The following is a 288,358-nucleotide window of genomic DNA, read 5'->3' as shown; positions in this document are numbered from 1 at the left end:
CCACACTGCTTCAATTAACCCCTCATTCTCTCTCCCCTCATTCCTGGGTACTCACAGGGTATAGGCCTGGAATACTGGCTTCTTTTCCCTTCACCAGATATAGTACAAACCCTAGGTTGGAACTTTGTGCTTTTGCAAACCAAGACTGCAAGGGCTGCCAGGGTCTTTAGTCTATTTCTCCTCCTGATCTTGCCTGAGTCAGAACAAACCATCAGAGCACCCTTCTCTTAGCCTAGGGAGCTTCTCCTGCCACCCATCCCAGGAAAAGCTCCCTGCCACAGCTGCTACTGAAGAACTCAGCAACCACCATCAACCAAGTGCCTCTTTTAAGAGGGAAGAGAGAAGACAAGCTAAGGAGCTGGTGCAGAGAGACAGGCTGCCCCTTTCCCCTGAGAGCAGGGGGAGTCAGGCCCCAGGACAGAGGCCTCCACTGATCTTGGACTCACCATAGCCTGCTCCATCCAGTGCAGACATTAGGAGCAAGACACATGGGGAATTTCCAAGCTAGCCCTACTCAGTCCTCTGACCTCACAATCCATAGTGACCATGACATCCTCACCCCACCATTCCACAGTCTGATATCTGCCTCACTTTCCCCATAACCTATAACCTCTGATGCCCTCTCACTCTCAGTGCCCTAGGGACCCCGCTACCCACCTACTCTTTCCGGGAATCACCTTGGGTAAGTAGCTGTCCCAGGCCATCTTGGCTGGGCCATTATCCACGAATATGCAGCCATGGCCAGCAGGCCAAAAGGTGAGACGTTAGACGGCACGCTTGAGCGGACTTTTCATAATAGAAAAACCTTGTTCCTAATCAAGGCCATCTTCAAATCCTCAACTCACAGAGTACCAGCAGCTCAGGGCAGGGTTGGAGAAGGTGGCACTCTACAAGCAAGAGCCCTGTGTGTTAGGGGAGGGCTGCCATGGAGTGTACACACCGCAAACCCTGGTGGCAGGGCAGGTGGCACTGATTCCCCAATAACCCAGGGTATCAGAATCAACAGCCTCTTTAAAGCCAAGCCTTCCTTCACTCATTTTCTCCCTGGAAGGCGAGTGAGGTAGAGACTGGAGTAGCCCAGCCCATGGAGACCAGAGCAGAGAGGCAGGCGAACTCAGCAAACCAAGTCACTGAGAAAGGGGATAGAAAATTGGGAGGAGGGGGAGGGAGCACAGCAGCCTATCTCGGAGCACCTCTCTGATACACAGCCCACACCCAGTGCTAAAATCTGCCTTCCTGCGCTCCTTGCCTGCCGTAAGCCCACCCTACTCCCCACACTTCTTGCCTTTGCCCCTCCCCCCCTTATATAAACTCAGCCACCTCTTGCACTCCCCAGAATGTCAACTTCCAAGACATGCTCATCTTCCTCATCGCACTTACTCTACAGTCCAGTCCTTCCACCCTTCCGTTAACAGGACTGAAAACTCTATCCTAAGCCAGCACATAGCTTCCCAGGTCTCTAAGGCACAATGCTACCAGGAAGGCTGAGTTTCACAACTCTTCTAAGGCCCTGGCTTGGGTAAAAAATCTCCTCAGGTCTGCCTCTAACCAACCCCCGTCCCTCCCACCTCCCCAGAGCCCAGCCTGGTCCACAGCCCTCCATTTAAGGCTGGGCCCTTCCACTCCCACTCATTAGGGCCCCACCCAGAAATACCCCAGCACACAAACAGGACACCTTGTACAACTATCAGTCTTAGACCCACCCTCTCTCTGACAAGGACAGGAGGGAAACTGAAACTGCCTGAGGGAGGAGCCTCACTCCACCTTCTCTATTTCCCACCTGGACCTTTCTGCTCCCCTCCTGCTGAGGGGCCTGGGAGAGACAAGTCAGGTGACACCTGACAGACACTTCCTCCTCTGCCCACAGCCCCCAGGCCTGAAAATACACCCGAGGGTACTGGCGGAGCACACAAGGAGGTTTTCAGGCACCATGGCTGGGACAGGGCAACATTTTTCTATTTTTCAGAATGTTTCAGACTCTACCTGCTGAGAGGACTCAGGTCTCCCACACCTGGTCTGGAAGCTTCAGGAAGCTGCCTTGAGGAAGGGGATGGGAGTGAGATTCGTTTAGGAAGGCAAAGGAGGAGGGGTACAGGCGGGTTCTAAAGTAGATTAAAAACTGAGGGATGCACCCTTTCTGCCCTCTGGGAGGAGATGGGGCTGTCCCACCGACAACAAAAGGGGACTCCTTCGGGGGCAGTGCTGGTGCCTTGGGGGAATGCCCTTATCCTTCTAGGGAAATAAATTGCAATACCTTGGGCTTAAACCTCGCCTTACCAAAGCCAAAAAAGAAAGGGGGAGGCCTGCAACCCACCAGTCTCATTTTCAGATTTTCTCTCTCCAGCTTAGACACATTAATAATTAACTTGCCTACCTAGGAGCTTGTCGGCGTTGCCATAAAAGATGAGTAATGGCACCGGAGTCCCAGCCCTATGCCCGCGGGCTTCAGGGCTCGGGGCTGGGACGGGCGCCTGGAACAAAGCCTCTGCATTCCTCCGGGAAGGTGTGTCTGAAACCAGAGCTGTCACAGGCGAGAAGCTGACCCCTTACCTCCTCCGTAGCCGGCTCCTGGCAAGCGTGGGTGTAGAGGAAGGGCAGGCGCCCCGGCACACTTGGCGGAACGCTTGGCGGGGTCGCCTTTGCCCACCTCCCGGTCCCCACCCCCTCCACCGCTGGCCAGTTGCTGTCCCCGCAGCCCGCACGCCTGCGGGGCCGTGGGGTCCCCAACCACAGCCGATTTCGGGAAGCGGCGCTGTTTGCTGCTGAGGTAATCCTGTTCACATGAACGCAGTCTGTACTTGGAGACCCGATTTTTAAAAACAACAACAGCTCCCTCGGCGTCCTTCCCGAGGAGTAACCCAAAGCCGGGCGCCGGCTCAATGAATTCTCTTGCAGAAACTCCAGCGGCCAGCTACGGCTCCCTCGCTCAAGGCTGGCCGGGGACTAGCCGGCTCCAGTCACGCCCGCGCCCAGACACAAAGCACCCCCAAAAGGAGCCCGTGCACCCTGCGCCCTGTCGGCTCGACAACCCGCAGACCCCCCGAAAGTTACAGCGCGCACACACACCTGCAGGCCCCCCTTGGCCGCCCCTGCCAGACCCCCAGCGTGGCGGGGCACGCGTCCCAGGGAGGACAGCTCCGCGGCTCCATGCGACTGCTTCGCGAGCCCGGGCGGGCCACCGGTCAGCGGCGCTGGGCTACGGAGCGCGCTGGGGCCTCAGCTCGCCCGCGGCGCATCGCGCGCCCTCCTCGTCTTCGCCGGGGCCTTTCCGAGGAGCCCACACCCACTTGACATCAGCACCGACCAAAGCACGTGGCGCAGCGCCAGACGGCGGACCCCAGCGCCCCAGGTGCTGCCGTTCGGCCAGGACGGCGCGTCCGAGCCCAGCACATTCCTTTCCTCGTAGAGGATGCTGCAAGTGGGACGGGAAGGGAGACTGAGGAGGGGGAGGGAAACGGGCGGAGGGGCAGGACCTGCGGCCTCAGAACGGCGCTGTTCTGGCGTCTAGCCAGACATCAGCAGACCTGTCATCCGTTGCCGCAAGTGCCCATCGGCTGGGAAGACCAGGCTGCAGGAGACCCGGGTTGCTGTCGTCTCCCCTCCAAGAGTCCTGACCTTGAATTCTCTTCCCCAGAATGATTCAAGGAGTCTTCTAACAACCCCTGGTAAATTGCGGGAACGGATTCTGACAAGCCAGGAATGAAGGCTTGGTTGGATGTGACTGCGACCTCATCGCCCAGGAGGCTGCTATCAGGCACCCAGCGAAGGAGACCATACCCTCTGGCTTGTCTCTGCCCTGGCAACCTCAACTCTGTCTCTTTTCTTTCTCTCTTTTCTCAATGCCCTTGGCAATAAGGGATCACTCTCCTGGTCCTGCAGGCAATCAGAACTACAGCACCTCTCAGCAGCCCACACACACTTCTAATTCATTCATTAGCACCCGTCCAAATATTCACACATGCAAACATTTAAGGGTTAGTATATGCCAGGAGCAACAGATAATCTTCCTACACTCACAGTGCTTCTACTCTAGTCAGGGAGACCTATATTAAATACAGAACAAGGTAATTACCATTGTTGCAAGGGGATTACAGAGGTGCTATAAGAATGCACCAGGGAGCCTTAAGTCTTGGTAGTCAAGAACCGATCCCTGACGAAGTGATACTTGACAAAGCTGAGACGTTACCCAGGGGTTGGGAAAGTTCAGGCAAAACCACTGGGTATTAAAGTGTAAGCTTGCTTCCATTCACAGGTGGGGATGATTAGGCAGAAGTGGAAATGCCATGCTAGGCACATCTGGGCTTTTATCCAGGTGGGGCATAGGGTGGCTCCCAGGCCCTAGAAGAGAGCCTGGCTATCTGTCCAAAGAGGCCCTTATGTCTGTTTTCTCATCTCTCCCTGACCCATGGCTGTCCTACCTCTGCAAAAGAGCGCTGTACCAGAATTTGGGAACCTTCACTTGAGGCTCCAACTCAGTCATCAATTTGCTGTGTGGCCATACAGAAATCCCTTCCACTCTCTGGTATCAGTGTCTCTATCTAAAATGAGAGGTTGGGTCGGGCGTGATGGCGCTAGCCTGTAGCCATAGCTAGTCAAGAGGCTGAGGCGGGGGCGGGGGCAGGGAGGGAATGGCTTGAGCCCAGGAATTTGAGACTGCACTGATCTGTGATGCACTCCATCCTGGGTGACAAAGCGAGACCTTGTCTCAAAACGAAATAAAAATAAAATGAGAGGTTGGATTAGGACATTGTTTCTCCATATATTTTTTAAACCATACTTCCTTTTGGATAAATATACAAATGCCATTCCCATTCTTCTATGGTGACCAAATTATTTTCCAAATCAAAAAGTATAATAGTGAACATGCTTTTTAAAACTATATATGCCCTTTAAGTATGAAGCAATATTCTGTCTTTAGATGTCTGCTGAAGATAGCTTGGAGGCCAGAGTAAAGAAATGGCCTCCAAGCTCACCCTCCTGTTATCTTTCCCCACCCTCCCCCACAACCCAGCCACCAGCACTTATCATCTCTAGCCTCCTTTCATGTACTCTTTCCAGGATAAATTGGCCAGACAATGAATAGAAGCCCTGGGTCATCCAAAAAAACAAAAAAGGCATGCTGTGCAAGACTCCTTTAAATAATAACTTCCAGTAATGTTGGCAAGAAGACACTTTGAAGGAAGCATGCAATGACCTTGGGGACAATTTGGCAATATGAATTAAAAGGCTTTAAAATGCTCATATCCTGTGAACCATCAATTCCACAACCAAGAATTTATCCAGAATACTTCATTGTGGATGAGCACAAAGATTTAACCGCAAGGATGTTCATCTCATCATTTTTATAAGAGCAAGCAATTGGAAATGATCTAATTGTACAACAGGAAATTGGTTAATAAACTGTGGTACATGCTTACGATGGAATACATACAACTTTTAAAATGATATATTAAATACTTACTGTTGAATAAAACAAAATGTTACAAAACAAATCATCCCAATTGTGTGTGGAGGGGGAAGGGGGGGTCTGTTGGGGAGGGAGGTGGTAAGCACCTGTGTTTATTTTTCTTACTGGTTGACTCAGAACCTACTATCTGAGGTAAAATGTGATGCCACTATGGCATGTCATCCTCACAACGAGTAAATTTATCAACCCATATTAAAGTATAGAACCTTAACATTAAAACAGAATGTGACGGTTCATGCCTGTAATCCTAGCACTTTGGGCGTGGCTGAGGTGGGAGGATCTCTTGAGCCCAGGAGCTTGAGGTTGCAGTGAGCTATGATTGCACCACTGCACTCCAGCCTGGGTGACAGAGTGAGATTTTGTCTCAAAAACAAAAACAAAAAAACAAATGAAATCAACCTTACAGGCAAGCTGGAACAGAATTCAATTTTCTGCTACCATCTACTCACCATTACGAGTTTGATAGTAATCTTAAAGGTAGATCGGTTTTACCCCCAGATTTTTGTTTTTTTTTTTTTGTATTTTGAGACACAGTTTCCTTGCTCCGTCATGTTAGTGCAGTGGTATAATCACAGCTCACTGCAGCCTCGACCTCCCAGAGCTCAAGTGGTTCTCCCACCTCAGTCTTCTGAGTAGCTGACACTACAAGCATGTGCCACCATGCCCAGCTAATTTTTAAAAAAATCTTTTTAGAGACAGGGTCTCACTATGTTGTCCAGGCTGGTTTCAAATCCTGGCCTCAAGTGATCCTCCCACCCTGCCCTCTCAAAGTGCTGGGATTACAGGCATGAGCCACCGCACCTGGCCCTCATGTCGATTTTTGTTGCTCTTAAGCCTAATTTTAGTGTGCATAAAAATTACTGTCCATGGTAGTTTAGGGTACATTTGACTTCATGAGATTTTTTTTTTACCATACACTATAATTTTAGAACCTAATCATTGCTTGAAAGTTCAGTTAATAAATAAATAAATAAAAGACTACTAGAGGGATATTTACCAAAATGTTAACAATGTCAGAATTAGAGATGATTTTTACTTCCTCCTTTGGAATTTTCTGTGTTTCTGAAGTTGTCAGACAATAAACATATATTACTTTGGTAATCACAACATAAAATGCTGCTTAAAAATAACTGCATTTAAAAACTCTCCAAAAGATAAACTAAAAAGAAACTATGCCTTGACTTTTAAAGGGGTGACTGACCATGCCCTTCATATTCCTCCCCTCTGCAAGCTTTGATACGGCCCCAGTTGGTGCCCCAACACCCAAGGACAAAAAGTACATCGTCGCTAGGATACCATGCAGGAAAAACTGGCAAGAAAATTATTTTTACATTTACCTCCTGGGCTATGCTTATAATAATGCTCAGAAGCTTAAACTAAATGTTCCAACATGAAGCAGCCATGACCATCAGTTAATGAGTCTGTCCCCTATTCCCAAAACTCTCTATCAAATATTCTGGGTTCTTAATAAGCTGAGAGCATATACTGCATATACCCTTGGTCCTAAGAACCCAAAACTGTTCACCTTGCTTTTCTCACACCTGGTGTGCCACCAAGCACACAGGCAAGAATCAGCTGAATAAGAGCAAGCCATAGATAAGACTGGGCTCAGTAATAACTGGTTGGGTGATCTCTGCCTCCCCCTCTCCTTGGTAAATAGCCTAATAAAGCCCCTACTTTCCTTTTAGGGGGTGGATGTAAAAAATCTTGAACAAAAGGAACTGTACCACCTCAGTGTAGGGGATTATTATTTAATGAAAGTATGTGCTGGGGCTGGGCGTGGTGGCTCACACCTGTAATCCCAGCACTTTGGGAGGCTGAGGTGGGTGGATCACAAGGTCAAGAGATCGAGACCATCCTGGCCAACATGGTGAAACCCCGTCCCTAGTAAAAATACAAAAAATCAGCTGGGCGTGGTGGCGTGTGCCTGTAATCCCAGCTACTCGGGAGGCCGAGGCAGGAGAATCACTTGAACCCGGGAGGTGAAGGTTGCAGTGAGCTGAGATTGCGCCACTGCACTCCAGCCTGGCAACAGAGTGAGACTCCGTCTCAAAAAAAATAAAAATAAAAATAAAGTATGTGCTGGGATATTTTGGGGAGCAGGGAGCTGGCCAGTTGTGGATGCTTTGGCGCAAGGCTGTTAAACTACAATTTGCTTCACATTTTGAGCTTTCCAAGAACCTAGAGGGCTCATAGACCAGAGGAAGGAACAGAGGTAAGAAAGACAACTCTGTTGACTTTCTCTTGTGGCATTACCCAGGAACTCTTAATCCAAGGACTGAAGGCAGATAGGATTAAAACTCCAAGCTGAGGGCCCAAGTTTCTCAAAACAGTATAGGTAGATGGACATCGTGGCACCTGCCTACAGCCCCAGCTACTTGGGAGGCTGAGGAAGGAGGATCCCTTGAGCCCAGGAGCTAGAGATTACAATGAGCTATGATTGTGCCACTTCACTCCAGCCTGGGCAACAGAGAAAGACCTTGTCTCAAAATCAAATAAATACAAAATAAAAATACAATAGGCAAAACCACCAGGACAGGATCTAAAGATAAGGGATGCTTGTATTATTTGACCACTTTAATTCAATAATCATTTAATCCCTTACCAGTCATTGCAAATACCAACATTCTCTGCTCAAAATAAAACGCATGATTTCCAAGCCAGACAGAGCTGCCATTAGGTTACATTTTAAATCCACCTAGAGTCTAATCAAGCTAATTTTACTGTTATTGTGTCTATTAAAACATGAGGCCTTTATTTAGAGAGTGAACAGAGGGGAGGAAAATACAAACATTAAACGCTGGGAATTTTGATCATTCCAGAATTGCTTCTGGGAGGAAAGTAACAAAAACAAACCTGAATTTTAAAAATAATTTTAACGGGACCAAATGCATCAGAAGGTCCACCCACTGGAGAGCTGGCCAGTGCCTTAGAACCAGGCAACAGCTCAGGGACAGAAATGAGGCTCCCTGCCTCGCCTAAGCTGGAAACACGGAGCACACCACCAAGGAAGACAACTTGGGCCTAGCACCTGGCACCTAGGGGCCATTAAGGTGGGAAAAAAGCCTACTTGCTCCATGGCCAGAGACCAAAAGCTATCCAAATACAAGTTTTAATAAAATAAATAATTAATAAATAGCTTTATTGATTTTTTAAAATCAAAGAACAAAACCAAATCACAAAACACCTAATAAGCTAGAACAACTATGACCAATGATCTTCATACTTATATTTTAACCAGAACAACTCCACGTTAGAAATGCAGATTTCAGGGGCCCACCACCAGAGAATTGAATGCCAAAAGTCTAGAGTGAGCCCAGGAATCTGCATTTTAGCAAGCCCCTCAGTGATTTGGATGCTTGTGGTCTGGAACCCACACTGAGAAATTCTAAGCCAAGAGGCCAGAAAGACCTAATATACCTGTCTACCTTTACCTTCTAGCAAGAGTCACCTAAGGAGGCTTGAATTAATTCATAATTGAAGCTGAGGCCAGGTGCAGTGGCTCACACCTGTAATCCCAACACTTTGGGAGGCTGAGGTGGCCAAATTACTTCCGGTCAGGAGTTCGAGATCAGCCTGGCCAACATGGTAAAATCCTGTCTCTACTAAAAAAATACAAAACAAACAAACAAAACCAAAAAAAGCTTAGCTTGGCATGGTGGTGCACCTGTAATCCCAGCTACTTGGGAGGCTGAGAATGCCTTGAACCCAGGAGGCAAAGCTGCTGTGAGCCGAGATTGCGCAACTGCACTCCAGCCTGGGGGACAGAGTGAATGAGATTCCATCTCCAAAAAAAAAAAAAAAAAAAAGGAAGAAGAAGAAGCTGAACAGAATCCAACTGGAACCTCTTGGGATATCCTTTGGATTCCTAGTTCTCCAAAATTACAAAACTAGGGCATGATGAAAAGTGCCAGAAAGAGGAAAATACAAGTAAAGAAAGCATTGGCCACACAGGAGGGTCTGTAAAACTGTTAAATTTTAAAAGGATGAAGATGGTATACCTTTGACACCTGCACAGTCTCATCTTGTATTCATAAGCCAGGTATGAATGCTCTCAACTCACCAGTGTTATCACCTATAAACTCCATGAGCTGTCACAGATGTGAGTTAAAATCTAGGCTCACCCACTTACCAGCTGGGGGACCCTGGATAATTTTTTTTCTTCCCTGAGCCACTATTCCTCAACTCTAATGTGGGGATTAAAAATACCTACGTCTGTAGTATTGTTATGAAGATTAAATAACAAAATGGTATAATAGCATGGGACACAATAGTACTAAATAAATGGTGGCTATCATTATTCATTCCTTTTTTTTTTTTTTCTGAGACAAAGTCTTGCTTTGTCATCTAGGCTGGATTGTGGTGGCATGACCATAGGTCACTGCAGCCTCCAACTCCTGGGCTCAGGTGATCCTCTCACCTCAGCCTCCCCACCTAGTAGCCAGGACTACAGGTGCACACCACCTCACCTGGCTAATTTTTCAATTTTTTTGGTAGAGACAGGACCTTGCTATATTGCCCAGGCTGGTCTTGAACTCCTGGACTCAAGCAATCCTTTTGCCTGGGCCTCCCAAAGTGTTGAGATTACAGGCATGAGCTGCCACACCCCACCTGTCAACCAATAAACATTTATTTTTAGGCCTTCTACAAATCATGCCTAGTAACCACAGTAGATGCAATAGTGACAGAAGAGACAGAGGGACAGAAATACTGATAATAAATAAGCAAACAAAATATTTCAGATATTAATGTGTGCTATGAAGAAACCAAACTGTGATATGTACAGGTCAGGGTATGTATCAGGAAAGACCTCGCTAAGGTGTGGCATTTAAGCTAAGACCTAGGGGAAGAGCTGTCCTGGCACAAGAATAGATGGGAATAAACTAAGTTTGTTCCTACGAAGGAAGAAGGACAGTGAGGCTGGAACTCAGTGGCCAGTGGGAAGGGTAGGAAAAGATGAGGTAGGGGAGTCGGGTTAGCCTTATAATAACCTAGTAGGAATTTGGGTTCTCTTCCAAAGGCAATAGGAAGCCATGGAAGGGTTTAAAAGAAAGGAGGCATAATCTGATTTGCTTTTCAAAAAGATTTCTGTATCTTCTATGTAGAGGATGGCCTGGGGATTAAGGACAATAAAAACCTAATACTTACTCGGTGCTTAGCTATGTGCTCTGAATTGTCCTAAGAACTCTGTATGTATGATCTCCTTTAATCCTCATGAAAACTTTTTGAAATGAGTACTATTATAGTCCCAGTTTTACAGATGACAAAACCCAGGCATAAAGAGGTCAGGTAACTTGCCTATCACAGTAAGTGGAGGATCCAGTATGCAAAGCCAGTCTGACTATAGTTCCATGCCAATGCCTCTGAAAAGAAGTGGGGAAAAGCAGGGAGATGAGGTAAAGAGACTGCTGCAGCAGTACAAGTGGGAGAGGACAGTGGCTGGCCAAAATGGCAACAGTGAAACTCCTGGGAGGGATTCAGCTTTGCCAAGTGTGTTAGTGGTAGTGCCAACAGGACTCACTGATGGGATTTATGACTGGAGAGAAGGAAAGAGAAAAACAAGACTTCCAGCATTTTGGTTTGAGCAACTGAGTGGATGCCAGCACTGTTTCCTGAAATGAATAAGCCTGGGAGAAGGACAAGTCAAAGGGGAGGGGAGGTGTTAAAATTGATCAAGAACTCTGTTTTGGACATGTTAGTTTGACATGTCGATTAAACGTCCAAGAGGAAAAGTCACAAAGCCAGTGAGCTATGGTGGTCTCCACTCAGGGAAGGGGCAGGAGATGTAATCAGTGGCATCTCATGGTCTTGTCAATCCTTCCTGGGTATATGGGGAAGGTGGCTCTCCCAGCTAGAGACCTTCGGTGGCTTGTAACAAGCAAGAGCAGAGCCAAATCGCAGCACAAGATTGTAACTTGTTTCAAGGCTGACAGCACGCTGCCCAGGCAACCCTCTGTGATACAGCAAAGTCTGCATCCCAGCCCCATCCTCTGCATCAGCTTCCTGGGAGCCTATCTGAGCAGCATTCTTTCAGGATGACCTCCAGCAAACCAGGCCTCCAGAAAGCAACAGGAAGCCCTCTGGTCCTGGAGGAGAGGCTGGAGACAGGAGCTGTGGAAGAAAGATAAGTTATCGTGCCTCCTGCCAGCTTGGGAGAAGAGGACTTCACCGTCCCCTTCCACTTCAACACTCCCTTTTTTGGTGCTTCTATCACTGCAGCCCATCAGGGTATGACGTCCTGGAACCACTTATAAGGGCCTGAGTGCCATGATAATGAAAGGGTTTCCAAAATAAGCTTCCCAAATGCCCTGCTGGCACTCAGGCTACAGCATTTCCAGAAAAATGCCAACCTCGCTTGATAAAATACTTTTAGAATTCACACCTCCTTGGCTCAGATGAAGTGGGTGTGTGCTGGGGGTCAGGTAGAGGTTGGGAGGGAAAAAAAAGCAATTTTCAAAGTTCAGCTGAAATGTCAGGAACATGAAGCAGCCCATGTTTACACAGAGCTTTCCAAAACCCAGAGTAGCTTCCAAGTTGCTTTTTAAAACATGGCTACATCAACTTGTCCAATGAACTGGCTTTTTACCTAAACAGAAATAGTACCAGGCTATTGCCATTCTCCTTGTCTCCTTAGGCTTAATCTCCTAATATAATTTATATTCCTATTGATCCTGATTGTTTTATTTTGTTATCCATATTTCATCCTTTTCCCATAAGTTACCTCACATCCACTGTGGAACAGGATAAACAATAAATGAATACTCAGTGTATGGTCTTCATATTCCTGGATATTAAATGTTCAGATTCATGTAATTAATAAAGGTTGTTTACTGTGGGTATTAATTAGAGGTTAAGGGGAGGAAATATCCTAATTAATATGTAAAATACTTTGAAATTTTGATCTCTTACCATAAAAAAAAGAGTCTGGTTATAATTAGCACCTGTATTTTTCATACTTTTCTGTCCTTAATTGCCTAAACAATAATTTCTGGGGAAAGTAGGTGAAATCTTAATGTACTACATGTGTATGGGCGATTTTGTGCCTCTTACCGTTCAAACTAGGAACAAGACGCCACTTCAGTAACTGTGCTACTTCTTCCAAATAAGACTTGTCAAAGCTACTGTGGGGAAATCGGGAAAAAGAACCTAAATCTATCCACAAATAAATATCGAATGTGAGGCTGGGCATGGTGGCTCACGCCTGTAATCCCAGCACTTTGGGAGGACAAGGCAGGCAGATCAACTGAGGTCAGGAGTTCAAGCCCAGCCTGGCCAATATGGTGACACCCCATCCCCACAAAAATACAAAATTAGCTGGGCATGGTGGCATATGCCTGTAATCCCAGCTACTCGGGAGGCTGAGGCAGAAGAATCGCTTGAACCCGTTGCAGTGAGCCAAGATCGTGCCATTGCACTCCAGCCTGGATGACAAAGCGAGACTCCGTCTCAAAAAAAAAAAAAAGATTAAATGTGTCGGTCCTTTTCTAGTGTGGGGAGGGGTAAAGGCATGTCAGTGCCCACTGCTATTCTCTGGTGTCCTTTTGAAGGTAGAAACATGCTTTAAAATATGAAATAGCCAGCAGTCTGGAAACACAACTTTGGAGACATAAAAATTATTAGGTTTTCCAAATCACCGATACGAGCCAAAATCCTTACTGAGACTAGGGGGCCAAAGATAGAACTGAAAGCCTTGTGACATTTACAAACATCACCCTAAGTGCCTTCTTCAGGGATACTCTCTCTACATAATCCTGAATGTTGCAATTATTCAGATCCCCATGTGCAGGCAGCACATGTTTTTGAGGCTCATTCTCAGCGGACCAAAGGAAAAGTGGTATTTTTGTCTAGCATTTTTTTTATCACCAGAATTCACTATAACCAGTATCTTGGCACTCCAAGAGCACACAGTGATGACAGATGCTTATAATGTTCACCCTGGAGACTTGCAACCTTGTGGAAGAACAGACGGATCAAATTATGCCTTGTTGCAGTTTGAAATGTGTTTTACTGCCTTCTAATATTTTGAAGATTGACAATCTATGCAGCACACGGTAGGTGGCAACACTGAGCCAGGAGAACATCCCATTTGCCAACCTTGCTGAATAGAGAAAGTTGAATATGATAATGAACCCCTTTTAAAAAATCAGGTCTCCGCAGGGCGCGGTAGCTCAAGCCTGTAATTCCAGAACTTTGGGAGGCCGAGGTGGGTGGATCACAGGGTCAGGAGTTCAAGACCAGCCTGGACAACATACTGAAACCCCGTCTCTACTAAAAAATACAAAAAATGAGCCAGGCATGGTGGCGGGTGCCTGTAATCCCAGCTACTCAGGAGGCTGAGGCAGGAGAATTGCTTGAACCCGGGAGGCGGAGGTTGCAGTGAGCCGAGCTTATGCTATTGCACTCCAGCCTGGGAAATAGTGTGAGACTCTGTCTCAAAAAAAAAAAAAAAAAAAAAAATCAGGTCTCTATTAGAATAATGACAACAGGGACAAAGCAATTAAAAACATATGCCTGACAAATTTGGAATCAAAAGCACCATCAAATATACTTCCTCGCATGTTGTCATTTCCCACCTCCACTCTCCCAATCATTGGGCAAATCCAATTATATTCCTGGAGACACCCGAATCATGCCTCTTCTCTCCCTTTCTCTCCAGTGGTTTTTATGAAAATAATATTCAACTTTAATGCATCTGCACTTCAGGAGACAGTGTGACAAGAGCAATAAACACATTCACCATGTGCAGAGACCAGGGAAAATGAGTTCTGAGACTGTCTTTGCCAACCCCAGGTGTGGGCTTTCTTTTCCCTAAACTCAGGAGACATTGGAATGTAGCAGCTGTCAGAAAGCAGCAATGGCCTGTGCCAGAAATACCCTTGCTGAGCTGCTCTAATTGCCAAGAGATAAGAACCCATAACTCACACAGGCACTTGTGGCTCTGGCTCAGAAACAGCAGGCAGAAAGGAAACAGCATGCCTTCCGGCAATGTGACCTTGGGCAAGCTGTTTCCCTCCCCCTGAGCCTCAGTCTCCCTCATCTTTGAGGACTACTAGCAACATGTATCAAGTACCAATCACAGGATTGGATTTATAGCAGGTTAATAACTTGGAGTCATTGTTATTAACAATCTCTGAATTGTTAATAACCATGGAGTAAAATGAGCTTGGAGATGGCCACCAAGCTCTCTGGACAAGAGACAGTTTGCACGTTTGAAAGGGCCTTGATTTCCTGAGAAGACACTACAAGAATCAGTCACATAAAATCCCTGGCTGCTTTGGCCTTATTCATTTGTTCTAACAAATATTTATTGAGGGTATACCATGTGCCAAGATTGTGCTGGGCACTGAGGACAATATGGCCCAAGTCTCATGAGTTATATAGTCTAGTAGAGAACACAAGCTTTCAAAATAATCATCTAAGCACATGAGAATGTACATCTACGATAAGCACTACAAAAGAGAGGTATATGGCCATCTGTATCATGGCCACCTAAATTGAGAAATTGGCCCAGTCTGAGGAGCCATATAACGAGGAGTGAATAAGACAAAGAAGAAAGTTGAAGAGGACCTTGTTTATAAGAAATTTAACTTAAAGAAACAAACTAGGAAGCACTTAGCTACTCCTTAACTAGGATGTTTTTCTTTTCTTTTTTTTTTCTTTTTTTTTTTTTTTTTAGATGGAGTTTCGCTTTTGTTGCCCAGGCTGGGGTGCAATGGCGCCATCTCAGCTCATTGCAGCCGTCACCTCCCAGGTTCAAGCGAGTCTCCTGCCTCAGCCTCCTGAGTAGCTGGGATTACAGGCATGCACCACCACACCTGGCTAATTTTGTATTTTTAGTAGAGATGGCGTTTCTCCATGTTGGTCAGGCTGGTCTTGAACTCTCCACCTCAGGTGATCCACCGGCCTCGGCCTCCCAAAGTGTTGGGATTACAGGTGTGAGCCACAGCGCTCAGACGATGTTTTTCTTTTCTAACAGTAAAATTCAGAAAGCTTACCCTGTTTCCTTTTTGTTTTGGCTGCCAGGAAGCTCCAAGTCAAATGTGAAGCTCAGCAGTAACACAGACCCTTAATGTGAGTGCCTTCGTATTCTTCCCAGCCCCCTGGGTTTGTCTTTTTCCTCTTACATATATTTTCCCTAGTCCTGATTTCAAATTCCTATTTCTATTTTATCATTGTATCTAGTGTTCATGGACCTTCAGAGGAAGGAGGCAGGATGCAAACACAAACGTTCTAATATTCTTCCTAAGGTTAAGGGGTTCAGCTGGAAAGAATGAACAGGGTGCCCTTTGTGTCCCCTGCCTGGCATGTTACCCTAGAAGCAGGGAAAGACACGTGGCTTTGTCTGCATTTATACAAATGGTGCGTTCTGTTTGTGTGATCTAGAACGATGGTGCTTTTTCCCATAGCCCCTTTATCATGTATTTATGCCCCAACGAGCAGCTTTCCTTGTGCTCATTTTTTTCTCTGAAACATTTACTGGTCTATTAATATATTCAGTGAACTTACATTCTCAATACTATAAGATAGGTGCCCCCCTCACTTTTTTTTAATTTTGCTCTTTTAATAAAGATAATTCATTAAATGCGTAACTGAAGTTCTCCCTTTATACCTTTGAAAGGCATGATATATACATAAAAATCCTTAATCAGACCATACATCATGATTTTTGGATCAGAAAATAGTCACCTTCCTCCTATAGTGATTAACATTCACATGTTGGAAGGCTGAAAACAGAATAGAGATGAGAAAGAGATGTGGGAGAGACCATTTTTCAATGTGCAGTTTATCTGCACCTCATTAAAAAATAGAATGCTTTAGGAATAAGACATCCATTTCTTGTAAAACAACAACAACAACAACAATGTTCCTCTTCCTGGGAAAATGAAATTTTTGTAAATAATAATCAGACACAATTCAAGAAACCACAAACTGTGGCTCTCACCTTCTTCTGGTCCTTGCTTGAATAAAGCTTTGGACTGTCTTTCCCAGGAAAGAAATACATAAACACAATTTTTTACAATAATAAACACAATTTTGAATTTTAGAAGATTCAAAGATCTCCTAGAGGAATATTCATGAATTTCTTAGGCAGAATCTTCCTAAGTGGAGCAGATACCTAAGGATGCCCAAGATCTTTGACAATGTGGCAGGAACATTTGAAAAAATATACTATGAGCTGGACACAGTGACTCCCTCCTATAGTCCCAGCGCTTTGGGAGGCTGAAGCGGGTAGATCATCTTGAGGCCAAGAGTTCAAGACTAGGCTGGCCGACATGGTGAAACCCTGTCTCCACTAAAAATACAAAAAAATTAGCCAGGTGTGGTGGTGCACGCCTATAATCCCAGCTACTTGGGAGGCTGAGGCAGGAGAATTGCTTGAGTCTGGGAGGCAGAGGTTGCAGCGACCCGAGATCGCACCACTGCACTCCAGCCTGGGTGACAGAGCAAGGCTCTGTTATCAAAAGAAAAAAAATAAAGAAAAGGAAAAAATATCCTATGAATAATAGCTATATAATATAGATAAAAGCTATGAAGACTAATTAAAATAATAGGAAATTTTAAAAATTTACGTATTTAGTTTTTATTAAGTGAGTCAATTTAAAGAAAAATACTACACAGCTATTGTAAAAATGCAGAGGTGAGACAGGAATGCTTAAAGTTAAAGAAATACTGCATAGGCGATTCACAGATTCTAGTTTTAAAACTATGCAGATGCTGTCACTCACAAAGTAAATCATTCAGGGCCACTGATTTTTTTCGTGTTTTCTCTCCTCATGTTCCCCAAACCAATTAGCTTGGCAACATACCCCACTCCACCCCAACAAGGCCTTCCTTCTATTAATGAGCCACAGGATTTCTGGTTTGCTGCAAAGTTTATGAAGAGTGAAAGGGTGCCTTGGGATAGAAAATGCATATGGGGTGAAGGGGTTGGGGACTCACTCTGAGCTCTCTGGGCAGAGGTAACTAACCAGCTGCATTTCATTGACCCCTAGATCTGACGAGACCCAGACATCACCATAGGAAGTGAGTCAGAAACCCAGCGGTTCAGAGAATGGTACCACATTTGCCAAGCCAAAGCCAGGGCCACTGGTGCCTGGGGCAAGAAGGGTTAGCCGTGTGGATCTGTCTCCCTCTTCATAAACAATCAAAACTTTAACATTCCTAGCTCAGTGGAACTGAGCTATCTCTTCTACTGGGCTGTAACTTCCAGGGGAAGAAGTACCACTTGTGTCTTCTCAGCCCTGTATCTTCAGCCCCTAGCACAGTGGCTGGCACATAGTAGGTACTTTGAAAAAATGGAAGAACTATTTTGCGGTAAGGGAAGAGAAGTATCTCACATCTTTTCTTCTGCTGCCTTTTTTTTTTTTTTTTTTTTTTTGAGACAGAGTCTTGCTCTGTCACCCAAGGCTAGAGTGCAATGGTGTGATCTGGGCTCACTGAAACCTCTGCCTCCCAGGTTCAAGCAATTCTCCTGCCTCAGCCTCCTGAGTAGCAGGGACTACAGGCAGGCACCACCACGCCTGGCTAATTTTTTTGTATTTTTAGTACAGACGGGGTTCCACCAGATTGGCCAGGCTGGTCTTGAACTCCTGACTTCAGGTGATCCACCCGCCTCAGCCTCCCAAAGTGCTGGGATTACAGGTGTGAGCCACCGCGCTCGGCCTCTTTTGTTTTTCTCTCTGGTGGCTAACAGATGCTTTGTACTAGTAGATGCTCAAGAAATGGTTCCTTTAAAAGTGAATAAACTGCCTGACATAACCAGTAAGTGTTCAAAAATGAAGATAATTACTTTTTTTATTTGTTTTTTTAAAGGACAAATGAATCCAACATAGTGCCTTTGTTTTTTCACTTTCCGTAGACAAGTCCAGAGTGGCAAACAAAAGGGGAGGAGTGATGGAGCCCTGAATTAAAGCTGCCTGTGGCTTCCCCAGGGCTGTAGACAACAGGCCCAGTCCTCCCTAGCTGGGAAGTCATTTCTATCTACTCCATCCCCTAGGGAAGGAATTTTAGGGCTGAGTGTGACACCAAGAACCAGGTGCCCTCCACTCTCTGGATAAACGATTCAGTGAAGATGTGGCACGTCTTTCTCCAACTCAACCCTAGCACTTACCTCCAAGAAATAACTACACTCAGGAGAAGAAAAGTAGTAGAAGTGATGTCAAAGTGAGCTTCCCTTACTGGCTGGGTGAAGGAGGTAGCAAATCCCTGAGGTCACTCTTTGCTTTTCAAAAATGGGTATCCCTCCCTAGGGTGTCCTTACCCAGATGGGTCAAATGTTAATGAACAAAGGCTCCATAATCTCAGAGCTGGAAGCAATCCACAAGCTCAGGGCCCATCCCTTTATAATATCCCTGCTGACTGGTCATCCAGCTTGGATGCCCCTAATGATGAGAGACTCATTATCTATCTTTGGGCTGCTCTATTGAACACCTGGATCTCTATTGTTTTTCTCTGAAAAGGAAGATGGTTTCCAAGGCACTCATGAACAACTTAGCTCATAGAAAGGGGCACCACAGGAGAATTTGGTTCAATTTCCCCTTCTGCCAGCCTGGTGAACTTTTAATTTAGAACCACTGACTCACAGAATTTCTAGAACTAGAAGCAATGGCAATAATAGCTAACACTTACGGAACACTTACTATGAGCCAAGTATATGCTAAGAGCTTTATAGGCATTATCCTATTTAATACAACATTTAATTCTCACACTCTCCTTTGAGCAAGGTATTATTTATTAGCTTTTTTATACATGAGGAAATGAAGCCTCAGTGAGTTTATGTAGCTTGCCCAAGGTCATACCATGAAGAAGCGGGTGAGCTAGGAATAAAATCCAAAGTTTTGTACTTAAAACCTTAAAAAAACAGACTACTATGTCAAAACCTAATACATAAAGTAAAGCAGCATTATGTGTGAAGGCCCCTCAGCCAGTGCACAAGCATGAATAATTATAAGCAACAAACACATCTTGAACTCCTCTGCTGAAAGCACCTCTCTCGAAGGGATTTCCGCTGCCTTGTTCACTGCTGTACCCCAGTGTTGCTCCTGGTACATAGAAGCATAAATATTGCTACTTGAATGAATCCAGTGTTTACAGAGTGTTTACTCATGCATAAGTTCTAAGGACCTTACATGTATTTGCTCAATTAACCCTCACCACAGGTTCTATGAAGCCCATTTTACAGATGAGAAAACTGAGGCACAGAGCACTCAAGTGGTGTTCCAAAGATCACATAGCTAGTGATAGCAGAATTCAAATTCAAACTTGCGGGGTCAGATTTTGTGCCTCATTGACTACACAGAACCAATCCATTCCCTTAGAACAGGTCTGAGGAGAAAGACTTGAGGCCCGCAGGAGACGCCCTGAAGGCCATGTCAACAGCTAATGGCTGGGCTTCTACTATCAACCACTTCTGCATCCCTGACATCCTGCCTCTGGTTTTTCCTATTCTCCTCATAATCCTACTGTGAAGTAGACACTGGGGACTTTAGCATCACCATTTTCAAGTTCACTGCTCTGAACTCCCAGGAATGCCACCATTTATAGAGAAACTCAATGACTAGCACCTACTTCAACTTGGCTGTTGCTGACGAGCTGAGTCTGCTCTTCTCAGCCCTGCTGTGTGAGTTCCCAGCTGTGTCTCACACACTAGTATCCCAAACACCATCAAGGAAGAGAATGAAGAAACAGAGTGGCAGAGAGAGGCCAAAGATGATGAGGAAGATTGTGAATGGTGCTTTCATCAGTATTTCATAGCAGTTTGATCCCAAGCCCACAGTTTAAAAATGAATTGCTGCGGCCGCTGTAAACTGCTGTCTTCTGAGCTTTGCAGCTCTGCAATAAAAATTCAATCTAAGCAAAGCAATTTCTCCACTTAGGAAATTTTCTTCTTGCCCCTCCCAGAGAGGTTAGGAGACTGTCTTTTAAAATAGTAGATAAACTGCTAAATGCCCTTTAGATTCTATTTCATAAATTCCTACTTCACTAAAACCACCAGTGATAATAAACAACAATGCTAACGCTCAAAGTTGAGTTAAATGATTCAGAATAACTGTTCTAGATGTCCATTTCAAATGTAAAATTTACCTTTTGAATTTGAAAACAGAGCAAACCCTGTAAACTTTTTAAGCTGACTCCCAAAGCTAACCTAACACTTAAAGCACCAGTGTCTGATGAAATATAATGCAAGCCACATATGCAATTTCAAAACTTCTAGTTTTTTTTAAAATGAGAAAATCAGTGAAATCAATTTTAATAATATATTTTACTTAACCCAAAATATTATTTCAATATGTAATCAGTATAAAAGTTATTATTGCAATACTTTACATGTTTTTTTCTAGCATTAAATCTCTGAACCCTGGGTGTATTTCACATTCACAGCACATCACAACCCAGACTAGCTGAATTTCAAGTGCTCAATAGCCACATGTGGTCAGTGGCTACCTTTCTGGACAACACAAATCTAAAGCTTTCAAGCCCCAATGTAAACATCTGCACAGTCTCTCCCTCCTCCAATACAGGAAAGTGCACAGACAGGGCAGAATCAGAGGCTTTTTAGCAGTGAGAACTTGCTATTGAGCCAAAGCACAGCCTCTTACTCCTTATTTTATATCAAATCCTGTCAAACCAACCACAGGCTTCAAAGATAAATGCTATACGGGAGTGACTCTGATTAAGTCATTGGGCAAGAAATTGGGACTGGGAAGGAGGGATTATTACAATAAATAAGAGTATTGATAATTCCTTACATTTACAGAGTCCACATAGAGATGGGTACTCACATTCATCATCTCATCAGACACTCACACCTGATAACCCTGCGACAGAAGAACCTTCGTGACCAGGAGATCGTCCAGGCAGACAGAGACAGTGCCAGGAGAAACTAAGCCCAGGGCTTGGACTCAGAGTCCCGGGATCTGTCCTTGGGTTCCCAAAGTGAGCCATAAAAGCAAAACTCGCTGGAGGCACTTATTTAAAATACAGATTTCCAGGCCCTGCCCAGATATAATAATGAAGAAGTTTAGGGGATGGGAAGAAAGAAAGGTAGAACCTCAGGGTCTGCATGTTTAAGACATTTCCCAGGTGTTTTTGATGTTGTCTCTTTGGGAATGACTGTACCAAACCACCTTCAAAGAATTAAAGTGGGCTGGGTGCAGTGTCTCACACCTGTAATCCCAGCACTTTCGGAGGCCAAGGCGGGTGGATCACCTGAGGTCAGGAGTTCGAGACCAGCCTGGCCAACACGGTGATACCCTGTCTCTACCAAAAATACAAAAGTTAGCCAGGTGTGGTGGCTGGCGCCTGTAATCCCAGCTACTTAGCAGACTGAGGCGGGAGAATTGCTTGAACCCAGGAGGCGGAGGTTGCAGTGAGCTGAAACCATGCCATTGCACTCCAGCCTAGGCAACAAGAGCAAAACTCCATCCCCCAAAAAAAAGCCGGGCATGGTGGCACACACCTGTAATCCCAGCTACTCAGGAGGCTGAGACAGGAGAATCACTTGAACCCAGGAGGCGGAGGTTGCAGTGAGCTGAGATTGCACCACTGCACTCCAGCCTGGGTGACAGAGTGAAACCCTGTCTCAAAAAAAAAAAAAAAAAATTAAAGTTCTTCTCCTTAAAAAAAAAAAAAAAAAAATTCAATGTGCAAAGACCCATATTTGACAAAACAGGGCACTATTCTCATCCAGGAGACTTCATTCACTGAATTGGACTGCTGGTATCATTCTTTCTGCATATGTGAGGTACGTTATAACAGACAGGTTAGTAAGACTTGTTGAATTCATGCTGAGCAAATTGTTGGAGATGTTTTTCTCTGTGATTTCAGTGACTTTGCTCCAAGGATCCTGAAGAAAATTTCTTCTCTGTCCGATAATAACGTTAATAACCAATATTTACTAAGCATTTACTATGTTTCACAAATATACATTATCTCATTAATGATTGTTAATCTTTAACAATAATCCTATGAAGTTCATGTTATTGTTATGCCTTAACCAACTCACAGATAAGAACTTAAAGGCTCAGAGGAGTTCATTTTTTTTTTTTCCCCTTCACCCAGGCTCAAGTGCAGTGGCACCATCTCTACTCACTGCAACTTCTGCCTCCCGGGTTGAAGCAATTCTCCTGCCTCAGCCTCCCGAGTAGCTGGGATTACAAGCATGTGCCATCATCCCCAGCTAATTTTTGTATTTTTAGTAGAGTTGGGGTTTCACCAGGTTGGCCAGGCTGGCCTCAAACTCCTGACCTTAAGTGATTCACCAACCTCAGCTTCCTGAAGTGCTGGAATAACAAGTGTGAGCCACCATGCCCGGCCCCAAAAGAGTTAATATTTTAATCAAGGTTAATTTGAAGTAGGTCTATATAATGCAAAAGCTTCATTATCATTATTCCTCCTAATACTAATACTGGTTTCTTTCTGGCATCTAGTGTATTCTACTAGCCAGTAATAGTATGTTTACTGTGGACGACTACTCACAGAGTTGGCCCACCCTTCACACAGGTGTCCCTCCTCTGTGATCTCACAACCCCTGTAATTGACTGTTGTCTGCCTTCCCCAAAAGACTGAGAGTTCCTTAAGGACAATACCTCTTTCTGTCATATGTATTTCTGCAACCAGGAACTTCACAAAGTCCTGTAGTGCTTGGTAAGGGATGATGGATAGATGGACAGATGGAGAGATGGATGAAAGCCTGAAGGGCAGAGAAGGAGGGCTAGATCACTGGATTTTATCAGCCAGGTAAATAGAAGCTCCATAAAGTTTCTAAGCAGGGGCAGGATAAAAACTTTGATCCAGGAATATCTGGCACTCTCCGGAGGTGAGGGGTGGTGAGGGGATATGAGGGGAAGGGAGTAGTTAGGAGGTCCTTAGCAGATCTGAAGGGAAGGAGTCCCAATGCTGGGAGGCAGTAATGCCATATTGAATGGCAGTTTCAAAGGCATCAGGGATCTGGGCCCAAGAAAGGGCAGGACCGTGGGCCCGCTAGGGACCTGATTAAGAACAAAAGTCCTACGAAGTCTCCTACTTTCACTCTCTGGCCTCAAAGGACACTGCTGCTCTGCCTTCTCATTTAGGTAACTGGTGCTCTTTGCTTTGCTTTTAAGGTATAACACATTCCCAGCCTCAAAATCCCAGCCTGCTCTTGAGGGAGCCACAGACACAAACAGGCAAGATTCCCTCCACTGTGGTTTCCTCCTCACTTAGTAGGAAGCCACTCACTTTCCCAGCCTCTCCTCATGGGGGCAGCAGGAGCCTGCTGTGGCACCACCCATGATCTTTACCCATCTGGGTGCTTCTACTTCTAGCTCCTGGGCTCTTCCTGCTAGAGACCTAAAGGTGGGCAATGCTGGCCAGGGGAGATGGCATCCATGCCAGCCCATGTCCAGCCAGCCTGAGGCTGAGGCTTCTGGCCTTTCTCCCAGCGCCTTCTCTCAAACAATTTACACACTGGATAACCTGCCCTAAAGAGGACTGGACACCCCACCCACCAGAACCCTCAACCCTGGGACCTCTCCCCAGACGTGTGAAACCCTCCTTTCTCACTCCCTATGACCAGGCAGGATTACACCAACCTTAAAGTTGAGGGGAGGGGGGGACTTTGAAATTGGTCAAAGAATATTTTTAGGGTTTGGGAATCACAAGGATTTTAGTTTGTTTATGCTGACTTTTTTGATGTGTTCAAAGAATTTCACTTTAAATGTTTCCCAAGAGGTTTGCAAAATCAGTATGCACAGAGGATGCCACAAACCTGCCCACAAAGCCCTCCTTCAGTGCCTAATTAGAATGGCAAATCAGGATATCTGAAGGCTCTAGGTTTTGAAGCGAAATTTCTGTAGAAAACAGCATAAAAGTACTCATTACTGACAGGCCTCAACTTGCTGTGGGTCTTAATGAGCTTTCTGTTAGACTCTGTTAGACTCGGGCTCCAGCAACACCCCCTCCCCCACAGAGAAAACCTAGGGAAAACACTCCCTCGGCCACCATTCTGCTCGGTAAGGTATTTTCCTCTCCACTGATCAAAGCGGAAGAAGGAGATATTTTCAAGTTTAAAAACTTTCATTCCAACTTTGGAGTTTGCAGGCCCCTAATCCCCAGGTGAAAGGGTAAAGTGATTGGGTCATCTGGGTTGCTGGTTCCAAAACGCAGCTGCGCCAGCACCCCCTGGGAACCTATAAAGAATACAGAGGCCTGGGCCCCACAGGACCTGGCATTTTTAAACACCTTTCATGACCACTGACTAGGTTACTGTTTTCTCAGCTACTGGGTTATACAATCACACCTGAAAGTATCACCTCACACATGTTAGGAGGCCATTATCAAAAAGATGAAAGATAAGTATTGGTGAGGATGTGGAGAAAAGGGAACCTTGTACACTGTTGGTGGGAATGTAAATTCGTACAGCCATTATGGAAAATGGTATAGAGGCTCCTCAAAAAATTAAAAATAGAGGCTGGGTGCGGTGGCTCACACCTGCAATCCTCGCACTTTGGGAGGGCAAGGCAGGCAGATCACCTGAGGTCAGGAGTTCGAGACCAGCCTGGCCACATGGCAAAACCCCGTCTCTACTAAAAATATGAAAATTAGCCAGGCATGGTGGGAGGCACCTGTAATCCCAGCTACTCAGGAGGCTGAGGCAGGAGAATCACTTGAACCAGGGAGGTGGAGGTTGCAGTGAGCTGAGATCGCACCACTGCACTCCAGCCTGAGCGAGAGAGCGAGACTCCGTCTAAAAAAAAAAAAAGAAAGAAAGAAAGAAAAGAAAAGAAAACATGGCTGGGCGCGGTGGCTCACACCTGTAATCCCAGCACTTTGAGAGGCTGAGGCGGGTGGATTGCCTGAGCTCAGGAGTTCAAGACCACCCTGGGCAACATGGTGAAACCCCCGTCTCTACTAATACACAAAAAATTAGCAGGGCTTCGTGGCGCATGCCTGTAGTCCCAGCTACTCGGGAGGCTGAGGCACGAGAATCACTTGAGCCTTGGAGGCAGAGGCTGCAGTGAGCCGAGATCGTGCCACTACACTCCAGCTTGGGCTACAGAGTGAGACTCCGTCTCAAAAAAAAAAAAAAAAAGAAAAAAAGAAAAGAAAAGAAAACATGCATATATATACATAATGGAACACTAGTCTGCCTTTAAAAAAAAGAAAGTCCTGTCATCTGAAACAACATGGTTAAACCTGGAGGAATGTATGTTGTGAAGCAAGCAAAGCACAAAAAGACAAATACTGCATGATCTCAATTACATGTAGAGTGTAAAAAAGGTTAGCTCATAGAATCAAAGAGTAAAATGGTGGTTACCAGAGGCAGGGGTGGGTGGAGGGGTTGGGAGATGTTGGTTGAAGGATACATAATTTTAGTTAGGTAGAAAAAATAAGTTCAAGAGATCTATTGTACCTCGTGGTGAGTACAGTAAATAACAATATATCGTATACTCAAAAATTGCTGATAGATTTTAAGTGTTTGCACCACAAAACAAGTATGCGAGATATTATATACATTAATATAGCCATTCCACAGTATATCAAAACATCACGCTATACACAATAAATACAATTTTTGTCAGTGAAGCACACACACACCCCTGACTGTATCAGAATGTCCTCCATTGCCTCACCCTCCATTTCCCTCACATCAGGACAGTAAGGCCGTAGTAATGACGAGGAAGAAAGAAAAGATAGGTAAGATGGTATCTGCACAAATACATGTGTTCACACATACATGCACACACATATACTCGCACCCCAAATGCACACGCATGTGCACACACACAGAGTGAAGGAGGAACACACACACACACACAGACACCCCTCAGTCTCTCTTGCAAGTTCACAGGAGCTGGAGAAGATGAAAAGCACAGAAGCTTGAAGCAAGAAGCTCTTTTCTCACATCCAACACGGATGGAAGTACTTTAGCAGAACTTGATCATGAGCTCCAGGATTCCCACAGCCACCTCCGTGAAGCTCTTGCCCACTTCCCCGCTTCCAGGGCATCCTCAACACAGGTCCTGTGGGTTTCAGGTCTATAGAGACACCTCTACAGCCTCCTCAGCATCATCCCTGGAGCAGAACGTCATTGCTTCTCAGCATGGCATTCAAGCCATTTAAGATGTGAATCTTTCTTCTGCTTTCCTTTGTGCCTGTCCATCCAGACAACCCAGACCCCTTGTCACTCCATACACTGTATTTCTCACCTCTAAGTCTTGCTCATGTTGACTCCATCCCCCAGAAAGCTGCCCAATTCCCACTCTCTTTACCCCCTCCCCATCTCTATTTAGCAAGCTTTATCTATCCGTTCCAATGTAAACCCCCCATCTGCCTCCTTTGTGCTCCTCCCCACTGTTCACCACTACACAGAAGCCATGCCTTCCACCTAAGCCCCATCTCCCCCGCAGGTGGGAAGGGGTGGCACAGGGTCCTGCTCACCTCCTAGGCCTCATTTAGAAGACTCTAGATGCTCAGCAGTTGAAATGCATTTATAAGGTTGGTTTATTGTCCATTAAACCAGGAGTTCTCAGATTTTAAAGTGAATAACACGGGGACGGAGCAGTGTGACTTAAAATTGTAAACTCTCAGAGATTCTGGTTCAATAAATCTGGGTATGGCCCTGAAATCTGCATTTGTAACAAAGCACCCTATTATACACACATGAATCTGATGCAGATGGCCTGTGGATCACACTTAGAGAACACTGCTAAGCAATTAACTTATAACAAATGCCCCAAAATTGTTTGCTCATTCATTCATTCCAATGTCTGTCTGCCCACTATATGCCTATCCTAGGTACTTGGAGGAATAAAGAAGAGAATCAAGAATTGGATCTTACCCTGAGAGCCTATCTAGCACAGGAGTTAAGATATGGATATAAATCACCAAAGTAAACCAAGGCATGATACAGAAAGTAACAAATGCTGTCAGAGCATGGAGATCATGAGCCACAGAAATTCAGAGGAGGGAGAGAAACCAAACTGGAGACAAACAGATGGAGGGGAGGGGAGAGACCAGAACATCAAGCCAAGATGAGGTTCTGAGAATGGGAAACTGGTCAAGAAAGTCAAACTCTACAAAGGGCATGGGAATTAGGCCTGTCAACAGCCTTTGGACTTGGTGAGTAGGAGGCCAAGCAGATCTCAGAGAGTGGAGGATGAAAATCAGACAGCAAATGGTTAAGGTGGGAGTGAAGGCAGAGTAAAGTGTGTTGGGGGGCGGGGTGGAGCACAGAGAAGGGAGGGAGCAGGGAGAGGAGTCAGTGGCAGGACGGAGCACTGAGAACCATTTTCCAAGAGCTGAGAAGGATTTTATCCTTTGCTATATACCACGCCCTAGAATCTGTGAGGCAAGAAAATAGAACCAATGGGCATGGACATGAATATCATTACGGGTGAAATCTCAAATTCAGGCATACTAGCCTTCAAAGAAATGAAAGAACACCCAGAGCAATGATGGAAAGAGATCCCAATCAGAAAGTTTCAGGGATCCCAGTTCTTCCTGGCGCAAAGCTGTCCCCTGGTGTTCCAGGGAGCTGGAAACAAAGGGATAAGAAGGCTGTGCATACCCACAAAGAAGAGGGTATGTATGTCCCTACTTCCTCTCCTTTGGGAAGAGATAGACTTTTTTTTTTTTCATAAAAGGAAATCTCTGCTGGATACAGAATAGAGTCCTGACTCCTAAGCATGGTCCACAGGCCCTCACAATCTAATGCTCAAGTACTATCCAGCTTGATCTGCTCGCCATTGTGGCCCCACAGATATCTTAGCCTCACATGCCTACCCTTAGCCACATTCCCTCCACCTGCCCATTCCCTCAGCCTGAGCCATTCACACCTCCAAGCCAAAGCACATAGGGCTGCCCTGCATGGAACACCTTTTTCCAAACATTTTCCCGTCATTCAGATATCCTTGCCTAATTCCCAGGCCTTTATGCTATAGATAAAGTGTTTCCTCCCCACCTCACTTCCTCGTTCATGTTTCCCCAGCTACACCTTCCTCTGCGCTGCATTTTCACGACACTCAAGGAATCCTTCTACCTTGGCATTCATTCCACTGTGTAGAAAGCATCCATCACAGTCCTGCCTCACCTTCAAAACTGTTAGCTCCCTAAAGGCCAGGAACCAGTCCCCAACATCCTTCTATTCTTTTAATCATAACGTTTACTGAGTGCTTGCTACGTGTCAGACAGAATTTATCTGTATTATCTCATTTAATCCTTCATAATTTTATGAAGTTTATCATCCATATTGCAAAGACAAAAACAAAGCCTAGTAGCATTATGTATCTTATCCAGTGTTACACAGCTAGAAAGTGGAATACTGGTACAGGAACCCAGGCAGTTTCACCTTGCCCTTCAGCCTCCTCCATGCAGCATGGGGAAGGTGTTCAGTTGACATTAGTTGAGTGAATAGGGATGGCTGAGAATACTCTCCATCAGTCTAAGAGGGGAGACATCATGATGATGATGATGATGATGATGATGATGACGAAGAAGACAATAACAATAACGGTGCATTTTACCAAGCACTTACCACGAACTGGGCTCTAAGTTAAGTGATTTATCTGGATTGTCTCACTGAATCCTTATCTTATGAGATAGATATTTTTATTAGTTCCCATGTATAATGCAAATACGGAGGCCCAGAGATGATAAGTAAAAGAACTCAGATATGAACCCAGGCAATCTCACTCTGAGACCCAGACTCTTATCCACAGGGTCATGCCATCATCTAGGTAAGCTATGTAAATGAAAACGTAAAAGTTTAGAGGCAATGCAAAACCATATGGGAAAGGAGATGGTTAGAGACATTTCTGGGTTAGTAACTTGTCAGTTTTAATCAGGGAATGCCTCTTGGAAGAGCTGGTCCAGAGCTGCATATTTTAAAGAAAGGAAGAATAGATTAGGGAGCTCCAAAGGGATGAGACTGGATGATAAAGTGCTGGTGAAGGTTTATCCATAAATACTCAACCATATCTAATTACTAGCATCTCTGTGCTTCTGTTTATCTTTAGTTCCCATCCCTATGAGACAAAACAAGTATGATTTCAGAGAAAACTAAGGTCTAACTGAGGAATGGAACCTGTGAGGTATCACACAGCACCTGGACTGTGATCTGAACTAGCCTTCCACACTGCTGTGTGCTAATGCACTATATCTGTGGGGCCCAGACTGACCCAAAATGGATACACACAGGTCCCCCAAGATCAGTTCCCCTCTTCCTCCTCAGCAAGGATTTTTAGTGAATTTTAGCTGGGCACCTTATAACCCAGAAGAAAGACATTTTCATGCAACTCTGAGTACTGTGTGAATAAGTCCTGATGAATGGATGTAGGTAGAAGGACCATGCAGGACTTTGGGTATTCCTAAAGGGGTAACTGTGTGTGTTAAGGAAGTGAGAGGGGAAAGGGAGGTGATCCTATCCACTGTTGCCTGGAATAAAAATGATGGCAAAACTCAAGCAGCCATATTAAGCTCCTTTCTGCTAAGGAGGGCAGAAAAGCAAAACATAGAGTGCTTGGGGCCCAGAAGACTTTGTGAGACCAGCCCAGTAGCTCTCGGATGACAACCTCCAGACTTTCATGTGAAAGAGAAATCAATTTCAGTCACTGTTATGTCAGAGTTTCTATCATTTGCAGCTAAACATAACCCCAACTAATACAAATAGGAATAGTCACTTTTAACTTAAAAAAAAAAAATTCCCAGACTTTTGTCATAATACAGGTGGAATATCTTTTACCTGAAATGCTTGGAACCAGAAGTGTTTCAGATTTGGGGTTTTTGCATATTTTAGAATATCTGGAGAATACATATTGGTTAAGCATCCCTAACCCCAAAATCTGAAATCTAAAATGTTTCAATGGACATTTCCTTTGAGCACCATGTCAGTGTTCACAAAGTTCCAGGTTATAGATTTATCAACATTAGGAATGTTCAACCTGTAATTATACTTTGAGTATTTCTTGACTTTAAAAACACAAGAGAACAAAGCCTCTATGTATCCAATAAAGCTTTTTCATGAATTAACTAAATTTAAAAATGTTTTAATTTGCTTTTTCACAATGGCATCTACATATATTTGAAAATAGTATTTTTTTGACAACTGACACTACAATAATTCTGAGGTTCCCCACCAAGGGGTAAGCCCAAGATTTGGGGAACCCTTGCCCTAAATGACACAGGGAGGTCAAAGAAAAGTTTCATGGAGGAAGTGAAGTTTGAGCTATGCCTTAAAGGCTAAGGATTAAGTTGCCAGATGCACAGGAAGGGACAATGAAAGGACACTCTAGACACAGGAAACAGCAAAGGTAAAGGCATGGTGAGGATACTATTAGTTCCTACTGGATGACAGTCTCAGAGACCAGTCTTAAACCTTGGTCTTTTTCACTGTAATCAGCAAAATGCCTTGTACTGATTAACCAAATGAACATAAGATAAATGAGTATGAAGAAGCCAGAGAAAGTTATAAGAAAGTTCTTTTGTGAATCCTACAGTGACTATAATCTGTAAGACTTAAAGTCCTAAGATCTTGTGCCAAAAGAAAGTGAACACAATAAGAACAATTTTGTACACTATTTCCAATTTAAAAGATTAAATAAGCTAAACCAAATGGTAAGGACCAGGGCTTTCCAGAATAGTAATAAAACCAAGATTCTGGATCACATGCTTGACAGGTAGATTTTCATTTTATGCTCTACATATTTTTTTGCACTGAAATACACAGAAAAACTTACACAAAGTTTATATCAGAGCCCTTTATTAATTCTTAATATTTGAAAAAATAATTCTGTATTTAAGGGCACCACTTTCACTGCCTCCTAAAGGTAAGTACACTTGGTTGACTGGAAAGGGCAGTGTTTTTCTAGTTTGTGTTTATTTTTCTGTTCAAACAAAGGAAAAGTCTATTCTTCATTGTGCAGGAAAATGCAAAGCAGATTTAGAGGGTGCATATGGGTTTCTTTCACCTCTCCCTTAAGAAACTGGTAAGACAGGAATGTGACAAATAGCACAAGGTTTATAAAATAATAATTTGGCCTTTATCGTGATTAGAAAGTTGGCTGATTGAACAGAAACTTATATAAAGTTCAGAAACAGACCCCTCAGACACACAGGAAGCTACAATTAGTTGGGGAGTCATATGGAAATTTCAGGGCTTCACTGGTTGAGAAGCAAACAACGCAAAGACAGAAGACACTCCACAAGGCAAGAGGGATTTGTAGGGTTTCTGGCCTTACATATTTTGTTAAATAATAGCCGAAAAATAAGATAAAATAAAAATATCACTAAAAATGTTTTCTTATCCAGCACTATTGGAGCAAACAATAAAGAACCAATAATGGCCAGGCACAGTGACTCACACCTGTAATCTCAGCACTTTGGGAGGCTGAGGCAGGAGGACTACTTGAGGCCAAGAGTTCAAGACCAGCCCTGGCAACACTGTGAGACTCCATCTCTCCAAAAAAAAAAAAATTTAATTAGCCATGTGTGGTACTGCACACCTATAGTCTCAGTTACTCAGGAGGCTGAGACAGGAGGACTGCTTGAGCCCAGGAGTTCAAGGTTATAGTGATCTATGATCACACCAACACACTCCAGCCTGGGCAACAGAGCAAGACTCTGTCTTTAAAAAAAAAAAAAGCTAATAAGATAGGATGCTGGATGCTGTTAGTTATTTGAAAGGTCACAGAAATTATTCAAATATATTTCTTTGGAAGATAACAAAATAAAACAACAAGAAAGTTAAATATTAACGACATACTTTACAGTTGTCTCATGCCTTTTTTTTTTTTTTTTTTTGAGACAGAGTCTCGCTCTGTCACCCAAGCTGGAGTGCAATGGTGCAATCTCGGCTCACTGCAACCTCCGCCTCCCAGGTTCAAGCAATTCTCCTGCCTCAGCCTCCGGAGTAGCTGGGATTGCAGGCACCCGCCACCACACCCGGCTAATTTATGTTGTATTTTTATTAGAGACAGGGTTTCACTATGTTGGCCAGGCTGGTCTCGAACTCCTGACCTCGTGATCTGCCCGCCTCAGCCTCCCAAAGTGCTGGGATTACAGGCGTGAGCCACCATGCCTGGCCTCATGCTTTATTTTCACATATACTGTTTCATTTGAAACAGTTTTTGCAAATGTCAGAGCAATTTTTAATTCCCTTATCAGATGGATTTTTTATATACTCAAATAATTCCCAAACAACTGTTGAATGCAAAGCACTATGTTAGGCGCCCTAGAGAATACAAAGAAGAAAACTGAAACCCCCAATGAACCCTGATGCCTAGCCTGCAGCAGGCTAACAGGCGAGACTTGCTGAATGAATGAATGGTTTTTCCTGGAGTATTCCTCTGCTACCCATCAACATGGCAACTTCCTACTTATCCTTCAAGGCCCAGTTCAAATATTGCTTCCTATTGAGCATTCCCTTTTCTGTATCCCATGGAATAAATTGCCCCCCAATCTGTGTCCCTGAAGTGTTCTATACAAATACTCATGAAGATACTTGTTGCTTTATGATTGTTTACTTACCGACTTGTCCCACTGAACTGGGCTTAAAAGACCATGACCTACTCATTTTTTATTCCCCAGCATTCAGTATAGTGCCTGGCACCCAGTAGAGGTTCAGTTAGGTGTGTGGGTTAATCAAATAAGTCCATTGCTTTCAGAATAATAGCGGAGATGATGTATATACTTAAGCTCAGAATCGATGAAGCTTAAAGAAAATAACTGCTTAGATGGAGCTCTAAGTTTTTGTTGTTTTTTCCCCTCCAGGCCATGCCAAACATGAGCCAGCAGTCCACAATGGAAGGACAGTAAAGACTACCTCCAGAAAGCTCTAGAATGGGGACTTGGGGGGAAATGGGATTTTAAGTTCAGTTCTCAGTTATCTAAAATTAAGGCAGGCTTAGTAAAACCACCAAAGGGATCTAAAATGACTGGAGAATGGTTAGAGACCTGGTTATCTAGAAAGAGGGGGATTCTAGAGACCATACATAGTCACTTAAAAAGCAGGGGTGTGCCAGTAGTCCCAGATACTCAGGAGAGGATCGCTTCAGCCCAGGAGTTTAAGGTGGGCCTGGGCAACACAGCAAGACCCAGTCACCAAAAAAAAAAACACAAAAAAAGTTGGGGATGATTATGTTAAGTGACTACACTCAGTAGCCTAGTTTGTGGAAATATGTTCTTTTTGTACTTTCCACAGGGACCAGGCAAAACAATCATATTCTCTTCTCATAACAGAGTAGCTCAGAGGAGTATGTACGTATGTGTGTACACATATGTACCTATTTTGTTTTGTTTTTTAGAAACAGGGCTGTGCTATGTTGCCCAGGCTGGATTTGAACTCCTGGGCTCACACAATCCTTCCACCTTGGCCTCTGGAGTAGCTGAGACTATAGGCTTGTGCCACCATGCCCAGCCACATGCATGTGTTGAATACTCATTCTGTACCAGGCACTAGCAAGTGCAATTCTGAAGGGGGAAGTAATCCCCCAGGACAAGTTAACACCCATTTAGAGTATGAACCACTTGGTTCCCAGAGGGGAGAAGTACCTTTCCCAAAGTCACATAATACAGCAAAGATAGACTCTCAGTTTAGTGTTCCTCCCACCAGCTAGTTCCATGGCTCTCTCTACTGATTAACAGAACCAGCTAATGGTCCTTCAATAATCCCACAATCACAATGCCACAGTAAGATTTAAAGATAGCTTGTATTTTAGTTATACCTAATCCAGGTCTGTGACAGGGATAAAGGAAAATCCTCATAGTCCTGGATTCCAAAGGAGGTATGAAGTCTACTCCTGCCTGGGCCCTAATCCACAATCTGTCTATACAAGACATCTCAGCCAGCTTTATTCTGGTGCTTCCTGCACCTGGATGAGAGACAGGAAGCAGCATATCACACTTACCTGAGGTCTCTGGCGGTTATAATGTTCCGCAAGCACTGGTCAGCCCTGTCAACTCAATCTAAAGCAGTTTAACCAGTCACTGCAAAAGTTACACTGCCCTTGAAGAACAGAAAGATAAAGTAAAGACAGCCCAGATGATCCCAAGGAAAGTGGTAGGTTTAAGTTTTGCGTAATGTGAGGCATTATCACCTCCCCCCGTGGCTTTAGGCACAGCATTAGTCACCTGCTAAGGAATTTTTTTGATGGATGAGATAAGACTCAGGTAAGCAACAGGAAGCCCAAAGGTTAGTGGCAAGAGCCTTTCATTCAAGGGAAGACAAAACTAACAAAAAAGGGGTTTACTTCACAACCACTTTCAAACTAAATTCCATGGTGATATTCAAGAATACATGTTCTTGTTAATCTGAGATACAAAAAGAGGTCTAGGCACACAGATGTTCAACACATTATTACTTATGGCATTAAAAAACTGGAAACAATCTCAGTATCCAAAAACAAGGAATTGGTTAGAAAATTTTGGTATATCCATATGACAGAATCCAGCTCTACGATGAGAAGACCTCATGCTGAAGACCCAAGGCTTGTTTAAATTGATCAATAAAAGCATATCCAGCAGCCATTAAAAATTATCTCATGTATGATTCCATTTATATGAAATATCCAGAGCAGATAAGTCTACAGAGACAGAAGGTAGATTGGTTGGTTTCCAGAAGCTGAGAGAAATGGGAAAAATTGGCTTAGCAGATAAGGGTTTTTACCTTGGAGTGATGGGACCATTCTGGAACTAGACAGAGATGATGGTTGTACAACACCGTGAATGTGGTGACCACCACTGATTTGTTGACTTTAAAATAGTTAATTTTATATTACATGAATTTTACCTCAATAATTTTTTTCTTTTCTTTTTTTTTGAGACGGAGTCTCGCCCTGTCGCCCAGGCTGGAGTGCAATGGCACAATCTCAGATCACTGTAACCTCCACCTCCTGGGTTCAAGCAATTCTCCTGCCTTGGCCTCCTGAGTAGCTGGGATTACAGGCATGCACCACCACGCCTGGCTAATTTTTTGTATCTTTAGTAGATACGGGGTTTCACCATGTTGGCCAACTTGATCTCAAACTCCTGACCTCGTGATCGGCCCACCTCGGCTTCCTGAAGTGCTGGGATTACAGGTGTTAGCCACCACTCCTGGCCTTACCTCAATAATTTTTTAAGATCACGTCTCAGCCAGGCACAGTGGCTCACGCCTGTAATCTCAGCACTTTGGGAGGCCAAGGTGGGAGGACTGCTTGAGCCCAGGAGTTCAAGACTAGCCTGGGCAACATGACAAAACCTCACCTCTACAAAAAATTTTAAAAATTAGCTGAGCGTGGTGGCACACACCTGTAGTCTTACGTACTCAGGAGGCTAAGGTGGGAGGATCAATTGAGCCCGGAATGCTGAAGTTGCAGTGAGCCATAATCACACCACTGCCTTCCAGCCTGGGCAACAGAGCAAGACTCTGTCCCAAAAAAATAAAAATTAAAATAAAAAAGGTCATGTTTCAGAGGAAAACTTTGTATCATAATGCAATATTTATGGGATTTTTTAAGTAAAAACAGAAAAAAGAATATCTGTATATGCATGATTCCAAGTTGTGGTGAGGAATAATGTGTGTATATGCATGAGAAAGGAAAGACTGGCAGTGTAGACACGCAAACAGCCACAAAGAGTGATTAACTCTGGATGGAAGAATAATTAGTATAATTTTTACTTTCCATTTCTGTGCTTTTCCTCTGTATTTCCCAAATTTTCTACAGTCTAATATGCATTCTGCAATAAGAAAAAGAACTATTCTGCAAGTGCAAGATATACAGATGTATACATGGAGAATGTAAGACCTCAATAATATTTTAAATGTCCCCAAAATCTAGAAGGAAATATGCTAAAATCGTAGCTATCATAATCCTAGGATGGTAGGATTATAGGTGACTTATTTTCTACTTTGCTAATTGCTCAATTGCATAGCCGATGTAACCAGAGCAAAAAATACTGAAAAGAAGAAGATGAACACTCTAACCCAGAAGCAGAATGGGCAGTACCCATTGCAAAAACAGAAATGTCATTGCTGGTGTGGGTACAGGTGAGTGGGGGGAAAGAGGCCTAGAGCCCTACCTAAGCCAGGAAGCTCCTTTTGTTTACACTTGCTGGCTGGCCACCTGCCATTGCACCCTTTCAGACGTTAGCCCAGCTTCCCTAACACCACTGTCGTTTCGTTTTTTGTTTTTTGGGTTTTTTTTTAACTTTTATTTTAGGTTTGTGGGTACAAGTGAAGGTTTGTTGCATACGTAAACATGTGTCACATGGGTTTGTTGTACAGATTATTTCATCACCCAGGTAATTAGGCCCAGAACCCAATAGTTATCTTTCTGCTCCCCTCCCTCCCCATGCCCTCCCCCTCAGGTAGACCCCAGTGTCTGTTGTTCCCCTCCTTGCTCTCCTGAGTTCCCATCATTGAGCTCCCATGTCTATTCACTTTCAATCTCTCTCCATCCAGTCAGTGGGAATGGATGGAACTATTAAAAAAACATGACAATTGGAAAGAAAATTCAAATCCTGTCTTGTTTGTGCCAGATTACCTCAGGAAACTGCAGAAAACATGTTTGTAAACGTTTAATAAAATTCACAGAGCCAGGAAATGTGCCTACATGCTTGGATTATCTTTTTTCAGGCTCAGCACCCAATGAGGGTGATGTGTGAGAGGCCAGGCCCGTAGTGAATCAAGTTTGAAAAACTGCACTAAGGAGAGCCATAAGAAGTAACATCAGGTCTGAACACCCAGGATAGTAACAGATGAGAATAATGAACCTGAATTGGCTCCGTGAAACCACAGTAGTATTGAAACCACCTTGATAGAAAGGCTGGAGCAACAAAAGGCCCACTCAGTTGAAATCTAATCTGTGTTAATTAACGCCCCCGAGAATGAAAACACTTCTTTATCAGTGTGTGGTTCCTGGCTAAAGCTCTCCCATAAAACCTGCTTCTGGAGGGGGTTGCGGGCTCCCCTCAGCAGCCCTGGAGGACTGTACCTACTTCCCCCCAGGTGCCAGGAGGCAGGGCCTGCCTCCCCAGGCCAAGCCCAACGGAAGGAGCCCAGGTAAGGCTGCAGGATTTTCAGAGCTAAAACCTACTGCCCCCAAGGGATCTACTGACAGACCAGAAGATGTGCAGTGGCAGGTCCTGCCCCCCAACCCCACTCCTGTGCCCTCCTTTCGCCGACCCAGGCTGTGTGCATGCACACACGCCTCCGCATCCGCACGGGTTCTCACGCCCTGCTCTGCTCTGGCTTCACTCTCCACTTTAGGCCATGTTCCTTTCAGGCGTCCCCTTCACTCCTGGATGCTGACCCTATTCCCTTTTGTCCAGAATGCATAGCACCCCCATCAGCTCCCCTCCTTCCACAGCCAGGACACAGCCTCAAGTCCCACCCGCCCTGGAGAAACATGCTACTGTTGCCAAGTGTGTGGCACCCAGAGCAGGAGGCATGGGCCCCAGAAGCCTGAGCTGGGCCAGGAAGTGGGAATGAGATAAGCTATCTAGATTCCAAATTCTCCCTGTATTTACTCAAATGTTGCCTGAGCTCTGAGTTGGGGGGCAGGGGAAGAAGGTGACATACACACCCCACCCACCTCCACCGCCGTTGGCAGAAACAAGTACTGTGGAAGGTCACAGATGAGGCAAGCGTTGCCCTAGGGGTTCTAGGAAGGCCCTTCCCTCATCTGTGACCTTCCCATGTGAAGTATCCAGCACAGAGTCCCCTGCAACAGTAGGTGCTAACTATAAACAGGTGACTGCAGGGCAAAGAGAAGAAAGAGGAGCCACAGCCCAAGGTGATACTCAACCCCCAGGTCCCTGCTCAGCCACAGGAGAGGTGCTTAAATAATAAATAACAAACAACAACGACTGTGTAACAGCTACACCCCATGGCTGAGGCCTCCCAATGCCTTAGGGCGGGAACACTGCCATGAGGGACCCTACCTTCACCCCTAAGAGACAGATGGGGACACTGAGGCATACAGGGGGCTGGCCTAGGCTGGGAAAGCAGCTCTCACTCCAGTTACCCACAACTCCTTGAACCCAAGCTCATCCTGAAACTTCCAGCTTCCTTTCACCACCTCAGTCCCTGCCTGTCTTTCCTCCACAACAAGAGACCCAGCCAGCAAGTCCCCCTCCACCCCACTCAAGGAACGCCACTGCCCCTGTGCCCTAGGAGGGGGTCTCTGGCTAAAAAGCTTGATTCCCTGAAACATTCCTCCTCATTATCCGCTTTTTTTCCAAATCCAAAACACAAAACCCTCAAGTTTTAGAAAAACTGGGTCATTCAGCGAAGTTTCCTCAGTGAGGTCCCCAAACTACCCTGTCCCCATCCCCAGTCCCCAGTCCCCAGTCCCAGCTGGTTTCTCTGCCACTCACTAGGATGACCAAGGCTCCAGAAGAAAGGACAGAATCTTGGCGACTCAGCCAGGCAGGGCTGTGGAAAGGCCGCCCAAGCGCCTTGAGGTGGTCCTAACGCCAGGCTATGCTCAGCTCATCAGAGAGTAAGTCTCAAAGAGGGGAAAAGTACCTGCTTCTCACACCAGCCCTGGCCTCTCAAAGGCTATGAGCCTTCCTCAGCTTCCAACCAGGCAGCCAAGAGCTCCGGAGAGTTTACAATTACGGGCTACAGGCAACCGGAGAAGTGGCCCAGAAAAGAGGCCCTCCAGCCCTGCACCCACCCCTGGCTGTGCCTGGAGGGGGACATCCTGAGCTGTTATTCTTCCCTGGGGAGCATCATCCCCAGAAGGGGACAGAGTTGTTTCAACCTTGGTCCTCAGACACACCCTGGCATCATCAAAGTGAGAGACAGGATTCTGGCAAGGCCCGGTGTGTGGAAGGTCACAGCAGACCCACGGCATCTTCCAGGGAGAGGGTGAGAAGGCCATGGACTTTTGAGTCAGATGGTCCTGAGATGAAATTCAGGTTATGCCATTAATTCGTGATTTAACTTAGGCAAGTCTTTCACTTCTCCGTGCTTCAGTTTTCTCACTGTAAATTGGGATCAGTACCACCTGCCTCATTGGCTGCTGTGAGGTAACATGGGTAAAACACCTATGGAGGGGTCTGGCACATAGTAAGTGCATGACGAATATGTCCTGTGGGGCCTGACCACAACGCACCAGGTATAAAGCAGGAGCCTACATTGCAAAATCAAGCTGATCCCACCGCCACTTCAGAAGGGAGGAAATTGGGGGGAAGCAAGGCAGCCTTTAATCGATCCTTTTTCCTAAAACAGTGCCCTGTGCTTCAGATGAGGAGGCAGCCCTGTGGCTTTGGCAGAAATGACTGATGTACATGGTGGCAAAGTGCTAGAGACAGACTGCCTGGATTCCAATCCCATCTTTGCCTCTTGCTGGCTGTGTGGCCATGAGGGAGCTAATTAGCCTATGTTTTCTCACTCTGAATGGGCATTATCACAGTGTCCACCTGATGGGGTTGTTGTGAGATCACTTGGTAAAAAGACTCTTGGGGACCAGTCAAAGAGCAGTAAGTGCCCAATATCTTTCCACCGTGGTTATTATCTACACTGTGCAACACTCACTACCCAAAACAACCTTAAGTCTTCACTCCCTGAGAACTCAAGTTCTGCCTGTAGCCACAAGCACCTTATTTTTGGATACAGTCTCATACCATTGCACAGGCTGGAGTGCAGCGGTATGATCTCAGCTCACTGCAACCTCTATCTCCTGGGTTCAAGCGATTCTCCTGCCTCAGCCTCCCGAGTGGCTGGGACTACAGGTGCATACCACCACGCCCAGCTAATTTTTATATTTTTAGTAGAGATGCGGTTTCACCATGTTGGCCAGGCTGGTCTTGAACTCCTGACCTCAAGTGATCCACCCGCTTCAGCCTCCGAAAGTGCTGGGATTACAGGCGTGAGCCACTGCACCCGGCCCACAAGCACCTTGATGTGGTCCTTTGGCAGCCTCCCCTGAACTTGTGTTTCTAAGAATGTCTCATGTACCCACATCTCCCAGAAGCAACAACAACAACAACAAAAAGAAAATCACAGTGCTCAAGATATGGGGCCTGGCTACTGGTGCCTTGGGAACTAGATGGCACTGAGTGGAGCTCTGAGCTCTGAGTTAAAGATACAAGAGAAGCAAATGCATACTTGTTCCTCTCACTGCAAGACAGAGTAATGAGGAGCAAGGCAGCCACTGCAACCCTCTGGATTCAGCCTCCTCATCTGTAGATGAGGTGGCCTTCCACTCCTTGACCCAGGATGTATCACGGAAAGATAAGGCCTTGTACACAGTGCAGTCCTCCTAGAGGAGGGCCATGCCACTTCTGTGCAGCTCCAGGACTGGGACAGGGATGGTGACATTAGAAAAGCAGAGAAGCAAGTGCCTGACCGATAACCATATTTGGTATTTTCTAGACTTCAGCATCTTTTATTTTTAGAGGTATGTGTTCCAATTTGGTTGAGGTAGCTGCAGGCTCCTTGTACCTTGCTTAATTTAGGACTTTTTTTTTTCTTTTTTGAGGGTGGAGTAGGAGTTAAATACAGCTTTACTCAGCCACCCCCTGGATTCTAAGCCCTAAATTTAACTCCAAAGAAACTTGTCTTGCCCTACTTCATGATTCCAAACCATAGACAAAAACTATTACTTGTTTCTGCAAATCAGAGAGCCCTGACAATGGAGCACCAGGGAGGTGTGTCCTCCATCCTGGGGTGCTGGGCTGCAACACTGGAGCTGTCGTCAGCTGACTGGGGAGAGGGGCAAGAGAGGGAACAAACGGCCCTACTTTGTGGCCTAAATCTTGATGAACATGTCCCCTGGGGAGCCGGGAGAGCTATTTGTACAGCCAGTCAGAATGGCCAGGGTGTGGCCACAAGTGTCCCATTCTAGCAGCCCTAATCTGGCAGCAGGTATCCAAAAGGACAGGGACACCCTGGCATCTGATCAGTAGGTGCACTGCATTTGGACAAAAGAATTAACTACCTGTCTCTCCAACCCTGCCCCCAGCCACCTCTCGTTGCTTTTATGTTTAAGGTCTTTTTCTTACTTTATTATATTCGCAATGTTGTGCAACCGTCGCCACTATGTTCCTAAAACTTTGTCACTACTTCAAACAGAAGCACTATTAGTTATCAACAACCCCCCATTTCTCCCTTCCCTCAGGCCCTAGAAACCTCTAATCTACTTTCTGTTTCTGTGTATTTGGCTATTCTAGGTATCTCATAAAAGTGGAATCGTAGAATTTGTCTTTTGGTAATTGGCTTATTTTACTCAGCATGATGTCTTTGAAGTTCCTCTGTGTTGTGGCATGTGTCAAAATTTCCTTCCTCTTCAGGGCTCAGTAATATTCAATTATATGTATATATCACATTTTGTTGATCCATTCATCTGTTGATGGAAACTTGAGTTCTTTTCACCTGTTGGCTATCATGAATAATGCTGCAATGCACCTAAGTGTACAAATATCTGTTTGAGCCCCTGCTTTCAATTCCTTTGGGTATATACCTAGACATGAAATGGCTGGATCACAGGGTAATGCTGTTTAGATTTTTGAGGAACCACCAAAGCAGGGCAGCTGCACTATTTTACATTCCCACCAGCAATGCACAACACACAAGAGTTCCAATTTCTCCACATCCTCACCAATCCTTGAGCTGTACCCAAGCCTAGGAAACAGCCTTTCCCTAATACCCCAGGATGTCTGCACACTCTTGGGACTTCCTGAGGGGCTTTGGGGTAACAGCAAAGGACTGCAACCAGAGAAGCAACTAGGAGTGTTTCACTCTGGGATTCTTTCAGTTTGGTAAAACTCCAGGCAAAAAGCATGAGGGCTGGCTGGGCAGGGCCTTTCCTGCTTCTGAAAATCAGAGCACCTGAAATTGGAGGGTCCAGCCAGGTGCGCGCTCTTTTACAGGGCACTGCGCTGCAGTAATAGAGCATTCCTTAGATACTGGGGGACACCAGGGGTCTCCAAAGTGCACAGCACTCAATCCTGAGGTGCTCAAGATGACCCACGCAGTTCTAGAAGAAAACGGTAGAACATCTATTCAGGTTTATTTGTATGCCATCCTTTTACTGTGTGTGTCTTATAGGTACATTAGCACAGCAGTTATGTATATAATTTATAAATGAGCATACATGTGTTGGGGCAAATGCTCATTTATTAATGGGATATACATGATTTAAAAAAAAAAAAAAAGGTTTGGGCCAGACACAGTGGCTCATGCCTGTAATCCCAGCACTTTGGGTGGCCGAGGCAGGCAAATCACTTGAGGTCAGGAGTTTGAGACCAGCCTGGCCAACATGGCGAAACCCCGTCTCTACAAAATATACAAAAAAAAAAAAAAACAACCATAAGTCAGGTGTGGTAGTGCACGCCTATAGTCCCAGCTACTTGGGAAGCTGAGACACGAGAATCACTTGAACCTGGGAGGCAGAGGTTGCAGTGAGCCAAGATCACACCACTGCGCTCTAGCCTGGATGACAGCGCGAGACCCTGTCTCAAAAAAAAAAAAAAAAAAAAAAAAAAAGGTTTGAAGACCCCTATCTTAGACCCGTTCTTCCTTTGTTGCTGTTTTTCCCTCCGAATTTTAATGTACTGTGCCAATGGCAATGAGAAAGATATCTGGGGGGAAATAACTCACAAAACCCACCACCCTAATCCCCTTAGTGCCTGACACTTCTCTATTGCCAACTCACCTTTGGGCTCTCCTACTCCTGGGGGAAGTGAGAGACAAGCATCTGTAGACAGTGATGCAAGGGAGGGGAGAATGGGCAGTGTATTTTCTTCTCCCTGAGACACATACCCTATTCCAGCTTAAAGCCCAGAAAAGGGAGGTCTGTATCCGAGAAGTGAAGAGCTCAGCTTTGGAATCAGAGATACCTGTGGGTGAGCAGTGGCAACCCCATTAACTTCTGAGGCAAATTAGTTCATTTCTTTTGGCCTCAATCTTCTCATCTATGAAATGGCAACAAAATATTAAGCATCTATGTCAGTGAGTGGCTGTAAGGAGTAAATGAGAGAGTCCAGATAAAAGCACTCAGTGCACTGCCTGCCCAGCACATTCCAGCTCTTTTAATAAAACAGGTAGAAAGGGCCAGGTGCGGTGACTCATGCCTGTAATCCCAGCACTTTGGGAGGCCAAGGCAGGTGGATCACCTGAGGTCAGGAGTTCGAGACCAGCCTGGCCAATATGGTAAAATCCCATCTCTACCAAAAATACAAAAATTACCCGGGAGTGGTGGCGCGTGCCTATAGTCCCAGTTACTTGGGAGGCTGAGGCAGGAGAATCACTTGAACTCGGGAGGTGGAGGTTGCAGTGAGCTGAGATCGCACCATTGCACTCCAGCCTGGGCGACGGAGCAAGACTCCATCTAAAACAAACAAACAAACACATGCACAAGACGCAGGAGAAGGAAAACTCTGGATAGAGGTGGAGAGAGTGAGGACAGATGCAGGAATGGGACTGGAGGCATGGTTGTGCATGTATGTATATATGTGTGTGTGTGTGTGTGTGTGTGTGTCTAGGCTGCTCACAGTTATAAGAAACACCCCAGGTATCTCACATCTACCAGGCAACCGCTAGTGTGACACACCTTGAGGGATGAAGATATGAGTCAGGAAGAAAGTCCACCCTGTGGAGCCCATTTCCAGGGGACACACTGTGAACCAGAAGCCCACCAGGGCACTGGGAAGAGCAAACAAGGCTCAGGGGCATCTGGAGTCACTAGCCAGGGTGCACAAGTAAAACTGGGAGCTTAAGCAGAAGGGGCGTAACTGAGATCCAGGGCCTCTAACAAAAGGTACCAATCTGCAGTAACAACACTACTCAGAATCCAAGTAGAGCCTTGGGTTCCGTTTCCTTAAATTTTCCATTCGGATTTTTTTTTTTTAACCTTCTCTCTTTTCCAAAGCAAACCCTGCAGGACTTTGTCATCTCAGATATCAGAGCAGAAACTCCACTCTCTGCTTGATTCCTTCAGTCAGCCCCACCCCTGCTCTGGCCATGAAGGTTTTATTGCTGTTGTCCGCCTGGAGCCTGCCTGAATTCAGGCCACTGTTTCTACTGCCACCACCTTCACTAGGCTATCTCACAGCAAGAAGAGCTGCCCCAGCCTTGTGGCTTCATGAAGTGGCGAAATGGTTCATCTACAAATGGGCTACACATTAAATTACTTTTCAGGAACAAGGAGCCAAGCCTTAGGGCCTCCTGGAAAGGCCACTGAAGATACGGGGCCCTTGAAACTCTCCTAGTCAGCACAAAATCACTGATTCCAACAGAAACGCAGAAAGCATTCTAAGACACACATGCTCTCAATGTCCTATTTTTTTGAATTCTCTACCTTATTTTTTAAACTGGCTGTTAAATTTCAGCTCAACAACTCATCAAGTACATTATTAACTGGCAAATGCTTCTGTGGCTTTGCTAGTTAAAGTTTAGAAAAGAACATTCCCATTAAAATATAATTTCTCCAGCAACCTCTAGAATAGTGCAGAAACTATTCCATTAGGGCAGACCCCAGCTAATCCACATTCCCTACCACTCAGCCAACACAGGATTTCCCCAAGTGGGCTTCTGTTCTCTTATAGCAAAATAAGCAAAAATCTAGGTGATTCAAATTGACCTTTGGCTGGGTAGCTCTAGGCAGTGCTGGTCATGCTGTGTCTCTGCCACACAGGGGAAGGTGAGGGGAGAAAACAGCTCTGCTTAATGCCATGGGGCCCCACCCCTCACAAGCCACAGTGTAGGCACAAGTCACCTCCTGTCAGAGAGTCCTGGGCCTCACAGCACCCTAAGTCCAGGAGAGAATAGCCTCTACTCCATCACCCCTGCTTTGCCTCCCTCCAATCAGCTCCCCTTCCCGAACACTCATGTGTACTCCAAACCAGCTTTCTCTGATGGACAGGCCAGGAGCCCAGAATAAACCCCACACAAGCACCTGTTTTATGCTCTCCAGGCACCAGAGTGATTCAGGCACCCCCACTTGCCAGCTTGCTGCCTCACCCCACTCCTCACCAGCCAACTTCAGACCTTTCTTTAGACTAATTGCCCAGAAAGAGGTACTCATCTAAAGATAAGGAAGTCATTTCCTGTCTAACTACCTCCCATCCTCCCTTGGCATGGAAAGAGGGGCTCAGGGCATATAGGAAAGTGAGGAGGAGGCCTGGAGAGACGGAGGGAAAGAAGAAGGGAGAAGGAGAATAGATAGAACCCCACTTAGCCCAAGTCAAAACCCCAACTGAGATCTAGAGCAGGCAGAGGGAATAGAGTGCCAATGGGCTCTACCCACAAGAAGTCATCTAGGTGTCAAAGGACAGTTGCCAAGATCCTGAGGGGTTTGGCAAATGCACCTTGAAGTGAGGAGGCCTCACACACTGGCTGACACTCATCAGTAGAGATCTGCCTCCCTCTCCTCCCAAACAACCACAAGGGAAACTGCTCCAGACTCAGCTCTGGACACAGAGACTCATGCACAGCACACATGAGGCTCCACAGTGGGCCACATGGAAAAGGCTGCTCTCCAGTTCTACTCCTGCTCAACTCATAGGCAAGCCAGTGCTGAGATCAGGCCTCCTCCTGGCCATGTCCATGGGCTCAGGTCCTTCCAGGGCAAGGCTCTCTGCACTGCTCTCTGTCCTCCAGGGGTCCTCTGGATGCTGTTGTCCAACTCTGTTTCTGCCAGGCCATCTGGGGTGGTTCACCCCGTGCCGCATCAGATTAATGCAACATAATGCCAGAATTCATGCCTGCACACCCTCCTTGAAGGGCTGCTTTGTGTTTCTTGCTTACAATGGAAAAAAACAATTTTTGCAGCTGAACAACACAGTTTGGAGTCTTCAATAGAGCAATGGAGGCCAAAGCCATCCAGCACACCCATGACTCCCCCACCACCAACAGCGCTTGCATGCAATGGCTGGCATGATAGGCCTGCAAACTCAACAAGGCTCATAGGGATTTCACATCCCCCACTTAACACTCTATACACTGCAGACTTCTCAGGAACATGCTAGTACCTGACAGCCTCCAGAAACGGATCTACTACTGCTTTCCCTAATATGCCCCCCATACCCACCTATGCCAAGAAGTTCTTAATGTCTAACCTAGGTCCTTCCTACTTAAGTCCATTTAGGGCCTCAGTAAAAAAGCAGAATGCGTGATGCCCTTCCTGGTGACCTTTAATATATCATGAACCCAGAAGGCTGAGCTTATGGGCCATGCAAAGGAAACTGAAGGGGTTTTAGGGTGTGTGGGAGGAGGTGAGAGAAGATTCTAGCTCTTTTGATGCAACTGACTGCCTGGAGCTGTCTCACTTTCCCATCTCCCATCCCCACCACTCCCAAATGTCAGTTGCATCATATCACCCGACTGCAGAGTGCTTGAGATGTGAGGGAGAAGCAGGAAGCCAGATGACAGAATTAGAGCTAAAAGATCTTAACAAGCTGATTCTCTGGACCTAATACAGCCATATGGAATCTAACAGAGATAAGCTTAAAGACCTAAATTTGAGACCAGCAGTTTAAGAGGAGAGAGAGAAGCTGAGCGGCAGTGCTTGATGTAATATGATTACATCTTAATAGGGAACCTATTTTGATTTTAGGTTGAATTGATTCAATTATGATATTGAGGAAAAGACAGATGATGACCCCATGCTATTCTGAGCTGGCCGGTCACCAATTCTACATATTGCAATATGATGGACATGCATTGCTCATATGCACCCCTTCACTGGCGGAAGTCACACCTCCTATATCGTCATGCTGCAACTGTCAGCCACCATGCTCTACCCCTAGGACAGGCCCATGTTCCAAGCAGGGGATCATAATCTGCCCTAAGAAGAGATGTATAGCTCCTGGGAGAGTGAGCATTTCTCTTCCTTGACAAAAGAGTTAGCAGACTTGAAAGATGGAGAAGGCAGGGCCCCCAAAATGCCCTTTGAGTGCCAGAGTCCAACAGCGCCAAGGCCAGGTCAGGCTTACCCTGGGAGTTCCCAGGTACTGGTGCCAATATCTTTCCTTTTCTCTTGAAGCTAGTTTGAGTTGGGTTTCTGTCACTTCCAACCTGAAGAGCTTACTAGTACATACACTATAAGAGGATTACAGCTAAAGGGGAATATGCCCAGAGTGATGTCAAAGACAACGAGTGAACTAAAAGCCATGTTTCAAGAGGGAACAAGGATGATTTAACTCGGAAAGGAAAACACATAGGGCCACATGGGAGCCTCTTCAAACACTTAAAAGGTGAAAGCTTGTTCTATGTGGGGACAGAGGACAGACCAGGACATTGGTAGAGGTTACAGAAAGGGGGTTTTCTCAGAACTTTGAGTAATACAACAAAACAGATGAATCTGAACCTACCTCCTACTCCACTCCCTCAGACTCACTGGATTAAAGCAATTCCCTTTCTCACTCCAAAGTCGTTTCTTATCTTGAGCAAATGGCAACTTCTAGAAGCCTCAGCTTCCAACCTTTATAATGGGGATAATAATCCTCCCCTACCAGCTTCAAGGTGTTATTTTAAGGATCAAAAGAGAAAATGTAGGCTGGGCAGAGTGGCTCACTCCTGTAATCCCAGCACTTTGGAAGGCTGAGGCAGGGAGAATTGCTTCAGTCCAGGAGTTTAAGACCAGCCTGTGCAACAAAGTGAGACCTTGTCTCTGTAAAAAATAAAAAATAAAAAAAAAAAGCCAGATGTGGTGGTGTGTGCCTGTAGTCCCAGATACTACAGAGGTTGAGGCAGGAAGATCGCTTGAGCCCAGGAGGTCGAGGCTGCAGTGAGCCATAATCGCACCACTGCACTCTAGCCTGGGCAACAAAGCGAGACTCTGTCTCAAAAACAACAACAACAAAAAAAAACTAGACACTGTGCATGGAAATCACATTGTAGAAGAACAGTTAACGAGGAATTGTCTATAACAGATTAGTTAAGGAAGCTAGAATCAAAACTATATGCACAACATGATCCCAACTTTATAAAATTTATATTTGCAATGAGAAAGACAGGAAGAAGAAAATGTTAATAGTAATTAAACCTACAGGATTATAAATATTTTTTCCTTCTTGGGGCTTTTCTCTGCCTTCCTAATTATACAATAAATATGTCATCTTTTAAAATCAGAAAAAGTTATATATCCTTTAAAGTGCTTTATCAACTGTAAAGAGCTATGCAAACAAAGTAATGTGGGTGTCAAATAGGTCTCCTGGACTTTTCTGATCTGAGCATAGCAATGAGTCCTTGATTACAGAATATCTTACTGTGTTTTTAATAGACAGAAACAGATGAGTATCACAAAGAAAGCACTTCAGTCTTAATTCAAAACATCCAGATCTAAAATTCTGCCTGACCTTTACACAAGTCAATTTCTTCACCAATGAAAGGAGGAGAGTGACAATATAGCTTTGTATGTAAGTGGATTTAAACACTCATTGAGAACCTCCAAATGCCAGCCTGTTTAGTAATTTTCTTTTATCTACTAATGTATGGGGAACAGTTTCCATTTCCTTAGTTAATATTTCACAGCACCATTTTTAATAGATGCATAATAATCCACTGTACAGTGGTATCATGACTAATTTAGCCAATGAGTGGCAAAAGTTTTTTGTTTGGTTTGGTTTCTGAAATACAAATATTTAATCTCTTCAGCAACCTTTCCAGGTTAGGTGAGTTCCAACAGCTGAACTGTATAGGATACGCTCAATAATATAAGCTGTTATTACTACCATAACCACTATTACTATTACCACACAGGTGTCAGGGACATATCCAAATTCAGTTGAGTATTTGGGGCTTTGTTAAATGTTTCTCTGGAACCCAAGAAAGGTCAGGGCAGGAGATACATATTGAAAGTATTATCTGGATACAAATACAGAGAAAAACATTTTTATCCTATTTTTTTATAGTTTTTTTAAATATCTTTTTTTATTTTTAAGTGAAGGGATATTTTCACAGATGTCATTAAGAACTCTTATCATTTTCCTGTTTTTTTGGTTTTTTTTTATTGAGACAGGGTCTTGCTCTGTCCTCTAGGCTGGAGTGCAGTGGCACCATCTCAGCTTACTGCAACCTCTGCCTCCTGGGTTCAGGCGATTCTCGTGCCTCAGCCTCCCAAGTAGCTATGATTATAGGCATGTGCCACCACACCTGGCTAACTTTTGTATTTTTAGTAGAGATGGCATTTTGCCATGTTGGGCAGGCTGGTCTTGAACTCCTGGCCTCAAGTGATCCACCCACTTCGGCCTCCCAAAGTGCCAGGATTACAGGCATGAGCCACCATGCCCAGCAAATTTATTTTAAGTTTTTGAGACAGGGTCTCACCCTGTCTCCTAGGCTGGAGTGCAGTGGCATGATCCTAACTCACTGCAGCTTCAACCTCCCAGGCTCAACTGATCCTCCACCTCAGCCTCCCGAGTAGCTGGGACTACAAGCGCACATCACCACACTCAGCTAATTTTTGTATTTTTTGTACAGACGGGGTTTTGTCATGTTGCCCAGGCTGGTCTTAAACTCCTGGGCTGAAGCAATTCTCCTGCCTCAGCCTCCCAAAGTGCTGGGATTACAGGCGTGAGCCACTCCGCCCAGCTATTTTTATTTTTGAACCAGTCTCTCTGTTGCCCAGGCTGGAGTGCAGCGGTATAATCATAGCTCACTGCAGCCTCCATCTCCAGGCTCAAGCGATCTTCCTGCCTCGGCTTCCCAAGTAGCTGGGACTGCTGGTGCGCACCACCATGCCTGGCTATTTTTTTCTTTTTTTTCAGTTTTTAGTAGAGATAAGGTCTTCCTATGTCACCTAGGTTGGTCTCAAACTCCTGAGCTCAAACAATCCTCCTGCCTCGGCCTCCCAAAGTGCTGGGATTACAGGTGTGAGCCACTACACTTGGTCAAAACATATTTTAAAATCTTGCCTCCTTCTTGTTTTCCAAACACCTCCAAACATAAATAGCCATTAACTTACCAATACAATTACACATGTGCTGTGACTCAGCAGCTGGATTTTCATAAATGCCTAAAAAACTAGAAACCTCGGCCAGTAACCATACACCTTGCCATAATAAAACAAAGTGTTTCCTAAAGAGGCATAAGCCCCAAGGCCTCCAGAAAATCCATGGGCCTAGATGGTTTTACAGAAAGAAAGTGGATTAATAGTCAAAAGAGAGAGGCTTGACTCTTGCTTGCTCCTTCCTTGAATCAAAGACCCTCTGTTTCCCTTTTTCTCCATTTCTGGCCCATCTGCCTTACAGGCTTATTGTGAAGACTGGGTAGGCCCACGTTGGAAAGCACCATATGACCCAAAAAGTGCCTGGATGTGTACTTTTATGTACTTTATGGTCTCCCTCTGATCCCACCAGGCACTTGCCAAGCCCCAGATCAGCTCTCTCACAGGGCCTTCCAGCCCCTTCTTCCCTCCAGATGGGCAAGAACACGGGCCACTAGAAAGCCATCACCTGCAGTGTTCAAATCATGCCCCGCACAAGGTAAAGAGGCGATGTGGGGGCCAGAATCCCAAGTAAAGGGCCACCAACACAAAGACATCAGACTTGGCAGGGACCACCACACAGGGCTCCCAGATCGACCCCCTTCACACCACCATGCAACTGCCTCAAACTCTCCCCTGATGGTAGCAGAGATGAAGAGAGAAGTTTCTCTTGGTGCCCCTTTTAAAGGCCATGCACTGTGCTGAATCATGGTGTGAAAGAGTCTAACCACAAGGTTCTCAACCCTCGCTGCACATTAAAATCACTTGGGGGCTTAAAGGAAAATACTGCCAGGGACCCAACCTCAGAGATTCTCATTCAATTGCAGGTGAGGCCTGGGGATCACTGAGGGACAGGAACTTAGACTGAGCAGCTGCTTCCTATGATGGGCCCTGTGCCTTGAGCCCACCCTGTCTGCCTCCAAAGTCCATGCCCTCCCCTGTCACCACTCTGCCCTCCAACCTGAGTCTCCCTCTGGAATTTTCCTCCCCATCCACTGTGAGTATCAAACATAAAAGGCCCTTCTCAGTCTGGGTGACTATCCACTCCTGCCACATCACCCACTTCCTCCCTGTGGACCAGCCCAATCCTGGACACTCTTGGACACCCCCAGGACATTCCTGCTGTTGTCTTGAGCCTGCATGACCCCTCTCCCACCTTCCACCAAAGGGTTCTTCTTTATCATCACATACTTTTTACAGTGTCAATGTTATTCAACAAGCACATTTTTCATTTTTATTTGTTTTAAACTTTTTACTTTGAAAGAAAATTTAAGACTCACTTAAAAATTTAAAAATAGTTCGAACCAGATGTGGTGGTGCATGCCTATCATCCCAGCTACATGGGTAAGATTCTCAGGTGGGAGGATTACCTGAGCCCAGGGAGGTCGAGGCTGCAGCGAGCCAGGATTGTACCACCACACTCCAGCCTGGGTGACAAAGGGAGACCCCGTCTCCAAAAAACAAAAAAAAAAATTGTTCAGAGAATTCTTGTGTACCCATCAGCCAGCTTCCCTCAGTGATAACATGTTATATTACAATAGCGCAATTGTCAAAAACAGAAAAACTGACATGGTAATACTATTAACTAAACTACAGACCTCACAGAGATTTCACAGGTTTTTATATATACTATGTATATATGTACAGTTCTATGAGATTTTATCACATGCATACATTCATGTGTGCACCACCACAATCAGGACATAGGACAGTTCCACCACTTCAAAGAAATGTACCCTCTTCTAAATCTTCCACTGATCTGTTCTCCATTACTATAATTGTGTCATTTCAAGAATTTTTTATAAATGAAATAATATATAACCCTTTCAGACTGGCTTTTTTTAAATTCAACATAAGCATGTATTTATTTTGTGATCAGCTACCATAATAAAGATACTCCCTTTTGGAAAACAACTCCAAAAAATCTTATCGATTACTGGCTAAGTAAATCATAATTCAACTATATAATGAAATCGTATGCAGCCATTAAAACTGATGAGATAAACATAAATTAAGGACATGTACATTTTTTCAAATACACAGCCAGCTCTCCATATCCATGGGTTCCATGTCAGAGAACCCATGGATATGGAGGCCAACCGCAAGAAACTTGAGCATCCACTGATTTTGCTATCTGTGGGGGCTCCTGGAACCAATCCCCAATGGATGCCGAGAAAGATAACTATATAGTTAAGTGATAAAATATAAAACTATATATTATCCCATTTTTGTTAAAACACACATATAAATACATAGATACACAGAGATAGACAACAAAATGTTAACAGGGATTATCTCTGGGTGATAGGATTACAAGGGATTTTTATTTTCTTCTTGTTGCTTGTCTGCATTGTCTAAATTTACAACAGTGAATACAAATAACTTTATACCTTTTTTAAATGCTTGAAGTAAAGCTCCAATTTTGCCATCTTTAACACTTCCAGCCACAATCACGTTCTTCTCTCAGCTAGCAAAGTATTGTGTGTGGGTCTCCATTCTAGGACTCACATCATTCAGAGGCTCAGCACAGCTGCTTGTGGGCTAGCCGGCCCCCACCTCAGGAAGGGGCTGTACTCATGAATGGTCTGCATTCCTCTGGCCCCTTTTGGCTCAGCCTTTGCCAGGCATAGGTACTCATTAATGGATCTGAGGCTGCAACCATACCAGGAGCAATTTGGCCAGAGCCCCAAGTCTCAAAAAGAAAGCCCCTGGAATTTCTCAGGGTATTTGGCATTCTAGAGTGAGTGACATCTTGGTCCCCACCACCTGGGCCTTAAGAAATAAGGCCTGGGAGTAAGCTACAAACTTTGGGAAATTGGCAAAGATCAGAGGCCGTGCAACGTCTCTTTGAAATTCTGATGGGGGCTCGCTAGCCCACAGAAGAAGGGAGAGTGCTCCTCTGTGGTTGGCCCTATTTAAAATGGTTTTCTTATTCAATTTCTAATAGTCTACCCTATTCCCCTTGTTTCCTCCAGCACCCCACTTCCCTCACTCAGGGGAGAAAACAGGCTAGAAAGGCTGGCTCAGCCATAGAGCAGAGACAGTGTGGTATGGGGCCAGAATGCTGACAAGCACAGAGACACATCAATGTGCTGTACAACTTGAAGGAATTTCCCCAACTTCTCTGAGGCCCCATTTAACTTCCCTCTTATGAAGGGGGTTGGACTAGCTGCTATCTAAAATTCCCAGCCCTCTAGGCAAGATCTGTCCCAGACCTTCCTCTGTAAGACCACACCTCTGCAAAGAGAAGTAATGCTTTCCCTCTGTTGGCACAACCAAGCTATGGAACAAACTGTTTTCTTAGAGCGGTTCGGATGTCTTCCTGTCATTTTTTTGGTCTCATATGACATTTACTTTCAAAGCCAGACCCAAGGTGGGGGATCATGCCTGCTTAGCTCACTACCATAAGCCTAGCTCAAGTGCCATGCTAGGCACTCAATAAATAATTGCTGAATGGATGCATACACGTATGCTTGCATGCCAGCCATTCAAGCTGAGCACCTGGCAGTGTGCAGTTACACTCCAGGACACAGAACACACAGCTATCTGTTTCTTCCTACCACCACACTGTCCAAGTCAAGACCTGAGATCCCCCAGTGCACCTCAGCCAGAGCATCCCCATCCCTCTCACTACTAATCTTGCAGATGGGTAAACTTTCTAGAAAAATGAGGTAACCTCCTCCTCTCTCCCTCCACCACTCTGCACTTTAAACAAACCATGGCCAGAAGAATCACCCTCAAACTGTTTCCCACTATGTCAACTCCTTATTCAAAAGCTTACGACAGCTCCTAATTACTCAGAGAATCAGACAGAACTCCTGGATCCAGTGCCCAAGGCCTCCCGACCACCTGCCTCCTTCCCTTTCCTGTTTAGGCTCCCACTTCTCACCTTCAAGAGCCCCCACTTCAGCCCAGACCTTCCATTGTTACACACTGCTCACACCTCTCCCTTCTCAATGAAACCTTCCCCACCCATGTCAGTCCTGCTAGCTGTGCCTTTTCAGACTTCCTCTACCTCTTGTTTTCTATGCCCCTATTTATCCCTCCCCATCCCCTGCTGTATTTCTTTAGATAAGAATGAATGACTTCAACCAGATGGTTAAATAGACAAGGACGGTGTCACCCTCTTCTCCATACCCCTTCAGTGCCCAGCACCATGCTGTTTACACGGCAGATATGAAATAAATACCTAGCTGGTTAACGCCCATCCTGCCCCAGCTCAGAGCCTCCCACCACTCTCCCATCACCCCAGTGCCAAACCTGCTCAGCAACTAGGCCTAACTCCCCAGACTGTGGCCCAGTAGCTGCTTTAGGATCTTTGGTAACTAGAGCAAGGCACAGAGCATGGTCCAAATCCTCGCTTTGTCAATTCCTAGCTGGGCAACTTAAGTAAGTTATTCAACCTCTCTGAGCCTTGGTATCCTTGTCTGTAAAATGAGGTAGAGTATTTCCCTCATCTTCGGTCTGCTGTGAGGATGAAACAAGACAACATCAGGGGCCCAGCACCCAGCAGACTTGAGGCAAGGCTTTCCCTCCCCCTTTGCCACTCCAACAAAAACCCACTGACTGAGATCTTGTGCATTAAAACCGGTTGGACAGCAGGCACACCTCCTCTCCCCTCACCTCCAGCTGGCTCTCTAAGATAGAGGAAACAAAGCCTGAATTTACTCCAGCTCCCCTCAAGCAGGGAGGTCTCTGGAAGAGGTCTTTGTTAACACAACCTTAGTGTAAAAGCCTCTTTATGGGCCAGACACAGTTTCTATTTTGTAAGAGAGGGAGAATCAGCCTACAGCTTAATATCACTTAATGCTGATAACAAGGCCTTTTGTTCACATCCCTCAATTAAATTCTGCAGTAATTAGTGGCCACCTACTCCTATTGCTTGAAGGAAACACAGGAAACAAAAGCAAGGCATGGTCCTTGTTCACAGAGACCTGATGCAAAACAGTTATATGAGTAACAAGAGAGAGAAAGTCAATCACAGGGAAAGAGGTGTAGCAGGCCTGAGCAAACCCAACCATGATGGGCTTTAGAATCACAGAGAATAATGGCAAAGTGGTAGCAGGCTAGATGCTACATGTGTGGTTTTCCATTCTTTCATTTGATGTACATGTGTATCTTGCTGTATTTAGAAAAACAGATCTGCAGCATCATTTAATAGTTGGATGGTACCGAAATTTCATTAACCAGTTCCTAATGGATGGCCAGTTAGGTTGTTTGCAATTTCTTAGCATTATAAACAAGTTGCAGTGAACATCCCTGTATGTATACCTTTGCAACTTGTCTACTTACTATCCTGGAAGGATGGAGTCACCATAGTGATGGAACTGCTGGGTGTCTGTACTTTTGACTACCTCAATAAGCAATGAAATTATCCAATGTGCATATACAGAGTTTACCCTTTCCCAAAGCATATACATATAAACACACACAAGTACTCATACAAATATGCCTCCCCTTGTCTCCCATGCCCACACCCTGCTGCAGTTCAGGCCTGTATCATCTCTCATTTTATGGTCACAGAGGTCCTCTAACAGGTCTCCCTCCCCAGCCACCAGAACAAAATTTGTAAAGTACCAACCTGATTCTTTTGTTGTTGTTGTTGTTGTTTTGTTTTTGAGACGAAGTCTTGCTGTGCTGCCCCAGCTGGAGTGCAGTGGCACGATCTTGGCTCACTGCAACCTCCGCCTCCCGGGTTCAAGCAATTCTCCTGCCTCCCGAGTAGCTGGGATTACAGGCACATGCTACCATGCCTAGCTAGTTTTTGTATTTTTAGTAGAGACGGGATTTCACCATGTTGGCCAGGCTGGTCTCGAACTCCTGACCTCACGATCCACCTGCCTCAGCCTCCCAGAGTGCTGGGATTACAGGCATGAGCCACCATGTCCAGCCTCCCAACCTGATTCTTTACTCGAGTGCCTCAAGTCATTCCACCTCCACCCCCACCACCTTCAGAGCAAAGCTCCAGCCCCACCTTCAGGGTAAGACAGTTATTCCCATTCTACAGACATGGGATCTGAGGCCCACCTTGCTCAAGGTCACACAGTCAGTTACTGACAGAACCAGGATGATGCCCTAGCTCTCCTGACTATTAAACCCAATAATAGGGGAACTGAGGTGGCATAAACCACACATCACCATAGCTCCCTGAAACTAAAATTTTCCATTCTTTTTTCCCCAACTCTTTCTAAAGCCTTTTACCATTTTCGTTGTTTTCAGTGGAGATATACTGGCAAAATACTCAAACTTTGAGAACCTGGCCCTACAAAGTCAGCAAGATTAAAGAAAAAAAAAAGAGACATATTTCCTCCTCCTTTCACAGAGATTGGTTTCTCTGGCTAATCTCGAGTCACAGCAATTCTCTTTGGTCTATCAATATTTCTCCTCATTTGGCTATCTAGTGACTGATTAACTCACAGGCAAGTCCATCATAAGCAAGCAGGTCTGTGTACACAGGCAGGGTCTCCACATCTTGTAAGGCTAACCTGTGTCTACCCCCAGCTATCCCACAAGGAGTGGCCACACTGGCAGGTACACTCAGTGGCTGAGAAGCAAGGTGTCCTGCCACAGGCAGACTAGAGGGAGGCAAAAATGGCTACGACCCACAGCAACGACCAACAGCCACAGGAAGTGCAAGGCAGAACAAAGGAACCCCTGCTTAGACCTCCCTGATCCATGGAACCTCTTCAATGCTTGTTTCCTTCAAAGAAACTCAGTCCAGCATTGAGCCTAGAAAGACAAACATTCCAAACAAAAAATGGGAAGAATCACAATAGCAAGAACAGCTAGCATCTGTTGAGCCCTCGCAGCATGTCAGACACTGTACTCAAGGCTTTGTGTGGATTATCTCATCAACAAGCCTATGAGACGGGCACTAGTCTGAGGTCATGTCTAGGGCCACACAGTTAGTGGTGGAGCCAGGATTCAAACCAGAGCTGGTCCCACAGAGAGAGCCTGGCAAGTGGGCTCTCCATAGGCTGCCCCATGGGGGAGAATGGTAAGGAAATCCCCAGACACTCCCCAGTCCAGTCTGTTTTCCTGGATCCACAGCCGCCTCCCACAGGGCACTCCTGGCAGAAGGCAGAATGCTTAGTAAGGCATGGAGGATGAAAGCAGATGAGACATCAGAGAAGAACATGCTGTTCTTTGAGGTAGTTATGTTTTTGTTTGGTTTGGTTTGGGTGGGATAGGGGAATAAAAGACCAGCAAGATGGCCAGGTACAGTGGCTCACGCCTGTAATCCCTGCACTTTGGGAGGCCAAAGTGGATGGATCACCTGAGGTCAGGAGTTGAGACCAGCCTGGCCAACATGAAGAAACCCCGTCTCTACTAAAAATACAAAAAATTAGCTGGGCGTGGTGGCACGCACCTGTAATCCCAGCTACTCAGGAGGCTGAGGCAGGAGAGTCGCTTGAACCCGTGAGGCAGAGGTTGCAGTGAGCCGAGATGGCACCACTGCACTCCAGCCTGGGCAAGAAGAGCAAAATTCCATCTCAAAAACAACAACAACAACAACAAAAAACCCAGCAAGATACGGCCCAATGATGAAGGGTCTCATATATCAGTGTCTAATTTGGAGCTAATCTAAAAGAACACCAAGTACCCTATACTCAGCACATAGTAGGCCTTTGATACCTTCAATAAACACAAGTCCCTCCTCTTTATGCAGAGAGGTCAATGGGGACTCACTGAGGCTGTCTAGGACAGGGAGTGACAAAAGCAAATGTGCATTTTAGAAAGAGTGTTGCTCTGTTCCTCCTGCAGTCTCAGATGAGGCCCTTACAAGGAATGGAATATTGATGACCAGGACATAAGACTAAAATGACAAAATATAGTGATGGAGGCCCTTATCAGGTGTTTACTATATGCAGGTATGATTATCCTGAGCACTTCATATATGTTAACTTCATTTAATTCTCACAATGATTCTATGAGTAGACACTAGTATTATCCCCAATTTACAGATAAGAAAACTGAGGCACAGAGAGGTTCAGCTGGCAGTGCTACCACCAGGATTCCAACCCAGTTGGCCTGACTTCAGAGCCAGTGTTCCTGACCACCCTGGTCCACGGAAGAGCTTCCTGGAACACCTGCTGCTCTTCACCCCTCAGTGATGCTCCAGAACAGGCTACAGTATATCTCCCAGCCCCTCCAGCCCCCTACCCCTTCCCTTTCTCTCGCTATTGCCAGTCAGCCCAATGCAAACCATGCCCTGGCTAGAAACACTATTTTCCCCTAAGAGGCTGCTAATAGTAGACAGGGTTTGGGGGTGGGGCAGGGAAGGAGCTGCAATAACTTGGCTCTTGAGTTGCAAAGAGAAAAATGAAGGAATGAGGAGGAGTGGGCCACCAGATCCCCACAGATTCCAGGGTGGAGAATGTCCAATTAAAATGCATTCTGCCAGAGCTCAGCAGCAGCATTTCAACAGAGCCACCATTGTCTCCATCTGAACTGCTGCTGCCCACAGCCCAGCAAGTGGCAACCAAACAGGCTGTCGTCATGGAGCCGGAATGCAGGGTCCTGGCCCTCCCCGAAGGCACCAGAAACACTGCTCTGTTTACCCACGTTGCCCTTATTTAAAAACAAAACAAAAAACCCCACTCCACCCTCGGCCCTTCGGCATGCAAGACACCAGGAAGGACAGACGGTGGTGAGAGGACACTCCATATGCCAGCAGCGTGAGGCAGGTCTGCCAGAAGGTTCCCAATGATCTGGCCAGGCTGGGAGGAACAAGTCTCCCCCAGGAAGCTGGGAAAGTACTTTGGGGAATATATAAAAATCAGACACAAATAGATATCTGAATGGGGCATAAACAAACTGTTAATGCCCTGGAAGGGCCCCAAGTCCCTTTAGAAAAGCTTTATGCCCAAAGAATTTGGCCAAGGGCAAATGCAGACTCCCTGCATAAATCAGAAACCCTACAGGGCAGAGACAGGCCTGTGTGTCCAGCCACCTCTGGGACACAGGCAAGCTTGAGGCCAGCCAGTCGCCCCTGGCTATAGCACCTGGCCCCCACCCCAACCCAGGAAAGGGGTGCAGGGGCCCAAAGCCTGGCTCATCCAGTGCTGAGTCCAGAAACAGAATGTCCAGGGTGACTGGCACAGTCAAAGTGCTTACTGTCCCTGTCCCACTCTACAGAGATCTCAAGGACAGGTTTAATCAGGAACCCTAGACCAAAGCAGGAAGCAGAGTCAGTGGTGCTCAGAAAGCCATTCATCAGCTCTAGGCCAATGTGAAACCTGTGGTGCCGGAGCCCCAAACAACCCAGTTTTAAAACCCATCCTCCTGTGCAGCTCTCTGACCTCTGCCACCTGTGTCCACGACCTGACCCAGGCACAGGTGGCCCTCCATGCTTTAGCTTAGGTCTACCTCTCTTACCTCTCAGACTTCACCTCCCTCTCTATCCCCTACACACACACACACACACACACACACACACACACACACACACACAGAGGGAGAAAGAGAGAGAGACAGAGAGAGAGAGACAGAGAGAGAGAGAGAAACTCCCAACTACTCCAGAGATACTGAACTACCTAGGATTCCTGGACTCCACACACTATTTCGAGACACTGCCTTACCTTCTGACTCAAAGGCCTTTCATCCCTTCCTGACCTGGCTCACCCCTCACCCTTCAGGACCCCACTCAAGCATCATGTGCTCTATTAAGCTTTCCTGGGCCTCTTACCAGATGATCGGGCTGAGTAACAGAGCAAGAACTGAACAGAGCCTCTTGGGACACCAGTAAACCTTTCCTTCATGGAGGTAGCATGGGGGATGGGTAGGGTGGAGAGGACTATAACTGACTCACTCTTATTTCAGAACCAAAAGCAATGGGGGAAGTCAGAGCAGAGAAGATTTCAGCTCAACCTGAAATGGAACTTCCTATCAATGAGAATGTGACAATTACAGGAGGGGCTCCCTTGTGAAGTAGTGAACTCTCCCTGTTATACAAAGTCATCGAGCAGAAGCAGTTTGGTCAGCACTGCTGCTGAAGGAGTCCCTATATCAGGTGAATAGGCAAACCACATCAGACTATGTGAGAGGCTTGAGACCTTTCCATAAAGGCCTGAGATTCCAGGGATAGAGGCAGTGAGGAGGGATGCCCACCGTGAAGTCTGGGAGGAGGAGGGCAGCTCTGGGGTACAGCTGTAGCCCCTCCTGGGAACCCTAACAACCAGATAGGAAAAGCAGAATTCATGGGGCTGCTGATGTGGCATTTCTCGTTTACTGGCAGCTTCTGGCCTGCAGGTTGAGCTCCCCAGTCTAGACTCGTGGAGGCCAAGATCTTTCTCCTGTCTCCACTGCCGCACCACCACCATGCCTCACCATGACTACTGAACAGAAGATCCAGGCAGGAACAGCCAAAGAATCAGTTACCTTCTCCCTGCTCATTCCCAAGTCCAATACTCATCACTGTCCTCCTCAGGGAGAAGGCGCCCTGGATGCCGTAGCTCCCAAAAGAGCAGAAGGTAGGTGGAATGAGGGCCCAGGCCAAGACTAGCAAGCACCCAGGTCCATCTTTAATATTACCCCAGCTTGGGCAACATGGCAAGACCCCGTCCCTATAAAAAAAAATAACAATTAGCCAGGCATGGTGGCATACACCTGTGGCCCCAGCTACTCCGGAGGCTTAGGTGAGAGGGTCACTTGAGCCCAGGAGGTCGAGGCTGCAGTGAGCCATGACCGCCCAACTGTACTCCAGCCTGGGCAACAGAGTGAGACCCTATCTCAAAAAATAATAATAAATAAAAAGAATTTAAAAATAATAATATTATTATGAAGAACAAAACTACCATTTAATGCGGGCTTATTTCATACCAGGTACTGTGTTAAACATGCTACCTACATTATCTTTAATCAGTCTATTCTACATACAACAACCATAATTTAACAGAGGAATGGCATGATCTGACTTTTCTTTAGAATAAGGATATTTTAGAATATTATCCTAAATAAAATATTTAGAATAAGTATTTAGAATAATTAGAATACTTAGAATAAATATTTAGAATAATTAGAATATTTAGAATAATTAGAATATTTAGAATAAATATTTAGAATAATTATCCTTATTCTAAAGCAAAAGTCAGATCATGCCACTCCTCCGTTCAAAGCCTTCCATTGTTCAAAGCTGTCCAGTGAATTCTCTGCTGACTCAGGGGGAAAGCTCAAGTCAAGGACCTGTACCTCTCCAGTCTCAACTCCTACTCCCTGAGCTCCATCCACTCTGGCCTCCTTCCTGTTTCCTCATCACGGAGTGTCCTGCCCCTACATGGCTTGATCAGATCTCTACCCAAATGTCATCTCCACAAAGAGGCCTCTTCTGACCATTCCACTCTCACACCCAGGCCTCCTGTCCCCTTTTCCTGCTGATTCTTCTCCATAGCACTTACCATCCTCTGATACTATATATTTTAACCATTTCGTTTGCTCTCTTTCTCTCCTGCTAATACGTAAGCTCCATGAGGGCAGAGACCTTTATTGATTTTGTTCACTATCCCATCCCAGCATTTAGAACAATGCCTGGCTCCAAGTAGGCACTCAATAAATATTCATTCAATAAAGGAATGAATGATACTACAAGGTAGGTGTTCTTACTAGCTACTGACTATAGATGTGGAAACTGAAGCTCAGAAAAGTTGACTCACTTGTCCAAGGTCACACAGCTGGCAAGCAACAGAAATGGGATTAAAATTGAGGCCTGACAGCCCCCTTAACTCTGTGATGGCATCTTCTTTTGTCAAAAGGAAGGATCCGGATATCCTATACCATCAGTGTCTTGGGTGCCAGCAGGCTGGGCACCTCCTCACCCTGTCTGCGTGTTCTTCTTCCTCAAGGAAGGAAGCCTTGAGAAGCCCTTGAGGCAGATGCCTCTGCCTCATTCACCTAAGAATGCCCAGCACCTGGCGCAGGGTTGGCATGCAGGTGCCCACCACACGTTTGTGAATAAACCAACCCACTTCTAGGCACCTAGTTGTGTCCTTACATTTTGATTTCTTTACACATTGCTTTGTGAATTGCTGTTCATTTTACTGAATGTAAGGACATACAGAAATTCCAAGTACACTTGCTTCTCAACCTTTTGGCTAATGTCAAGTATAGAAATTCCAGGTACACAAAACTGAACTAGAATGGACCCTGCCTTGAAGAAATTTACAACAATGTGAGCGAGATGTAGACACAAAAAGGTGTAACATGATGCAGGACAGTCACGTGAGCAGCAAATGCAGTGCCAAGAGTGCAAAGGGCAAGAGAGCTCTTGGGGTAGGGGTGGGGACAGCCACACACAACAGCTAGACAGCTAAAGAGGGGCAGGGAAGGCAGAACCGCTTATCCATCCGTTCATTCAGCATTAACATTTTAAGTTTTCTTGCTTGAAGAAACACTGTGCTTGTTACTTGATACTGTGCTGAGTGCTGGGGACAGATACATGAATGAATCAAACATGAAGATAATTCACAGGCTAATGAGGGAGAGACAGAGAGACATTACACAGACTGAGGTGATATGTGGCAAGAGAGGATGCTAGCATGCAAGCTCCATGCCAACAGGCACCCTCCTTTTGTTCACTGCTGTACTCCTCAGTACAACACTGTCAGGCTCAGAAAAGCTTCTCAGTACATAACAAATGAATGAAAGCACTGCTAACTAAATGAATGAAAGCACAAATGGAGGGATATCACAAACCCTTGATGGCGGGTGGCCATGGATGGCTCCCCAGGTAATGCCTGAGTCTTAAAGGATGCATAGGAATTACCTGGATGGAAGGGGGCATTCCTGCAAAAGCAAAGACAATGAAGCAAGAGAGTGCTACAGCTTATGATGTTGTGGAGTGTGTTCAGGCCAGAGGGGAACGGTGTGCTTTAACAGGACACAGACACAGGAAGAGAAGCCCAAGTCAGGACACCTCTGAAGGACCTCATCAGGAGGCATATCAGGATGAGGTATTTGGGCCCCTGTATGGAGAACAGGATGGAGGCAGGAAAACCAGTCAGAACCATCTGCACCGCTGCAGATATGAGTTGGTGACAGTGGGGTCTTTAGGAGGCACCGGAGAAAGGACTAATCACAAGAATCTGTTACAAATCACAGGTGCAAGACCCCATGGAGAAGGGAGGCATCGAATGAGCCCAAACACATTTTGAGTACATAAGAAAAGTGCAGCCCCACCAGAGCCCTCCTAGGAATGCTGCAAAGCTGCTGGGGAGATGCCAGCAGAACCACGTCACACCTTGCGCACAGTCACCAAAGTGGGGACCCTACTGACTGGCTGGAGGCAAGGAGGAAGTCAGGGGAGAGAAACCAGAAAAATTGCTCACTATTTATTTCACTTTCACTTTGAGCACACAAGTGGGGAGAAGATGCCCTGGCCCAGGAGTAGAGAAACCTGGCTGGAGTCCCAGCTGTCACCAACAACCTGAGTAACCTTGGGCAGGTGACTTCACCGCTGGGGCTCAGCTTCCCCATCTATAAACCAGAGCTTCCACCACGAGCCCCACCTCTACCAGCATCCTGGAAAGGCCCCAATCAGATAAGTATCAGCTCTGCATAGCTTTATGTGGCACCTACTATATGAGCTTCCTTGTACCAGCAAGGGAGGCAGGAAAGGGGCAGGCCGAGCCCCTGCCCAGAGAAGGTTTTAACAAGGTGGTCCAAGCAGGTACTGCAGAACACCGGCGAGGGCATTTCTGGGCACATTCTCCAGCCAGTCTTACTGCCCAGCCCAACCCAGCCCAGGGAAGGGGGAGAGGAAGCAGTGAGCTGTTTTACAATCCATCAAATTAATTGCCCCAAATGGGAAATTTGCAGGCCTCCTACAGCCTCATGTGTATTCCATAATCTCCCATGGCCCTAATCTCCTGAGAAAGAATGTGTGGGCTGTAATCTTTTCAGCCCACTGTTCACAGGGGCAATGCCTTGGAAAAACCTCAGTTCCCACCAGTGATCACTCCCAACCAAAAGGCTCCTCGACCTCCCATCCCCTCCGTCCCCCACTGACCTGGTGGCCAGCCAAGGCCTGGCTCCGCCCCCCAGAAGCCAGTTAGGCCAACCTTGGCCTTGACTTTGACCTCGGAAAGGAGACCTGCCCAACCAGCTCCTTTGGTAAATACAACTTTTGCTCCCTCCTTTTCCTCCTTAGGATAGAACAGCCTGGCAGGAGGCAGAAACAGGAAAAATGGCTTCTGAGTAGAGACGCACCCTTGAGGCGTGGTGAAAACAGCCCCAGGTGAGGTGCTGGGCATTGGTTCTAACCTCTGCTCACCCTATCCCTGCTAGGAAACCCGCTTCCCATCTCTGGACCTCATATTCATTTGAGAAATGAAGGGAATGTAAAACAGCCTCCCAGGAACTCCTTACCCCACCCCTTTAAACAAGTTGCTTCTTTGCTTCTGCTGTAACCTTTGCCTGCTCCTTTTCCTGCATAATGAAGCCTCTGTCTAGGCCCAACTCAAATGGCACTTTCCCCATGACAGCTTCCTGGATCCCTCCTTTCTCAACACCTGTCCCAAACTCTTTCTGCCTCCTACACTCAACTAGCCTTGAGGGCAGGGGATTCTTTTACTCATTGCTACTGTCAGAAAACTCATTTGATAACATATTTCAGAGAGCTCTGGACAAACCTAGGGCCAAAACCTATTTCATTCTCTAAAATACCTGGCATGGAACAGGTCCTGGGTCACCACTGGGTGAAGTTTTCTCAGACAGTGTGTGGAAGGCCAGGCTCCCTGAAGCTGACTGTGCCTGTTAATAACCAGTGTCTGTACCCTCTCTCCTTAACCAAGTGCTTTCCCACTCACTACCTCACCTGAAGGGGAGGGACTGATGTGATCCCCTTTCACAGAGAAGGCAAATGTCTTGCCCAAGGTCAGGCAGCTGTAAGGGGCTAAGCCAGGATCCAAACCCAGGTCTCCTAATTCTGGTTCTAACTTTGTGTTCCTCCCACCATACCTGAGGGAACATGCAAAGCTGAGCCTGTTGAGGAGATCTGGGCTTGGAGAGAGATGCAATCTAAATCTCTTCTTAGGACTGCCCTGGGAGCCACATCCAGAGCAGCCAAGGGACAGTCAGGAACTCTGGGCAGAGGAATGGCAGAGGGCATTTACTCCATACTCTCCACTGCCTTCCTGCCTTCCTTCCTTCCTTCTTTCCTTCCTTCTTTCTTCCTTTCTTTGAGACAGAGTTTCACTCTTGTTGCCTAGGCTGGAGTGCAATGGCGTGATCTCAGCTCACTGCAACCTCTGCCTCCCAGGTTCAAGCGATTCACCTGCCTCAGCCTCTCAAGTAGCTGGAATTACAGGCACCCACCACCACGCCCAGCTAACTTTTTGTATTTTTACTAGAGGCAAGGTTTCACCATGTTGGCCAGGCTGCTCTCAAACTCCTGACCTCAGGTGATTCACCCGCCTCAGCCTCCCAAGGTGCTGGGATTACGGGCGTGAGCCACCGCACCCGGCCCATCCCATGTTTGATTACCTCTGATGACAGTGAACTCACTACATCCCAAATATTTCAGAAGGTATCATTGTAAACCTGGGGCCAAAACCTTTCGCCCTGCAGCTTTCACAGAGGATGAGACTCTTCTATGCAGCAGCCCTTCAGATATCTGCAGCCAGCCCTCATGTCCCTGTGGGTCTCCTCTTTTCCATGTAAAATACCCCCAGTTCATTCAGCTGTTGCTTGGGAGACAAGGTTTCCAGTGTCCATCACAGTCAACCCTTCAGAAGGACCTCAAATAGCCACATCTTCCTCAAAAAGGTGACCCATGAATGGGCCCCAGTGCTCTATCTGTGATCTCCCCAGAGCAGAGCAGCACCATCACCTCCTGTGTTCTGGGGATGAAACTTCCATTAATGCAGCTTAAAACCAAAACTAAAACCCCTTTGTCCCAGAGCTAATTTCTCAGAGGGCCCTAGCCATGTGGGAGCAAGGACAAAACTCATTCTCTTTACCTTGTTAGAGTGGGAAGAGCAGGAACTCTGGATCAGACCTGGACTAGAATCCTGGTCCTGTCACTTATTTACTGAGAGACCATAGACAAATTACTCACTCTCTCCAAGTTTCAATTTCCTCAGCTACGAAATGAGCTACAAAATGGAGAAAATTTTTAGCTGGATTTGAGGAATAAATGAGCTAAGGTATATAACTACATAATATAGACCAAGAACTTCCCCAAAGTCAAAGCTGGTAAGTGGCTGGGTTGGGATGACATTCAAACTCAAGCCTGCCACCCTAAAGCTTTGTGACCGTAAGTTCCACACCACAACTCTACTGCTTTCACGTCACACAGTCCCCACTACGCTACACGTCATCTTTGGTTTATCCATCTCCCCACACTGGACTGTGAACTCCCTGAAGATGTCCTTGTTTTTGTGGCCCCGGGATCTGACATGGTGCCACCTGGCACAGAGTAGGAGCTAATAAAAGCTGATGAACAAGTGATTATATGAACAAGTCAATTACACTGGCTACAAGAAGACAGGTGCCCCTTTTGCCCTCCCAATGCCCACATAAGCTTTGTGGCTGTGTGCTACACACAGCTCTAATCCCACTACATGGGCTGAGTAACAAGAAGCATTTATTTCATAACAGCTTGAAGGGCCAAAGCATGCCAGCACCATCCCCCAAACCAGGACATAGCAATGTTCTGTCTTCCCCATCCACAAAACCTCCAAGACTAAAGAGGTTTACTCTCCACTGCTCCTGGAGACTAGAGGCTAAGCTGTATGTACTCAGATGAGCATTGGCTGGGATGGTCCCTGGTGACACCAAGAAGGCACAGGTCCTGTGTGGAGGAGAGTTGATGCCAGGGTTTCTCCAGAGTTCCTCAGCTCTCTGGGGCTTCATTTAAAACATTCTCTCAAAAAAATAAAAATGAAAATAAATAAATAATAAATAAATGAAACATCCTCTCTTGCAGTGAGCCAAGATCACACCACTGCATTCCAGCCTGGGCAACAGAGCAAGACCCTGTCGCAAAAAACAAACAAACAAAAAACAAAAAACAAAAACAAAAAACTTCTCCCTGTTCCCAGGTAATCAGTAATAGGAAAAAGGAAGACACACAATGGGCCATCTCAAAACCATCCGGGCTCCACCTTATAGAGCACTCGTACCTCACCATCTGTGCTACACTTGATGCTGCACTGTTTCAGTGACAGGAATACCACCAGTCCTTCATGGCCTGCTTATGAGTTCTTCCTTAGAGCTGTTCTCAGTTACTCCTAAGGCTGTGGGGTCCATAAAAGCCTTGTTCCCATCAATTCAGAGCCTTAATTTCCCCATCCCATCAAATGGGCACACCATTATCAACCTCAAGGTTGTAACACTTTAAATTTCAAAGCAGAGCTGAGGGGATTTTAAAAGTTCCCTGGAAATGTGCCTGATGCCAGGTAGTCCTGGGCATTGCCAAATACTCGTACTACCTAAGCACTGTGGCTGTGTACTACACACAGGAAGGATTCACTCAACATCAGCTTCTCTCCTTCTGGTCTATCACATCCCAGAGCATTGAGTGAATCCTGTTGTTCTGGGCACAGCTTAGCTCCAACCTCAAGAGCATGGACGACATCTCCTCTGGCCACTGCCAGTACCTGTATGGCTCTGAGAACTCAATGGGCATTTGAATATCCCCAATGTTTAGCTGGTAAGCCAATCTATTTTAATTCATTGTTGTCATTGTGGGCAGATGAGATAGAAAATGTCTGTTTTCAGATAATGCCCCAGAAAGGGTGACTGGAAGCTAGCGCAGAGACAAACAAGGATGCCAGCGGTTCCCAAACTGGAGAGAAATCTTTGGGGAGCCCTCAGCCAGAGTACCCAAGGCCCAGCCCTCTGCCCCCGAGACTCCCAGGCTCCCTCAGATGCAGGGAGGGACCTCTCAGCAGCTGATTGGCTTCTCAGGCAGAGTCCCAAAGAGGGAAAATCATAGAGCTCAACTAACCATTTAATAAATTAATTCAATAATTATTTTTTAGGACCTACTTATTCCAACCACCATTCTAGGCACTAGAAGTACAGCCTTGAACAAGACAGGCTCGGTTGCTTGTCTTCATGGAGATGCATTCTAGCAGGGAGAGGAAAACAAATTGAAATATAACACGTCTGAGTCAGGCTGAGAACTCTAAAGAAAAAGAAGGCAGCACCGAGAGAATAGAGTGTGCTGGAGAAGAAGAGTCAAGAAAGGTCACCCTGAGAAGATGACATCTCAGCAGAGACCTGGAGAAAGTGAGGGAAGATCTGGAGGAAAACAGTCCAGACAGAGGGGACAGCAGTGCAAAGGCCCTAGGCTGGCTGCGCTTCACATGTCTGAGAAACAGCAGCAGGGATGGGAGGAAATGAGGCCAGAGAGGTAATGGGGTTGGGGAGGGGACAAGATGACGTGGGCCTCATAGGCCACGAAGGAGTCTGGAGTCCACTTCGTATGTGAGATAGGAGCCCACAGATGGTTCGAGCTGAGAGGTGCCATGACCCAACTTCCACCATTAAACAGTCCCTCCAGCTGCTATACTAGCAGACGGGGAGAGAAGCACAAAGACCAATTAGGAGGGAACTGCAGGCGTCCAGGCGGCAGATGACAGTGGCGTGGACTAGGGTGGTGGCAGTGGAGGGCATGAGAATGGTCTGATTCTGGATAAATTTCAAAGCAGGGCTGACAGGATTTTAAAAGCTCCCCGGGAATGTGTCTGATGCCAGGTAGTCCTGGGCCTTACCAGATGCCGGTACTGGGTAGGCCAAAGGACAAACTGAATTTGGTCCAGGGACCCCCCAGCCTGGGCATGCAGGTCTGGGAGCTGCACCTCTGCAGAGCTCCAGGCTGAAAGCTATGTGACTCTGTATGGGAAGGGAGTGAGGGAAGCTCTCAGATCTGACTGGAAAGGGGCTTCCTCAGCAAGACTCACCACGTGCCCCACTCCCCTCGCCGCTGAAGGGTTGGGTGGCTCACGGGCAAACTGCTCCCAGCTTTTAAGGGTGGAAGGAGGAACTCCTTCATAAGGAAGCCCGGTGAGGCAGCTTGGGTTCAAGCCCTGGCTCTACTATCTCCTGTCTGTGGTCTCTGGGTCTGGGTCTCAGTCCTACATGGGTAAACAAGAATCATAATATCCCACCTGCAGGATTCTTATGAGGTTTTAAATGAATCAATATGGGCTGGGTGCAGTGGCTCACGCCTGTTATTCCCAGCACCTTGGGAGGCCGAGGCAGGCGGATCACTTGAGGTCAGCAGTTTGAGACCAGCCTGGCCAATGTGGTGAAACCTTGTCTCTACTAAAAATACAAAAATTAGCCAGGTGTGGTAGCACATACCTATAGTCCCAGCTACATGGGAGGCAGACGCAGGAGAATCACTTGAACCCAGGAGGCGGAGGTTGTGGTGAGTTGAGATCTCGCCACTGCACTCCAGCCTGGGCAACAGAGCAAGACTCCATCTCAAAAAAAAAAAAAAAAAAAAAAAAGAATTAACCTGGCCAACAGAATCAGAATACACAACCATTCCTAGTTACAGCCTCCCTGGTCCTCTGTCTCCTCATCTACAAAATGGGAGGAATAACACCTTTTAGGGCTACCATGAGGATTAAAGCAAATAATGTGTAAAAAGTGTTGGTCACAGAAAAGTGCCTCACTGGTTGTGAAATTCCCTCCAGGCCCTTAAGTGATAGTTGACATGCTCTGATTGAATCCTCTTCCATACCAGCACCTCACCCTGCCAACTCTGCCACCTTTCCCCCTGCCCAGCCTGGGAGATAGCCAAGGCGTCAGGGAGACCCTCAGCTCTCTTATCCTCCCTCCTGCCACATTCCTATCAGGCTCAGTACCAAGAAACCCTTTCTATGCAAGCCCCTGCAGGTAAATGATCAGCCATAGAAGTCAATTCCAAAGGCCTCAGAGAAATCAGGAGATACCAAAGGAAAATAAGGCAGTAGGCCGAAGAGAAAAGTGAATGCCTTCTTCACTTTTCCTCTTTCCTACTATCTCTGGATGGACTTGAGGAAGGGGCTGGGTGGGGGCGGGCAGAGTGGGGGGCAGGCAGGAAACAATTCCTGCAGGTTCAGCAAAAGTCCCTGGCAGTTTTAAACATGTCCTCTGGCTCTACTCCACCAGAAACAATCAGCACCCATGGGTCATTCACAGAGACCCCAGCTCTCTCAATTCCTGTGGCTCTTCTTGCTGGCAGAGTCATTGTGAGTATAGAAGTCAGTATAGAAATGAGCCAGGAACACTGTTTCCTTTCCTGTCTCTGGGCAGCCTCCTGACACTAGATTGCAGACCATAAAAACTGCCCCAGCTGCAATGGTCTCAAATGGTTCCACTTGACATGCTTGCATACATCAACATTCTCTCATACCCACAACCTCAGTTAAAGTTTAAAAGCCCTGCACAAGGACCTTTGGCAAACCCTGTATATAAATGATCAGTCACAGAAATAAATCCCAAAGCCCTCACAGAAATCAGGAGAGACCAAAGGAAAATAAGGCAGTAGGCCAAAGAGAAAAGTGAAAGCCATCTCCATTTTCTCTCTTGCCTACTGTGTCTGGGTATATTTAAGGAAGGGGGAGGAAACAAGGAGGTGCAAGGTGTTAGTATCAGATAATTATCTATGGCACAGAATTAAGTCCATGAGTAATTATGGTAAACTGTGGGGAACGCAAGCTTAAGTATAAAGTAGATGTTTCCTCAAAGTCCTCTTCAACTGGGGACGATACACACATCAGTTTTATCAGCTTGAATTCAACCGTCTTTCCCTATGGCCCCTACACCTGCCCCTAGAAGCACCAAGCGCCCAGGCCTGGAAGCCAGTCTTTCTCTGTCAGTAGGGTCAAGGCCACCAGGTGACAGGACTTCTGTGCGCTGTGCAAAGCTGCGAGGAGGGACGAGGTGTGGCAAGCAGGGTGGCCCTCAGCAGATGCCCCTTAGGAGGCGCTGGTGTCTGAGTGGAAGTGAGGGCTACCTGGAGTTGCAGTTCCAGGGGTCAGTTTTTAACTAGGTCCCCCAGGGACACTAACCACCCACTCTCTTCATCCCTTCTATTTTACAGCAGGAGTGCTGCCAGGCAGCAGTGGGGGCCACCTGCCTTCTCCTTGTTTGGAGGCCAACCCTCACCTGCTGCAGGGAAGCTCTCACAGGCACCAACCTATGTCCAGCCCCACCCCTGCGGACATAGGTGGGGGCCGGAGTCTGAGTGACCACCAACCAACATATTCCACCTTCCTCCCCTACAGCCTCAGAGGGCCTGGTCACAGCCCTGCTGGGACCCCTCCCTGGATCCTCTGAGAGGCCCATTCTGCAGGATCCTCTCTTCCAGTGTCCTAGAACACGACAGGCTCTCCTGGTTCTGCCTGTGCTATCCCTCTCCCAAAAACATCCAGACTCCCTTCCGTCACCCAACAAATCCCTGCTTGTTTCTCAAGATCCAGTTCGGGCTCACCAACTCCAAGCCTCCCCTGGCCAGCCCTCCTTTGTGCCCCACCAGGCCCCATGCTTCCCTTCTCAAATCATTTGCACAGTATCCTCTGGTTGTTGACATGGCTGTGTCCCCACCAGAGCACAGGCTCCTGGGCTCCTTGAGGACACCAGTGTTGCTTTGATTCATTAACTGAGTGCCTACTATGTACAAGATGTATTCTACAGCAGTGAACACAACAGACAAAATGCCTGTCATGGAGCTAATATTCCAGTGACAATAAATATCCTACACACAGTAGTACTTTCTATATTCAAGACTATTCTGAGTACTTCCTATTAACTCATTTAGTCCCTGCCACAATTATTACCATCCCCATTTTTCAGATGAGGAAACTGAGGCTCCAGAGTACACAACCTGCTCAGGATCACACCACAAGCTAGTCAGTGGCAGGGCTGGGATTCAAGCCGAGGCAACCACATAGCAGACCATACTCCTGAGCACTGGGCCACTCTGGCTTTCAATGCTCTTTTCTCTACTCTGCTTCACTCATGTTGGTATCTACTGTGCCCAGGCCAGTGCTTGGCACACATCCAGTGCTCAGTGAATGTCTGCTAAATGAAGGGACCCTTGAACGATGAGTGCCGGTCCCCTGTCTACAACACCCACACTGTCTCTCTTCCCCACCCAATCCCAGTTCACAAGACCCCCCGCACACACACCGAGTCTTCTGAGACTCATCCAGCCCCTGAACTGCTCCCTCCTGAGTGTTACTCTCCATGCAGCACCTGCACTATTATCCTGACAGTTAGTCACATGCCACCTGACCATGCTATCGCCTGAAGCAATGTGGACATTTGCTTTGCCGGCTCCCTGATATCCCCCAGAGTATAACAAATATGATGTCAGGTAAATGGACTTAAAATGCAAAACTGAATCTCACCTCCCCTCTCCAGTCCTCCATCATCACTGGAGCTTTTTCTTCCTCTGCCCAGAGGAAGCAAGGCAAGGCTCGAATCAAAAATAACCTTTGCTACAACTACATCCAGATTGCCTAAACCTATAAGCTATAACAGCCAAGGTCGTAATTAGGATGCAGGTGTGGTTAAAAACCACAAGTAAAGTTGGACATTTTTAAACCTTTAGTTAAACCTATCAGGATGTTCATTGCCCTCCCTTAGAAAATGCCCATAACTGAGAATCTGAGCTAACTGGACAGTATACACAGGTACCCTCTGTGTATATCAGAGTCCCTGCAGAAGATAAGTCAAGAAATTACCTAAATACATTTGGACCACCATAGCCATTATAGAGAAAAGACAAAATATCTGTTGTTCATGGAAATAAATTATAAAATCTGTTGAACCACACTATGTTCTGGAGACTAAGTACTTTATGTATATTATTCTCATTTAACCTCTGCAAAAGACCTAAGGGGCAGATACCAGCATTTACCTCATTTTACAGAGGTTACATAACCTGCCAGAATTCCATAGCCATGAAGTCTGGCTCCAAGCCTGCGTGCTCACCCATGACCCCATAGCTGCCCTATTTCAAGTCAGGAGTGAGAACAGCTGAACTGTGAGGGAGGCCAAGTCTGGTCAAAGGCCCTCAACATGGAGACAGTAGACTCTCAGGGAGGTGGTCCCTCCACCTATCCCACCTGAGAACCACACAGCAGGCAGGCAGGACTTTTCAGTGGAAAAGACCTATAACGCAGGCCCTGACAGCCTTGGGAATACAGGCCTGAGGTCACACCCAGTTCCAGAAAGGTTTCAGGTATACAGGGATGGGAGAGCCGGGAAATGCTTATAACCTGCAGGAAGGAAGTCAACAGCTTACAGTCCTCAGCCAGGACTGAGTCTCCTGTGCTGCAGAATGCTTCATATAACTTAAAAGCTGAATCTCAGAGGCTGGGCGCGGTGGATCATGCCTGTAATCCCAGCACTTTGGGAGGCCGAGGTGGGCGGATCACGAGGTCAGGAGATCAAGACCATCCTGGCTAACACGGTGAAACCCCGTCTCTACTAAAAATACAAAAAATTAGCCGGGCATGGTGGTGGTCGCCTGTGGTCCCAGCTACTCGGGAGGCTGAGGGAGGAGAATGGCGTGAACCTGGGAGGCAGAGCTTGCAGTGAGCCAAGATCGCGCCACTGTACTCCAGCCTGGGTGACAGAGCAAGACTCCGTCTCAAAAACAAACAAACAAAAAAAAAAGTTGAATCTCAGAGTGGTTCTCTACCCTGTGGATATCAGCTTCAAGTTCAGCCAGGTCCCAGCCTGGAGCTACCAAGCCCAAGCAAGCCCTTTTTCTGCCTCACACAGCATGGACTGATTTGTGGACACAGCAGGACTGAGTGGAGATCCCTGCCCCAAGGCTGTGCTTCTGGGCCAAGGTCATTTCTGTATCCACCCCAGGTCACCACTGCTCCCATCACCACCCCCCTAACAATACCCCTGAGGTGCCTATAGGGACTTCAGAGAGAAAAGCCTCCAATCTTCTCTCTGCTCCACCCCATAGTCTACCTCCTCCTCCTCCCATCAGAAATGTCCATGGACAAGGAGCTGAGCAATGACCCCAGAGTCTTCAGGAAAGCACTAGAGTGAGGTTTTCATGCTGAGTCTCAAAATGCCAAACCCTTCCACTGTGAAGAAGAGCCCATTTTCCCAATATTCTCTTAACTTTGTCTGAGTCGGGCTGGGGTGGGGATTCCATCTCTAGAGGGAGTCAAGTCCAAAACAAAGACCGACAATCTGTTTCCTCTCTCAGACCCCAGAAACAGGAGAGAGAATGGAGCTAACCAGACAGTGGACTTCCTTCACTCACCTGGCACTTGATGGGCAGGAGGCAAGATAGCAAGACCCCAAAGCCTGCCTCAGCTAGTCTCTGAGCTCCAGGTCTCTGAGCCCCAGCACAGCCTATACACTCCCTCAGGGGCTCTCTGCAAAACCCGGGGGCTTCTCTACAGGTGCATGTGCTCGGGGGAGAGGTGGCAATTCCTACTAAACCCAAAACGGGGAGCTGACTCAACAGAAGGCCGCATGCAGTTTGCTTCCAGTGAGTCCCAGACTAACAGCCCTGGCTACACCCTCTCTTCCCTCACCATGCCCATGGACTCTGACCTGTGCGAAGCTTCAGTGTCTTCCTGAAATAAACTGGAGCAGTCTCCACGGCACAGCCTGTCATGGAACATGGTGGAGACAGGCCAAGCTGGACAGAGAGAGACTATGAGAACCCCAAACGGGGAGCGCTGGGTAACCCCAGCTCTGCCGCCTTACACCTGTGCATCCAATTACTGGACTTGACCTCCCTGAGCCTCAGTTTCCCTATCTGTAAAATGAGGATGATAACCGTACCTACCTTACAAGGTTGGCATGAGGATTAAAGGAGCCTGTGTCTGTGAAGCCCTTAGAATAGCGTACGTGTGAACAGTGTCAGTACCAGATAAACATTTGTAAAATAAACAAATAAGTAGAAGCAATTGGCTTCTCAGTGTGAGAGCCTCACAGCCCCACCCCTCAGCTCACTAGCACCCTTGAACTGAGCAAAACCCAACACGAACCTTCAGGAAAAAAACAAACAAACAAACTCTCAAACCTTTCCACTGATTCAAGGAGGCAATCAGCACCAACCAAGACCTCCCTCCCCAAGGAGCAACCTGGAAAGGCCTGGCAAGATTACCCCACAATTCTTACAAGATTACCCCACAATTCTTACATCGTATGTCACTAGGCTCCTCAGACACATGCAGCTTTTGGAATAAAGAGTGTACTTTGGGTTCTAATTTAAATATCTGTGTATTCACAGAACAGGAAGCCAATTACTTTCCTTTCCCCAAAAGAATTAATATCCCCTCTGAATTTTCAAAACCATCCGGTGCCAAACACACAAACACGTCTACGCATTTTCAGGTGAGAAGGGTTGGAAAAAGTTGAAGCAAAAACCGACTGAGCTCTCTTCAGCTCCCACCTACACACCAAAGCTAAAAAAAAAATTATTCAAAATCTCCATAAGTGGATATAATTTCAAGTACCACCAATTGCATCTAGAAATGCATTAAGGGGTACAGTTATTATAGATATTTAGCTTCACAGCATTCAACCATATTTTTTTAAATCCCCAGGTCAAAATGTGCTGAAAAAAAAAATCTTGCCAAACACTTTCTTTGGTAGGTAGGAAATCATTTCTCTTCCCTGGCACTCTGACCACTGACTTATCCCCCTCCTCCAAGCCTCACCATACAATCCCCCACTCACTCTCAACTCCAACCAGCCCTCTATCCTCGTATATCTGCAATTTCAGGAGGGTAATGGCAAATGTCAAATCAACCAACACACACCTATTTGGCTGAGCACTGTCTCTGTGCCTGAGGAGCTGTCCCCAGGGAGCTGGGAAGCTCTTCTTGGCAACTGAGTCACAATCCTGGCCCTGCCCCATTCGCCCAGGACCAGCTCAGGGACAACTGCAATGTCAGACATCTCTATGACTTGCTCATCACTGCCACTGTCTGCCGGGACACATGTATTCTCCCACACAGAGGAAGCCTTCCCACTTCTCAGCTTAATTGCCTTCTGCTTGCCTTCTCTGGGTATCAATGTCAATCACTCAGAACAACCTGTCACCCCAGGCCCTCCTCTGACTGCAGGATCTCTAAGTGGTCATGGGGTTCCAAGATGTGGAGCTGCACACCTACCCCCAGGCAGACATAGGCCTCATTCCGTGGTCACTCACAAGCTCAGCCCACCACTTCCCACTGGGACTGACAGCATCATCTCAGCAGAGTTGAAGGCAGCACATTCCCAACCCACACTGAGAAAACCAGAGGCTCCCCAGGAGCCTGGCTTCCCAGGCTCCATCCTGGGTAACGGGGTGTACATTCAGACAGCTGTAAACCACTGATACTCTCTCAAGGCCTTTTGTACAGCTTAACCCAATGACTTTAGACAGATGTTCTTCTACAAGGAAAGAGACTCACAATGCCTGAGCACCTATCATGTGCTGAATAGCATGGTAGGAGCTTCAGACAGGCTATCGCATTTCATTCTTAAATAACACTAGAGAGAAAAATAGTATCATTATTCTAGAGACAGAGAAGCTGAAGCTCAGAGATGCTTCTACTTTCAGTGTCCATAAGAACCACCTGTGGAGCTTGTGATAAATGCTGACTCCCAGCCCCACCCCTAATTCATTTCTACCCTCACTGCCCCTTACCAATCCTCTAATACAGACACCAGGGTAATTGCCTCCCCACAAAAGAACCAGATGCAAACCCTAATACTCACATGTGGGAACCCTCTCCACTGGAGGGGGGATATGGACAGGGAGTGTAAATCAAATGTGTCAATCAATGGTAAGTACAAGAAATCTGTTTTTGTTTTTGTTTTTTTGAGACAGAGTCTCACTCTGTCACCCAGACTGAAGTGCAGTGGTGGAATCTCGGCTCACTGTAACCTCTGCCTCCCAGGTTCATGCAATTCTCGTGCCTCAGCCTCCCGAGTGGCTGGAATTAACAGGCATGCATCACCATACCCAACTAATTTTTTTTGTTTTTGTATTTTTAGTAGAGATGAGGTTTCACCATATTGGCCAGGCTGGTCTTGAACTCTTGACCTCAAGTGATCCACCTGCCTCAGCCTCCCAAACTGCTGGGATTACAGGCATGAGCCATGACACTCCTCAAGAAACCTGTTCATCTTCTCTCTGGTTGGACACAGCCACACAGGGCTTCTGAGATGAGAAATAGTTTTTTTGATATTTGGCACCAACCATTTACTGCCCAGCTTCCTTTTAAAGACAAGTCTCAACAAGAAAGCACAATTCTTTCTCCCTCTGGCTAGCCCGACCTTAGGAGATCTCCCCAAAGAGAACCAACCACAGCTCCTCTGCCAACCAGGCCACATTTCACCTTAGGAAGGGGCTTCCTTTATAGGAGTAGTAGTGATAATGGCTAATTCCTACATAGCATGTACAATTTGCCAGATACTGTTCTAAGTTGATAGGTACAGTCATTGTCCCCATCTTACACATAAAGAAACATCTAAAGACACAGAGAGGTTCAAGTGACCTGCCAAAGCTAAAAGCAGAGTGAGGATTTCAACCCAGGCACTCTGATCCCAAAATCCATGTTTTGTAAACACCACTCTATATAGACAAAGGAATTCAGGGAGCCCCCTAGAGCATAGCTCCCATATACCACACTCCTGAAGCCAAGCTACTAGTGAAGGATTTTATCTAAGGTCTGTCCCTACTCCTCAACTCAGCACTAACCTCTCTGAGACCTGAACAGGCACACAGGTACCATGGCCCTTACCCCTAATCCCCAGCTCCTTCACATTTTCTGCATTGGCCTCTCCTGCCTTGGGCTGCTCACTGCTCTGCTCCATGGCTGCCTGGCCTTCCTTGGTCACCCTCTGAAGCTCCCCAGCCCCAGGCACCCATATTGGAACTGTCCAGCATTCCTCTCCTGTCTTGGACTAAGCACTGCTGGAGGGCAGAAACAGTGAGCTTCATTTCTCTCCGCAGCACCCAGTGTCTGGCATAGAGTAGCTGCTTAATTGGAGTCTGGTGACTGAACAGATAATTCCTTGATCAAAAGCCATCCAGCCTCCAATTAAACTGCTCCTCCAATAAGCTGCCCACCACCCCTCAAGATGGCCAATTCATTCCATCTGTGGACAGGTACAGACAGCTCAATTTGCAAGTGGAGAAGATATGATTGTTGCAAAGGTGATTGAATAAACCTAAACCATTGCTCTGGCTCCCTTCTTCCAAGAAGAGGACAAGCTCATCTCCCGCCTCACCCATCGGGAGAGAACACAGGAGGCTGTGCAGCCAGCGGCCTTGGTATAGGGCTGGAATGGGATCTCTGGCCCCTCCATCCCCCAAGCATGCTGCTCCCCTTCCCTGCACCATAGAGTGTGATGTAGGAAGTCACAAGAGGTAGCCAGCAGCCCCAGGAAGAGACTGCACACTAACTCCAAGCTGTGAGACCTCAACAGGGCGAGGCTCTGTCTTGGCAAAAAAGCCCCTGAGAAACCCTGAGAAAATTGGCTGTGATGTTGGAAATGCTCTTCTGGCAGGACCTGAAAGAGACAGCCTGGCTCTAAGCAGGCTTAAGAAGCTCATCAGCCCCTAAGCTAAGGTCAGCTGACATCTGTGGCAGGAGAGGGTGCCTCTCCAGCTTGAGGAGGTCCACTCCCCAGAATACCAGGGACTGGCTCACAGTTCTATGTGGGGACTATCCACCACCCATCACTCTTCTACCCTGTCTTTCTGAGGGAGGCCCAAGGTGGCTTCTGCCTTACAGTCATCAGGGAAGGTGCAGGCAGAGAACTGCTTTTGAGGGATAACCCTAGAGGGAGGAATCAGTAGAGAGGGAGTTAGCCGGGCATGGCAGTGCACGCCTGTAGTCCCAGCTACTCAGAAGGCTGAGGCGGGGGGATTGCTTGAGCCCAGGAGTTTGAAGTTACAGTGAGCTGAGATGGTACCACTGCACCCCAGCCTGGGCAAAAGAACAAAACCTCAACACTTAAAGAAAAAAAAAAAAAAGGAACAGAAAGAGTGATGATGAGAGCCACAGGGCACCATGTACCACGTAGAAACTGCATAGAATTTGGAGCCAAGAGGACTTGGGTTCAAGTCTCAAACCCTTCAGTGATGCTGGGGCCTTGGGAAGATCTATTAACCACCACTCCCTGCCCCTATCAGCCTCAAATGCCTGATCTGTAAAATGAGGACAATCAAAATATCTGCCTCTACAACAAATGCATTTTTCAACTAGAAAGCACCACAAAGATTATTATTGTTGACACCTGTGACCTGAGACGTGCCAGACAATGCATTTGTCCTTTAGTGGTCAGAGCCGATAACCAGGTGGCTGCACAGATTAAGAAGCAGACATCTGTGCAGACTTCTAACTGCCCAGGAAAGAGGTAAACCAGGGGCCACCCCTAACTCAGACTCACCCACTGTTAATATTTTGCCCCATTTGCTCTGTCATCTCCTCCTTCCCCCCAACACAATTTTCCCCCACACCACTTAACTACTTAAGAGCAAATAACCTCAGTGTGTATTTCCAAGAATAAGGACATCCTTTAAGTACCAGAATAGTTGTGCTTTTTTTTTTTTTTTTTTTTTTTTGTGATGGAGTTTCGCTCTTGTTGCCTAGGCTGGAGTGCAATGGCGCGATTTCGGCTCACTGCAACCTCCACCTCCCGCGTTCAAGCGATTCTCCTGCCTCAGTCTCCTGAGCAACTGGGATTACAGGCATGCGCCATAATGCCTGGCTAATTTTGATATTTTTAGTAGAGATGGTGTTTCTCCATGTTGGTCAGGCTGGTCTCGAACTCCTGACCTCAGGTGATCCGCCCACTTTGGCATCCCAAAGTGCTGGGATTACAGGCGTGAGCCACCACACCTGGCCCAAGATTGTGCAGTTTTTATTGGTCCAAACCAATTTCTGAGTTGAGTTCTACAGTTTGCATGCCCCTGACCCCGGCAATCCTAGTTCAAGGGCACCAGACTTTTGCAGCCACTGAATGCAATTAGGACTCAGAAGTCATGTCTTCACTCTGCCCCATAGCTGTGTGGAAGTACAGAAGAGGAGCTCACATTTATTGGGCATTTACAATGTGCCAGTAAATGTGGCACTACTACTTGCTAAACCCTTTCCATCCACAATTAACTCACATAATCCTCACATTTAACCCCATTTTACTGGTGAGGAAGTGAGGCTTAAAGAGAGCAGGTAACCTGCCAAGGTCAGGGAGCTGTACGTGGTGGAGGTGAATTAGAGTCTAGGTAGTCTGACTCCAAAGTCCACACACTTGGCTACTGTCTCTTTACACGTGCTGTCACCCGCATCAAAAGCCCTTTTCATACAATTTTTATGCATGATGAAGTTGCCTAGTTGTGCTTTGGGCTTCAACAAAAACCAACCCTGCTGCCCAGGCCAGTATCCTGAAGAGGGCTGGATGAGAGAGAGAAGTGATCCAGCACAACTCACAACTCAGTACAAGCAAAAGACAATCCAAGGTTACCACAACTGTTGATGCTTTCCTTAAGTCCTCCTGTACATCCTGTTTGGAGATGTAGGCCCCAGAGAGGCTGAAAAGCCAACAAGGAGTCTCCCCGCACTCCTCTGTCACCTAAGACTTAACGGGGAACTGGCATTCCTCTGCCGGTACACATTTCTATTTAGAACACAAAGCAATAAACATGATGCATCTGGCCAAAGTACTGATTTGAAAGGAAGATATAAGAAAGGATTACATAATAAATTAAATTGAGGGTAAAGTCTCAATTTTAGTCTGTCAATGAATTTTTGGACAGAACCAATATTTAATGGCACTTCCTGCATCCAGTCTCCTAGATGAGTTGGCCTTCATTCTGTTCTGCCATTAGACCTATGGCTGAAATGTCTGAGAAGGCTGGATATGAGGAACAATATGTCCAGGCCTCTCCCTTGAACTTTGAAGAAGCTGAGCTAATGCAGCAGTATACACCTTTTTTCTTTCCTTTTTCTTTTTTTTTTTTTTTTTAAGACATTGTTTCACTCTTGTCACCCAGGCTGGAGTGCAATGGCGCAATCTCAGTTCACTGTAACCTCTGCCTCCTGGGTTCAAATGATTCTCCTACCTCAGCCTCCCCAGTAGCTGGGATTACAGGCATGCACCACCACACCCGGCTAATTTTTGTATTTTTAGTAGAGATGAGGTTTCACCACATTGGCCAAGCTGGTCTTAAACTTCTAACCTAGGTGATCTGCCCACCTCAGCCTCCCAAAGTGCTGGGATTATAAGCATGAGTCACCATGCCCAGCCCAGTATACAACTTTAGAGAAGTCAATTTACCCCTCTGAGCCCAAATTCCCACACTAAAAAAATGCAATAATTATGGGACAAACCAGAAAATGTTTGTGAAATACTCTGTAAATTATAAAACATTAACTCAAAATATTTCTCATTTCAGAAAACTGAAAAGCAAATGTTTTGACAGCCATTTAAAAACAACAGGCAAATACAACCATATTCCTCCGTGTTTTTCCCTCTGCCAATATTTACTTAAGATACCTGCCAGTTTACTGAGATGATGCTGTCTTACACTGAGCAAAGAGATTCAAACCTGTGCTGTCCTCTGAAGACAGAAAACAAGAGCAGGCACCTCACTGAATTGCCAAATATTCCACATATTGAGGCTGAAAAGCCAACAAGCAGTCTTCCCGTAGCCCTCTGTCACCTCAGACTTAACGGGGGGTAAACTGGCATCTCCCTGTCCCTGCACACATTTCTGTTTAAAGTGCTGTCTTAATTTTTTTCCAAAGTTCTCAATTTAGGAAGCACCAAATTTACTCCCATAGACATCAAAAGAGAATGGAGGCTGGGCCCAGTGGCTCACGCCTGTAATCCCAGCACTTCCGGGAGGGCAAGGTGGGTGGATTACTTGAGGTCGGGAGTTTGAGACCAGCCTGGCCAACATGGTGAAACCCCATCTCTACTAAAGATACAAAAATTAGCCAGGCGTGGTGGCGGGTGTCTGTAATCCTAGCTACCCAGGAGGCTGAGGCAGGAGAATTGCTTGAACCCAGGAGGCAGAGGTTGCAGTCAGCTGAGATCATGCCACTGCAATCCAGCCTAGGTGACAGAGCAAAACTCTATCTCAAAACAAAAAAAGAGAGAGAGAGAATGGAGAGGGTGCCATCAAGGCACAAGAAACCTACACCCACCCTCATCACATGAAAACACCTCTTCCCAACCCAGCATCTGTCCTATCTCTAAAACACACTCCTCTCGTGGGTAAAGAGCCTTAAGAAGCAACTTGCAACCATTTTTCTTAAAGAGGTTTCCTTAAAGAAGTTTCTTTTTGGAGATGTGGTACAAATCATGGCTCCTAATCCTTCCTTTCGCTTTCTAAACAACACTCACTGTTTTTCCTTTCCCACAGAACCTAACGTTTAAATACATGAACCAGTTTTTACCCTTGAAAATGCAACCAGGAAGTGAAATATAAAGCATGGGATTCTGCCAAAACTTGCCAAGCTGGGAGAACCTTTCTTAACCTTCAATGAGGGGGTTCAGAATTTCTATTTTAGTATATATGTAAGCTGCTAGTTTCCCAGAAATTCTTTGTGGGACTATTACCCCCAGGTTTGAAATAAAGTTTCTGGGACTGCTGTTCCCAGCAACATCTCAATAAGAAAGATGACAAATAAGGCTGGGCATGGTGGCTCATGCCTATAATCCCAGCACTTTGGGAAGCCAAGGCGGGTGGATAGCCTGAGGTCAGTAGTTCAAGACCAGCCTGACCAACATGTGAAACCCCGTCTCTACTAAATTACCCAGGCATGGCGGTGGGCGCCTGTAATACCAGCTACAAGGGAGGCGGAGGTTGCAGTGAGCTGAGATCACACCATTGCACTCCAGCCTGGGCAACAAGAATGAAACTCCATCTACAAAAAAAAAAAAAAAAAGTCCAGGCACGGTGGCTCACACCTGTAATCCCAGCACTTTGAGAGGCCAAGGCAGGCGGATTGCCTGAGATTAGGAGTTCGAGGCCAGCTTGGCTAACATGGTGAAACCCCATCTGTACTAAAAATACAAAAAATAGCCAGGCATGGTGGCACATGCCTGTAGTCCCAGCTACTCGGCAGGCTGAGGTAGAAGAATCGCTTGAACCTGGGAGGCAGAGGTGCAGTGAGCCAAGATGCTGCCACTGCACTCCAGCCTGGGTGACAGAGCAAGACTCAGTCTCAAAAAAAAAAAAAAAAGGAAGATGATATATAAGTGAATCAATAGGTTTGACATTCTACAAGATAAATTTCACTACCATGAAGTTCAACATTTATCTAGGGAGGAAAATATAGAAGACAGGACAGACTCCTTCCTAGGGGTGACCCAGAAGACTGTCGGTTGGGTGAGGGCATAATTAAGGGCAGCCTCCTGGGCCGTCCAGTATTCACTGGCTTTCCTAAGGGCCTTCTAGGCCTGGTGTCTACAAGATCCCCAACTGAACATCTGTCACATTTGGTTCATCCTTCACTCTCCAACTCCCTTTGATTTCAGACTAAAAAATGGGTTGCTGAATACAAAACACACACCCTTGATACTTGGCATTATCTCCAGAGTAACCTTCTGAAGGACTCATGCCTGGTCCCCACTCCCTGCCTCGGAGGACCAGGTTCTTAACTGCCCACTCCCAGCCTCCTGGAGCCCTAAGCCCTGCCTGGGCTCCCTGCTCCTCCCTGCTGCCCAGGAGGGCATGGATACAGGCGCTTGTGCTCTATGGTGTCTTGGAGTGGGGCATGGTGGTGGCAACTCCTAGTGTATGAGGTAAATGCACTGATATTCACATTTAAAACATTATATTCTATAATACAGAAATAACTATAAAATTTATGCTAATAATTTAAACTTAATTTTTGTTTATGTAGAATAACATTAAATAGAAAAAAAATATATTTTTTGAGACAGAGTTTTACTATTGTTGCCTAGGCTGGAGTGCAATGGCACAATCTTGGCTCACCGCAACCTTCACCTCCTGGGTTCAAGCGTTCCCCCTGGCTCAGCCTCCCAAGTAGCTGGGATTACAGGCACTCGCCACCATGCCCATAAATAGCAATTTTATTTTTTTTTAAATGACAAGTCAAGGGAAAAACTACAGAAGAAAGAACAAAATTTTATATTTTAGTATCTCTAAAGATGCTTTTTTTTTTTTTTTTTGAGACAGAGTCTCATTCTGTCACCCAGGCTGGAGCGCAGTGGTGTGAGCTCAGTTCACGGCAGCCTCCACTTCCCAAGCTCAAGTGATCCTCCCACCTCAGCCTCCCTAATAGCTGGGACTACAGCCATGTGCCATCACACCTGGCTAAGTTTTGTATTTTTTGTAAAGATGGGGTTTTACCATGTTGCCCAGGTTAGTCTCAAATTCCTGAGCCCAAGCAATCCTCCTACTTTGGCCATTCAAAGTGCTGGGATTACCGGGTGTGAACCACCACACCTGGCCTAAAGATACTCAGTTGGTGCAAAAGTAATTGCAGTTTTTACCATTAAAAGTAATGGCACTAACCACAATTACATTTGCACCAAGCTAATACTTTTTCCTTCTTTTTGAATAAGGAGCCTTGCATTTTCATTTTACACTGAGGCTCTGCAAATTATGTAGCCAGTCCTACCCCTAGGACCTTCTTCAGGTCCTAGAGGAGGGGAAAGTTAGCCTTACTCCAAGCCTCAGAAATGTCTTTCCCAGAGTCTAGCTGTCCTCACTTGGGGACAGGCACCCACAAGAAGACAGTACCTACACAGGGTGGCTCCACACAACCCCAAAGCTAAAACTGAGAAACCTGAAGCTAGAAAGGGTCTTGTGCAATCAGCTGGTTCCTGCCAGCACCCTTGTGCCAAGTCACAGAGGATGCCAAGGGCCCAGCAGCCAGGGAAGGAAGACAGCCTGGTCCAGTAGCAACAGGTATCCCAGTCCCAGATGCAGAACAATAAGGATATGAGATGAAGACGCAGAGGAGGCTGCTTGAGCCTCCACTGGCCAGCTTCCTGCTTTGAGCATTGTTCTCAACAGCAAGTGACTGTATCCAAGAAGCCTGGGTCTAGGCACCAGCCTTGACAGGCCTGTTCCTGGCTGTTGAGCTTCTTTTACCTTGCTTATTCTCCTCCACCCCAATCTCCTTCCCAGTAAGGAGTTTTCCAAGACCTGGAATACCGAGAAAACTCATTGGGTCTCTTTAAAACACTGATTCCTCAAGAGATACCAAGTGCCTACTCAGCTCCCAACCCTAGGCTGGGTGCCTAAGTCTCAGAAGTGGGGAATAAGATGACTGCCTTCAAGGAACAGCCTTGGCACAGGCAAAGTGGCTGAGCCCCTCTTCTCTGCCATCTCCTCATTGCCTCATGACCTATCGAACGCCTGCTGTAGGGGGAGCACAATTCACAAGGTTCCATGAAACCCCTGAAGAGCAGCCCAGTGTAATACTCTAATTCCCATGGCCTCTTCTAGAAACTTCTCCCTCATAGGTCCCATGTTTGAAAAAGTTGTGTCTGCCAAATTGTATTTACTAATAATCAATGTCTTCAATTTCTTACTAATCAGAGACATGTACCACCCCTAATCAACATAGGAGACCAAGGGGTACTGCCCTTCCAAAGTACCTCAATCCCCAGAAAAAGCAAAGATGGAGTCTGGCCCCATGAGCCTTGGGGAAGCCTAACTCAGAGCAATGGCATATGGGCATGCATCTCCTTCTTCTGACACAGCCTCTTCTGGGGGAGCAGAGCCTACTGACATGCTGGTCCCCGGCCTACAGCTTCTCCAGCGACTCCCCACTGGACTCTTCTCCCAAGTACCCCCCTCTCTACCCTCCCGGCAGGATCATCCACCTGCAGGAGGAGGGCGCCTCGGGGTGGTGAGTGCTGCGTGGTGGGCAGGCAGGAGGAGCGCGGAGGAGGAGCAGGAGGAGGCATGCATCTCCTTCAAGATGCATGGCCTGGGGTGGGAGCCACCACTACTACTGTGGCTATCACATGAGGGACCAAAGACCTATGTTCCAGTCTCAGCTCTAACACTTCAGCAAAATCATTGAACCTTCATGGACCTGAGTTTCATCATCTGAAGAATGGGGATGATTCTTCCCCTCCTGCCTCCAGGGGCTGTTGTAAGGATCAAATAAGAAAAGACACGACAAAAAAACCCATCTGCTATAGGAATGTCCAGGATTACTGCAAGATTCTATATCTGTAAAATGAAACTAGTAATAGTTGCTACCTCCTCAAACTATTGTGAGAATTAAATCAATGATAGTTACAGAACAGTTCCTAGCATTTTTCAAAGACCCAAAAAGATTAGGCTGTTACATAATTATTACTACTATTATTGCTACTTCTGTTAATGACACTATTATCACAATTACTATTATACCTTGCTACCCAGCTAAGGGATTCATAGTAGAGAAGTCCTAGAGTACAAAAAGTCTTCGTTTTATTTATTTATTTATTTAGAGACAGGGTCTCACTCTGTCATCCAGGCTGGAGTACAGTATCACAATCATAGCTCATGGTAACCTCAGACTCCTGGGCTCAAGCAATCCTCACACTTAAGCCTCTCAAGTTGCTAGGATTACAGGAGCATAGCACCATTAATTTTTTCATTTTTTTGTACAGATAAGGTCTCTCTGTGTTGCCCAGGCTGATCTTGAACTCCTGGCCTTAAGGGATCCCCTCGCCTCCGCCTCCCAAAGTGTGGAATTGCAGGCATGAGCCACTACACCCAGCCAAAAAATCTTTTTAAAGGGGTTATCAACATCACTTAGTCTAGAACTGGAAGAACCAACAGTAGATTTCTTATATATTTTGTCTCTCATTAATGCAAAATTGAACAAGAAGTGCAGAAATCAAAACAAAAATTCACCTGCCTAACCTCAAGCTTTTCTGCTTCAAGAAATGGACTCTGAGGCCAGGCGCAGTGGCTCATGCCTGTAATCCCAGCACTTTGGGAGGCTGAGGCAGGCAGATCACTTCAGGTCAGGAGTTTGAGACCAGCCTGGCCAACATGGTGAAACCCTGTCTCTACTAGAAATGCAAAAATTAGCCAGTCATGGTTGTGCACACCTGTAGTCCCAGCTACTTAGGGGGTGGCCGAGGCATGAGAATCACTTGAACCCAAGAGGCAGAGGTTGCAGTGAGCTGAGATCGTGCCACTGCACTCCAGCCTAGGCGACAGAGCAATGCTGTCTTAAAAAAAAAAAAAAAAGAAAGAAAAAGAAAAGAAAGAAAACAAACGGACTCTGGAGAGTATTAAAACATTTGCTGGCCAAGCATGGTGGCCTGCATCTGTAGTTCCAGCTACTTGGGAGGCTGAAGTGACAGGATCACTTGGGCCCCAGAAGTTCAATGTTGAAGTGAGCTATGATTGCACCACTGCACTCCAGACTAGGAGACAGAGGAAGATTCTGTTTCTTAAAATTTTTTCAAAAATTAAAATGTTTTAGTCTGCTAAATATGAGGAACAACTGAATACATCCTGTAAAACCTCACACAACTTTCCTGCGCAAGGAGCCATTAGGAAAAATAAAATCAGCCGTGTCAGTGCTTTGTCACTCTCACTTTATGAGCCAGATTAGAGGAGGCTCCTGCCCTCAACACAAAAATCAAACATTCAGAAATGCTCACGGCAAAGCTAAGAAATCAGACAACAGTAAAACATTTTTTATGTGGGGGGCGGGGGATGAGGGAGAGAACAATTACTCCCAAAACCCTTAAGTCTCTCAAAAAATTGTCACAGAAGAAGGTCAGAACTACAATCATCTGCCACAGGGCCCTGCCTTTGAGGGTAGGGAACACTGTCACACATTGCTTTTCCTAGGCCTGGGAGGAGTCAGCCAAGGCCCTGGGGGCACGGGAGCTCACTGTAGAAAAATCATTAGGGACCTCACAGACAAGTTACCATGGAAGAGTCAGCAAAGGTGTGGAAGGCTGTGCTCCAGCCTCCAGAGTCCCACACATGGCCTCACACACCCAGCCCAAGGCTGCACCTGGTACTTTGGGACACTTGCAGCCCTTCCTCCTGTCAAATGAATGACGGTCCCTGCCCCTGGATGACGCTAGTGAGATGCAGGCCATGGATCCCATCCCTTCCACCTTCTTAAAAACACTGCTCCAGCAACTGCCCGGTCTCTTTACTGCAGCATCGACTTCTCCCTCTCAATGGGATCATTCCCATCAAAACAAACATGCTGTACAATCTCCCACTAAAAAAAAAAAAGAAAGGAAAACCCCCCCTCAAACCCACATCCTCTCCAATTACCGGCTAATGTCTCAACTCCACTTTGCAACAAAACTACCTGGAAGATTTGCCTAACTGACTCCCTGTCTTCACCCCGTATTTTATCTTCCACCTACTCCACTCAGATTTTGTCCTTTAAGGCTTCTGTGACCATGCATTCTCCTGGGGTTTCTCCTACCTTCTCAGACCTTCTCAGTCTCCTTGCTGGCTCCACCTCTCTCCCCTCTAAACACTGCTTTGACCATCCAAAGGCTGAGAACATCTCTCTTCTGTCTGTACTCTCTTCCTAGGGGATTTCATCTAATCCCATGGCCTTGAATAACATCTATTATACCCAATGGGTCTCTTCCATCCTCTCTCCCCACCAAGCTTCAGATCACACTATCTGACATACTCATATTTCAAATGTAAGATGGCAAAACAAGATCTCATGATTCTCCTCCACCCCAAACCGGCTCTTCCCATCTCAAGGATATGAATGCTACTCGCTCAGGTGCCCAAGCCCTGAGGAGTCATCTTTGCCTCTTCTCTTTCTCCCACAGACTTTATTCAGTCCATCATGAAGGTGTGAAGAGCCTACTTCCTAAACACAGCCTGAATGTGACCACTACTCCCTGTCTACTGTGCTACCACCCTCAGGCAAGCCACTGCTAACTCCTGCCTGGAAGAGGGCAACAGCCTCAGCTGCTCTCCTGCCTCCCCCAGCAGTGGCCACCTACAATCCAATCTCCTCACAGTGATCGTTCTAAAAACACAAACCAAATCATGCTACTTCCCTGCTTAAAACACTCCAATGACGTTTCACTGAGCTTAGAATAAAGTATGAAAATTCCTCACCCCGGCTCACAAAGCTTTGCGGCATTTACCTTTCTCCTACCTGTGACCTCTCCTCATGCCACTTTCTCCCTTGTGCACCACATTCCAGCCTTCCTGCTCCTTAAACTCCAAGCTCTTTTCTGCCTTAAACCCTTGCCCTGGCTGTTCGCTCTTTCCGAAATGCTTTGCCAACTCATCGTCACATGATGTCTCCTTCTTGTCATTCAAATTTTACTTTAAATGTTGCCTATTCAGAAACACCATCCCGATCTCCCAGTACAACCAAGCCACCCAGTCACTCCATGTCACATCACCTTATTTTAACTTTCTGCACAGTAGTAACCACAATCTGATATTATTATTCGTGTTTTTTACTTATTTTCTACTCCCTTCCCTCTCCTATTAGATTGCAAGCTCCATGAGCACCTAGAACTTTTCTGTTTTTTGTTCCCAATGCCTAGAACAACGTGTGAACGTGTGGCACACAGGAAAATTGTAATAACATCAACTGATGCAGTTATAAGCCAGAGAGGCCCACTGACAGCAAGACTCTGATGGCCCCAGCCAACTCCCCAACTTCACACACACATACATACGAGGCAGGGCAACAGAACCGCAGCAAGGCCCTAGCCCTCAGATCTGTAAATCTCACCCATCAGTATTTTCAACTATTATGGAAGAACCCAAACCAGAAAAGGAGGTTCCGGGGTTTTCTTGAAACAGGCCGCTTTATTCCTAACAGTAGTAGTTCTGACTCACAGTCGCCGAAGTACACCCAGTCAGTACTAGTCAGACCACCGTCCAGACCTTTGGCGAGTTGATTCATTCAGTGAACAAACATTTATCGAGTGCCTACTCGCTGTCGGGCACTGGGGCAAGGGGTCAAAGGCCGTTTCTGGCCTCCCGGAGCTCAGCAGGCAGAGGGAAACACGCTGCAACACAGGCTCCCGCCGGAGTGGGAAAGCAAAGCCAGTACTGCCATAGCAGCCTGATCCGCGCCTTCACTTACTGCGCCCCAATCTGACATGGACTGATCCTACAGACCCAGGGTAACCTGGCAGGTGCGCCAACACTCCGGGGCTTTTGCGGAAAAGTCGCCCCTGGACTAACGGAGGCACCAGCGATCTCCCGGTTCAGCTCCGGCCGAAGAGACGCGGAGCGCTCGAGGAAAGTCATTGGTTGACTATTTCCCCTCCCCACCCCCTCCCTCCCCGCAGGCCCGCGCAGTGGATGGAGGCCGGGGGCGAGGTTCCGAATCTCCACGACCATCCCAGAGCCCGCGGCCGGAGAGGGGGGTCCTCCTAAGCGAGATTCCCCTAGTCTCTCCCTCTCCCCACTCCAACCCCGCAGGCCCACACCAGGACGGAACTTCTCGTTCTACTCCCCTAACCCGAGTCCATCCCGATCCCGGCACTCGCCTCTCCCGGCGGGGCGCAGCCCGAGACCCTGGAGGGGAGGCGTGCCCAGCCCTCACACCAGCACCCCAATCCAGCCGTATTGCAAGGTCCAGGACGCAGAGTCTGCGGCCCCTTCCCCCCCGGCCCAGGTTCGCAGAATAGGTGCGGCCCCCACCGCCTCCCTCTCGGAGGCCGCCAAACAACTCGGGCACACAAAACGTTGAGTGCGGCCGCGGCGCATCGCGCGCCAAGGAGCCCGGGCCGGCGGGAGCAGAGGAAAGGCGGGGCGCCCGGCGGGAACCGGGAGGGACCCCCGCGGCACAGGTGCGAGCGCGGCGGCCCCACTCACTCACTCGATGAAGTAGCTGGCGCCCTCCTCCGTGAAGCCCTCCTCCCAGCCGCGGGGCAGGTCTGCGGAAACGCCAGAAAAGTCGGGTCAAACTTGGGCCCCCGCTGCGCGCGCCCCCCACCCGCCGGCCCGGCGCCCACCTGAGCGGATCATGTGGCCCGAGTTGACGGGCTCCCCGGTGCGCGGGTGCAGCCAGGTCGTGCGGCGGAGCTGGTCACTGCGGGCAGAGAGGTGCACCTGTTAGCGCCACCACAGCCCGCCGGGCGCCCGCCCGGCCCCCGCCCTCGCGCCCCCACCCGCGTCCCCGCGTCCTCGCGTCCTCGCGCCGCACTTGATGAAGAAGACGCGGCCATCCCGGCACACCCCGTAGGACCAGTGCTCAGGTAAAGTGTCCCGCCCGACCGTCGCCGCCGCCATGTTCGCCGAGCGCGAAGCCGCCGCGGGGTGGGGGAGAGAGGGCGGGGGCGCGGGCAGGGGCGGAGGCGGGGGCGCGGGCAGAGGCGGAGGCGGGGGCGCGGGCAGAGGCGGAGGCGGGGGCGGTGGCGGGGGCTCGGCCTGCGCGTGGCCTGGCGGCGCCGCGGGGCGCTCCATCCAGGCGCGGGCTCCTCGGGGAGCGACCACCCGGCCGGGTCCTGGTGCCCGGAGTTCGCAGCCGCACGGGCCGGCCCAGCGCGGTGCCCGCGGCCTTTGTCCCGGCGCCTTCCCCGCCCCCAGCCTGCTGGCCCCGGCGCTCCCCTTTGCCCCCGAGGCCGGGAGACCCGGGCGGCGCGGGGGGCCGCTGGCGGGCGCGCCTGGCAGCTTCCGGGCGCACAGTTGGACCCGACCAACTCCGAAAACAGCGCGCGCCCGGACACTCAGTAAACCCCAGCCGACCCGCACCACAGAACTTCTCGACCCGGGAACTCCGCTAGTGTGTGAACCAAGTTAACACTCAGGTTCCTGCCATATTCCCAGCCTCCTTCTCTTCCCCTGTAAGGTTAATAGAGTCCACATGGGATTGTTGTGTAGATTAAATGAAGTAACAATCGCATAAAGTGCTTAACTGGACCCTGGTATGTAGTAGGTGCTCTATCAATGGCAGGCCGAGCGCGATTTCATTTTCCCAAGTTTTCAGCTGGGATGTGAAACAGGAGGGAGCAGGGTTACCCCCACACACCACTGAGGTTGCAGGGATCGCAAGCTCTTGCCTTCAGTTTCTGTCAAGTAACAGAAAAAAAGGGGTATTGAGGGCTCGGTAGCACGTCCATCTCTGGAAGAGTGGTGGCCAGGCGGGTCCTCTAGGGGGCCCTGCAAAGCTCTTTGCTGTGGCGGCACCCTCTCATATTCGGGTCTTTACTCCTATCTTATCTCCTCGGGGAGCCCTCCCCGAGCCCTCTGCAAAGAAAATCCTTCTCCTCCTTTCCTCGCTATTTCATTACTTGTTTACATTTAATTGATATTCTTATTTGTGTTTGTCTTGTTTGTTGTATATTAGTTCCAACATGTCAGCTGGATGAGAGAAAGGGCTTTGATCTACCTCATACACTGCCTGGTCTCCAATGCCTGGAACAGCACCTGACTCATGTATGCATTACGCATTCGATAACTGCAGGATGGGGTGGGGCACGGTGGCTCACGCCTGTAATCCCAGTACTCTGGGAGGCCGAGGCGGGTGAATCACTTGAGGTCAGGAGTTCTATTCCAGCCTGGTCAACATGGTGAAACCCTGTCTCTACCAAAAAAAATACAAAAGCTAGCCGGGCGTGGTGGTGGGCGCCTGTAATCCCAGCTACTCAGGAGGCTGAGGCGGGAAAATCGCTTGAACCAGGGAGGCAGAGGTTGCAGTGAGCCGAGATCGCGCTGCTGCACTGCAGCCTGTGCAACAGCGAGACTCGGTCTAAAAAAAAAAAACTGCAGGATGAGTGAATGAAACTTACTCCACACTCAGACTCCCGGCCATACACACACACACACACACACACACACACTGAGCAAAGACAGAGCAGCAGCTGGGCTCCAGCTGTTGTCAGGCCCAGCCTTCCAGGGACATAGGCTCTGATTGATGGGAGGAGGCGCGCCTGAAAGTGAGACTGCAATGTGAGCACTAGTTATTCAGAAAGGTGCCCAAACAGGTGGAATTAGGCTGGACCCTGAAGGACTGGTTAGGTTTGACTGGGAAAAGAGCAGTCCAGAGGGGAGGGATGGGAGAGCATGCACATAATTTTGGGAGGGGTGTGAGATGTTGAGGAGACCATAAAGGGGCCCTTCCTTGGGAACAGACAATGGTGTTGGGGAAGGAGGCATTTATGAGTTAGAAGAGGGAACTGGTTGTGGAGGACGGGGGACACCTGTCTGAGGGAGCCTCCTGCCTCTGAGGAGGTTGTTGAGCAACTGAAAATAGGAAAGTTGTGTTTTGCTAGCTAAACATTGATTTTAAATAATACATTAAATGGGCAAAAGGTATGAATCCACAGTTAATAGAAAAGTAATACAGATAACTTTTAAGCAAATGAAAAGATACTGAGCCACTTCATAATAGGAGAACTGCAACTTAAGGTGAAATACTATTTTCTTAGATGTCAGACTGGAAAAGATAAATTAGAAAAGATATTGGCCAGGCGTGGTGGCTCACACCTGTAATCCCAGCACTTTGGGAGGCCGAGGCGGGTGATCGCTTGAGATCAGGAGTTCGAGACCAGCCTGGCCAACGTGGTGAAACCTTGTCTCTACTAAAAACACAAAAGTTAACTGAGCATGGTGGTGCATGCCTGTAATCCCAGCTACTTGGGAGGCTGACGCAGGAGAATCACTTGAACCGTAGAGGTGGAGGTTTCAGTGAGCTGAGATCATGCCACTGCACTCCAACCTGGGCGACAGAGTGAGACTCTGTCTCATAAAAGAAAGAAAGAAAAGATATTGTAGAGAAAGACATTCTTGTTCATTGTTGATGGGACTTTAAAATGTTTGAGCCTCTTCGAAGGCAATTTGGCACAGCTATTCCAACCTGAATGTCTTGACCTAGCAATTTCATGTCAGGAATTTATCCTACATTAGTGCTCACATGGGGCACCAATTCCAGTGTACTAGATTATTCACTGCAGCATTGTCAGTAATTACAAAGAACTGGAAATAACCTTAATGTCTGTCAAAAAAGACCTGGTTGATTAAACTGGCACATTCCTCAACAACAACAACAACAAAAACAGAATGCTATGCAGCTGTAAAAAAGAATGAGATAGATCCCTACGTACTGATATAGAATGGTCTGTAAGATATTAAATGGGCCAGATGCAATGGCTCATGCCTGTAATCCCAGTACTTTGGGAGGCTGAAACATGAGGATGGCTTGAGTCCAGGAATTTAAGACCAGCCTGGGCAACATGGCAAAACTCCATCTCTACAAAAGATACATTAGCCAGGCATGGGGTGCATACTTATAGTTCCAGCTACTTGGGAGGCTGAGGTGGGAGGATCGCTTGAGCCCTGGAAGTTGAGGCTTCAGTGAGCTATGATTGGGCCACTACACTCTATTCTGGGTGACAGAGCAAGACACCATCTCTAAATAAATAAATAAAGTGAAAAGGCAGGCTGCAGTGCTGTGCATGTGATATGCTACTGTTAACATACAGATATAGTCCCTACACTGTCAAAAATCAGGTAAAATGATTGCCTCTGAGGAGGGAAACTCTAATAGGAATGGTAGGAGATTTACTTTACCTTGTTTCCCCTTTCATACTGTTTGATCTTTTTATCATTTAAAACATATACATATAGATACATAGAATAATACAATTCATTAATAGGTCCAATAAGAGACACACTGAAATTATCTCAATAAATGCCAAAATATGTAATCAATAAAACTCAGTGCCTATCACTGATTTTCAAAATTATATGTTAGAAACTAAAATAAAAAATAGTGACAAAAGAGTATGCAGAGAAACTTTATGTCTCATACATTGCTAGGAGGATGTAAAATGGTACAGCCACTCTGAAAAATAGTTTGGCAGTTTCTTTAAAAAGTAAACTTTTTTTTTAGCCAGAGTCTCACTCTGTCACCCAGGCTGGAGTGCAGCAGCACAATCTCAGCTCACTGCAACCTCTGTCTCCTGGGTTCAAGCAATTCTCCTGCCTCAGCCTCCCGAGTAGCTGGAATCACAGGCATATGCCACCAAGCCCAGCTAATTTTTGTATTTTTAGCAGAGTCAGGGTTTCACCATGTTGGCCAGGCTGGTCTTGAATTCCTGACCTCAAATGATTTACCCACCTCAGCCTCCCGAAGTGCTGGGATTACAGGTGCAAGCCACTGAGACCAGCCAAAAAGTAAACACTTACTTACCATATAACCCAGCATTCACACTCCTAGGCATTTATCCCAGAAAAATGAAACATTTTTCCACATAAAAACTTGTACATAATTATTCACAGCAACTTTACTTGTAATAGGGAAAAACTGGAAATAAGCAAATGTCGTATGATAGGTAAATGGTTAAACAACTGTGATATATCTATACCATGGAATAAAACTCAGTAATGAAAAGGAATTGATACTTACAACTTGGACGGATCTCAAGACATTATGTTGAGGAAAAGAAAAAAGCCAATCTGAAAAGGTCTATAATGTTCTCAAAATATATTTTTTTATATGTAGAGATGGAGAACTGATTATTAGTGGTTGCCAGGGGTTAGGGATGGTGGTGGGGAGCAGGAGGATGTAACTACAAGGGAGTAGCATGAGGGAGATCTTTGTAGTGATGAAATAATTCTGTATTTTTGTGGGTTTTTGTGTTATGTTTTTGTTGTTGTTGTTGTTGTTTTTGAGACAGAGCCTCCTTCTGTCACCCAGACTAAAGTGCAGTGGTACAATCTCGGCTCACTGCAACCTCCACCACTGGGTTTAAGCTATTCTCATGCCTCAGCCCCGCCAAGTAGCTGGGATTACAGGCACACACCACCATGCCTGGCTAATTTTTTTGTATTTTTAGTAGAGCCAGGGTTTCACCATGTTGGCCAGGCTGGTCTCGAACTCCTGGCCTCAAGTGATCCACCCTCCTTGGCCTCCCAAAGTACTGGGATTACAGGCATGAGCCACTGCACCTGACCATAATTCTTTATCTTGACTGCAATCATAGTTATACACAAATTAACACTCAAATAAAATAACAGAAGTAGATAAACACATTGTATCAATGTCAGTTTCCTGGTTTTGATATTGTTCTGTAGTTAAATAAGATGTAACCATTGGGGGAAACTGAGTGAAGGGTAAACAGAGACCTCTCTATTATCTTTGCAAATTCGTGTGTCTAAAATTATCTCAAAATTAAAAATTATTTTAAAATGTGTTAGAAAATTACAAATAACCAAATGTTTCTTTTGAGAGTATCTCTCTTAGGCAAACAGAAACATTCTTTAACAATGAAACATTAAAGACCAAAGATCATATGGCTAGTTATGTAACATAGACCAGACTCCAACACCTGTCCAGGGCCCTTCCCAACCTAATTATCTCAGGACAAAACACCATCAACTGTGATAACAGGAGCTTTTTGTACAGATGCTCTTTCTCTTGATTGGCCCTGGTGAAGGACTTTATTTTACACTAGATGCTCCTGATGTACATGGCACTAAGCCATCAACTTAAATGCAAAATAATCCGTGTTCAGAAATAAAATGTGATTCAGTCAACCAAACATGTGCCCAAGAATTTTCAGCTTCCAGGTAACATACTACTTTGTGTCAGTCCCGTAGTAGGAGACAATGTAAGCAAAGAGAGATAGCAGGAAAATAAACTATTAGAGTTCTCCAGAGAACAGAACCAATTGAGAGATTTATTATAAGGAATTGGCTCACGTGATTCTGGAAGCCAGTAAGATCTGCAGTAGGCACGCTAGAGACCCAGCAGAGCCAATGGTGCAATTCCTGCCCTCAGGCCAGGAAAAACCCTGACTTCCCAGCTTGCAGGCAGTCAGGCAGGAGGAATTCCCTTTTATTTGGGAAAGGGTCAGCCTTTCATTCTATTCAGACTTTCAACTGATTGGTGGTCCCTCCCTACATGCGCGCATTAGGGAGATCAATCTGCTTTACTTAGTCTCTTGATTTAAATGTTAAACTCAGCCATGTGCGCACGGTGGCTCATGCCTGTAATGCTAGCACTTTGGGAAGTGGAAGCAGGTGGATGGCTTGTGCTCAGGAGTTCAAGGCCAGCCTGGGCAATGTGGCAAAACCTTGTCTCCACAAAAACAAAACAAAACAAAAAAATTAGCTGGGCATGGTGGCATGTACCTGTAGTCCCAGCTACTTGGGAGGCTGAGGTGGGAGGATTACCTGAGCCTGGGAGGTTGAGACTGCAGTGAGCTGAGATCATGCCTCTGCCCTCCAGCCTGGGCAACAGAGGAGACTCTGTCTCAAAAAAATAATGGTTAAAAAATTGAAAAAATGTTAAACTCATTTAAAACACCCTGACAGAAATGCCCAATGTAATGTTTGACAAAATACCTGGGTATCCCTTGGCCTACTCATGTTGATACATAAAATTAACCATCACAGTAAGACACAGTCCCTTCCTCTTGAGGGTCTCTAGTATAGCAACAAGTAGCACCTTGCTGCTCTCAAATTAGAGAGGGGTTTCCAGGAAGAACGGAAGCCACCTGCCCATGAGCCTTCTACCTTGTAACTTCAGATGAGGACTGCTTGTCCCCCCAACCCCAGGCTTTCAGTTCCCAACCCCCCAGCCTGTTCGCAGCTCTGCCAGCTCAGGGGCTGCATCCCCTTTCCTTTTTGGTTCAGCCAAGAAGCCCAATCTCCCTGACACTTTTTCTCTTTTTAATTCTAATTTTCATTTTACAATCTGTGGAAGAGTTGCAAGTATAGTACAAAGAACTTTTTTGTAAATATTTGATACGTAAGTTGTGCATATGTGCATTACCACCTCCCCAACACTTTAAGATGTTTTTCCTACATATAAGGATATTCTCCTATGTGATCACAATACAAACACCAAAAGTCAAAATCAGAAACTAATGTTGCCATGTTACTAAACTCTTATCTCCAAACCCTATTCAGTTTTTCCCAGTTATCCCAACAATGTCCTTTCCAGCATGAGGATTCAGTTCAGGATCATGGGATGCATTTAGTTGTCGTATCTACAGCCTTCGTTCTGTAACAGTTCCTGATGTCTTTTGTTGGTTACTACAACACTGACACCTTTAGAGATCATAGGCCACATTTTGTGTTTGTCTGATGTTTCCTTATGATTAGATTTAGTGTATGCATCTTTAGGAGAAATATCACATAAGGGATACTATATTCTTCTCATTGCACCCTATCAGGCAACACATGCCTTCAGGTTAGCCCATTACTGATGATATTTGCTTTGATCCCTTAATTATAATGGCTCCTGTCAAGCCTCTCTACTATGAAGTTACTCATTTCCCCTTTGTACTTTTTGAAATATTTTGCAAAGAGCTGCTTTAAAACCATGTAAATACACCACATCTCACCAAATATTCAATGTATTCATTTATTCGTGTCTGCATATGCACACAGTTTTCTCTTATTCAATGAGTTATAATCTGTTACTATGGGTATTTATTTTGATACACAAATTGTCCCAGATCTTGCCAGTGTGAGCCCTTGGAGCTGGCTCCTATGTTCATTTGATAATGTCACTATCATTCATTGAGTCCCTCCTTGCTTTCAGGTACAATAAGATGTTCCAAGCTCATCTTACACTTTGCTGTAAATTCAGCCATTTCTCCAAGAAGCCTCAGTTTCTTTTATTGGAAAATGGTGTTCAAAAACCAAGATGTATGTGCTAAGTATTCTCATGCTATTAGGGTGTTGCTATTTCCAGGCCTTCTCAGTGGGCAGAGCTCTACACACATTTATATATATTTAATGATTTCTGTATTTGCATATAGATATATAGATAAATATTGAAAACTGTAAGTTCACACCAAGACCTCCAATTCTAATACAATACCCTAGTAACTTCTCCAACAGTGAGAGACCTGGCTCTCATGATTCTTAATGTATTTACTCATTGGATCAATCCCCCTGTATGTAGCCAGTCTTCCATTGGGTGCCTTCCTCATGCAGATGCCCTCCTTACCTTACTCAAGGCTCTGACATCCCACATCAACCACACTGCAGATCTTCCTCCATCCCCCCCCTACACTTGGACTCCCTCCTTACTCTGTCCTTGTTCCAACTCCTCGTCTATGTCATCACACCCACCCCACAAATGCCTTCCTTGCCTTACCACCTTGATTGGGCAATTTCCTTATCCCACTGGAGTGCCAACACCTTAAGCAGAGCCATCCCTGTCGAGTGCACCCACCAACCTGCATTGCCTCCTTGGTACCCTCCTTTTGGCATAGGAGGCTCCTCTTCCTCTCCCCATACCACAACACACACACACACACACACACACACACACACACCCAACACCTGCCTTGCTCACACCCTCCAATGGCTCTTGGACTAATTTCTTCAGGAGGGGGAGAAAAAAGTTAAGAGGCCCAAACACTTCTTTTTTTGTTTTGTTTTGCTTTTGAGGCAGGGTCTTTCTCTGTCCCCTAGGCTGGAGTACAGTGGTGCCATATCAGCTTGCTGCAGCCTCCATCTCCCGGGTTCAAAGGATCCTTCTGCCACAGTCTCCCAAGTAGCTGGGACTACAGGCATACGCCACCACATCTGGCTAATTTTTGGTTTTTTTTATTTTTTATTTTATTTTTTTAGTAGAGGCAAGGTCTTGCTATACAGCCCAGGCTGGTCTTAGACTCCTGAGTTCAAGTAATCCTCCTATCTTGGCCTCCCAAAGTGCTGGGATTACAGGGTTGAGCCACAGTGCCTGCCCCACTACCCCTCAACACTTCTTAACAGGCCATCCTATTGTCATTTCCACTCCAATTATCATATCACTAGCCAGACTGAGTCAGCTTCCCAGACCCACAGGGAAATACAAACCCACACACCTGTCACATTGTAGAGGGGTTTTAGACTGAGGCAGCCCTAAAGTACTGCTGCACAGCTCAGGGGCCATGCAGCATGTGCTTTGTCACACTACTTTGGCAACTCCAGATATCAATGTCTTTGCCTCTTTTTCCAGAACACTCAGACACACACCTAGGCCCATATCCCACAGCATCCACAACCCATCCTCAGAACACAATCCACAAGTTCTGGTCATTGTTTTTCAATATATTGCAGAACACATGAAAACACTTTACAGCATTTAAGGCAATAAATAAATAAATAAATAAATAAATAAAGGTCCCAAACACCTCTTCTTATAAACATGGCCCTGCTTTAGCAACAGGTCTCCATTATGAAGCAATTTGGATTTGGACATCCTATCAAGTTACTTAAAACTAAACTCTGCCATATAGTGTTTTACTTGGTATTTTTTGTGTGGGCACAGTCTAGTGTGATCAGAGAAGCCACACAGACATAAATTATCAGTCCTGATTCCATCAATTATTAGATATGTACTTACCCTGAACATCTGTAAGATGGGAGTAAATGGTGTTTACCACAAAGAGTTAGTGTAAGGATTCGATGACAGAACTTGCATTTGAGCCATCTGGAGAGAATGTTAGTTTTAGCACTAACGATCGTTATATAATACTGCTGAGGAGGAAGGACTGACATCACCCTGCTTGAGAATCTAGTATATGTTGGGCATTTCCTATCCATTCATGAGCCTGAGAGTACTTGAGAAGTTTTGATCTTGGACACTGCTGTTCAGCTTTAAGGATGATGAGGGGGAAATGGAAAGAGTCCCCAAGGGACCAGTGTTAGAGACAGATAGAAAAGGGCTGCCTGAGCCAGGCGGGGTGACTCACACCTGTAATCCCAGCGCTTTGGGAGGCCAAGGCGGGTGGATCACCTGAGGTCGGGAGTTCAAGACCAGTCTGACCAACATGGAGAAACCCCACTTCTACTGAAAATACAAAATTAGCCAGGTATGGTGGCACATGCTGTTACCCCAACTACTTGGCAGGCTGAGGCAGGAGAATTGCTTGAGAGGCAGAGGTTGCGGTAAGCCAAGATCGCGCCATTGCACTCCAGCGTGGGCAACAAGAGTGAAACTCCATCTCAAAAAAAGAAAAGGGCTGCCTGGGTCCCTGGGAAGACCCAGCTCCCCTCTGTATCCTAGCCAACTCCTTAAGTGCACACAACCTCAGCTGACCACATGGGTGGCAGTGATAGCAAATGGTGAGGTGGGTGGGGGTGGGGGTCCTGCAGCTCACCTTCTGACCTGAGTAAGAATGGAGAGATCAGAGATGCATAGACTTTTAAACTGGTACGGTTCTTAGAGATGGTCCTTGGCCTTCTGTTTTTTGTTTTTTTTCTTTTTCTTCTTCTTCTTCTCCTTCTCCTTCCTCTCCTTCTTCTTCTTCTTCTTCTCCTTCTCCTTCTCCTTCTTCTCCTTCTTCTTCTCTTCTCCTTCTTTCTTCTTTTTTTTTCCAGAGTCTTGCTCTGCCACCAAGACTGGAGTGAAGTGATGTGATCTCAGCTCACTGCAACCTCCACCTCCTGGGTTCAAACGATTCTTCTGCCTCAGCCTCACGATTAGCTGAGACTACAGGTGCCCGCCACCCACCCGGCTAAATTCTGTATTTTAGTAGAGACAGTGTTTCACCATGTTGCCCAGGCTGGTCTCGAACTCCCAACCTCAGGTCATCCACCCACCTTGGCCTCCCAAAGTGCTGGGATTGCAGGTGTGAGCCATCACCCCGGCTCTCTGTTTCTTTTTCTATAAAGTGAGGGGCTGGAGTATTTGTCTGAGGAACCAAAGGGACCTTTGGGACCCAGGGAGAACTAGAATTCGTGACTCCTGACCTCCAGCCCTAAGCACTTCCCTCAGATCAAAGGTCCCCTTTGGCTTGCCTGTCAGTCCTCTTTTAGAAATTGGCTGCATTTATAGGTGGAGAAACTGAGAGAGGGCAGAGCTGGTATGCTAAAAAGTGGAAGGCTCAGCAGGAGATCTGCTTCCTCCCTCTTGTGAAAACAAGGTCCTGTGCTTGTTTTTCCACATCTACTGTAGACACTCAGGAGGATCCCCGGCTACTGCGGACTCACCCTGGTGACCAGGCCACACTGTGGCAGTCGTCATGAAGGGATCCTCCACACACTTGTCATGGAGTGGGAGCACATAGCATCTCGTGAACTCTTCTGGTAGGTAACTTGTGGCAGGTGGCAGGAGGCTGAGTTTAGGGAAGACAGCTAAGAAAGGAAGGAAGGAAATTCACAGTTACATAGCCCTTACTATCTGTCAAGCTCAATCATCTCACTTCTCACAACTACCTATAGGTAGGTTTTGTTTTACAGATGATGAAACTAAAGCTTAAAAAGTGAAGTAAAGGCTGGGTGTGGTAACTGATGTCTGTAATGCCAGCCAAAGTGGAAGGAGTTCTCAACCAGCCTAAGCAACCTGGTGGGATCCTGTCCCTACAAAAAATGTTTTAAATATTAGCTAGGCATGGTGGCACACCTGTTAGTCCCAGCTACTCGAGGGGCTGAAGCAGGGGGATCACTTGAGCCCAGGAGGTCAAGGTTGCAATGAGCTATGATGGTGCCACTGCACTTCAGCTTGAGCAACAGGGTGAGACTGTCTCAAAAAATATATATATTTTTTCTTTTTATTGAGACGGAGTCTTGCTCTGTCACCCAGGCTGGAGTGCAGTGGCGCGGTCTCGGCCCACTGCAAGCTCCGCCTCCCGGATTCACGCCATTCTCCTAGCTCAGCCTCCCGAGTAGCTGGGACTACAGGCACCCACCACCATGCCCGGCTCATTTTTTGTATTTTTAGTAGAGGTGGGGTTTCACTGTGTTAGCCAGGATGGTCTCGATCTCCTGACCTCATGATCCACCCACCTCAGCCTCCCAAAGTGCTGGGATTACAGGCGTGAGCCACCGCGCCCGGCTTATTTTTTTCCAATTAAAATATATTTTTTCAATTAAAAAATATCTATATCTAAAATAAATAAACACATAAAGTGAAGTAAGGGCAGGTGCAGTGGCTTACACCTGTAACCCCAACACTTTGGGAGGCTGAGGATGACAGATTACCTGAGGTCAGTAGTTCAAGACCAGCCGGGCAAACATGGCAAAACCGTGTCTCTACTAAAAATACAAAAGGAGCCGGACGTGGTGGCGTGCACCTGTAATCCCAGCTACAAGAGGCTGAGGCAGGAGAATCGCTTGAACCCAGGAGGCGGAGGTTACAGTGAGCCAAGATCGTGCCACTGCACTCCAGCCTGGGCGACAGAGCAAAACTCCACCTCAAAAAAACAAACAAAACAAAACAAAACAAACAAAAACAGAAATTGGAGACCAGCCTGGGCAACATAGCAAGATCCTTTCTCTACAGAAATGTTTTAAAAATAGCCAAGTGTGGAGACACGTCTCTGTAGTTTCTCAGGAGGATGAGATGGGAGGATCGCTTGAGCCCAGGAGTTTGAGGCTGCAGTGAGCTATGATTACGCTACTGCACTCCAGCCCAAGCAACAGAGTGAGACCCCATCTCTAAAAACAACCGTGAAACAAAATAACAACAGCAATAATAATAATAATGCTTTTTCAAAAAGGAGGAAAGGGAAAGTTTGTTTTTAATACTTTTTTAAATTATACTTTAAGTTTTAGGGTACATGTGTACAACGTGCAGGTTTGTTACATATGTACACATGTGCCGTGTTGGTGTGCTGCACCCATTAACTCGTCATTTAACATTAGGTATATCTCCTAATGCTATCCATCCCCCCTCCTCCCACCCCACAACAAACCCCGGTGTGTGATGTTCCCCTTCCTATGTCCATGTGTTCTCATTGTTCAATTCCCACCTATGAGTGAGGACATGTGGTGTTTGGTTGTTTGTCCTTGCGATAGTTTGCTGAGAATGATGGCTTCCAGCTTCATCCATGTCCCTACAAAGGACATGAACTCATCATTTTTTATGGCTGCATAGTATTCCATGGTGTATATGTGCCACATTTTCTTGATCCAGTCTATCATTGTTGGACATTTGGGTTGGTTCCAAGTCTTTGCTATTGTGAATAGTGCCGCAATAAACATACGTGTGCATGTGTCTTTATAACAGCATGTTTTGTAATCCTTTGGGTATATACCCAGTAATGGAATGGCTGGGTCAAATGGTATTTCTAGTTCTAGATCCCTGAGGAATTGCCACACTGACTTCCACAATGGTTGAACTAGTTTACAGTCCCACCAACAGTGTAAAAGTGTCCCTATTTCTCCACATCCTCTCCAGCACCTGTTGTTTCCTGACTTTTTAATGATCGCCATTTTAACTGGTGTGACATGGTGTCTCATTGTGCTTTTGATTTGCATTTCTCTGATGGCCAGTGATGATGAGCATTTGTTCATGTGTCTTTTGGCTGCATAAATGTCTTCTTTTGAGAAGTGTCTGTTCATATCCTTTGCCCACTTTTTGATGGGGTTGTTTTTTTCTTGCAAATTTGTTTGAGTTCGTTGTAGATTCTGGATATTAGCCTTTTGTCAGATGAGTAGATTGCAAAAATTTTCTCCCATTCTGTAGGTTGCCTTTTCACTCTGATGGTAGTTTCTTTTGCTGTGCAGAAGCTCTTTAGTTTAATTAGATCCCATTTGTGAATTTTGGCTTTTGTTGCCATTGCTTTTGGTGTTTTAGACATGAAGTCCTTGCCCATGCCTATGTCCTGAATGGTATTGCCTAGGTTTTCTTTTAGGGTTTTTATGGTTTTAGGTCTAACATGTAAGTCTTTAATCCATCTTGAATTAATTTTTGTATAAGGTGTAAGGAAGGGATCCAGTTTCAGCTTTCTACATATGGCTAGCCAGTTTTCCCAGCACCATTTATTAAATAGGGAATCCTTTCCCCATTTCTTGTTTTTGGCAGGTTTGTCAAAGATCAGATAGTTCTATATATGCAGCATTATTTCTGAGGGCTCTGTTCTGTTCCATTGGTCTATATCTCTGTTTTGGTACCAGTATCATGCTGTTTTGGTTACTGTAGCCTTGTAGTATAGTTTGAAGTCAGGTAGCATGATGCCTCCAGCTTTGTTCTTTTGGCTTAGGATTGACTGGGCAATGCAGGCTCTTTTTTGGTTCCATATGAACTTTAAAGTAGTTTTTTCCAATTCTGTGAAGAAAGTCATTGGTAGCTTGATGGGGATGGCATTGAATCTATAAATTACCTTGCGCAGTATGGCCATTTTCACGATATTGATTCTTCCTACCCATGAGCATGGAATGTTCTTCCATTTGTTTGTATCTTCTTTTACTTCATTGAGCAGTGGTTTGTAGTTCTCCTTGAAGAGGTCCTTCACATCCCTTATAAGTTGGATTCCTAGGTATTTTATTCTCTTTGAAGCAATTGTGAATGGGAGTTCACTCGTGATTTGGCTCTTTGTTTGTCTGTTATTGGTGCATAAGAATGCTTATGATTTTTGCACATTCATTTTGTATCCTGAGACTTTGCTGAAGTTGCCTATCAGCTTAAGGAGATTTGGGGCTGAGACGATGGGGTTTTCTAGATATACAATCATGTCATCTGCAAACAGGGACAATTTGACTTCCTCTTTTCCTAATTGAATACCCTTTATTTCCTTCTCCTGCCTGATTGCCCTGGCCAGAACTTCCAATAGTATGTTGAATAGGAGTGGTGACAGAGGGCATCCCTGTCTTGTGCCAGTTTTCAAAGGGAAGCTTCCAGTTTTTGCCCATTCAGTATGATATTGGCTGTGGGTTTGTCATAGATAGCTCTTATTATTTTGAGATACGTCCCATCAATACCTAATTTATTGAGAGTTTTTAACATAAAGTGTTGCTGAATTCTGTCAAAGGCCTTTTCTGCATCTATTGAGATAATCATGTGGTTTTCGTCTTTGGTTCTGTTTATATGCTGGATTACGTTTATTGATTTGTGTATGTTGAACCAGCCTTGCATCCCAGGGATGAAGCCCACTTGATCATGGTGGGTAAGCTTTTTGATGTGCTACTGGATTCGGTTTGCCAGTATTTTATTGAGGATTTTTGCATCAATGTTCATCAGGGATATTGGTCTAAAATTCTCTTTTTTTGTTGTGTCTCTGCCAGGCTTTGGTATCAGGATGATGCTGGCCTCATAAAATGAGTTAGGGAGGATTCCCTCTTTTTCTATTGATTGGAATAGTTTCAGAAGGAATGGTACCAGTTCCTCCTTGTATGTCTGGTAGAATTCGGCTGTGAATCCATCTGGTCCTGGACTTTTTTTGGTTGGTAAGCTATTAATTATTGCCTCAATTTCAGAGCCTGTTATTGGTCTATTCAGAGAATCAACTTCTTCCTGGTTTAGTCTTGGGAGGGTGTATGTGTCGAGGAATTTATCCATTTCTTCTAGATTTTCTAGTTTATTTGCATAGAGGTGTTTATAGTATTCTCTGATGGTAGTTTGTATTTCTGTGGGATCGGTGGTGATATCCCCTTTATCATTTTTTATTGCATCTATTTGATTCTTCTCTCTTTTCTTTTTATTAGTCTTGCTAGCAGTCTATCAATTTTGTTGATCTTTTCAAAAAACCAGTTCCTGGATTCATTGATTTTTTTGAAGGGTTTTTTGTGTCTCTATCTCTTTCAGTTCTGCTCTGATCTTAGTTATTTCTTGCCTTCTGCTAGCTTTTGAATGTGTTTGCTCTTGCTTCTCTAGTTCTTTTAATTGTGATGTTAGGTTGTCAATTTTAGATCTTTCCTGCTTTCTCTTGTGGGCATTTAGTGCTATAAATTTCCCTCTACACACTGCTTTGAATGTGTCCCAGAGATTCTGGTACATTGTGTCTTTGTTCTCATCGGTTTCAAATAACATCTTTATTTCTGCCTTCATTTCATTATGTACCCAGTAGTCATTCAGGAGCAGGTTGTTCAGTTTCCATGTAGTTGAGCGGTTTTGAGTGAGTTTCTTAATCTTGAGTTCTAGTTTGATTGCACTGTGGTCTGAGAGACAGTTTGTTATAATTTCTGTTCTTTTACATTTGCTGAGGAGTGCTTTACTTCCAAGTATGTGGTCAATTTTGGAATAGGTGTGGTGTGGTGCTGAAAAGAATGTATATTCTGTTGATTTGGGGTGGAGAGTTCTGTAGATGTCTATTAGGTCCGCTTGGTGCAGAGCTGAGTTCAATTCCTGGATATCCTTGTTAACTTTCTGTCTCGTTGATCTGTCTAATGTTGACAGTGGGGTGTTAAAGTCTCCCATTATTATTGTGTGGGAGTCTAAGTCTCTTTGTAGATCTCTAAGGACTTGCTTTATGAATCTGGGTGCTCCTGTATTGGGTGCATATATACTTAGGATAGTTAGCTCTTCTTGTTGAATTGATCCCTTTACCATTATGTAATGGCCTTCTTTGTCTCTTTTGATCTTTGTTGGTTTAAAGTCTGTTTTATCAGAGACTAGGATTGCAACCCCTGCCTATTTTTGTTTTCCATTTGCTTGGTAGATCTTCCTCCATCCTTTATTTTGAGCCTATGTGTGTCTCTGCACATGAGATGGGTTTCCTGAATGCAGCATACTGATGGGCTTGACTCTTTATCCAATTTGCTAGTCTGTGTCTTTTAATTGGAGCATTTAGCCTATTTACATTTAAGGTTAATATTGTTATGTGTGAATTTGATCCTGTCATTATGATGTTAGCTGGTTATTTTGCTCGTTAGTTGATGCAGTTTCTTCCTAGCCTCGATGGTCTTTACAAGTTGGCATGTTTTTGCGGTGGCTGGTACTAGTTGTTCCTTTCCATGTTTAGTGCTTCCTTCAGGAGCTCTTTTAGGGCAGGCTTGGTGGTGACAAAATCTCTCAGCATTTGCTTGTCTGTAAAGGATTTTATTTCTCCTTCACCTATGAATCTTAGTTTGCCTGGATATGAAATTCTGGGTTGAAAATTCTTTTCTTTAAGAATGTTGAATATTGGCCCCCCACTCCCTTCTGGCTTGTAGAGTTTCTGCCGAGAAATCAGCAGTTAGTCTGATGGGCTTCCCTTTGTGGGTAACACGACCTTTCTCTCTGGCTGCCCTTAACATTTTTTCCTTCATTTCAACATTGGTGAATCTGACAATTATTTGTCTTGGAGTTGCTTTTCTCGAGGAGTATCTTTGTGGCGTTCTCTGTATTTCCTGAATTTGAATGTTGGCCTGCCTTGCTAGATTGGGGAATTTCTCCTGGATAATATCCTGAAGAGTATTTTCCAACTTGGTTCCATTCTCCCCATCACTTTCAGGTACACCAATCAGACGTAGATTTGGTCTTTTCACATAGTCCCATATTTCTTGGAGGCTTTGTTCATTTCTTTTTATTCTTTTTTCTCTAAACTTCTCTTCTCGCTTCATTTCATTCATTTCATCTTCCATCACTGATGTCCTTTCTTCTAGTTGATCAAATTGGCTACTGAGGCTTGTGCATTCGTCACGTAGTTCTTGTGCTGTGGTTTTCAGCTCCATCAGGTCCTTTAAGGACTTCTCTGCATTGGTTATTCTAGTTAACCATTTGTCTAATTTTTTTTCAAGGTTTTTAACTTCTTTGCCATGGGTTCGAACTTCCTCCTTTAGCTCGGAGTAGTTTGATCATCTGAAGGCTTCTTCTCTCAACTCGTCAAAGTCATTCTCTGTCCAGCTTTATTCCGTTGCTGGTGAGGAGCTGTGTTCCTTTGGAGGAGGAGAGGCACTCTGATTTTTACAGTTTCCAGTTTTTCTGCTCTGTTTTTTCCCCATCTTTGTGGTTTTTTCTACCTTTGGTCTTTGATAATGGTGACGTACAGATGGGGTTTTGGTGTGGATGTCTTTTCTGTTTGTTAGTTTTCCTTCTAACAGTCAGGACCCTCAGCTGCAGGTCTGTTGGAGTTTGCTGGAGGTCCACTCCAGACCCTGTTTGCCTGGGTATCAGCAGCAGAGGCTGCAGAACAGCGGATGTTGGTGAACCGCAAATGTTGCTGCCTGATCGTTCCTCTGGAAGTTTTGTCTCAGAGGAGTACCCGGCCGTGTGAGGTGTCAGTCTGCCCCTACTCGGGGGTGCCTCCCAGTTAGGCTACTCGGGGGTCAGGGACCCACTTGAAGAGGCAGTCAGTCCATTCTCAGATCTCCAGCTGCATGCTGGGAGAATCACCACTCTCTTCAAAGCTGTCAGACAGGGACATTTAAGTCTGCAGAGATTTCTGCTGCCTTTTGTTTGGTTATGCCCTGCCCCTAGAGGTGGAATCTACAGAAGCAGGCAGGCCTCTTTGAGCTGCAGTGGGCTCCACCCAGTTCAAGCTTCCAGGCTGCTTTGTTTACCTACTCAAGCCTCGGCAACGGCGGGCGCCCTGGCTGCCTCCTTGCAGTTTGTTCTCAGACTGCTGTGCTAGCAATGAGCAAGGCTCCGTGGGCGTAGGACCCTCAGAGCCAGGCGCGGGATATAATCTCCTGGTGTGCCGTTTGCTAAGACCATTGGAAAAGCACAGTATTAGGGTGGGAGTGACCCAATTTTCCAGGTGCCGTCTGTCACCCCTTTCTTTGACTAGGAAAGGGAATTCCCTGACCCCTTGTGCTTCCCAGGTAAGATGATGCCTCGCCCTGCTTCGGCTCATGCTTGGTGCGCTGCACCCACTGTCCTACACCTACTGTCTGACCCTCACCAGTGAGATGAACCCAGTACCTCAGTTGGAAATGCAGAAATCACTCATCTTCTGCGTCACTCACGCTGGGAGCTGTAGACTGGAGCTGTTCCTATTCGGCCATCTTGGCTCCACCCCCGGGAAAGTGTTTCTTTACAGAAAAATGCCAACTAATGAATGAAGACAGAATGATAGCATTAGAAATCACTATCTAACAAGTACCCTACAATAAGTACTTCTGGCAAGAATCATCACTGGATGTTGAAACATTGGGTAAAAGGTTGTTGGAGGACAGGATGTTCCACACAGCCTCTAGATAGCATCCTGTTTACAAAGAGAAAAATGTACCTTTATAATGAAGAAATGTAGGGGATACCCCTGAACCAAATGAGAATCAAATATCACCCCCAGTAATAGGACAAACTGATATCACATGCCTCCTGACAAGATGATGCACTGAAGACACATCACATATGTAATATGTCTGCAAAAATGTCTAACCTATATCTGATCATGATGAAAAAATCAGAGAAATCTATTCTTGTTTTTCTTTTTTTTTTTTTTTTGATATGGAGTCTCACTTCGTTGCTCAGGCTGGAGTGCAATGGCGTGATCTTGACTTACTGCAATCTCCGCCTCCCGGGTTCAAGCAATTCTCCTGCCTGCCTCAGCCTCCCGAGTAGCTGGGACTACAGGTGCTTCCCACCACGCCCAGCTAATTTTTATATTTTTAGTAGAGACAGGGTTTCACCATGTTGGCCAGGCTGGTCTCAAATTCCTGACCTCATGTGAATCCACCTGCCTCGGCTTCACAAAGTGGTGAGATTACAGGCATGAGCCACCATGCCTGGCCCAGACAAGTCTATTCTTTAGAGACATTCTACCAAAAAAAAAAAATTTTATATATATATGTTTATATATATATATGTGTATATATGTTTATATATACATATATATGTATATATATGTTTATATATACGTATATATATGTTTATATATACGTATATGTATATATATGTTTATATATACATATACATATATATGTATATATATGTTTATATATACATATATATGTATATATATGTTTATATATACATATATATATATGTATATATATGGCTGGCTGGGTGCAGTGGCTCACGCCTGTAATCCTAGCACTTTGGGAGGCTGAAGTAGGCTAATCATGAGGTCAGGAGTTCAAGACCAGCCTGGCCAACATGGTGAAACCCTGTCTCTACTAAAAATACAAAAATTAGCCAGACATGGTGGCACTCACCTGTAATCCCAGCTACTTGGGAGGCTGAGGTAGGAGAATCGCTTGAACCTGGGAGGCAGAGGTTGCTGTGAGCTAAGATCGCGCCACTGCACTCCAGCCTGGGCAACAGAGCAAGACTCCATCTCAAAAAAAAAGGGCCTGAGCTGGACAGGCAGAGCAAAATGGCAGAATAGAAGGCTCCACCGATTATCCGATCATCGTCTCCCAACCCACAAGGCCGCTAATTAAACAACTATATATACAGAAAAAACACCTTCACAAGAACCAAAAATCAGGTGAGCCCCATAGTACCTGGTTTTATCTCGGTATCACAGAAAGAAGCACGGAAGAGATAGAAAAAACAGTCTTGAACCACCAATGCCACCCCTCCCCGACCCCTGGCAGCCACAGCCTGGTACGGAGAGTGTCTGTGGGCACTGAGGGAGGAAAAGCACAGCAAGTATGAGGCACTGAATGCACTGCTGTCTTGTTACAGCAGAAAGGAAAACTGGACCAAACTCAGTTGCTGCCCATCCATGGAGGGAGCATTTAAACCAGCCCTAGCCACAGGGGAATTATTGATCCCAGTGGTCAGAACTTGAGTTCTTGCAAACCTGGCCACTTAAGGCTACTGTGCTCTGGGTCTCTAAGTAAACTTGAAAGGCAGTCTAGGCTGTAAGGACTGAAACTCTAGGTGAGTCTTAGGGCTGAACAGAACTGGGCTGAGATTCAGGGGCCACATGACCTACTGAGACACCAGCTGGGGTGGCTAAGAGAGTGCTGGCATCACCCCTATCCTAACCCAGGTGGCACAGCTCATGGCTCCACAAGAGACCTCTTCCTTCTACTTGATGAAAGGAGAGGGAAGAGTAGAGAGGACTTTGTCTTGCATCTTGGATACCAGCTCAGCCACAGCATGCTAGGACACCAGTCAGTGTTGTGAGGCTCCCGTTACAGGTCCTAGCTCCCAGACATTTTTAGACATACCCTGAGCCAGAAGGGAACGAGTTGCCTTGAAGGGAAGGACTCAGTGCTGGCAACAGTCATCACCTACTAAATGAAGAGTGCTTGGGCTCTGAATAACCAGCAGAGATACCCAGGTACTACATGGAGGGCCTTGGGTGAGCCTCAGAGACTTGACTTGCTGGCTTCAGGTAAGATTCAGCACATTACCAGCTGTGGGGGCTACAGGGCAAAACTCTTCTGCTTGAGAAAAGCAGAGGGAAAAGTAAAGAGGAATTTGTTTTGCACCTTAGGTAACCAGCTCAGCCACAGTGGGGTAGAGCACCAAGCAGGCTCTTGAGGTCCCTGATTCTGGGACTTGACTCTTGGATGGCATTTTTGGATCTGCCCTGGGCCAGAGGGGTGCCTACTGCCCTGAAGGGTGAGTTCCAAGCTAGGCAGCGTTCCACCACAAGCATTCACCATGGGCCTTAAGGGAACATGAGCCGTAATCTGGCAGTACTCCCCATGGCCTGCAGTGGTGGTTGCTACAGGGTAAGGCTACTCTGCCTTTGGAAAGGGGAGGGAAGAGTGGGAAGGACTGTAGTCTTGCGGTTTGAGTGCCAGCTCAGCAGCAGTACAATAGAACACCAGGTAGACTTCTCAGGTTTTTGACTCTAGTCCCTGACTCCCAGACCGCACCTCTGGACCCACCCAGGGCCTGGGGGAACTCAGTGCGCTGAAGGGAGGGACAGAAGCCTTGCTGGCTTTGCCACCTGCTGATTGAAGAGCCCCAGGGCCTAGGCTGTAGCCAGGGAGTGGTTACAGCAGGCCTTGGGCAAGACCCAGTGCTATGTCAGCTTCAGGTCTGACCCAGGACAGTCATATTAGTAGTGGCCAGAGGGGTGCTTGTGTCACTCCACCCCCAGCTTTAGGTGGCTCAGAATACAGAGAGACTCTGTTTGCGAGAAAGTAAGAGAAGAAAACAAAAGTCTCTGTCTGGTAATCCAGAGAATTCTCCCAGATCTTGTCCAAAACCATCAAGACAGTACCTCTACAAGTCTGTAAGAACTACAGTGTTACCGGGCTAGGGGTGCCCCCCTAAAGCAAATACAGCTTGGATTACAACACTCCAGTCCTTTCATATATATGGAAAGCCTTCCCAAGAAAGATGAGAAACAAGCCCTGACAGTGAAGATGACGATAAATACCTAACTCCTCAATGCCCAGATACCCAAGAACATCTACTAGCATCAGCACCATCCAGAAAAACATTACCTCACCAAATGATTTAAATAAGTTACCAGGGACCAATCCTTAAGAAACAGAGATGTGACGTTTCAGACAGAATTCAAAATAGTGAGGAAACTCAGAGAAATTCAACATAACAAAGAGAAGGAATTCAGAATTTTACCAGATACATTTAACAAAGAGATTGAATTTAAAAGAATGAAGCAGAAATTCTGGAGCTGAAAAAAGCAGTTCACATACTGAAGAATGCATCAGAGTCCTTTAATAGCAGAGGTGATCATGCAGAAGAAAGAATTACTGACCTTGAAGACAGACTATTTGAAAATATAGTCAGAGGAGACAAAAGAAAAAATAATTAAAAAAAAAGAAGCACACCTACAAGATCTAGAAAATAGCATCAAAAGGGCAAATCTAAGAGTTATTGGCCTTAAAGCAGAAGTAGAGAAAGAGATAGACGTAAAAAATTTATTCAAGGCCAGGCGCAGTGGCTCATGCCTATAATCCCAGAACTTTGGGAGGCCAAGGCGGGCAAGGTCAGGAGATCGAGACCATTCTGCCTAACACGGTGAAGCCCCCGTCTCTACTAAAAATACAAAAAATTAGCTGGGCATGGTGGCGGGCACCTGTACTCCCAGCTACTCAGGAGGCTGAGGCAGGAGAATGGTGTGAACCTGGGAGGCGGAGCTTGCAGTGAGCCAAGATGGCACCACTGCACTCCAGCCTGGGGGCAAAGGGAGACTCCATCCCCCCAAAAAAAAAACAGTTTATTCAAAGGGATAGTAACAGAACTTCCCAAACCTGGAGAAAGATATCAATATCGGCCTGGCGCGGTGCCTCACACCTGTAATCCCAGCACTTTGGGAGGCCGAGGCGGGTGAATTACGAGGTCAGGAGTTCGAGAACAGCCTGACCAACATAGTGAAACGCTGTCTGTACTAAAAATACAAAAATTAGCTGGGCGTGGTGGCATGCGCCTGTAATTCCAGTTACTCAGGAGGCTGAGACAGGCGAATAGCAGAGGTTGTAGTGAGCCAAGATTGCATCACTGTACTCCAGCCTGGGCAACAGAGTGACAGAGTGAGAGTCTGTCAAAAAAAAAAAAAAAAGAAAAGAAATATATCAATACCAAAGTAAAAGAAGGTTATAGGACACCAAGCATATTTAACCCAAAGAAGACTACCTCAAAGCATTTCATAGTCAAATTCCCAAAGATCAAGGATAAAGGATCCTAAAAGCAGTAAGAGAAAAGAAACAAATAACATACAAGAGAGGTCTTATCCATCTGGCAGGAGACTTTGCAGTGGAAACCTTACAGGCCAGGAGAGAGTGGCATGACATATTTAAAGTGCTAAAGGAAAAAAAACTTTTACCCTAGAATAGTATATCTGGTGAAATTATCCTTCAAACATAAAGGAGAAATAAAGACTCTCAAACAAAAGCTAAAGGATTTCATCAACACCAGACCTATTCTACAAGAAATGTTAAAGGGAGTACTTCAATCAGAAAGAAAATTATGTTAATGATCAACAAGTAATCACCTGAAGCTACAAAACTCACTGGTAATAGTAAGCACACAGAAAAACACAGAATATTACAACTGTAACTGTGATGTATAAACTTCTCTTTTCCTTAATAGACTAAATGATGAAACAATTAAAAAAAAAAAAAACTGGCTGGGCCCGGTGGCTCACGCCTGTAACCCCAGCACTTTGGGAGCCCGAGGCCGATGTATCACCTGAGGTCAGGAGTTCGAGACCAGCCTCAACATGGAGAAACCCTGTCTCTACTAAAAATACAAAATTAGCCGGGCATGGTGGTGCATGCCTGTAATCTGTAATCCCAGCTACTCGGGAGGCTAAGGCAGGAGAATTGCTTGAACCCGGGAGGCGGAGGTTGCAGTGAACCAAGATAGCGCCATTGCACTCCAGTCTGGCAACAAGAGCGAAACTCCATCTCAAAAAAAAAAAAACAAAAACAACTATAACAACTTTCCAAGACACAGACAGTACAATAAGATATATATTAGAAACAACAAAAAGTTAAAAAGCAGGAAGACAAAGTTAAGGCATACAGTTTTTTATTAGTTTCCTTTTTGCATATTTGTTTGTTTAGGTAAACAGTATTATGTTGTTATCAGGTTAAAATAATGGGTTACAAGATAGCATTTGCAAGCCTCATGGTGACTTCAAACCAAAAAACATACAGTGGATCCACAAAAAATACAAAGTAATAAACAAAATCATATCACCAGAGAAAATCACCTTCACTAAAGGAAGACAGGAAGGTAAGAAGGAAGAGAAGACCACCAATCAGAAAACAAATAACAAAATGGCAGGAGTAAGTCCTTACTTATCAGTAATAACATTGAATGTAAGTGGACTCAACTCTCCAATCAAAAGACAAAGAGTGGCTGAATGGATGAGAAGAGAAAACCCATTGTTCTGTTACCTACAAGACAGGGGGTGGACACCCCCTGCGATATGGAGAGTAACATCACCCCTCTCTACCCCCCTGGATATTATGAACCACATCGCAGGGGGGTAGACACCCCTGTAATATGGAGAGTAATATCACCCCTCTCCCTGCCTGAATATTATGAACCACATCGCAGGAGGGTGGACACACAGTATATTAATGATATTTCCAGTAATATTATCTTTCCCATTGAACATTATGAACAATATCACAGAGGGGTGTACACCTCCTGCGATATTGAAGGTAATATCATCCTCTCCCCCACTGCATATTGGGAACAATATCACAGGGGTGTGTATTCCCCCTTTGAAATTGGGAGTAATATCATATTTGCCTTCCAGATATTAAGAACAATATCACGAGGGTATGTACACTTTTATGATATTGGGAGTAATATCATTCTCTCTACCCCTGGATATTAGCAGCAATATCACAGGGGGATGTACATTTCCTGTGATATTGAGGGTAGTATTATTGTCTCCCCTCTGGATATTAAAAACAATACCACAAGGGACGTCAAACCACCTGCCAGATTTGGGGTGATGTTAACCTCTCCTCCCCTGGATATTAGAAACAGTAACACAGGGGTAATGTACACCCACTGCGATATTGGGAGTAATATCATCCTTTTTTCCCCTGGATATTAGGAACAATATCACAGGGTGGTGTAGAACCCATGCGATATTGAAAGTAATATTATCCTCTCCCCCTTTGGATATTAGAATCAATATTACAGGTGGGTTATACACGACCAGCAATATTGGAAGTAATATTATCCTCTTCCCTCCTTGATATTAGCAACAATGTCAGAGGGGGTGTGTACAATCCTTGTGATATTTGGAGTAATATCACCGTCTCGCACAACCCCTGTGATATTTGGAGTAATGTCATCCTCTCACCCCATGGATATGAGAAACAATATCACAGGGGAGATGTACACCCCATATGATATTGGGAGTAATAACATTCTTCCCCACCCTGTATATTAGGAACAATATCACAGGGTGAATGTACACCTGCTCTGCTATTGGGACTTATTCTCTTCCCCCCTGGATATTACGAACAATATCACCGGGGGTGGGGGTGTGCACCCTCTGTGATATTGGAGTAATAGCATCTTTTTGCCCTCTGGATATTAGGAACAATATCACAAACGTGGTGTACAGCCACTGTGATATTGGGAGTAATATCATCCTTCCCCCCCTTAATATTAGGAACAAAATCACAGGGGTTTGTACACCTACTGCGATATTGGGAGTAATATCTTCAACTCTCCCCCTGGATATTAGAAACAATATCACAGTGTAGGTGTACACTTTCTGCGATGTTGGGAGTAATATCAGCCTCTTCCCCTTTGGATATTAGAAACAATATCAGAGAGGGGGTGTACTCTGCCTGCGATATTGGGAGTAACATCATCGTCTCCTGCAATGGATATTAGAAACAATATCACAGGAAGTCTGTACACCGTCTGCGGTATAGAAAGTAATATCATTCCCTCCCCACCCCCAGGATATTGGGAACTAAATCACAGGGAGGGTGTACACTCCCTGCAATATTGTGAGTAATATCATCTTCTTCTTCCTTGGATTTTAGGAACAAGATCACAGGGTGGGTGTACACTTCCTTGCGACACAGGGAGTAATATCATCCTCTTCCCCCCTATATATTAGGAACAATATCACAGGGCGCATGTATAGCCCCTGCGACATTTGCTGTAATATCATCCTCTCTCCCATAGATATTAGGAGAAATATAACCGGGGGTGTGTACACCCCTGTGATATTGGGAGTTAGTATCATCCTCTCCCCCCTTGGATATTAGGAACAATACCACAGGTGGGGTGTACTGCCTCTGCGATATTGGGAGTAATATCATCCTTTCCTCCGCTGGATATTAGGAAGAGTATCAGAGAGGGAACGTGTACATTCCCTGCGATATGCAATGTAATATTATTCTCTCCCTCCCTGGGTATTGAGAACAATATTACAGGAGGGGTGTACACCCTCTGTGATATTGGGAGTCATATCATCATCCTCTTTTGCTCTGGATATTAGGAACAATATCATAGGGTTTTGTACACCCCCTACGATATTGGGAGTAATATCATCCTCTCGCCCTCTGGATATTAGGAAGAGTATCACAGGGGTGTGTACACCCCCTGCAATATTGCGAGTAATATCATCCTCTCCTCCCCCGGATGTTAAAAACAAAATCACAGGGCTTGTACACTTGCTGCGATATTGGGAGTCATATCTTTCTCTCTCCCCCTGGATATTAGGAGCAATATCACAGGGGTGGTTTACATCCTGTGCGATATTGGGAGTAACATCATCCTCTCTCCCCCTGGATATTAGGAACAACATCACGGGGGGAGGGTGTACACCCCCTGAAATGTTATGAGTAGTATCTTCCTCTCCCCCACCCTTGATATTGAGAGTAATATCATCCTCTCGCCCTCTGGATATTAGGAACAATATCACGGCGGGGGGGGAGGGGGGCGGTGTACACCCGCGCGATATTGAAAGTAATATCATCCTCTCCCCCATGGTTTTTAGAAACAAAATCACAGGGGGTTGTACACCTGGTACGATATTGGTAGTAATATCTTTCTCTCTCTCCCTGGATATTGCGAATAACATTACGGGGGGCTGTACACCACCTGCAATATTGGGAGTAACATGATTCTTTGCCCACCTGGATGTTAGGAACAATATCATGGTGCGGGGGACGTGGAAAACCCCGGCTATTTTGAAAGTAATGTCAGCCGGTCTCCCTTTGGATATTAAAAATGATGTCACAGAAGGAGTATACTCTTTCTGCAATATAGGGAGTAGTATCATCCTCTTCTTCCCTGGATACTATGAACAATATTACAGGAGGGGTGTACACCTTCTGCAATATTGGGAGTAATATCATCCTCTCCACCCAGGAAATTACTAACAAGATAACAGGGGGAGTGTACACCCCCTGTGATATTGGGAGTAATGTCATCCTCCCCAAACCTGGATGACATGGATGAAATTGGAAATCATCATTCTCAGTAAACTATCGCAAGAACAAAAAACCAAACACCGCATATTCTCACTCATAGGTGGGAATTGAACAATGAGAACATATGGACACAGGAAGGGGAACATCACACTTCGGGGACTGTTGTGGGGTGGGGGGAGGGGGGAGGGATAGCATTGGGAGATATACCTAATGCTAGATGACGAGTTGGTGGGTGCAGCGCACCAGCATGGCACATCTATACATATGTAACTTACCTGCACATTGCGCACATGTACCATAAAACCTAAAGTATAATAATAATAATAATAATAATTTTTAAAAAGCACCAGAAAAAAAAAAAAAAGATCACAGAGGGGGTGTACACACCCTGCAATATCGGAAGTAATATGATCCTCTCTCCCCCTAGATATTAGGAAAAATATCACAGTGCGGGTGTACATTACCTACGCTGTTGGGAGTAATATCATTCTTTTCCTCTCTGGGTATTAGGAACAGTATCACAGGGGTGGTGTACATTTCCTTCGATATTGGGAGTAATATCATCCTCTCCCCGTTTGGATATTAGGAACAATATCCCAGGGGGGGTGTCCACCCTCTGCAATACTGGGAGTAATATCATCCTCTGTTTCCATGGATATTAGACACAATACCACAAAAAGGTGTACAGCCCCTGCGATATTGGGAGTAATATTATACTCTCCTTCCCTGGATATTAGAAGCAGTATCATAGGGGGTGAACACCCCCTGTGATAATGGGAGTAATATTTTCTCTTTCACAGGACATTAGGAACAATATCACAGGGGGTGTTTACACCCCCTGCGATATCGGAGGTAATATCATCCTCTACCTCCCGGAATAATACCAACAATATCACAGGGGTGGTGTACACCCCCTGTGATATTAAGAGTAATATCATTCTCTCTACCCCTGGATATTAAGAACAATATCACGGCGGGGGGGTTGTACATCCCCAGTGATATTAGGAATAATGTCATCCTCTCCTTCCCTGGAAATTAGGAACAATATCACAGGGGGGTGTACACCTTCTTTGATATTGGAAGCAATATCTTCCTCTTCCCCGCTGGATATTAGAGAAAATATCACACATGGTGTACACCCACTGTGATATTAGGAAGAATATTACAGGGTGTACACCCACTCTGACTTTAGGAGAAACATCTCCCTAAAATAATACAAAAATATCACAGGGTATACAGTAATATCTCCCTAGGATATTACAAATAGTATCACAAGGTGTACACCCACTGTGAGATTAGGAGTAATATCTCCCTAGGATATTACAAATAATATCACAGGGTGTACATCCACTGTGATAATAGGAGTAATACCTCCCTAGGATATTACAAATAATATCACAGGCTGTATACCCACTATGATTACAAATCCCATAGTCCTGGGATTACAGACATGAGCAACCGTGCCCACCCATGCTGTGTCTTTATCTGTTGTCTGTTGTTGTTTGTTTTTGAGCCCAGAAATAACTTCTCACCTATATGTTCAAATGATTTTTAACATGACTGCCAAGAAAGTTCATTGGTGGAAAAGCAGCCTTTTCAATAAATGGTGTTGGAGAAACTTGATTTCCACGTGCAGAAGAATGAAGGTGGACCCTATGTCACACCAGGTGTAAAAATTAACACAAACTGGATGAAAGACCTAACCCCAAGAGCTAAAACTATAATATGCCTAAAAGAAAACATCGGCCAAACTTTTATGACATCAGAGTGGGCAGTTCTTTCTGGGATATGACACCAAAAGCATAGGCAACAAAAGAAAGTTAGATTCGTTGGATTACATCTAAATGAGAAACACTTTTGTGCATCAAAAAACACTGTGAACTGAGTGAAAAGATAACCCATGGATTAGGAAAAATATTTGCAAATCATATATCTGAAAAGAGGCTGATATCCATAATATATAAAGAATAGCTAGAACTAAATAACAAGAAACCCAAGGCATCCCATTAACAATGGTCAGAAGACTTGAGTAGACATGTCCCTAAAGAAGGTATACCAATGGCCACTAAGCATATAAAATGATGTTCAAAATCACTAATCATAGGGAAGTGCAAATCAAACCAATAATGTGATACCGCACATTAGGATGGATATGAAAAACAAACAAGCAATGGTGAGACGAGAGGGAAGTAGGAATGCTCAAACATGATCAGAGGGAACATAAAACTGTGCAGGAAGAGGGAAAATAGCATGGAGTGTACTTGAAAAATTAGAAAGAGAATTATCAGATGATCCCGCAGTTGCATTTGTGGGTACCTACCATCTAGAATTAGAAGCCAGGAGTGGAAGAGATATTTGTACACCCATATTCATAGCAGCGTCATTCACAACAGCCAAAATGTGGAAGCAACCCAAGGGACCATGGACAGACTAATGAAAAAGCGCACTGCAGTTCATTCATACAATGGAAGGCTATTCAGCCTTAAAAAGGCAGGCACTTCCGGCCAGTGCAGTGGCTGACGCCTGTAATCCCAGCATCTTGAGAGGCCAAGGTGGGCGGATCACCTGAGGTCAGGAGTTCAAGACCAGCCTGGCCATGATGGTGAAACCCTGTCTCTATTGAAAATGCAAAAAATTAGCAGAGCATGGTGGTATGTGCCTGTAGTCCCAGCTACTCGGGAGGCTGAGGCACAAGAATCGCTTGAACCCGGGAGGCAGAGGTTGCAGTGAACCCAGACTGTGCCACTGCACTCCAGCCTTGGCGACAGAGTGAGACTCCATCAAAAAAAAAAAAAAAAAGAAAGAAAAAAACAGGCACTTCTGACACAGGCTGCAACACGGATGAACCTTGAAGACATTATCATCAGTGAAATAAATAAATCACTAAAGGATAAACACAACTGGGCTCAGTGGCTCACACCTGTAATCCCAGCACTTTGGGAGGCTGAGGCGGGCAGATCACTTGAGGTCAGGAGTTTGAGACCAGCCTGGCCAATATGGCGAAAACTCGTCTCTACTAAAAATACAAAAATTAGCTGGGCGTGGTAGCCCAGGCCTGTAATCCCAGCTACTCAGGAGACTGAGACACGAGAATTGCTTGAACCCAGGATGTGGAAGTTGCAGTGAGCTGAGATCGCGCCACTGCATTCCAGCCTGGGCGACAGAGAAAGACTTTGTCTCAAAAAAAAAAAAAAAAATTAAACACAGTATGATTCCACTTACATCAAGTCTCTAGAGTAGTTAAACTCATAGAATTGCAAAATAGAATGGTGGCCCCCAGGGGTGCAGGAGAGAGAGGAATGGAGAGTTTGGTTAATGAGTCCAATGTCCATTTTGAAAGATAAAAATGTTCTGGAGATGAGGGAAGTGATGGTTGCTAAACAATGTGAATGTACTTAATGTCATTAAACTGTAAACTTAAAAATAGTGGAAATTGTAAATGTTTATACTGGCCATTCTAAATGAAATAATATATATTTATAATTTTTAATATTTATACATGGTATATTTTACCATAATAAAAGATGAAAATTAAAGCAGTTCGATCTTTAAAAAGAAAAGAAAGAAGCGAATAATACACACAAGCTTTCTCCTGATTAGAGGAAGAGTCCCAAAAGCTTCTAGGGACATTCACTTTTCTCTTCTTCTTGCTGCATTATTATGAGGAAATCCTTAGAGATTGGGGAATTTGGGTGAATTTGGATAATGAGGACCTCTATGCCTTGAGCCCCCAAGGCCATAGAATAGTTAAGTACTCAGTCTGTGCCTCCAGCCCTGCAGTGTGAGGTTCCAGTCCAGTGGGCTCCACACCCATCACGTGCATCAGGAGACTCATGTCTGACCCTGTCTTCTTGCCAGTCTTGAGGGCAGAGTCTGAGCCTCCATCATGCACCACACAGGGAGGACAGTGGACCTGTTCTCCGTGGTCATGGCCCAGCAGAGGGGAAGCACAGTTCAGTGAGTGCTGAGGGACGATCAGGAGCCTTGTTTTGTTTCCCCATCCTCAGGACAAACAGGAGAGTGCGGTGGGCAGATGGGAAGAGACCAATGTGCAAACTGTCAGCTCAGCAGACTGTGGAGTTTCTGTTCTTGGTTGTGGTGGGGGTCTCAGAAATCTTATTCAAAATTTTGCTTTCCTCCCACACTGGTTGTCCTTTTCATGGACATCTCACCCATGATAGCAGCAAATGAGTCCCTCTAAACTATTCCCTAAGCATAACAAAAAGATTATGAAGGTGATGAGGAGGATAAAGAGGACGATGACAGACACCATGGCATCATGAACCCTTACTGGGGGCTTCCTAAATGCCAGGCGCTGAGCTCTGTGGTCTATGCAGCTTCTTTGATTTCATCTGTGTGGTCTTCTCCCAGTTATTAGTGCACATTAAATTATTATTATACAGACTAGAAAAGGAGCAATGCATTTTCATATAAGTTGTACCAGATCATGAAGTCGAAAAGAGTGAAGTCCCATTTGAACCAGGCAGTCTAAGTCCAGACACATGGCATTTGGCCAGTCCTCCCTGCATCCAACCCGCCCTCTCAAATTCTTGTCACTCAGGCAGATGCCCTTGCTCACTGTGCCCTTCCCTTTGGGGGTTCCTGGTAGACCACAGCTAGATCAGTGGGTGCCACATTCACTGTGTCAAGTATAGAAAGGGCAGCCGAGATCACATCAAAGATTCCATAAAGAATTGGCACAGGATCATTCGGGACGCATCTCTCCCTTGCCCCTGTTCCTGGCTTTCCTTACAGCTCTCGACTTCTTCAAAGGAATCATAAATTCAGAGTTTGGCTTCCATTCCTATTGAGGAAGCTGGAATCTGTTTCAAAATGCTCCTCAGATGTGCCTGTGGTTAAGACCTCTGAGCTCTGCTTAAAACTTTTTGAAGCTGGGCACGGTGGCTCACGCCTGTAATCCCAGCACTTTGGGAGGTTGAGGCAGGCGAATCACAAGGTCAGGAGTTCGAGACCAGCCTGGCCAACATGGTGAAACCCTGTCTCTACTAAAAATACAAAAAAATTAACCGGGCGTAGCAGCAGGCTCCTGTAATCTTAGCTACTTGGGAGGCTGAGGCAGGAGAATAACTTGAACCTGGGATGCAGAGGTTACAGTGAGCCGAGATCACTCCACTGCACTCCAGCCTGGGCAACAAAGCAAGACTCCATCTCAAAAAAAAAAAAAAAAAAAAAAAACTTCTTGAGAGTTGGAAGACCATGACGTTTAGTACCTGGGACTTAGAGACTGGTCATTAATTTTGAATACCACCTTTTCTGCTTATCTGTATGGCAAGGGGTGAGATGTCCATCCTCTGAGACTCAGCACTCTCATCTGAGTTGATTTCTAGTTGATCCAACGGAAGTGAGCAATGATTAAACTGATCGTGGGTGCCCGCTGCATGATCTCTGTGTGATGGATGCATAAAGTAAAGGCAAAGTGAATTTTAGATACATTCGTTAATATTTTAAGCTTCATCTCTATGCAATTCAATGGAAATATCCCCTGACCTGAAGTTCTGGTTTCCCTGCATTCCAGACAGGACATTTTATTTTGTCCTTATCTAAGTAAGTACTGAGTATTGTGAGAGGAACAAGTGAGTCTCTTTTGTTTCTGATTCCCCAGAGCCTATATCTTGCTTGGCACACAGGAGTTAGCAAAAGTAAAAATCTATGTTAATTATTGAATAGACCCTTCCTTGGTTCACAAAAATTGGCTGTGATCAGTGTGACTTCGACATGCTTGATTCCTTTTTTTTTTTTTTTTGAGACGGAGTTTTACTCTTGTTGCCCAGGCTGGAGTGCAGTGGCATGATCTCGGCTCACTGTAGCCTCTGCCTCCCGGGTTCAAGCCATTCTCCTGCCTCAGCCTCCCAAGTAGCTGGGACTACAGGCACGCGCCACCACGCCTGGCGAATTTTTTGTGTTTTTAGTCGAGGCGGGTTTTCACCATGTTGGCCAGGATGGTCTTGATCTCTGGACCTCATGATCCACCCTCCTCGGCCTCCCAAAGTGCTGGGATTACAGGCGTGAGCCCCCACGTCCGGCCAAACTTTCTTATGAAAACTCTAAGTCCAGGTGGGGGGAGCGGGGAGGGATAGCATTAGGAGATATACCTAATATAAACGATGAGTTAATGGGTGCCGCATACCAACATGGCACATGTATACCTATGTAACAAACCTGCACATTGTGCACATGTACCCTAGAACTTAAAGTATAATTAAAAAAAAAAAGAAAGAAAAAGAGAAAGAAAACTCTAAGTCCGCCTAAGCTAAGGACAGGAGTTATGTCTTACATGAATTTTTAAACAAGATCCACCTATTTGAGTAAGTAATTACTCTTTTGAAGGAGGAAAGTCAGAAAACATAATGATCACTAGACCATAACTGGCATGTGGAAATATTTTCTGCTTATGAACTATCAACTTTAATTTCATTTTTAGATGGCATGGTCTCAGCTGTTATGCAGTGTTTATAGATGTTCTAAATCAAGGGAATTTGTGGCATTCTATTAGAATAAAATAAAATATTTGAGTTCTACATGGACACAGGAAGGGGAACATCACACTATGGGGACTGTTGTGGGGTGGGGGGAGGGGGGAGGGATAGCATTGGGAGATATACCTAGTGCTGGATGACGAGTTGGTGGGTGCAGCGCACCAGCATGGCACATGTATACATATGTAACTTACCTGCACATTGCGCACATGTACCATAAAACCTAAAGTATAATAATAATAATAATAATAATAAAAGAAAGAAAGAAAAAAAAAAATATTTGAGTTCTTAATTTCCTTTAATTAGGATAAACTTTTTCTTAAAGTGAAGAGAATGTTTTTATTACATGTTTTTCTTCTGAAAAGATAGACTGTATTTTCTAGCAATTACGAATTTGTTATATATGATGATCTGGTTCTCGGAACATTCTGGAATCTAGTGTCTCTAAGGCAGGTGTGTACAGCAAGAAGTGAATAACACAAAAATCAATGATGAAAGAATAATAAGACAATTGAGTTTGTCACAACTGCAAAATATTGCTGAGTGTGGATTGCTCTGAAATCTGAAAACATTACTTGTGAATTGCTTATATCCAAAATGCACACACAGTGCTGGGTGTTGGTGTGCTTGTTTCCAATTTTTCAACCCTCTTTTCTAGGCCAAAGGTGTCCAAACTATACAGACCCACAGAATCTAACAGATGTCTCAATATTCCTCGTCCTAGAACTCTCAGAGGATCCAGAACTACAGCCGGTCCTCGCTGGGCTGTTCCTGTCCATGTGCCTGGTCATGGTGCTGGGGAACCTGCTCATCATCCTAGCCGTCAGCCCGGACTCCCACCTCCACACCCCCATGTACTTCTTCCTCTCCAACCTGTCCTTGCCTGACATCGGTTTCACCTCCACCACGGTCCCCAAGATGATTGTGGACATCCAATCTCACAACAGAGTCATCTCCTATGCGGGCTGCCTGACTCAGATGTCTCTTTTTGCCGTTTTTGGAGGCATGGAAGAAAGACACGCTCCTGAGTGTGATGGTCCTCTGACCGGTTTGTAGCGATCTGTCACCCTCTATATTATTCAGCCATCATGAACCCATGTTTCTGTGGCTTTCTAGTTCTGTTGTCTTGTTTTCTCAGTCTTTTAGACTCCCAGCTGCACAATTTGATTGCCTTGCAAATTACCTGCTTCAAGGATGTGGAAATTCCTAATTTCTTCTTTGACCCTTCTCAACTCCCCCACCTTGCGTGTTGTGACAGCTTCACCAATAACATAGTCATGTATTTCCCTGCTGCCATATTTGGTTTTCTTCCCACCTCGGGGATCCTTTTCTCTTACTATAAAATTGTTTCCTCCATTCTGAGAGTTTCATCATCAGGTGGGAACTATGAAGCCTTCTCCACCTGTGGGTCTTACCTGTCAGTTGTTTGCTTATTTTATGGAACAGGCGTTGGAGGGTACCTCAGTTCAGATGTGTCGTCTTCCCCCAGAAAGGGTGCAGTGGCCTCAGTGATGTACACGGTGGTCACCCCCATGCTGAACCCCTTCATCTATGAGAAACAGGGATATTAAAAGTGTTCTGCGGCGGCCGCACGGCAGAACAGTCTAATCTCAATATCTTATTATCTGTGCCATTCCTTTTGTAGTGTGGGTTAAAAAAGGCAGCAAGATCTGGCCGGGCGCGGTGGCTCATGCCTGTAATCCCAGCACTTTGGGAGGCCGAGGCGGGTGGATCACCTGAAGTCGGGAGTTCAAGACCAGCCTGACCAGCATGGAGAAACCCTATCTCTACTAAAAATACAAAATTAGCCAGGCATGGTGGCACATGCCTGTAATCCCAGCTACTAGGGAGGCTGAGGCAGGATAATCGCTTGAACCTGGGAGGTGGAGGTTGCGGTGAGCCGAGATCACGCCATTGCACTCCAGCCTGGGCAACAAGAGCAAAACTCTGTCTCAAAAAAAAAAAAAAAAAAAAAGGCAGCAAGGTCAAATATCAATAATATCACAGGGTGAACACCCACTGTGATATTAGGAGTAATATCTCCCTAGGATATAAAAAATACTATCACAGAGTGTACACATGGGGTACACCCACTGTGATATTAGAAGCAATATCTCCCTAAAATATTATGAAAAATATCACAGGGTGTGCATACACTGTGATACTAGGAGTAATATTTACCCTGGATATTAAGACTAATATCAAGGGTGTACACACACAGGGTATACCCACTGTGATATTAGGAGTTGTATCTCCCTAGGATATTATGAATAATATCACAGGGTATATGCCATGTGTGCAAATCCACTGTCATATTTGAAGTAATATCTCCCTATGAGATTACAAATAATATCAAAGGGTGTACACCCCCTGTGACATTAGGAGTAACATCCTTCTAGGATATTACAGATAACATCACAAGGTTTACACTTCTGTGACATTTTGTACACCCTTTGTGACATTAAAAGAAACATCCCCTTAGGATATTATTAATAATATCACAGGCGGTTTACACACATGGTGTACACCGCCTGTGACATTAGGAATAACATCCCCCTAGGATATTAAGAATAATATCACAGCAGGTATACACACATGGTGTACACCCCATGTGACATTAGGAGGAACATCCCCCTAGGATATTAGGAATCGTATCACAGGCATTGAATACATATGGTATACACCCCCTGTGACATTAAAAGTAACATCCCCCTAGGATATTACGAATAATACCACAGGGAGTACACCCCGTGTGACATTAGGAGTAACATCCCCCGAGGATATAACGAATAATATCAGAGGGTGTACATGGCATTGTGACCTTAGTAGTAATACCTCTTTGGGATATTACAAATAATATCACAGGGTGTACACACATTGTGACATCAGTGGTAACATCCCACTAGGATATTACAAGTAATATCACAGGGTATACATGCCCTGTGACAATAGGAGTAACATTCTCCTAGAATATTACAAATAGTATCACAGGAGGTACAGCCCCTGTGACTTACGAGTAACATTTCTATAGAATATTACAAGTAATATCACTGTGGGTACACCCCATGTGACATTAGGAGTAATATCCCACAAAACTATTACGAATAATATCACAGGGTGAACACTCCCTGTAACATGAGGAGTAACATAGTTTTAGGATATTATGAATAATATAAAAAGTGTACACACCTTGTGACGTTAGGAGTAATATCCCTCTAGGATATTAGGAATAATATCACAGGGAACATACCCCCTGTGACAATAGGAGTAACATCCCCTTAGGATATTACGAATAATATCACAAAGTGTACATGCATTGTGGCATTAGTACTAATATCCCTCTCGTATATTATGAATAATATCACAGGGTGTACATCCCTGGGACATTAGGAGTAACATCCCCTTAGGATATTATGAATAATATCACAGGGAGTATACACCCTGTGACTTTAAAAGTATCATCCCCCTGCAATATTATGAATAATATCACAGGGTATTAACCCCCGTGACATGAGGAGTAACATCCCTCTAGGATATTAGGAATAATACGGAGTCCTAGTTTTTTAAGATATTACAAATAATATCACAATAGTGATATTATACACATAGTGTGTACACCTACTGTGATATTAAAAGTTATATCTCCCTAGGGTATTGCGAATAATATCACAGTGGGTGTACACCCACTGTGATATTTGAAGTAATATCTCCCTAGGATATTATGAAAAATATCAAAGGGTGTACTCCGTCTGTGACATTAAAAGTAACATCCCTTTTGGATATTCCAAATAATATCACTGGGTGTACACCCGCTGTGACATTAGGAGTAGCATTCCCATAGGATATTCCAAATAATATCACAGGGTGTACACCCCATGTGACATTAAGAGTAACATCTTCTTAGGATGTTACGAATAACATCACAGGGTGTACGCCCCCTGTGACTTTAAAAGTAACATCTCCCTAGAATATTACAAATAATATCATGGGTGTACACCCCCTGTGACATTAGGAGTAATATCTCTCTAGGATATTATAAAGAATATCACTGGGTGTACACCCTCTGTCAAATTAGGAGTAACATCTTTCTAGGATATTATAAATAATATCACAAGGTATATACCCACTGTGATATTTGGAGAAATACCTCCCTAGGGTATAAGGTATCATATCACAGAATGTACACACATGGTTTACACCCACTGTGATATTAGAAGCAATATCTCCCTATGATATTATGAAAAATATCACAGGGAGTACACTCTCTGTGATATTAGATGTAATGTTTACCATGGATATTACAAATAATATCACAGTGTGTACACACATGAGATACACCTGCTATGGTATTATTTGTACTATCTTAGAGAGATATAACTCTCTAATATAATACAGAGAGATATAACTCTGTAATATCTCTAAGATATTACAAATAATATCACAGTGGGTGTATACATAGTATACATAGTGTACACCCACTGTGATATTTACAGTAATATCTCCCTATAAGATTACAAATAATATCGAAGGGTGTACACTCCCTGTGACCTTAGGAGTAACATCCTTCTCAATATTATGAATAATATCATAAGGTGTATACCCCCTGTGACATTTTGTACACCCTTTGTGACATTAAAAGTAACATCCCCCTAGTATATTACAAATAATATCAAAGGTGGTTTACACACATGGTGTACACTTCCTGTTACATTAGGCGTAATCTTTTTCTGTGATATACAAATAATATCACAGAAGGTGTACACACATGGTGTACACTGCATGTGACATTAGGAGCAACATCCCCCTAAGATATTAGGAATAATATCGCCAGGGTCGCATACACATGGTGTACTCCCCCTGTGACATTAGCAGTAACATCCTCCTAGAATATTACGAATAATATCAGAGGGGGTGTACACACATGGTGTATACACCTTGTAAAATTAGGAGTAGCATCTAAGATATTATGAATAATATCACAGAATGTGTACACACATGGCATATACCCCATGTAATGTTAGGAGTAACATCCTTCTAGTATATTAGGAATAATAGCACAAAGGTGTTCACACATGGTGAACAGCATATGTAATATTAGGATTAACATCCCTGGAGAATATTACAAATAACATCACAGGGGGTGTGCACACATGGTGTACATGCCCTGTGACATTAGGAATACATTTCCCTGAAATATTATGAGTAATATCACAGAGTGTACACCTTCTGTGACATTTGGAGTAACGTCCCCTAAGATATTATGAATAATATCACAGGGTGTACATTCCCTGTGACATGAGGAGTAACATCTTTCTAGGATATTGTGAATAATATCACAAAATGCACATCCCCTGTGACATTAGCAGTAACATCCACCTAGGATATTATGAATAATATCACAGGGAGTACACCCTGTGTGACAGTAGGAGTAACATCCCCCGAGGATATAACGAACAAATACAGAGGGTGTGCACGTATTGTGACATTAGCAGCAGCATCCATTTAGGATATTACGAATATTATCACAGTGTGAACACCCTCTGGGACATTAGGAGTAACATCCCCCTACAGTATTGGGAACAATATCACATGGTGTACACCCCCTGTGACATTAGAGGTAACATTTCTTTAGGATATTACAAGTAATATTACCAGCTGTAGATCCCCTGTGATATTAGGAGTAACATTTCCATAAAATATTATGAATAATATCACTGTTTGTACACCACGTGTGACATTAGGAGTAACAGCCCCCAAAACTATTATGAATAACTTCACAGGGTGTACACCTCTGTGACATTAGGAGTAACATCTTTCTAAATTATTACGAATAATATCGCAAAATGTACACCCCCTGTGACATTTGAAGTAACATCCACCTAGAATATTAGGAATAATATCACAAGGAGTACACCTCCAGTGACATTCGAAGTAACACCCCCCGAGGATATAACAAATAATATCAGATTGTGTACATGCATTGTGACATCAGTAACATCCCTTTAGGATATTATGAATATCATCAGAGTGTGAACACCTTCTGTGATATTAGGAGTAACATCACCCTAAAATATTGGGAATAATACCACACGGTGTACACAGCCTGTGACATTAGTGGTAACATTTTTTCATGATATTACGAATAATATGACAGGGTGTACAGCCCTTGTGATATCAGAAGTAACATTTCCAAAAAACATTACAAATAATATCACTGTTTGTACACCACGTGTGATGTTAGGAGTAACATCCCCCAAAACTATTATGAATAACTTCACAGGTTGTCCACCCTCTGTGATATTAGGAATAACATCTTCCTAAAATGTGAAGAATCATATCACAGGATGTACACTCCCGTAACATGAGGAGTAACATCATTCTAGGATATTACGAATAATATACCAAGGTGTACACACTTTGTATGGTAGGAGTGACATCCCCCTGGGATACTACAAATCATAGCACAGAAAGTACACCCCCTGTGACAACAGGAGTAACTTCCCCTTAGGATATTACAAATGATATCTCAAGGTGTACATGCATTGTGACATGAGTAATAATATCCAGCCAGTACACTGTGAATAATATCACAGGGTGTACACATTTGTGACAGTAGGAGTAACATCCCTCTAGAATATTATGAATAATATCACAGGGTGTACACACCCTATGACTTTAAGAGAATTATCCCCCTGGTTTATTACAAGTAATGTCACAGGGTGTCAACCCGCTGTGACAATAGGAGTAATATACTTCTAGGATATGACGAATAATATCACAGTGTGTACACCCACTGTGATATTGAGTCATTTTTCCAAAAATATTACGAATAATATCACAGGGTGTACACCCATAGTGTACACCTACTGTAATATTAAAAGTTATACCTCCCTGGGATATTGTGAATAATATCACAAGGTATATGCCCTGTGTGTACACCCACTGTGATTTTTCAAGTAATATCTCCCTAGGATATTACGAATAATATCAAAGGGTGTACCCCATCTGTGACATTAAATGTAACATCCCTTTAGGGTATTCCGAATATCACAGGCTGTACATCCCCTGTGTCATTGGGAGTAGCATCCCCATAGGATATTCCAAATAATATCACAGGTTGTACACCCCATGTGACATTAAGAGTTACATCTTCCTAGGATATTACAAATAACATCACAGGGTGTACACCTCCTATGATTTTAAAAGTACCCACCTAGCATATTACAAATAATATCACAGCGTGTACACCCCTGTGATATTGGCAGTAACATCCCCCCAGTATGTTACGAATAATATCAAAAGGTGTACACACATTGTGACATTAGTAGTAGTATACCGCTAGTATGTTGTGAATAATTATATGAGGGTGTAGACACCTGTTACATTAGGAGTAACATCCCCCTAGAATATTACCAATGATATCACAGGGTGTGCACCCTTTGTGACTTTAGAAGTATCATCCCCCTAGAATATTACAAGTAATATCACCCCCATCTCCCACAGTGGATATTACGAACCATATCACAGGCGGGCGGACACCCCCCACAATATGGTGAGTAATATCACCCTCCTCTCCCCGTCTAGATATTACGAACCACTTCCCCTATAAAGACACACATAGACTTAAAATAATGGGATGGAAAAATATATTTCATGTCAATGGAAACCAAAAAAGAGCAGGAGTAGCTATACTTATATCATACAAAATAGATTTGAAGACAAAAACTATAAGACAAAGAGGCCAGGCGCAGTGGCTCACGCCTGTAATCCTAGCACTTTGGGAGGCCAAGGCGGGTGGATCACCTGAGGTCAGGAGTTCGATACCAGCCTGGCCAACATGGTGAAACCCTGTCTCTACTAAAAATATCAAAATTATCCAGGTGTGGCGGTGCGTGCCTATAATCCCAGCTACTTGGGAGGCTGAGGCAGGAGAATCACTGGAACCCGGGGGGCAGAGGTTGCAGTCAGCTGAGATCATGCCACTGCACTCCAGTCTGAGTGAAACAGCCAAACTCCATCCCAAAAAAACAAAACAGAACAAAAGACAAAGAAGGTCTCTAAGTAATGATAAAGAGGTCAATTCAGCAAGAGGATACAACAATTTAAAATATATATGCACATAATACTGGAACACTCAGATATGCAAAGCAGACATTATTAGAGCTAAAGAGAGAGATAGGCTCCAATACAATAATAGCTGGAGATTTCAACACCCCTCTTTCAGATTTGGACAGATCTTCCAGACAGAAAATCAAGAAAGAAACATCAGACTTAATCTGCACTATATACCTAATGGATCTAACATATTTACAAAACATTTTGCCCAATGACTGCAGGATACATATTCTTTTCCTCAGCACATGGATCATTCTCAAGGATAGGCCATATGATAGGTCACAAAACAAGTCTTAAAACATTGAAAAAAAAATTGGCTGGGCAGTGTCTCACACCTATAATCCCAGCACTTTGGGAAGCTGATGTGGGTGGATTACTTGAGATCAGGCGTTTGAGACCAGCCTGACCAACATGGTGAAACCCCATCTCTACAAAAATACAAAAATTAGCCAGGCATGGTGGTGTAGATCTGTAATCCCAGCTGCTTGGGAGTCTGAGGTAGAAGAATAGCTTGAACCCAGGAGGCAGAGGTTGCAGTGAGCTGAGGTTTTGCCACTGCACTCCAGCCTGGGTGACAGAGCAACACTCTGTCTCAAAAAAAAAAAAAAAAAAAAATTGAAATAATATCAAGCATATTCTCTGACCACAATGGAATAAAAATAGAAATTAATAGCAGGAATAGTTTTGGACACTATACAAGTACACAGAAATTAAACAATGTTTCAGATGTCTTGGAGCACTGAAAAAAAAAAAAAAAGAAATTAAACAACATTCTCTTGAATGTGCCAGTAGGTCAATGAAGAAATTAAGAAGGAAACTTAAAATTTTCTTGAAACAAATGATAATGGAAACACAAGATACCGAAACAATACTAAGAGGGAAGTTTACAGCTGTAAGTGCCTACATAAAAAAAAAAAACCTAATGCATCTTAAAGAACTAGAAAAGCAAGAGCAAACCAAATGCAAAATTAGAAGAAAAGAAATAATGAAGATCAGAGCAGAAATAAATGAAATTGAAATAAAGAAAACAACACAAAAGATCAGTGAAGCAAAAAGTTGGTTGTTTGAAAAGTTAAACAAAATTGACAACACTTTAGCCAGACTAAGAAAAAAAAGAGAGAAGGGGCAGGCATGGTGGCTCATGCCTATAATCCCAGCACTTTGGGGGGCTGAGGTGGGTGGATCACTTGAGGTCAGAAGTTCAAAACCAACCTGGCCAACATGGTAAAAACCCATCTCTACTAAAAATGCAAAAATTAGCTAGACATGGTGGCGCACGCATGTAGTCCCAGCCACTCAAGTGGCTGAGGCACAAGAATTGCTTGAACCTGGAAGGTAGAGGTTGCAGTGAGCAAAGATCACACCACTGCACTCCAGCCTGGGCAACAGGGCAAGACTCTGTCTCAAAAAAATAAAAAATAAAAAAGAGAGACTCAGATAAATAAAATCAGAAATGAAAAAGGAGACATTATAACTGATACTGAAGAAATTCAAAGGATCATTAGTGGCTACTACGAGCAAGTATATGCCAATAAATTGGAAAATCTAGAATAAATGGACAAATTCCTAGACAGATACAACCCGCCAAGATTGAACCAGGAAGAAATCCAAAATCTGACAGATCAGTAACAGATAACAAGTTCAAAGCTGTAATAAAAAGTCTTCCAGCAAAGTAAAGCCCAGGACCTGATGCCTACCCTGCTGAATTTTACCAAGCATTTAAAGAAAAACTAATACCAATCCTACTCAAAGTATTCCAAAAAACAGAAGAGGGGGGAATACTTCCAATCTTATTCTATGAGGCTAGTATGACCCTGATACCAAAACAAGACAAAGACACATCAAAAAAAATAAAACTACAAGCTAGTATCTCTTATGAATATTAATGCAAATATCCTCAAAAAATACAAGCAAATTCAGCAGTGCATTAGAAAGATCATTCATCATGACCAAGTGGGATTTGTCCCTGGGATGCAAGGATGGTTCAACATATGCAAATCAATTAATGTGATATATCATATCAACAGAATGAAGAATAAAAACAGTATGATCACTTCAATTGATGTTGAAACAGCATTTGATAAAATTTAACATCCCTTCAAGATAAAAACCCTAAAAAAAAAATGGAATAGAAGGAACATACCTTAATATAATAAAAGCCCTATGTGACAGACCCACAGCTAATATCATACTGAAAGCCTTTTCTCTAAGAACACAATGAGGATGCCCACTTTCATCACTGTTACTCAACATAGTACTGGAAGTCCTAGCTAGAGCAGACAAGAGAAAGAAATAATGGGCATCCAAATTGAAATGGAAGAAGTCAAATTATCCTTATTTATAGACAATATAATCTTATATTTCAAAAAAACCTAAAGACTCCACAAAAAACCTATTAGAAGTGATAAAATTTCAATAAATTTGCAAGATATAAAATCAACATACAAAAATTAGTAGCATTTCTACATGCCAACAATGAACAATCTGAAAAAGAAATTAAAATGTAATGCCATTTACAACAGCCACAAATAAAATTAAATACCTAGGAATTAACCAAAGAAGTTAAAGATCTCTATAATGAAAATCATAAAACACTGATGAAAGAAACTAAAAAGGACACCAAAAAAATGGAAAAATATTCCACGTTCATGGATTGGAAGAATCAGTATTATTGAAATGTCCATACTACCCAAAGCAATCTACAGATTCAATGCAATCCCTATCTGAACCCTCTCCTCAGTGAGTGATTGTGTGAGTACAGGCAGTGCTTCTCAAACTTTCATGGGCATCAGAATTCCCTACAGTTTGTTAAAAACAGATTCCCTTCCCTTGACTGTGTGGTTCTGTATGAGGCCTGAGATTCTGTTTTTGTTTTTTGTTGTTTTTTTTTTTTTTGAGACAGGGTCTCACTCTGTCGCTAAAGCTGGAGTGCAGTGACACGATCATGGCCCACTGCAGCCTCCATCTCCCAAGCTCAAACTATCCTCCTGCCTCAACCTCCCGAGTAGCTGGGACTACAGGTGTGCACCACCATGCCCAGCTAAGAGATTCTGCATGTTTAATAAGCTACATTCCCACCAGGTGATTCTCTTGAAGGAAGTTCCAGACTACACTTTGAGAAATGCTGCTCTAAGAGAATATGTGTCTGGAAGTTCTGAGAGACATGGAAGGGAGCAGGTGACCCGAGGTACATATGTATAACATTTCTTTCTTTCTTTTTTTTTTTGTGAGATGGAGTCTCGCACTGTCACCCAGGCTGGAGTGCAATGGTGCAATCTCGGCTCACTGCAACCTCTGCCTCCTGGGTTCAAGCAATTCTGCCTCAGCCTCCCGAGTAGCTGGGATTACAGGTGCCCGCCACCAAGCCCGGCTAATTTTTTATATTTTTAGTAGAGATGGGGTTTCACTCTATTGGCCAGGCTGGTCTCAAACTCCTGACCTCGTGATCTGCCTGCCTTGGCCTCCCAAAGTGCTGGGATTATAGGTGTGAGCCACTGTGCCCGGCCAACATGTGTATAACATTTCTAGAAAAATATGCAAAAAACATTGTTAGCTTCTGAAAAGGAGGCTAGAAGTTCTGGTGTACGGGTAAGACCTGTTTTTATATTTTAAAAAACTTTAATTTTTTTTCACCTCAAGCATGTACTACTTTCTTAATTTAGAAACATTTAGCACATTGCCCAACAAAGAGTAGGTGCTCAGTAAGTAAAAGTTATTTTCTTTTTTGTTCTTTACCCAAACATTTGCTGCCCTTTCTCTTCCTCATTTCCTCCCCACCAGAAGTATTCCCATTCATGCATTTGATTAATAAATATCAGTGGAATACATATCATGTGCTAGGCACTGTTCTAACAGTATAGCTGCATACACACAACAGACACAGTTCTTGCCTGCAAGGAGCTTACATTCTAGTGCTCTCTTGTCCCCACCTCGGCACATTTTGATTCATGAATTCCTGCCTCCTTAGCTTTGTACAGGCCATGCCCTCACACAAACCTAAAGTACCCTTTCCAACTCCCCTCCTTCAGAACAGGACCTAAATTCTCCCTGAAGCTTTCCCTGAACTCCAGTGACATCCCCATGGAGGTTTGATGGGAGCTCTGGACCAGGCTTCTGCTGCCCTCTGGTGGGGCTTCCTGGTGGCTCAAGGGCCAGTGCCCTGGGGACCTCAACTCTAGGGCCTGCCTCTCCCGACCTGGCATCTACGCAGTCTTGGGTGGGCCAGGCCCAGGGGATCTGTGTACCCAGAATACACTGACTTCCCTGGACCTGGCTCAGAGCTATGATCTGTGTGTCCCTAACTCTGAGCCAGACTGTCCCTAAAGGCCACAGTCTTTGTAGAGGCAATGCGGTATGGGACAGTAAGTAGTGCCACTGCCTGGGGGTGCTGGTAGTTGGGGAGGGAGGGAGGGTAGAGAAGTGGGGGAGGAGACACCAGGTAAAATAGCTTTAACAGAATTATCTTATCTTTTCTTTTCTTTCTTTCTTTTTTTTTTTTTTTTTTGAGACAGAGTCTCTCTCTGTTGCCCAGGCTGGAGTGCAGTGGCGTGATCTCAGCTTACTGCAACTTTCACCTCTTGGGTTCAAGCGATTCTCCTGCCTCAGCCTCCCAAGTAGCTAGGATTACAGGCATGAGCCACTAGGCCTGACTAATTTTTGTATATTTAGTAGAGACAGGGTCTCACCATGTTGACCAGGCTGGTCTTGAACTCCTGACCTCAAATGATCCACCTGCCTTGGCCTCCCAAAGTCCTGGGATTACAGGCATAAGCCACTGCACCTGGTCTTATCCTTTCTTTTATTCTTTGTTTTTATCTTGTGCCAAAAGCAACTGATACTCTTACAGAAACATCAGAAAATAGAAACATGCAAAAGAATGATTCAAACAAATCCCATAATCCCACGTAGAGACAATTTCTTTTCACACCTGGAGCAAGAACAAAGAGGAAAGGGCAACTAGACCAGGAGCTAGGAGGCCTGGACTCCAGTCCTTGTCATCCCTCCCACTGTGTGACCCTGAGCAAGTCCCTTCTTGAAGTCTAACTCACCCATACACAAAATGAGGACTGAATTAAGTACCTACTTGGTTTACTCTTCTGTGATTCTAAGTTAGGGGTCCCAATCCTAGATGCCTTTTAAAAATACGGATGTCTGGTTCCCCACTCCCAACCCACTCGCCATCCTAGCAGATTTCTGCTTTCCCAGACAGAGCTCAAGAATCTCTATCTATCTATCTATCTATCTATCTATCTATCTATCTATCTATCTATCTATCTATCTGATCTATCTGCCTACCTACCTATCTATCTCTTCTTCTTCCCTTTCTGGAGTAAAGGAACCAATTTTTAAAAAATATTTTTTAGTGACAAGGCACAGTGGCTCACGCCTGTAATCCCAGTACTTTGAGAGGCCGAGGTGGATGGATCACCTGAGGTCAGGAATTCAAGACCAGCCTGGGCAACATAGTGAAACCCCCTCTCTACTAAAAATGCAAAAATTAGCTGGGCATGGTGGCATGTGCCTGTAATCTCAGCTACTTGGGAGGTCGAGGCATGAGAATCGCTTGAACCCAGGAGGCAGAGGTTGCAGTGAGCCGAGATTGTGCCATTGCATTCCAGCCTGGGCCACAGAGCAAGGCTGCGTCCCAAAAAAAAAAACAAAACTGTTTTTACTTTTCAGAGACAGAGTCTTGCTCTGTGGTCCAGGCTAGAGTGTAGTAGTGATCTCCCTGCAGCTTTGATCTCCCAGGCTTAAGCAATCCTCCCATCTCAGCCTCCCGAGTAGCTGGGACTATAGGCATGTGCCACCATTAGTAATTTTTTTTTTTTTTTCCCTTGAGATGGAGTCTTGCTCTGTCACCCAGGCTGGAGTGCAATGGTGCGATCCCGGCTCACTGCAACCTCCACCTCCTGGGTTCAAGTAATTCTCCTGCCTCAGCCTCCCGAATAGCTGGGATTACAGGTGCCCGCCACCATACCCGGGTAATTTTTTTGTATTTTTAGTGGAGATGGGGTTTCACCACGTTGGCCAGACAGGTCTTGAACTCCTTACCTCGTGATCCGCCAGCCTCGGCCTCCCAAAGTGCTGGGATTACAGGCATGAGCCACCGCACCTGGCCTAATTTTTTTACTTTTTGTTGAGACAGTCTTACTATTTTGCCCAAGCTGGTCTCACACTCCTGAACTCAAACGATCCTCCCACTTCAGCCTCCCAAAGTGCTGCGATTACAGGCATGAAGGAATCAGTATTTTAGGATGGGCACGGTGGCTCATACCTGTAATCCCAGCACTTTGCAAGGCGAAGGCTGGCAGATCACTTGAGGCCAGGAGTTTCAGACTAGCTTGGCCAACATGGTGAAACCCCCTCTCTACTAAAAACACAAAAATTAGCCAGGCATGGTGGCATTCACCTGTAGTCCCAGCTACTCAGGAGGCTGAGGCAGGAGAATTGCTTGAACCCGGGATGGGGAGGCTGCAGTGAGCCGAGATTGCACCACTACATTCCAGCCTGGGCAACAGAGCAAGACTCTGTGTCAAAAAAAAAAAAAAAAAAATCAGTATTTTAGGCCAGGAGCAGTGGCTCACGCCTGTAATCCCAACACTTTGGGAGGCCGAGGCAGCCGGATCACCTGAGGTCAGGAGTTCGAGACTAGCCTGGCCAACATGGTGAAACCCCATCTCTACTAAAAATAGAAAAATTAACCGGGTGTGGTGGCGGGTGCCTGTAGTCCCAGATACTCGGGAGGCTGAGGCACGAGAATCACTTGAACCCGGGAGGCAGAGGTTGCAGTGAGCTAACGCCACTGCACTCCAGCCTGGGCAACAGAGTAAGACTCGGTCTCAAAAAGAAAAGAAATCACGATTTATTAAAAGTCTTCTGGGAGTATCCCAATGAATGCCTCCTGGTCAAGAAGTATTGGTGGATATCTTTCTAGATATTTGTATGTTTGTGCATAATTTTTTTTAACAAAAATGGAATTATTGTATATATGTTAATATATTGAGGTATATTTCATACCTTAATTTAAGTAGCCCACTAATCAGTTAGGCAGTTCCAACTTTGTACTATTACAAATATTGAAAAACAGTAAAAGTAGGCTAAAAACAAATTACAAATAATTAGGGAAAACCCCTGAAAAGTTCAGGAAAAGGACAAAAATGCTTAAAAACTCTTAAAGCATTGAAAATTGCTTGATGAAGCATGAAAATGACCAACATTATATATATTAAAAAAAAACAGCAACTGGGAAATACTCATTTTCAATCAAATCATTATTTCAATCAAAATGTTGTATTCACCAGAATGCTTTCAGAAAACTTGCTTTCAGTCCAATCATATGCCTCTGTGGGAGGCAGCCAGCAAGAGCTTCCTTCCAGCTCCCACGAAGTCCTTGGAAAAGGTTTGGGATCCCCACTGCCAGCAGTTCTAACTGGGAAATAAACATCAGACCAACCACTGTGCATGTACCCAGCAAGGATCTGCCGATTATCTTATGTGCCAGGCGCTGTGCTGGGCACTGGGAATATGAGGCAACCAAGATAGTTTCTGCCATCCTCCCCCACAGGGGCTCACAGTCGTCTGGTAGGGCAGACAGACACATCCACAGGTAATTCCAGTACAGGCTGAGATGAGATGAGAGCAGGGAGGCATGGTAAACGGGGAGAGGCAAGTGAAAGCTTCTCCCCTGTCCCTCCAGCAGCCGTAGGACCATAGAAACACAGCCTCTTTCTCCTCAACAAAATGTTCTCCTTACTTTTGCTGTGAAACAAATTACCCCAAAAACCTAGTGGTTTAAAACAATCATTTGATTATGCTCAAGGATTCTGTAAATCAAGAATTCAGGGCTAGGTGCAGTGGCTCATGCCTGTAATCCCAGCACTTGCGAGGCCAAGGCAGGATAACTGCTTGACCCCAGGAGTTTGAGACCAGCGTGGGCAACATAGGGAGACCCCGGTCTCTACGAAAGAAAAAAAAGAATTCAGATAGGGTACTACAGGAGTGGCTTCTGTACTCCAGAATGTCTGTAGTCTCAGCTGGGAAGATTGAGTGGCTGGGGTGACTCAAAGGCTCTGGAGGCAGGTATCATGTGGAGGTATCTTCACTCAGGAGCCTGGTGGTTAGTGCTGGCTGTCACATGGGACCTCCACCATGGCTGTTTTCCAGAGCACCCACACATGGCTGAGGCTTCCTCACAGCATGGAGGCCTCGGGGTGGGTCTGCACAGCAACTCAGGATCCCAGACGTGAGTGTCCCAGGCAACAAGGCGTTTTCTGCCCTGGTCTCGGAATTCCTCAACTGTCACTTCAGCTGAATTTTATTGTTACAGCCAGCCACAGCCTGCCATGTTGATAGGGAGAGGAATTAGACACCACGTCTTGATTGGAGAGCAGTAAGGTTCAAGAAGACAAGTGGGACAGATTTTGTTGTGGTCATTTTTTTTTTTTTTTCCAGAGACAGGGTCCCTCTGTCCCAATCATAGCTCACTGCAGCCTCAAACTCTTGGGTTCAAGCAATCCTCTCACCTCAGCCTTCCAAGTTCTGGAAAGAAAAAATCCAGCTAACTTTTTTATTTTTTGTAGAGATGTGAGTCTCACTGTGTTGCCCAGGCTGATCTCAAACTCCCGGCCTCAAGAGGTCTTCCTGCCTTGGCCTCCCAAGGTGCTGGGATTACAGGCATGAGCCACTGAATCTGGCCTGTTGTGGCCATACAGTCTACCACACCCGAGGTGGACCCAGGCACACCATTTACTGCCAGGAGGGCAGGCCTGAGAGGGGCCCAGCTGGGTGCAATGGAGGTAAGATGGGAAGGAAGCTGCACTCTTCTATCCTTAGGCAATTTCATGTGACCATGGCTTCACTTTCTGCTCCTCCATGATGACTTTTTCTTTTTTTTTTTTTTTTAAGACCGAGTCTCACACTGTTGCTCAGGCTAGAGTGCAGTGGCACAATCTCAGCTCACTCCAACCTCCACCTCCTGGGTTCAAGCAAGTCTTGTGCCTCAGCCTTCCGAGGAGCTGGGATTACAGGCACACGCCACCACGCCTGGCTAATTTTTGTATTTTTAGTAGAAACGGGGTTCCACCATGTTGGCCAGGCTTGTCTTGAACTCTTGACTTCAAGTGATCTGCCCACCTCGGCCTCCCAAAGTGCTGGGATAACAGGAGGGAGTGCCACCCAGCCTCCCTTATGGCTTTTCCATCTCACCAGTGTGTCAAATTGTCCGCCTACTTTACCTTTTGTGCCTCAGTTTCTTCTGAATAATGGAGAGGCTAATACTATCTACCTCATAGAGCGACCATGAGGACTAAATGAGACAATATGGTAGTTCCCCATTGTCCACAGAGGGTATGTCCCAAGGCCCCAGTGGTTGCCCGAAACTGTGGACAGTACAGAATCTTTTATGTGCTATTTTTTTTCTACACATACATACCTATGATAACATTTGATTTATAAATTAGGCACAGTAAGAAATTAGCAACTAATAATAAAATAGAACAATTATAACAATATGCTGTCATAAGTTATTTTTAAATTTATGAATTATTTCTAGAATTTTCCATTTTATATTTTCAGCCCACTGTTGGCCATGGATAAAGGAAACCATGAAAAAGGGGGGAAACTACCATACTTACAAAATACTCACTGCAAAGCCGGGCGCAGTGGTTCATGCCTGTAATCCCAACACTTTGGGAGGCCGAGGTGGGCAGATCACCTGAGGTCTGGAGTTCAAGACCAGACTGACCAATATGGCGAAACCCCGTCTCTACTAAAAATACAAAAATTAGCCAGGCGTGGTGTCAGGCACCTGTAATCCCAGCTACTCAAAAGGCTGAGGCAGGAGAATCACTTGAACCTGGGAGGTGGAGGTTACAGTGAGCTGAGATCATGCCACTGCACTCCATCCTGGGGGATAGAGCAAGACTCTACCTCCAAAAAAAAAAAACAGGGAACAAGGATGAACTCTGAGCAGTGGTGCGCTGGGGCTGGTTTGTATGGGCTCGCAAGAGGCAACTCTCAAGCTTTCAGGAATGCTGCAAGCCAGTTAAACACAGGCATTAAAAATCATATAAACTCGCAGATAAAGTATATTCAAAACAAGCATAGTAAATCCTTAGAACTCACCACTTTCTAATTATTTCACACCATTTAACTATTATCCATGGTCTCCAAGTCATTTATGTCTGTTACATCTGCAGAGGAGAGATACGATGTAATGGTCTGCTCCTGAGCATCTCATACTAACCCCTGGTTGTAACATCCTATTAGTAACTTGAAATCGGCCATGGTGGGAGTTCCAGAAAGTCTAATGTACAAATAATGAGTTTTGCAAAGAGAACACAGAAAATAGTGGGGAAGAAATTATTAAAGGAATAATTCAAGAAAATTTCCTAGAACTGCAAGACAATTTTCAGACTGAAATAGTTCACTGAGTTCCTTGCAAAACATGAAAAAAATAAAAGCCAAGGTATTTTTGCAAATTTCAGAACATCAAGCACTAATAAGATGATCCTGAAAGCATTGAGTCAAGAAAGAAAAAAACAAACCACCAAGTTACAAAGGAGTGGGAATCAGAATAACATCTGACTTCTCAGCAATAGCATTTGGTTTTTGTTTTTAAACCTATAAACAATAAGTGATGCTAAAAACGTTTAAGGAAAATTATTTCTGGCCAGGCATGGTGGCTTATGCCTGTAATCCCAGCACTTTGGGAGGCCGAAGTGGGCGGATCACTTGAGGTAAGGAGTTTGAGACCAGCCTGGCCAACATGGCGAAACCCTGTCTCTATTAAAAATACAAAAAATTAGCCAGGAGTGATGGCGGCCACCTGTAATCCCACCTACTGGGAGGCAGAGGCAGGAGAATCACTTGAACCTGGGAGGTGGAGGTTGCAGTGAGCCGAGATCATGCCATTGCACTCTAGCCTGATGGCAACAAGAATGAAACTCTGTCTCAAAAAAAATAAAAAATAAAAAAGGAGTAATATCCGGTGTTTATCAGCGATTCAAGGGGGGATACAGAATAGGCAGATGCACACCTAAGTCTGGAGTTCAAGGAGGATCTGCCCTGGAGATATGAATTTGAGTGCAGTAGCTTTAAAGATGGCATGGAAAGCCATAGATTAGATGAAGTTACCAGGAGTTGAGATGAACAGAAAAAATGAGGTCCAAGAACTGAGCCTTTTGTTAGGGACTGCTAGAGGCGGTGTTTCCCACATCCTCCAAAAGGGAGCAAACCAAGAAAGAGGAAGACAGAAGATAAGGAAAGAGGAATCTGACACTGGAGACAGAATATTCGGATTGATGGTGAACGGGGATCCCAGAACTACAGGTCTCAGGGTAAGCTGTCTAAACTGGCACTAGAGGATGAAGCGTCCTGGGAGGGTATCACCAAGGAAAAACAAAAAGAGTAACCCTGTTTGAATATACTGAGATTAAACTATGGCTCAAAGTTTGGGGATGAGATAGAAACAGGAACACAGAACTCTAGGCAGATGGAAAAACAAGGTAATTACTAACATATTTTTTGTAGATATATTTACAGAATTGTAAATATGGAATCACATCAACACTGTACATAAAAGTCATAGAAATGTAAACACAGAATATTGATTGAACCATAAACGATTACAGAATTATGAGGATGCCAGGAAAGGGGCATAAAAATGTTATTTGGAGCAATTCTCCTAGATACACATCCCAAAAATTGAAAACAGGTACTCAAACAAGTACATGTACACAAATATTCAGAGCAGCACTATTTGAAACAGTCAAAAGGTGGAAACAATCCAAATATCCATCAACTAATAAATGCATAAACAAACTGTGGTACACATAGGGAAATACTATTCAGCCACAAAAAGGAATGAAGTACTGACACATGCTATGTTAGTGAACCTCAAAAACATCATGCTAAGTGAAAGACTGCCAGACACAAAAGGTAAGATACTGTATAAATCCACTCATGAAATATCCAGAAAAGGCAAATCCATAAAAACGGAAAGCGGATTGGTGGCTGCTAGGGGTTGGTGGGGGGAGTAAAAAATGGGGATAACTGCTTAATGAGTATGGGCTTTTTGTTTTTTGAGACAGAGGTCTATGTTGCCCAGGCTGCTCTCAAACTCCTGGGCTCAAGCGTTCCTCCCATCTCAGCCTCCCAAAATGCTGGGACTAAGTCAAGAGGAGTGTGGGGTTTGCTTCAAGGTGATGAAAAAATGTTTTGGAACTACATAAAGGTAGTGGTTGTACAATATTATGAATAAACAAATGCCACTGTTCACTTTAAAATGGGGAATTTTATAATGTGAATTTCACCTCAATTTTTTTAAAAAAGAATGTTACTTAGAAATAAGAAGGTGGGCCGGGCACGGTGGCTCACGCGTTATCCCAGCACTTTGTGAGGCCGAGGCGGGCAGATCATGAGGTCAGGAGTTCAAGACCAGCCTGACCAACATGGTGAAACCCCACCTCTACTAAAAATACAAAAATTAGCTGGGCATGGTGGCATGCGCCTGTAATCCCAGCTACTCGGGAGGCTGAGGCCAGAGAATTGCTTCAACCGAGAGACGGAGGTTGCAGTGAGCCGAGATCGTGCCACTGCACTCCAGCCTGGGCAACAGAGCAAGACTCTGTCTCCAAAAAATAATAATAATAAGGCATATTATATACCAGAAAAACAGCTATGTATTTAAAGTGGTTGCCCTCATCTTCAGGAAGGTGGGGCTGCAAAAAGGAAAAGATTGTTTTTAGTTATGTCTTATCAAATGATTCAACAGGCTGGGCGCAGTGGCTCACACCTGTAATCCCAGCAATTTGGGAGGCGAAGGTGGGTAGATCTCTTGAGGCCAGGAGTTTGAGACCAGCCTGGCCAACATGGCAAAATCCCGTTTCTACTAAAAATACGAAAATTAGCCAATCATGGTAACAGGCACCGGTAACCCAGCTACTCAGGAGGTTGAGGCACAAAAACTGCTTGAACCTAGGAGGTGAAGGTTGCAGTGACCCAAGATCATACCACCACACTCCAGCCTGGGTGATAAATAAAAGATAAATAAAACCACATACATGTGTAAGTTTAAGAATAATAAGATGGGCCGGGCACAGTGGCTCACATGAGGTCAGGAGTTCAAAACCAGCCTGACCAACATGGTGAAACCCTGTTTCTACTAAAAAAAAAAATACAAAATTAGCTAGGCATGGTAGCTCATGCCTGTAATCCCAGCTACTTGGGAGGCTAAGGCAGTAGAATCACCTGAACGCGGGATGCAGAGGTTGCAGTTGAGCAGAGATTGCACCATTGGACTCCAGCCTGGGCAACAAGAGTGAAACTCCATCTCAAAAAAAAAAAAAAAAATAGGCTGGGTGCAGTGGCTCACACCTGTAATCCCAGCACTTTGGGAGGCCAAAGTGGGCGGATCACGAAGTCAGGAGATCGAGACCATCCTGGCTAACACGGTGAAACGCTGTCTCTACTAAAAATATAAAAAATTAGCCAGGCATGATGGCAGATGCCTGTAGTCCCAGCTACGCAGGAGGCTGAGGCAGGAAAATGGCGTTAACCCGGCAGGTGGAGCTTGCAGTGAGCTGAGATCACGCCACTGCATTCCAGCCCGGGCGACAGAGCGATACTGTAAGATGGACACCTACCACTTGAAAAGATGATTTTTCAAGGAAGAAAACAGTTGTTGAAGGAAACCTACAAATTCTAGGTGCTCACATGGATAGATTAGGACAAATAATGTGCATATGCTATTTCCAACTGGGTCAAAGTAGATGTTAGAAAAAAAAAAAGCATATGGAAGCTTTTTTTTTTTTTTGAGACGGAGTCTCACTGTCACCCAGGCTGGGGTGCAGTGATGTGATCTCCTCACTGCAACTTCCACCTCCTGGGTTACAGGTGCCTGCCACCATGCCCAGCTTATTTTTTTATTTTTAGTAATGACAGGGTTTCACCATGTTGGCCAGGCTAGTCTTGAACTTCTGACCTCAGGTGATCCACCCACCTTGGCCTCCCAAAGTGTGGGGATTACAGGCGTGAGCCAACACGTGCAGCCATTTCTGAATTCTGAAGGATCGTGGCTCTGTAAACAAACACCAGCCACTCATGCAGCTTAACCATTTCTAAGTCTTATAACCTTGAACCACTCCCTAGGGTTGTCTGAGATTTTACTCATTCAAGCAGCAATACCCATTTACCCCATTAGGTTAAGAATTAAATTAAAACACAATACCAAAACAAGTAAATCTTACCTTAACCCATCCAAAGATTTTCAAAGGCCAGGAACCCAAGCCCATTTCAGATATTCTTCCTAAACCCCCAATGCTCCAGACTGTGCCTGTTTACTGTCCCCTAGATTCCTTCATCTTTAACCCTCACCACAAGATCCAATGTCTCTCCATATCCCCCTCCCTCGACACTTTTATGTATTAGATTAGTGCAAAAGTAAATGTGGTTTTTGCATTAAAGTAATGGCAAAAACCACAATTACTTTTGCACCAACCTAATATTACTATTTCTGATGCTACAAGTGGTTAACATCTGCCAGGGATCTATCTCAGTCTTTAACATTAAATGTATCAAAAATACTTAGAAACATTTTTGCCATGACACCAAAACAAACACAAAGGCATTATTTCCTAGTGTCTTCCAGTTCTCCATGTTTAAAGCAACCACCTATGAGGTTATAAGCTGCTCAACTGGTTTAAGGGGCCAATCAAGGGATGTGATGGACACTATCTTACTGCTCCCTGGAATCCTAACATCAATCACCTAAAACACTTCCCCATCAAACAAGATCAACACATATGAACCACTGATATATATACATTTTTCTTCTAGGAAAATAAATATGAAACATGCTTTTAGTTAAACAATCACTTTATTGCTTGAGTACACAGACAAATTTATGCGACCAGGGCAGAGGCTGTAGATGATTCACTGAAAAAGAAAAAAGGGGAAAGAAAGAAAATCAGGATTAATACTGGTCCCTTCACATTCATTAACAGAATCTCCCCACTAATGGTGCTATTCTCAAACAGTTAATAAATCCAAACTATATAAAGTGCACCAAACTACTGAATACCTGAACCAACTCATTGTGTTCAAGCACAATGAATGAAGATGCTCACTCAGACATCCAAGGAAGAACTGGCCAACATGAGGAAAAACGTTTCTGGTGGAAACTGCGAATGTCTGGCAATCAATCATCACAGTGAGCAATTCATGCGAAAATTAATTCAAACTCCTGGGAGTAGAGGTATGAAAGGAAAATCTACCTACTACCTAAAAGAGACTCAAAGGGCTTATTCATGGTCTAAATCTGGGGTCTGCAACTATGGCCCTCTGCTTGTCTTTATTAAAGACAAGCAGCCACACCCATTCGATTATGTATTGCCTGTGGCTGCTTTCCCACTACCAGGCCAGAGCTCAAAGAGCAGTTAACCAAATAGCCCCCAAGGCTGAACATATTTACTACTAGGACTTTTACTACTGGCTGCCTCCTATTCCTGATAACAACAACAAAAGAGCTGATACTTACTATTTCCAATTGGGAGGGAGGACTCGCTTGGTCTTATAATATCGAGCCAAACGGTGAATCCGGCTCTCTATCAGAATCAGACGGAATTTAGCATCCTTATCCTAAAAATAAAATTTGGTGCAATTCAAGAAAACCACCCAAAATGACTTAACATTATCAAACATTAATTTAATAAGAGAATGTAGAGCTACCATGCACTTTCTCTAATGAAAATCTCTTTGGATAGAATTTGAACTTCAAAGCAGCACTACACTAGTTTGTGTACTAAGCCACCTTGGATAATTCAAACCAGATGCATTACATTTTACCGAAAAAATTTAGTACAAGCAGTCCTATTTAGCACCAGGTTTTATTTATTAGCTTACCTTTCTGTTCCTCTCAAGATGCTTTCGAACAGCAACTGCCTTCTTAATTAAATGGTACAGATCTTCAGGAAGATCAGGAGCAAGTCCCTTAGACTTAAGAATTCTTAAAATTTTATTGCCTGTCACAAAACGTACTTGTGCAACACCATGTGAATCTCTCAGGATTACACCTGAAAAGGGAATCACGTTTTAACTTTCAACACGAAACACAAACTGGAGAATGTGATGATGTCGAGGCTCAGAAATCAGGGCACAGTTTCCTATCTGTAAGATGGGGGTATACTTTTATACATCACAGAAACCAACATGAGAATGCACATAAAGCTCACTCAGACATCCAAGGAAGGTTTACCCAACACTAAGGAAAACCTTTCTGGTGGAAACTGCGAATGTTGGAAAACCATCATCACAGTGAGCTTGCTGGAATACAGATGACCAAAGGAATTAATGAGATTCCACAGCTAACATTTATTGAGAACTCTGGTCAGACATTCTTCTCAAAACTTTACACGTTATTTCTTTTAAACCTCTAATGAGCTCTGACTACTTACAATCTATGACATATCCCAGCACTTTGGGAGGCCGAGGCGGTGGATCACCTGAGGTCAGGAGTCTGAGACCAGCCTGGCCAACATGGTGAAACCTCGTCTCTACTAAAAATACAAAAATTAGCCGGGCGTGGTGGTGCGGCCTGTAGTCTCAGCTACTCCGGAGGCAGAGGCAGGAGAATTGGTTGCTTGAACCCAGGAGGCGGAGGTTGCAGTGAGCCGAGATCGCACCACTGCACTCCAGCCTGGGTGACAAAGTGAGAATCGGTCTCAAACAAAAACAAAAACACACAAATTAGCTGGGCCTGCTGGCGGGCGCCTGTAATCCCACCTATTCGGGAGGCTGAGGCAGGGGAATCGCTTGAATCCAGGAGGTGGAGGTTGCAGTGAGCTGAGATCGCGCCACTGCACTCCAGGCTGGGCAACAAGAGCGAGATTGTCTCAAAAAAAAAAAAAAAAAGAAAAGAGGTGGGGTCTCTCTGTCACCCAGGAGTGCAGTGGCTTCATCATAGCTCACTGCAGCCTGGGACTTCTGGGCTCAGGTGAGCGTCCCACCTCTGCATCCCGAGTATCTGGGACTACAGGCACATTGCGGCTGGCTTTTTTGGGCGGAGGAGTAGGAGGCTAGTATATTCTCAGGCCCTAGAACCATGTTCAGCACATAGAAGGCAAACATTTGCTGAATGAAGCCACTTGCACGAAGTCACACGCACCTGAGATTCAAACCACACCTAACTGTGAGAAACTGTGTCAGGCACTCTGCTTAGCCAATTCCAACTCCTCCACTTGACAGCTGTGTGATTTGGGGATGGTTAGTATCCAGCTGCACTGTGCCTCTGTTTCCTCAACTATAAACTGGGGAGAAAGCCACGAAGATTTATTTCAAAGTATTGTGGTCAGAATTAAACGAAATCAGTACACGTGAAGTGCTTACAATGATGCCTCTAGCACGGTGCCGAAACCATAGTTTTGGCTATTTTAAAAATAACTTTACCATCTACTAGATCCTACAAGTCACACGAGGACAGGCGAAGGAGGCTATATTAGACACAAACACTCACCGATCTGTGAAGGAGTCAGGCCCTTCTTGGCCAGTTTGTAAATCTGCTCCTTCACGTCGTCAGATGTCAACTTCAACCACTGTTATGGAATAGAAAGCAGCCTTAGGATGAGAACCCAGGAATGGCGCCGAAGAACAGCGGCCTCTCCTTCCGCAAAACCGCGCTCCTCATACACGCAAGTTCCTCACCCTGGCGTCGCTTCACCCGAGACAAATGCCACCCCCCTCCGCGGATTCTCCCCGGTCCCAGCGCGTTACTTACAGTGGGGACGCTGCGTCGATAGGGTAAAGCCGACTGGGACAGGCCCTTCCTGGGGAGAGAAGCAGTCTCGAGGTGAGATGGCGGCTCGTGCCAGACCAGCACAGAACATCATCCCCTCGGCCCGCTGCCCACACTCCCTCTCTTCCTTCCACCCCCCGCCCAGCAATCCGGCTTGATGCCCCGAGCTCACCCGGGAGCATGCATACGACCCATGATGGCGGCGGTCAGGCAACGAAAGGAGAGCGAGCGTGGAAACGCCGCAGGAAGCCACCCAACACGCAGGAAGTGACCTCACACGTTCCCGCTTCCTCGCACGCAGGAGGCGGAGCTACGCTGCGCAGCCACCGCCGGTCTGTGTGACTACATCTCCCGAAATGCATTTCAGCGTCGCAAGAGATTCGTCATCGGCCGGGCCTCATCCCAGCATGCATCGGTCTTTGGTCAGCCTTGTGGCCAGAGCGGGAATTTGAGGTTGACGCCAGCTTGCGTCGAAATTCCCTGCGGACGCCGAGGGCATAAAGATTCGAATGCTGCGCTGGGGGTGGGTATGGAGCAGGTAGGGCTGGAAGAAGCAGCCATACACAGGTGTTGGCTCATTCACCAGTGCCTGGCTTTGTCCTGGCACTAGATCCCTCAGAGTCCGCCCTGAGCCTAATAAATTAACAGATACAATAGCATGTGATGAGGACCACACGGGAAGCCATGGCAGCGGCTACCGCCCAGCCAGCGCTTCCATTTCTCATTTCTAAATCCTACCCTAATCTGTCAGGGGAGAGTCACTGACGGTGAAGAACCGGTCTAAGGAGCTGAACCAGGTCCCCGCGGATGCCTGCCGCCCTCCGCACTCGAATTCCCCTGCGCAGGGCTCTGGGGCGCTGGGCTCGCCGGGGAGAAGGGTTGGGCAGAGGTTCATGGAGCTGTGTTCCTAAGTGAGAGAGTTGGCGGGCAGGGAAGAGCCTTGGGAGCAAGATTGCAAAGGCCAAGAGGATGAGGGATAAAATGAGGCATTTGAATTTCCTGGGAAAAGGGAACCGTCAAGGAAGAAGCTTTTTTTTTTTTTTTTTTTTGAGACGGGGTTTCGCTCTTGATTCCCAGATTCCCAGGCTGGAGTGCAATGGCGCGATCTCGGCTCGCCGCAACCTCCGCCTCCCGGGTTCAAGCGATTCTCCTGCCTCAGCCTCCTGAGTAGCTGGGATCACAGGCATGCACCACCACTTCCAGCTAATTTTGTATTTTTAGTACAGATGAGTTTTTCCATGTTGGTCAGGCTGGTCTTGAACTCCCGACCTCAGGTGATCCCCCCGCCTCGGCCTCCCAAAGTTCTGGGATTACAGGCGTGAGCCACTGCGCCTGGCCGGAAGAAGCTCTTAAGACAGACCTAGCCTGGGCAACATGGCGAAACCCCCTCTCTATAAATACAAAGAATTAGCCGGGCGTGCTCATTCGTGCCTTTGGTTCCAGCTACGAAGGAGGCTGAGGTGGAGAATCTCTGGAGCCAGGAAGGAGATTGCGGTGAGCCGAGATAGCACCACTGAGCGCCAGCCTGGGCAACAGAGCAAGACTCTGTCTTAAAAAAAAAGAAAAGAAAAGGAAAGAAAGAAAAAGACTGACTCAGTGCTGGTACACAACAATGAATTGAAAGAATGGGCAAATGAAGCCGCTTTTAAAAATTTTAAAAAGTAAGCATAGCTCTAGGAAGGAGGGAGGTCAGTGAAATCAAACTGTCGACAAGCTTAAAGTAACTGGCGAGATGCTGAGAAACTAGATACTGAAACATCCGCTCTTATCTTTTAACCTGTCACTATTTGAAATAAAGTTATCAGGGATAGCCGGGCGCGGTGGCTCACGCCTGTAATCCCAGCACTTTGGGAGGCTGCGGCGGGTGGATCACGAGATCAAGAGATCGAGACCATCCTGGCTAACACAGTGAGACCCCGTCTCTACTAAAAATATAAAACAATTCGCCGGGCGTGGTGGCGGGCACCTGTAGTCCCAGCTACTCAGGAGGCTGAGGCAGGAGAATGGCATGAACCCGGGAGGCGGAGCTTGCAGTGAGCCGCGATCGCACCACTGCACTCCAGCCTAGGTGACAGAGTGAGACTCCGTCTCAAAAAAAAAAAAAAAGTATCAGGGATAAAGAGAGAACCCTTTATAACAACAAAGGGGTCAATTCTCCACGAAAACAACACCCCCCCCCAAAAAAGCCATAATCTATCACTATTTGATTAATAACTTTTCCCAAAGCATTAGGAATTTTAGTCAAATCGGGTACCCTATTTGGGTAATGTTTTTTTCCTAGCATAGTTTATCATTAGCCAATTTTACATTTTTAGTTCAGATATGGAATAGGTATCTCAAATTTAATATGACTCCAATTCCCAAACCATGCCCTTTTGTTTCAGTTAAACACGATCCTGTTTGCTCAAACTTAATACAAACCTAGGCATCTCCATTTTTCTCTGATTTCCCTCTGTCATCCCAGCTCTACCACAAGAATGTATCATGAATATGTTCCCTTTGCCCCATTTCCACCTTCAGTCCTAGCCACCATCATCTCCCATCTGGGCAACTCGGTAGTGTCCACACCGTCTGGTCACGTTCCCACTCTAAACACAAGCCACTCTCCACCTAGCAGTCAGAGTGATCCATTAAATACATAAAGCAGATTAATTCGTTGCTCCCCTGTGTAAATCCCTCCCATACTTTCTCAATGCACCTAAGATCCAATCCCTGGACCCACGTCTTGCTACTATCCCCCGATTCTAAACGCTCCAACCGCCCTTACTCCTTTCTGACTCTACAAGGTAACAACGTGTTCCTTTCCTGCTTAGAGCCCTTCCTCTTGCTGTTGGCACTGCCTGAAGTGCTTGCTCTTCCTCAAGACCTTTTCAGGTCTCACTTTCACATCCTGGCCTCCATGTCATCTCAGGGTGGCTTTCCCTAAATAGGATCATCTAAAGTAGTCCTTCCCAACACAATATCCTATTGATTACCTTCAAAGCACCCAAATCTCTAACATCCTTTCTAGTTGCTTGTTTGGTTGCCTGTCCACCTCCAATAAAAATTAGCTCTGAGAGTACAACGTTTATTGCTTTATCTCCAACACCCACAAGAGTGCCTGGCAGGAAGTTAGGTACTCAGTAATTATTTGAAAGAATGAACCTAAATAATGTCATTTTTCCCCCCCTTTGTAGATGTCTAGATTGTAGACTTTATTTCAGGAAGGTGATGGGAATAGTAGATTTGGCAATCTAGTCCCAGATTACAGGATGTCCGTGTGTGATTTGGGTTGTCAGTTAGTTACACATGAAGTTTTTTTTTTTGTTTGTTTGTTTTTGAGAGAGAATCTCGTTCTGTCACCCAGGCTGGAGTGCAGTGGCCTGATCTTGGCTCACTGCAACCTGCACCTCCCGAGTTCAAGAGATTCTCCTGCCTCAGCCTCCCGAGTAGTTGGGACTACTGGCACCTGCCACCACGCCCGGCCAATTTTTGTATTTTAGTAGAAATGGGGGTTTCACCATGTTGGCCAGGCTGGTCTCAAACTCCTGATCTCAAGTGATCCGTCTCAGCCTCCCAAAGTGCTGGGATTACAGGTGTGAGCCACTGCACCCGGCCTGCCATAGTTATTTTATCTGGTAATATTTGTATATTCAGTAATGATGATAAAATACGATGTAGTGCTGAGTTTTAATCAAACGGTGTTTACCTTCTATTAAGCCATGCTCCATTGCCTTTATATGTGGCACGCTTTTGTGAGAGCTGCTTTTGCAAATTGGAAACTTCTAATTTTTTAGACAAAGGGAAAGTTATAATTTTAGTATCTAGAAAATAGTTACTGTTAATGCATTTATTAAGGGCAGAAGTTCAGTGATCAAATAGCTTTACAAACTGAATTTTTAGTATTTTTTTACTGAAGTAAAAGCTTTACAAACTGAATTTTTACTATTTTTTTACTGAGGTAAATTCATACCATGAAATTCACTTTATTTAACCATTTTGAAGTATACAGTTACTTCAGTAACTTTTATTACACCCACAATGTTGTGCAGTCATTACCACTAATTCCTGATATGTTATTACCCCCAAAAGAAACCCGGTAACTATTAAGCTGTTGGCTCTCCAGTCTCCTCTCCCCACTCTAATCTGCTGTCTCATGGACTTGCCTATTCTGGACATTTCATATAAATAGAATCATAAGGCCAGGCACGGTGGCTCATGCCTGTAATCCCAGCATTTTGGGAGGCCGAGGTGGGTGGATCGCGAGGTCAGAAGTTCAAGACCAGCCTGGCCAACATGGTGAAACCCCGTCTCTACTAAACATACAAAAATTAGCCGGGTATGGTGGCAGGCACCTGTAATCCCAGCTACTCCGGAGACTGAGGCAGAGAATCGCCTGAACCCAGGAGGTGGAGGTTGCAGTGAGCCGAAATGGCGCCACTGCACTCCAGCCTGGGCGTGAGCCACCGCGCCCGGCCTTATGATTCTATTTATGTGAAATGTCCAGAGACGGAGTTTTGTCATGTTTGCCAGGCTGGTCTCAAACTCCTGATCTCAGGTGATCCATCCACCTTGGCCTCCCAAAGTGCTGGGATTACAGGTGTGAGCCACCGTGCCCGACCTTTTTTTTAAGGGACGGGGTTGCTCAGGTTGGCCTTGAACTCCTGGGCTGATGCAACCCTCCAGCCTCAGCCTTCCAAAGTGCTGGGATTATAGGCATGAGCCACTCCCTAGCTTCCTAAGCATGTTTTCAGAGTTCATTCATGTTGTAGCATGTATCAGTACTTTTTCTCTTTTTATGACCGAATAAAAGTCCATTGTATGGACTTTTTTTTTTTTTTTTTTTTTTTTTTGAGACGATCAAGCGATTCTCCTGCCTCAGCCTCTGGAGTAGCTGGGATTACAGGCATGTACCACCATGCCCAGCTAATTTTGTATTTTTAGTAGAGACGGGGTTTCTCCATGCTGGTCAGGCTGGTCTGGAACTCCTGACCTCAGGTGATCTGCCCGCCTTGGCCTCCCAAAGTGCTGGCATTACAGGCATGAGCCACCACGCCTCGCCCTTTGCCTATTTTATTTTTTTAATTTTTTCTTGCTCTGCCGTCATCCAGGCTGGAGTGCATGGCACGATCTTGGCTCACTGCAACCTCTGCCTTCCAGATTCAAGCGATCCTCGTGCTTCAGCCTCCTGAATAGCTGGGATCACAGGAGCTATTTTGAAGTATACAGTTACTTCAGTAACTTTTACTGCACTCACAATGTTGTGCAATCATTACCACTAATTCCTGATATGTTACTACCCACAAAAGAAACCCGGTAACTGGAGCGTGCCACCACGCCTAGCTAGTTTCTGTGTTTTTTTTTAGTAGAGTCAGGGTTTTGCCATGTTGGCCAGGCTGGTCTCGAACTCCTGACCTCAGATGATCCACCCGCCTCAGCGTCTCAAAGTGCTGGGATTACAGGCATGAGCCACCATGCCCGGCCCTTTGCCCATTTTTAAATTGGACTGTCTTTTTGTTGTTGGTTGTAAGAATTCTTTATATATATCTGATTCCTTTTATCAGATACATTATTGGGAAATATTTTTTCCCATTCTATGGGTTGTCTTTTATTTCTTTAATAGCGTCCTTTGATGCACAAAAGTTAATTTTGATGAAGTCCCAATTAATCCATTTTTTTCTTTTGTGGCTCATGCTTTTAGTGTCACATCTAAGAATCATCAAATCCAAGGTCATAAGATGTATGTACACCCAGGTTTTTGTTTTATTCTAAGAGTTTTATATTTTTGGCTTTCTTTTTTCTTTTTTTTTTTTTCTCCCAGAGACAAGGTCTCGCTCCATCACCCATGCTGTAGCGCAGTGCTGAGATCTGGCTTATTGCAGCCTTGAACTCCTGGGCTCAAGGGATCCTCCCACCTTGACCTGCCAAAGTACTGGGATTGCAGGTGGGAGCCACTGTGCCCAACCACTTTTAGCTCTTATGTTCAGGTCTTTGATCCATTTTGAGTTATTTTTTTTATGTGGTGTAAGAGTCCTACTGATGCTTTTGCATGTGGTTATCCAGTTGTACCGGCACCATTTATTGGAAAAACCTTTTCTTTTTTTAAATGGTCAAAAAAACCCACAACTTTTTCTCTTTAAATGGTCTTGACAGTGTTGGTGTGTGTCTTTCCTGGATCATGATTCAAACAAATAAAAAGAACCAAATACTGATTCTTGAAATGAAAAAAATACAAGAATTGGCTGAGCGTGATGGCTCACGCCTGTAATCCCAACACTTTGGGAAGCCAAGGTGGACAGATTGCTTGAGCCCAGGTATTTGAGAGTTTGAGACCAGCCTCGGCGACATGGTGAAACCCCATTTCTACAAAAAATACAAAAATTAGCCAGGCATGGTGGCATGTGCCTGTAGTCCCAGCTTTTTCAGAGGCTGAAGTGAGAGGATGATTTGAACCCAGGGAGGTTGAGGCTGCAGTGACCCATGATTGTGCCACTGCACTCCAACCTGGGCAACAGATTGAGACCCTGTCTCAAAGAAAGAAAAAGAAAAAAAAATAGAACAACCAAAATTTAAAACCTAATGGATAGATTAAACAGTTGGAAGTAGTGAATTAGAAAATAAGTCAGAAAAAATTATTGAGAATGCAGGGACAAAAAAAAGACATGAAGAGAAGACATGGAAGAAGAGTGGAAATGTCTATTATACATTATACATTTAATCAGAGTTTGAAAAGGTGGCAGACAAAATGTTTGAAACGATAATGGCTAGCAAGTATTCAGAACTGAAGAAAGCTACTGATCCAGTTCTGTGTTTGTTTTTTTTTTTCGAGATGGAGTCTCGCTCTGTTGCCCAGGCTGGAGTGCAATGGCGTAGTCTCAGCTCACTGCAACCTCCACCTCCCGGGTTCAAGCGATTCTCCTGCCTCAGCCTCCCGAGTATCTGGGACTACAGGTGCGTGCCACCACACTCAGCTAATTTTCGTATTTTTAGTAGAGATGGGGTTTCAGTATGTTGGCCAGGCTGGTCTTGAACTCCTGACCTCGTGATCTGCCCACCTCAGCCTCCCAAAGTGCTGGGATTATAGGCGTGAGCCACCACACCCGGCTTTTTGTTGTTGTTGTTGGAGACGAAGTCTTGCTCTGTCGCCCAGGCTGGAATGCAGTGGCATGATCTCGGCTCACTGCCACCTCCGCTTCCCAGGTTCAAACAATTCTCCAGCCTCAGCTTCCTGAGTAGCTGGGATTACAGGCGCGTGCCACCACGCCCGGCTAATTTTTAAATTTTTAGTAGAGATGGGAGTTTCACCATATTGGCCAGGCTGGTCTTGAACTCCTGGCCTCGTGATCCGCCTGCCTCAGTCTCCCAAAGTGCTGGGATTATAGGGGTGAGCCACCGCGCCCAGCTCTGATCCACAGTTTTAAGAATCTTAAATAGGGCGGGTGGGCGTGGTAGCTCACACCTGTAATCCCAGCACTTTGGGAGGCCGAGGCGGGTGGATCACGAGGTCAGGAGATCAAAACCATCCTGGCCAACATGGTGAAACCCCGTCTCTACTAAAAATACAAAAAGTTAGCCGGGCGTGGTGGCAGGCGCCTGTAGTCCCAGCTACTCAAAAGGCTGAGGCAGGAGAACGGCATGAACCCGGGAGGCGGAGCTTGCAGTAAGCCGAGATTGCGCCACTGCACTCCAGCCTGGGCGAGAGTGAGACTCCATCTCAAAAATAAAATAAAATAAAGAATCTTAAATAGGATAAATTCAAAGATATCCATACCTAGGAACATCTTAGTTAATACAGATGGAACAAGGTTAGCCCTAAGGTAATAACTGTTGAAGCTGTGTGATGGCTTCACTCATGGAGTTCATTATGCTGTTATCTAATTTTGTAAATGATTAAAAATTTGCATAATGAAGTTTTTCAAAAGAGTAAGGATGAAATAAAGATCCTTTTTTTTTCTGACACAAACTGTCACCCCCAAAAGCTGGCTCTAATTGAGTTACTGCTCTTTCATGGTCTCTGGGCCCTTTCACATGTCATCTTAGGGTCAGAGAACCACACCTTCAAACTGTTATCATTACAGGATGAAGGTACTGTATAAGAAGGATCCACATTTCTCAGTTCTGTAGATAGGTCTATAACTGTTGCAGGACTACTTAATTTCTTAAGTACCAAAGGCCAGGGACTATACTCACAGAAGCATTTCCCTTCTAAGAAATAGTGATGGGACTGTAGCAAAGTGGTTGCAATCCAGACCTTCAAAGAGTAACACGCAGGCCCGGCACGGTGGCTCCCGCCTGTAACCCCAGCACTTCCGGAGGCCGAGGCGGGCGGATCGCTTGAGGTCAGGAATTTGAGACCAGCCTGGCCAATATGGCGAAACCCCATCTATTAATAAGGGAGGAGACCACCCATCATATCGTCTTATGCCCAATTTCTGCCTCCAAAGAAAGAAGTAAAAACTAAAAGGCAGAAATGAAATCCACAGGCAGACAGCCTGGCGCTGCACCCTGGGCCTGGTAGTTAAAGATTGACCCCTGACCTAATGGGTTATATTATCTGTAGATTACAGACATTGTATAGAAATGCACTGTGAAAATCCCTATCCTGTTTTGTTCCGATCTAATTACCGGTGCATGCAGCCCCCAGTCACATACCCCCTGCTTGCTCAATCAATCACGACCCTCTCACACGCACCCCCTTAGAGTTGTGAGCCCTTAAAAGGGACAGGAATTGCTCCCTGGGGGGGCTCAGCTCTTGAGACAGGAGTCTTGCCAATGCCCCCGGCCGAATAAACCCCTTCCTTCTTTAACTTGTGTCCGAGGAGTTTTGTCTGCGGCTTGTCCTGCTACACTAAAAATACAAAAATTACGCGGGCGTGGTTGCGCGTGCCTGTAGTTCCAGCTACTCAGGAGGCTGAGGCAGGAGAATGGCTTTAACCCAGGAGATGGAGGTTGCAGTGAGCCGAGATGTCACCACAGCACTCCTGGCCTGGGAGACAGAGTGAGCCTCTGTCTCAAAAAAAAAAAAAAAGAGTAACACTCAGAAGTCAGAATCTCTATTTGAACATTTTTAGGGGCAACTAACAGGTTAGTTCTGAAATTCAGGATTATTAAACCTAATAGACTCCTAGGTGAGACGCAAAGAATATCAAGAGTGAGCTCATTGCAAAGTCTGGAACCAAAAATGTTCGTATGTCAACAAGGAAAGAAATGATAGCAGAGTTCTTTTATTCCAGAAATATTTTAATACAATCGTAGTACAGTTATGAAGTCACATTCAATCCACTGAATATATTCAAGGTATTAATAAAAATATTATACATCTTTATTCACTACCTTAATATAATTAAAGTATTTGGTGCTTATAGATAAGATTAATTACCATATTCATTCATATATGCACTGCTAGTCAAACAACATGGAAATGAATGTATGGATTATGATAGTGGGGGTTCAGTCCTTTTTGATCTGAAGTCTAAGTTTCAAAAGTGAATGTTTTCTTTTTTAAATGCCACAATATTTGAATCCTAGAAAGAACAGGCAACTAATTTAAGGCAAGATATTGAAACTTTTATACAACTTTAATTTGAAAAAAGAAATGATCAAAGATCATACATGCCTTAACATTTAGATACCTATAGATTCATATAAAGGCAGTAATAAATTGGGTTCCTCAGTAGAGAAAATAATAGGTTCTTTGAGTGAACCATTATCTTCAAATCCCAAAACACTGGCAAGAAGAAATAATTCTTCTGATGCAGGACAACATGTAGCATAATTATTTTTAGTCAATAAAGGTGAGTATAAAATATTGTGATGATACATAAAAATTAGTGTCTTGGCCAGTTTATTAAACTGTTGTTTTTCAGATTTACTTTAATGTCAGCTTTTAAAAAATGCTTAAAAATCCACCTGATTTAAAATTTATTGATAGTAGTAGTGCAAAGAGGCTCCACTCTTTCTTACTTTTTGGTATGGGCTGAAGATTAGCATTTCATAAAGAAATAAACTATATGTAAAATGTATGTGTGTTTGAATGAGTAAAGAAGGCACAAAATGAGTTAAATTAAGAGAAAACATTACCACTTGTTCTGAACTCTTAACTGTACAGTATTATAATATACACTTTTAGATATGAATCCAGATTTCTTATAACAGAAGTGACAGGACATTTTTTAGCTCTATTATTTGTGCTAAAAGACACTGTCATAATAGACTGCAAAAAGGCAGTACATGTTGAGTCTAATTAACGACCTCTACTACGACAGTTTTTGTTTGTTTGTTTGTTTTTAAATTACAGTGGCTAAGTGATAACTGGTGGAATGGAATTCGGTCTCAAAAGCTTAAGTGAAAATTGCTAGTACATTTGCATTTGCAAAGGTACTTACACACTTTAAGGAAATGTTAATGATCTGTGGAAAAAGCAAATGGTGGTGCTTTGATCTGCATTTTAATTAACTTATTAAATAGACAACACATTTTAACATTTAAAAAAGACATTCATATACCATACTCATGGGTTTAACTACATATGGACCATTAGTGTTAGGCACCAAAAATTTCAAGTTTTTCCCCCACCCCGTCCCACTGATATATTATCAACTTTCTATTTCTTCCCTGTAGGTATCACCATTTACATTAAACATTTGTGCAGTTCATAAAAATTCTGTTCTGGGCAACTGAATTGGCGATTGTCCTTTCTCTCTTGGTATTCTTTATTGCATATTTTGTCAGTTTTCTCACAGCAATCTGATTGGTTCAATCTCTATTACCATTTTTAAAGTATCTGAATTTCTATTCTAACCATGAGTTCTTATTATATATATGTATATATCCAAATTAACAAAATTGTGTCTGAAGTTGAGTAAATAATAAAAATGAATCTTACTCTTTTTTTCTTTTTTTTTAAGATGGAGTTTCGCTCTTCTCACCCAGGCGGGAGTGCAGTGGCGTGATCTCGGCTCACCGCAACCTCCGCCTCCTGGGTTCAAGTGATTCTCCTGCCTCAGCCCCCTAAGTAGCTGGGATTATAGATGCCCGCTACCACGCCTGGCTAATTTTTATGTAGAGATGGGGTTTCGCCATGTTGGCCAGGCTGGTCTCAAACTCCTGACCTCAGGTGATCCGCCCACCTTGGCCTCCCAAAGTGTCGGGATTACAGGCAGGAGCCACAGTGCCCGGCCGAATCTTATTCTTACTGGTTACTGTAGAATAATTTCAATCCTGTCCCTTATGATTCTGAATCCTATTATATAAAGGAAAATAACTTTTCATGTGAATGTAAAATGTTTACACATGTAAGTAAGACAGTTTACAAGACAAACTGGTCTACAGAGACAAAGGTCTATATTAAAGTTCAATGTGGACCCTAGAATTCTTGTCATGGGCCTCTTGTGAAGAGTCTGCCCTACTCAGGAATGGGCACATGGGTTAACAATTTTCACTTATCTACTGAGGGAGTGGAGTATAGATGTAGGGAGGTGAAATTACCACTCCTGGGAATAAATGTAGGATTTTAATGGAATGATAGAATTTATTGTACAATCACATTGGTGAGTCTTAATCAGGTATTAGGCTTAACTATTTAAATAACTATTTAAATACATCAGAAGTAAAGGATTTTTTTGTGGGAAAAACATTAGTACATGTACATAATTTCTTGTCTTTAGTAAGCTGAAAGTGAGTGAAAACTATGTACTAATTATTTATCAAATCAGGAAAAAAATCAGAAATGAAGTGCCAGGGAAGCATATAAAGTTAAGGCACCATTATTTACAACATCAGTGATTGGCACTTATTCTGAAAAAGGCTTTAAAGACATGAATAAAAAGTAGTATTACGTTTTTCCCTACTTCTATAAACTACTTAGTAGTTCTTAACATAGCTATCTATTATTTGTGCTTTGTTTTTCAGCTCCATGAATAGCAGCTGGATTTTACGGTAACATCCTGCATTTTTCCTTTACTTTGGTGTTTGTGAACATTACACAGTGGTAAAGGCTATAAAAGGTGCATAACAGGAAAACACATATGCTTTGCCTCCTTATAGAAAACAATGCAAAACAGGTGGCTGAACTGACATAGTACTGTCTCAAAGTCTTTTTCAGGAATTAGTATATATTAAGTTTAGGGTTTGTAGCATTCTGCATAATGACTTTAAAACAGCAATGGCTTCCAAAAATTCAAAAAGGTTAGTTATGTGACTGTTGGTCCAACAGATGTGTTGAAATGTAGCAAGTATATTTAACTTTATAAGTTCTGTCCAAGTATAAAAATACTATACAAAATTAACAAGTGTGTGTGTGTGTCTGTGTGTGTGTGCATGTATGCATGCACGTTTATAACTGTTCATGCTTCCAAAGCTCAGACATTCACTAGTTTACAAGTATGTTGCTGCAGTCAGCTGATACCATTTAACCGTCTCTTTGCTCAAGTTGAAATCTTTCAAAGGCAGGGTTACTCCACCCAAGAAAAAATTCTCCCGCAGAGATTCTGCACTGAGTACACTTAGTTGAAGTTCTCGCTGTCTTAGGGTTTCTTTGCTATATCCACTGTATACAAGCTACAACAAAGGAAAAAAACCCAGTAAATCACAAAGTTTGTTTGGTTTCTTGGAACATTTCAAGTGAAAACGTGAGAATATTAGCCAAAGAGTGACCATAATGAGTGACACTGATTATGACACTTCCAGTAGGTTTTGTCTCCGTACTTTAGAAGGACATTTTGTATTTCAGGAGTCTTGGATTGTACTATCATTCCTGTGATGTCTGACATAGAGAGATACAAAGCAGGACTAATCATTAGCTAAAAAATAAAAACTAGAGGCCAGGCATGGTGGCTCACGCCTGTAATCCCAGCACTTTGGGAGGCTGAGGAGGGTGGATCGCCTGGGGTTAGGGGTTCGAGACCAGCTTGGCCAACATGGTGAAAACTTGTCTCTACTAAAAATACAAAAATTAGCTGAGTGTGGTGGCGGGTGCCTGTAATCCCAGCTACTAAGGAGGCCGAGGCAGGAGAATCACTTGAATCTCGGAGGCGGAGGTTGCAGTGAGCCAAGATCGCCCCATTGCACTCCAGCCTGGGCAACATGAGCAAAACTCTGTCTAAAAAACAAATAAATAAAAAATAAAAATAAATGAAAACTAGAAACACAGTTTATCTGAGCTGGAGGTGATGGAACAGGGAAAAGAAATTACAGTATCCCATAAGATGATCTAATAGCTGGGAGGAAAAAAAGAATGGAAGGAAGCTAATTGGGAGGTAATTGTAATTATTCTGCAAGAAAGGAGGGATTAAATTTTCCTTTTGTTGTCTTTTTTTCTGTTGGATTTTTTAATGCTATGAAATCATTTGATTATTCATAATTCAATACAAAATCACCAACTAAAAATGCAGTTTGCACCAAGTCTGGAGTGTTACAAAGCTATTCTGTTTCAAACTCACATCAACACTTAGAATTTTAATTTTTCCAGAATGCCTCATCATAAGTTTTAAGAAATATCTCCTTAACCTAGTCCTCACTGTTTGGCTAAAATAACTTAAAACAGCCAGGCGCAGTGGCTCACGCCTGTAATCCCAGCACTTTGAGAGGCCGAGGCGGGTGGGATCACCTGACGTCAGGAGTTCGAGACCAGCCTGGCCAACATGGTGAAACCCTGTCTCTACTAAAAAAACACAACACTAATTACACTACCTTTTACGAATACCCATTGGTCTTTACCAAGCATTGTATGTGCCTTTAAAGATGTCAAAGGATTGGCCAGACACAGTGGCTCATGCCTGTAATCCCAACACTGTGGGAGGCCAAGGCGGGTGAATCACCTGGGGTCAGGAGTTTGAGACCAGCCTGGGCAACAGGGCAAAACCCTGTCTCTATTAAAAATACAAAAATTAGCTGGACATGGTGGCACATGCCTGTAGTCCCAGCTACTCGGGAGGCTGAGGCACAAGAATCACTTGAACTGGGAGATGGAGGCTGCAGTGAGCTGAGATTGCACCACTGCGCTCCGGCCTGGGTGACAGAGTGAGAATCTGTCTCAAAAACAAACAAAAAAGTCAAAAGATTTTCTGTAGGTTTTAATAAATTTATAACCATAATGAGAAATCAGAATTATTTGCTTTGATTTCTAATCATTGTGTGGATATAATGTTAATTAATGTACAAAAAATGTGTTTATCCTAAAGAAGTAGTTTAATAAGAGAGAAGTGGGGAGAACTTTAGCATGTTTTAATAGGTAGTAAGTTTATAAGTTTACTGTGGGTATTTCTCAGCAAAGTCACAGTTATACTCCATGCAATTCAGTTGATACTTTGCTTATTGCTTTTTTTTTTTTTTTTTTTTAAAAGAGGCAGTGTCTCACTCTATTGCCCAGACTAGAGTGCAGTGGCACAATCATGGTTTACTGTAACCTCAAACTCAGGGGCTTAAGCAATCCTCCAGCCTCAGCCTCCAGAGTAGCTAGGACTACAGGTGCGTGCCATCATGCCTGGTTAATTTTTTTTTAAATTGTTTGTAGAACAGGGTCTCTCTATGTTGGCCAGGCTGGTCTCAAACGCCCAGCCTCAAGCAACCCTCCTGCCTCGGCTTTCCAAAGTGCTAAGATTAGAGGTACGAGCCCTACCTATGGCCCTGCTTTCAATTTTTTTTTCTGAGAGACAGTCTGGCTCTGTTGCCTCGGTTGCAGTGCAGTGGCGCGATCATAGCATACTGAAGCCTCAACCTCCGAGGCTCAAGTGATCCTCCCATCTCAGTCTCTCGAGTAGCTGGGACAACAGGTGCACGCCACTATGCTAGGCTAATTTCTTATATTCTGTAGAGACAGGGTCTCACTATGTTGCCCTGGCTGGTCTAATACTCCTGGGCTCAACCAGTCCTCCTGCCATGGCCTCCCAAAGTGTTGGGATTATAGGCATGAGCCACCGTACCTGGCCTGCTTTCAATTTTGAGTACTTTAAGAAGGTTACTAAAAGAGGAAAACAGGATGGGTATGGTGGCTCACGCCTGTAATCCCAGCACTTTGGGAGGCTGAGGTGGGTGGATCACCTGAGTTCGAGACTAGCCTGGCCAAGATGATAAAACCCCCGACTCTACTAAAAATACAAAAATTAGCCAGGCGTGGTGGCGCTCACTGGTAGTCCCAGCTACTTGGGAGGCTGAGGCACAAGACTCACTTGAATCCCAGAGGCAGACATTGCAGTGAGTTGAGATTGCCCCACTGCACTCCATCCTGGGTGACAGAGCGACAGTCCGTCTCACAAAAAAAAAAAAAAAAAAAAAGAGGAAAACATTTGAAGGACAATGATTTTGAAACTATATCCTATCAAATTAAGGTAAAAGTATTAAAGATGTTTTAAAAGAATGGGAAGGACATCTGATCTTCAATTATCTGAAAGGGCTGCCGCATAGAAGGAAGAATAGTACCTGTGTGGTTCCAACAGGTACAACTGAGACCCCACAGATGGCCTCAGAAAATCAAGATTTTAGCTTTGTATAAAAAATAATCTCATGGCCGGGCACAGTGGCTCACACCTGTAATCCCAGCACTTTGGGAGGCTGAGGCAGGTGGATCACCTGAGGTTGGGAGTTTACAACCAGCCTGACCAACATGAAGAAACCCGTCTCTACTAAAAATACAAAATCAGCCAGGCATGGTGGCACATGCCTGTAATCCCAGCTACTCAGGAGGCTGAGGCAGGAGAATCACTTGAACTCAGGAGGCAGAGGTTGCAGTGAGCCGACATGGTTCTATTGCACTCTAGCCTGGGTAACAACAGTGAAACTCTGCCTCTAAAAATAAATAAAATAAATAATATAATAATAATAATAATGATCTTAGAGGTGGAGCGATCTAAGACAAACTGAATAGTCTGGAAGTAATTCAGCACAGACTAGACAACCACTTTTTGTGACTATTATAGAGGGGGGTTCACACACTGGAAACGTAGTTGAATTATGGCTCCTAAGGTCTATGAGGGCTCTATTTTATATCATTTTGTTAAATACTATTGGACTGTTATTGGTGTACACTGTATAACAAATAGTTCAGCAACCGATACCTAAAAACTCTAAATTTTTTTTTTTTTTTTTGAGACAGGGTCTCACTCTGTTGCCCAGTCTGGAGTGCAGTGGCATGATCATGACTCACTGTGGCCTTGACCTCCTGTGCTCAAGCAATCCTTTTACCTCAGCCTCCCGAGGAGCTGGGATTACAGGTGCATGCCACCATGCCTAGCTAATTTTTTTTTTCTTTTTTTTTTGTAGAGATGGAATTTCATCATGTTGCCCAGGCTGGTCTCAAACTCCTAAGCTCAAGGGATGTACCCACCTCAGCCTCCCAAATTGCTAGGATTACAGGCATGAGCCACTGTGCCTGGCCTTAAAATGTTTTAAAATTTAAAATCTCAAAACAATGGACACAGAGAAGGGAACAACACACACTGGGGCCTGGTGGGGGATGGGATGGGGGGAGGGAGAGCATTAGGAAAAATAGCTAATGCATGCTGGGCTTAATACCTAGGTGATAGGTTGATAGGTATGCAGACCACAGTGGTACGTTTAGCTATGTAACAAACTTGCACATCCTGCTCACGCACCTCAGAACTTAAAAATGAAAATTAAAAAAATAAACTCAATAAACCAAGGAAACGTCTAGAAATGATTTTAACTTACCATTTCATTGAATGTCGGATTCCTCGTTTTTCGTGAAATTTTGGTTTTACGTTTGGATGTTTTGTGGTTATCTGGAAGTAGGTATGTTTTGACATATGGATTTGGGTCAGCTCCATCTTCAGTAACCTAAAAAGAAAAGCAATCCCTTAATAGTAATGCTTCCTACCAAGGTAAGGGTTTCCTCTACAACCATCATTCTTTGTAATCACTCACAAGATCTTTGATATGCATCACCATGATGAAAAGAGTACCATTTCGGTAAGAGATGGATAATTTCACAGCTCCTCCTATTTGGCCTGGAGTAGGAGGACTGAAGGAACCTGCATCTGAAAATACAAATATTTTCATCTTTATTTACTGGTTGTAGTGGTTCAAGCTGCAATAAAAGGATTTTGCTTTATTTTCAAGACTGTCACATGTGGTGCAGACAGAAGGGAGGGGAAAAAGGAGTAAACAACCTGATAGGTCATTGATTTATACTTCTTTAGTAATCACATCTATTAGGAAAGTTGTATTTATTCAGAAATAGACTGGTTTAGAAAGAATACTCTCCTCCCATTCTCAGACTACAGCTAGTAAGCCTGCTGTCATTCTACCACATTCATTGAGAAGTTACAGACTTGCAGATCATGAGTTACCAATAAAGAGAAAAAAAATAATCTCACCTGCAGACCTAGCTATTCCTTCAGCTTTCTCATCACGAAGTAAAGGGTGGAAGAAAGTACAAACAAGATCACACTAAGAATAAAGAGAAAACAATTCATTAGTTTAAATATTATGTAACACAAAAGGTATAAGATGTTATTACTTCTCATTTACTAAGGTTACCTCTGCTACATCTGTTGAAGCATTCATCAAACTCTGTAAATAACTGTTTAACTCAATTTTCCTTTTGGCTGCTACATCTTTTATGTGTGTTCTTCCTAGAACCATCCTATTAGGAAAGCTACAAAAGAAAAACAAAAACAAGTGGGATTTAAATAAGTACAGTATTTCCTTAGAAATACACACTTTTTTATATATACTTAAAGACAAAGTAGTCTTAATCCACTATAAAGTAATATTTTGTGGCCGGACACGGTGGCTCATGGCCTTTGGGAGGCCAAGGCGGGTGGATTACTTGAGGTCACGAGTTTGAAACCAGGTTGGCCAACATGATAAAACCGTCTCTATTAAAAATACAAAAATTAGTGTGCTGATGCCTATAATCAGATACCTATAATCCCAGCTACTCGGAAGGCTAAGGCAGAAAAATCACTTGAACCTGGGAAGCGGAAGTTGCAGTGAGCTGAGATCACTTACACTCCAGCCTGGGTGACAGAGCAAGTCTCCGTCTCAAAATAAAATAAGTAATTTTTTGTGATTTCTCTTCAAAGTATTGGAGATGACATCGTTCAGTTACCCATTATCCTTTTATGAGCCTTGGTTGAAAAAGTGTATGTGTTGATTTCCTATATTTATTATTAGCTTGGTGCAAAAGTAACTGTGGTTTTTGACATTAAAAGTAATGGCAAAAAACGCAATTACTTTTGCACCTACTTAATACTTATTTTTCTAATATTTCTTCTCAAGTTTAATCACTCATAAATATTTTATCCAGATCTGATCCCTAAAAAATAAAATCACTACTCAATCAGCCATAAATATTACATATACCAGTAAAATCCACAAATAATAACATAAGGCCTAAGTAAGATGCCAAAAGGATAATCTTAATTCCACTTATTTTGGTAGTAGTGGAAAAATGAAACTGTACATGGAAACAAACTCTAACACCCACTTCACCTCCTCCTCACTTTTGAAATCTAGTCTGAAGAAAATATGAAAAAACTCGACACAGGAAATCTACTGGTCATTGAGCTACATTAAAACTGAAGACTCCCAAAGGGTATCAGATACAAAACTAAGATTTTGACTGGGAGTCTCGATGATGTTTGCTTGTTATTTATTTATTTTTTTGAGACGGAGTCTTGCTCTGTCGCCCAGGCTGGAGTGCAGTGGTGCGATCTCGGCTCACTGCAAGCTCCACCTTCTGGGTTCACGCCATTCTCCTGCCTCAGCCTCCCAAGTAGCTGGGACTACAGGCGCCTGCCACCACGCCCGGCTAATTTTTTGTATTTTTTAGAAGAGACGGTGTTTCACTGTGTTAGCCAGGATGGTTTCGATCTCCTGACCTTGTGATCCGCCTGCCTTGGCCTCCCATAATGCTGGGATTATAGGTGTGAGCCACCGCTCCTGGCCATGCTTCAGTTTTTTAGCAGAGGAGCTCAGTATGGCCCATGATAGATTATTTCTGCACTGATTAGCATATGACCTTTTTTCTTTTGGGGGACAGAGTCTCATTCTGTCACCCAGGCTGTAATGCAGTGATGTGATCTTGGCTCACTGCAACCTCCACATCCTGGTATCAATCAATCCTCTCACTTCAGCCTCCCGAGTAGCTGGGACTTCAGACATGTGCCACCAGCCCAGCTAATTTTTGTATTTTTTATAGAGATGGGGTTTTGCCATGGTGCCCAGGCTAGTCTCCAACTCCTGGACTCAAGGTATCTCCCCGCCTCGGCCTCCCAAAGTGCTGGGATTATAAGCTTGTGAGCCACCACGCCTGGCAGCATGTGACTTTTTTCAAAACCAAGATGCCAAATTATTATCTAGTGTTGCTTACTATGGTAGAGACAGCAAAGTTAAAGCTTCAACAAGAGTTAGAAGTCTAGAAAATCTCATATTTTAACATCCTGATCATTTATTCATTTAACAAAAACTTACAGTTCCTTGTTTATGTCTACTTTTGTATTAGGTCCTTATGATACAAAGGAAAATAAGCCACATATGGCCGATAATATCTTACTAAGTGTTAACACAAAGCTTTCCACCTACATTTGATAACAAGTTGTTTCCTACAAAAAGGATTAATGTACAAGGATGAATACATACCCTGGTAACTTCCAAAGTGGAAAAATAATACTGAGCTTATTGTGAAGTTCCTGAAATTCGTCAAATGTTCGGAAGACAAATGATGGTTCAATCTGTCCTTCCCTCAAAATTCGGACTACATAAATCTGAAAAGAAATCACACCACAAACACATAAAATTTATATTTAAAACTTTCTTTCCAGGCCGGGTGCGGTGGCTCATGCCTGTAATCCCAGCACTTTGGGAGGCCGAGGTGGGTGGATCAGCTGAGGTCAGGAGTTTGAGACCAGCCTGGGCAACATAGTAAAAGCACGTCTCTACTAAAAAAACAAAAATTAGCTGGGCATGGTGGTGCGTGCCTGTAATCCCAGCTACTTGGGAGGTTGAGGCAGGCAAATCACTTGAACCTGGGAGGCAGAGGTTGCAGTGAACCGAGATGGCACTGTACTCCAGCCTGGGCAACAGAGCGAGACTCTGTCTCAAAAAAACCTTCTTTCCTATATTGATCTTAGCTAAAAGACCAAGAAGCAATAAAACCTCCTTTCCTGACAGAAAAGAAATTTATAGCTTAATTGTTATATGTAGTTCAAGTACTTTTATCTTGGTAATATGTATGTCACCAATTGGAAAAAGCAAATATAAGTCACTGTATTTATAGCACATCTAACTACATTTTAAGAGTGATCATAACCATCCTAAGATACATAAACTAGAACTTAAAAGTGTAAGCTGGGCACGGTTGCTCATGCCTATAATCCTAGCACTTTGAGGGGCCAAGGTGAGAGGATCACTTCAGCCCTGGAGTTAGAGACCAGCCTGTGCAACATAGTAAGGCTCTGTTTCTATAAAAAATATAAAAATTAGCCAGCTGTGGTGGCACATGCCTGTAGCCCCAGCTACTTGGGAAGCTAAGGTGGGAGGAGCAACTCGGCCCAGGTGTCAAGGCTACAGTGAGCCAAGCAAGCCAAATGAGCCAACACTGCATCACTGCACTCCAGCCAGGGTAACGGAGCCAGACCGTTTCTCAAAAAGTAGAAATAAAAATAGTCCAGGCAGCCGGGCGCAGTGGTTCACGCCTGTAATCCCAGCACTTTGGTAGGCCGAGGCGGGTGGATCACGAGGTCTGGATATTGAGACCATCCTGGCTAACATGGTGAAATCCCGTCTCTACTAGAAAAAAAAAATACAAAAAATTAGCCAGGCGTGGTGGCGGGCACCTGTAGTCCCAGCTACTCCGGAGGCTGAGGCAGGAGAATGGCGTGAACCCGGGAGGCAGAGCTTGCAGTGAGCCGAGATCACACCTCTGCACTCTAGCCTCGGCGACAGAGCGAGACTCCGTCTCAAAAAAATAAAAAATAAACAAATAAATAAAAAATAAATAAAATAGTCCAGGCATGGTGGCTCATGTCTGTAGTCCCAGAACTTCGAGAGGCCAAAATGAGTGGATCACTTAGGGCCAGGATTTCGTCTGGCCATGTGCCGGGGCAACATGGGGAAACCCCATCTCTACTAAAAATACAAAAATTAGCCGGGCGTGCTGGCGCATGCCTGTAGTCCCAGCTAGCTATTCAGGAGTTGAGGCATGAGAATTGCTTGAACCTGGGAGGCACAGGTTTCAGGAGACGAGATCGCGCCATTGCACTCCAGCCTGGGCAACAGAGTGAGACTATTAAATAAAATAAAATAAAATAAAAATAACATAACATAACATAAAATAACATAAAATAAAATAAATAAAAATAAATAAAAAGTCAGTTAAAAAAAGGCAAAAGGTTTATGGGGGGGTAGTGAAGGAAAACTTGTTTTGCTGGCTAGTTAAACTTTTTTTTTTTTTTTTTGATACAGCGTCTTGCTCTGTTGCCCAGGCTAGAGTGCAATGGCACAATATTGGCTTACTGCAACCTCCGCCTCCCGGGTTCAAGCGATTCTCCTGCCTCAGCCTCCCGAGTAGCTGGGACTACGGGCACATGCCACCACACCCAGCTAATTTTCATATTTTTAGTAGAGATGGGGTTTCACCATGTTGGCCAGGCTGGTCTTGAACTCCTGACCTCAGGTGATCACCTGCCTCGGGCTCCCACAAGTGCTGGGATTATAGGCACGAGCCATTGTGCCCAGCCTATTTAAACTTTTATAAAGTTACAATACTTTAAAGAATATAATACTGGTGCCAAGTAGGATCTATTTATAGAAGGCCAGAAACAAATATGGGGATATATATATAAACTTAAAGGTAGTAGTATATACTGGGGAGAGAATGGACTATGCAATAAAATGGTGTTAGGATAACTTTAATAAACACACAAAAAGATACTAAAATTTATTAACAGAATAGATGAAAATTAAAACAGTAGTAAAATAGCTTTTTAAAGACTATCAATTTGCCAAAAATTTAAAAACTGGCAGTTCTGGAAAGTATTATCTAACAAAAAAGTTAGCACAAGGGTGAAAAGTAACAACAAAAAAGATAACACTATAGTCTCGAAGAGGAAAAAGCATGCTGAAGTTCCTGTATCTGTTCAAAGACAATGTGTGCGTGTTCTGTATCAGAGACTGGAATAGGAACTTTGACTTTTTACTTTATATACTACTCTATTGATTGAATTTGTTACAACAAGCACACTTTACCTTTGAAATGTAAAAAAAACTGAAGAATGAACAAAAAAATAAATAAATAAAAATAAAAAAATTGAAGAATGAGAAAAAGCAGAATAGCACCATTCTTTTAGCCTTGTCTCTAAAAGACAGAATATCACTCGGTCCTTATTGTTTGAAGCAAATATAGCAAGAATTAAATACCAAAAAAGTTAGGGATGCTTCAAGTACATTTACTTATTTATGGACCATTCATGAAAGAAACAAGCTTGAATAGAACAAATGCTTGGAACTTTAGCAGAGTCAGCAAAGGAAGTAGAAAGGACAACAATAATACATGCATGATTGTTTATAAATATTGAAATCAAACTTACATAATGTTTATCTGGGTTGTATTTCTTATGATATGTGAAAACAGAGACTTCCTTTATTCGACCATCTTGTTTAAAGGAGTATGTTTTAGGTGAAAATGAAAGGATGGGCTCATCATTAGAAGGAAGACCAGAAAAACGAAGCTGAGCAAGGTTGTGAATGAAGAAGTTAAACTTTGTGGCAATGCTTCCCAAACTTGATTCAATAAGCCTACAAAGTAATCAGAAAATTCGTTAACGGTAAATGAGAACACATGGTAAATTCTTTCAATGTAATAAATGACAAAAACCACTTTCATTCCTTTAAAAATATTAAGCAGATTGTCACTTTGCCAAGGATTCCCTCTGTTCTACAGGCCAAAGATTTGTTAAAACACATCTCACCCCAACAAAATAATTTAGCCCAAGAAAGAATTCATACTTGGTATTCTTGAACCCTGTAGGGGCCCCAAGACTAATTAAAGAGCTATTATAGATAGATGATGATTGGTATAATGCTAAAAAGATGACTTCATTAATTTATTCCCTTTTAGTAAAGGAGAAAGATGACAAATAGGTGAGAAAGAAAGTAATCCAAGGGCCAGGCACGGTGGCTCACACCTGTAATCCCAGCACTTTGGGAGGCCAAGGGGAGCAGATCACTTGAGGCCAGGAGTTTGAGACCAGCCTGGCCAACATGGCAAAACCCTGACTCTACTAAAAATAGAAAAATTAGCCAGGTGTGGTTGTGTGTGCCTATAATCCCAGCTACTTGGGAGGCAGAGGCAGGAAAATTGCTTGAAACCAGGAGGAAAGAGGTTGCAGTGAGCTGAGATTGCGCCACTGCACTCCAGACTGGGTGGCGGAGTGAGACTGTCTCCAAAAAACCACAAAAACAGAAGAACAAAAACAAAGTAATCCAAATTTTAAAAATTCTCTCCTATTGAACAGTAGAACTATAGAATTCAGTGTCAGACTCCTTCAGGTAATCATATTTTCATTCAGTTGGAAAAAGAAGTTTTGACAGGATGGAAAGTTTGGAAAGTAGGTCTGGAAAGAACATTTTAGGCAAGCAAAGGAAATAAGTCTCAGAAACAAGGTTAAGGAAGCTAGAAAGAAGAAGGATATTCAAAAAGAGAAGTGAGAGAATCTCAAACACAGGCTTCTGCCCCACTATGGACTGAATGTTTGTGTTCCCTCAAATTCATATGTTGAAGCCCCAACCAACACTGCCACTGTATTTAGAGATAGGGCCTTTATGGAAGTAATTAAGGTTAAATGAGGTCATAAACAGTAGAGCCCTAATCCAATAGGAGTGTCCTTCTAAGAAGAGATGAGAGAGCTAGCTTTCCCTACCATGTGAGGACACACTGCGAAGGTGGCCATCTGCAATCTGGCATGGGAGCCCTCAACAGTAATGTAATTGGCTGGCACCTTGATTTTGGACCTCCTAGACTCCAGAACTGTGAGAAAATAAATATCTGTTGTTTAAGCCACTAGTCTATAGTATTTTGTTATGGAAGTCTAAGCAGGCAGACGAATACATGCCTGCTTTGTGGTTTTGCCCAGGGGAGCCAATGAATCTCTTTTAAAAAACAAAGCAAAAGAAAACCCATCAATACCTAAATTGTCAGGATTAGTTTGGAAGGCTATACAAAAGTCAGCTTCCTTCAATTCATTTCAGCCCAGACTCTTGAGACTAGTGAAGTCCAGTCAGTGTTTTATACCTCTTCTCCACTGAGAGGAAGAAGGCAAGAGAAAAAGGATAGAAAAGAACATGAGCTCAGGTACCCCCTCCCTGCTGTGGTATTGTGATGAAGTGGCAGCAGTAGTCAGTAACCAGCCTGATCACCAGACCTTTAGAACATATTTGTCAAGAAGATCTGGTTTTTTTGAGACAGTTTCGCTTTTGTTACTCAGGCTGGAGTGCAATGGCGCAATCTCGGCTCATCACAACCTCCATCTCCCAGGTTCAAGCGATTCTCCTGACTCAGTCTCCTGAGTAGCTGGGATTTCAGGCATGCGCCACTATGCCCGGCTAATTTTGTATTTTTAGTGCAGACGGGGTTTCTTCATGTTGGTCAGGATGGTCTTGAACTCCCGACCTCAGGTAATCCACCCGCCTCGGCCTCCCAAAGTGCTGGGATTACAGGCGTGAGCCACTGCGCCTGGCCGGAAGATCTGTTTTTAAAGCAATAACAAATTCAAGTACCAGTCATTGGTATATGTGTTTCAAGTACTATGCCATATAATAGTTTACTTGCAGCAGTGCCCAGGGTTTGCTGGGTTAAAAACACCAAAGGTCTCCATGGAAATTGTTAAGACAAAATCCTGAAAAATAGATTAGTACAGATAACATTTTAGAAAGAGACTTTAATTAGCTGGGCTTAGTGGTGTGCGCCTGTAGTCCCAGCTATTCGGGAGGCTGAGGCAGAAGAATCGCTTGAACCCAGGAAGCAGAGCTTGCAGTGAACTGAGATTGCACCACTGCACTCTAGCCTGGATGAAACAGCAAGACTCAGTCTCAAAATAAAAAATTAAAAAAGATTTTAAAATGGTACATGGCACTGTAGAAAAATATGTTTTTATCACTGAAATTACATATTAAATAAACCTTGAGATATTTTGAGGCAAATAAGTATATTTTAAAAAATATTATTGCAAATCCTTTGTATTTATTAGTAAATCAACTTTTGACAGCCTACTATGTGCAATTACTATGAATCAGAATTTGTTCCTATAAATTAGAATTTTGATAAATAGCATTTGTTTAAACTAAGGTAAAACAAATCAAAGCAATATTTTACGTTCCTTCTGCAATATACTTAAATATGCCTTACCTAGTAAAGAAAATTGTAGCTTCTGCGTCTGTAGTTTGGGGTTGAAGTGCATCTCTAACATATTTCAAATCTTGAATACTTGTAAGTTCTGGTAACCCTGAAGGAATCATCTGTAGAAGAAAACAAAAAGTTCTGTGAGTTAAATTTTTTAAAACATTTGTTCCTCACTCCTTCCTGTGGGCTGCTCAAGTAATCAGAACTGAAGCAAACAAAAACAATCAGTCTTGGGGGGTTCATTAGTGTATTGGGGACCTAGGTGATTAACTAACAAATAAGGAAATGGACACCAAGGAAGTCAAGCAATTTGTTGGTGGTCAAAAACCCAGTTTATAGAATTAAACTGGTGAGATCCAGATCTCCTTTTGTCTAGGCTCTTTTTTTGGGGGCGGCGGGGGGCAGGGTGTGATCTTGGCTCACTGCATCCTCTGCCTCCCAGGTTCATGCAATTCTCCTGCCTCAGCCTCCTGAGTAGCTGGGATTACAGATACGTACCACTATGCCTGGCGAACTTTTTTTTTTTTTTTTTTGTATTTTTGATAGAGATGGGGTTTCGCCATGTTGGCCAGGCTGGTCTTGAACTCCTGACCTCAAGCAATCCGCCTGCCTTAGCCTCCCAAAGTGCTGGGATTACAGGCATGAGCCACTGCGCCTGGCCTAGGCCGCTGTTTTTACTTTTATAGATTTAGGGGGTACAAGTACAATTTTGGTACATGTTATGTATCACATAGTGATAAAGTCTGGGCTTTTAGTGCATCACTTGAATAGCATACATTGTACCCACTAAGTAACTTCTCATCTCCCATCCACCATCCCCCTTCCTACCCTCCCCAGTCTCCAATGTCTATTATTCTACTCTTTATGTCCATGTATACATATTATTTAACTCCCACTTATAAGTGAGAACACACAATATTTAACTTTCTGAGTTATTTCACTTAAGACAATTGTAGCCTTCTGTTTATTACCATATCAATTTACTCATAATAATCATAGTGGGTTTGTGTTTTTTACTTTTTACTTAACTATAATATATACCCAGGAAAGTACAGAAATCTTCATTGTACAGCTGAGTGAATGTTCACAATTCACACCCATATTAATACACAAAACATTCATTAGCATCTCAGATGCCTGCCTTGGGGTCCAGCTACTAATACTTCCCATCCCAAGGGGAGCCACTCTACTGACTTATTTTTTGTATTTTATACAAATGGAGTCAGACAGTAGGTACTCTTGTGTCTGGCTTATTTCACACGGCAGTAAGTTTAAAATATCTGAGCAATAATGTATCTGACATTTGTGACTAAAGCAAATTTTATTCCAAAATCACAAAATAATCTTTTTTAGGTATTGAAACATAGATGCATTAATATAAAACTAATTAAGTGCTTATAAAGAATAGTTACCAGTGAAAGGAGGTTAAGAAAAAGGTTTGTCTGCTTTCTTATCAAGTTGTAGGCCTGACAGCAGAGGTCCACAAACAACTGAAAACGAATGGTGGGCTTTTCACCCCCATTAATGACATATGCCATATCAGAGGTCAGCACAAAAGGAGCTCGATCCCTATTTAAAATGAAAGTACATATAAAATATTATTTACAGAAGATACTCCAATAGTGCTATTACATGATTATTAAACTAAGGTATCTGAGGTACAGCCATTTCCAACTAGGAAACTTAATACCACACACTTTTGAATTTCCATAATTTTAAAATAACATTTTTCTTTTTTCCTTTTTTTTTTTTTTTTTTGAGACTCGCTCTGTCGCCCAGGCTGGAGTGCAGTGGCACGATCTAGGCTCACTGCAAGCTCTGCCTCCTGGGTTCATGCCGTTCTCCTGCCTCAGCCTCCCAAGTAGCTGGGACCACAGGTGCCCGCCACCACGCCCGGCAAATTTTTTGTATTTTTAGTAGAGATGGGGTTTCACCGTGTTAGCTGGGATGGTCTCGATCTCCTGACCTTGTGATCCGCCTGCTTTGGCCTCCCAAAGTGCTGGGATTACAGGTGTGAGCCACTACACCCGGCCTCTAAAATAACATTTTTCAAGAAAGCTATCACATAATAATCTCATTATTTAGAGAGAATTTATGTATGAAATTTCCTTATATATGAAAATAAGGTGATATTTATAAATCCACATACCCAAAGAGATCAAACAGTAGTTACAAACATAGAAAACTACTTACTGCCGTTATACACACGAAATCATTTCTTTCTAAGAGTTATCGCTAAGTAGATTAAAAAAATATATATGTCCCTTAATTCATTTCAACAAAGTTTAGCTGCGCATGGTGGCTCACGCCTGTAATCCCAGCACTTTGGGAGGCCGAGGCAGGTAGATCACGAGGTCAGGAGATCGAGACCATCCCAGCTAACACGGTGAAACCCTGTCTCTACTAAAAATACAAAAAAATTAGCTGGGCGTGGTGGTGGGTGCCTGTAGTCCCAGCTAACTCAGGAGGCTGAGGCAGGAGAATGGCATGAACCCGGGAGGCGGAGCTTGCAGTGAGCCGAGATCGTGCCACTGCACTCCAGCCTGGGCGACACAGCAAGACTCTGTCTCAAAAAAAAAAAAACAGAACAACAACAACAACAACAAAACAAAGTTTATACACACTTACACACATTCTTGTCTACTATGTGGTATGGTCATATCTTTGGGCCTTTTTCATTCCCAGTTATGTTCAAATGGAACCACAAGGCAAAACGCACAAGGCAAAAGGCAAAGCTTGAGACAAACATTAATTTGTGAAACAGGAAGTGCCTCATTTCTTTGGCAACAGCAATAACATTATACCTTTTGAAGGTGCCAAACATCTGTGCATGTCCCAAAAACTTTCCAAAGTCAATGTGAAACATGTGTCCCGTGCTTCGAAGCATTATATTGTCATTGTGTCGATCACAGATGCCTAAAACATAGGTGGCTACACAGCATCCAGCACAGGAATAGATAAAGTTCTCTGAAGCCTATAAAAAAATACACAATTATTTTAGAAAATGAATTACTTTTAAAGGAGGCAGAGTTTATAAATAGTAAAGTAATTTATCACTCTTTAAAAACACTATTGTAATCCACTCTCTCAATAGCATACAAACTGGGATATAGTAATAAAAGCCAATCTTTTCATATTTCAAAAACAAAAACACTCTTCTAAGGGTGGTTACTGCCCCTTCTCTAGCTTTTCTCTTTTAAAAGTCTGGGATCCCTACCAGTCCCTACACTTAGGTACGTGCTGCCTTCAAACAGCTTTTAAGCGTCATGTTTGTGGAATCCTGCACCTCTCTGACTCTGCTGCTTAGAATCGGTGAGATGCAGGATTCCACAAACATGATGGATAGAAGATTTTTGCTTTTTTTCCTCTGCCTGCAGGGAAGACATGTGTAAAGAAAATCAGCTTATATCTGAAAACATCCAAGAACACAAGTAATGTGTTTTGTTTCCCATGTGGTGATTCCCTGTGTGTCATCTTAAGTCCTCCCTCTCCTGGGGATTATTAAAATTACTAATATAATATCGTATAGAAGGATACAGCAAGACACATACAATGAGGTTTTTCTTTAATCTAAAGCATGTGTATTTAGTTTATTTATACAATATACTTTATTTCTGAGTGGTACATTCATTTGGCCTGACTTGCCCATGTAGTTAACTTTATTCCATAATTCCCCAGAAATCATTACCAATGATGATAACAGCAAATGTTTATATAGCATTTAGCACAAACCAGGCACTTCTCTGCGTATGTGTGTATATGTATGTGTGTGTATATACATTAACATATTTAGAATCTCACAACAATCAATGACTTAGGTACTATCATCATAACCATTGTACAGATGGAAAACTGAAACAGAGAGAGGTTGTTTGTCCAAGATCACCTAATTGTTAAGTGGCAGAGTGAGGATTCAAATCCAGGCAATATGACTTCACTAAGTTATATTCTCTCTTACTTATTAAATCACATTAAAAAGCCAAATTCATAAAAGATGCTTAATGTATGCTACTTGGCAATTATTTCCTTACCAGGAATCACAAAAGGGCCAACATTACTAAAACAAGTATTGGCTTCTGCTGCACTGCTTTTTTTCCCCAGACCACAAAGTAGTATGAAAAGAGAGTGATTTCACAGTTTAAAAGATCTAACAAAGGTCAAAATTCCCCTGCATTAGCTTTGTAGGTCAACAGATGGCACGTGTATGTCTATAAAGGTGATCCATTAATGAAACATAAACTAGGCAGCTCCATGACATTAAAAAGGGAGTCTTCCTACATCACCACTCAGTTTTCTTGGGTCTTCCTTAGGCCAAGTTAGGATCATTAGAGGCCTATGTCCTGAAAGATTGCCCTTTCCTCACATGTAATTCCAAATAATAGTAAAACAGAAAATTGATGTTTCCAGTAATAAGAGCTATCAATTATACAACTTTCACTATGCAGTGCTTCATATATATTAAATCATTTAATTTTCACAAAAATCTCAATGCTTATGTTTACAGCCATAGTATATGCTATAATACCATAATATATACAATACTTTATAGCAGAGGTCACTGAGGCACAAAGATGTTAAATAATTTGCATAGGTCAGGTGCGGTGGCTCACGCCTGTAATCCCAGCACTTTGGGAGACCGAAGCGGGCGGATCACAAGGTCAGGAGATCGAGACCATCTTGGCTAACACAGTGAAACCCCACCTCTACTAAAAATACAAAAAATTGGCTGGGCGTGGTGGTGGGTGCCTGTAGTCCCAGCTACTCGGGAGGCTGAGGCAGAATGGCGTGAACCCGGGAGGCGGAGGCAGAATGGCGTGAACCTGGGAGGCGGAGGTTGCAGTGAGCCGAGATGGCGCCACTGCACTCCAGCCTGGCCAACAGAGTGAGACTCCATCTCAAAAAAAAAAAAAAAAAAATTTTGCATAAGGCCCTGTTGCTGAGTGACTTGGGATGGGACCTGAATTCAAACCCAGAGAGTTTGGCCCCTAATTTATGTTCTTAACTACCACATGATGCAGCCCATTTTACTCATTTCGCTACCTTCTTCCAAGACCTTTGGGAAATATAACATTCTGGGTTAGAAAAATGCCTCTGTTTTGCTGGCCTCTAAGTATGTGTTTGGAAATTTTTGGGGGCGTAATTTAGCATTGGTTTCACTCAGATTCCTGCCATTAAATGCATTCTGTTTTACATTCTTTCCTATACTTAGAAAAAGATGCTCTTTTCCCGACTTAGACTAAATGACTATTTGGTCACCACAGCTGGAATATGAAAGAACTTAAAACCTTTGTAATACATTTTTGACGAAGCTTTTTCGAATGAGGAGACATGCTAATTACCTTTTCATATTCTTCTTCAGAGGGATTGTATTTCCTTAGCCACTCTGCAAGTGGTTTATCTTTAAAGGATCCTGTCACACCATATTCCACTTGGATTTTCCTGAGCGTATCGGAAGCAGGAACCAGCTCCACCATGCCTTTAATGATAAAATATTAAGCTATGTAAAACTGTCTCCCCAAAGTAAGCCTTTAAACATTTTTAAAAATTATTATTACTTTTTAAATTTTACTTTAAGTTCTGGGATACATGTGCAGAATGTGCAGGTTTGTTACATAGGTATACATGTGCCATGGTGGTTTGCTACACCTATCAACCCATCATTTAGGTTTTAAGCTCCGCATACATTAGGTATTTGTCCTAATGCTCTTCCTCCCCTTGCCTCCCACCTGCCAACAGGCCCCGGTGTGTGATGTTCCCCTCCCTGTGTCCATGTGTTCTCACTGTTCAACTCCCACATATGAGTGGGAACATGAGGTGTCTGGTTTTCTGTTCCTGTGTTAGTTTGCTGAGAATGATGGCTTCCAGCTTCATTCATGTCCCTGCAAAGGATATGAACTCATTCTTTTTTATGGCTGCATGCCTTTTAAAAAGTTATAGTTTTTAATTTTTGACATAAGAAACCAGCTAGCAATTGTTACTTTCAAAAAAATTCAAGTCTGGCTGGGTGCAGTGACTCAAGCCTGCAATCCCAGCACTCTGGGAGGCTGAGGCGGGTGGATTGCTTGAGGTCAGGAGTTTAAGACCAGCCTGGCCAACATGGCAAAACCCCGTCTCTACTAAAAATACAAAAATTAGCTGGGTGTGGTCGTGGGCACCTGTAATCCCAGCTACTCAGGAGGCTGAGGCAGGAGAATCCCTTGAACCCGGGAGGCAGAGGTTGCAGTGAGCCAAGATAGCACTATTGCACTCCAGCCTGGGCAACAGAGCCAGACTCTATCTCAAAAAAAAAAAAAAAAAAAATCAAGTCTGGCCAGGCATGGTGGCTCATGCCTGTAATCCCAGCACTTTTGGAGGCTGAGGTGGGTGGATCACTTGAGCTCAGGAGTTTGAGACCATCCTGGCCAACACAGCAAAACCCCACCACTACTAAAAATATAAACATTAACCAGGCATGGTGACACACACCTGCAGTCCCAGCTACTTTGGAGGCTGATGCATGAGAATTACTTGAACCCAGGAGACAGAGGTTGCAGTGAGTCAAGATGACAGCACTGCGCTCCAGCCTGGGCGACAGCGAGACCCTGTCTTCAAAAAAAATAAAAAATAAAAAAAATCAAGTCTGGCTGCCAATCAAAATTGTTATTTTCAAAAGTATCTAACATGTAAACATCAATTTTGACTATTTGAGACTCTCTAGTCTGTACATCCATGTACTAATCCCCAAAGGAAAACTAGCTGAGATCACAGGTGCCCAACACCATGCCCAGCTAATTTTTGTATTTATTTATTTATTTTTAGTTGAGATGGGGTTTCACCATGTTGGCCAGGCTGGTCTTGAACTCCCAACCTTCAGTGATCCACCTGTCTCAGCTTCCCAAAGTGCTGGGATTACAGGCGTGAGCCACCGTGCCCAGCGAGGAAAACTATTTTAATTACAAACAAGAAGACACTGACCTAGCTGGTAAAGTTACATATAAGATACACACTGTCCCACTTCAGCACAAAAAAATTTCTTTGATCATAGATTTGGGCAAGATAAGAATCTTCCAGAATACATTAGCACTTTCAAAAGGAAGAACAGATGAAGACTGACCTTGTGATATGATTAAATCTCAAGTATATATTTTGGCCTCCTAATTGAAATATAAATGCCTGGTTGAACAAATTGTTTTTTGTTTTCTCTCTGACTCCTTTAAAACAAGTATCTGCCGGGTGTGGTGGCTCATGCCTGTAATCCCAGCACTTTGGGAGGCCGAGGTGGGCAGATCACAAGGTCAGGAGATCTAGACCATCCTGGCTAACATGGTGAAACCCCGTCTCTACTAAAAGTACAAAAAAATTAGCCAGGTATGGTGGCAGGAGCCTGTAGTCCCAGCTACTCGGGAGGCTGAGGCAGGAGAATGGCATGAACCCAGGAGGTGGAGCTTGCAGTGAGCCGAGATGGCGCCACTGCACTCCAGCCTGGGCAATAGTGCAAGGCTCCGTCTCAAAAAATAAAAAAATAAAATAAAACAAGTATCAAACAAATAAATTATGTGATATTTACACAAAAGAAGACAATGAGGGAGGAATTATGTGCTTTGATAGAAAGATCTCAAAAATAATGTTAAAGACAAAATCCAGATGGAGAACTGTAATTCTGTGTTTGAAAAGAAGGATGGTTGTGCATATTAGAATATACACAAAACATTTCCAGAAGGCTACACAAGTAGTTATATTGTGGAAACAGGGTACCTAGAATTGAGGATGAAGGTATGAGAGAAAACGAACATTTACTTTTCAATTTATTCTACTATACGCTATCTGGATATCCTACTATGTGCAAATATTATTTATACAATTAAAATATTAATTGATACATTTTTAAAATGAAGGAGATGCATTTGTGTTAAAATAAAATATATGAAAACAGAGCTCTGCTTTGGACAAAGGATTGGAGGAAATAGAAGTTGACCAAGGCTGCCAGGTACCCCAATAGAAAGTATGTGGGGCCAGATTCTAATTCTAGTAGTCTAGTTACATATGGCAGAATGAATTCATTTGGCTCCTTTTTTTCTGGTTGTTTTCTGAGACAGAGTCTCACGCTGTTTTCCAGGCTGGAGTGCAGTGGCGCCACCTGGGCTCACTGCAACCTCTGCCTCCCGGATTCAAGTGATTCTAGTGCCTGAGCCTCCCAGCAGCCAGGACTACAGACGTGCACCACCACGCCTGGCTAATTTTTTGTATTTTTAGTAGAGGTGAGGTTTCACCATATTGGCTAGGGTGGTCTCAAACTTCTGGCCTCAAGGGATCTGCCCACCTCGGCCTCCCAAAGTGCTGGGATTACAGGCATGAGCCACTGCGCCTGGCCTCTGCTATGTGAATTCTAAAAGAGCTGTAACACTCAAAAATCAGGTTTTTAAAATGAACTCGACAAATTGAAAAGTAGTGTATCAACTATAACAAAGTTAATAGCTAATGTCCTACACATGGTTCTAAGACACAAAAATGTACAAGTACGTAGCTGGACACAGTGGTGCATGCCTACACTCCCTGCTGCTTGGGAGCCTGAGGTGGTAAGATTTCGTGAGACCAGTTCGAGGCCAGCCTCAACAACATAGTGAGACCCCTGCCTTTATGAAAAATTTTAAAAATTAGCTGGGTGTGGTGGCATGTCACAGGTGCATGCCATCATATCCAGCTAATTTTGGGAGGCTGAGGCAAGTGGACTGCTTGAGCCCAGGAGTTTGAGGCTGCAGTGAGCTATGATCACACCACTGCACTCCAGCCTGGATGACAGAGTAAGATCCCATCTCTGAAAAAAGAAAGAAAAGAAAAAGAGAATGTACAAGTTGCAGGATGGCCAAGACATGGCTTAGCAGAAGCTGGTATGATGACGACTTACTGATTTTATTTATGAATAGTTTCACATGTGTGACACTATGCCCACCCTTTTGTATTCTACAAAATCCAGGTGCCATTCTTAGAGACAACAGATTACCTGAACCATTTGCAAGGAGAATAATAAGGTGATAAGGTAATTTAAAGTAATATTTCATAAATGGCTGAAGAATTTGGAATTCAGAATCTGAGGCCACACTACTGGTAAGGGTGAAGACGGATTTAACTTAATTATATCATAGTCTGAACAGAACTGGAACCAATGGGTAAAAGACACCAGGACTCAGTTCCCATTAATCACCTGAATATGAAAAAGAAATCTATAGCTATCAGAGCTACACAGGATAGAATGAACTGCCTTGAAATGCAGTGAATTCCCCTTCACTATAGGCATTTAAGCATAAAATGAATGGCAAATATTGGAAGGATGATTATCTTTCAGGTGATTTCCTAGTGCCTATGCATAGAATTTATGAAGTGTTTCTCATTTCCGCCAACAGCGGATGATCTTTCCTTTAAAACCTGACGGTATTGCCTTTACAACTTTTAGAGCTTTCAGCTTATGAAAGCATACTCTGATTACTTGTACGTATTATTGCTTCCTTCTAAAATATGAGTACCACATATTCTTGCCATTTTATAGATGGTAAACAACAAACATTTGTTGAATAAGAATAATGATGGCTGCCATTTACTGAGCACATAATACGTATCAGATATTAGGATGTTTTACATCCATTATTTCAAAACAGTTCAATAAACAGTAAGATAGAAATCTGCTATTAGTAGAAAATAACTTTGTATGACTTTATTTTATAAAAATGAAATCAAAGTTGATTTAACTTAGATATGGCCTTATTTAATTTGGTTTTGAGACAAGGTCTCACTGTTTTACCCGGGTTGGAGTGCAGTAGCATGATCATGGTTCACTGAAGCCTTAACCTCCTAGGCTCAAGTAATCCTCTCACCCCATCCTCCAGAGTAGCTGAGACTATTTATTTCTTTTTGTAGAGACAGGATCTCCCTGTGTTGCCCGGGCTGGTCTCAAACTCCTAGACTCAAGTGATCCTCCTGCCTCGGCCTCCTAAAATGCTGGGATTACAGGTGAGAGCCACTGCACCCAGAGATACGGCATTATTTTTAAGTTTAAAAGCTAAAGACCATAAAGTCCTCACTGGGTCAATTAATGGACACCTCTGATTACTGCAAAGCATTTATTTAGGCTACACTAAGTTAAAAAAATTTTTTTTTAATTTATTTTGAGATAGAGTCTCACTCTGTCACTGAGGCTAGAATACAGTGATGCAATCTCGGCTCACTGCAGCCTCCGTCTCCCAAGTTCAAGCTATTCTCCCATCTCAGCCTCCCAAGCAGCTGGGATTACAGGGGCACACCACCACACCTGGCTAATTTTTGCATTTTTAGTAGAAACAGGGTTTCACCATGTTGCCCAGGTTGGTCTCAAACTCCTGACCTCATGTGATCCACCCACCTCGGCCTCCCAAAGTGCTGGGATTACAGGCATGAGCCACTAAGCCCGGCCACTAAGTTATTTTTAAAAGACACTTAATTATGAGCAACTGAATGAATAAAGTAACACTGGATTAAAATAAGAAACAACTGTGACACCAGGGTATCTGCATCAGGACCTTTAGGGCAGGTACACTTTAAGCTAAGTTCAAGGAAAAAAATTAGACATCAAGACACAGCTAATAAACTTACCTCGATCTCTGCCAGTTGAGAGACATTTGAAAATTACCATCCTCAGATCTAGTCCTTCTTTAAGCCAGATCTTATCCATAATCTTTATCATCTGTAAAGCTAACATATCTTGCCGAAGATCTTCACCAACCTTGAAATCAAGGAAACAAAATGAAACTTGTACATCTCCAAAAGACTTAACAGATTACATACTATGAAAGCTGTAATCCCAGCACTTTGGGAGGCCAAAGTGGGCAGAAAACCTGAGGTCAGGAGTTCGAGATCAGCCTGGCCAACATGATGGAAACCCCGCCTCTACTAAAAACACAAAAATTAGCTGGGCATGGTTGCACACACCTATAAAAGGAACAGAACTGCCTTTTTATTTTTCTGCAGCATTCTAGGGAAAGGTACTTAACCTCTTCATATCTCAGTTCCCTGAACTGTACACTTTAAAAGGTTAAGTTTTATGGTATGTGAATTATATTCAATTATTTATTTATTTATTTATTTATTTATTTTTTGAGACTGAGTCTCGCTCTATCGCCCAGGCTGGAGTGCAGAGGAGTCATCTCGGCTCACTGCAACCTCTGCCTCCTAGGTTCAACTGACTCTCCTGCCTCAGCCTCCTGAGTAGCTAGGATTATAGACGCCTGCCACCACACCTGGCTAATTTTTGTATTTTTAGTAGAGATGGGGTTTCACCATGTTGGCCAGGCTGGTCTCGAACTTCTGACCTCAGGTGATCTGCCTGCCTCGGCCTCCCAAAGTGCTGGGATTATAGGCATGAGCCACCTTTCTAAAAAGGCAACATGGAGAATCTGTGGGATGATGAAATGTTCTACATTTTGACTGTATCAATGCCAATATCCTGATTGTGTTTCTGTACTACAGTTATACAAGATGTTACTATGAAGAAGAGTACACAGGATTCCTCTGTACAGTTTGTTACAATTGCCTATGAAGCTATAATTGTCTCAAAATGAAAAGTTTACTTAAAAAAACCCCCCAAAATGAATTACTTTTTAACTAAAACCTGAACAAGTTTTCATTTTCTTTAAACTGGATAAAATAATTTAAAAACACATAATAATGAATACATTCTGACACTAGCCAAGAAAATTATGGAAAGGAATAAGGAGAATTTGCCTTAAAAAATATTAAAACTTGGCTGGGCACGGTGGCTAACGCCTGTAATCCCAGCACTTTGGGAGGCCAAGACGGGCAGATCACTTGAAGTTAGGAGTTCGAGACCAGCCTGGCCAACATGGCGAAACCCCGTCTGTACTAAAAGTAAAAAAATTAGTCGGGCGTGGTGGCACATGTCTGTAATCCCAGCTACTTGGGAGGCTGAAGCAGGAGAACTGCATGAACCAGGGAGGTGAAGGTTGCAGTGAGCTGAGATCACGCCATTGCACTCCAGCCTGGGCAACAAGAGCAAACTCTGTCTCAAAAAAAAACCAAAAAAACAAAGCAATTTATTATATATATATCAAAGGTGGTTCAGTAGAAGCAATCTTTATGAACCTCCACATGTGAAACTCATTGAATTAAACTAAAATTCTTCATCCTGTCTTCAAAATACACAAATCATGATGAAAACACGTAAAATTTTTGGTTGGGCGCGATGGCTCACACCTGTAATCCCAGCACTCTGGGGGGCTGTGGTGGGTGGATCACCTGAGGTCAGGAGTTCAAGACCAGCCTGGCCAACATGGTGAAACCCCGTCTCTACTAAAAAATACAAAAATTAGCCAGGCATGGTGGCAGGTGCCTGTAATCTCAGCTACTTGGGAGGCTGAGGCAGGAGAATCACTTGAACCCAGGATGTGGAGGTTGCAGTAAGCCGAGATTGCACCACTGCACCCCAGCCTGAGCGTCAGAGCAAGACCCTGTGTAAAAATAGATAAATAAATAATAATAAAAAAATTAAACAAAATCACCTTTGCAATTTTGGGAAAGTAATTTGATAAAAAAATTTCTAAATTGCCATTAAAAAATAGTAACATTATTTACTCACCTTAAACATGACATTAATTTCTTCTCCCATAGGGTCAGCATTCACCATTGTGACTTTTAGGGGGACAGCATTAGAACTGAAGAAGGAACACGACTGCAAATACAACATGTTAAGCATTAGAAAGATAAATGAAAATGGATTTAGAATTTTTTTTGTCCTACGCATTTCCCCTTTCACTTCTTCGTGTCTTGTTTTTAGATTTATTTTTTATTTTTATTTCTGTTAGAGACAGCATCTTGCTTTGTTACCCAGGCTGGAATGCAGTGATGCAACCATAGCTTCCCACAACCTCTAACTCCTGGGCTCAAGCGACCCTCCTGCCTCAGCCTCCTGAGTAGCTGGGACTACAGGCATGCACCAATACGCCCAGCTAAACACCTGTTCCTTTGAATTACAGCAAATGAAATAACACATGAGAATTGCTTTTTCATTTTATTTATTTATTTTTGAGATAGAGTTTTGCTCTTGTTGCCCAGGCTGGACTGCAATGGTGCAATCTCAGTTCACTGCAATCTCTGCCTCCCGGGTTCAAGCAATTCTCCTGCCTCAGCCTCCCGAGTAGCTGGGATTACAGGCACCCACCACCACACCCGGCTAATTTAGAATTGCTTTTCTAGACTCTCTGGAAGATTAACAGATATGCAAAAATACTTTTTGAAACTTTAACATAGCATATATGACTAAAATATCATCTCGCTAGGCAGAGAAGCAAAAACTTGAGACACAAACTTTTAAAGTTTGAGCTTTGTAAACGTCTCAATCCATCAACAGAACACAAAATCTTGTGATATCTTTTTCCTTCTTCTAAATCACTGTGATCTGAGACCTCCATTCTTCTGTTTATGGTTTATGGTTCTATTTTAATTAATTAGCCATGGAAGTATTCACAAAAACTAAAAATTTTATTAGCAATGATCAAATCTTACTTTTAAAATGAAACTGACTAAAAAGCTAATTTAAGACAGTGAGACCAGCTGGGCATGGTGGCTCACCTGAGGTCAGGAGTTCAAGACCAGCCTGGCTAACACGGCGAAACCCCGTCTCTACTAAACATACAAATATTAGCCGGGCGTGGTGGCAGGCACCTGTAATCCCAGCCACTTGGGAGGCTGAGGCAGGAGAATTGCTTGAACCCGGGAGGCGGAGGTCGCAGTGAGCCGAGATTGCACCATTGCATTCCAGCCTGGGTGACAGAGCAAGACTCCAACTCAAAAAAAAAAAAAAAAAAAAAGGCCAGGCATGGTGGCTCATGCCTGTAATCTCAGCATTTTGGGAGGCCGAGGTGGGCGAATCACGAGGTCAGGAGTTCGAGACCAGCCTGGTCAACAAAGTGAAACCCCATCTCTACTAAAAATACAAAAATTAGCTGGGCATGGTGGCGTGTGCCTGTAGTCCCAGCTACTCAGGAGGATGAGGCAGGAGAATCGCTTGAACCTGGGAGGTGGAGGTTGCAGTGAGTCGAGATCACACCACTGCACTCCAGCTTGGGCAACAGAGTGAGACTTTGTCTCAAATAAATAAATAAATAAATAAAAAAAGACGGTGAGACCAATTTAAAAAAATGAAGCCCAAGGCAGTAAATAATTTTATACTTTTTTTTTTTCCAGGAATGGTGGTTAGGTAAAAAAATATGCTAAGATAAATATGGATCCTAATCACAACCATCCATGCTTATAACCAACCTATGCAGGTTTTACCTTCATTTGCCTTAAGCATACCTGCCCATTTGCCTTCTTCCTATTATTTTCAAATGTAATATGAACTTATAAGTATTTTATGTGTCACCTTAATATTTAATTCTTTTGCCACTAGACTTGGCTTGAGAGGGAGACGGCATTTATTTTTCTGAAAAAAGGACTGTACTCGTTCCATACTTCTTTGGAGAACAACCTATAGAAAGAGATGTGATACTGTAAGTACATAATGAAAATGAAGATCTATTTTTCAGACAAGTTATGCTGCAGATACAATTTATAAAATGCCCAGTTGTCAAACGGTGAAAAAAAGGTTGTTACTAAAGAGAGTTAATTTTTACTGTAAAACTAGAATGGCCAAAGGCTATAAATATAGTAGGCAAAGGTACATTTGGCCAACCAATATATATGAAAATGTTAAAGCTCACTAATAGTCAAAGAAATAGAAACCAAACAAAAATGAATGCAGTTTTTCACCTATCAGATGAAAATTTAAAACAACATCCTGTGTTAGGAAACAATTTCATAATTTATTGGTAGGGAGAGAGGTGTACACAGGTGTAGCTTCTTTTGTAGAGCAATGTAACAACTATTATAACTAAAAATACATGTCGCTCTTGACTCAGCTATTTCACCTGTAGGAATTTTCTGAAAGAAATACTAGCAAAGAAGTAAAAATGTACACACCAACCACAGCTCATTGCAGTATTGTTTAGTAAAGAGAAAACAGGTAAACAATGTATACAAAGGTAATAGTTTATAATTAAGATTGTATGTAATATTTCCCCAAATTAATCTATAATTCTTATCAAAATTCCAACTGCCTTTTTGCAGCAATGGATACACGGTTCCTAAAATTCATATGAAATTGCAAGTGTCCCCTGAATAGCCAAAAATAATAAAATAATAATGAAAAAGAACAAAGTAGGAGGACTTACATTGTCCAATTTCAAAACTTACTATAAAACTATGGTAATTAAAAAAAGTACAGGCTGGGTGGATGGCTCATATCTGTAATCCTAGGACTTTGGGAGGCCAAAATGGGAGGACTGCTTGAGCCCAGGAGTTCAAGACCAGCCTGGGCAACATGGCAAAACCCTGTCCCTACAAGAAAAAAAAAAAAAAGACAGGCATGGTGGCAAACACCTGTGGTCCCAGCTACTTGAGAGGCTGAAGCGAGAAGATCACTTGAGCCCAGGAGGCTGAGGCTGTGGTGAATTGTGATCACGCCACTGCACTCCAGCCTAGGCAAGAGAGAGAGACCTTATCTCAAGGAAAAAAAGGAAAAAAAGAAAAAAACAAATATAGCATATGGATAGACATATAGATGAATGATATAGAATTGAGAGTCTAGAAATAAACCCATATATGTGGTCAACTGTTTTTTTATTTAAAAATTTTTAACAGAACACTTCACGAATTTGCATGTCATCCTAGTGTAGGGGCCATGCTAATCTTCTCTGTATCATTCCAATTTTAGTATATGTGTTGCCGAAGCAAGCACAGGGTCAACTGATTTTTGACAAGTACGCCAAAACCAATCAAGAGGAAGGAGGGGGTCTCTTTAACAAATGGTGCTAAGACAACTGGATAACCTCATTCAAAAGAATAAAGTTGGGCCTCTACTTCATACCACATACCAAAATTAACTCAAAATGGATCAAAGACCTAAACATAAGAGCTAAAATTAGAAAAGCTTAGAAGAAAACACAGGTGTACATCTTTATGGCATTAGATTTGATGATGGATTCTTAGATACGACACTAAAAGCATGAGCCACAAAAGAAAAAAAATAGATAAACTGGACTTCATCAAACTTAAACATTTTTGTATTAATATACTAAAGGACACTATTAAGGAATTAAAAAGACAATTGCAGAATGAAAAAAATATTTGCAAATAGTGTATGTGATAAAGGTCTAGTATCCAAAATATATAAATAACTCTTACAACTCAACAACAAAAAGACAGTCTAATTTAAAATGGACAAAGGACTTTGAATAGATATTTCTCCAAAGAAGAAATACAAATGGCCAATAAACATATGAGAATGTGCTCAATATCATTAGTCACTAGGGAAATTCAAATCAAGACCACAAAAAGATACTGCTTCACACCCACTAGAATGGCTATAATCAAAAAACAGGAAAAAAAACAATGTTGGTGAGGATGTGGTGAAACTGGAACCCTTCTATATTGCTGGTGGGAATGTAAAATGATATAGCTGCTACAGACAATAATTCTATGATTCCCCAAAAAGTTAAGCACAGAACTACCATATGACCCAGCTATGCCATTCCTAAGTGAAAACAGTTGTTTAAACAAAAATTTATACATGAATATTCATAGCAGTATTATTCTTTTTTTTTTTTTTTTGAGACAGAGTCTTGCTCTGTCGCCCAGGCTGGAGTACAGCGGCGCGATCTCGGTTCACTGCAAGCTCCGCCTCCCGGGTTCATCCCATTCTCCTGCCTCAGCCTCCCGAGTAGCTGGGACTGCAGGCGCCTGCCACCATGCCTGGCTAATTTTTTGTATTTTTAGTAGAGACGGGGTTTCACCGTGTTAACCAGGATGGTCTCGATCTCCTGAACTCGTGATCTGCCCGCCTGGGTCTCCCAAAGTGCTGGGATTACAGGCATGAGCCACCACGCCTGGCCAGCAGTATTATTAATAGTCAAAAAGTGGAAACAACCCAAATGTCCACCAACTGATGAATGTTTAAACAAAATGTGGTATATCCACACAATGTAATATTATTCAACCAAAAACAGCATGTAGTAAACATGCTGGAACATAGATGAACTCTGAAAACTTTATGCTAAGTGAAAGAAACTAGACAGAAAAGGCCATGAAGTGTCCAGAATATCCATATAGAAGTATAGATGTATCCATATTGACAGAAAACAGTTTAGTGGCTGGGAGGGGAAAATGGGGACATGCTTTCTTTGTGGTGTGATGAAAATACTGTGGACTTTGATAGTGGAGGTAAAGGAATTCAAGAAAACAATTTTCATCAGAAAGGAATAAATAAGCATGTAAATAAATAAACATGGGAAAATCACTGATTTTAATAGGTTGTGAAATATGTTCCTATATATTTTAAACAATCTTTGAATTTATCTGCCCCAAATAGCATGGGTATAGTTAGAGTTCTACTGGGAGTCTACCAATAAAGAATAGCAACTTAATTAGTCAGCACCATAAAGATCCTTCCTTTAACATCAACACATTTATATTACCTTTTATGGGTACATACCTGTCTGGCTGATCCACTAGCCTGCCTTACTTTTTCTGCTACTCCTCCTAAAAGCTGTACAAGTTTCGTCTGTTTTCGAAGTTCTTCTCTAAGTCGTTTTCCTCCTACTGACAGGAGAGCACCCAAAACATGTTCGTATCGGGTACTAAACTGTACATCATGCAGGGCATCTTTGAGAAGCCTAATACAGCAAAATATTTATGTTAGTCACTTCTTGGTTTTTTTTGTTTTTTTTTTTTTTGAGACGGAGTCTCACTCGTCGCCCAGGCTGGAGTGCAGTGGCGCCATCTCGGCTCACTGCAAGCTCCGCCTCCTGGGTTCACGCCATTCTCCTGCCTCAGCCTCCCGAGTAGCTGGGACTATAGGCGCCCATCACCACGCCTGGCTAATTTTTTGTATTTTTAGTAGAGACGGGGTTTCACCGTGTTAGCCAGGATGGTCTCGATCTCCTGACCTTGTGATCCGCCCGCTTCAGCCTCCCAAAGTGCTGGGATTACAGGTGTGAGCCACCGCGCCCGGCCATGTTAGTCACTTATAAGAACTAGGTGAACCTCTCTGAAAAATAACAAGTTCAATTTTTTTTTTCTTTTTTTTTTTTTGAGACCAGGTCTGGCTCTGTTGCCCAGGCTCGAGTCCAGTGGCGTGATCTTGCCTCACTGCAACCTTCACCTCCCAGGCTCGAGCAATCCTCCCACCTCAGCATCCCAACTAGCTGGGACCACAGGCACATGCCATCATGTTCAGCTAATTTTTTATATTTTTGGTAGAGATGAGGTTTCACCACGATTGTTAGGCTGGTCTTAAACTCCTGAGATCAAGCGATCCACTAGCTTCAGCCTCCCAAAGTGCTGGGATTACAAGCATGAGCCACCACGCTTGGCCTCAATTTTTGATAACAAGAAATTTATTTTAAGCTATATAAGCAAGTTGAAACCCATTCATTATTACAGAGCTATAAGACACCAAATTTTTGCAATGAGGGTTTTCAAATTTTTGCATTAGAGGGTAAATTTAGCTCCTTTAAAATAATACCTTCAATAAAATATCTGGTATCCACAATAAGTAGTGTGGCATGCCATTTAGACTTACAGGGTATGCCATTTCTATAAATTCTAGGAATGGAAATATGGTAATTAATAAAATTTAAATCTTACCAATATAAATTGTGTGCTATCTGGATATTTCCCAATGCCCTGGACAGAAGGAATTGTACTAATGAACTATTCAAGTAAATTTCATATTTCAAAGCCTACAGTAAAAGAAAATAAGAATTATTAGTGGTCTGACCCATACTAAATTGTGCCAATAAAACTATCAAAAGAGAAACTATATAAAGCAAGTATTACTCTTACTGATGAAAGATGATACTTATAAAAATTAAATAGATGAATTAACCTATGCCAAACTAATTAAATCAAGCACAAAAGTATAGAGTAACATTCATTAGCTATGTTGAACTCACCAGTAAAGAAAAATCAAGGAAAAGCTCAAGTCTGGTTTGTTCTAAAAAGTCTGAAAACTAAAAATACAGGTACCTATATACAATATTCAAATGGGGCAGATGACAATAGTGGGAAAAAATTCACACTAAATCCAAATGCAATGCCCCTCAATGTTCCCACACTACAAAACGACTTTTAATCTAAACAGAAGGGGGATCCCTTAGCAAGTTCCCATAAAAAACTAGAGTGAAAGTATAAAGGGAGGTAATCTAGTAAAAAACTCACTTGTACAAACTGTGGAAGAAGATCTGTTAGCTCATCATCACTAATGGCCTCAATCCAGGTCACAGCTAGGGATCTTACTTCCTGATCAGCAAATCTAGAAGATTACCATAAAACCAAGATTGGACAGTGATTTCTTTCCAGTGAAGCTGTGTTTCTTGAAAACACAATCTCAATCTGGTCCTGACAAAGAACACTAAGATATCTCTTTTATGCAAAAGCAATGTATTTCTTCTTTTTGTAAGAAGACAATCTTATTGTGCTATACAGATTCAATTTAGGGATTATTTAGGAATCTTAAGTTTATGAAAATTAATTCTGGCCCACATCATAAAAATATAAATTATTCAAAATTTACAACCTAACCCTTCCTTTAGGCTAGTTTTAAAGGACATGAAATGCTTTACTGACAACTTCAATGCAGAAGATATGTTTGTATAAATATACATTTACACATTTGGATTATATTGAATTGCTTTCATGTTAAAAGGAAAGGAAATACTTCTGGCAACATACCTTACTGGAAAAACAGACAATAAAACAAGAGCAAATAAATGTATTTGACTTACTTTGAATCAAGAAGTTCCAATGCAATTAGTGGGTACAATGCAGGCCACTGGTGAAGCAATGAGTAAGTTTTGGCAAGATTAACCCATTTCCAGTTTGGGGCACTTGCTAATATTTTAGGAAGACAATTTGGGTGTTTGAAGCAATAATAACGTTTCTCCCATAAAAAAGCTTTATCTTCTTTAGAAAGTCTGCATATATAATAGAATTAAATTACTTCTCAGTGATAGCATAATGATATAATCTCAATGATTAAAAATACAAAGAACAAATTTATTTATTTGGGACAGCTACTTCTTCATAAAATCATTAATACTAATTTGGAATAGAAAAATGCAATGTATGGCAAATGCCAGTAATTAATGCTAATCCGGGAACTGAGAGAAATGATTGTCTTGATAAAAGAGGCTTAGTTAGGAAAATGAAGGATAATTCAGTATAATAAAAATTTATTGAGCTCTAACTAGATGCCAGGCACTAGAAATCAGAGTTGAAAAAGCAGATCTCACCCTAAGAGATAGCAAGGATTTCATCCATTTCGTACAAATAAAATCAACTGCTATGAAAAAAAAATACTACTATAAAATTTTGGAACATATTTATACAGTTCAATTGAGAAATATTTAAAATGAAAAGGACTTGTTTCGAAGATCCTAATTGTTTTAAGCTTAATCACAAATGTTTACGTGAATGAAGTATTTCACTATTTTACTATCCATCCATATACATATATAAATATATATATACATATACATGCACTGAAATTTATTCATTTCATGTGGAGTAATGAAAAAATTCAAACACTGCAAAAGGTATATAGTGAAATCTCTCTCCTTCTAATTCCCCTTCCAAGAGGCAACCACCTAAGCTTGTATGCTCTTCTAGAGAGAGTTTATTCATACAGAGGCACACACGTGGATATATGTAGATCCTCTTTTTTCCTTTATTTTCGTGGTAATACACTATATACGCGATTCTACTCCTGGTTTTCTTCAGCTAACCTATTTCAAAAATTAGTACATACACCTATAATCTCATTTTTATTTATTTTTATTTATTTTATTTTTGTTTGAGATGGAATCTCGCTCTGTCACCCAGGCTGGAATGCAGTGGCACAATCTTGGCTCACTGCAACCTCCGCCTCCCAGGTTCAAGCGATTCTCCTGCCTCAGCCTCCCAAGTAGCTGGGATTACAGGCATGTGCCACCATCTCAGCCTCCCAAAGTGCTGAGATTACAGGCGTGAGCCACCACGTTCAGCCTATAATCTCATTTTTAATAGTTACATGGTTCTCTACCAGATAAATGTACCTTAATTTAATCCCTATTGATGGACATTTCTAATCAATTTTTTTCTTTTTTTTTTTCTTTTTGAGACAGGGTATTGCTCTGTTGCCCAGGCTGCAGTGCAGTGATGAGATCATGGATCACTGCAGCCTTGACCTACTGGGCTCAAGCAATTCTCCCACCTCAGCTTCCTGAGTCGCTAGGACTACAGATGCACAACACTGTGCCTGGCTACTTTTAATTTTTTTGTAGAGACAGGGTCTCACTATATTGTCAGTGTTGGTCTCCAACTCCTGGGCTCAAGCAATCCTCCCACCTCAGCCTCCCAAAGGGTCAAGAGTACAGACATGAGCCACCATGCCCAGTCTCCGAACAGTTTTTCAATAATCCAAATAAATACTGCAATGAATATTCTTGACTCCATAAGCAAATACAAAAGAGTTTTATATAACTGGAAATGGCACTGCTGGGTCACAGAATATACACATTATAACCTTGTAGACTTTGCCAAATTGCTCTCCAAAGGAGACATAGCTTTTTATACTTCTGCAAATAGTATAATTCCCATTTTATGTATCCTTATCAACACTTTTAACAAGGTATTTTAGTTTTTGCCACTCTGATGTGTTAGAGGGTATCTTGAATTAATTTATATTTCCTTGATTACTGAGAAATTGAACATCTTTTCAGATTGTTTAAAAGTATTGTATTTTTCTAAAAAAATTGCTTGTTCATACTTAGTCTCCTTGACTACTGAGTTCTTGGTCTTAATCTTATTAATAAGAAAAAGTTCCTTACGGTTAAAAAAATCTCTTGATATTTATTGTAAATATAGTCTCCAGTCTATTGTTTGCCTTTTGTTTAAGTAAAAAGGTTTGACTTGACAAATTTCTAAAATTTTATGCAGTTATGTAGTCTTTTTATATAATTTTAAAAATAAGTTAAATACTAGCTGGCCCTCGAGACAAAAATTTTGTAGATTAAAAAAAAAAAAAAAAGGAAAAAAAGTAAGTTAAATAGAAAACTTTCCACACCAAGAAAGCTGATAAATCATGAACAGAATCAGGTTATTTAATGTAAGCCTTAACTTGACTTTTACATTATAGGAGATACTTAGCCCAAAACAGAATAAATAGAACATACCCAAGTGATGAGTCTTTATGAAGAATATCAAGAAGTTTCCCTTTTACATCATTCTCTAGTGTTTCTAAGTTATGTTGCTGTATAATGCTTCTGTCAACTTGAGGAGTTGTATAAATAATATCAAATGCAGGAGAAGGAAAATCAACCTTTAAAATTTAACAGAAATTGATCAAATTACAGTCTACGTATTTGCCACATTAACCTCTTTGTCTTTAAGAAAACAGATTTTTCTTAGCAATCGGGGCGTATTTACATTGAATATTAAATTAATGCTTCTTGTTGCAATTGATTACCATTGTTGGTAATTCTCAACAGCACATACATATTTCTTGGGATAGGTACAGTACATGTTTTACTGCTTCTCAGAAATATTGGTATTAAAATAGAAGATAGATCCTGAGACTAAAACAAGATCAGTTAGGTTTCTTTAACAACCCAAATCATGGTATACACACACACATTTTATGAAGAAATTTAAATTTACACCTCTCTACATGTCAAGAAGTACCATTACCTGTAGTACTATTCTTTCCATGACATATCCTTTTTTGGTAACTGCTCCAGGAACAGAATTTGTATGTGATGAAGTCCAAAGATATAGAAGTTTAGTTCCACATGTTAAAAACCTTCATGGATGTAAAAAGAATAATGTGATTTTCATTTTAAAAATCAATTCAAAATTCACAACACATGTAATGAATTCGAAAAGTTAGTATGAGATCAACTAAATAAAAAGGATATCTTTAAGAACATATCAGAAGGATTCACTCTCCACATTGTACTGAAACTTTTTAGGTGTAGGGTAAATGTACTGAAATGTAGGGTGGGAACAAAGAAAGGAAGAATTAAAGGACATTATCTTGGGGAAAATGGTGTTGAGGACAGAACACAAAAAAGGTAAGGACTCAGAAAACAACTTCTATAAATAGGAAGGTTAAGAATAGTCTTTGAAGATTTTCTACAAAGAAATATATCTCAAGGTGATGGTTTGGATTACAGAACTGCTTCCTGACTTTAATCATTAGATCAAAAATACATGCCAAAGAAAACAAAACACGCTTTTTTGTTGTTTTGCTTTCAGACAGGGTCTTGCTGTCACCCAGACTGGAGTGTAGTAGCACAACTATGGCTCAGTGCAGCCTTGACCTCCCTGGGCTCAGATGATTGTTCCATCGCAGCCTCCCAAGTAGCTAGGACTATAGGCACGTGCCACCATGCTCAGCTAACTCTTGTGTTTTTTTTTTTGTAGAGAAGGGGTTTCGCCATGTTGCCCAAGCTCATCTTGAACTCCTGAGGCTCATATGATCTGCCTGCCTCAGCCTCCCAAAGTGCCGGGATTAAAGGCATGAGCCACCGCACCTGGCCAGATATGAGAAGTTTTATGTTTCCTAGACTAGGGGTCTGACAACTTTTTCTATAAAGAGCCAGAGAGTAAATATTTTAGGCTTTGTGGACCATAAAGTCTCTGCTGCAAGACTAAATTCTCCTGTTTTAGTTCAAATTTGCCATGAACAACACATAAATGTATATGCATGCTATGCTCTAACAAACTGTATTTGTATTTATAAAAAGATGCAATGGGCTCTACTTGCCCTAGACTACTAATTTATGGCCTACTCAATCAAAACATTCTTTCAAAGATATTGACATATCTTTACACAGAAGAAATTTCTGAAAAACAACATAAGATATACAAAAGCAGAAAACTATAGTTTGTCAAATCTTTGTTCATTTTATTCAAACAGCAAATATCTTTACCAAAACTAGACTCCAGTTTTAAAATTTTCTCTTGACAAAGAGGCTTTGAATCTTTGATACATTATAATCCATCATATATATATATATAAGGGGATGGGCCTCACTCACTCTGTCGCCCTGCTTGGAATGCAGTGGTGTGGTCATAGCTCACTGCACCCTGGAACTCCTGAGTTGCTGGAATTACAGGTGTGAGCCACCACACCGGGCTATAGTCCGTTATGTCTAAGAACCACCCTTACTTCCAACTAGACTTAAGGCAAATCCTGATCATATTATTTCATCTACAAATACTGTTATATATCTCTAAAAAATAAAGTTTCCCGTAATAAGTACAATACCATTATCCCTCCTAACATAATTAACAATAATTACTTAAGACCATAAAATATCTAGTCACTATTTAAATTTCTCTGATTGTCCCATAAATGATGTTTTTTAAAAACAGTTGGTTTGCTTAAAACAAGATCCAAGCAAGGTCTAACACTTGCATTTGGATGTCTTTTTTTGAGATGGAGTCTTGTTCTGTCACCCAGGCTGGAGTGCAGTGGCACAATACATTTGGATGTCTTTTTAAGCATCTTTTAATTCAGGGTCAGCAAACTCCAACCTGCCTTTACAGAGTTTATTTATAGCCACGTGTAAACAAACTGGCCTTTACACCTGGCTTTGTAAGTAAACTTTTACCAGACATAGCCATGTTCATTTGTTAATGTACTGTCTATGACTGCTTTTGCATTTGTGACAGAATCTATATGGTCTGCAAAGCCTAAACTACTTTTATCTGGCACCCTTTACAGAAAAATTTTTTTAACTCTTGTTTGGTCTCCTCTTTTTTTCTCCACTTGCTATTTATTTGTTGATGATACCAAGCCTTTTGTTCTGTAGAATTTTCCATATCCTGAAGTTTGCTGGTTATACTCCTCTGGTGTCATTTAACATGTCCTCCTGTATTTTCCATACAGAAGAAGTTAGACCTAGAGGCATGATTTGATTCAGATTTAGTTCTTTGGCAAGAATACTTACTATTTTGCAGTCGGTATTATATACTACTTCTTATTCTATCAAATTAAAAGGTACACACTGTTTGGGTTATCTCTCTGTGATGTTACTATTGATCAGTTTAGTTCTAGTGCTATCAGTTTAAGCCATCAATTATGAAGTTGCAGAAAAACTAATGGTTTTAGGAAGGCATTTTCACAGATTTTAAGGTTTTAAAACAAAAAACAAAAAAGGGGCACTGATGATCACTGCTTAGATCAATGGTTCTCAACTGGGAGTGATTTTCCTTCCAGCAGATATTTGGTAATTTGCAAATAATTTTGGTTGTAAACTTGGGGGGACAACTGGCATCTAGTGGGTAGAATCTAGGGATGCCGCTAAACATCCTACAATGCACAAAACAGTCTTCCACAACAAAAAATTATTTGGTCTGAAATGTCAATACTGCCAAGACTGAGAAACCCTGGCCGAAATCTATTATTTCAGCATGGGTTGCAAAATTATAATATTCTAATTCTATCATTCCTTCTGCATCTATTATCTAGAGATTTTCACTGTTTTTTTGAGATGGAGTCTCGCTCTGTCGCCCAGGCTGGAGTGTAGTGGCGCAATTTCGGCTCACTGCAAACTCCACCTCCCGGGTTCAAGCAATTCTCCCGTCTCAGCCTCCCAAGTAGCTGGGACTACAGGTACGAGCCACCACACCTGGCTATAACTTTTTTGTATTTTTAGTAGAGACAGGGTTTCACCATATTGGCCAGAGTTGTCTCAAACTCCCGCCTTGGCTTCCCAAAGTGCTGGGATTACAGGCATGAGCCACCATAACGGGCTAGCTAAAGATTTTCTACAAAAAAAACTTTGTCATATCAATTACTGCTAGGCGCGGTGGCTCACGCCTGTAATCCCAGCACTTGGGAGGCTGAGGCAGGTGGATCACTCGAGGCCAGGAGTTCGAGACCAACCTGGCCAACATGGCGAAACCTTTCTCTACCCAAAATACAAAAATTAGCCAGGCGTGGTAGCACATACCTGTAATCTCAGCTACTCTGGAGGCTGAGGCATGAGAATCACTTGAACCCAGGAGGCAGAGGTTGCAGTGAGCCGAGATCATGCCATTGCACTCCAGCCTGAGTGACAGAGTGAGACTCCGTCTCAAAAAACAAAAACAAAAAAAACTTTGCCACCTCAATTATTTGGTAACCCTCAGAAATAACTGTAAAGGAAAGACAGGTTAACTGCTTGATCTTTATGTGCCAGTTTTCAGAAAAATTAGTTAAGAACTCATTTGTGCTAGACATGGTAGCTCACGCCTATAATCCGGGATTGGATGGCGGGAAGATCGATCACTTGAGGCCAGGAGTTTGAGACCAGCCTGGGCAACATAGTGAGACTCCATCTCTACAAAAAAAAAAGTTTTTTAAAAAAGAACTCATTTGTTATTAAGGCTGAATGAAATGCCTTTGAGTCATGTGCCTTCAATAATAGTGACCATTAGGTCATATAAGATTGCATCTTCAACGGAAATTATTTCATAAAGAATTTCAAGACTAGGATTACTAATCATTATAACACAGTGGTTAACTCAACTATATTACACACTTTGTTTCTCTACATGACACGTTGTTTCTCTACATGTGCTAATGTACATGTACATATTTCTCTACATGTACTAATGTAGAGAAACAAAGTGTAATAATAATAATCATCTCTCTTAATCATCTTCTCTCTTAATTTCTGAGTATTCCTTGAACGTGAAGTCCTAACATTACCAAGATCGCCTGCACTACTTGGCAGTCTCAAGCTTAATACAATCTATTCACTATTTTAACAGCAGAGTGTTGGATGCAAACTATTTAAATGTCTAGCAGAAGTCAACTGCCCTTCACTTGATAGTCTCTTGAATTACGAAAGAATATTATATCATTTATCTAACAAAACCATTTATTACTAGACAATAAAAGTGGCAAAATGTGATAGTTCTCTAATTATGCAAAGACTCCTGGTGCTTTCAAGAGCAAGAAGGTTTTCAGAATTTATTTATAAAAATTAATGATAATGATGAAATTGTATTTAACTTTCATATAACTGCTCTCTGACACTAATTTATCAAAGACAGTGGTGAATACAATTCTTCACAGTATATAAGCATATTCTGTTTTAGAGTAGTAATGTATTATATTTAGCAAAAGGTTCCTAATACACACCATTAACAGTAATCCCTTCAACTGCCTTTCTTTAGCCTTTGGTAGTTCAAAATTATGTCAGGTATTAAAATCTGAACCCACCAAAATGTAGAGAACAAAAACTCTTATACTGCCTCCTCAAATATGGGGGAAGTGACTAAAATAAAGAAAAATATTTTTAAAATAAATATGTGTTTGTTTTTTTTTTCTTTTGGAGACAGAGTCTCACTCTGTCACCCTGGCTGGAGTCCAGTGGCGCAGTCTTGACTCACAGCAACCTCTGCCTCCCAGCCTCAAGCAATTCTCTTGCCTCAGCATCCCAAGTAGCTGGGATTACAGACATGTGCCACCACACCTGGCTAATTTTTGTATTTTTAGTAGAGATGGGGTTTCACCATGTTGGCCAGACTGGTCTCGAACTTCTGACCTCAAGTGATCCACCCACCTCAGCCTCCCAAAATGCTGGGATTACAGGTGTCAGCCACTGTGCCCAGCCAATAAATGTTATTTTTAAGCACATGGGAAAAGAATATTTCAAGAATAAATTTGTCAAGTCAGTGTTTTGAACATCCTATTATTGTCAACAGATGATTACTGGCAAATCAAATGGTGTATTTGCCATTTAAGAAGAAAAAGTATTAGATTAGCAGAAATTTTCATTCTCAGTATTTGTTTTATCTTCAGTTAAATAGATCTATTATTAAAGCATTTCCCAAACTGTCCCAAGGGACACAAGGTTTCAAAAGATATATTCTATAACAACAAAAAAGTGTCATGGTATCAACTAAGTTTCAGTATGTTAATATAGGGTAATAGTTAAGAATGTAGACCCTGTAGCCAAACTGCCTGGTTCAAATCCCAATTCTACCACATACTAGCTAAGTGCCCTGGGGAAAATCATTTAATCTCTGTACTTTGATTCCCCCCACCCCGTAAAAAGGGATAAAAACACCACTTATTTCATAGAGAAGTTGTGAGAAATATAAGGATACCTGTGTAGCACTCAGATGAATACCTAGCACATAGTAAGTGCTATATAAGTGTTTGTTATTATAGTAAATATATTGCCATAAGACCCAGTTAAATAGGCTTCTTGACTACAAGCTTTAGGGATGCTTTTTTCTCCTTTTTTTTTTTTAAAATTTTTCTTTTAGAACTTTAGAGATGCTTTTTTTTTGTGGCGGGGGGGTGGGGAGGGGCTCACTGAAACCTCTGCCTCTGGGTTCAAGTGATTCTCATGCCTCAGCCTACAGAGTAGGTGGGATTACAGGGGTGTGCCTCTATGCCCAGCTAGCTAATGTTTATATTTTTGGCAGAGGTGGGATTTCACCATGTTGGCCAGGCTGGTCTCAAACTGCTGACCTCAAGTGATCTGCCTGGCTTGGACTCCCAAATTGCTGGGGTTACAAGCATGAGCCACAGAGCCCTGCCTAGAGATGCTTTAATATGCCAATGTGCATCTATTCTCCAGAATGCACCCATGTGCTGAATGTAACATATCCGATTATTATTTACCCAATTATTATTTCCTTTGGAAAACTCTTGATCATCTCATGAAACATTATTCCTTAAAACATAATTAAAATATTCAGCTGAAAGGCCAGATAGATTATACTACCCCAGTGGCTATTAACAGACACCAAGCTCAAAAGAAATTCCTTTACCCCTAAGGATAAGGGAAAGAATCCCTAACAGGGTTTTGCATACTTGTGGGACGTATGGCAATTAAAGACTAGGGGCATTTGGCAGTAAGGGATAGATTAGTAAAGAGAATTACGGAAGGGAATAATGTGCACCTATAGATTCTCTGAAACTGGAGAAGAGTAGGAAAGAAATGGGAAAAGGAAAACGAAGTTCTTTGGTTAATATCAAGGGAACTTGCAAGACTGTGGTATTATGTCAACAATATAGTACTTTATATAAATGACAGTCATTGGCTGCTGCTTTTCTCCATGGAACAGTGAGTGGCAAACAAAGCTGTGCATACCTATTCAGATATGTTCAGAATATAGCAGAATAACTTTGATTTCCTCTAATCTGTGTCTCTGAACTGACCTCCTTTTATTACATTAGAAAAACTGAAGAGGCTCATTCACTCATCTATGTTCCTCCCCTCACCTCCTTGTCATCTAGCCAATTCTGATGTGCAGATGTGTTCATAGTCACTCACCATTACAATTCAGTAATACTTACCGTTTAAAGTCAAAAAGAGGTAAAGAAACTTTGCCCAAGGCTTCTGGTCCCTTTCTCTGCTTATTAGAATCAGGGGAACTTCCACTGCTCTGATTTAAAATTCCAAAAAGAGTAAGGTGAAGAAGTGATTCTAATGGCAATTGTGATATCTGGATGGGAAAAATGATTCTATGGGGGGAAAAATGTATTAATAGAACAAATTAGATTGAACGATTTTGAAATTTAACACTTTAATGAGACTGACAATTTTAGGTATTGTATTTAACCTTTCAAATAATCTTTATTTTGGTATTTTTATTTTATTTTATTGAGACGGCGTTTTTGCTCTGTTGCCTAGGCTGGAGTGCAATGGCACAATCTTGGCTCACTGCAACCTCCAACTCCTGGGTTCAAGTGATTCTCCTGCCTCCGACTCTCGAGTAGCTGGGATTATAGGCACCCACCACCACGCCCGGCTAATTTTTGTATTTTTAGTAGAGACGGGGTTTCACCATGTTGGCCAGGCTGGTCTCAAACTCCTGACCTCAGGTGATCCACTCGGCCTCCCAGAGTGCTAGGATTACAGGCGTGAACCATCATGCCAGCCTCAAATAATCTTTAATACTGAGTAACCTTTAGCTAAATAGAAGTCTGGCTAACTTGTCCTATTAAAAATTTTAAATAAATTTTATTAACAGTATAAAATTTCAAAATATAACATTTCTTTCTTTAAAGACTTGCAAATGCCTTTGAGATTTCTAGTGTCAATTTCCAGGCAAAATAATATTAGTCATTTTTATTTCCTTTTGGAAAAACTAGATGAATGTTCATGAGAATTTCTGTTTTGGGATGTAAGAATGCACACAAACATATATAATAAGTATATACACAAACAGCCTTCCTTCCTCCTTCCTTTCCTCCATCTCTTCCCTCCCACAAAAAGAGAAAAGTATATACACCAACAGACATATGTTTATCAATGCATTATTTTTTTAAGTCTGAAAGAACACTTGAAGCCAAAAGTAGGCACTCTGATAGCAAATGCTGAAAATAGAGTGACACTTTCTACTTATATGCATTTTTGTGTTACTTGATTGCTTTCACAGACATGTATTATTTTATAATATAAAAGAAAATAAGACAATAGGAAAACATTTAATAAATGTGGAACAAATAGTAAAAAGTTCTGCAACTGTCTATCTGCCTAAATAATGACAGTTCCCTTAGTTTAAAAACACTATTTTAGGCCGGACACAGTAGCTCACACCTGTAATCCCAGCACTTTGGGAGGCCAAGATGGGCGGATCACCTGAGGTCAGGAGTTCAAGACCAGCCTGGCCAACACGGCAAAACCCCTTTTCTACTAAAAATACAAAAAAATTAGCCAGGCATGGTGGCACACACCTGTAATCTCAGCTACTCGGGAGGCTGAGGCAGGAGAATCACTTGAACCCGGGAAGCTGAGGTTATAGTGGGCCGAGATTGCACCACTGCACTCCAGCTTGGGTGACAGAGTGAGACTCTATCTCAAAAAAAAAAAAAAAGAAAAAAAAGAAAAAACTATTTAAAAAATATGAATAGTACAAAATATCATCTTGTACATGGATTTAAGATAATGTTTTTTCGGCTAGACGCGGTGGCTCACACCTGTAATCCCAGCACTTTGGGAGGCCAAGGTGGGCGGATCACCTGAGGTCAGGAGTTCAAGACCAGCCTGGCCAACATGGTGAAACCCCAACTCTACTAAACATACAAAAAATTAGCCGGGCGTGGTGGTGCATGCCTGTAATCCCAGTTACTCAGGAGACTGAGACAGGAGAATTGCTTGAACTCAGGAGGCGGAGCTTGCAGTGAGCTGAGATCGTGCCACTGCACTATAGCCTGGGCAACAAGGGCAAAACTCCATCTCAACAAAGTAAAAAGATAACTTTTTTGGTTAAGTGTTGATTAATCTAAGAGCCAGAATTGTTATATAGTGTTACAGAATAAATACTGAAGTAAACAATGCTATAAAATACCTTCTATAACTTTCATTCCTTTCTATAACTATAAATTTATATATTTAACTTGACGAAGTCTAAAAATAATGGTATGTTTTTGTAATTTAATAATATGAAGGCTTAAAAGGGTATTTCAATTTTTTTTTTTTTTGAGACAGAGTCTTGCTTTGTCGCCTAGGCTGGAGTGCAGTGGCTCAATCTCGGCTCACTGCAAGCTCCGCCTCCTGGGTTCGTGCCATTCTCCTGCCTCAGCCTCCTGAGTAGCTGGGACCACACGCGCCCGCCACCACGCCCGGCTAATTTTTTGTATTTTTAGTAGAGACGGGGTTTCACCGTGTTAGCCAGGATGGTCTCGATCTCCTGACCTCGTGATCCGCCCACCTTGGCCTCCCAAAGTGCTGGGATTACAGGCGTGAGCCACCGCGCCCGGCCGGTATTTAATATTTTTTAATGAGAATTTCAGTCTGTTCTATAAAATCATATCTAAAAGAGATCTTAAGACATAAGTAAGAAGTTAATGAATTTCAATGAAAATTGCAATAAAAATTAAAGCTAGGATGCATACACTGGAAAAAGTAAACAACAGGACACACTGAAAGAATAAAAAGCCAGAAATTTCACTTACAGTTCATCCCATTTAATAAGATAGAAGAAATTCTTGTAAGTGCCAACCTTCTTTGATTGAATAGGTTTAAAAAGATCCTTTCCATTGTGAGATAGTGAACATATCAAGTAGTATTTTTCATAACTGAGGAAAGAAAGTTTAACTCGATTTCTATCATGATAATTCAAATTAGTTAACTAATACAAATACATTAGCAGTTCTTCCTCCAAAGAGACTAATATCTGAAATAATCTGGTCACCTTTCATTTGAATTTTTAGAAGTCCATCTGAAATTTAACCACTGCAAATTCTATGAAAATAGAAAAGAGGTTTGGTAAAGGGGATAAAAAGGGGAATGTATGTTCCTAGGTCCCAGTTTAAAGCATGGTCATAATAACACCAGCTGGATAATTTACTTTAATTTTATGCTCAGTTAGTTATTAGCTTCAGATTTTAGTTGAACGACACTGAATAATGTATTTATTCATTTCTAGGTAGAAAGAGTACAAAGATTACCTTCCCTAGGTGCATTTTCCTTTGCTAAGCTACTGAAATAGAGTCAGCTAAGCATGTGCCTGACTTGCACTGAGCCAATCTTCCTAGTCTATTGGGAGTCTTCCATTTATGGGGACAGATGCTATTGTACTCTCTCATTAGATTGCAGTGACTCAGCCACTAATTGCCAAGTACACAGCTGGTTGGATACAGTCAGGTAATCTTGTAAAGCGGGAGTCTTAGATTCAATAAAATTGTATTCTACTTAATCTAACTTACTGCTAGCCTTACATGTTAACCGCTCTGTTTATATATACAATTTATTTATCATTCTAAATTTAATTCAAATCAAATTTCGTTGGTTCACACAATACCCCTAAGCGAACTATTTGGTTATTTTTCTCAACTTTATTCCATTTACTCCTATTTATGTCAGCATTTTATTCACTTACTTTCTATCTTTATCACCGTTTTCTGTATTGTCTTCTACTGGGTATTTGTTCACCTCATTAGTGTCCCTATGTATATTTGTGTGTGTCTATGTACAAACGTGTGTGTGTGTGTGTGTGCGCCTATGGAGCATGTGGAGATTATTATCCCTGTAATGAAATACCTTCAGATACCATCAATATCCATTTAAATGCAAGTTCCAGAAGAGTACAGGTTTTTTGCTGCCTTGTACCACTGAATCCCCGGTACTAAGAATACTGCCCACAGATGGTGCTCAATAAATATTTATTGAATAAATTAAAACATCACTTTTAAGTCACTAAATTATTATATTTTAATCTAAAGCCCAATTCAGGCAAAACTTAGGTTTGATATTTCTTCAGTAGACTTTTTTATAGCATTAAGCTACTATAAAACTATTTCACTAAAAATATTTCTGACTTTTCAGTTCATACATTGATTTTCAAATACACTAAAACTGGCAGCCAGGTGTGGTGGCTCACGCCTGTAATCCCAGAACTTTGGGAGACCAAGGTGGGCAGATCACTTGAGGTCAGGAGTTTGAGACCAGCCTGGCCAACAAGGTGAAATCTCGTCTCTACTAAAAAATACAAAAATTAGCTGGGCATGGTGGTGCACACCTGTAATCCTAGCTACTGGGGGTGCTGAGGCACAAGAATTGCTTGAACTCTGGAATCAGAGGTTGCAGTGAGCCGAGACGGCGCCACTGGACTCTACCCTGGGCAACAATGCAAGACTCCATCTCAAAAAAAAAAAAAAAAAAAAAGAATGAACGAACACCAGTCTTAAATTGCCTAATTAACTGACATTTGCTCTGTTTTCCTGCTATATTTGCTCTGTTTTCCTGCTATATTTTCCTGCTTTTGGCATGTAAAGAGTTACATTTTTTTTACTGGAAGTGCTTCAAATACCTCTGTAATTTTTAAGAAAATAACAAAGGTATCTGCTGGTTAGTCATTTAAACACCAAGATAACAGTGGTTCCTGACATTTTACAAGATCAGAATAGTTGCTAGATAAAGCTGCACATATTTTCTTTTATGTTTTATTTTTATTTTTTTGAGACAGGGTCTTGCTCTGTCACCCAGGCTGGAGTGCAGTGGCATGATTATAGCTCACTGCAGTCTTCATCTCCTGGCTCGAGCAATACTCCTGCCTCAGTCTTCTGAGTAGCTGGGACTACAGGTGCATACCACCACTGGCTATTTTTTTTTTTAAATGAAGTTTAGCTCTTGTTGACAAGGCTGGAGTGCAATGGTGCAATCTTGGCTCACCGCAACCTCCACCTCCTGGGTCCAAGTGATTCTCCTGCTTCAGTCTCCCAAGTAGCTGGGATTCCAGGCATGTGCCACCACACTCAGCTAATTTTGTATTTTTAGTAGAGACAGGGTTTCTCCATGTTTGTCAGGCTGGTCTCGAACTCCTGACCTCAGATGATCCACCCGCTTCAGCCTCCCAAAGTGCTGGGATTACAGGCATGAGTCACCGTGCCTGACCGGCTAATTTTTTAAAAATTCTTTTTAGTAGAGATGAGGTCTCATTGCCAAGGCTGGTCTCTAACTCCTGGGCTCAAGCAATCCTCCCACTGTGGCCTCACAAAGCCTTGAGATTACAGGTGCAAGCCACCATGCCTGGCTGCTTAAACAGTTACTTACTTTGATACCCAATTACTTGAAATTCCATGAGCAGCAAAAATAGTAAACTGGAGCTGCTCTGTTGTAGTCCATGCTTCCTTGACACTCTTGCTACTTTGGGCACAGTCTGTAGGACTCCTACCAGAATTTGCATGGAGTCTGAGAAGATCATAAATTGCTGCAGTTAACTGGTTTATGCTTACTTGAACAGGATTTTCAGGATTAAGTGAGCCTAGATTAAAGAAAAAAAAAAAGTTAATAGATTCTCTGAAAAGGCGATGATTATTGCTAAAATTTAAAGATTTAAACACATACCCCTAGTTGAACTCTTGCTAGTGTCTTCTCCTCCAAACAAAGAAGCCACCTACACATGCACACACACACACAATAGTCAGAAAATTGCCTATGACATAATATAAAATGTCAAATACTATGTCAAAGAAACTCTTTCCAGGGGAAACCTCCCAAGTATCTACAGAATTAATAAAACAATAAATAAATAATGCAAAAAGAAAAGGGAAAACCACAAACCAAAATTATTTTTAGTATTAAGAAAATCAGAATAACTAAAAACTACTGTAAAATATCACAGAAACACAACAAAATCTGCTTGGTTAATATTAATTTGAAATCTAGAAGTGACAAGTACAGTATTTTTCCATTAGTTGCTCTAAAACAACATAAGAATATCCTTAAAGAAAAAAATCTAGAACTCTATTTATTACCACTTGGTTGGTGACTCAAAAAAGTGCTTATAATTATCTAAACTGACTCCCCTCCCATCTACTGTCTGCTCCTTTATCCACCAAATGGGTAAAATAAATAGAAGCCTCAGACAAAATTAGGTCCATGGTAGTTGATCACCTCCAAGTAATTTCATATACGTGTGTGTGTGTGTGTGTGTGTGTATGTATATATGTATAAGTTTCTAAAAAGAAGCACATAAAAAAGTAGAAAAAAAGAAACCCACATCTCTACATACCATATGGATAGGATCTCTCTGAGAATGCATGGACTATGTTATCTTCTAGATATCGAGGGGCACACCATCAACATAACTTTTCTATCCTTTATATTTATCGTGGCCTGTGAGATGCACCCCTTCTTTTATCCTTGCAATTAAAGATATAAATGTCCCTATGAAGCAAGTTAATTAAATCCCCTTGGAAATGTCATGAGGGACAGCTTTTATTAAAAGCAACAGTATAATCTAAAGGGAAGGCCCCTAACTTGGCTGCTTCTGAGGCATTACAGCTGAGGCCCTTGGTCTTTTCCACAGGGAGTATTAGCCAAAGTAGAACTTCCCCCACTGATAATCAGGACGCTTCCACCCCAAGGGAGAAGTGATAGTTACTGTCCTCCAGGTCTTCTAAGCTCAATATCTATCCTTAAACCCCAAACCAACTCATTTATGCCAGAGGTCCTCCTCTATACACAAAGGGTTCACAGTTTGACATCCACCTGTTGAATGTCAACTCTCATAAAGCTCTTCCAAGGCAGCCCAACTTCTTATCAAGGAATCCCCACCTAACCAAGTAAGTGATTCAACCCAAAAGTAAAAGCCAAAGTTAAAATGACAATATTTTGTCTAGGAGAAGGCAAAAATCTCCTGTTTAAGTACATATTTGCATGTAATAAAATTCTAGTTACCAAAAATACTCACATCAGCAGTTTTACTCCTTGGAAGATTAACTGCTCTCTTTAGCTTCTTTACTGATTCTGTAATGGCAAGAGTCTCGACACCATCTAAAGCACTACAGATTTTTCTTACAGCTTTAATTACTTGATCTACTGCTCGGTGCTGGTTCTTTAAAAATAAAAAATAAAATAAAAATAGGTAGGTGAAATTTAAAGGACCAATTCCAGAGACGAAGTCAGAAACCAGATATCTTAGATATCTCTAACAGATATCCTCTACTCTTTTGTGATGAAAAAGAAAAAAGATAGCTTTTCAATTGCATAGTTTATTTCAAAGTAGGAAAAGGCAAGGCCTGGTTAATGTTCACTTCGTCTGACACAATTATTCATATGCAAATTGCTATTAATTTTACAGTAGAATCAGAAGTAGAAGCATAAATTAGTAACAAATCACTAAAACTAGAGCTATTTTTTTCTTATTCTCATTTGGAAATAATTTCCACGTTGAAAATAACCCTTCTCTTCCTCCTGCAAAAATATGGTATCAAAAACCAAGTTCTTCAGAGGTCAGTCACATATTAATAAGACTGGGCAACACTTACCTGAGAAGTACATATCTCATTAAGAAACATTCTTATGTAATGTACTAATTCATAAAACATTTATGCCAAACTTTTATGCCAAGTACTGTTAGAATGGGCTGAAACTCAGTACTATACCACCCCTTAAAAATTTAAATTTTTCCACCCTTGAGGCTTGGCTACTATAAACCTTCACCTTCAAGCTTAAATGAAACCACCTAATTTTCTCAAATACCCAATTACCCTGCAGTCCTCGGAGCCTGTTTTCTAGCTCCTCATTTTTGCTTATTTGACTTATATTTTCTGCTTCCTTTTACTTCATCTTCATGCAAAAATCTTTCCAGTTTTGAAGGTCATGCCATTCTCCTATATTACTTCATATTACTTTGCTTTTTTTTTTTTTTGAGACGGACTCTCATTCTGTTGCCCAGGCTGGAGTGCAGTGGTGGGATCTTGGCTCACTGCAACCTCCGCCTCCCGGGTTCAAGTGATTCTCCTGCCTCAGCCTCCCGAGTAGCTGGGATTACAGGTGTCTGCCACCATGCCTGGCTACTTTTTGTATTTTTAGTAGAGATGGGGTTTCACCATGTTGGTCAGGCTGGCCTCAAACTCCTGACCTCAGATGATCCGCCTGCCTCAGCCTCCCAAAGTGCTGGGATGACAGGCGTGAGCCACTGCGCCCGGCCTACATTACTCGTTAAGTGCCAATTATCAATTTATTGTCTATCAGTTCCAAATCCACCCTTCCTCTGCTCTCCTTCCTGATACTAGAGCTAGACCCTATAAACATTTCTCTTTGCCAAGCTAGCGCATTTTTAGATTTTGTCAATTGAACACACAGAAAGGACCCTCTAAGGCAAGAGCATTAGGAAGACACTTCCCATCTGGGTTCCTGCCTTCTAATTTTTTAAAAAGGTCTTTTAATTTTTATTACTCAAAAGAGCTTCAACTTTTATTTAGCTTTCTGACTCTGTGCTTGTGCTTTCAACACTTTCACAATGATTTTCAGCTTCTTGATAAGGAAAGCATGCTTGATCCTGTCACTAACACATTTAGCACACATGGAATCACCATAGGCCCTGCTGACATGTTTTTTGTTTTGGACAATCTCATAAGGGCTTTAGGTCTCACAGCACGAACCCCTCAAAGTCTACCTGGGTACACACCACTTGCAGATTTTGGTGCTTTCCCAACCTTCTTAGTACAAAGGTAAACAATTCTATTACCAGGGGTTCAGGACAGCCTAGTTTTGTTAGAGGCTAGGAAAGCCTATGAGGGTATGCCAAATGCCCTGGAAGAGGAAAAACAGCCAGCTTGCTTTCTTTTTTTTTTTTTTTTTTTTTTTAATTCAGTGTGAGAGCTGAGTAGTCCTCAAAGACTACCTCTAGCTGCACCCTCATGCTATGTTCTCCTACCTGACAGCTTTGGCTAAATTTATCTAGCAGGTTTCTTTGCCATAGGCAACTATGTATTCCTGTGAGAGCCATACTCTCTTCAAAGAGACTAAATTTCAGCCTAAGGTTGGGGGAGAGACTATCACAGTCCTTAGAGTGTCTTACTGTCCTTTTTTCCTCAGCCTAGAGGTGACAGCTGCTTTTATGCACCTCCTATCACTGGACCCCTTAGAGTAGGATTGGCAAACTTTTCCTTTAAAAGGCCAGTTAGTAAATATTTTAGGCTTTGTGGGCCATACAGTCTCTGGCACCAATTCAGCTCTGCCATTAAAGCGTGAACACAGACACAAACAATACATAAACAAATGACCAAATGACTGTCACTATAGGTTCGATAAAACTTTATTTACAAAAACAGAGAGCAGGCCAGATTTGGTGAGCCATAGTATGCCAATTCCTGCCTTAGAGTCCTCTTTCACCCCTTGAAGCAATTAATCATCTTTTACTAATTAATGATTTTTTTTTTTTGAGACGAAATCTCGCTTTTGTCCCCCAGGCTGGAGTGCGATGGCACGATCTTGGCTCACTGCAACCTCCGCCTCCCGGGTTCAAGCGTTTCTCCTGCTGCAACCTCCTAAGTAGCTGGGATTACAGGCACCTGCCACCACGCCCAGCTAATTTTTGTATTTTTTTTTAAGTAGAGACGAGGTTTCACCATGTTGGCCAGGCTGGTCTCGAACTCCTGACCTCAGGTGATCCACCTGCCTCGGCCTCCCAAAGTGCTGGGATTACAGGCATGAGCCACCACGCCCAGCCTAATGATTCTTTAAATTTCCCTTTTTTTTGAGGTGAAATCTCACTCTGTCACTCAGGCTGGAGTGCAGTGGCATGATCTCAGCTCACTGCAACCTTCGCCTCCTGGGTTCAAATGATTCTCCTGCCTCAGCCTCCCGAGAAGGTGGGATTACAGGCATGTGCCACCATGCCCGGCTAATTTTTGTAATTTTAGTAGAGACCAGCTTTCGCCATATTGGGCTGGTCTCCAACCCCTGACCTCAGGTGATCTGCCCACCTCCACCTCCTAAAGTGCTAGGATTACAGGCATGAGCCACCATGCCCTGTCTAAATTTCCCTTTTCAAATAACTAGCACAGTTTCCGTCTCCTGGCTGGCCCAAGCTGATACATCTTACTACTGACATGGTCATTTCCCCCACGGCATGCCGTATTTTTGCACTGGATATTTATCTAACTTTCTACCCTACATCCTGTAATACAAGCCTCAGTTACATAAACGTCCATGTGGAAAATTCACAATATATTCAACCCCCAAACGGTACCCTATTGAAACCTTAACTACAATATCATATCTGGTTACAACCCCTTTGCTTCCAGTCCTCACACCCTCATTCTGACCAAACTCTCTTCTGTCCTCACTCCCTCATTCTGACTAAACTCTTCTCTGCTTCTTCTACCAGGCAGCTGAGCACTTTTAGGAAAATCTTATAGATTCAACAGTCCTCAATTTCAGCACGAACTTCCATGGCACCCAAAATTCCTTTAATCTGCCCTTGGTCAGCTCTCCTTCCCATTCCCTATAGGATATTAAACCAAACCATTATTCCTTGCCTCAAAACCCCTACTGCCATCCTAACTTCATTTTAGCAAATTGAATTAATATCCTATCTTCAGAAAACTAAAGGCCAGGAGTAATCAAAACCTCTGCAACTTCCTAGCTGGGCACAGTGGTGTGTGGCTGTAATCCTAGCTACATGAGAAGCTGAGGTGGGAGGATCTCTTGAGCCCAGGAGTTTGAAGCCAGCCTGGGCAAGACAGTGAGACCTCCATTTCTTTAAAAAAGATAAAATAAACAAAAATAAAAAAAACTTCAGCAACTTCTTGATCTCCCCCTAAAATCCATCCAAAAGAAATTAAAACATATATCCACGGGCTCATACATAAATGTTTATAACAGCATTATTCATGATAACCAAAAATTATAAAGTTTAAGTCCAAATGCTAATCACTTGGCAAATAAACAAAATGTGGGGTAGCCTGGAATATTTTTCAGCAAGAAAAAAGTGAACTATAGATGCCTACTACAACATGGATGAACCTCAAAAACAGTATGGTGTGTGAAAGAAACCAGATGTAAAAAACTACATAGTACATGATTCCATGTACATGAAATGTCCAGAAAAGGCAAAGCTATAGAAATAGGAACCAGATTAGTAGTTGTTTGGGGCTAAGGCTGGGAGTGAGTATTGACTGCAAATCAGTACAAGGAAACTTTTTTGGGAGTGATGAGAATGTTCTAAAACTGGATTGTGGTGATAATTATACAACTCTATGCATTGGCTAAGAATCACTGAATTGTGTGCATATAATGGGTACATTTTATGATATATAAATTATACCTCAATAAAGCTATAAAAATAAAGGAGGGGGATAAGTATAATATAGAGTTACTATTTTAGATAAGATGGTGAGTAAAGAAATCTCCGGTGATATTTGGGCACTGACCTTAAAAAAGTGTAAGGGTGAGCCATGCAAATGTCACAGGGAAAAGCATTTAGAGGGGAACAACATGCACAGGGGTGCCCAGTGGGGAACATAAGTGGCAGATAATCAACCAGAAAAAAAAGAAAGGGAAGTGATAAGAAGCCAGATCAGAGAGGCAGTGAGTCATACTGTGCAGAACCTTGAAGCTACAATTAGGGCTTTGAATTTTAGTAAGATAGTAAACAGGATTCTCAGCGAAGCAGTGACATGATCTAACACTTTTTAAAGGATTTACAAACATTATCTTTTCAAAGCCCCACCTTCTGCCTTTGATTTTCTCTTATTTTGCTTTCTGCTCTTTTTTTTTTTTTTTTTTTTTTTTTTAAGACAGGTCTCATTCACCCAGACTGGACTGCAGCAGTGCGATCTCAGCTCACTGCAACCTCTGCCTCCTGGTTTCAAGCAATTCTCCTACCTCAGCCCCCTGAGTAGCTGAGATTACAGGTACATGCCACCATACCCAGCTAATTTTCCTATTTTCATTTTTAAAATCTTTACCTTTTAATAATTTTAAATTTATAGACAGTTATAAAAAAATACAAAGTTCCCATATAATGTTGGAAAACTAGACTAAGTAAATCTTACATAAACCACGTTACATTTGTCAAAGCTAGACATGAACACTGGTATATTGCTATTAAGTAAATTTCAAACTTTATTCAGATTTCACCAACTTTTCCACTAATGAGCTTTTTATCTTCCAGAATATAATCCAGGATATCGCATTACATTTAGTGACTTATTTTCAAAAGATCTTTTTGGTTGCCTGTGGAAGACATACTGTAGAGGGCAGGGGTAGACACTGGGAAATTAGTAAGAAACTACTGCAGTTGACTAGAGTATAGCTTTGGTAGTGATGAAAGTGCTCACATTCTAAATGTATTTTCAAGGTCAAGCTGACCAGAATTAAACTGAATGTGAAATGTATAAGATCTTTTTCTTGAGACATCAAGGATGACTCCAGGGTTTTGGCCTGAGCAAATGGAAGACAAAGTTGCCATTTATTAAAAAGGGAAATAATGAGGTCAAGCTATGCGTGTGTAGGGAACGGGGTATATGAGGTATCTCTGTACCTTCCTCTCAGTTTGCTCTGAACCTCATATTGCTCTCAAAAAATAAACTCTTAAAAAGAGAAAGGGAAGGCCGATGGATGAATAGATATGATGGGTACTATAAAAAATTCAGTTTTGTACATCTTAAATTTGAGATGTCAATTAATTAGATATTCACATCAAGATGTCAAGTAATAGATATTTGAGTCTGGAGATGTGGAAAAGGTTAAGGTTAGACATATAAATTTCAGAGTCAATCAGTATAGGCATAAACCAAGATCACCTAGGATGTGAATACAGAGAGAAGAGGTCCTAGAACTGAGCCCTGGGGATATGCTAATGTTTAGTAGTCAGGAAGATAAGGAAGAAGCCACAAGTAAGAGTGAGACAGAGCAGCTAATGGAAATAAGGAAAGCAAGAAGGTGGTATCCCAGACGCCAACTAACTATTTCAAAAAGAAAGACATGATCAACTGTATCAAAAAATACAGACAGGTTGAGAAGAATAAAGACTTGGTGGGCACGGTGGCTCACACCTGTAATCCTAACACTTTGGGAGGCTGAAGCAAGAAGATTGTTTGAGCCCAGGAGTTCGAGACCAGCCCAGACAACATAGAGAAATCTGCAGGGGGTTGCAGCTGCAGTGATCTGTGATCACACCACTGCACTCCAGCTTGGGCGACAGAGTGACACCCTCTCATCTATCCATCCATCCATCCATCCATCGATCAACAGATTAGGAACTGACTGCTGAATTCAGGATCATGGAAGTCCTTGATGACCTTAATAAGTACAGTTTCAGGGAAGTACTACAATGATTGGAGTGGGCATATAAGAGAATGGGAAGGAAATGGAAGCGGCAAAACCACTTAACTTTCAGAAGTTTTGCAGCAAGGAGAATAGAGAAATGGTGTGGCTCCTGCGGTGGGGGGCGGGGTGGGGATTTTTTTTTTTTAAGATGGGCAACTCTTCATCTACAATGATTTTCCTGGTGACCTCATCCTGCCTATAACTGCAAAATACAATTTATATTCTGATGATTTCCAAGTTTATTATCTCTAGCCTGGACACTCCATACGAAACTCCAGATTCTAGTAAACTCCAGCTTACCAGAGATATTCAGTGAATATTTTTGAATAAACATATGTTGATAAGAATGTACTTGCAGATAAAAATATGGAAGCCATCCTACACTCATATTCTTTCCCCTTCACTCACATCTCATCACCTATTAAAATCTTTTCAATTTTATCTCCTAAATATTGTTAATCAGTTCTCTCCTTTTTAACTTCTCCATGTTCTTTATCTTTCACCTGGACTGCTATAAAAACCTTTCTAAATATTCGCTCTGAAACCAATCCCAACCTGAAATCTAACTTCCACAATACAGCCAGAGTGATTTCAGATCACAGGACTAAACAATTCACCCAACCCACCCTAGGCTAAAAACACCTTAAGTGGCTAGAGCAGGAGTCGGCCAACTTTTTCTGTACAGGGCCAAACAGTAACAGTTTAGGTTTTGCAGGATATACAATCTCTGTTCCAACTACTCAACTCTAGTGTTGGAGCACAAATGTAAATGACAAGAAAGAATATGTTTAAAAAAAAAAAAAAAAATGGTATGGGGCCAGGCGCAGTGGCTCATGCCCAATTCCAGCACTATGGGAGGCCAAGGCGAGCAGATCACTTGAGGTCAGGAGTTCGAAACCAGCCTGACCAACATGGTGAAACCCTGTCTCTACCAAAAATACAAAAATTAGCCAGGCATGGTGGCACGCACCTGTAATCCCAGCTACTAGGGAGGCTGAGGTGGGAGAATCACCTGAACCCGGGAGGCAGAGATTACAGTGAGCCAAGATCACATCACTGAATTCCAGCCTGGGTGACAAGGTAAGACTCTGTCTCAAAAACAAAAAACAACAACAACAAAAAATCAGGGGTGTGGTTTTGTTAATTTCTTTTTTTTTAATTTACAAATTAGAAAGTAGACTGAATATAGTCTCCTGACCTAGAAGATAAAGTAAAATTCCTTAACATGGATTATAAGGATAATAATCACAGCTATCTCCAATGTCATCTGCCAATCTTCATTTTATACTTTGTACTCTATCACAGAATTGCTTATACTTCCATGTAAATATCACACCTACCTGCTTTTGTTTATATACCCTTCCCAATTTTTTTTTGCTAACTGTATAAGACTTGGTTCAGGGAACATCCCTTCTAAGAGGCCTTCCTTGAACCCTCAGCTTAGGTAAGGTGCTCTTCCTTGATCTCCTTAACTCCAAGACATACCTCTATAATACATTTTACTATACTATATTGAAGTTTTGTTTAAATCCCTCGCCACTAGTTTTTAAGTTCCTGATAGGTGGGGACTAGGTCATTCATTTTCATAACTCTAGCATTCAGCATATACTAAGCATCCAATAAATGCTTTTAGAGTTGAACTGAAGGTTCTTCTCGGCAACAGAGCTGAAGTGAGAATAAACATGTTAATTTAAGCATTACTGAAAATTTTGGGGGTAAGTTAGGTCCGAAAACAAGACATGAAACATTAATGTCAAGAATATAGTCTTGGCTGGGCACGGTGGCTCATGCCTGTAACCCTAGCACTTTAGATGGCCGAGGTGGGAGGATCACTTGAGGTCAGGAATTCGAGACCAGCCTGGCCAACATGGTGAAGCCCTATCTCTACTAAAAAATATAAAAATTAGCCAGACATGGTGATGCATGCGTCTAATCCCAGCTACTCAGGAGGCTGAGGCAGGAGAATCACTTGAACCAGGAGGCAGAGGTTGCAGTGAGCCGAGATCGTGCCACTGCACTCCAGCCTGAGCAACACATGGAGACACAGCCTCAAAAAAAGTCTTTAAGCTTTAATGACTGCCCTATTGGATTTTGGACTTGCATGGGGCCTGTAGCCCCTTTGTTTTGGCCAATCTCTCCCATTTGGAACGGATGTATTTACCCCACACCTGTACCTCCATTGTATCCAGGAAGTAACTAACTTGCTTTTGATTTTACAGGCTCATAGGTGGAAGGGATTTGCCTTGTCTCAGATGAGACTTCGGACTTGAACTTTTGGGTTAATGCTGGAATGAGTTAAGACCTTGGGAGACTATTTGAAGGGCATGATTGTGTTTTGAAATGTGAGGACATGATATTTGGGAGGGGCCAGGGGCACAATGATGTGGTTTGGCTCTATGTCCCCCGCAAATCTCACCTTGAAATGTAATAATCCCCACGTGTCAAGGGTGGGACCAGGTGGCAATAACTGAATCATGGGGGTGGTTTCCCCCATGCTGTTCTCATGATAGTGAGTGAGTTTTCATGAGATCTGATGATTTTATAATGGGCCCCGTTCGCTTGACACTCATTCTCTCTTGCTGCCCTGTGAAGAGGTGCCTTCTTCCATGATTTAAGTTTCCTGAGGCCTCCTCAGTCATGCTGAACTGTAAGTCAATTAAACCTATTTTCTTTATAAATTAAAAAGAAGAATATAGTCTTAAAAGTCCTAAAATATTTAATCCAATGCCAACACTACCATTTAAGAGAAAGAAGAAGCAAGAATCTTTAAGTCATTATGCCAAAATGTGAATTAAGACTTACTTCAATTTGAAGAGCCAGTTCTACTTGGTTGTGATAAGAATCTAAGAGTTCTTCAACAGGGTGTCTGAAAGAAACAACAGTTATTGTGGCTGAAGGATGCTACACACAAAATGATTGTTTTAATCACCAAAATAAGTGTATTTGCATCCAAAAACAAAGTCTGAAAACCTGCAATTAATGCTTTAGATTATATACCTCGTCATGGCTTCTTTGTAAGGTTTTTCTATCTGATACAGGTGTTTGTTTAAATCCACGGGTGTTTCATCATCTTCTGCCTAAACAAACACATATACACAAAAAAATCACATCCACTCTTTGGTCTTTCTATTGTCAAATTAAATATAGTTAAGTGTATGATAAAATCTCGAAACTAAAGTGTTTTTCTGAGAACTGAAAATAAAATTCTATCAGAATTAAATATTATTTGTAACTGACTCAGAAAAAAAGTGAGTCAACATCCTGAAAAAAAACTTGTTTTTTAAATGGAAAACATAAATGCTTTCAAGTCTACTTTCAGATATATAAATAGCTTTTGGAACAAAAACTATTTCTGTTCTATATATAGAGAATAGAGAGCTAACACTAAAGATGGCTGACAGCCAAATGCATATGGGGTAGAAAACAGATGGAGGTCATTTAAATTTCTGCATTATTTTTTCTAATGATAATCAAATTTTCCTCCCACTCCCCATCATGAACAAGGTACTCACTCTTCTACCCTAAGTCTACATTATGCAAATGTAGTCAAGAACATCATTCCTGGCAGGGCACGGTGGCTCATGCCTGTAATCCCAGCACTTTGGGAGACCAAGGTAGGTGAATCATTTGAGGCCAGGAGTTCGAGACCAGCCTGGCCAACACACCAAAACCCCATCTCTACTAAAAATACAAAAAAAAAAAAAAAAAATTAGCTGGGTGGGTTGGTGCATGCCCACAGTTCCAGCTATTCCAGAGGCTGAGGCATGAGAATCGCTTGAGGGTGGGTGGCAGACGTTGCAGTGAGCTAAGATCACGCCATTGCACTCCAGCCTGGATGACAGAGGGAAACTCTGTCTCCAAAAGAAAAAAAAAAAGAACATCATTCCTTAAGAAACTGAAAAGAAAAGTTACCAATGACTGCCAAAATGTACTAAATTTTATGAAATAGTCTTTACCCAACTGAAATGAATTCTACCTAACATAAAAGCAAAACTCAAGAAAACCAAGAAAAAAAGAAAGCAGACATCACTGATATTTTTCCATCCAAAATTCTAACAAAGGAAGAATAATTCTCTTTAGAGATTAAAAATTCAATTTTAAGTTCATCAAGGGTTCATGAAGTAAAACAAAATGGCTAAATTTGCTGCATTCTATTTTGCTTTAACCTCAAAAGAAAGCATTGAAAGCACTTTTTTTTTTTTAAAGAACATCCACCTACTGAAAGTAGTGAACTTTTAAAACAGGGAATTAGTTTTCATGTTGTGATGAATAATTTATTTTTCTCAGTTTGGTACAAAGGTCAATGTGGATTTTCTTTTCATCCCCAACCCATATTTAGTATTCAAAATTTTTCCTTCTTCCCCATTTTTCCCTGACTCACCCTGATGTTTTCACTCTTGTATAAAGCTATTACCAACCAAACTTTTAATTTCTCCACTTTGATTTTCAAATATGCCTGTACCTCTAAGGACTATGTTACCTAAACCTCCATGACTGAACATCTCCCCTCATTTGCTAAGAAGATTCCTGTTGAGGATGAGTTCATCACCCCATTCCAACCGTGAAATCATGAAAAATGTACAAGTTGAAAATTGGCAAATTAGCAGAATTATTCAGATTCAAACAAATGGAATTCAGTTATAAGGTACACACTTACTGTTCGGGCCAGATTTTGACACATTGCACTGAAGGTCAAGAGTTGTAGTCTAATTTCTGTGTCCCATTTTCGACAGTTTTGAATATGCTCATGACTTCCAAGGCAATGATTACTGTTAAGATATATTAATTATTCACTATTCTATTCAAATTAAAAATTATAAAGGTGAGGGTAAAATTTAAATTGCACCTGCATCAGAAATTGAAGAGAATGGTAAAACAGAGACAGTTTTAAAATCACGTCTGAGCATTTAAACAGAGAAATTATTCTGTACGAGAAGAGTCAATGTAAAAAAGAGAGAAGATGAAGACAAAGATGAAGAAGGAAATAAGAAAAATCGGGACAGGGCATTTCTAGCAGCCTAGGAGAATAAAATCTGTAAAACAACTGGACTAAATGCTAGATATAATGAATTACAAGGCTGGGCACAGTGGCTCACACCTGTAATCCCAGCACTTTGGGAGGCCGAGGCGGGTGGATCACCTGAGGTCAAGAGTTCGAGACCAGCCTGACCAACAGGCTGTATTGTGTAAAAACACAAAATTAGCCAGGCGTGGTGGCGCATGCCTGTAATCCCAGCTACTCGGGAGGCTGAGGCAGAAGAATCGCTTGAACCCAGGAGGTAGAGGTTGTGGTGAGCCGAGATTGCGCCATTGCACTCCAGCCTGGGTAACAAGAGTGAAACTCCGTCTCAAAAAAAAAAAAAAAAAAAAAAAGATATAATAAATACCTGGGTAAGAAAAAGATTCATATAATGATTATTTCAGGCAACTAAAAGGAAATCACAGCTGACTACTGTGCATAAAGTAACAGTGCACGTTGCAAGAGGAAAATAGAGTCTATAATGATGTGACTATTGACTCTTTACATTAAGAAAGATCCATTATATCACTTATTAATCAACTTCCTGAAATTCTTCCTGTAAAGACTACAAGCTCCTTAAGGGAATACAATGTCTCACTTATCTCTGAAACCCCACCACTGTCTTAGACATGACACCTTAGACATCATATATTTCAATAAAAGTTTATTGATTCAATAAATCAATTCAATAAGACCCAACGTATTTCTGCATTATAAATTTAACTTGAAATTTTTCTAGGTTAAACCATTAAAAATGAAATTTCCAAGGACGTTGCTCAGTAGTTAAATAAACTTACTTCTGCAGCACTTCCTCTTGACCACAAACTTTCAGAACATAGCTGCCAACATCTACTTGATTCAAGTCATCATGTACCCAGCAAAGGGCTTGCATTATAATGATTTCTACAGTAGAACTCACTGTAAAAGAGTTAGTCATTATTTGCACTTTGCTCATTTATATTTATTCAAGACTGTATTACTTATAATTTAAGACAGCAGTATACAATAGAAATATAATGCAGTCCACAAATGTAGGCCACATATATAATTTCAAATTTTCTAGTTGCCACATTGAAAAAAGTAAATGGAAAGAGGTGAAGCTAATTTTAATAATTTTTTTTTAACCTAATACAGTTGGCCCTCTATATATATTGGTTCTGCATCTGTGGATTCACCAATCATGGAACAAAAATACTTGAAAAGAAAAAAACTGCATCTGTACTGAATATGTACACACTTTTTTCTTGTCATTATTCCTTAAACAATACAGTATAGCAAATACTTACATAGCATTTACATTGTATTAGGTATTATAACTAATCTAGAGATGATTTAAAATATACAGGAGTATTACACATTGTATGCCTGTATCAAAACATCACGCTACCCTTTCCCTTTGATACTTTAAAAAAAATCACATGTACCCCATAAATATATATATACCTACTATGTACCCATACAAGTTAAAAACTTAAAAATTAAACCAAAAATAAATAAGGTATACAGGAGGATGTGCCTCAGTTATATGATAATACTATGTCTTTTATATCAGGGATTTGAGCATCCTGGGATTTTGGTATCTGAAGGGGGTCCTGGAAACAATCCCCCACAGATGATATTTAGCAATATCTAGCAAACAATGATTTAAAATGAATTATAAGAAAAAGATTCACCATTTTAAATGTTTGACATTTGCCTGGTATATTTTCCAATGAAAAATAAAAATACAGCAGGTAGGCTATATTTTCGAGATGGGGTCTAACTCTTTCACCCTCACTGCAGTGAGCCAAGATCATGCCACTGCACTCCAGGCTGGGTGGCAGAGTGGGACTCTCTCTCAAAAAACAACAACAACAAAAAACACAAAACTTTTCCTTTAACAACTAAAAGAATAATTGTTACAGTAGCTAATGGTTTTCTGTTTCAGATTTATATTTTTTCAAAGGGCCTTCAAAAGTACAAAGCTAGAAAGAATGTATCTGAATATTAGACACATTCCTAGTCATAACCATTAAAGAATAAAAACGGCATAATTCTTAGGCCAAAGTACTGTAGAAATACAGGATCTCATTCCTTGGTTGGAATCCCGTTAAGATAATATATATTATGAAATGCAATAAACTGCAAGGAAATAAAATTAGTTTTTAAAACTATAAAAAAAATTTCCTAGACTTTGGGAATACATCTCTAGAGAGGATACCCATACCAAGTTTGGAAGAAAGGGTTAAAATAAAAGAGAATTATCTTCTCCACTGAAGAACTTAGCAAGATATCTGGAATTTCAATTTCACTGACAGCTCTTTATAAGCAAGCATGCTTCCTGTCATAAAATGAAGGAGAAAAATAAAGAATTAAATTATAATTAGCTTTTCTATCTAATGCTTTTCAGCCTTGGCCAAGAGCCACTGATTAACAAAAGTTATTCAGCACTTTTCAGATAATTATCTATTTATAAAGGTAACCTGACCCCACTAGTTCTAACGAGAAAACTATCCATATGAATGCCAAAAAGACACATAACAAACTTGGTTTATTAAAAGAATGATAATATTGATATTTTAAACATTTCCCCCTAACAGAGCAAAACAAGAGGCTTGAGGAACCATAAACCTACCATCGCACGTAAAAGTAACTGGTAGCTGAAATCCTTCAATGTCAATGGAGACCTTCACACTAGCATTTTCTCCGCATATGTTTCTTTGCGCTGTGACTGGACTTAACAAATAGCCTGGGTTTGTGTGGTGATTAGTATATGGAAATTTGGTCTTCAATCTGTTCACAAGAAAGAAGAAATTAAATTCTTTTTAAAAAAACTTCATTTGAGGGCTCTGAACAAGGCTTTACATGTTTACAGCCACTCAGTTCTGTGTCTTTGTCCAACTCAAGCAGCTCATGAAACTGCAATGAATGAACTGCTGTTGAAACTCCAAATACCAGCATTTTCCTTTTAAATAGAAGAAACCCAAGGAAAAGGAAGAGATGAACTACTGCCAGGATATCTTTGGTAACATTATCAACACTACCCAAGCACATGCTTGGATAAATGGCATTTTAAATGAGGTCCTCTGCTTAAAAATCTTTTGCCACACAGTACAATTACACAAAATGGTACCTTTTAAATGATTCTATAGGCAATGTAGTCCTAAAACTGTAATGGCCAAAAGGATAAAAAGTTGGTTGTCTTAAAAAATTCTTTTCTTCTAAGGACCTTTTTCCTACAAACATTGTTTTGGCTGCTAGATAATGAACAAAATATAGACAATGGTTTTTTACAGTGCTACAAGGCCTTTCTTCCCTCAAAGTGATTTCTGAAACTTAGGGAATTGAAAGAACTGCCTGTGAAGGTATTCATAGGAGCAACACAGTTTAAAATTAAATACATGAATGTGGTGTATGGCTCATCTCCAGCCAGCACTGCTGTTATCATAAGACAAAGATTTGATAACTTCTTTACACTTGTGAGCTCTTTAAACTGACTTTTTTCTAGAGGTTAGAAGACGGTCCTCCTTCCTGCTTTTCATAGGGCTATGAATGGAATGAATGCTAGAAGTATTGTATACTTGCTTCTGTAGAGATTAAAATAATCAGGTCACATAAGTAGAATAAACAGCTTGAGATGACAGAAAAAGGTTCTGGAGAGGCAGCACATGTAACCATTAGTGCATAGCCTCTAGAGCCAGATTACCTTAGATTGAATCCTGATTATACTACTTATTAGCTGTGTGAACTTGACAAGTTATTAAATTTCCTTGTTGCTTCGGTTTTTTCTTCTACAAACGGGGTAATACTACTACTTACCTGATAGGGTTGTTGTGAGAATTATGTGAATTTAGTTTATAAAGCATTTAGAACAGTGCCTAGTACATGGTAAGTGCTTTAACCTTCTTGTCAAATAAATGAGTTAGTGAAGGAATCTGGTTTTTGCACTGAAATCTTAAGCAACACAAAGGATCCAATATTAAAAATATAATACACCTATTCTTTATAAATTACTCAGTCTTAAGCATTCCTTTATAGTAATACAAACACTAAGACAGATGCTCACATCAAATCATGAAATTAATGTATAAAATGTTAGAGAATTTTTTCTACATCTAAGCAAGCTTTCAATTTTCAGAAACCGTTAAGGATGACAAAAGTAAAAGCAGAAATTCTTGATCACTAAGACAAGAATTTATTAGACAAAAATTCCAGTGATAAAACTTAGCTTTGTTTGAGAGGAGGAAACCTGCATTTCCCTTTCTAAAATAAGTCCTTTCTTTTACACAACAATGTGAATGTAATTATGTCACTGAACCGTACACTTATAAACAGTTAAAATGGTAATTTTTGTTACGTATATTTTATCACAATTTAAGAAATGTTTTTATAATGAGTCCTTTTCGTATTTACTTGGTACCATGGAAGATATCAGATCCAGAAAATACACTAATTACCTTTTTCTGTAAAATTGATTTCTTCTAATCCATGGTTTGTTTGCTTTATAAAAATTGCCAAAAACCACAAAACACCTAAGATTTAAGATTCCTTACAATTGAGGTTTTTTTGTGGGGTTTTTTTGTAACTAAATCTTTAAACGTTTAAACATACAAAATCAAATGAAATTATTAAATGAATAACTGCTGACTGAGTAAATTATTCACTTTAAACATAGACCAGATAAGGTATTTTTATGGATACTCTAAGCCACACATTACAGTTTGATGTTCTTAAGTAACTATCTATAAAGAGTATTTAACTCTAATTTTTATTTTCTCTAAAATTTCCACTTCCCTATCACCCAAATAAAAGGCTTTGTCTATTTAGTGTGGCTCTACAGTTCAGGAAATTCAGTATCTCTATGCAGAAACGAAAATCCTTTATGGTTTATTTTTCTACTTTTGTGTGCTCAATCAGACTAAAATTCTGCACAGATAACCAAATCATGCAAAATCAGAATATAAAAAGAGGAAAAGAGATAAAAATGAGGGTTTTGAAAAATTTCAAATAAATTAATATTATTCTATAGGAAAGTATAGTCAGCACTGTTTAGAATAAAATTAACCAAACGCAGAGTTGAAGTCCTTGAAGACATACAGGAAGTTTTTGGGGTCAAGATACTAGTATAGGATAAAAATAGTATATATATGAATATATGAATATTATATGACCATAAAGCTATTCAGAAAGACAGGTGTAGAATGTGGTTTCTCATCTTATCCTAAAGGACCACAAATAAAGTGGCAATAACTTCTACTGGTATTTAACACTATTAGAAGAACTTTCTCGACCGGATGCGGTGGCTCACACCTGTAATGCCAGCACTTTGGGAGGCCGAGGTGGGCAGATCACCTGAGGTCAGGAGTTCAAGACCAGCTTGGCCAATGTAGTGAAACCTCGTCTCTACTAAAAATACAAAAAAAATTAGCTGAGCATGGTGGCACATGCCTACAGTCCTAGCTACTAAGGAGGCTGAGGCAGGAGAATCGCTTGAACCTGGAACGCAAAGGTTGCAGTGAACCGAGATAGCACCACTGCATTCCACCCTAGGCAACAAGAGTGAAAACTCCATTTCAAAAAAAAAAAGAACCTTTTCAGCACCTGTAACTAGTAGATATAGCAAGCTTTGTCAATTATGATAGGTGTAAAAGGAAAGAAATAAGACAAAAAACTCAGTAATAATGAAAAGTAGTCCTGAATCAATGTATTACAGAATCTTAAACTGAAAGAGATCTTTGAAATCACTAGTCCAACTCTTCAATTTCACAGATGAGAAACAACAACAACAAAAACCAATACCTAGAACTGGTAATAAATTCCAAGTCTGTTTTATATTTTATCTTAACTATAAACAAATAACATTCTGACAGCCTGACACTAATTTCACAGCTGAATTTAAATGAATAAATGAATAAGTTTAGGAGATCTCAAAAAGCAAAGAACTGGTTAATTAAAAGCCTACATACTTGTTTTAAAAATCCACTGCAAAATGAGCATAATGGAAAAAATAGAGCCACTAATTTCAAAGTACATCTCCTCATCTCAATCTCCATGGTCACCACAGGGGAACAAGTGTAGTTCCTAGAACATGCCTTCAAAAACACCAGTACTTCTTACTGCTCTAGTATTTGTTGCAGTCATAGTCTACTAATGAAAATAAAATTACAAAGAGAACTCATTCTCTTTAGTCCATTCGCAGTTTCGTATCACATTTAAGTGTGTGTGTGTGTGTGTAAACAAAAACAATCATTTTCAATTAGTGGCAGAGTTTGTATAAATAGCTCTAAGATTCAAATGGGAGAAAAAAGGTAGGTCTCAGAGAGCCTAACTTCTCAACTTGCAAAGCTTAAATGTAGTAGTTACTTAACATGGCCTAACAGAAAAATACAAGGCCTGTTTGGGAAGAGTAACCTTTGCCAAGAAAAAGTGACTCTACTGATAATATTTTTTTCCTAAGGTATTCTGAAGAAAAGAAATGCTGGTTAAAAGGTAACATAAAGGAAGACAGAGTTTTAATAAAATATCACCAATGGTCCAGAAAATCTCATTAAATATTAAGTTCTTTAACATTAAAATAACGTACATACTCAAAAATGTCCTGGGAACCCCAAATCCTGCTATGCTTAAAGCAGACCACACTGAAGACAATGCTGGATTCAGAAAAAAATCTCCCAGTGGTGATCTACTTCCCTTTTTTAGATAACAGATCTCTCATCCTCTTGGCCACAAGGATTGTTGTTCCACTCTTTCCTCCTATGGGATTTTCCTATCTGGCTAGCTAAGGGGACTCCTTTTTCTTCTCTGCTACTGAGACCATTAAATTGCATGGAGGAAAGGCAGAGGAAGAAAAGTGAGGAAGGTGAAGGAAAGGAAATGGAGTGGACAAGGAGAATCGAAAGAAGGAGGGATGATTTATAGTAATGAATTCCTGAATCTTGCTGTTAATGAACTCTGCCCCATCCTTCCTCTATCTGCTATTTGGGTTGTGAACCAATACATGACCCTTTTTAAGTTCAAGATGGGTTTCTAGCACTCGTAACAGAAGTCACGACTAATATAGTGATCTAATGGGAAGAAAACATGCTTAACCAGAAGCAAACGAGAGTTGGTTCTGTTACTGATATTACTGACTAGCCAAGTAAACTTTGTTAGGTCACTTCTCTGAGTCTCAGTTTCCTCACCTATAATGAATATTAGACACATTTAAGATTGAGAGAACATTCTATAAATGTGTTTTTCTAAACTTCAGAAAATATATTTGCTCTTCTAAACTTGCCTATTATAATATCATCTCTTAAATAAGTCGAACAGTATTTTGAATGCTAGAAAGTTTATAGCAAAATTAAGTCTCTCTAAAACAAAAGTAGGTATTTTTTAAGTGTACTGAAACTTACAGGTAAGTCATATTTTTCACTGGTTATTACAGTATCAGAAGTCTACTGTCTGACCTCAATTTTTTCTTCCAAATATTAAGAAATCTAACAGGTGAAGATACAAGTTCAACTGTGGTTGGTGGTAACGTGCCAATTAACTCTTTGACTTGAAATGTTAGCCACAAGAAGAAAATAATTAAAATTTTTAAAATTTTAGAATTATTAGCACTAAACTGGTTTTCAAGTGAATTTTTCAAATGAACATTTATAAAGAAAAATTCCTTACTTTGTAATGGATCGAGAAAAAGCTGCCATCTCCTCATTCTGTACTTCAACTTCTTGAAGAAGAGAACTTCCAGTTGGCAAACTACTGGTCCCATTTGGGTCTTTCTGTAATTAAAAAAGTGTTTTTATTTTAAAAGTGGAAGATCCACAAAATGCTACATAGCAGCACAGCACAAACACATTTTTATGAAAATATGTACAAAGCAATGGAGGTCAAATAAATCATATCAATAACAAATTTTTAAATTATATATTTCTATCTTTGTAAAAGTAATGTCAACTAAGCCTTATTTTAGTTCCTTGGTTTTACTTGCTCAATAGTAGAAACAGGCTATACTGGTCAGTAAGAATAGAATGCTAACGACCTTTCCATTCAAAATATTCCTAAAATAGACACTTTAGAAATTTTACAACTAAATGAAATTAAAGGATTCTCTGTTTTAAGAATATGAAGAGATCAAGGCCATTTGGGACTCTTCTAATCAGCCAGAAATTCTATATATTCATCTAGGCCCCAAATTCCAAGAAAGAAGATGGTTTTTTATGTAAGAGAATGGGCATTTTCTAGGTTAATAAACTTACCCAAACGTCCTCACAATCCCTAAAAAGCTAAGTTTACGTCTGGTCAAAAGCTGTTTACAGCTTTCAGGCAGATCAATTCACCACCCAAGCATAGCCAAACAGCAGAGTCCATTGAGAGTGTTTTGACACTACATAAAAATACTTGATTTGGTGCAAATTTCAAATACAAATTCCCTTTAAAATTAGAATTGGAATATTCTCAATTCAAAATTCAGTGAGAACAAAGTGCGTACATTTCAAGAGCTATAACAGATCTCAATGACTATGGCGCACAAAAAGATTCTTTTTTTTTCTTTGTTTTTTGAGACAAGGACTCACTCTGTCGCCTAGGTTAGAGCACAGTCACTCAACAATGGCTCACTGCAGCTTTGACCTCCTGAGGTCAGGTGACCTCAGCCTTCCAAGTTGCTGGGACTACAGGCATGGGCCACCCCACCTGGCTAATTTTTGTATTTTTTGTAGAGTCGGGGTTTTACCATGTTGCCCAGGATGATCTCAATCTCCTGGGCTCAAGCAATCTGCCTGCCTCAGCACACAAGATGATTCTGTGTGAGAAAATTAAACTGAAAATTTAGGTCAACAATTCCTTTATGAGTTTCCTTCCTTTAAAACGTGTCAGAACCCTTTCTGCTAGAATGTGATATACACATTTGGAGAAAAAATAAATACCTCAAGTGCTACAAAACCACAACTAAAAGTAACAAGTCTCTTGGGGAAAAGAGAGTTAAGGTGGACTACTGAATACCACTGTAGCCAGGTGTGGCATTGCACACTTGTAGTCCCAGGTACCCAGGAAGCTAAATTAAGAGGGTCACTTGAGCCCAGAAGTTCAAGGCCAGCCCAAGCAACACAGTGAAGCCCCATCTCTAAAAATAAAAATAATTTTTTATATCAATATAACTCTGTAATCAAAGCCCTAACTAAAACAGTAACAGGTCCTTATAAAAATACTAGCACAGTTAAATGTCTGCTCCCATTTGCACCTAGCATTTCATCCTTTGAAGCCTAAAACCCTGGGGCTCTTGTTTCCTCATTTGAGATATGAATTCTTCAGGACATATGCTTCTAGTCAACACCAATTGCAATGAAGTTAAAAGTACAGTACCACTGTGGGAGGCCAAGGCAGGCAGATCACCTGAGGTCAGGAGTTCAAGACCAGCTTCGCCAACATGGTGAAACCTTGTCTCTACTAAAAATACAAAAATTAGCCAGGCGTGGTGTCAAGTGCTTGTAATTCAAGCTACTCAGGAGGCTGAGGCGGGAAAATTGCTTGAACCTGGGAGGCAGAGGTTGCAGTGAGCTGAGATCGCGCCACTGCACTCCACCCTGGGCAACAAAGTGAGACTCCGTCTCAAAAAAAAAAAAAAATTCAAAGAGAAATGTTTTTGCAGCTTCTTGGTCTGCAAACATTGTTACAGCTGACAGATTAATACTGTGGAATGTGAAACTGTTCTTGAAGCCACTCATTTTCACTAATAAGAGGACACTTCTGCAGAATTCTCAGTTTTCCTAATATCTTCATATAGTGCTAAAGCTTTCTCTTAGGTTGTGAGAAGTTCGTTTCTGATTATTTCAAAAAGTTAATATGCTGGGAAAGATTATGTCTGAACTAATGCTACTTCCCCATTATACTGACCTCAGTCTCATAGTTACCAATCACATATCAATCAATTTGTATTACAGAAGCAACCACTATGACAAATAGACTATATTACTCTAAAGAATGGGATTTTATATTTCCTAGCAAATCCTCTGGTTTCACACTCCAAATCTGCCACAATCTAATCCAATCTTATTTCCCAGAACTTCCCTAAAGATTTCTATGTTCCAGTTAGCTTGATTCATATCCTGTTCCTATAAAACACAAATCAAGCTATCCTGGCCTCTGGACCTTTCCCTTCACCTTCCTCTTAAACTTCCTTCACCACATGTGTCAAAAATCTATTAATTTTTGGCTGGGCACGGTGGCTCATGCCTGTAATCCCAGCACTTTGGGAGGCCGAGGCGGGCGGATCACCCGAGGTCGGGAATTCAAGACCAGCCTGACCAACATGGAGAAACCCCATCTCTACTAAAAATACAAAATTAGCCAGGCGTGGTGGCGCATGCCTGTAATCCCAGCTACTTGGGAGGCTGAGGCAGGAGAATCGCTTGAACCCGGGAGGTGGAGGTTGCGGTGAGCCGAGATCGTGCCATTGCACTCCAGCCTGGGCAATAAGAGCAAAACTCCGTCTCAAAAAATAATAATTATATATATATATAAAATTAAATAAATATATCTGGAGGCATTCATTCATTTATATACTTATTTATCAAAAAGGCTCTATTAGGTGGGAACTATTATTACTCCCATTTTATGGAAAAAATGAGGCACAGATAAGTTAATTAACTCACAAGGTCATACAGCTAATATAGGCAGAGTGTGAATTTCAGCCCAGGCAGTCTGGCTTCAATGTCACATGCTTAATCACTATGCTAATCTGTCTCTCAAAAGAATATCCTTACAAATCCTTAAAAACACAATGTGAAAAGCAACATTGTGACCTTTGTGGGAGCAGTGCTGGGAAAACCTAAAGCTTTGCTTGACCCAAGAATCATCTTTCCCTGAAGAACTGTTCTTCATGTTTTACTTATTTTAAAAACAGATTCTGAATCTCCTTAGGTGGCATTTTAGGATTTAAAAAAAATAATAATAGTTGTATTTTTTGCTGTGTCTCTCATGAATTAGGTCCTTCCTTTTATTCAAGTTACGAGTTTGAATTAACAAAAACTGAATATAATAATTATCTAGTCACACATCAAGGTAATAATAGAATCTGGAAAGTTTACTCAAATGTTAAAGTCTGTAAAGGGTAAAAAGTAGCTATGCTGCCAATATTTCACCTCAAACATTAACAGTTTTGGGTTTTTCCCTCTGCTCTTTCTGGAATAAAAAATACACATATTTTACACCTATTCCCTTCACCCATACTCCCACCCCACTTCCAGACTCCACAAAAACAAACCAAAGCATCAAATCATCTCTTTTCTCCATGGATCTTGCACAGACTTTTCTTCTGTGGCACTCAAGACTTTCTATTTTGTACTGCATTTATACACATTCACATCTTGTCTCCCCTTTCTAGCTCAAGTTCTTTAATGGTGAAGTCTACAAATGATTAGTATGTGCAATCCTCACATTGTATAACCACACACATTTTTTAACAAATGAAAGAGATATATGATAATCAATAAGAAAACACTGCCAATGCATTAGCCCAATACCTGGAACAAAGAAAGAAGTTTGCAGGGGAAGATACAAAGTTCTCTAGTAAATATGTTGTGTTTGAAAATCCATGTAGATGTTTAGGTCATCGTCTAGAAATGTTCTACTCCAGAAATATTCTATTCCAGAGCTAGAGACAAAGATTTAGCGATCATCTAATTTCTGTAATTTTTTACAGGGAACTCACTCTCTGTTAACTGCTGTCAGCATCCATAAGGATCACTGAGACAGCAAATTCTCAGTCAGCAGTCTTTGGGTCAAGCTCCATTAAGAGGAAACAGTCTCTTTGGGAAACTAAAGGAGACATAAGGGCCTGTATCTGTGAGGCACAGAACCGGGACATCTCTTTATTTTCATATATATGGAATGGCTTATGCAATTATGAGCTGACAAGTCTCCAGATCTGCAGTTGGCAAGCTGGAGACAAAGGAGAGCAATGGTGCAGTTGCAAAACCCAGGAAGGGCCAACGCTTCCGTTTTAGTCCAAAGGCAGGAAAAAAATTGATGTTCCAGCTTCAAGGCAGTCAGGCAGGAGGAGCTTCCCCCTTACTTTTGGGAGGGTCATTCTTCAGGCCTTCAACTAATTGGATGAGGCTCAGTTCAACTAATTGGATGAGGCTCACTCACATTAAGCAGGGAATTTGCTTTATCCAGCTGACCAATTCAAACATTAATCTGACCCAAAAACACGCTCATAGACATGCCCAGAATAATGTCTGATCAGATATCTGGACACCTCATGGCCTAGTCAAGCTGAAACATAAAATTAACCATCACAGCACCTCGAGCATAGACAGCCAAGGAGTCACATTACTACAAGGGTCTAGATCAGTAGCTTTCAATCTAAGTAAACTGGAGCCTCAAGAATAAAGCACTGGCCAAGGGAAAACAAGTAAAGCATTATTAAAGACAACCAAGAACAAAACCTTTGGAGGAATGCCTATGTTTAAAGGCTAGACAAAGAAAAAGGAGTCAAAAATCACAGGAAGAAAAATAGGAAGTAGATTTACCCAGGGCAACAGAAGTTTCAAGAAAAGGATGTAGTCAATTTTTAAAAAATAAGCAAAAGGGCTAAATGGTGAATATGGTCAAGGGATTGGCAATTCTATAACATAATGGGAATAACAGGAGGAGAGCAAGAGACTGGAAAGGCAGTGAGTACAAATTCCTTTTTAAAGAGTAATAACTTTAAAGACAGGTGTGGTAGCTCATATCTGTAATCCTAGCACTTTGGGAGGCAGGTGGATAGCTCTAGTCCAGGAGATGGAGACCAGCCTAGGCAACATAGTGAAACCCCATCTTTACACAATATACAAAACTTAGCTAGGTATGATGGCATGCCCCTGTAGTCCCAGCTACTCAGGAGGTTGAGGCAGGAGGATGGCTTGAGCCTAGGAAACAGAGGTTGCAGTTAGCCAAGGTTACGCCATTACACTCTAGCCTGGATGACAGAGCAAGACCCTGCCTTCACAAAACAAAAACAAAACAAAACAAAACAAACAAACAGTAATAACTTTGGGGAAGACAGGAACAAACAGGAACAAAAAAAACAGTTAAGTTTTGGAAAAGGGAAGGAACATCTCTTCCTTTCAAACCAGAAAGATGAGGGAAATGTGAGGTGAGCAGTTCACACATGGATGGCCTTGACCTCAATTTAAAAGAAAAAAAATGGTAGAGAGTTGGCAGTGGTGAGTTTGGAGGTTTAAGGAAAGTGGTGAAGGTTTAAAATAATTCACAAAAATTTATCATTAATACTCTGTAAAGTAGTTACAAGAATATGGGGAAGATTTATACCTATAGAAGTTCAAGGTTCATGCCATATTGCCCAGAAATTATATGGAACACAACACCAAGTTTTCAATAAATGCACTTTAAAAATTAAATACACGTTACTTTTCAGAAGAAAGTTGGTTACATCCTTATTTGGACTTTTTCCCAAAGAAACTTATATGTACTATTCAAATATACTCAGTCAGACCATGAAAATGACATTTTGTTTAACTTTCCCTCTTCTTTAAAATTAATAATAGACATTTTGCCGAAGGGGATATGTTTAAAATGTTAATACAATTAACTTTTCGGAAGAGTTTACAACCACAGAACTTTGCAAAGCCACTTCTATGAAAATAATTTGATCTGTTACTAAAATTCTTTGAAATCTGCTCAAAGTAGTTAAATTCACAGCTATTAACTAAAAGCCTGATTTAAACTTAAATTGCCAGAAGACAGTTTTAAGTATTATGTCTTTTACTGGTTTTGGTCACAAAAAATTGGAACTATTTAGATTATTATTAATAAAACAAAGGACACTAGATGGAAACAGGAAGTAAGCTTGCTGAGTGAGAAGAAAAATACCCTCTGTGTTGAGTTTTTACCACAAAGCACAAAATTCTTACAGGAAATGAACACTTAAGCATGTGAAGTAATTATAAAGAATAGGCATTGCAATATTATTTTCCAATAAAAAATATCAGGGAAAAGTTTGTAAATAGAGATGAATGGTGTGTGAAAAATTAAAAGCTCCGTGCCAATGAATTGTGCCATGGATTTCCAAAGTCAGCCTATTACCAGTGTTCAGTTTATCTCCCTATTTTGGTCTACATCAAACCAAACTTTATTTTCCTGTACACAAACAAAATGAAATCTTAGCACTAACAAGAAGCCTTAGAACTTTTTCATACAAAAATCCATTCTGGGCCGGGCGCAGTGGCTCACACCTGTCATCCCAGCACTTTGGGAGGCTGAGGTGGGTGGATCACCTGAGGTCACGAGTTCAAGACCAGCCTGACCAATAATGGTGAAACCCCATCTCTACTAAAAATACAAAAATTTGCCAGGCGTGGTGGCAGGCACCTGTAATCCCAGCTACTCAGGAGGGAGGCTGAGAGAGGAGAATTGCTTGAACCCGAGACGTGGAGGTTGCAGTGAGCCAAGATTGCATCACTGCACTCCAGCCTGGGCGACAGAGTGAGACTCCATCTAAAAAAAAAAAAAAAAATCCTATCTATAGCATTTGTAACAGGTACATGCCAAGCCTCTAAGTCAATGTCTCAAATAATTGTGTTTACAACTGTTAAATTTAGCCTAAACCTCCCTCCTAACACATTTTAAGTTCAGCCTAACAATTTCTCCACGCATAGTGAACTGTAACCTAACTGGATGTGTAAACAAACTGTAACCTATTCTTGTGCCAATCACCAAGTTTCGGCCAATCAAGGGTGGCCAACTGTTCAAAACATGTTCAAATAAGGCAAACGTCAAGCCATAACCAATTCAGCTGTTTCTGTACCTCATTTCCATTTTCTGTACATCACTTTCCTTTTCTGACCATAAATCTTCCACCACATGGCTTCACTGGAGTCTCCCTGAACCCATTCTGCTTCAGGGGCTGCCTGATTTGTGATCTCTTCTTTGCTGAGTTAAACTATGTTAAATATGTCTAAAGTTTTTCTCTTAACACAACCTGAAAGCAACCATCATGAAATGTCTCTTTCTAAGTTCCTTTATAGATATTTAACCATGAAATCTGTCTCCCTGAATTTTCTTCCCCATTGGTTCTTGTTCTACTTTTTAGGACAACGGATTTTAAAATTAAGCTACTAAACTGAATTCTCAATTCACAGAAAAAAATATATAAACAAATAGGACTTGTTTGGCCAGGCACAGTGACCCACGCCTATAATCCCAGCACTTGGGGGGACTGAGGCAGGTGGATCACTTGAGGTCAGGAGCTCGAGACCAGCCTAGTCAACATGGTGTAACCCCAACTCTACTAAAAATACAAAAATTAGCAGGGCATGGTGGCATGCACCTGTAGTCCCAGCTACTCAGGAAGCTGAGCCAGGAGAATCACTTGAATCTGGGAGGTGGAGGTTGCAGTGCACGGAGATCACGTCACTACACTCCAGAGCCTGGGTGACAGAGCGAGCCCATTTCAAAAAAACAAAAACAAACAAATAAATAGGACTTCTTTAATTTTAAGTTTTTCTATGCCATGTATTTTAACTTTCAGCCCTTACTACCAGTTATTTCTTTGTTTTTTAGAGACAGGGTCTCATTCTGTAGCCTTGGCTGGAGTACAAGGGCCTTATCATCATAGCTCACTGCAGCCTCAAACTCCTGGGCTTGAGATCCTCCTACTGCAGCTTCTTGAGTAGCTGGGACTACAGAATAGCTGTAGTCCCAGCGTGCGTCACCACACACAGCTATTTTTTTTTTTCCATAGACATGGGTCTCCCTACGTTCCCCAGACTGGTCTCGAATTCTTGGCCTCAAGCAATCCTCCCACCTCGGCCTCCCAAAGCGCTGGGTTTACAGGCATGAGCCACCACACCCACCCTTCTACCAGTTGTTTCTATTATAATCTAGCACAGATTGTCATCCAATGTAACACAAAGTAGTATACTTAATATATTTAACATACTGAAAAAATTAGTATATCAACATTTCATCCTGTTTTATAAGAGCACCATGACTTTCAGGTATTCTACTTCCTGAATTGGTTTGAAAATGTATGTCCAAAATACAAAACCTTTAAAAAAAAAAAAAAAAAGTCCACTTCCTCTTCCACATGGCAACTTCCCAAATTTTAACTATTATTTATGAAAGGGATCTAGTCTAGCCAACTTTATTTCACAGATAAAGAAACTCAGATTCAGTGATTTAACTCCAATTAATACTCTCTTCTTCAGACAAAATACCTCCAACAGCTCCTTAAATGGCATAAGTTCTAGATCCTGAAAACTATAGTCTTCTCTTTTCAAGACATACTCTAGGCTGGGCACAACGGCTTACACCACAGGGAGACCTCATCTTCACAAAACCCAAAAAAATTAGCTGGGTGTGGTGGCGTGTACCTGTAGTCCCAGCCACTCAGGAGGCTGCATTAGAAGAATCACTTGAGCATGGGAGATAGAGGCTACAGTGAGCCGTGATCGCACTGCTGCACTCCACCCTAGGTGCAACAGTGTGAGACCCTGTCTTAAAAAAAAAAAAAAAAAAAAAAGACAAACTTCAGTTTCCTTACTGGTGGCTCCTCTTAGGATATACTCAAACAAAATTATTAGATGGGGTTTGATTAGAGTATAATGGAATGATGAACACTTCCTCAGCCATGCTGCAGTTAGACTGCCCTAAGACTGGCAAGTAGCCTAAGCCATGTCAGTTCAGATAGCATGCTATCAGTAAAGCTGTTGATATGCTACACTGTAGTAATCTAGCTCCACTCTCTGATCCCCTGATCAAGTCATATTATTGCTTACCCAGTTTCTGACTCATATCTCTCATAATCCATTTGCTTACTACTTTAATCTTTCCCCTATATTTTTTAACTAAGATATAGGAACGTGTTTCTGCTAAAACTAATCCTATCTGACAGCCTAGTTAATTAATTCCTAGAGTTTGAGCAACTAGCAGCTCTCTGTAATACCTATGTGACCTGATTACCTAGATCTTGCTAGGCAAACTTCTTCCTATCTTTAGGAAACTACCCATCCTCATTATTCCTCCAAGATACTTTCTGAAAGCACCCCAAATAAGGAAAATATCAAGATGGTACTGTGACAAATATTTTAAATACATAAGAAAAAATAAATGTAAGGAGACTTACATGGGTGTCATACCCCTGCCCCACCAAAGGAAAGGGTGGAGAACACATGTGTTGAACTAGAAGTGACCAATCTAAACTAAAAAGGTCAAGCAGGGGCAGGAAGTTGAGTTTTGCAATGAAAGCATTAGCAACCTATGCTTTGGGTTTTGAGCTGAAAAGAAACTGTTCCCAGGGTGCTCTATTTTTACATTTTGCTATTTGTCTTGTCATTTTCCCAACTTTATAGGCTCCTAAGTATGAAGAAACTTTAAAATCATCTAGTCAAGAGGTCCCAAATGCATGTCCAAGGGGGAAAGTTTTGAAAAAACTGGTTATCTTCCCCCTGAAATTTCATACTGTCCTTTGGCACCCCTTCCTCCAAATCAGGACTGAGTAGGCCTAAACTCTGTAGGATACTGTGACATATAACTAAATTTGGGAAGCCATTTGAACCATATTTGAATATCTCCTATGACAGGGAACTTACTCCTTCCAAAATAGCATGTTGTATCACTGGAGTTTGAAAAAGGGAGGGCTGGCCGGGCTTGGTGGCTCACGCCTGTAATCCCAGCATGTTGGAAGGCTGAGGCAGGCAGATCACCTGAGGTCAGGAGTTTGAGACCAGTCTGACCAATATGGAGAAACCTCGTCTCTACTAAAAATACAAAATTAGCCGGTCGTGGTGGTGCATGCCTGTAATCCCAGCTACTCGGGAGGCTGAGGCAGTAGAATCGCGTGAACCCCGCAGGCGGAGGTTGTGGTGAGCTGAGATCACGCAATTGCACTCCAGCCTGGGCAACAAGAGAGAAACTGTCTCAAAAAAGTGAAGAAGAAAAAAAAAAAAAAGGGAGGGCTTTTAGAGTCAGATGGGATGGAATGTCAGAACTTTGCTGCTTGCAAAGAGTTCTGCAGCCCTCTCCTTGACCTCCAACTTGTTATCATGAAAATTTTCAAATATACACAAAGTAAATAATAGAATAAACACCCAGGTATCCATCATCGGCTTCAACAATTATCAACACATAGCCAATCTTGTTTCATCTATAAGCCCTCCAAACCCCAACACCTCACTTGATTTTACTACATTTTAAATTCTTCAGTATACATCTCTAAATATAAGATTCATTTAATTAATTAATTGCAATACCATTACTACACCAAAATATTAACAATAATTCCTTTTTTTTTTTTTAATTCCTTTTAACTTCTTTACATCTCAGTTTCCTCAACTGTAAAATAGGGATGGGTCATACTCTGGCCTCATAGGATTCTTGTGAGCCTTCTGTCTCAGTGATTAAAAAAAAATGTAGAAGAGTGCTTTGGCTTTGGCAACATATTGGTAAAAAAAATTAATAATAAATAAAGAGTTCGGTTTGAAAACGTACAACATAGATAAAAAGCATGTAAGTTCTTGGGTTCCGAATCCCAGTCTTGGGGCTTTGGACAGTAAATAACCCACCTACCCAGAAACCTCAACTTGCTTAAGATGATGACTACATTGCATCTGGAATGGTAATGTCAGCTTAGCTGGGATAATCTATTTCTCTCAGTAGGTAAATGACTTCTCAATAATGGGAAGTTCAGAATTTAAGATATAATTAAATTAATCAAGGTAATTTATAAACATCTGTATTAACTTCAAGACAATCTATTGTAGCTACAATGCATTCATTGTGGGGCTCTGCCTTCTACCAGTGCAAGGCTTGAGCCTAAGCGCAGCTCCCTACAAGACAAGGGGCTTCCTTTTCTTTGATAGCAAGACTAACTTTTCATAGCCCCAATGTCTGTCTCCAGGTTTGAGGCAGTTGCCCTTCCCAAACAACTATAAATAGCTGACATCTTAAATCCAGACTACATCTCAAATCCTGACTCCAGGTACTAAACACAGAATTCGTTTCTCTCATGAGAAATCTATAAAATGGAGACCCACAGCTGGGGAGTCATCTGCCTATTAGAAATTGACCCGAATATGAATCCAGCAGTGACCCGGGCCCTGCAAGATGAGAAGATTAGAGGGACCAGTGCCTTCCCCCTACTGCCCCTTTTTTTTGAGACAGGGTCTTGCTCTGTCGCCCAGGCTGGAGTACAGTGGTACAATCATGGGTCACAGCAGCCTCAATCTCCTGGTCTCACACGATCCTCCCACCTCAGCCTCGGAAGTAGCTGGGACCACAGGAGTATGCCATCATGCCCAGCTAATTATTTTGTAATTGTGTTAGAGACAGGTTCTCATTATGTTGTCCAGGCTGGTCTCAAACTCCTGGGCTCAAGTGATTCTCTCACCTTAGTCTTCCAAAATGCTGGGATTATAAACGTGAGCCATCATGCTGTCTAAACCTTCTTAACACCTATTTCTCTTTCTTCCAGACATCCAAAATGGTTTTTTTAAAGTCAACAATTTGGCCGGGCATGGTGGCTCACGCCTGTAATCCCAACACACCAGGAGGCCAAGGTGGGCTGATCACCTGAGGTCGGGAGTTCGAGACCAGGCTGACCAACATGGAGAAACCCCGTTTCTACTAAAAATACAAAATCAGTCGGTGTAGTGGCACATGCCTGTAATCCCAGCTACTTAGGAAGCTGAGGCAGGAGAATCGCTTGAACCTGGGAGGTGGAGGTTGCAGTGAGCGGAGACTGCACCACTGCACTCTAACCTTGGCAACAAGAGCAAAACTCCATCTCAAAATAATAACAGTAATAAATAAAGTCAACAATTCAACATAAACCGATACAAATCATGCAAAATCCATCCCTCCCTTCCCCATCTAAATGCTAGTTAACTCCCAATGATAAAATAATAGATAAGTGCTGATCTAATTAGCTGAATATTAATTCACACTAAAGTGAGAATGAGGCTTAAACATTCCCAGGATACACAGATATAAGAGCAAAACACAAATCTGCAATGGTAATATTTCATTCTTCACTTTTATCGATAAAAGTGTTTAAAGGGAGAGTCCTTTAAATTGCTCCTCTCTAGGGTTATTTATTCATTCATTGATTCATGGTTAAAAACAACAAAACAAAATGCATGAGAATTTCTATAATGGGGCTAAAAACCAAAATTCCTTATTTGCATTAAAAAAATAAAAGGAATAAGGAAGAGAAAGAAGGGATCATATGTAATGAGGAGACATGGACAGACAAATTTAAAATATCTTAAATGCCTCTCAGTGACAGCCAGTTCCTTCATTAGAGGCTTTTTATTTACAATCCTAGAAAAATATTAATAGCAAGCAATTTTTCAATTGGCCTAATCACATTTCATCCTCTACCACACAAGCAAAGAATCAAAGCACACTTGAGAGCAAAGAAAAACAAAATTCAAAGTGAAAAATATTTTTTTTTCTTAACAAATTATGGGCTGGGTGCGGTAGCTCACGCCTGTAATCTCAGCACTTTGGGAGGCTGAGACGGGTGGATCACGAGGTCAGGAGATTGAAACCATTCTGGCTAACACGGTGAAACCCCGTCTCTACTAAAAATACACAAAATTAGCCGGGCGTGGTGGTGGGTGCCTGTAGTCCCAGCCACCCGGGAGGCTGAGGCAGGAGAATGGTGTGAACCTGGGAGGCGGAGCTTGCAGTGAGCCAAGATCACGCCGCTGCACTCCAGCCTGGGCGACAGAGCGAGACTCCTTCTTAAAAACAAAAACAAAAACCAAAAAACACAAATTACGTACACAAATATGAACTCTGTGTTATACTAAGTTTGAGAAGTTAGTAAGAAAAGAGTATACCTGAGATATATGGGCTTTTGCAAGCTGAGTTGTTCGAATATTTAAAGACTGGCTTCTTGTTACAGTTGCCACAGAAAGGGATTTTCCATTCATCTTTCTTTCAAGATGACAATTTGCTGTTGATCTCTCTTCAAGAAGAACAGCATCCCAAGGATCCTTTGCTAGCAAACTTGAAACATTTTTCTCTTCCTCATGGTCTAATACCTCCACATTATCCACCTTAGGCTTACTTAGAGGATCCAAGTCTAACCAGTCAAATTTACTGATATCCTCAGACTTTGGAGATACCTGTAGATTGCTGACTTTTGAATCTGTTATCTCCAAATCAGTCCTTGCTTTCCCATTTTTTAAAAATTCTGATGTACTAGCTATTTTGTCAAATAGTTTTGCCATGTCAGGACTGACTACTGGACGATAGATAGGTAAGCTTCCTTGTGGATGAAAGGGTGTGGCAGGTGTCAAAGGATATGAGAAATATGGAGATTGTCCCGGAAGACTTAAATATATAGGTTCTGTAGATGGAAAAGTGGGCATTCTTGGATTGAAGCCATTTTGGAACGCAGCCTGTTTACTGTAAGTAGAAGGATAAATAGAAGGTAAAGCATAAGTGGAAGGCCCAGATAATCCAGGTGGCCACTGTCCTCTCTGAATAGTAGGTCTAAAATAGAGCTGTGCTGAAAAGGAAGGGCTCAGAATAGGAGTAACTGGTAATACAGGTGTTTTTCTAGTCTCGAAACTGTCATCCAGCAATAGTTTCTCAAGTTCAGCTTGGGTGAGCTTTTCTACATCAATATCTAATGCTCTTTTTTGGGAATCTGATTCGGGAAACACCATGAGATCATAATCCTGCTTGTTATAAACCTGTGCTTTTTTTCTGGTGCTGCTTGACAACTCGAAGCCTCTCTGATTGTCAGTCACTTGTCTATCCTTTTGCAGTTTTGCTAAAGCCTCTGCTTCCATCTGTAATGCTTCTTCTTTGTCCACATCTTTTGCTCTTGTTGGTTCCGGATGTGAAGATGGACATTCTTTAAATCCGCTGTTGCTAGATATCTGAGCCATGTCCACTAAAAAGACCAAACCTTCCTTCCTCTATTTTTTTCTTGTAGCTTCCAAAATAGCAAGGCCTATACATAAAAATAAACATAACACTCAATTAGATTTCTAAACATAAATATATTTTGTTTGCAACCTACTCCATATGACTTTGGACTTAAAGCCACTTAGAAAAATATACTACAAAATAAACAAAATAAAACAGTTGGATAAAATCTGGGTGAAGGCACATTTAACACCTTATACACTGTTGGGTTACAGAAGATGTTCAGATACACATTACTTTAACCCCATTTCCTGACACAACTGGAAAGCTGGCACAGTAAATGAACTTTAGACACTTTCATTTTAGCAGTCACAATGGCTGCCATTAACCAGTGGTACTTCTGGCAGAATTCCTAGCATGAAATGACTTAAGTGCTAGTCACATATTTTCAACAGTTCAGACAGGGTTTACCAATATGCAGAAATAGCAAGTCAAAATGGTTTTTTGATCTTTTGCTATTTGTTAAATTGCTCAAAAGCCAACTAGCAATAAAAACATCCAATACCTAGTCAATAAAACAGGAAACTATTATTTTATCAAAATACTACGTGCAAAACTGATTAAGGTTTAATAATCTTCCAGAAATATTAAAAATGTATAATGTAACATGGATTTGAATAATAAGACAAAGTGTTAAGGCTTATTAGAAGTTCTGAGGCAATATTTCACTCAAAGATTAAATTATAGCTGAATTGGCCATATAGTTTTAATTACATTTCTATTCTGATTATCTGCAGTTAAATCAATAGTTATAATACCAAAATTTCTCCTTTTCAAAATCCTTAAATATTTTTATTCTTCATGAAAAGATGAGAAGATAATTTTTAAACTTTGTCATAGATTAGCTTATAAAAATTTATACTCCTCTATGTAAGACAAACACTTAATTCAGACCAAGATTACCCTGTGAAGCAATACAACCAACTGAAAGGTTGCTTAGCTACTCTGTAACACCAAGCACATTTCCTCCTTCTAATCAATATGATAAAAGGGTTAAATATGGATTCTGGAGTCACATCACCTTAGTTTAAGAAGGTATATGACCGGCCAGGCGCGGTGGCTCACACCTGTAATCCCAGCACTTTGGGAGGCCGAGGTGGGCAGATCACAAGGTCAGGAGATCGAGACCATCCTGGCTAACACGGTGAAACCCCGTTTCTACTAAAAATACAAAAAATTAGCCGGGTGTGGTGGCAGGCACCTGTAATCACAGCTACTCAGGAGGCTGAGGCAGGAGAATGGCATGAACCCAGGAGGCGGAGCTTGCAGTGAGCCGAGATCACGTCACTGCATTCCAGCCTGGGCGACAGAGAGAGACTCCGCCTCAAAAAAAATAAAAAGAAGGTATACGACCTTGGGCAAATGAAAACTTTTCTGTATGTCTTAGTTTACTAATTTTTTAAATAAAAAATATCAATCTAAATTAGTACCCAAACTAAATGAAATAATACACATAAAAGTGCCTATCATTGGCCTTGGGCATAAGCATTAAATAAATGGTACGTATTATTAATCTAATCTGGTTTGTGATACACCCAGTTTAAATACCTAGAAAGCAAGAGAGGTCCTGTTTACATTCTATGGTCTTTCTTTCTAGCAAACACAATGCTTGTCTACCGTATATGCTCAATATATACGTGAGATAGGAGGTAGGGAAAAACCCAAAATAAATTCAAATTAATATAATACAAATGAAAATCCTAAGTGTTGAGGTAATACTAAACAAAAAAAAAATATTAGTGAGGAGGTCATGAAGAAAGAGGAATTCAAAGAATGTCCTTGGAATGTTCTTAGAGTATTACTTTGCAATTCCTTCATACAATTATTTTCCCTTCTGTGGTAGACTACAGAGCATGGGCACAATGTATATTTAAAATATGTACACTTTACTGTATATAAACTTTATATCAAAAGAAAAAGCTGTAAATATTGAACTCTTGCTACATATGCACAAAGCACTTAGAGGAAAGTACTAATGTCTACAATTTACTTTGTTGTTCTTGTCGTTTAGAGATGGGGGAGGTCTCTTTATGTTACCCAGGCCGGTCTTGAACTCCTGGCCTCAAGCAAGCCTCCTGCCTCAGCTGGGATTACAGGCATGATCCACTGTGCCTGGCTCTTACAATTTACTTTGAAATGCATTTTTTTAAAAAGGTAAATTAATGGATAGCAGGATAGATGGATAAATATGTGATTAGACAGGTACAGAAAAATGTTAATAGTAGAATCTAGGTGATACAAATATGAGTATTCACTTTGAAATTCTTTTAACTTGGTTGCCAAGACTGAAAATTTTCAAAATAAAAGGCTGGGTAGTAGGGAACAGGAGCAGCACAAATTCCTCCCATTTCAACACATACTCCCACTCCTTGGGATGTGATTTTGTTGCTCCTCTCATAAAGAGGAGGGATCTATTTCTTTACTCTCTTGAGCTGAGCGGGCCTTGTGACTTGGCTTTTACCAATGAAATGGAAGTGACACTGTGGGAATAGGAGTTCCAAATCTAGGTCCTAAGAGGCTTTACTACCTCAGTTCTTTGTCTCTTGAAATGCAGCCACTGCTATGTGAATGCTCATTGAGGATGAGAGGGGCCAGCTAACAGCCAGCACCAACCACCAAACATGTGAGTGAAGCAACCATCTTAGACCATCCATCCACACTCCAGATGACCACAACTCCATGAGTGACCGAAGGTGAGACCAGCAGAAGAAATCACCAAGCTGAGCTAAAGCCAAATTGATAACCCACAGAATCATTTTGGAATGATTCTGTTACATAGCAATAGATAACTGATAAACTTTTTCTTATTACTTTTAGAAAACAAAGCGCAAGCCACTTTACTATTTAGCAACAAACTTCCGTTTTAACTTCCACCACCACCTTCCTTCACTTATCCTCAGGGAACAAAAGGTTTTCTTTTCCTTTCTAAGGCGACTTCCTCCATGTGTATCCTTAACCTTAGATTTCTAAACATAAATGTATTTTCCCCTCCACTTCATCATCAATGATTACCCTCCACTTCATCATCAATGATTACCTCCTTTGCATTGTTAACTTATTTACTTGCTTAGGGTCCTGTGCCACAAAAAAGCTTAAGTCTTCTCCATATCGAAGGGGGGGAAATCTTAACATTCCCGTTTAGATTCCAGTAGCTTCCAATTTAATTTTCTTTTTTCACTGCCAAACTTCTCCAATGAGTGACCTAGAAAATATTTTCTTTACACATTCTGCCTTGGAAAAACTCTACTTGTCTTTCAGGGCCCAATTCAAATACTGTCTCCTCTCTTTAGCTTTCCCTAAGCAGCTCTTATCAGAATTCATCTTTTTAGATCAACCAAAACATTTTTATCACAGCTTTCTCTTCTTCACTTCTGTAGACCTTTTGCTGTTTTTGCCTATCAACATCTTTGCTTCTGGTTGTAGAACCTACGGCTTCCATTTTGGAGACTGGTCTCCCTTTATCCCACATAGTTAATTAAAATAGAACTGGCCATCTCTACCCTTGTCCCCCACTCCCATCCACTCCAGAGCATCCAAATCTGGCTCATCAGAGTTAACTCCTGGACTTCTGCTGAAACTATTTGGAAAGAAAGCTTTTCTTTGAGCTTACTAAACTCAGATATAAGCCTGGCCCTGCTGTGTCCGTCTTTGTCACCACTTGAGGAGATAATGCCTAAGAATGAATCCAGTCCAGAAGAAAGCAGAGCTAAGATAAAACGAAGAAAGACATATTCTGGCTAATATTACACTGGCATCTGGATCCAACCAAGCCCAAAGCCAACCTTTCATTTATGTAAGCCAGTAATTCTCCCTTTTTGCTTAAGCCAGTTTAAAATGAGTTTCTGCCATAAGAAAAAATGTCCTGATTAACACAGAATCTGTGAACCTATGTGTCTACCCAACAGACTAAAATAAGCTTAAGTGCAAAGGCCTACTTGTTTATTTTTGGAGTTCCCCACAACATTTAAAAGTACCTTGCTTAATGAATAAGAAACTTAATTTACTGAACATGTGGGGTTTGTTTGTTTGTTTAGACAGAGTCTCATTCTGTTGCTCAGACTGGAGTGCAGTGGCACAGTCTCGGCTCACTGCAACCTCTGCCTCCTGGGTTCAAGCGATTCTCCTGCCTCAGCCTCCCAAGTAGCTGGGATTACAGGCGCTCGCCACCACACCCGGCTAATTTTTGTATTTTTAGTAGAGACCAAAATGTTTAGTAGAGACTAATAGCGTTTTGCCATGTTGACCAGGCTGGTCTTGAACTCCTGACCTCAAGTGATCCGCCTGCCTCGGCCTCCCAAAGTGCTGGGATTACAGGCGTGAACCACCTCACCTGGCTGAACATGTGTTTTAACAAGAGGGAGTGAGGGCTATTGGACAGTCTTAAAGAAGGCATTTCCAATGGCACAAGAGTATGGATATATAGTAGGAAAAATAAATCAAGTATAATCACCTATTGTGGAATACCAAAGTATACTGCCTATTTTTCACAAAATCAGGCGTATTAAAACAAAACAGCAGCCACGCACAGTGGCTCACACCTGTAATCCCAGCACTCTGGGAGGCCGAGGCTAGTGGATCACCTGAGGTCAGGAGTTCAAGGTCAGCTTGGCCAACATGGTGAAACCCCATTTCTACTAAAAATAGAGAATTTAGTTGGGTGTGGTGGCACACCAGGCCTGTAATCCCAGCTACTCAGGAGGCTGAGGCAGAAGAATCCCTTGAACCCAGGAGGCAGAGATGGCAGTGAGCCGAGGTCACCATTGCACTCTAGCCTGGGCAACAAGAGCGAAAATTTGTCTCAAAAAAAAAAAAAAAAAAAAAAAATTAGCATTTTACAAAGAGAAAGCTACTTAGATATAATTCATCTTCCACAAGCATAATGCCAATTTGTTATTTAAATATTCTCCTTGTTGCCACATTTGGTAATGAACAATGTTAACAGTATTCTGAGAGAAGAATCTAGATTTTTTAAAATTAGTTTACAATAGTTTATTCACGGGTGAATACACTTGTTCTAAGTATTTCAAATGAATGCTAACTCTCATTTACTAATAAAGATATAAAATTAATCATCTGAAATATATTTTAATAGTGAGTATGGGTTTTTCTCACATCACCAATGTATTTGCTTGCTCTATTTCTAGTACCAACACCCAAAGTAGTATATGCTAAAGTAAATTCAACTCTAAGTAGTAAAAGTGAGCTGATTGCTACCAGCTAAGTTACCATATTTTAGTTTTCCAAGAGGTTATCATGCATGTATACTAAAATGGCAATAAAAGGACTTAACAGATTGTCCAAAAGTAACCCTGTGCTTCAGCTGTTTTTCTGGGGCTGCTGCACTGACATGCTCCATTAATTTTTTTAAATAAAACTTCATTTGATGACAAACATTTAGCAGGAAATAATTTCCTACATCGTAATTCAAAATGAAAACTTCAATGCTAATGTTCCCCTAATTCAAGCTGAGAAAGACAATATAACTAGTATTTGAATGAGGCCTGCATATCATCTGCCAAAATTTTCTCAACATAAAGTAACCCAGTGAAGATCACAAGGCTGTAGCTACTTTAAAATTCTTCAAAAGTGGGTAATTAAACTATTTAGTTAAACGTTTGGACACCATTTGCATATCCCAAAACAGAAGAATTAATTTAAAAGTTCTTGGCTTCTTCTGTGTTAGACAGCCATTTACAATTTAAATTTAAACCCCAGAAAACAGAAAAAGCAAGTTGGTGCTGCTACCCATCTAAATGTTTTCCTGATATTAAAATTTCAAGACAACTAAGAAAACTAAAAAAGAATTATTTGAGTTGAACAATACAGATATTTGTCCTCCCAAATGAATATAAACTTTAAAGGAAAATAAATTATGGTACTTCCATGGAACTGATTTTTTTTTTTTGAGACAGAGTCTTACTCTGTCGCCCAGGCTAGAGTGCAGTGGTGCAATCTCGGTTCACCACAACCTCTGCCTCCCGGATTCAGGGGATTCTCCTGCCTCAGCCTCCTGAGTAGCTAGGATTACAGGTGCCCACCACCATGCCCGGCTCATTTTTGATTTTTTTTTTTTTTTTTTTTAGTAGAGATGGGGTTTCACCACGTTGGCCAGGCTGGTCTCAAACCCCTGACCTCAGGTGATCCACCCACCTCAGCTTCCCAAAGTGCTGGATTACAGGTGTGAGCCACTGAGCCCAGCTGGAACTGAATATTATACCATCATTAAAAATAAAATCATGGGCTGGGTGAGGTGATTCTTAAACTTTGGGAGGCTGAAGTGGGAAGACTGCTTGAGCCCAGGAGTACCAGACCAGCCTGGGCAACATGGCCAGACCCTATCTCTATAAATAAATAAATACATAAATTTTAAAAATTAAAAAAAAAAAAAGATTATGGGCTGAGTATGGCAGCTCAGGCCTATGATCCCAGCACTTTGAGGCTTTGAGAGGCCAAGGCAGGAGCATCACTTGAGGTCAAGAGTTCGAGACCAGCCTGGGCAACATAGCCAGACCCCTATCTCTACCAAAAAAAAGTTATTTGGATATGTTGGAGCATGCCTGTAGTCTCAGCTAGTCAGGAGACTGAGGTGAGAGGAACACTTGAGCCCAGGTGTTCAAGGTTACAGTGAGCTATGATTGTGTCACTGCACTCCAGCCTGGGGGACAGAATGAGTCTCTGTCTCTAAACAATAAAACAAAAACCAAACAAAAAATAATTATGACTGCAGTCAACCATGGAAAGTATCTGATAAAACTGTAGCAAATATCTGCATATCTCTATGTATAGAGATATATAGATACTATATGCCAAACATTGCTTTAAGCAATGTATTAACTAATTTAATCCTCACAAATTTTATAATGTAGCTATTAGTATCCCTAGTATACAAATGAAGAAATTTAAGCATACAAGTTATGTAATCTGCTCAGTCTCACCACAGCTAGCAAGTGGTGAAATCAGGACTCAATTTCAGGCATTACTAATTCTCCACAATGCACTTTAAAGTTATCTGGGTAAGTGTCTAAATTAGTATAATTTATCCACTATAAATATCAACTTTCATCTTCAATCATAGGGTTATTTTAATAAATTTGTTTCTTTATATCATGAGGTAATTAATACTGCTATTTAGTTATAACATGTACCAATTTATCAGTTAATTTATCATCACCAGATGACTAGCAAATTTGTAATTTCACTGAGGGCAAGAACTTTTTTTCATCTTCTACTCTCAAACTTCTAATGCAGTTGAATGAATGCATCAATGACTAGAGAAAATAAGACACCATTCCTTTTATCAAAGAGAAGCTCAAATTCTGAAACAGAAAAAACAGGCTAAAATGACTCATTTATTAATAATTCAAACTTTACTAAAAAATAACATGGTCGAGTTTAGAATAAACAAGTGGGGTGGGGGAGCAGATTATCTTAAAAACTAGGAGGGAGATGGTAATAGAAAACTAAAAGTAAAAGTTGTTCCATCTCTGTTAAAAGGAAAAACCCCAGTACACGACAAGATAATATTCTCCTATCTCTACTGATTCATGGAAGGAAAAAACGTCATCTGATGAAAGAAACCAAGTACTCTGGTGTTAGGAACTATACAAATTTGTCACAAAGACAAAAATAAAAGAATGTCCAGGTATTTGATGTGATTAGGTTAGAGCAACACTGTTCAAAAGAAACAGAATGAGGCCAGTAGCGATGGCTCATGCCTGTAATCCCAGCACTTTGGAAGGCCAAGGCAGGTGGATCACCTGAGGACGGGAGTTTGAGACCAGCCTGGCCAGTATGGTGAAACCTTGTCTCTACTGAAAATACAAAAATTAGCTAGGCATAGTGGTGGGTGTCTGTAATCTCAGCTACTCCCAAGGCTGAGGCAGGAGAACTGCTTGAACCCTGGAGGTGTATATTGCAGTGAGCCAAGATCATGCCACCACACTCCAGCCTGGGCAACAGAGTGAGACTCCATCTCAAAAAAAAAAAAAAAAAAGAAAAGAAAAAAATGCATGTCACATATAATTTAAAATTTTCTACAGCTACATTAATGAAAAAAGACATATTTAATCTATCAAAAATATTGTCATTTTAACAGGTAATATAAAAATATGAATGAAATATTTTATGATTTTAAAAAACACAATGTCCTTGAAATCTGTGTATATTATGCATTAGCACATCACAATTTGGACTAGTTACATTTCAAGTGCTCAGCAGCCAAAGATATCTAGTGAACAGTGCAAGGTTAGAGTTATGAAGAGAGAAACAGGAACAAAAAACAAGGTGAACAAGTATCATTGCTTTCTGAGTGGTAAGGAAAAATTTATCTTCCCAACAGTCATCTCTTTCCACACGCCAACAAAATATCTCAAATTCGTGTTATTCTGAGGGAGAACAAAATTTTCTTTTTATTTTTTTAAGTCCCACAGATAACTTACTGTCTTATTTATTATCTACTTTTTTGAGACAGAGTCTTGCTCTGTCGCCCAGGCTGGAGTGCAGTGGCGCAGTCTCAGTTCACTGCAACGTCCACTTCCCAGCCTCCAGAGTAGCTGGGATTACAGGTGCTAGCCACCACACCTGGCTGATTTTTGTATTTTTAGTAGAGATGGGGTTTCACCACGTTGGTCAGGCTGGTCTCAAACTCCTGACCTCAGGTAATCCGCCCATCTCAGCCTCCCAAAATGCTGGGATTACAGGTGTGAGCCACCACACCTGGCCTATTTATTTATTTTGAAGACAGGGTCTAGCTCTGTTGCGCAGGCTGAAGTGCAGCGGCTCGATCATAGCTCACCATAACCTAGAACTCCCGGGCTCAAGCAATCCTTTTGCCTTAACTTCTTGAGCAGCTGGGACTACAGGCATGTACTACTACATACAACTAATTTTTAAATTTTTTGTAGAGACAGGGTCTCACCGTGTTGCCCAGGCTGGTCTCAAACTCCTGGCTCAAAGCAATCCTCTCACCTGAGCCTCTCAAAGCACTGGGATTACTGGCATAAACCATTGAACCTGGCCAACCTACAGCCTTTAAATGAGGTCTTATCCTTTATAACTTTTTAATTTTTAAAGTACATACTTTCTAATTACCTTAATATTCTAGATTTAGAAAACTGTTAACATTTTAGAGAGAAATGTGTTCACAATCAACCACATAGGATAAGTTACAAAAAGATTAAATTTTTAAAAATAGAGACAAGGTCTCACTCTATCACTGAAGCTGGAGGGCAGTGACATCATCACAGCTCACTGTAATCTCAAACTCCTAAAGGCTCAAGGGATTCTCCTGCCTCAGCCTCCCGAGTAGCTGAGATTACCAGCATAACCCGGCCCAGCTAATGTTTTCATTTTTCGTAGAGACAGGGTCTGGCTATATTGCCCAGGCTGATCTCGAACTCCTAGCCCTAAGTGATCTCACCTCAGCCTCCCAAATCACTGGGATTACAGTGTGAGCCATTGTCCTGGCTCTAAATCAGTGTAAAGAAATTCAATCATGAAAACAAAAGACAACACAGAATTCCTTTGTAACCTCAGCATAAAGGCCTCCTAATATGACTCAAAATCTAGAAGCCATATGTGAAAAGATTCAAGCACATAAACATCTTTTAAAATAACTTTTGTTTGGCAGAAAAGCATCAATGTATGTATTCATTTCCTCAGTAAATATTTATTGGGTGTATACTGTGCATCAAGCACTGCTGTAGGCAATGAAAAGCTAAAATAAAAATAACTGAACCAAGCCTGGGCAACGTGGTGAATCCTTAACTCTATGAAAACAATATATATATAAAAACCAGCAGGGCGTGGTGGTACATGTTACTCGGGAGTCTGAGATGGGAAGATTGCTTGAGCCCAGGGGGTCAAGGCTGCAGTGAGCTAAGATCGTGCCACTGTATTCCACCCTGGGCCACAGAGCCAGATTCGCTGTCAAAAATAAATAAATAAAAACAATAGAACCATAAAAATGTCAGTGAAAAGCAATAAACCAAGAAAAAAATTTTGCTATTCAGATCACAAAGAGCTAATCTTTCTAATATATTAAAAAGAACTACTAGAAAACAAAACAACAACAACAACAAAAAAAGGCTAGGCGCAGTGGCTCACACCTGTAATCCCAGCATTTTGGGAGACTGAGGCAGGTGGATCACCTGAGGTCAGGAGTTCGAGACCAGCCTGACCAACATGGAGAAACCCCATCTGTACTAAAAATACAGAAATTAGCCAGATGTAGTGGTGAACACCTGTGATCCCAGCTACTCAGGAGGCTGAGGCAGGAGAATCACTTGAACCCGGGAGGCAGAGGTTGCAGTGAGCCGAGATTGTGCCACTGCATTCCAGCGGATACCCTCATTTCAGACTACGGTTACAAGTACTGGGTTCCTGTATTACTCGTACTGTTTTGGACTTGCCTACAAATCAAGGGTTCCTATGAACCCAACTCAGGTTTTATAATTTGCTAGAATGGTTCACAAAACTCAGGTAGAGTTTACTTATTACTGACTTATTATAAAGGATACAACTCAGGAATACCCAAATGGAAGAGTTTACTTATTACTGACTTATTATAAAGGATACAACACAGGAACAGCCAAAGGGAAGAGATGCATAGGGCAAGGTATTAGAGGTGGCGGGACAGAACTTCCATGCCCTTTCTGGACACTATCTCCCGGCACCTCTATGTGTTCACCAACCCAGAAGCTCTCCAAACCCTGTCATTTAAGGGTTTTAATGGAGGCTTCATTATATAGACATGGTTGATTAAGTCTCTGGCCGTTGGTGATTGGTCTCTAGCACCTCTCCTCTCCCGAACCCTCTAATCATGTTTTGGTCTTTCAGACAACCAACACCCATCCTAAAGTTATATAAGAGCCCCCAGTCACCAATCATCTCATTTTTTTTTTATTATAACACAGTTCACTCAATGGAATTCTATATAGCAATGCAAATGGATCCACTAGAGTTGTACAATAAAACTTAGAAAGATGTTGAGCAAATGAAGAAAGACAGAAAACACACACACACATACACATACACACACATGTAAGGCACTGGGTGTGGCATGCCCGTAGTCCCAGCTACTTGGGAAGCTGTGGTAGGAAGATCCCTTGGGCCCAGGAGTTCAATACCAACCTGGGCAACATGGTGAGATCCCATTTTTAAATATATATATATATACACACACACACACACACAAACACACACACACGATTTGATTCATATAAAAACTATTTTATTTAAGAATGCTTACATTATGGCAAAACTGTGAAGGAAATGATTATCAAAAGTTAGAATAGCCGGGCACAGTGGCTCACACCTGTAATCCCAGCACTTTGGGAGGCCGAGGCGGGTGGATCACTTGAGGTCAGGAGTTCAAGACCAGCCTGTCCAACATGGAGAAACCTCATCTCTACTAAAAATATAAAAAATTAGCCGGGCGTGGTGGCACATGCTTGTAATCCCAGCTACTCAGGAGGCTGAGAAAGAGAATCGCTTGAACCTGGGAAACGGAGGTTGTGGTTAGCCAAGACCGTGCCATTGTACTCCAGGCTGGGCAACAAGAGTGAAACTCTGTCTCAAAAAAAAAAAAAAAAAAGTTAGAATAGCAGTTACTCATAAAAAAAATAATCAGAAAGAAATATAGTGGGGACTTCGGGGTACTAGCAATGTTCTGCTTCCTAACCTAGTGACTGGTTACACAAGTATTTATTTATAATTATTTTTTAAATAATCATATATGATTTATGCACTTTTCTGTGCATTACTTAACCATAAAGAATAATCTGCTCTTGGCTGGGTGAAGTGACTCACAAAACACATTGGGAGGCTGAGAGAAGAGGAGCCCAGGAGTTTGAGACCAGCCTGAGCAACACGGCAAAACCCTATCTCTACACAAATTTTAAAATTAGCTAGGCATGGTGGCACATGCCTGTAGTCCCAGCTACTTTGGAGGCTGAGAGGTAGGAGGATCACTTGAGCCCAGCAAGTTGAGGCTGCAGTGAGTCAAGATCGTTCACTGTACTTCAGCCTGGATGACAGAACAAGACCCTGCCTCAAAAAAAAAAAAAAAAAAAAAAAAAAAAAAAAGTTCAACTTGGAAAGTTTATCTTTTAGTGATAACATTAAAAAATACAAATAAAAGCTATACTGTCCCCCTTTCATTCGCCAATCTAGACGCTAAATTAAAGAGACTGCTCTCACTCATTAAGAGACATGGGGAAAGGATAAGACTATAACAAACTTTATAAAATAGAGTTTCTCAAATGTTCATCATCTGTGAATTAATGAGCACTGCACGTAACATGAACAATTTATGTAAAACATTCACTGCATTTTTATTTATTCAGTTATTTATTTTTGAGACAGGTTCTCACTCTGTCGCCAGGCCGAAGTGAAGTGGGATGATCACGGTTCACTGCAGCCTCGACCTCCCAGGCTCAGGTAATCCTCCTACCTCAGTCTCCAGAGTAGCTGGAACTACAAGAATGCATCACTATACCCGGCTAAGTTTTGTATTTTTTGTAGAGATGAGGTTTTGCCATGCATGTTGCCCAGGCTGTTCTCAAACTCCTATATTCAAGCAATCCTCCTGCCTTGGCTTCCCAAAGTGCTGGGATTACAGACATGAGTCACCACGCTCGGCCTCACTGCATTTTAAAATACAAGTAAAACATTAAAAAATGAATGCAGTAGTTCCCCCTTATCCACAGTTTCTCTTTCCAAGGTTTCAGTCACCCATAGTCAAAAGTGGTCCAAAAATATTAAATAGAAAATTCCAGATATCAACAATTCATAAGTCTTAAACAACTTTTATGAAAGTATACTGTTACGATTATTCTATTATTACTTATTGTTATTCTCTTACTGTGCCTAACTTATAAATTAAACTTTACTGGCCAGGCACAGTGGCTCATATCTGTAATCCCAGAACTTTGGGAGGCCAAGGTGGGTGGATCACCTGAGGTCAAGAGTTCGAGACCAGCCTGGCCAACATGATGAAACCCCGTCTCTACTGAAAATACAAAAATTAGCCGAGCGTGGTGTGGTGGCACACGTCTGTGATCCCAACTTCTTGGGAGGCTGAGGCAGGAGAATCCCTTGAACCTGGGAGGCAGAGGTTGCAGTGAACTGAGATCGTGCCACTGCACTCCAGCCTGGGCAACAGAAAGAAACTCTGTAAAAAAACAAAAAAACAAAAGAAAAACACTTTATCATTAAGTATGTACATATAGGAAAAAACACAGTATAGTCATGTACCACATGACACTCTGGCCAACGGCAGACAATATATATGACAGTGGGCCCTCAGGATTATAATGGGCCAGGTGCGGTGGCTCACACCTGTAGTCCCAGTACCCTCCCTTTGGGAGGTCGAGGAGTGGGGTATGCTTAAACCCAGGAGTTCGAGACCAACCTGAGCAACATAGTGAGAACCCTTTAAAAAAAAAAAAAAAAAATTAGCCAGGCATGGTGGCACATGCCTGCAGTTCTAGCCACTCAATTTCAGCTCTTTGGGAGGCTGAAGTAGAAGACTCACTTGAGACCAGGAGTTTGAAGTTACAGTGAGTTATGATCATGCCACTGTACCTCTTGCCTGAGCACAGAGTAAGATCCTGTCTCTAAAAAGAAAAAAGATTATGTTATAACAGAGATGAAAAACTCCCAGTAATATTTCCTATATTTTTCATTGTTACTTTATAGTACACTCCTTCTACTGAAAAAAAAAAAAAGTTAACTGTAAAATAGCCTCAAGTAGGTCCTTCAGGAGGTATTTCAGAAGACGGCATTGTTATCCTAGGAGATGACAGCTCCATGCATGTTATGGCCCCTGAGGACTTCCAGTGAAACAAGATGTGGAGATGGAAAACAGCTGTATTCATTATCCTGACCTTGTGTAGGCCTAGGCTGCCATGTGTGTTTGTGTCTTAGTTTTTAACAAAAAAGTTTACAAAGTTAAAAAAAATTTAAAATTTAAAAAATAGAAAATAGCCGCTTGTAGAATAAGGATATAAAGTATTTTTGTATAGCTGTACTATGTTCTTATATGTTATTACAAAAGTGTCAGAAGTTAAAAAAAATTAAAAAGTTTATAAAGTAAAAAGGTTACAGTAAGCTAAGGTTAATTTATTACTAAAGAAAGAAAAATGGCTGGGGATGGTGTCTCATGCTTATAATCCCAGCACTTTGGGTGGCCAAGAGGAGAGCATCCTTAAGCCCAGGAGTTTGAGACCAGCCTGGGCAATGTAGCAAGACCACCTTCCTCAACTACAAAAATTTAAAAAAATAATTAGCCGAGTGTGGTGGCACACACCTATATTCCTAGCTACTCAGGAGGCTGAGGTGAGAGGATCATTTGAGCCTAGGAATTCCAGGCCACAGTAAGCTGTGATCACACCATTGCACTAGCCTGGTCAACAGAGTGAGACTGTCTAAAAAAGATTTTTTTTTTAATTAAAAAGAAAAATATATATATTTTTACAAATTTAGGATAGTACATGTACAGTGTTTATAAAATCTACAGTAGTATACAGTAATGTCCTAGGCCTTTGCATTCACTCACTATTCACTCATTGACTCACCTAGAGCAATTTCCAGTCCTGCAAGCTTCACTCATACTTAAGTGCCCTACACAGGTGCATTTTTAAATCTTTTATACCGTATTTTTACTGTGCCTTTTCTATGTTTAGATATGCAAATACTTACCAATTGTTACAATTGCCTACAGTATTTAGTATAATAACATGCTATATAGTATGTACGGCATTTAATATATGTACAGCAATATGTCATAAAGTTTATAGCCTAAGAGCAAAAGGCTATATACTACATACCCTAGGTGCGTAGTAGATTACGCCATCAAGATTTGTTTAAGTTCTTGCTATGACATTCACACAATGACAAAACTGCCTACTGATGCATTTCTTAGAACATATCCCTGCCATTAAGCAACACATGACTATATATATAGGGTTTGGTACTATCTGAAGTTTTAGGCATCCACTGGGGATCTTGGAACATATCCTACCAAGGATAAGGTGGGGAAACTACTATAGTAAGATATTACAATCAGTGAGAGAAACGGTTATACACTCTCATCATTGTATGCATATCTAGTAAATTTACTTATTTCTCTTATATTAGAAAATTCTAATTCAGTTATAGCTTATCAGGAAGGCAACAATAGTTAGTGGTCACCATATCAGATACTTAATGGAAACTTACAGGCTCTATCTTCAAAATATTTCTGAACCTAAACATTTCTTCATTACGTTCTCAATACCATCCTAGACCAATTAATCATCATCTCTTGTTCTTTCCTAGATTACTGAAATAGCCTTCCCCAAACTGTTTCCCTGCTAGATTTATAACCCCTCCTTTCCCCACCTTCAGACTATCCTCAACACAGTAGCTGGAGTGATCTTGAAAAATCTAAAACTTGTCACTCCTCTGCACAGAATTTTCAACAGCTCCTAACTCATTCAGAGAAAAGGTACAATCTTTACAATGGCCCACCAGGCATACTAATATTTGGCCCCCCATTATCTCCCTCCTGTAACTCTGCACTGCTTCCATCACACTGGCCCCCTTGTTGTTCCTCAACACCTTATGCTCCCAACTCAGGGCCTCTGCTCTTCTGTTACCTCTGACTAGACTGTTCCCCCGAATCACTGAATGGCTTAATCCCTCACTTCCTTCAAGTCTTCATTTAAAAGGTGACACTTGTGTAAAGTCCTCCCTGATAACCAAGTTAAAACTGCAATTTTCGCCCACTCCACTGTCTATCACCTTACCTTAATTTTCTCCTTAGCATTTACTACCATCTAGTATACTATATATTTACTTATTTTGTTTATTGCCTGCATTTCCCCCTCTAGGCTATAAATTTCATGAAGCTGGGATTTATTTGTCTGGTTTACTGCTATATTTCCAGCACTCTAGTCCTGGAATAACAAAGCTTTCATTCAAGTATTTGTTAAACAAATAGGTGAAATTAAATCTAATATGGAACAAAAATATCACATTCAAAATGAGTATTTTAACCTAAGAGATATAATAAAGAGATACAACAGATTTTTAACCCACTCTTGTTGCATTTTTTAAAGTATTTAGAAGCCATCTTAAATGTGCCAAATAATACGCCGTCAATTTCTTCCTCTAAGGGAAAAAAATCCATATGTATATCTCGGAATTGTTCTTCAGAGCCACATGGCCCTTTTTAGTCAGACCAAAACACATTCCTATTTTGAAGTACTTGTGAGAAATATAGTTCATGTCTGCTTGAGGATAGAAATACTGGCCTTGGCCGGGCACGGTGGCTTGATGCCTATAATCCCAGCACTTTGGGAGGCCAAGGCGAATGGTCAGGAGTTGAAGCCCAGGAGTTCAAGACCAGCCTGGACAACATACTAAAACCCCATCTCTATCAAAAATACAAAAATTAGCTGGGTGTGGTGGTTCGGGCCTGGGCAGCTACTCAGGAGGCTGAGGTGGGAAGATTGCTTGAGCCAGGTCAAGGCTCCCTAGCGCATGGGTGATAGAGCCTGGGTGATAGAGCAGATCCTGTCTCAAAGAAATACTGGCTTTGGGCTCAACAGAGCAATTTGGCTACAGATAAATCTTTAGGCGTTATCTATGTGTACAGCTGAAGACCTAAAGTCATGGAAGTAGTTGAGATTGCCCTGGGAGAATGTGTAGAGTGAAGATAAAAAAGAAACAAGAAAAAAATCATGAGAGCGATTAGCACATAAAGACTGGTATCAAATAAATACAAGGAACAGAGTATCCTAAGGAGGAAATGGTTAATATTGTCAGAAACTACAGAGAGATGACACAGGATAAGGACTGGAATAAAACACTAGATCTAAGAACTCAGTGATGTTTAAAATAATAGCTTTACTGAGATATAACTCACTTAATATAAAATTTACCCTTTTAAAGTATACTATTCAGTTGTTTTTAGTATATTCAGAGGTGTGTGACTATCACTACCACCAAGTTTCAGAACACTTTCATCACCCCATAAAGAAACCCTGCACCCATTTGCAGAGTTTCTAACTGGCAGGGTTTCACATTTCCCCTAATATTAGTGATTTTAAAAAAAGACAGTTTTGGAGAAGCATGAAAAACTAAAAGAAAAGTAAGGAATTATAAGTAACAAGGTTATATTATTCTTTCAAAGGGAACTAGGAGAGAGAGGTAAATAGGAAGAGGTGGTATCAGAATGGCTGTTTAAAATGGGAAAGGCCATAGACTGAAGGGAAGGATTCAGGGAAAAAGACTGAGAGGCACAGAGACAGAAGATAGATACTCGCTCACAAACTGGATACAGTTGAATAGGATACAATCGGAAACACAGATGGAAGGGTTTGACTTGGAAAGGAAGAGACACCTTAGGGGACTATGGTGATAAAAGTAAGAAACTACTAAGTCGATAACTAAAAATGAGGGACAGCTGGGAGCCAATGGTAGGAAGCAGATTTACTTTTTGCTAAATTTTGGTAGTTTTAAATTTTTCATCATTTGCATGTTTTACTATCTCAAAATAAAGATGATAAATACGGGGATTTTGGGCCGGGCATGGTGGCTCACGCCTGTAATCCTAGCACTTTGGGAGGCCGAGGTGGGTGGATCACTTGAGGTCAGGAGTTCGAGACCAGCCTGGCCAACATGGCAAAGCCCCACCTCCACTAAAAATACAAAAATTAGCTGGGCATGGTGGTGCACGCCTGTAATCTCCAGCTACTCAGGAGTCTGAGGCAGGAGAATCACTTGAGCCCAGGAGGTGGAGATTGCAGCGAGCTGAGATCATGCACCACTACACTCCAAACTGGGTGACAGAGTGAGACCCTGTCTCAAAAAAAAAAAAAAAAAAAGAAGAAGAAAAAGAAAAAGAAATGTCACAGAACAGAGAACACACAAACACCTAACGAATTAAATTTTAGAAAGTGATAGCCCTTTAATAGAGAGAGAGGCCCAACACTACTCTCTTCCCTGGTGCAGCAGCATCAGGAGAAAACATACTGTAGATGGGGATAAGAAGAAACAAACCAGACTTTTAAGAAATTTTTAATGCCAAATGTAGGCCAGCATGACAGATTAAAATTCCAAGGCGTGGTGGAGGTAAAGCTGAGTAGTCTAATGTGCTGGAAAAAGAATTACGAGGAGCCCCAGACATGGAACCCATCTGTACCCATCTACCAACTCTCCTACAGGTCTTCACTAAATACACAGGTAGCACACTGAAAGCTGAAGACAGGTCAGAAGAACTGAAAGAGATCCCATCTGAAGTATGTAGGCCTCCCTGAAGTACAAGGCAGTTATCTTCCAAAGGAGGATTGGCAAGTGGCAGACAGAAATCCATCTGAGGTAATCCAAGCTTTTGGCTACCAAATGCTGTGGAGGCAAGAGCTGAGAAAAAGCCCTCCACGGCATTCCAGGCCTTCACAGAATGTAAAACAGCTGCCCTCCTGAGGCAAGGCTAAGAGCAGCAAGGCAGAGATCTCCTGAGACACAGAAAGGCAAGAAGCACAATTAAAGAACAAAGAGAACCTCCCAGTGACCTAAAAAGCTGGCAGCTCAACTGGCAAAACAGATCTCTGAAATCATGTCAGTGCTTAGATCCCAAATCCTGCTGAGGAGAAAGTCATAAATCTGCCCCAAAGTATTTGGACCCAGTGGTAAACTGAATCAAATTACAGCTGCAACAAAGCACAGACTCATCTTACTTATAAATTAGACTTACTCAATTTAGTGGCCAGACAGAATAAATGGAATTTTGGAGGTAAATATTAAGTAAAAAATAAGTAAACTTCAGGTTCTCCTTTGTTTTATAGAAGTTGTCTGGTATACAGGCCAGGTACGGCAGCTCACGCCTGTAATCCCAGCACTATGGGAGGCCGAGGCGGGTGGATCACCTGAGGTCAGGAGTTCGAAACCAGCGTGGCCAAGACAGTGAAACCCCATCTCTACTAAAAATACAAAAATTAGCCGGCATGGTAGCACAGGCCTGTAATCCCAGATACTCAGGAGACTGAGGCTGGAGAATTGCTTCAACTTGGGAGGCAGAGACTGCGGTTTTTTTTAGTATTATATTCAGTTGTTTTTAGTATATTTTTAGTATATTCACAGGTGTGTGACCATCACTACTACCAAGTTTCAGAATACTTTCATCGCCCCATAAAGAAACCCTGCACTCATTAGCAGTCACATTTCCCCTCCCTAATATTAGTGATTTTAAAAGAAGACAGTTTTGGAGAAGTATGAAAAACTAAAAAGTGAGCCGAAATTGAGCCACTGCACACCAGCCTGGGTCACAGAGTGAGGCTCTGTCTCAAAAAAAAAAAAAGAAGTTGTCTGGTATAAAATAAAAGATTACGAGACATAAAAAGAAGCAAGAAAATGTGACCAGTGGTAAGTAAAAGTAAAGGAAATAGTCAAAATAAGCAAACTCAAAGATGCCCCAAATGTTGGAATTATTATTAAATAGTAAGTTTAGGCTGGGCGTGGTGGCTCATACCTGTAATCCCAGCACTTTGGGAGGCCAAGGTGGGTGGATCGCTTGAGGTCAGCAGTTCAAAACCAGCCTACAACATGGCGAAACCCTGTCTCTACTAAAAATACAAAAATTAGCTGGGCATAGTGACACGTGCCTGTAATCCCAGTTACTCAGGAGGCTGAGGCAGGAGAATTGCTTGAACCTGGGAGGCAGAGGTTGCGGTGAGCCAAGATCACGCCACTGTATTCCAGCCTGGGCAACAGAGTGAGACTCCATCTCAAAAAAAATAGTAACTGTAAAATAATTATGATAGGCTGGGTGCGGTGGCTCACACCTGTAATCCCAGAACTCTGAGAGGCCAAGGCAGGTGGATCACCTGAGGTAAGGAGTTTGAGACCAGCCTGGCCAACATGGTGAAACACCATCTCTATTAAAATACAAAAATTAGCCAGGCGTGGTGGCACGCACCTGTAATCCCAGCCACTCAGGAGGCTGAGACAGGAGAATCACTTGAACCCAGGAAGCAGAGGTTGCAGTGAGCCGAGATTGCGCCACTGCACTCCATCCAGCCTGGGCGACAGAGCAAGACTCCATCTCAAAAAAAAAAAAATTATGATAAAAATATTAAATGATCTAGTAGAAAAGACAGACAATATGTATGAAGTGATGGGACATTTCAGCATAGTAATAGGAGCTACAGAAAAGAAATACTGGAAAGGAAAAATATATTCAAAATCAATAATTAATTAGATGGACTTAGCAGAAGGATTGATAAACCCAAGGACAGATCAATAGAAAATATCCAAACTGAAACAGAGAAAAAGAGGGAGAAGGGAATACAACAGCATGTCTAAGTTCTGTGGGACAATTCCAAATGGTCTAATATAATATGTAATTGGAGTCCAAGAAGGAGAGGAGAGAGAATGAAACAGAAGAAATATTTTAAAAGGAAATGGCCAGAACTTTCCACAAAGAAAGACATCAACCAAACAAAACCAAGAAGTTCAGTGAAGCCCAAGCAGGATAAAAATATACTAGAGGATTCACCTAATGAGGTTATAATGTAGTTTAAATGACTGCTTGAAAGAAATTATGTCGGTTCTTATTAATACATGGAGTTAGGATCAAATCAATCTATTGTTTACAGAGTCCGTTCCTAAAGAAACCATGGAGGTAAGTTTTAATTTTACATCCTACCTATTAAAGAATTTAGCCTTGCCCAAAGACAGGTGCCCTCTGCTCCTGAGAGGTAATCTATGTCATACTTGACAGGAGTGTCTTTCTGGGCAGGGTTGGCAAACCAGAAAGGCCAAACATGTGATTTAGGATGGAGACTTTGGGTCACCCAGTATCAGTCTGAATCCAATCTGGAGACTGAGCTCAACTATGTGGGCAATCCATCAATCAAACATGCCTATTTAATGAAGTCCTAATTTGAAAATCTGGACACTGAAGTACAAGTGAGCTTCCCCAGATGGCAATAGTCCATGCATACTGTCACATATTGATACTGAGAGTAACACCTCCTGACTTAATGGGGAGCGAATACCAGATGCTCCAACATTTGAGACCCTCTTGAACTTGGTTCTATGGGCTCCTTGCCTTGATCTTAATCTGTATCCTTTCCTTGAAATAAACTGTAACCATGAACATAATAGCTCTTGGCAGTGAGTTCTCCTAGCATCTTTTTAGCAAGTTATCGAAACTTTGGGAACCTCCCCAGCCCCTAAAGACTTGCAGTTGGTGTCAGAAGTGAAAGTGGTCTTATGGAAGACTGTGTCCTCAAACTTTGCAGTTTAGCTAACTTGGAGAGGATCTTCATAAAAGTTTTAGGTTCATTTAATGATGAAAGCTAGCTAAAAGTTCAGGCTTGGCCGGGTGTGGTGGCTCATGCCTGTACTCCGAACACTTTGGGACGTCAAGGCAGGCAGATTGCTTGAGTCCAGGAGTTTGAGACTAGCCTAGGCAACATAAGGAAACCCTGCTTCTACTTAAAAAAAAAAAAAAAAAAGAAAAGAAAAATTAGCCAGCATGGTGGTGCACGATTGTAGTCCCAGCTAGTCAGGAGGCTGAGGTGGGAGGAAAGCTTGAGCCCAGGAAGCAGAGGTTGCAGTGAGCGGAGATCGCACCACTGTACTCCAGCCAGGGTAACAGAGCGAGACCCCTGTCTCAAAAAATAAATTAATTAATTAATAATTCAGGTGTAATAGAAATGTATGGATCCTCTTATTATTTGTTTAACCATGTGTTTGAAGATGCTCTTTGGGGAATATTGCTGATATAGTAAAGTTATATTCTCCAAGCTAAATCCAACATTGTGGGTCAATCTAAATCAGAACAGGAGACTTAATTTAACAAGCTGAATAAGCTACATTACTATACTGTACATCTCCATCTCATATTTTATACAACTCTTTTAACATACAAAAAAAATAATTGCTTCTGGTCCAACAACTACAAATAATCCCCACAAAAGAACTGTCTTGTTTTGTATTTTTGAGACAATCTTGCTCTGTCACCCAGGCTGGAGTACAGTGGCGCAATCTCAGCTCACTACAACCTCTGTCTCCCAGATTCAAGTGATTCTCATGCCTCAGCCTCCTGAGTAACTGGGATTATAGGTGTGTGCTACCACAACCAGCTAAATGTTTTATTTTTGGTAGAGATGGGGTTTCACCATGTTGGCCAGGATAGTCTCAAACTCCTGATCTCAAGTGATCTGCCCGCCTCAGCCTCCCAGAGTGCTGGGATTACAGACGTGAGCCACTGTGCCTGGCCACAAAACAACCGTTATGGAAACCTCATCACTAGTCAACCTTTTATAGCAAATACAGTATTTGACTTTAAACAGTCAGCCAATTATTATGTGGTAACTATGAAAACAACTATGGTTTTAATGTCCCCTCCAAAACTCATGTTGAAATTTAATTGCCACTGTGATAGTATTAAGAGGTGGGACCTTTAAGAGATGATTAGGCCAGGAGGGCATAGTCCTCATGACTATGATTGTGGGAGTACACTCACACAATGTCATAATTGTGGGATTAATACCATAACTGTAGGAATGGGTTCCTGATTAATGGATGAGTTCAGCCAGATTTCCTCTCTGTCATATGTGGTCACCTGCACTCTGTTATGACACAGCAAGAACACCCTCACCAGATGCCAAGCAGATGTTAGTACTACCATGCCCTTGGACTTGCCAGCCTCCAGAACTGTAAGCCAAATAAATTTATTTTCTTTATAAAGTATCAATCTGTGGTATTCTGTTATAGCAGCAGAAAATGAACAAAAACATTCTTCCAATAGAAACTATCCTGAAATAAGAGATTTTTTCCGCCGTAGTTAGAAACTGAAATTCCCTGAAGAATATTTCCTTAGAAATCGGCTTTGTTATCCCACTAAGTTTTATATTTGAAAAATATTCTTAAATCTAAAGGTATTAACAGAAATTCAACTTAAAAATTGCTGAATATAGCTTCCGGTTCTAGGTGCTTTGGGAGCCATGGCTTAAGGTGCAGACATGGCCAAGTCCAAGAACCACACCACACACAACCATCCCAGAAAATGGCACAGAAATGGTATTAAGAAACCCCGATCTGGGGACTGTTGTGGGGTGGGGGGACGGGGAAGGGATAGCATTGGGAGATATACCTAAAGTATAATAATAATTTAAAAAAAAAAAAGAAAAAAAAGAAACCCCGATCAAGCCGGGTGTGGTGGCTTACGTCCGTAATCCCAACACTTTGGGAGGCCAAGGCGGGTGGATCACGAGGTCAAGAGATCGAGACCAACCTGGCCAACATGGTGAAACCCCATCTCTACTAAAAATATAAAAATTAGCAGGGCATGATGGCGCGCGTCTGTAGTCCCAGCTACTCGGGAGGCTGCGGCAGGAGAATTGCTAGAAATCAGGAGGCGGAGGCTGCAGTGAGCCGAGATCGCACCACTGCACTCCAGCCTGGCAACAGAGCGAGACTCTGTCTCAAAAAAAAAAAAAAGAAAAGAAACCCCGATCACAAAGATACGACTCTCTCAAGGGGGTGGACCCCAAGTTCCTGAGGAACATGTGCGTTGCCAAGAAGCAAAACAAGAAGGGCCTAAAGAAGATGCAGGCCTTGGCAGGCCATCAGTCCACGTGGTGAGGCTACGAAGGCCCTTGTAAAGGAGGTTAAGCCCAAGATCCCAAAGGGTGTCAGCAGTAAGCTCCATCGACTTGCCTACATTGCCCACCCCAAGTTTGGGAAGCGTGCTTGTGCCCGCATTGCCAAGCGGCTTGGGCTGTGCCGGCCAAAGGGCAAGGACAAGGATCAAACCAAGGCCCAGGCTGCAACTCCAGCTTCAGTTCCAGCTCAGGTTCGCAAAGGTGCTCAGGCCCCTACAAAGGCTTCAGAGTAGGTATCTGTCTGCCAGCGTGAGGACACAAGGACTGGTGCAACCTGCCTGGGCTGCCGTCTGCATGGGGCTGGGGTCCTCACTTCCTATGCTATTTGTACAAATAAACCTGAGGCAGGAAAGAAAAAAAATTGCTAAATACAGGCATCACAAACTAACAAATGAGGACTTTGAATTAGAAGAAAAGAAAAACTGAGTTTCTGCCCCAACCCTATTATTACTAATTAGCTATTTCAACTTGAATAAAGCACTTCACTCCTCTGAGCTTCAATTTCTCAAGTATAACATTGGATGATAAGATTCATTCTAGCCTGGCGCGGTGGCTCACGCCTGTAATCCTAGCACTTTGAGAGGCCGAGGCAGGTGGATCACCTGAGGTCAGGAGTTCAAGACCAGCCTCACCAACATGGTGAAACTCCACCTCTACTAAATATACAAAATTAGCCGGGCATGGTGGCGCAAGCCTGTTATCCCAGCTACTCGGGAGTCTGAGGCAGGAGGATCACTTGAACCCAGGAGGCAGAGGATGCAGTGAGCCGAGACTGTGACATTGCACTCCAGCCTGGGCAACAAGAGCGAAACTCTGTCTCAAAGAAAAAAAAAAAAAAGATTAATTCTAACTCTTAGATTTCTATAATATTAAATTTAACTTGTAAAGTTTAATTCTTTTCTCCAAATTTGGTTATGTTAAATATGCAGTTACATGTCCAAGTTGAGGGTATGACACAATGAAACTTCCTCATTTGAATCTAACTTAATTTTACTCTGTGGATTTCTTGTGACGTATTTTTTTATAAAAATTAGAAACATAGGGGGCCAGGTGTGGTGGCTCACGCCCATAATCCCAGCACTTTGAGAGGCCGAGGCGGGCAGATCACAAGGTTAAGAGATCAAGACCATCCTGGCCAACTTGGTGAAACCCTGTCTCTACTAAAAATACAAAAATTAGCCGGGCATGGTGGCAGGCGCCTGTAATCCCAGCTACTCAGGAGGCTGAGGCAGGAGAATCGCTGGAATCCAGGAGGCAGAGGTTGCAGTGAGCCGAGATGGCGCCACTGCATTCCAACCTGGTGAAAGAGCAAGACTCCGTCTCAAAGAAAAAAAAAAAATTAGAAACATGGCCGGGTGCAGTGGCTCAAGCCTGCAAACCCAGCACTTTGGGAGGCCAGGGCAGGCAGATCACTTGAGGTCAAGAGTTCAAAACCAGTCTGGCCAACATGGTGAAACTCCATCTCTACCAAAAAATACAAAAATTGACCAGGCATGGTGGAGTGCACCACGTAGTAGTCGTTGTTGTTGTCGTTGTCCCAGCTACTTAAGAGACTGAGGCAGGAGGATTGCTTGAACCCAGGAGGCGGGCGTTGCAGTGAGCCAATATCATGCCACTGCTCTCCAGCCTGGGCAACAGAGTGAGATGCTATCTCAAAAAAAAAAAAAAAAAAGGAGCCCCGCGCAGTGGCTCACGCCTGTAATCCCAGCACTTTGGGAGGCCAAGGCAGGTGGATCACGAGGTCAGGGGTTTGAGACCATCCTGGCTAACATGGTGAAACCCTGTCTTGAATAAAAATACAAAAAATTAGCCAGGCATGGTGGCAGGCGCCTGCAGTCCCAGCTACTTGGGAGGCTGAGGCAGGAGAATGGCGTGAACTGGGGAGGCGGAGCTTGCAGTGAGCCAAGATAGTGCCACTGCACTCCAGCCTGGGCAACAGAGTGAGACTCCGTCTCGAAAGAAAAAAAAAAAAAAAAAAAAAGAAAAGAAAAGAAACATACTATCACATTGTGGATTAAGAAAAGAAACAAAAAAAATAAGAAACAAGTTAAATCACTAAGCTCAACTATCAAAAATCAGAAATATCTCCAAAAAAATCTTAAAATCTCCATCTACCAATAAAAACTTTTTTAATTATTAAATTTGATATACTTCCAAGAAGGGGGATACTATACTGAATTTTAGGTATAATAGGAAGCCCAGGGTGAATTTCAGGCAGACACAGTCATGTGATCTGATTTACATTGCTCAAGATCCCTATTGTTCTGTGGAAAATAGGCATAACAAACAAAAATGAAAACTGGGAGACCAATTAACAGGTAGCTGAAAAAGTCTAGAATAATGACTTGGACTAGGATAACAGCAATGGAAATGTTAAGAAGTGGTTTGATTCAAACAAGCAAACAAAATGATACATATAGACAGTAAATGAAATAGGAGAAAAAACAGTAATATGAGAGAGAATGATTTAGTTGGGGAGGATACTATTTTTTTTTTTTTTTTTTTGAGATGGAGTCTTGCTTTGTCACCCAGCCTGGAGTGCAGTGGCTCAATCTCGGCTCACTGCAAGCTCCACCTCCCGGGTTCACGCCATTCTCCTGCCTTAGCCTCCTGAGTAGCTGGGACTACAGGCACTGGCCACCACACTTGACTGATTTTTCTGTATTTTTAGTAGAGATGGGGTTTCACCGTGTTAGCCAGGATGGTCTCGATCTCCTGACCTCGTGATCCGCCCGCTTCGGCCTCCCAAAGTGCTGGGATTACAGGCGTGAGAGGCGTGAGCCACCATGCCTGGCAAGGATACTATTTTTAATAGGGTAGTCAGGGAAAAAAAAAAAAATTGGAGCCACAACCTGGACATAAAACAGAGTGAGCCATGGGAAAAGTGAAGAGAAGAGTCTTCCCAAGCTTCATCACACGTTTAAAAATAGGTGAGCCTGGCCAGGCACGGGGCCTCACACCTATAATCCCAACACTTTGGGAGGCTGAGGTGGGAGGATCACAAGGTCAGGAGGCTCACTGCAACCTCTGCCTTCCAGCTCAAGCGATCCTCCTGCCTCAGCCTCCTGAGTAGCTGAGATTATAGGCGAGCACCACCATGCCTGGCTAATTTTTTATTTTTAGTAGAGGTGGGGTTTTACCATGTTGCCCATGCTGGTCTTGAACTTCTGGGCGCAAGAGATCCACCCACCACAGCTTCCCAAAGTGCTGAGACTACAGGCATGAGCCATGGCACCTGGCCCCCACTCCATTCTTAGCCTCCATATTACTCTATTAAAACGATTATCCACTGCACAAGTACTATAAGCACATTAATAAAGGCCTTAATTCTATTTTGACAAAAGGCAATGGTTACACTGTAGCTTAATATCCACTAGTAGTCATTATTCCTGAAGACTAGTAGTCTTCAGCCCTTAGGAGCAACATTCTACACATAAGTGATTCACAACCAGGGAATCCAACTGGGATAATTTTCTATGTCTGCATATGTGTATCACTGTATGTGGGAGGGGGACAAGGAAAGGGGATATAGTCACAGCAAGATCCCTATTGAAAGACATTTTGCTGACCAAGAAGTTTTCAGTCTAACTCAGAACCCCAACAGTAGTTCTGCTTTGTGGAGATATTTACTGAACTTTGATCTACTTCATTGTTCATTCATTTGACATGAATCATTACATAAACTTTGACATCACCCCAATTCCAACATGACAGATAACAGTAAAGCTTCTGTGTTAAATGTTATGGTATACACCTGCACTTAACATGGCTTAAGGTAGAAAAAAGATAAAACTGAGTTGCAACTGAGAAACCCTCAATAGTGAATAATAAAAAATAACGAAAAACTGACATGAATACTTCTGGAATTTTCCCCCAAACTCCATCAATTTCTATGACTAAAAAAGTCTTACTTTCACATGACATCAACATGTGGATTAAATTCGTAGTTTTATATAACAGTGATAGCAGGAGAAAGAACCATGTAGCAGCAAGCAAATATCAGACTTACCCCTTATAAACTGTGTGATTTTTTTTTTTTGAGATGGAGTCTTGCTCTGTCTCCCAGGCTGGAGTACAGTGGCACGATCTCCGCTCATTGCAACCTCCACCTCCCAGGTTCAAGCCGATTCTCCTGCCTCAGCCTCCCAAGTAGCCAGGATTACAGATGCCTGCCACCACACCCGGCTGATTTTTGTATTTTTAGTAGAGACAGGGTTTCACCATGTTGGCCAGGCTGGTCTTGAACTCCTGACCTCAGGTGATCCACCCACCTCAGCCTCCCAAAGTGCTGGGATTACAGGCATGAGCCACACTGCCTGGCCAACTTTGTCATTTTTAAAGCAAGTTACTTGATCTCCCTTTGTCTTTAGTTTCTCGTCTGTAAAACACAGCTAATATAGTGTTTTCAGAGTTAAATAAAATTATATAATAAAATGCTTAGCATATAATAGGGATTTTAAAATGTTTCCATCCAATTATTTTTCCTTTTAAAAAATGTTAACATCACCCTGCCTTGACCATTGTTGAAACAAGCATCAATACGTTGCTACCATTAACTGTGCACAGTGGCATGCACCTGTACTCCCACCTACTCTGGAGGCTGAGGCAGAAGGATCCTCTGAGCCTATCAGGTCAAGGCTATACTGCACTACGATTGTCTCTGCAAATAGCCATTGTATCCCAGCTTGGACAACACAGCAAGACCTCATTTAAAAAAAAAAAAAAAAAAAAAAAAAAAAAGCCACCTTAGGCCAGGTGCAGTGGCTTACATCTATAATCCCAGCACTTTGGGAGGCCCAGGTGGGTGGATCACTTGAGGTCAGCAATTCGAGACCAGCCTGGCCAACATGGTGAAACACTGTCTCTACCAAAAATACAAAAATTAGCCCCACGCGCTGGCAGGCGCCTGTAATCCCAGCTACTTGGGAGGATGAGACAGGAGAATCACTTGAACCTGGGAGGCAGAGGTTGCAATGAGCCGAGATCATGCCATTGCACACCAGTCTGGGTAACAGAGTGAGACACCGTCTCAAAAAAAAAAAAAAAAAAAAGCCAACTTATTATTAATAAGCACATGAAAAGATACTCAATATCACTAGTCAACCTACTAGAATGGCTACAACTGGAAAAAAGAAAAAAAGGAAAACAATAAGTGGTGGCAAGGATGTAGAAAAAGTGGAACCCTGATACTTTGCTGCTAAGGGAATGTAAAATGGTACAGCCACTTTGGAAAACACTTTAGTGTTTCTTCAAAAAATTAAATATGGAATTACAACAACCCAGCAATTCCACTCCTACATATACACCCAAAAGAACTGAAAATAGGAGTACACTAATACTCATAGCAGCATTGTTTATAATAGCCAAAAGGTGAAAACAAATGCAGTACCCATCAATGAATATACAAAATGTGGTACATTAAATATGATTCAGTCATAAAAATGATACATTCCACAACATGTATGAACCTTGAAAACATTACGCTAAGTGAAATAAGTCAGACACAAAAGGCTAAATATTACACGATTCCAATTACATGAAAGACCTAGAATAAGTAAATTCACAGAGACGAAAAGTAGAGACTGGGGCACAGGGGCTCACGCCTGTAATCCCAACATTTTGGGAGGCCAAGGCGGGTGGATCGAGACCATCCTGGCCAACATGGTGAAACCCTGTCTCTATTAAAAATACAAAAATTAGCTGGGCATGGTGGCACATGCCTGTAGTCCCAGCTACTCGGGAGGCTGAGGCAGAATTGCTTGAACCCGGGAGGCAGAGGTTGCAGTGAGCTGAGATCGTGCCACTACATTCCAGCCTCCATCTCAAAAAAAAAAAAAAAAAGTAGATTAGTGGTTACCAGGGCTGGGTCGAGAAGAGAATGAATAGTGACTGCTTAACAGCTACAGAGTTTGTTTGGGATGGCAAAAAATACAAAAAATACAAAAATACAAAAATTAGCTAGGCATAGTGGTGCGTGCTTGTAATCCCAGCTACTTAGGAGGATGAGGCACGAGAATCGCTTGAACCCAGGAGGAGGAAGTTGCAGTGAGCTGAGATCGCGCCACTGCACTCCAGCCTGGGCGACAGAGTGAGACTGCATTTCAAAAAAAAAAAAAAAAAAGGCATTAGAAAGTCATCGTCTTAATCGAAATCTTCACATTGTTTCCCATTTTCAACAAACTTAATTCTAGAACTTTGCAGGTTTGACAATTAGCAAAAATTAGTAGTTTACATAAATTTAAACATAGGGGAAACTAGGTGCAGGGTTTAAGGGATTTGTCTGTACTACAATTACAAATTTTCTGTAAATTGGTAACTTCATGATTTTTCTATAAACTTTCTAAAAAAGTTTATTAATAAAAAAGAGACATGTTATTGAATCTCAAAAGTGTTATGCTAAATGAAAGAAGCCAGTCTCAAAAGGCTATATACACTGTGTGATGCCAATTTATATGGCATTTTGGGAAAGGCCAAACTACAGGGATAAAAAACAATTGATCTGTTGCCAGGGAGTGAGGGGTGGGCAGAAGGGGTTTACTTCAAAAGGGCATAATTATGGAAATTTTTGGAGTGATGGAAATATTCTATAACTTGTATCTTAACTGTGGTGGTGGCAGTTACACAACTGTCACTGTTTTTTGTAATTCATCTGTTTTAGCAGAACTATACAGAACTTTACACCTAAAACAGATGAATTTTACTAAGTGTAAATTATACCTTAATAAGTATGACTTTTCAAAAAGAATCCTTAACAATTGTAGTATCATGTCATACATTTCAATACACACAGAATTCTAGCCTGATAAATGTCATTATGAGATTTAGTCAGATGAAACTAGGCTATTCAAGACAGGCACGGTGGCTCATGCCTGTAATCCCAGCACTTCAGGAGGCCAAAGCGGGCAGATCATGAGGTCAAGAGATTGAAACCATCCTGGCCAACATGGTGAAACCCCATCTCTACTAAAAATACAAAAATTAGCTGGGCGTGGTGACGTGTGCCTGTAATCCCAGGTACTTGGGAAGCTGAGGCAGGAGAATCACTTGAGCCTGGGAGGCAGAGGTTGCAGTGAGCCAAGATCGCGCCACTGCACTCCAGCCTGGTGACAGAACGTGACTCTGTCTCAAGAAAAAAAAAAAGAAAAGAAAAAAAAAAAGAAAACCCTTCCCTAAACCTACGTTTTATGTTCCCTTAGCTAAGTTTTCCCTTAAGTTGTTCTCTGTGCATTGAAATAACACTATCCTTAACACCTCATCATCTTCTTCTTCCTATAGTAAGCATTTACAAGCTAAACTCTTTACTCAAAAATCTTGTCTAATTAACTCTTATCTATTTTCCATTTGACTATATTATTCCTTACATCTTTTCTTTCCCATAACAATTTTTTTTAAATAACTGAAGTACTTTTTGCTACATGGATTGTAGTTAGTTGGTCTCTCCTAGTTGGAATATAAACTTCCCAAAGGTAGGAAGTAACTATTTCTTTACTACACACTCCAAAAATCTGGTTTGTACTATGTGTCTAAATACTCAAATGCCATATGAAGAAATGCAATGAAAAGAATACTGGGGCCGGGGGCGGTGGCCCACACCTGTAATCCCAGCACTTTGGGAGGCAGAGACGGGCAGATCGCCTGAGGTCAGGAGTTCAAGACCAGCCTGGCCAACATGGTGAAACCCCATCTCTACTAAAAATACAAAAATTATCTGGGCATGGTGGCATGCACCTGTAATCCCAGCTACTCGGGAGGCTGAGGCAAGAGAATCACTTGAATCCAGGAGGCGGAGGTTGCAGTGAGCTGAGATTGCGCCACTGTACTCTAGCCTGGGCGACGAGAGTGAGACTTCATCTCCAGAAAAAAAAAAAGAAAGAAAGAAAAGAAAAGAATACTAGGGTGGACGTGGTGGCTTATGCCTGTAATCTCAGCACTTTAGGAGGCCAAGGTGGGCCCAGGGGTTCAAGACCAGCCTGGACAATGTGGCAAAACCCCTTCTCTACCAAAAACACAAAAATTAGCCAGGCGTGGTGGCACGTGCTTGTAGTCCCAGCCACTTGGGTGGCTAAGGTGGGAGAATCACCCAAGTGTGGGAGGCGGAGGTTGCAGTGAGCTGAGATGGAGCCACTGCTATCCATCCTGAGCGACACAGAGAGACCCTCCCTCAAAAAAAAAAAAAAAAAAAAAAGAACAGAACACTGGGCCTAGCATTGTAAGACCTGAATTCAGGCAATGCTTCTAATTTATTATGCTAAGTAAGTCACAATATCTTTGGGCGTCAGCAAAATGAGAATACTTGCTGTATTTACCTCACAGGTAATAAGATCTTGGAGGGAAAACAGTGTTAGCTAAGCTGTAACCATCAGTCAATACAAGTGTAAAGATGTATTATTGTCATAGTTATCTTGTCTAAAATTAGCCACTGGTGTTTTTTAACCAAACTCAATGCACAGCAAATTAAGTGCACCAACATTGCACATCAGTCATATCAATAATGTAACTGTTATACTGTAATACTAACAGAAAGCCTTATGTTTAACAGTAAGCATGTTAATTATACACTATCTTAATGCAGTCTCAAGGTTAAAAGATAAATACTTGCTGCTAAGCCAACAATAACTGCCTTCAAATCTATTAAAAAAGGATTTATAAATCTCATTTGTTTTTGTACCCAAATAGCTAAGTTTAAAATTTTAAGAAATCCAAGAAATAGTTAAAAATTGTATAAATCTCCTTTTAACTTTCTAAAATGTCCATATGCACTCTCTCATTGTGTTTTAAATCCATTACGTTAGAAAAACAGACTGCAGGTCGAGTGCAGTGGCTCATGCCTGTAATCCCAGCACTTTGGGAGGCCAAGATGGGAGGATCGCTTGAGGCCAGGAGTTCAAGACCAGCCTGGTCAACATAGTGAGACACCATCTCTATTAAAAAAAAAAAAAAAAAAGAAGAAGAAAGAAAGAAATAACATACTGTAGGAAAAAAAGGATACAAAATATACATAAATGAACAAAATAAAGATAACAAAAATATGACTCCACTACAGAGGCAGAGAAAACAAAGACATTTCTTCTCATCCCAACCATAATCCTATGAACAACCTGAAAGATACTTACAGCAATATTTGCAAGTATGACCATAATTCTCATCAAAAGAACATCATATATGAGTACCATCAAAATGATTACAAATTATAAATTACCAGTGATAGTTTTCTCATTGGAGTCCCTTTTCCTTTTTCAAGCAGGGAACCAAGACAGAATAGCCTCTAGATCTTTTTTGTGGTTGTTGTTGTTTTTTGAGACAGTGTCTCACTCTGTCACCCAGGCTGGAGTGCAGTGGTGATCACAGCTCACTGCAGCCTCAAACTCCTAGGCTCAAGAGATCCTCCTGCTGGCCGGGCACGGTGGCTCACGCCTGTAATCCCAGCACTTTGGGAGGCCGAGGCGGGCAGATCACAAGGTCAGGAGATTGAGACCATCCTGGCTAGCACCGTGAAACCCCGTCTCTACTAAAATAATACAAAAAACTAGCTGGGCGTGGTGGCGGGCGCCTATAGTCCCAGCTACTCGGGAGGCTAAGGCAGGAGACTGGCGTGAACCTGGGAGGCGGAGCTTGCAGTGAGCGGAGATCACGCCACCGCACTCCAGCCTTGGTGACAGAGCGAGACTCTGTCTCAAAGAAAAAAAAAAAGAGAACCTCCTGCCTCAATCCTCCAAAGCACTGGACTATGGGCATGCACTAACGCACCCAGCCTCTAGAGCTATACTGTCCAATATGGTAGTTACTAGTTACATGGAGCTATTAAGTGCCTGAAATGTGGCTGTTTCAAATTGAGATGTACCAAGTGTAAAACATATACCAGATTTAAAAGATTCAGGGGAAAAAAATAATGTAAAATCTCCTACCTATGTGACTCCCATTTTTGGCTCACATATTTCTAATGTACAGCACTGCTTTATATATGTAGTCGAATCCTGAATAAGGAAAATGGATACCAGAAGTATTAAGCAGTTTGCTCAATATCTCACTGCTTGATAGAAGCAGAGCAGGGCCTAGAACCTGATCACGTTTATCCATCCTGCCCTTATGAATAGTAGGAATTAATCATTTAAGACTCAACTTGAGCAGCCTCTTCCTCCTCAAACCCACTCGTTCCTTTTCCATCTCCCAGCCCAGGTGACCAAATCCTATTTAGCCTGCCCTTATAATTATACTGTTACAACATGTATGTTGTCTTCCAAATGGATGAGAACTTCTTGACAGCAAGCACTGTGTCATTCATTTTTCTTATCCCTGGGAACCTTTCAAATACCAGTCACTCTTTCAGGCCCTCCGGCACTCTCAGAGCTTTGAGAGGGTTAATTTTTAGCCCTATGCAGGTACAACTACTAAAATGAAATCACCTACAATGTGATGCACCACCAAAAACATCCACCTTTATCATTTGCCTGTCTTAAATTATTTTTGGAATATGCTAAATTAATACAATGCATAGGCCAGGCGCAGTGGCTCACACCTGTAATCCCAGTACTTTCAGAGGGCGAGGCAGGCGGATCACTTGAGGTCAGGAGTTCAAGACCAGCTTGGCCAACATGGTGAAACCCTGTCTCTACCAAAATACAAAACTTAGGTGGGCGTAGTGGTGTGCACCTGTAATCCCAGCTACTTGGGAGGCTGAGGCAGGAGGATTGCTTGAATCTAGAAGGCAGAAGTTTCAGTGAGCTGAGATCACGCCACTACACTCCAGCCTGGGTGACGGAGTGAGACTGTCTCAAAAAAGAAAAAAAGGGCCGGGCAGGGTGGCTCAAGTTTGTAATCCCAGCACTTTGGGAGGCCAAGGTGGGCAGATCACAAGGTCAAGAGCTCAAGACCATCCTGGCCAACCAACACAGTGAAACCCCATCTCTACTAAAAATACAAAAATTAGCTGGGCATAGTGGCACACGCTTGTAGTCCCAGCTCCTCGGGAGGCTGAGGCAGGAGAGTCACTTGAACCCAGCAGGTGGAGGTTGCAATGAGCCAAGATCGCGCCACTGCACTCCAGCCTGGTCAACAGAGCGAGACTCCATCTCAAAAAAAAAAAAAAGAAAAGAAAAGGAATAATTCATATTATCAAAGAAAGACAAGTTACAACAAATGCTTTGCACTACTGCTGCTCTGATGCTCTATAAGAACTCTGAGTTCTTAGGAAATTCAACACTCTTTAGGTATAAGTTCACTTATTGAATGTGCTTAAATGCAAAACTTTGTGCTAAAGAAAGAGTCCTGGACATGGGAATTAATACAAGCAATCTTCAATTAATTGAAAATTTTAGAACTATTAATTGCAGAAGAAACAAACTTAGTATACAGCTACTCATTACAAAAAGTTAGTTTCTAAAATTCCTCAATGCAAACATGCCAGCTTTTGTATTCTATAAAACAGAAAAACTGCCAGGTGCAGTGGCTCAAGTCTTTAATCCCAGCACTTTGGGAGGCCAAAACGGGCAGATCACTTGAGGTCAGGAGTTTGAGACCAGCCTGGTCAACATAGTGTAAACCAGTCTCTATTGAAAAAAACACAAAAATGAGCCATGTGTGGTGGCACGTGCCTGTAATTCCATCTTCTCAGGAGGCTGAGGCAGGAGAATCGCTTGAACCCTGGAGGTGGAGGTTGCAGTGAGTTCTCGTGCCACTGCACTCCAGCCTAGGCGACAGAACGAGACTCCATCTCGAAAAACAAAACAAACCAAAACAGAAAAAATTGTAAAACCTGTGATGAAAACATTAAAACATGTTATTTGCAAAGAAAACTGCGAGAAACACGCATATAAGACACAAATAGCAAGACACTTTGATAAGAAAAAACCTGCTTTAGAATGTATTAATTTAGCCAAAATGTACAGAATTTATGGAAGAAACTCCATATGTGCTTTGTACCTACATAAAATCACTTTTGAACTAAATTTGAGTTAACAAATAAAATCTCTCTATTCTCAGTTACATTGTTTTTCAGTATGTAACCACTGTCTTGATACTAAACAAATATCTTATATAAAACTAAAATTTGTATACCTCAACTAGGGTCCTTTCGTCTAATTTGCTGCTGTGAATAAGAGCACCATCCTGTCCAGATAAGGTTAGATCAAATTTAAAAAAAAAACAAAAAACAACAAAAAAACACCATTCTGCTGGGCATGGTAGACTAGCCTGGGCAACACAGTGAGACCCCGTGTCAATTTAAAAAAAAAAAAAGAGCACCAACCCCAACTATGGCAGAGCTGCTAAAGGAGTCTCTTGTGGAGAGTTGAACCACAAGCCAAGGAGGCAAAGGTACAAAGTCTCTCCTGGAATTAGTTCCTCGACTTCTGTGCAGCCTTCCCTCTTTCTACTATGTCTTCACCATTCCCCTACAAACAGCTTTCTTCTTCTTGCATCTCTTATATGCTGTGGCCTTTGATGCTACAATATATTTAAAAATTTTCCCAACAGAGCTTTTCTGCCTGAAACCCACCAGGAAAGATTTCAGGACATTTCTTTAATAACTAATCTTGTTCAAAGAGGCAGGCCTCCTTCGTTTCACTTAATTCAAACCCCCACTGTTCAAAATAAGAATATAATTATAACCTCAATTTCTATCAGGCCAGTATAGGAAAAGAACTACAACAGGCTCTCTCTTCCACGTTATCTCCAGACTTTTTTCCTTAGTTTCTCCTTCCTCATTTCCCTCCTCAATCCCTCCTCCCCCAAAAAATAATTCCACAGCTAGAGAATCTCGTTTTTAAAACCAAAAATTCAGGGAGGAAAATAAGTATGTGCCTTTTTCTTCAGTTATTTATTATTCCTCCGTCACTCAGGAAGAGTTAAGCTAGTATTTTTTAATCTGACCTCTCTCTCAGAAGGATGATGCGCTAAATACACATGAAAGAATAGTCTTCCCAAAGCAAGTGGACTCGCGGCTAAAGGCAACGCGGTGGGAGTGGGGGGTCCGGGGAGAAGAAAAAGTATCCTTGGCCCCCAGAGCCAGAGATGGGACAGGAGGTGAAAGAAGGGGCCGTCACTGAGAAGTGCAACACACACACTCGCCAGAACTAGCAATCTGCCAAGAGAATAGGACCGGCCACTGCGGCTCCAGCCCGGTCCCGCGGGACAAGGCCGGGGAGGGGGGCCGGCGGGCCGGGGGGCCTGCCCTCCTTCTGTGGGACAAAACTAACTCCCTGGCGCACCTCCGCTCCCGAGAAGAGGGGCCTGGTGGGGACGCGGGCTCCTTGCACCTCCAGCGCAGCACTTGCTCACGGCCTGGGTGGAAGCAAGGCCCGGAGGGAGGGGAGTCGGGCTGGGCAGCGCCAAGAGCACGGGATGGAGGGTCAGACGCGGGCACCCAACGCACTGGGGGCCGCGACGAGACCCTTCCAGCCAGGGAACCGCGGGGCCCCTCTCCACCCTCGCAGAGCAGGATCCCGAATATCGTCCCCAGCCGCACCGACCGCTCCTCACCTCAAGCTGCCTGAGCCTCCGCCTCTACCACAACCTGAGCCGCCGAAGCCGCCACAGTCCGAGCCATTTTTCCCCTCAGCTGGCTCAGCCGCCGCCGAAAGCTTCGGCCGACTCCGCAGCCAGCCAAGCTCAGCACGTCACTTCCGGACAGGGAAGCACCGCCTTCCCCGCCCGGGCTTGTTGCGAATTGGCTGGCGCGGACAGCCTACCTGAGCTGGCGGGCGGGGCCTGGACGCTCCCCGGGTGGCGTGAGCAAGGGAGCTGGGGTGCTGGGGCGCACGGGCCCAGGAGACCAGGGTCTGGCTCTCTCCCGAGGAATGCTGAGCAGGCTCTGGACGCCTCTCCGTGCACACCCCAGACCTGGGGAGGGGAGCTCTCCGGACACCCCAGCTGGCCGCCCCTCGGCCCTGCGTCCGAAGCCCCGCTAAACCGGGCCCGGGCATTGAAGTACCCTATTGTTCTCATCCCCTCTCCCGGGACTCCGCACCCTCCTCCATCTAGGCTGAGGTTCCCAGATTTTTGTCTTGGCCCCTGGCAGCGCCGAGATTACTTTGTGATTGGAAGACTGAAAGGAACAGGCAAGACTTAAACTCGTCCACTCCAACCAGCATTTACCGAGGCCTCACGGTGGGTCAGGTGGTATACTCTGGGTAATTAGAAGCCTATCACGTGGTTTCTGTAAAATGCTTGATAGCATGTAAAACGCTTTCAGGTCGGCGTCTCGTTTCATCCTCACAGCAGCCAGGTAAGGAAGATATCCCCATGATAATAACTCACAGCCAGACGGCTCTTTCTACATTACAAAGTATTTTCACATGCAACCTCCATAATAGTACATTCTTATTGAGAATTTAATGAGATTATGCTTGTAAAGCGTTTGGTCCTCACGTGTTAGATTTAAAAATTACCTCACCATGGGAAGAGATAGGAAAATTATCCCCATTTACAGATGGGGCTTCTGGGGCACAAAGATGTTAAGGGGAGAGGAACGATTCCATAGAGTTTTACAACAGATTGTCCTTTAAGCAGTAGGAGAAGGGGGTCCATATCATCCAGACGTTCACAATCTGATGTGGCAGACTGACTTAGGCTGCATTTCTCAGCCTAAACTAAAAATTATCAGCTATATGTATATACGCATAATTAGAAGGCTCTAAGAGAAGTTGAACCTTCAGCAAATAACGGGAAAGAAAGAAATTGGCCTAATTTGGCAGGGACGGGGGTTGGCGAAAGGGGGCTAGGGCAATGGGGAATGTGGAGTGGATGAATCCCTCATAGCGCTGTAATAAACATGCCTGCACCTCCCCAGGGATGGTAAAATTGGATGGAGTTTCTATTCTGTGGGGAGTTCTAGAAGCAAATGTGTGATTATTTCTTATGGCTGTAGCTAGCGGCTCTTGTACACCCCCCCTTCCAACTCCTATCTTTCCCCCAACCCCGCACCTCCTCTATGCACACACACTTCCAGGCAGGCTACACACTCTAGAAGAATGTCCCTTAGAAATCAACTTAGTTCCGCAGCATTGTTCTGCTTTATCTTCTGATCAAAGGAGGAATTTCTAAAATTGGCAGCAGCTCTTTCACAAGATTAAAAAGGGTGGGGAAAGTGATTTATCGCAGGGTAGCTTCCTAGCTTCTGCTCCAGATCTGAGTGTGCCTTCAGGAAAGAAGGAAGAGGCCTTGGGAGAACACTGAGTCTTCAGGAAAGAGTAACTATTTGTCTGTCTTTTTTTTTCTTTTGTTTTCTTTTCTTCTTTCTTTCTTTCTTTCTCTATTCCTCTCTCCCTCTCTCTGTCTTTCTTCATTTCTTTTTTTTTTGATCCAGCGAGACAGACTGGATTTTTTTTTCTAATTTTTTTTTTTTAATGAAAAGTATTTCCCCTGAGTCCCAGCAGCAGAGGGCCCTGGTCCTTGAGTCACTTCCTTGTTGCAGTTCTGAATTCATTATTTTATTATAGCTTTTGAATGACTGATACATGGTAGGCTCTGATCAACCAAAAGGTTCCCAATAAGGTGAAGAGAAAGAAAAAGAGTTTGATAGTTTTCCAGATTCCAAAAAAATTAGCTTTCACAAGTTGCCAGGTGTCAAGAACCTGAACAGGTAGCCCTCTCTCAGCATATCTCATCTGTCAGCAATGGCTTATGAAGATGCATGTGTAAACAGTAGGAACACAGACTTCTGGGAGACAGTACAAACTGGTGTTGCTGTCATTTGGAACCAACTAGAACATAGCTGGCAACCATTTCTCCTGTTTCCTTTCTTCCACTGGCTTCACTTTTTTTTTTTTTTTTTTTTAAGACGGAGTCTAACACTTGTTGCCCAGGCTGGAGTGCAATGGTGTGCTCTCGGCTCACCACAACCTCCGCCTCCCTTGGTTCAAGGGATTCTTCTGTCTCAGCCTCCTGAGTAGCTGGGATTACAGGCATGTGCCACCACACCCAGCTAATTTTTGTATTTTTAGTAGAGACAGAGTTTCTCCGTGTTGGTCAGGCTGGTCTCACACTCCCGACATCAGGTGATCTGCCTGCCTAGGCCTCCCAAAGTGCTGGGATTACAGGCAGAGACCTTACATTTTTAACTGTTTCAATCCTAACTTCCCACAGACAACTTCCCAGTACCACAAATATTCCCCAGCCTCTTCCAGTACCACATGAGAAATGGGCAATCTTTTTTTTTAACCACAGATAAAATGTAGTGGCTTACAATGAGTAGCATTTGCTAAGGCCACCCCTGTTTTTAGTGTTTTATGCGTATTATCTCATTGACTTCCTCCAACAACCTTCCTGAAAGATATAATTATTATATCCTAATTTTATAGCTGAGAAAGTTGAGGAACAGAGAGGAGAGTAACTTACCCAATGTCACACAGCTACTAAAGAATAGAGCTGGGCACAACCCATGCTCTTTTAACCTCACAGTTCCCCCAGCGGACTGAGATTTTAACATCTACAAAATGCTGTTAAGAAGTATAATAGTTAGGTTTTTATTCCCTTTCTCAATGTTATATCCCCACCTGAGTAGAAGGACTCTGCTGGGTACTATACCAAACTATCTATCTATCTATTTATTTATTTATTTTTGGTTTTTTGAGACAGAATCTCACTCTGTTGGCTAGGCTAGAGTGCAGTGGCGCAATCTCTGCTCACTACAACCTCCATCTCCTGGGTTCAAACCTCTAGAGTAGCTGGGATTACAGGTGCACACCACCACACCTGGCTAATTTTTTGCACTTTTAGTAGAAACAGTTTCACCATATTGACCAGGCTGGTCTGGAACTCTTGGCCTCAAGCGATCCTCCAATCTCAACTTCCCAAAGTGCTGGGATTACAGGCATGAGCCACCATGCCCAGTTATTTAATCCTGATTATGTAAGCAGTTTGAAGGAAAACTACAGTGTTCTTTGATTTAGAATAGAAGGCAGGAATGCCTTCCCTGAGAAAGTGACATTGAGCTGAGATCCAAAGGATAAGTAGAAATTGAGGATGGGGGAAAGCATACCCGGCAGAGGGAACAGTGCGTACAAAGACACTGAGAAAGGAGCATGGCTCAGCTGAGGAACTGAGAGGCCAGTGTTGTTGTTATACTGAGAAGAAGAAGGAAGTATCTTTATTCAAAAAAAAAATTTTTTTCTAGACACGGGGTGTCACTGTGTAGCCCAGGCTAGTCCCAAACTCCTGGCCTCAAGCAATCCTCCCACCTAGCCTCCCAAAGTGCTAGGATTATAGGTGTGAGCCACTGTGCCTGGCCAGAAGCATGTTAGGTACTATACTGAGACAGGAAGATAATGCCAGGCCTGGGAGGCTGTATTAAGAATTTAGGTCTTTATCTTAAGAATGAAGAGAAAGATTTTAAGCCTTCAAGTGATCAGAGTTGCATTTTTGAAAGATTTCATAAAGCTAGGAGGAGAAAGAATTAGAAGGGTCTAGGGGATTTGGGTAGCCCAGTCTGGAGTTTATTGCAACTGTGTAGGGAAGTGATGATGGTGGCTTGAACCTTGGATAAGACACAATAAATGTGTGGCTCACGCCTGTAATCCTAACACTTTGGGAGGCCGAGGCAGGTGGATCACCTGAGGTCAGGAGTTCAAGACCAGCCTGGCCAACGTGGTGAAACCCCATCTCTACTAAAAATACAAAATTAGCCAGTCGTGGTGGTGCGTGCCTATAATCCCAGCAACTCAGGAGACTGAGGCAGGACAATCACTTGATCCCAGGAGGTGGAAGTTGCAGTGAGCCAAGATCGTGCCATTGCACTCCAGCCTAGGCAAAAAGAGCGAAACTCCATCTAAAAAAAAAAAAGACACAATAAATGTGAAGTTGACTGAGCTAGGGTTCCTGGCCTTGGAGACAGTCCAGTAGGGGAGAGCAACTTAGAAATAAAAATAGTATATTGTGCTATGAGCATTACTAGAAGTAAACCCAAATAACTCTGGAAGCTCGGAGAAAAGATTGAGGGAAGATGGAAAATGTATTAGTTATCTATTGCTGCATATCAAATTACCCCAACATTTAGCAGCTTAAAGTAAAAGTAATAAACATTTACTAGATCACAGTTTCTGTGGGACAGGCATGTTGGCATGGCATAGGTGGGTGTTTCTGATTTAAGATCTCCCATGAGATTGCAGTCAAGCTGTCAGCTGCCAATCCCATCTGAGGGCTTGAATGGGGGGAGATCCACTTCCAAGTTCACTCATGTGGTTGTTAGAAGGCCTTGACCTCTCCTGACATAGGCAGCCCTCTCCCCAGGGCTTCCTCACAACATGGCCACTGACGTTCCGCAATGTGAGTGACCAAGAAAGAGAGCAAGAGAACCATGAGTATGTGAGAGAAAGCACCCATGGAAAGAAGCCACAGTCTTTTTGTAACCTAATCTCAGAAATGGTCTTATCACTTCTGCCATACTCTATTTATTAGAAGTGAGTCAATAAATTCAGTCCACGTTCAAGAAAAGGGAAATACACAAAGGTGATGAATACACAAAGGTGTGAATAGCAGGAGGTGGGGATCATCGGGGTTCATTTTAGTGACTGCCTACCACAGTAGGTTCCACAGAGGAGGCAGTACATGAGTAGTTGTATTGAAGTTTTTCAGGAGCATTTCAGGAGGAAGGGCTTTCCAGGCAAAGCAAAGGATGTGTGCAAAGATACAGAGGCATGGAAGAACTTCATGTGTTCAGGGTCCACTGTTGGCCATTCCGTGACCAGGCGAGAGGGACTTGGGGAGTATAATTGATTCAGCTGAGCAAATTTGAAGAGGAGGTAAAATATCATTGGTTGAAAGATGATACATTTACTTCTTTGAATTCTACCAGCATACCTGCATCTTTGT

At 42.7% G+C, this 288,358-nt stretch overlaps 3 protein-coding genes, 3 non-coding genes and 2 pseudogenes across 11 annotated transcripts in view; 2 read left to right on the top strand and 6 right to left on the bottom strand.

Annotated features, from left to right (window-relative positions):
- Positions 1-91,555, bottom strand: part of PLEKHA7 (pleckstrin homology domain containing A7) — a 234,643-nt gene extending 143,088 nt beyond the window's left edge. For 3 of the 5 annotated variants that reach the window (XM_063671123.1, XM_063671124.1, XM_063671125.1), the window contains exons 1-3: positions 91,434-91,519; positions 91,243-91,319; positions 91,107-91,164 (exon numbers count right to left, since the gene is read on the bottom strand). In XM_063671123.1, coding sequence (XP_063527193.1) covers positions 91,107-91,164; positions 91,243-91,319; positions 91,434-91,519 — 221 coding nt within the window. Of the gene's footprint in view, positions 1-91,106; positions 91,165-91,242; positions 91,320-91,433 lie in introns of all 5 variants that reach the window. The other 2 variants (XM_054438787.2, XM_054438786.2) reach the window with 1 other exon arrangement.
- On the top strand, positions 90,604-126,690 carry LOC129007655 (olfactory receptor 7E24-like; annotated as a pseudogene).
- A 21,390-nt stretch (positions 126,691-148,080) lies between these two features.
- On the bottom strand, positions 148,081-151,311 carry RPS13 (ribosomal protein S13). The gene is made up of 6 exons (XM_054438785.2): positions 151,185-151,311; positions 150,995-151,043; positions 150,734-150,812; positions 149,125-149,294; positions 148,760-148,860; positions 148,081-148,158 (listed from the first exon to the last, which is right to left on the bottom strand). Exons 1-6 carry the CDS (start codon positions 151,205-151,207, stop codon positions 148,125-148,127), a joined length of 456 nt encoding a protein of 151 aa, XP_054294760.1. The 5' UTR covers positions 151,208-151,311; the 3' UTR covers positions 148,081-148,124.
- Positions 148,346-148,436, bottom strand: LOC129009220 (small nucleolar RNA SNORD14). Its single transcript, XR_008492729.2, has one exon. It is a non-coding gene; the product is annotated as a small nucleolar RNA SNORD14 (small nucleolar RNA).
- LOC129009218 (small nucleolar RNA SNORD14) lies at positions 149,450-149,539 on the bottom strand. The gene has a single exon (XR_008492727.1). It is a non-coding gene; the product is annotated as a small nucleolar RNA SNORD14 (small nucleolar RNA).
- An 8,902-nt stretch (positions 151,312-160,213) lies between the features above and the next one.
- On the bottom strand, positions 160,214-283,184 carry PIK3C2A (phosphatidylinositol-4-phosphate 3-kinase catalytic subunit type 2 alpha). Of its 2 annotated transcripts, XM_054438784.2 has the most exons (33): positions 283,031-283,184; positions 244,799-245,922; positions 231,627-231,730; positions 226,603-226,760; positions 224,786-224,906; positions 223,626-223,737; positions 221,966-222,045; positions 221,771-221,834; positions 212,598-212,741; positions 211,250-211,298; positions 210,956-211,166; positions 208,357-208,479; positions 205,753-205,920; positions 199,134-199,245; positions 198,620-198,765; positions 196,193-196,381; positions 195,627-195,720; positions 195,054-195,148; positions 193,900-194,080; positions 190,735-190,839; positions 188,950-189,042; positions 186,951-187,080; positions 181,688-181,824; positions 179,153-179,322; positions 177,761-177,917; positions 176,355-176,464; positions 173,539-173,746; positions 170,591-170,715; positions 168,485-168,602; positions 168,322-168,394; positions 167,870-167,982; positions 167,657-167,782; positions 160,214-163,549 (listed from the first exon to the last, which is right to left on the bottom strand). In XM_054438784.2, the coding sequence occupies exons 2-33, from the start codon at positions 245,855-245,857 to the stop codon at positions 163,367-163,369; spliced, it is 5,058 nt and encodes a 1,685-aa protein (XP_054294759.1). In that variant the 5' UTR covers positions 245,858-245,922; positions 283,031-283,184; the 3' UTR covers positions 160,214-163,366. The 2 variants fall into 2 exon arrangements, with proteins under 2 accessions (XP_054294759.1, XP_063527187.1); XM_063671117.1 differs by lacking the exon at positions 244,799-245,922 and having other exon boundaries at positions 283,031-283,175.
- LOC129009077 (U6 spliceosomal RNA) lies at positions 192,036-192,147 on the bottom strand. Its single transcript, XR_008492622.1, has one exon. It is a non-coding gene; the product is annotated as a U6 spliceosomal RNA (small nuclear RNA).
- LOC129007652 (large ribosomal subunit protein eL29-like) lies at positions 268,435-269,787 on the top strand (annotated as a pseudogene).
- Positions 283,185-288,358: the final 5,174 nt, after the last annotated feature.

The sequence above is a fragment of the Pongo pygmaeus genome, chromosome 9 (assembly GCF_028885625.2).
Source record: "Pongo pygmaeus isolate AG05252 chromosome 9, NHGRI_mPonPyg2-v2.0_pri, whole genome shotgun sequence".
In the NCBI taxonomy this organism is placed as follows: domain Eukaryota; kingdom Metazoa; phylum Chordata; class Mammalia; order Primates; family Hominidae; genus Pongo; species Pongo pygmaeus.
Note: the sequence above shows the minus strand (reverse complement) of the source record. Positions and strands in the feature narration are given on the sequence as shown.

Bases quoted from the DNA above. Each gene is read 5' to 3' on its own strand.
- RPS13 (XM_054438785.2), bottom strand. From the start codon at position 151,207: ATGGGTCGTATGCATGCTCCCGG. The intron at 151,044-151,184 runs GTGAGCTCGGGG...TTCTCTCCCCAG, and splicing joins GGTCGTATGCATGCTCCCGG to GAAGGGCCTGTCCCAGTCGG. The intron at 148,861-149,124 runs GTAAGCTAATAA...TTTTATTTTTAG, and splicing joins ATCTTGAGAGGAACAGAAAG to GATAAGGATGCTAAATTCCG.
- PIK3C2A (XM_054438784.2), bottom strand. From the start codon at position 245,857: ATGGCTCAGATATCTAGCAACAGCGGATTTAAAGAATGTCCATCTTCA. The intron at 194,081-195,053 runs GTAAGATTTAAA...TTGCTGTATTAG, and splicing joins ATAGCACACAATTTATATTG to GCTTCTCAAAGATGCCCTGC. The intron at 167,983-168,321 runs GTGAGATTATTT...TTGTATTTTCAG, and splicing joins AGGAATAGCTAGGTCTGCAG to ATGCAGGTTCCTTCAGTCCT.